The sequence below is a fragment of the Mustela erminea genome, chromosome 10, assembly GCF_009829155.1.
Source record: "Mustela erminea isolate mMusErm1 chromosome 10, mMusErm1.Pri, whole genome shotgun sequence".
NCBI lineage: Eukaryota > Metazoa > Chordata > Mammalia > Carnivora > Mustelidae > Mustela > Mustela erminea.
Genome location: NC_045623.1, coordinates 95,677,927 through 95,961,266, shown reverse-complemented (window position 1 = coordinate 95,961,266; position 283,340 = coordinate 95,677,927). Strand labels below are relative to the sequence as shown.

General features: G+C 49.3%; 7 protein-coding genes and 3 long non-coding RNA genes across 15 annotated transcripts; 8 read left to right on the top strand and 2 right to left on the bottom strand.

Annotated features, from left to right (window-relative positions):
• The first annotated feature begins 19,382 nt into the window (after positions 1 to 19,382).
• Positions 19,383 to 50,045, top strand: MICOS10 (mitochondrial contact site and cristae organizing system subunit 10). Of its 2 annotated transcripts, none has more exons than XM_032301988.1 (4): positions 19,383 to 19,533; positions 46,320 to 46,367; positions 47,446 to 47,555; positions 49,777 to 50,045. In XM_032301988.1, the coding sequence occupies exons 1-4, from the start codon at positions 19,398 to 19,400 to the stop codon at positions 49,789 to 49,791; spliced, it is 309 nt and encodes a 102-aa protein (XP_032157879.1). In that variant the 5' UTR covers positions 19,383 to 19,397; the 3' UTR covers positions 49,792 to 50,045. The 2 variants fall into 2 exon arrangements, with proteins under 2 accessions (XP_032157879.1, XP_032157880.1); XM_032301989.1 differs by lacking the exon at positions 19,383 to 19,533 and adding an exon at positions 19,646 to 19,846 and having other exon boundaries at positions 49,777 to 50,044.
• LOC116567110 lies at positions 47,562 to 48,689 on the top strand. The gene is made up of 2 exons (XR_004276107.1): positions 47,562 to 48,073; positions 48,566 to 48,689. It is a non-coding gene; the product is annotated as an uncharacterized LOC116567110 (long non-coding RNA).
• A 14,936-nt stretch (positions 50,046 to 64,981) lies between the features above and the next one.
• Positions 64,982 to 75,815, top strand: LOC116600800 (neuroblastoma suppressor of tumorigenicity 1). The gene is made up of 4 exons (XM_032361151.1): positions 64,982 to 65,207; positions 73,122 to 73,316; positions 73,421 to 73,532; positions 74,890 to 75,815. The coding sequence occupies exons 2-4, from the start codon at positions 73,150 to 73,152 to the stop codon at positions 75,136 to 75,138; spliced, it is 528 nt and encodes a 175-aa protein (XP_032217042.1). The 5' UTR covers positions 64,982 to 65,207; positions 73,122 to 73,149; the 3' UTR covers positions 75,139 to 75,815.
• A 5,275-nt stretch (positions 75,816 to 81,090) lies between these two features.
• On the top strand, positions 81,091 to 94,457 carry HTR6 (5-hydroxytryptamine receptor 6). Its single transcript, XM_032361150.1, is given in 4 exon segments — positions 81,091 to 82,900; positions 92,085 to 92,243; positions 92,444 to 92,782; positions 92,784 to 94,457. Coding segments are annotated over 4 exon segments (1,323 nt in total). The 5' UTR covers positions 81,091 to 82,186; the 3' UTR covers positions 92,895 to 94,457.
• LOC116600801 (wiskott-Aldrich syndrome protein homolog) lies at positions 81,110 to 82,183 on the top strand. The gene is made up of 2 exons (XM_032361152.1): positions 81,110 to 81,471; positions 82,048 to 82,183. The coding sequence occupies exons 1-2, from the start codon at positions 81,110 to 81,112 to the stop codon at positions 82,157 to 82,159; spliced, it is 474 nt and encodes a 157-aa protein (XP_032217043.1). The 3' UTR covers positions 82,160 to 82,183.
• A 530-nt stretch (positions 94,458 to 94,987) lies between the features above and the next one.
• Positions 94,988 to 180,615, bottom strand: TMCO4 (transmembrane and coiled-coil domains 4). 3 transcript variants are annotated; one of them, XM_032361147.1, is made up of 16 exons: positions 180,518 to 180,614; positions 175,848 to 175,955; positions 171,539 to 171,696; positions 168,497 to 168,674; positions 163,275 to 163,449; positions 162,377 to 162,404; positions 147,896 to 148,028; positions 141,130 to 141,227; positions 140,701 to 140,844; positions 139,928 to 140,047; positions 135,831 to 135,995; positions 134,830 to 134,966; positions 131,983 to 132,067; positions 107,974 to 108,091; positions 101,723 to 101,840; positions 94,988 to 96,083 (listed from the first exon to the last, which is right to left on the bottom strand). In XM_032361147.1, the coding sequence occupies exons 4-16, from the start codon at positions 168,664 to 168,666 to the stop codon at positions 95,706 to 95,708; spliced, it is 1,869 nt and encodes a 622-aa protein (XP_032217038.1). In that variant the 5' UTR covers positions 168,667 to 168,674; positions 171,539 to 171,696; positions 175,848 to 175,955; positions 180,518 to 180,614; the 3' UTR covers positions 94,988 to 95,705. The 3 variants fall into 3 exon arrangements, with proteins under 3 accessions (XP_032217038.1, XP_032217039.1, XP_032217040.1); XM_032361148.1 differs by lacking the exon at positions 171,539 to 171,696; XM_032361149.1 differs by lacking the exons at positions 94,988 to 96,083; positions 101,723 to 101,840; positions 107,974 to 108,091 and adding an exon at positions 108,101 to 110,499 and having other exon boundaries at positions 180,518 to 180,615.
• On the top strand, positions 143,742 to 152,478 carry LOC116600803. The gene is made up of 6 exons (XR_004289817.1): positions 143,742 to 144,099; positions 145,784 to 146,013; positions 146,994 to 147,203; positions 147,925 to 148,282; positions 150,209 to 150,435; positions 152,179 to 152,478. It is a non-coding gene; the product is annotated as an uncharacterized LOC116600803 (long non-coding RNA).
• Positions 180,616 to 194,618: 14,003 nt separating the features above from the next.
• Positions 194,619 to 195,320, bottom strand: RNF186 (ring finger protein 186). The gene has a single exon (XM_032303753.1). It carries the CDS (start codon positions 195,318 to 195,320, stop codon positions 194,619 to 194,621), a length of 702 nt encoding a protein of 233 aa, XP_032159644.1.
• An 18,583-nt stretch (positions 195,321 to 213,903) lies between these two features.
• LOC116567788 lies at positions 213,904 to 233,084 on the top strand. Its single transcript, XR_004276332.1, has 3 exons — positions 213,904 to 214,133; positions 225,353 to 225,364; positions 233,072 to 233,084. It is a non-coding gene; the product is annotated as an uncharacterized LOC116567788 (long non-coding RNA).
• An 18,704-nt stretch (positions 233,085 to 251,788) lies between these two features.
• OTUD3 (OTU deubiquitinase 3) lies at positions 251,789 to 282,963 on the top strand. Of its 3 annotated transcripts, none has more exons than XM_032302104.1 (8): positions 251,789 to 252,150; positions 259,373 to 259,521; positions 264,031 to 264,143; positions 269,268 to 269,390; positions 274,778 to 274,909; positions 275,400 to 275,496; positions 276,708 to 276,886; positions 277,886 to 282,963. In XM_032302104.1, exons 1-8 carry the CDS (start codon positions 251,930 to 251,932, stop codon positions 278,060 to 278,062), a joined length of 1,191 nt encoding a protein of 396 aa, XP_032157995.1. In that variant the 5' UTR covers positions 251,789 to 251,929; the 3' UTR covers positions 278,063 to 282,963. The 3 variants fall into 3 exon arrangements, with proteins under 3 accessions (XP_032157995.1, XP_032157994.1, XP_032157996.1); XM_032302103.1 differs by having other exon boundaries at positions 276,702 to 276,886; XM_032302105.1 differs by lacking the exon at positions 269,268 to 269,390 and having other exon boundaries at positions 276,702 to 276,886.
• The last annotated feature ends 377 nt before the right edge of the window (positions 282,964 to 283,340 follow it).

Here is a 283,340-nt window from a genome sequence, read left to right as displayed (position 1 = left end):
ACCTCAAACTCCCTCCTCTTTTCTACATGGTCTATTTTTTGACCTGTCATCTTTCTTAATGCCTATTTTGTGGGCGAGAAAAATGTGTGATGGAAGAGAGGAAATTCGGGACCAGGGAAGGCCTGGAAAACTGTCAGATTTCATATTTCCTCCTCCTTTGAATCAGCATCTATGTCCCTCAGTGGGGTTTTCCTGCATATGCTTGTATAACTCCCTCTTAAAACAATTTTTGCTGTTTTTTCCTTTCCCTGCCCCTGGGTAAGTTATTCCAACGACTACTTTCCACCTCAAAAGAAAGTAGTGGACAGGAAAAAAGAGGTCGTGTGGTCTGTTGGCTACCACTCCAAGTGGAGCCTGGAGACTTTGGTTCTATTCTGAGACTTTCTGGGAACAGGATGAAGGGGGGGACGCGAGCCTTGCCCTTCTATTGGGACTTCCCGGGACCCGGTGCCAACCGGAGGAAGTTGCTTCCTCTGGATCCAAAGGGGCCCGGAAGCAGCATTTATGAAACCTGTAAAGTGCCAGGCTCACTTAATCCTCACAACTGGGTAAGAGAGGTCTGTTACTTCCATATTGCTGCTAAAGAAACTGAGGCTCAGAGAGATGTAGTGAGTTGCCCCAGGGGAGCACAGCTTGGCAGCAGGGAACACAGCCTGACTCTGATTCTTTGGTGTGAGCCGTTTCATTGAGTGACTCAATTTATTGAGCACTTATTATGTGCCACTCCCTGTACTAATTGGGAGCAAAGATCTATTTTTTTAATGGAGCTTCTATTCTCATTGAGGGTGGGGCAAAAGAAGGAGGTAGACGGGAAATAAACTCAATAAATAAGTAAATGATGTAACACGCGATGTCTTCCAGGCTGAGAACAAAAGAAAAAATAAAGCAAGCTAAGGGTATTGGGAGGGCTGGGGACAAAGTTGTACTTTTGTTTTGTTTTGTTTTGTTTTGTTAGAGATTTTATTTATTTATTAGACAGAGAGAGATCACAAGTAGGCAGAGAGGCAGGCAGAGAGAGAGGGGGAAGCAGGCTCCCTGCTGAGCAGAGAGCCCAATGCAGGACTCGATCCCAGGACCCTGAGATCATGACCTGAGCCCAAGGCAGAGGCTTTAACCCACTGAGCCACCCAGGTGCCCCAGAGTTGTACGTTTACACGGGGTAATCAAGAGAAGCCTCCGGGAGGAGGTGACATTTGTGTGAGGATTTAAAAGAGAAATGAGAGCTGGGGGTGGCGTTTGGGGGAAATTATTACTGTCAGAGGGAACAGTCAAGTCAGGGCCAAGACCCTGAGGTGGAAGTGTGCCTAGCGCATCTGACGGACAGCAAGAAGGCGAGGGTGGGCAGAGGGAGCAAGGAGCCCTTTCACAAGAAAGGGCCACTCTGCTGTGTTGTGAATATACCGGCCAGGGGTGGGGAAGAAGCAGGGAGAGCAGGAAGGGCTGCTGCAGTCCAGGCGAGAGACGGGTCGGGCTCCGCGGAGTGGTGGTTGGATTCCGGGTTTATTCTGAAAGCAGAGTCAGCGGGATTTCCTGACAGATCAGATGTGCCGTGTGAGAGGGAGAGGCGTCCGGGCACTTTCCAAGGTTTCTGCTGGCAGGAGGAAGGTTTTGAGTGGGGCAGATGTAGGCAGGGAAGGAAGATCAGGAGTTTGGTTTTAGACATAATGCGTTCAGGATGTGTAACTTCTCTCCCTACGGGGTCAAATCAACATCATCCAAGAGCAAGACCCAAGAGACCCATTTATAAGGAACCTCCAAACTAAGCATCCAACTTCAGTTTCCCCAACATCATTTTCCTCTCCTCTCCTTCCTTCCTTCTTTCCTTCCTTTCTGTCTTTCTTTCTTTTATTTATTTATTTGACAGAGGGAGACACAGCGAGAGAGGGAACACAAGCAGGAGGGAGTGGAGGAGGGAGAAGCAGACTCCCCACTGAGCAGGGAGGCCGATGTGGGGCTCAATCCCAGGAACCTGGAATGATGGCCTGAGCCGAAGGCAGATGCTTAACGACTGAGCCGCCCAGGGTCCCCCTCTTTTTTCCTTAAAAGATTTTATTTAGGGGCATCTAGGTGGCTCAGTCATTAGGTGTCTGCCTTTGGCTCTGGTCATGACCCTGGGTTCTTAGGATCGAGCCCCACATCCAGCTCTCTGCTCAGCAGGAAGCCTGCTTCTCCTCCCGCTCCTCCTGCTTGTGATCCCTCTCTCGCTGTGTTTCTCTCTGTCAAATAAATAAAATCTTAAAAAAAAAAAAGATTTTACTTATTTATTTGAGATAGACAGGGAGAAAGAATGGGCAGAGGGGGAGAGACAGAGAATCTCAAGCAGACTCTGGGCTAACCCGAACCTGACTCTGGGCTTGATCCCCAGACCCCAATATCCTGACCTAAGCTGAAATCAAGTGTTGGACACTTAACCGATTGAGCTACCTAGGAGCCCCGACTTTACCTTCCTTTTAACTCGGATGTCCATGAACTTGGATGGGAAAAAAATTACATCTTTTTCCCTCCCAGTAACCTCTGTTTTTTTTTCTTTTAAAGATTATATTTATTTATTAGACACACAGAGAGAGATCACAAGTAGGCAGAGGCAGGCAGAGAGAGAGGGGGAAGCAGGCTCCCTGCTGAGCAGAGTCCAATGCGGGGCTCAGTCCCAGGACCCTGAGATCATGACCTGAGCTGAAGGCAGAGGCTTGACCCACTGAGCCACCCAGGTACCCCTCCCCCAGTAACCTCTTACTAAAATTTCACATTTCTTTCAATTATGAATGTAGGCAAAAAAACCCAGTAGATTTAGGAAGGCCAGTGACTGTTACCAATAAGAATCAGATATTTTTGTTTTACATAATTGGTGCCACAGATTATCCTCAAAGGTCTTTTATCTTCACCACTTCTTTGAACTTATGGTAATTATGAGACGCCACTACATTGTATGATTTCTAGCATTAGCAATCACATATATTACTATAGCATAAATTTGAATTTTTCTTTTAAGATTTTATTTGTTCATTTGACAGACAAGATCACAAGTAGTCAGAGAGGCAGGCAGAGAGAGATAGAGGAGGAAGCAGCCCCCTGCAGAGCAGGGAGCCCGATGTGGGGCTCAATCCCAGGACCCTGGGATCATGACCTGAGCCAAAGGCAGAGGCTTTAACCCAATGAGCCACACAGGTGCACTAAATTTGAATATTTTGATAGCAGTATTTCATCATACTTAGTTTCCCTGGTAATCCTATGCATTTTATCATTTGCATCTAAAATCATTATTCTGGGGACACCTGGGTGGCTCAGTCAGTTGAGCGTCAAACTCCTGGTTTTGGCTCAGGTCATGATCTCAGGGTCATGAGTTTGAGCCCCTGAGTGAGATCAAGCCGAGTTCAGAGTTTTCTTGAGATTCTCTCTCTCCCTCTGCTCTCTCTCTCTAAAATAAACAAAATATTTAAAAATAACAATAAAAAAGAAATTAAAGATAAAATAATAATTTTTTAAGATTTTATTTATTTATTTGACAGAGATCACAAGAAGGCAGAGAGGCAGGCAGAGAGAGAGGGGGAAGCAGGCTCCCTGCTGAGCAGAGAGCCCGATGTGGGACTCGATCCCAGGACCCTGAGATCATGACCTGAGCCGAAGGCAGAGGCTTTAACCCCCTGAGCCACCCAGGCGCTCCTAAAATCATTATTCTGAGAGAAGCTTCAGCAGCTTCCACAGACTGCCCAAGGTGTCCACAACCCAAAAAAGTTAAGACCCTGATATAAGTTAAAGACTCCTTGACAAGACAGGAACAAAAATCAATAAATAAGCCACTAATATTTCTTGAGCTGTGGTGGGAACCACGCCAGGAGCTTTACAGACCTTATTTCATGTAACCTTTCCAGGTGGAAGGTGGGTATTTGTATGATTTTCCCTTTTACAAATGAGGAAATTGAGACTCAGAGACATTAAAGTCACCCAGCTGCTCAGTGAAGAATCGGGGGTTCAAACTCAGGGCTCTCTTTTTTTTTTTTTTTAAGATTTTATTTATTTAATTGACAGAGAGACAGACAGCTAGAGAGGGAACACAAGCAGGGGGAGTGGGAGAGAGAGAAGCAGGTTCCCCACTGAGCAGGGAGCCTGATGCGGGGCTCGATCCCAGGACCCCGGGATCATGACCTGAGCTGAAGGCAGGCACTCAACAACAGAACCACCCAGGCGCCCCCTCAGGGCTCTTTCTAAAGCCTGCGTCTATGTTACTAAAACAAACTGGGTCACACGCGGAGCCCCACACGGCCCTCTGAATCAGCACAGTGTCGTAGCCCAACAGCAGGGTGGTATCAGTTAAGAACTGAGAACTGGAGGGGTCCGTGGGGGGTGGGGTGCAGTCGGTTGTGCCTGACTCTTGATTTCAGCTCAGGTCGCAATCTCAGGGTCCTGAGATGGAGCCCTCCATCAGGCTCCACGCTCAATAGGGAGTCTGCTTGAGAGTCTCTCTCCTTTTCTCTCTTCTTTCTCTCTCAAATAAATTTTTAAAAAAGAAGAAGAAAGAATTCAGGTGGCCCTGGATCAAGCCTCACATTGGGCTCTCTGCTCAGCGGGAAGTCTGCTTCTCATTCTCTCTCTCTTTCTCTCAAATAAATAAATAAAATCTAAAAAAAAAAAAAAAATGCATCTGCCAGTTCCGCAACCCTATCCTTTGTCTCTGAGATTGCGTTCATCTGCTCTAGCAAAGTTATCACAGCTGGGGTTGGTGTTGCTGGTTGGTGGGGTTTACAGTAGTCCATTGTCCTCTTCCAGGACCACAATGGCGCGTTCATCCTCCATTGGTCATAAGCACCTTTGGTCTTTTATCATCTTTCTCCAGGGCATGGGTAGCCTCCAGGAATAGCCAACTGATTCCAGTCTTTGAAACTGTCAAACACCTGGTATATTGCAACCATCGGTTCCTCTCCTATCCCATTCCGGTTCACTACCGGTGAAAATTTTAACAGTGGTGCCATCATTGCACACGAGGGACTGCTGGAACTCCACAAACCATCAATGACAGGGTCTCCATTGTCAGGCAACAGGCCGGTGACCCAGCTCTAAAATCCCAGTTTCGTTTTCTTCCTAAAACCACTTTCTGTAGCAACAGATACAGCTTGGGTTCTCGGTGAAACAGATGCAGAGCCTGAAATCTGTACGTTAAGAAGTTTTTTCAAGGGTGGGATGGGGATGCTTTCGGCAAAGATACCAGCAAATGAGTGAGGGGAGCAGAATCGGGCAGAGGGAAAAGTTGAACAGCGAGGAAGTTGCTCCGAGCCCTCAGATGCAACCCAGGGGAGCTCTGGAGTTGAGATGGATTTTCAGAGCTGTCCTGCCTGAAGCAAGGGGGCTAGGCACTGACTCTCCCTCCTGGACCAGTCATTAGATACAGGTGACTTTAAGGAGGGGCTCTGATCTTGGGCAAGGCACCACTCTGTGGCTGAGCTGGGGGAGGGAGTGGCTCGGCTCTGAAATATGGGATGTGAGAGAACACCACGGCAGCCTCTACGGAGACTCTGCCTGTTCTCCTATCCACGTGCAAGGATTTCATGCACACGTTAAATATTAGATAGTCTCAATATCTTTTTTCAATCTGTCATCTGTCTGTTAACTCTTAGTGTCATTTGTTAAGCCGAATTCCTTAATTATGATGTAACCAGATTAATCAATTTCTCTCTTTAAGGATTTGTCCTCCTTCCTGAGGTCCCAAAGAGATCCTCCGACATCATGTTTTTTTCATTAAATATATTTTTACCTCTCCAATTTAGGTCTTCAGTCCTCCTGGAGCCCACTCTGAATGCAGGTATTATGGGGGGGGGCGGCGGTAATGCTTCCTTTTTCCTCTGTGTAATGAACCAACTTTCCCTACGTGTCTTCATCTCTCTGCTTCCTGGTTTCTGCTCTCATCACTGTCTTAAGATGCCACATCTGCAGAGAATCAGGGCTCTCTTTATACTCTTACTTTAGGGCTTTAAAAAAAATATATCCATTCATCTTGCCCTCTATACAACACTGGGCACTTTGGACCATTTCCACTTCTTGCAGCTCTGTGCGGACGACCTTTCCAGACTTATTATTCCTGTTTGCCTTTTATTCCTTCATCCTTTCCTCCTCTTTCATCCCTAGGGCTTTGTGGGTTGACTTTCTCTTGCAGCTCCTAACAATTGGTGTAATTTAAGGCTCAATGCTTGTCTTTATTTTTATCCTGTGTAATTCTATCTTCTATGAGAAATCCCTTCATTTTCAAGGTCTCAATACTTCCAGGTGTGTGACTTCCCAACGGGCAGGTCCAGCCCTGACCTCACTTGTGAACGCCAGTCAAATTTCAAACGGAAAACTGGACATTTTTAGTACGTGTAGATTCAAATCAATCTTCACCATGCAAGTAATGTTATACGATTCACCTATATTTTATACGTTTCCAGACGCGTATTTATTCAAAGGATGAGAGGATCGCTTATGTTTAACCATATTAACAGTCAGAGTCAAATATTTTTATTCATGGTTCAAAAGATCAGAGTCACTTAAATTTCAGAGGGAAGTTCAGCCATGAGTCAGCTTATCTTCTTCCTTTTTTAAGATTTATTTATTTATTTGTCGGAGAGAGAGAGCATGAGCAGGGGGCGCGGCAGGCAGAGGAGGAAGGAGAAGCAGGCTCCCGGCTGAGCAGGAAAAGGGTTGGCCGTGGCCAGAACCATAGTCACGTGCTGTAGTGGAACGATCACAGTTTTGGAGTCGGAGAGACCTACATTCAAATCCCACGCCCTCCACTTACAAGGGCCTGCTTCCCTATCTACCGAAGGCTCAGGCCAGACGGCCATTACAGACTAAAGCAACACATGGGAGTGCTTTGCCCCCGAAGGCTGCTAAAGAGAATTCTGAGTTCCCTTTCCTTCCTTCTCCCTGCATCCCTCTCCTGCATTCAGCTTCCAGATGAAGACAGAAGTGTCTGAGCTCTCAGGATAAGTGGTTGGTATGTGAGCATCCTGCAGAGCCCAAGGGGAAGGTCAGACTGCAAGTCTCAGGGATCTACAGAGCCTTCCCCAGGCATCTCTAAAGCTGGCCGAGGGAACTACAACTGTCCCCTGTTTGCAGATTAAAAATTCGAAGCGACAGGTACCATCATCCCAAGAGCATCCAAGGGACACTTTACTGTTTACGACAGCTCAGATCTCAGACTCTCGGGAAGTAAGCTCACTCTTAACTTGTCAGATGGGCAGCGGAGGAGATCTTGTCAAGCCATCCATGCACCATGATCTTGTCCAGTGACGTGGGCAGCATGTTCAAGCTGGCGCAGGGATGAGACGGAGAGTCCCCACAAGCATCCCCAGTTGGTCTCTGGAATCCCTCCAGACCACCTCCTTGTTTTTCCACCCTGTGATGCCTCATTCATAAGTTTCTTAGTCTTCAACTCTCTTTGTTTTGGCTTCTACCGTGAGGTTTCTACCCTCCACCCTCCTCTGTGCTGGACGGTCCTCTGGGCTTGACTCTTGCTCCTGGCTCTCAATGACCACACCCATCCAAGCCATTGCTTGATCTTCGTGCTTCGATCACCCACACTGCTCCCACGGGTAAGAAGCAGCCCATCGGTCAGATCTGCTGGAGACGCCCCACCCCTCTGCAGGACCACGGGGGTCATTGATGGCCTGCCAGTTTCAAGATGGCAGAATCAGGACCTTTTTGTCCCCCCTCATTAAAAAAACACCCCAAAACAGTGCAGGATATGAAAACTGAAGTATTGTTTTCTAATTAAACCAGGAGAAAACAGCAGCCCCCGTCCAATGCACAGGGATCAGGAATGTGGAAAGACCAAGGGCCAAGCACCGCGTGTAGACATCGGAGCCTCCTCACAGAAACCAGACTAGACTCTGTAGACAGAGGGTGTCTTGTGCATTTCTTTATCCTCAAGGCTTAGCATAGGATTAATCAAGCATTCAACTAATCCTCATTCAACATTTGTTGAATGAATTACATCATTTTATATATATCATATAATAGTCATCCCCAGACGAAGGCATATTTTATTGCAAGGGGAATCATTAGAAATGTTTCCTATGCCACGAACTGAAGCTGCCGTTATTTCTCTTAGAGGGATGGCCCTTCCAAACCCATACGCTGAGGAAGAGACGTCTGAGCGACACCCTTGCCTTGATACTCAGCATTTCATTGCTTCAGATACTTCGAAAAACTCACCAAATCATTGCTCGGTGTTCGTCTTTTATTATTTTAACGTGAACTTGGTCCCTATGGCGGTCAGGACCTGATAATTACACGCAGCCCTTTGCCATTATGAGTAAGGAACCAGGTAACAGCGCTGACATTTAATATTTAATTGTTTTTGATCAGCATTAATTAGTCACAGATGCACACCAGATTCCCATTGAATTAAATTCTCTCGGGAACAGATCGCGGGCTCAGGGATTCTAACCACATCAAAAAGTAAATGTTCGACTTTAAAAGTTGGGCCCTAGAGACCCAGGCATCCGTGGAGAGGAAATGCCAGATGTCTCGCATTCTCCCTCTTTCGTCAGAAGTCAACCTCCTATTCGCAGCCCCGTGGAATCTAAAACCTCAGGGTTCTGCGGGGGACCGTGCCGGCTGCAGTCTCCTCTCCCTTCCTCCAGCAGTTTAAGCCTCTTCCCGGAATCATTCCCATCTGCCTGCACACGCACGTAATTTCTCCAACCCTAGAAACCTCCTGTGGACTCCACTGCTTCTCAAGCGATTGCCTCTTCTCTTTGTTCCTCTTATGAGAAACACTCCTTGAAAAGACCATGTTCACCTGACATCTCCAACCCGGCGCCTCCTGGTCTTTCTCAAACCCACAGTCTTCAATCTACCCTCCGACCCCTTCAAGTAAACGGTCCTTGTCAATTGTAACCAAAAGAACCACCAAGGTGAGAAATCCAATGGTCGGGTCTTCACCTCCCTTCGACCAAGTGGATCATATTCTCTTTCTTGAAACAGTTTTTCATGGTCTGGCTTCCAGGACACTGTTTGGGTTGGGTTTCCTCCCATTGCGCCCCCGACCCCCACTGTTGTTCCTTTTGATTCTGCCGGGCTCATTCACCCTCTGCTCCCCAGCCCGAGAGCATCATAGGCTCAGCGCTTTGCTCTTCCTTTTTGCTCTGTCCACACTCATCCTTTAGGTGGTCTTAGAGAAGCACATCTATGCATTGAACTCCCCATTTTTTAGAAAAGATTTTATTGACTTGACAGGGGGAGCACCAGCCAGAAGAAAAGGGAGAAGGAGGCTCACGGAGCAGGGAGCCCGACCCGGGGCTCAATCCCAGGACCCTGGGATGATGACCTGAGGTGAAAGCAGATGCCCCAAATGTGGCATTTTTATCTCCAGCACTGACCCCTCCCCTGCTTACTCTGTGTGTGGACTTAGCCTGGGTGCCTTAGACATCAGAGCCTGAGGCCCAGCTCGCACTTGGGCATGCTATATTAAAGGACTGCAAGTCCAGGGCAGAGGTGGGGGGAGGAAACGAGGCAGGGAAGGAGGTAAAGCAGACACCAGTGGGTGCGTTATCTAGCTAGCCCTGTGTTCACAAGAAAACCCAGCGAGCAGCTCCCTGCATGGGCACATCTCCAGAGAGAGGCTAGGGATGGAGGAGTGGTGTCCGGAGGGACCACAGCACCTCCGGGCTGCCTCTCTGAAAGGAGGTTTATTTCTGGCCTACAGAAGGAAGTAGAATTCGTCTGTTGGCTCCTTCTTATCTCTTGTCTCTCGATGATCAGTGTTGAGCCCTGAAGTTCAGGGTTGTGGTCCCCAGCTTTTTTGGACTCCTTTGGATGCTCGTGCTCCCAGCTCTGGTTTAGAACTTAATCTGGGCTCAGACGTGTTTGGAGGGGCCAGAGCCTCAGTGTCGGGACATGCGGGTCGTGTGTGTGGAGAGCTGGTGCAGGTCCTGGTGCAGCAGGCAGGAGAGAGCCAGGAGAGACTGAGGCAGGGCTTCGCAGGAGGCCATTTGCTGTGGTGGCCAGGTCCTTCTTTGAGGGCACAGTCAAGAGTGGGTGGGAGGATGGGGTTGGGGAAATATGGGGCAGCACATAAGTGGGTCTCCTAGGGAGCCCCAAGCTTAAGCTAGCCAGAACTGAATTCCTTCCTCTGTTGCCGCACACAAACTCCTTTCTCCTATTTTCTTTTTTTTTTTTTTAAGATTTATTTGTCAGGGAGAGAGAGAGAACACAAAAGCACAAGCAGAGGGGAGAAGTAGAGAGACAGAGGGAGAAGCAAGCTCCCTGCTGAGCAGGGAGGGAGTCAAATGTGGGACTCCATCTCCCAACCCTGGGATCGTGACCCGAGCCGAAGGCAGACGTTTGACAGACTGAGCCACCCAGGCATTCATCTCCTGTTTTCTTCTGTCTGAGCTTCAGCTCCTACCTTTGTTTGCTCATACCCCAAATCTTAACACTTAAAACTCTTTTTTTCCCCTCAAACCTACATCCCATCCATCAACAAATCCTATCAGCTCTACCTTCAAAATATATCTGGCAGCAGACCTCTTCTCACTGCCTCCTTTCCCATCATTCTTAGATGATTGCAAGGGTCTTTCTGTCGGCTCTTGGCTTCCGCCCTTGCCTCCACATTCTGTTCTCAGCATAACCCTCAAAACCATGCTTTCCAAACACAAGTGAGATGGTCATTCCTCCCCTCAGGCCTCTAATGTCTTTCCATCTCACGCAGAGTAAAACCAGGCTTTGTGATAGCCCGCCAAGTTCTGTACCATCTGCTTCTACCACCCCTCCTGTTCGCACACTCTGTTCCAAGCACACAGTGCCTTTGTACGCTCAAGCAGAGTCCTACCCCAGGGCCTTTGTACTTGCCCTTCTCTGTGCCTACAGGACTCTCTCCCCAATATCTGTGTGGCTTGCTTCCTTGTTCCTTCAGAGTCCTTAACCTTGTGTTCCACTGCTTCTCAGCTGGAGACGGCTCCTCGGAGGATAGAGCTGAAGGATGGGAAAACGGGGGAAGAAATGATCCCTTCAGGAAGTTGTTGGAAAGCTCAAAGCAATTGCAAGGGTAGTTTAGCTAACAAGGAGACCTTAGGCGTGGGAGAAAGTCCCATGAAAAGGAAGAGTTGAAGGTGGAGTGGAACATTTTCAAAAGGCTTTGAATGCTAAGTAAGGCAGAGAGATGTTTATTCTATAGACAAAGGCCTCCAGGGGGAATCCAAGTCAGTTCACTTGAGTTTCCATTGAAGACTGTCTTAACACCGGGATCTCTGAGTCAGAGTTTGCCCTGGTGGTCTGAACATATCCACGGAGGAAGCAAGAGAAACCAGCACTGGGAGAGGAGCAACAAAGCTGAGAAAGATACATGTTCCTAGGAGGAATTTTCCAGGCCCTTTCAGGAAGTTGATAGGAGAAAGTAGTCTTCCCAGAGGCAGTGTTGGAGAGCCTATACGTCCCATGAGGTGGCCACTGGGGGATTGGAAATGGGATTTCAAAACCAACCCAACAGGAAGAACAGGGGAATCTTGGTGTTCTCTTCTGGTGCTCTCGGGTCAGGCCTCCCCGACTCCATCACTGGGCTCTCTGGATGCCCATGTTGCGAGGTCGAAGAGGTCAGCGACCGTGGGCGCCACTGCCCTCTGCTGGAGGGACTGAGCTCCTCCCCCAAGCCTGTATCGAGATCAGGGTCAATGGTTAACCTTCTTTGGATCAGGAGTCCCTTTGACCATAGGAAGCAAGCTATGGACTCCAAGATAGGCTCTCATACATAAAGTTGCAAGGATTTGTGGACAGATACTCTGAAACCCATCCACCAACCTTCCACATAAAGGTATGACTTTACTTTTTCTTATTTATGTATTTATTTATTTAGATTTCTATTATTAAATCAAAGTATAGTTGACACACAATGTTACATTAGTTTCGGGTGTACAACATAGTGATTTGACAAGTCTACACCTCATGCTCTATGGTTCCAGTAAGGGTACCTGCCATCTGTCACCACACAAGGCCATTATAATAGCACTGACTGCATTCCCTATGCTGTGTGTTTTTGTTGTTGTTGTTTTGTTTTTATCCCGAGGATTTACTCATTGCATAACGGGAAATCTGCATCTCCTACCCTGCTTTACCCAATTGCCCATCGCCCCTTCTGGCAACCACCCATTTGTTCTCTGTGTTTTTGGGTCTGTTTCTGCTTTTTCGTTCATTTATTCACTTGTTTTGGTTTTTCTTGGTTCCGCACATAAATGAAATCATATGGTGTCTGTCTTTCTCCGACTTATTTCACTTAGTGGAACACCCATTAGTTCCATCTATGTTGTTGCAAATGACAAGATCGCATTCTTTTTTATAGCTGAGTAATATTCCATAGTATATAGACATCGCATCTTCTTTATTCGTTCATCTATGGGTGGGACACTTGTGCTGGTGCCATGTCTTGGCTATTGTAACTGATGCTGCAATAAACATAACAGTGTATGTATGTTTTCCAGTTAGTGTTTTCATGATCTCTGGGTAAAGACCCAGTAGTGAAATTACTGGATCATATGGTAATTCCATCTTTAATTTTTAAAAAATATTTTATTTATTTATTAGAGAGGGGGAGAAGGTCAGATGGAGAAGCAAACTCCCCATGGATCTGGGAGCCCAATGCGGAACACATGCTAGGATCATGACCTGAGCTGAAAGTAGTCGCCCAGCCAATTGAGCTGAAGGCAGTCGCCCAACCAACTGAGCCACCCAGGTGCCCAATTTTTTGAGGAACTTCCATACTGTTTTCCACAGCAGCTACACTAACTTATTCCCATAAAGGTGTAACTTTCAAACCAGAAAGACCTAAGTGCCAGTGGGCTAAGATGCCCACCCCTATTTGGCTGTGAGACAGGAGAGAAATAAAAAAGAGTGTACCCAGCCCATTTTCTGCCAAGAATGCCTTTTCCTGTCTTTGGATCCCATACTCAGAAATATTTTCCCTACCAAACAAGTTGCATTGATAAGAACCCCTCAATTTTTTTTTAAGATTTTTATTTATTTATTTGACACACAGAGAGAGAGATCACAAGTTAGCAGAGAGGCAGGCAGCGGGGGTGGGGAAGCAGGCTCCCTGCTGAGCAGAGAGCCTGATGCGGGGCTCGATCCCAGGATCCTGAGATCATGACTTGAGCTGAAGGCAGAGGCTTTAACCCACCGAGCCACTCAGGCGCCCCAAGAAATCCCCAAATTTTTTGTTAACAAAACCGAACAGGCAAGTGATAGCTGGTAATCTCATTATGGCCGAGTTCATACAATCCAGGCAAAAAATATCAAAGCTGACATGACATTCAGTTGGCCCAGGGAGCTGTCCTATGGACCAAATACATGGCTTTGGTTGGCCTTTGAAATATTAACACTCAATTATAATGATTACAGTGCATTTGTCTCAATGATTACAGTGCATTTGTCTCGAACTCACGCTCACGCTCTCTCACAAATCTGTTTCTGTGCCCCTTCAATGTGGCTTCAAATGCAGGTAAATGCACCTACCAGTGTGTCTTTCCAAACATTCCCATAGACTCAAACTCTCTCTGAGGTCAATTCAAACACATACTGACCACAGAGCTACACTCAAGTCTGCTCTGGTTGTTACTCTTAAACTGTGTCCCTCCCTGGCCTCCTGCCTCCAAAAAAACAAAAACCAACCTCATTCCTGCTTCTCATTCATTCTTCCAAGAAATATTAAATGCCTTCCGTGTTATCAGACACTGTGCAAAGCACTAGGGGTGTAATGACAATGAGACATACGAAGTCCCTGCTTTCATGACACTTGAGCTCTGGCGGGAGAAACAGGACAGGGGAGGGGCTGGGGAGGACAGGAGAGGAGTAAATACACAAGAATGTGATTGCAATTTTTGATATGCACTAGGAAGGAAACAAAGAGGGTGGTGGGCAGATAGAGAACAGGGGCAGAGCGGGGATCTGCCGTGGATTTAGCAGCCAGGGTCCCAGTAGGAAACACAGGGTACACCCAAAGGGGGACGTGGAGAGTTTAATAAGTTACGCATTAGTAACAGTGGGAGGCATTGCCTGCATTATGTCTGCAGTACTGTGCAGCCTGGGTGGCTTAAAGTAACAGCATGTTATTCTTTTTTTTTTTTTTTTTTTTAAAGATTTTATTTATTTATTTGTCATAGAGAAGCGAGAGCAAGCACAGGCAGACAGAGTGGCAGGCAGAGGCAGAGGGAGAAGGAGAAGCAGGCTCCCTGCCAAGCAAGGAGCCCCATGTGGGACTCGATCCCAGGACGCTGGGATCATGACCTGAGCTGAAGGCAGCCGCTTAACCAACTGAGCCACCCAGGCGTCCCACAGCATGTTATTCTTGGTGCTGGAGGCTAGACGGCCAAAATCAAGGTGTCTGCAGGGTCAGTTTCTTCATGGAGGCTCAGAGGGAGAATGTGTTTCACGCCTCTCTCCCAGTTTCTGGTGCTTGCCGGGAGACCTTGGCTTCCCTTGGCTTGTTGCCAGGTATCTCTAGTCTCTGCCATCATCATTCCCCCTGCTAACTCCCCCTGCATCTGCCTGCCTCTGTATTTTTTCTCCTCTTATAAGGACACCAGTCATTTTGGATTTAGGGTTCCCCTTATTCCAGTATGATTTAATCTTAACTAATACCATCTGCCATGACCCTATTTCCAAGTAAGTTCACATTCTGAGGTTCCAGGAAGGATGTGAACTGGGGAGGACTATTCAGCCCAGTGTACCTGCTTTTCTTGGTAAAGCATTAATTTTGCACTGTCTTCATCATCTTCTTTTTCAGGGACACTTTCATTCCACTCAAATCTCCTACTCCTGCCATATTATGGATTCAGAACATACGATCGAGTAGTATCAACACTTGAGAAGTGAGGGTTATCTTAATGAGATGCCATGACACACCGATCACATTGGCAACAATTTTAGAGTGTAATTAAAAATCAACTGTTGGGGGGGGGTGCCTGGGTGGCTCAATGGGTTAAAACCTCTGCCTTCAGTTCAGGTCATGATCCCGGGGTCCTGGGATCAAGCCCCCCAGGGTCCTGGGATCGAGCCCCGTATCAGGCTCTCTGCTCAGCGGGGAACCTGCTTCCCTTCTTCTCTCTCTGCCTGCCACTCTGCCTACTTGTGATCATTGTCTGTCAAATAAATAAAGTATTTTAAAAAATAAAAATAAAAGTCAACTGTTGGGGAGGATGGGGGATAACAGGCATGTTCATACACTGCTGACGAGGATGTAAACTGGTGTAATCACTTTAGGATAAAGTTGTCAGTATCTAGTAAAGCTGAAGATGAGCATTCCTATTGTCCTCCTTAGTTACAGATGCTATAAAAATGTATGCCAGTGTGCATCAGAATACATGTACAAGAATGAGAAGCCTTGTGGGTAATAAGCCCCAAATGGAAACAATTCAAATATCCATGGACAATAGAATAAGTAAACACATTATGGGTAGAATATAATGGAGTACTGTATAGCAATGAAACCAGGACAAATTATACACCCAACACAGGTGAGTCGTAAAGCATAATAATGAACAAAAGAAGTCAAATATCATAAATAGAGACAGTACGATTCCATTTATATAAAGTTTGAAAGCAGCAAAATTAAACCATATTATTTAAGGATATGTGCTCAGGCAACAACGCTTAAAGAAAAGCAAGGAGGGACACCTGGGTGGCTCAGTTGGTTAAGCAGCTGCCTTCGGCTCAGGTCATGATCCCAGGGTCCTGGGATCGAGTCCCACATCGGGCTCCTTGCTCGGCAGGGAGCCTGCTTCTCCCTCTGTCTCTGCCTGCCGTTCTGTCTGCCTGTGCTCGCTCTCGCTCCCTCTCTCTCTCTGACAAATAAATAAAATCTTTAAAAAAAAAAAAAAGCAAGGAAATGAGTCACATGAAAGTCAGATAGTGGTTATACTTGCAGGGAAGGAAAGGATGTGATTGGACAAAGGACTCACCCAAGCTTGGGCTTCCGAGATGCTAGCTATTTTCATTTTACACCAATTTATTTGTTACACTACATTTAGACTTCTAGCACTTTTCTGTACTCTTGATAACACATACATATGTAAAATGTGGGACCAGCACGTGGGCTTTAGAACCAGACAAAGAAGCTACTTAGTAGCTGTTCAACTCTGAATACACAGCTCAAGAGGTGAAACCATCTAAGACCCTCTGGGGGAAAGGAGATAGGAAGCAAAAAAATGTATATCTCCTTTTAAGAAAGGAATTCACTTTTAATTGAAGGGAAATGGAAGAAAAAAAAAAAACCCCAAACCTCCTGGAATCTAAAAGACCTTTATTTGTGCAGGTGCTGTGCTATAAAATATTCTAATCTGCGTTGTTAATGAAGCTGGATTTACAGCCTAGTAAACTAAACAAAGAGCTTATGTTTAAGCTCAACTGAGTAACCAGTTGAGGGTGACATCTTGACTCCTTAAGTGACAGTTTTCACTCTTTGATTTTTCTTCTGTTCAGTGTGAAAAGATGCCAGCTCGCTTGCTGTGAAATTGCTTTATTACAGGACTCTATCTTTACCCACTTGAAGTGCAAACTTCATCTTTGTGAAACTTGTTCCATACAGTTGAGAGAAGTCCCAGCCACAGTAACAGTGACTTACACAAAGAGATCCAATTAGGAACCAAGCGCTACTTCAGGCAGTTTGGAGCTATGCAAACATTTTGACATGACATTGTTAACCTTTGAAGACTTCCTTACTCTGTGTTTGTGACACAAGAAGACATTCATCTTGTATTTTCCCTGCTTCGGCCCTGGAGTCTCTGTCATGTTCCTAAGGAGTCCTTGTATTTAGAAGCCAAGAGCCAGGCTTGCATATTGCTACTGATGGGTCATTGCTTTTTTCTTCTTTTGTTTTCTTTTGTTCTGTTTTCTTTTCTTCTCTTTATCCATTCCTTCCGTCTTCCTTCCTTTCTCTCTCTTTCCTAGCTTCCTTCTTCCTTTCTTTCATTTTTAAGTGGATTCCATGCCCAGTGTGGAGCCCAATATTGGGCTTGAGCTCACAACCCTGAGATCAAGACCTGGGCTGAGATCAAGAGTTGGACTCTTAACCAACTGAGCCCCCAGATGCCTGGTGTCATTGTTTTAGACCTTTTCCTACACAGGATCAGGAAATATGCACGCATATATTTGTATTTACCTCTGTTTTATTAAATATCATGAGTTCATACCAATACATTCAATTCCAATCCAAAAGCAAAGAGGTCTTGCAAGGGTTCCCCCATTCCATGTTTGTAAATCCCTTCTCCAGCACTGGAAAATCTGTTTCTAAACATTTCAAATGTTTACTAAGTTTACAATGAAAGTATTGCTGTTTTTAAATGTCTATGCTCCACACTTGTATTGGTCTTTGTTCTCCAAGAGCCATGAAAACACAGAGTTTTCATTTCTTTTATTCAACCAACACGTATTTATCTAGCAAACATTATGTGTCACATAATGTTGTAGCAGTGGGGATACAGCAGTGAACAAAGGAAAGGGACAAAAAGAGAGAAAAATAGATACAAGTCTAGGAAATGACAAAGCTGGGATCTAAACCCAGACAGCCTGACTCCAGAATTTATTCTATACCATCTGCCTCCGATTGCTTTTGTAAGTTGCTCTCTGGCGTCTACAGAAGTTTACAACTTTCTCGAATCCAATAAAAATGCCTCTGTCAGTTTCTAATTCTACATAATGCAGAGCCTTGTGCATCTTCCATACGACTTCTCTGAGACTCAGTTTCCAAATTTGTGAAAGTGAAGATACTAATTTTAATCTGCTGTGAGGATAAATGGAATTATATGAGATGCCTGGTGCTATTTGTGACACATCATAGGTATTTAGTGAAGTTAGTTTTTTTCCTTTTTCAACACAAATGCTATACTATACACCACCCCTAGAACAGCGTTTTTTGTTTTTTGTTTTTTAAAGTTGGCTCCTTACCCAACATGGGTCTTGAACCCATGACCCTGAGATCAAGAGGCTCAGGCTTTACTGACAGAGCCGGTCAGGTGCTCTGAGAGAATTTTTCTCTCTAATTCATCCAATCAATCATTATTTATTCATTCACCCATTCTTACATCCATTCAAAAAAGCATTTATTGAGAATCTAATATATACCAGGCTCTCTGCTCGTCATTCAGGATACAAAAATGGCACGGACCTCATTCTCACAGAGCTCCCAGTCACATCCAAGAGATACACAAAGAATTAGAATATAATCTGATAATGTAACTCAGACGAGAGCTAGAAGAAGGGTGGTCATGGACGAAAGCCTTCCTGAAGGAAGGGGCTCTGTCATGGCAAGAACTGGTCCGGCAGTTCTACTGTTAAAGTTGCCAAAAATAAATGAATAAATTAATGGGTCAATGAATTCAGTTCAGTTCAACAAGTACTTCATAGAAGATCCATCCTACTGTCCAAGGCATTGCACTCTGAATAGGGAGTGTGCGGACGAAGGGGAATGAGCTTCTAGTTTTACTGGCAGATACAATCATCTGTAAAGAGATGTTCTAATAGAATGTGGAGAATTCTATGGGGTACCCAAGCTACTTGGACAATAAGAAGATAGAGGGATCTCTACGCTCTATTAGTGGATGAAGAGGGGGCTCTAAGATCTATTAGTGTAGGCTTCCAAGAATGAACTCTGAGTCTTGGATATATATGGAATGTCATTGACAACTTTTTTTTATTATTTTTTAAAGATTTTATGTATTTGACAGACAGAGATCACAAGTAGGCAGAGAGGCAGGCAGAGAGAGAGGAGGAAGCAGGCTCCCCACTGAGCAGAGAGCCCGATGTGAGGCTGGATCCCAGAACCCCGAGACCATGACCTGAGCAGAAGGCAGAGGCTTTAACGCACTGAGCCACCCAGGTGCCCCTCACTGACAGCTTCTAATCAGGATTAATAGGGTCAAATTTGTGTTTGTTGGTAGCATGGGGAAGGCAAACGGGGAAGGAGGGCTAAAATCAACGCCACCAGCAAGGAGGTTGGATTATGAACACGAGGCTTGAGCTAGACGTTTGAGCTGGAGATAGGATTTGAAAGCGGTTGCCATCACTCAGGGAGAGTATGCAGAGGGAAAAGGGGATGGGGTGGGGGGACTCCTTGGAACCCACACCCTTTAAGCAGCTGGCGGGGCGGGGGGGGGGGGGGGGGAAGCAACCCGGGAAGGACACCGAAAGATTAGAGTCGGGAGCAGCACTAGGAAAGTCTGTGTCCTGGAGATCGGATGAATAAAGAGAAAGCGGAGGCCAGGGGGACCAGGAAGGAGGGCGCAGTTGTGCCCAGCGCCGTGTAGAGGTTCCAAAGCATCCCTTTCTCTCTGGCCTAGGTGACCTTTGTCAGAGCAGTTTCCCAGGTCGCGGCGCAGGCGGGAGTCCCACTGCAATAAAGGAGCCAATGAGGGAGGAGAAACAGTCCAGTGAGTGCATGAATGAATAAAGCAACGCTGTGCCCTCACTTTCCCTGGGACTTTCCAGGGCCAACGCCGGGAGCTGGTGCGGAGGAAGGGCCTTCCCGGCAGAGCTCTGGATGCCGCCCGGGAAGCCTGTCAGCCTCGCAGCCTTCAGGTAGGCGCGGCTCCAAGGTCAGGGTCACCTCGGGCCTCCGGGCAACCCGTCACCCGGACAACCAACTGAAGAAAAAAAAAAAAAACCCACAAACCGGAAAGGGCGGAAGCATTCAGATCATCTCGCGATATCTGTCAGGCCGGCGCCGGCCTTCCGGGCCTGGGCCCCGCGGCCGGCTCTCGCGAGACTTCCCTGCAGTTGGAGCGCGGGGCCCGACCTTAAGGAAAGCGGGAGCTGCGGGTGGGGAACATGTCGGATTCAGAGCTCGGCAGGAAGTGGGACCGGTGCATGGCGGACGCCGTGGTGAAGATAGGTAAGGGGCCTCACGCCCCTGGCAGGCCCCTCCGGGAGCCGAGCGGCCGGCTTCAGGTCCCGCTGACAAGGCCGGCGGAAGGGAAGCTCTGGGGGAGGTCAGGCCGACCGCTCTGATCCAGCCCCTCGGGCCGGGGCGAGCTGACCGAGCCGGGCGGGAGACCACTCGGGCGGCGGAGCGACGCGGCCGGAGGAGCCTGGGCCCCCGCGGGAGGCGGGAGGGGAGGAGCCGCAGCTCCGGGGGCGAGGGGTTGGGGGGCAGTCGGGCTGGCAGGTGGCCGGAGAGGTGCAGAGCTCCTCGAGTAGAAAGCGGTCTGCCGGGCGCAACCTCGTGCCAGAGGCTGGACATTCTCCTCCCCGGTGCCACCTTCCCAGCACGGGGCGTGGAGCCCGGTCAGGGGTCACAGAGCTCGCCGGCTGAAACAAGTGCCTTCTAAAGAAGGTCATGGGGAGCGTTTTATAGACACTGCCAGGCCCTAACGAGCGTCGCTGTCATTCCGGAGTCGTAACCCGGTTTATTGGCAGCAGAGTCGTCTGCGGCCTGAAATTGGAGACCTAGTGATCTGGAGGGAGAATTGCCCTGGGAAGTAAGGGACTGGACACCTTTTGGTCCCGCGTGTAACTCCGCGGAGCCTTTTCACACGTGCTCAGTGACGACGCGGATTATGAAGTCACTGGATGGAGGGGAGGGGAAAGATGGGAGTTCCCTTCTGGAGCGTGTACTAAGTGCCAGACACTGTGGTAGGTGTGCGAGTCAGTACATTTATCTCATACAGGTCGTGAAATCGCGAGTCAGTGAACGGTTTTGTCCAGGGTCCAAGAAGTGACAAAGTTGCTCAGAAATGGCAAAGTTGGAAGTGTAACTCAGGTTTTCTGTTTTCGAGTCCCATGCTTTTTCTTTGATACTAATTCTTACCAAATTTGATGTTTTTTTTTTTTAATGGAAAACTTGAGTATTTAAGGGGATTTAGGATTGTGTCCATTGAATGACGGTGTTGGTAAGCGCGGTGAGAGCAGAGATTTCTGGTTGTAGTCACTGCTGTTGCCCAGACCCTTTCTGGGTTTGCTTGTGCTTAATAAAGATTGTCGAGAAGGAGTTAGTAAGAGGAGTACGTACTTGATCCCAGCTGTCGCTTCACCCTTGAATTCACTTACCCGCTGTGTGATTGGGGGCAAGTTGTTGAGCCCCTCAGTCCCTCTGTTTCCTCATTTGTAAATTGACAAAAGCAATTATTATCTCACAGAGTTGTTAGGATTACAAGTTTAAGTAAAGGCTTGGGTATGAATCACTTATTAAGAATGGGGACGCCTGGGTGGCTCAGTTGGTTGGCCTACTACCTTCGGCCCAGGTCATGATCCCGGAGTCCTGGGATCGAGTCTCACATCCGGCTCCCGGCTCCATGGGGAGTCTGCTTCTCCCTCTGACCTTCTCCTCGCTCATGCTCTCTCTCAAATAAATAAATACATACATACATACATACATAAAAAAATTAAAAAGAATGGGTTATTCTGTCAGTGAGCCAAGAAATACAGTTTTTGCTGTTGTGAACAGTTCACGTTTAGGAGAGATTTAACATGTGGCTCTTAAATGACCACACTAAGTACTAAGCAATATGATGACAGTAGGTACACGAGTGGGAGGCAGACCGCTCAGTTTGACGTCATCCCTCTGGCTCTTCACCCTGGTCCCCATCCCCACTAGCTTTGTGGCTATGGGTCGGCTGTCTTCTGCCACTATGAAATGGGGATAAAAAGATTAACTAAAAGAATTAGGAAGATTGAAGGATAGTAAAATACCCAGGAAACTGAGCGCAGTGCCTGGCCCTTACAGAGGCAGCAGATATGGTCATAATAATTGTTGATATTAATATTGTGTCACTGAGGATCACCTGAGGGAGTGAGCGGCATGGCTGTCATTTGTGAGTGGGACATTGGTGGGGGAAGGGTGTACACAAGGGAAATAATTCAGTGAGACGCAGTGATACATGATTAACGATAAGACTTGAAATGAGCGCTTCAGGCTCCTTGCGTTGTAGAGCTGTTATGAACCCAGTCAGTTTGGTGATGGGCTGAGGTCATCCAGTGAGAGTTTGCAAGGAAAATGGGCCTTCATCCGACCATTGGAGAATGACTTGGACTTGGATAGTCAGGGAGCGTGGGAAAACTGGAACAGAGGCCCAGCCCTGTTGAACTCGTGTAGTTGGAAGCATGGAGAGGTTAAGAAGCTAGCCATGGAGGAGCGGGGGTGAGAACCCAGGCATTCTAAATCCAGTACCCCTGCTCCTGAAGAAGGCTGGTTTGGGTGGAGTCAGAATTGTGAAATGTCTTAGAGAAATTCCACTTTATCTTAACGGCTCCTGAGTTGCTTTTGGCTTTTTCACATGCGTGGTGCGGATTCAACACAGCTGCCCTAAACACCTCTTACTTTCTGCTTCTTGGGCTCATTAGCTCTAAACTAGTGGAGAATCATGGGATGGTTTTAAGCAACAAATACTTACTGAATTCTGGGCCAGTCTGTGGGCAAATAGAGAAGCAGAAGACATTTCACTTCCCTCAACAGGGAATTGGTGTGATATAAATGGAATTTTGGTATGATTGTTCTGGCAGTGTTTTATACAGAACAGGTCAGGAGTTGAGGAGGCCAGCGGTGCTGTGGATTTGAAGTGGTGAAAGACCAGAGAGGAATGGGTGTATTGAAGAAACGTTCAACTTTGTTCCCCATTTATAAAATGGAGATAGAAATTCTCACCTCCTAGGCTAGAACAGTGCCAAGTTCATAGTAGGAACTGAGTAAATGCTATTTTCTTCATCTTTCTCTCCAACTGGTTAACTTTGCCTCATTCTTTTTCTTACAAAGAAGACTCCAAGGTTAGAATGTGGTTAAGGGGTGATCCGCTGATGGGAACTTGGACATAAAACACCTCGTTGGGGCGCCTGGGTGGCTCAGTGGGTTGAAGCCTCTGCCTCCGGCTCAGGGCTTGATCCCAGGGTCCTGGGATCGAACCCCGCATCGGGCTCTCTGCTCAGCAGGGAGCCTGCTTCCTCCTCTCTCTCTCTGCCTGCCTCTCTGCCTACTTGTGATCTCTCTGTCAAATAAATAAATACATCTTAAAAAAAAACCAACCAACCAGACAAACAAACAAAAAACACCTCGTTTACACAAAGTAAGGAAGGACTAGAAACTGATCATGGGGGATGACAGAAGACCAATGAGAACAGCGATCATGATTTTGGTCACTTTTCTACTTACATGATTGAGTTGTTTGAGAATGATAATGAAGCTGAGTAGGGAGTTTTAATTTTGTGGGAGAAGCTGAGTTCAGATTTGGAGGGTATCGTCCCTTTAGTAGTGGACTTAGAGAAAGGGCATAAGAGTGAGGAAGCACAGAAGGGATACTCAGGGAGCCTTTAGTCTGAGAGTCTTGGAGACGGTGGAGATGAGCACACTCTGTAGTGAGCAAATTGGTTCCTTTTCCCGTTGGCAGTGATGTGAGACCCTTCAAACCTCCTTGGCTGCTTCCGGCCTGGTCCTTCAGGATGGAGGTGGACACTCACAATGGCCTCCCGCCAGAAGTAGATGGGAGGTTTTGTAGAAGATACAGGCTTTCAGCTACATATTGGTAATTTCAGGCCCTGGCTTGACAAGAGACTGAAGGGAATCCAAGGTGAATGGACAGCTAGCTCCCTTTGTGAGGGCTTCTCTGTGTATGGCTGCCTTAAACTTGAAGGGTTTTTGTTCTTTTCCCACTGGTTTGCTGAAAAATGACTTTTCACTGCTCATGTTTAGCCTAGATGTAGTACAGCTGAGTTAAAGAACATACAAGCTTGTACTTAGACGGTAGTTCTTTAGAAAAAATTGCTCTTCGCGGATCTCTTACTCCGAAGCTGGAGCAATGTCTCAACAGAAAATTCTGTGATTTCATCCTGTGGGAAGAGCTACATTGATTCACAAATACCTTTTCCCTGCCCTTCGCCGTCATAAGAAAAGCAGTTTTATTTCCCTCATTAATTTTGGTTTTAAGATACTATTTGTGTATAATAGGAGTGTGATAGGATAGGTTAGGTGGTTTCTAATATGGCTTGACCTAATATATTGAGCCCACGAATCAAGCAAAACAAAACACATGCCTCCCTGTAATAGACACAATAGGCCATTGTTCTTACACATCTGTTCTTTCAGCTCCTGTGCCTTTCTTTTCCTTTCTCCCCTCACATTTTTACCCTTCTCTTTGGCCTGTGTTCTTATTCCTGCCACTCATATGCCTTGCCTAGTTCCTCCATAAAGCTTGAGCTTAATGTATTTTTTTAAGTAAATTTGTTAGCATTGAATAAGTTCCTAGGTGTCCTGTTTATTCTCCATCACATCACTAATTTTTCTTAATAGCGCATGGCACCATCTGAAATTTGTGATTTTTTTCTTTACTTGATTGTCTGTCCTTGCTAGAATATGAACTCATGAGGCCCAGAGACATTTTTGTTCCCTGTTGATCGCCTAACCCCTGACACAGAGAAGGCATACAATAATTACTGTTAGAAAGACGTGAATTGCTGAGAATTTTGCAGACTACATTCTGTGCCTGTATTTGTATTAACTGAATGAATTACCATTTAAGTTAAAAAGTCAAGTCAGGTAGATTTCAGGTGAAGTTTTGCTAGTTCCCATGTTTGACTGTGTGTCCCTGTAATTTAGGGGCTTTTTACCAACTCTTTATTTCATCTGGGGACGTAAATTATTGTCAGTAGATCTTCATAACAAAGTAGTAGTAGAAATGTTTGGGAGTAGTCAGCTAAGAAACATGAACCAGAGAACACTTTTGTATTTAAACAAGTAGAGGGTGATGTTGGTTTCAGTGGTAGTGCCAAAGCCTCATTGCAGGAAATTAAAAAGGAGTGAAGATTACATTTTATGAATGGCATGTTCCGTTAGTTTTTATGTGAATGCGTCATTAATCGTTTTTTGCTAATTTTATGGATTTACTTTTAAGTTTTATCAGATTTATTGAATGCTCTGGTTTTCCTTGTGCCTCAGTTCACAGACTGCGCCGGCTGTTTTCCTCGTACATACCGAGTAATTTGTGTGTACCCACATGAATAAATCACACCTTCTTGTTAATGAGGTTAGAAGGCAAGATATCTTGCCAAAATAGAGGGCTTAAAAGCCCTGGGACAGAGCTGGTACCCTCAGCTTGTGCTTGTTTCTCTGGATTGGCTGGGTGGTTCTATCTGGTTTTTGTTTCCCCGGGAAAACATGATTCCAGGAGATGAGAAAAACCCAGCTATAAGACTTCAGGAGTTGCTTCCCTGTGATCTGAGAATTTCTAAGCCCTGCAAGTGTGGGTCATGGAAGCACTGCCGTTGTCCTCAGAGCCTTGTTATAACTCTCTCTTGAATGCTGGAGGTCCGGCTGGCTGGCTGTGACCTCATGACCAAGTCGATGTCTGCGTGATAGTGGCCGGGCCTCAGAGTTGCAGATTTGCCAAGGAGGCTTGGAGGAAAATCTGATCCCAGTACTTCCTGAATTCATGCGGAGGTCCTGGGTTTCCTAATGTGACTTGCAAAGTTGTACTATGGACTGTGTCCCTTTTTCCTGCATTTCTCTTCCACTGAGAGGCCAGAGTCCAGAATATCTAGTCTTACTAACTTGTGAATTGGCCAGGAGATCAGAAGGGAAGGAGATGTCATGGTTGGGGCAGGGATGTCCGAGGCTGTGGTGCCTTCCTGGAAAAGGCTGTCTCTGCAAGGCAGGTATATTCAGCACAGCAGGGTTTTCATTTTCTTGGTAACGAGGAAAAGTGCAAGCCTGGGACATTGGGAAACAGCCCTGGAGTGTGTTGCGTTCAGTGGACTCTGGGGCAGTCACAGTCCTTTCCTTTTCTTTTCCCTGGCTCCGTTGGTAGTGTGTGTCTTTTGATCCCAGGATCGTGAGTTTAAGCCCCACATTGGGCACAGAGTTTATAAGAAAGAAAGGAAGAGGGGCGCCTGGGTGGCTCTGTGGGTTAAGCCTCTGCCTTGGGCTTGGGTCATGATCTCAGGGTCTTGGGATCGAGCCCTGCATCGGGCACTCTACTCAGTGGGAAACTCTCTCTCTTTGCCTGCTTCTGCCTACTTGTGATCTCTGTCAAATAAATAAAACAAATCTTTAAAAAAAAAAAAAGAAAGAAAGAAAGGAAGAAAGGGAGGGAGGAAGGAAGGAAAGAATAGAAAGAAAGGGAGAGAGAAATAAGTTTCCTTATCTATGGAATAGTAGTATCTTTCTCAGGGGGTTGTTACAAGTAAGGATAAAATGAGATATTTTTTATAGAGCAGTTAGGGCATTACCTGTACTTGATAAATATTAGCTGCAGGCATGTGAATGAAAGCTGGCAGTCATAAGTTAAAATATTTACCACATTTGCTTTCATCTTGTAGGTAGTATGGAAGCCTGATGATCAGTATTCCAGTTTATATATGTAACAGTAATTGTTAATGTATATTCACCACCCCACCACCCCCAGTTTAATGCCAGGGATTCTGGAGAGCCTGGGGGGTGCGGGGCACAGATGGTCAGTAGCAGCCTTACTCTGCACTTGATCTTAGCCAAAAGGGCTTACCTTCTGGAGGAATGTGCAAAGAAGGTGGTGACCTTGGAGAGTGTGTAGGCATTTAGTAGGGGACCAGGTGGAGGACTGCATTCAGGGCCTTGGAAGCTGTGCAGGCGTCGTCCCAGAGGACCGAGAGGCTCTGGCTTCTGCTGGAAATGATGACAGCGGCAGCCATTTGTCCAGCACTTAGCGCGAGCTGGCAGACCCTGGCATTTCCGTTTTACTTACATGACCACACTTAAGCCTGATAGCCCTATGGCGGATTTCCCCTTTTTGTTCCCCGCATTTTTTTTTTATTGTGATAAAATACACATAACAGAATTTACCATCTGACCCACTTAAAAATGTGCAGGTGAATGATAGTCCATTCGTAGTGTTTTACAGTTAACGCCGCCACCCATCTCCGTGACTTCATCTGTGAGCCTGAAGCTCTGTACCCATTTAACACTGACTCCCCATTCCTGCCTACCCCCAGCCCCTGGCCACCTCTGTTCTACTTTCTCTCTCTGTGATTTTGACTTCTCTAAGTACCTCCTGGAAGTACAGTCCCACAGTCCTTGCCTTTTTGAAACTGACTTATTTCAGTTTATGTGATGCCCTCAAGGTTCACCCACATTGTAGCATATATCAGAATTGCCTCCTTTTTAAATCTAAGTAGGATTTTGGGGTGTGTGTGTGTGTGTGTGTGTAACACATTTTGCTTATTCATTCAGCTGTGGACAGATGGACACTATTGTGAGTAATGTTGCTGTGAACACGGTATACACCTGTCTTTTGAAGACCTTGCTTCCAATTCTTTTTGGGTACATACCTAGAAGTGGCATTGTTGGGTCATATTGTAAATCGATTTTTAACAGTTTGAGGATCTGCCACACTGTTTTCCACAGCAACTGGACCATTTTACGTTCCCACCTGTAGTGCACCAGTGTCCCAATTAGTTCACATCCTCACCAACAGTTGTTTCCTTCCTGCCTTTTTTTGGACAGTAGCCATCCCAGTGGGTGTAAGCTAGTATCTCATTGATCTCGTTGTGGTCTTGATTTGCATATCCCTAATGATTAGTGATGTTGAACATCTTCACCTGTGCTCACTGGCCATATGTATATCTTCTTTGGAGAAATGTCTGCTCAAGTTCCTTTTCCATTTTTGAATTGGTTTATTGTTTTGTTTTAGGAGTTCTCTTCTATATTCTGGATATTAACCCCTTGTCAGATAAATGATTTTTTTTTTTAAAAGATCTTATTTATTTATTTGTCAGAGAGAGAGGGAGAGAGAGCGAGCACAGGCAGACAGAATGGCAGGCAGAGGGAGAAGCAGGCTCCCTGCCGAGCAAGGAGCCTGATGTGGGACTCGATCCCAGGACGCTGGGATCATGACCTGAGTCGAAGGGAGCCGCTCAACCAAATGAGCCACCCAGGCGTCCCAGATAAATGATTTACAAATACTTCATTTATTTGAGAGAGAGAATGAGAGAACAAGAGGAGAGGCAGAGGGAGAGGGAGAGAGAGAATTCCAGGCAGACTCCCTGCTGAGCACGGAACCCAATTCGGGACTCGATCCTATGGTGCTGAGATTGTTACCCAAGCCGAAACCCAAGAGTCAGATGCTTAACCAACTGAGCCACCCAGGCGTTCCTATCATGGGATTTTGATAAGGATTGCTTTGACTTTGTAGATTGTTCTGGGTAGTATTGACATGTATTAACAAACAGAATGCTGTTTGTTAGTTTCTAATACTAATATTTATATTAATGATAATTATATTAATACTGTTAGTATTAATACCATTTATTTTGCTACCATAGAATACTACGATATGGATATATACAATATTTTGTTTATCCATTTACCAGCTGATGGACATTTTTGTTTTTCGTACTTTTTTTTCTTTTTTTAAGATTTTATTTGTTTTTGAGAGAGAGCACGAGTGGGTGGGGGGAGGAGGCAGAGTCCAGGACCCTGGGATCATGACCTGAGCCAAAGGCAGACGCTTAACTGACTGAGCCACTCAGGCGTCCAGTTGTTTGTACCTTTGGGTTTAGGAATAATGCTGCTGTGATCAAATTTGTTTTTTTTTTTTTAAAGATTTTACTTATTTATTTGGCAGAGAGAGATCACAAGTAGGCAGAGAGGCAGGCAGAGAGCAGGGAGCAGGGAGCAGGGAGCCCGACGTGGGCCTTGATCCCAGGACCCTGAGATCATGACCCAAGCTGAAGGCAGAGGCTTAACCCACTGAGCCACCCAGGTGCCCAAATATACAAGTGTTTCTGTTGGGGTCTGTCTTTATTTCTCTTGGGTACGTATGCCCCTACGGGTGGGTTTGCTGGCTTGCTGGGTTGTGTGGCAACTCTTTGGGTAGCATTAGGAAAAACCTTGGAATGTGAAGGCGGAGAGTGACATGGTTGGGTTTCTGATTTCAGAAAGATCACTGAAGTAGCACCAGGAGAATGAGTTAGAAAGGACCGAGATGAAGGCAGAGAGATTGGTTAGTATGTTGTTGTGAATTTACGCTGCAGATGAGGTGATCTGATAGAAGAAACCAAAACTAAGATGGGGACAGAGAAGTGGAACGGAGACCGATGTCCCAGTGCTCTGCAGCGGTCCTATTTACAGAACTTGAAATGTGCACCCTCAGGAGTCAGGGTCTATGTAAATGGAGGTGGTCTTGCTCTCGACAAATAGGAGAGGCAGGAGGGCAGCCTAGGCAACACTTTGCAGTTTATTAGTTTCTGGTACCTCTTAGGCTAGGTCGCTGGTTATATGCAGCTCAGTGAACAGAGATGAAATTGCTTTGCCATGCGTTCATTTTCATGAAAAGAAAAGGTTTGGCCTTGTTTTCTTCCTTGTTAAGAAAGTGGGACTTTAAATGACTTAGCAGGTGACCTGCCTTAGAATTAACCAGCAGATTTTGTGTTTTCATCCAGTAATCAGTTAAGTGTAGTGAAATTAATTGTGAAGGCCATTTTCATGTAAAAAAAAAAAAAACCACTGTACTGAAAGAGGCCAATGAATAAGGTCATGGAAAAAGAAAGCAAATTGTTGTTTCTCTGTAAATATCAGTTCATCTGATAAATGTGGGTTGCCACAAAGTATTGGTGGCTCACCAAAAACTGCCTTTTGGTAGCCTGTGTTTGCAAACTGATCTGTCTTAGTTTCATGGAATGATATCACTTAGGCTAAACTAAAATACTTCAAAGGGTTTTGGCTGTTTATAGGTTTTGGGTCTCAAATTTGTACATGTTAATTGTTGAGTTAGTAGCCATATTTTGTTTGTTATATGTATTTCTAAACAGTTTTTGAGAGTAAAAATACTTTTTTCAGTCTGCGGCAGCGGTATGAATAATGGAACATTGTGATCTTGCTAGAGGGGAATTTTGTGTTAGTGTTATAGAATAATGTAATTAGGCACTATATGGGACTTCCAAACATATTTAGATTTTTGTTCTGGCTGTGGTTTCATGCTTTCCTAAAATGTGGCCTGAAACAGTTTATTAGCAAATATGTCGAATTGCTTTCTCTGGCAAGTGCATTTCAGTATTGAATCCAAGTGAAAACACAAATATTTACTTACAAAAGTCTTTTTGGTGTGGTAATATTTTTACTGTGGCCATTGACCCACTAGTAAAATGTGAGGGCATTGCTAGATTGGATCTTGTTTATTTAAAGACCATGAGAGAGAGAGGAGGCTAACTTTGTGTGAATGCCTGGTATCTGCCACTGTACTTGGTACACTAATGTATTATCCCCTTTTTACCCTCCTGGCAACTCAGTGAGGAAATTTGTATTCTCTCTCTAGCAAGAAAAATAATGCTCAGAGATACTTATAAAAATTGAGCTGATTTTTAAATCTGTATTAAAGTGTAAACAATCCAAAGTCGCCAGAGCGGTTTTTACAATGAAAAACAAAGTTGGGGGCGCCTGGGTGGCTCAGTGGGTCAAATGTAGCCTCTGCCTTCAGCTCAGGTCATGATCCCAGGGTCCTGGGATCCAGCCCCTAGTAGGGCTCTCTGCTCAGCAGGGAGCCTGCTTCCCTTCCTCTCTCTCTGCATGCCTCTCTGCCTACTTGTGATCTCTCTCTCTCTCTCAAAATAAGTAAATAAAATCTTTAAAAAAAAAAAAGAAAAACAAAGTTGGAAAAGTACAATCAATACCTGCCATCAAGGCTTATTGTAAAGCTGCAGTAAACGAGACAGTGATATTGGGGAAGAGAGACACACCTAGATCAGTGTCAAGAAGTAGACCCATCAGTAGATGGTCAGTTAAAGATGCCACGGCAGTTTAATGGGGAATGGAACATCTTTCCATCAAACTCTGCTTGAATAGCTGGGCATCCATATAGAGGGAAAAAACTGAACTTCATTATCGTGCATAAAAATTAACTGGAAAGAATCATGAACCTAAATGTGAAAGTTAAAACTGTAAAACTCCAGAAGAAAACATAGGAGAAAAATTTCTGTGACCTTGAGTTCCGAAAAGATTTTTTAGGTCACAACAAAGTCACAAAGAAAAAAATCTGATACATGGGATTTGACCAAAATCTAAAACTTTTGCTCTTTGAAAGACACCATTAAAAGCACAAAAAGGCAAGCCACAGAATGGGAGAAAATATTTGCAGTACATGTATCTGACAAAGGGCTTGTTTCCATAATAAATAAAGAATTCTTGGGTGCCTGGTAGCTCAATCGTTTGGTTTAGCACCTGCCTTGCTCTTGGGCGTAATATCCCAGGAACACTCCCCCCTCCAAGCGGTGAGTCTGCTTCTTCCTCTGCTTCTGCCCCACCCCCACCTTGTGCTCTCCCTTGCTTTCTCTCTCAGATAATACCTTTTTAAAAAATAAAGAACTCTTCAATTTAGTGGTAAGAAGACCGCATTTGAGAAAATGGGTAAGGGTGCTTGGGTGGCTAAGTTGGTTAAGCATCTGCCTTCAGCTCAGGTCATAATCCCAGGGTCCTGGCATCAAACCAGAGTTGGCTCCCTGCTTCTCCCTCTCCTGCTATCCCTTCATCCTGCTCGTGCATGCGCGCATGCTCTCTCTGTCTCAGATAAATAAAATCTTAAAAAAGAAAGAAAGAAAGTGGGCAAAATGTTTGATAAGATTCTTAACAAAAGAAATTATACTAGGGGTGCCTGGGTGCCTCAGTGGGTTAAAGCCTCTGCCTTCGGCTCAGGTCATGATCCCAGGGTCCTGGGATCGAGCCCCGCATTGGGCTCTCTGCTCAGCAGGGACCCTGCTTCCCCCTCTCTATCTGCCTGCCTCTCTGCCTACTTGTGATCTCTCTCTGTCAAATAAATAAATAAAAATTTTTTTAAAAAATTGACACATGAAAGGATGTTTAATATCATTAGTCATTAGGGAAATGCAAATTTCAGTCATAATGAGAATACCCCTCCACACCATTAAAATAGTTAAAAAGACAGACTGCACTAAAGTTTGACTAGGATTTTGGACAGGTAGAATTCTGGTGCACTGTTGATAGGGTTGTAAAATAGTATAACCACTTAGTAGTTTTTTGTATATATACCATCTAGTCATTCTACTCATACGGATTTACCCAAGGGAAATGAAAACATTTGTTCACATGAAGTCTTATGCATGAATATTCATAACAGCTTTACTCATAATGCCCCCAAACTGGAAAGAACCCAGAAGTCCTTTAGCAGGTGAATGGATAAGAACAAAATACAGACTGTCCATAAAGTCGATTGTTCATTAATAAAAGGAACAAATACTAATACATACAATAACATACGTACATTTCAAAATCATCTTGAGTAACAAGCTAGACACAAAAGAGTATATACTGTATTCCATTTAAAAAAAAAAAGTACGATCCATGCCCAATATGGGGCTTGAGCTCACAGCCGAGAAATTAAGTCGCGTGCTCTACCAACTAAGCCAGCCAGGCACCTCCACAATATTCCATTTATATGATGCCATTTGTATATAAAATTCTAGAAAATACAAACCAGTCTGTAATGACAAAGTAGAGAAGCGGTTGTCTGGGGTAAAGAGTGGAGGGAAGGGTAGGCTGCAGAGGGCCACAAGGGAACGTCGAGGGGTGACGGCGGTGTTCCGTTTCACGATTGGAGTGGTGGTTTCACAGGTATATACACTTGTCAAACACCGTAAGTGGCCGCAGTTCATTCTGCAGAAATAATACCTCTGAAAGTTCTTTAAAGCCAGAAAGATGGAGAATACTCCATGTTGGTGAGGATAAAAGCAGCCACAGCCTCAGACTGCCTGTGGGAGTCTTGATCAGTGAACCACTTTGGAAAACTGGCAGTATTTACGAGAGCTAACCAGATGTAAACCCCGTGACACGACGATTTCAGGCCTGGGTATCTACCCAGCAGACGTGCCCCTGTGTCCACCAGATGACTTGCCCTGGAATGTTCATAGAACACTATTCATAATGGCCCTGACTGGAAGCTCCCCAAATGCCCATCAGCGGAGAATGGATAAGTAAATCGGGCTACACTGATGTGATAGTGTGCTCTATGGCAATGACCGTGAACGACCTCCTGCAGCTGCTCATGGTGTTCTGCTAACATTCTCACTGTGTGAGTCCACTGACAGAAGTTTAGAAACGGGCAAAACTACTCACTTGTCAGAATATGATTGCCCTCGGATGGAGAGCTTTGCAAAAGGGAGCCCAGGCAGGCTTCTGACGGTGTTGGTAATCTTCTGTGCCCTGCCCTGGCACACCTTGGGTGTTTTTCGTCTGCAAATACATCCCGTGGTGCACTGAATTGTGCAGCTTTCTATCTGTATGTTGTGATTTAGTAAAAAGTTTTTTTTTTTTTTAGTTAAATTTTTTTGAAGATTTTATTTATTTATTTATTTATTTATTTGACAGGTAGAGCTCACAAGGCAGAGAGGCAGGCAGAGAGAGAGAGAGGGAAGCAGGCTCTCCGCTGAGCAGAGAACCTGATGCAGGACTCGATCCCAGGACCCCGAGATCATGACCTGAGCTGAAGGCAGCGACTTAACCCACTGAGCCAGCCAGGCGCCCCCAATTCAGTAAAAAGTTTTTAAAAGACATGTGCTGTGGAGTACCTGGGTGGTTCAGTCAGTTAAGTGTCCACCTCTTGATTTAGGCGCAGGTCATGGCCTCAGGGTCATGGGATTGAGTCCTTGTGGGGTCTCAGGGTCAGTGGGATTCCTCCTCTCTCTCTCCCTCTGCCCCTCCCCCTGCTCACAGTCTCTCTAAAATAGTAAATAAATAAATCTTAGGAAAAAAGATGTACTATTACAGAGTGGTGACCTTTATAAAATGAGAAAAGCAAATTGTAAAACATGCACGACATGTGGTCCCATGTATATAAATGGAATGATAAACAATAAACCAAATTATCTCTTGGGAATGATGATGATGTTAGGTGGGCAAGATTGTTAACTTTGCTGTTTTTATAATGTAAGCAAGAAAACACATAAGAACAGTTTCTGTTTAAAAAAAAATGTTATTTAGGGGCGCCTGGCTGCTTAGTTGGTGAAGCATGAGACTCTCGATCCTGGGGTTATAAGTTTGAGCCCCATGCTGGGTGTAGAGATTACTTGAAAAGAAAGTCTGTTTTTTTTTTTTTTTTTTTGATCTTCAAATGCGTATGTTACATCTAGTTTGTTATTTAATAGGTTAGTACTTTAAAGTGAAAACCTTTTTAAGCTTTCTGGCCAATTTTGAAATTACATTTGCGTCTGTTAATGGAGTTTCTCATTGGGTGACCTGTTAGTGGGTTTGCTTTTGGCGGGTGTGATGGCCCATTGTTGCCTGAAGACCCCAGTAGGATAACATCCCTGGTTGAGGAAGCTGAGGGCTGTTCGCTGGAGAAGCCGTGTGGGATAGTGAAAAGCCGAATGGGCTTGGGGCAGTTACTGACTCGCTCTGAGACTCAATTTCCTAGTCTGTAGGAAACTGGTTGTCTTTTTTTTTTTTTTTTAAAGTAGGCTTCACGCCCATTGTGGGACTCAAACTCATGACCCTGAGGTCGAGAATCACATGCCCAGCCCACCGATCCAGCCAGATGTCGCTCTTCATCTGTAGGCTTGCAATGCTAGTCCCTACATGATTTTGATGAGCTCAGGATGAGGTACTAATCAAAATGGATATGAAAGCACTTTATAAATTGTAAACCCCTAGACGGGTGGTTCTCCACTGGGAGTGATTTATAGCTACGCTGTGGGAACATTGGGCAATGTCTGGCGACTTGTGTGGTTGCCATATAGGGAGTGGGGGAGTGGGAGTGCTGCTGACACCTAGTGTGTAGGGACAGGGATGCTGCTAGACATCCTGTCATGCGCAGAACGGCGCCCAGGAGTTGTACACCCCGAATGCTGGTAGTAGAGTTTGAGAAACCTTGCCCTAGGCTTGTGTAACTTCTGAACTTCTTACTCTCTGTGGCTCCCCCACCACAGCCTTCCAGACTAATGCTCACACAACATGGGTCACATATTCATGTATCACCAGCACGTACTTTCTCAGCAGCTGAAATCGACGTGAGAAATGGAGAAAAAGTAACAAATAGAATAATTAGAATGATTTGAAAGAAAGCATAGCCCATTATTTTTAGAGCCTTAAAAAAACACCGCATGCATGCATATGGGAAGGATAGGGCATATGAGAATATGAGTCCGTATTGATGACGACAGGAAGCCAAGTAGCAGAATGGTGTGCGGCATGGCTGGGAGAGCGGGCTGGCCGCAGGGCTTTTTCCCAGGGTGCTTCAGTTGGGTTTCTGCAGGTAGAATTTAGAACTATTTGATTGAGAGTTAACAGTGCAAATGGGAGGCATTGAAATCCCATGTGTTTATGTCAAGTTTCTTTATCCAACCTAAAGCTGCATTAGAATGCTTAGAATAGTTTATAATTATTGTAACACTCTGACATAATTGTTGACAGATTTGTAGACTTACTTTGACAAATGTTTACGAGTCAGAACAAATGTTTCTGATTGTCAGAACTTACACATGTAAACCACTCAAAATTTCTGTCTGATTTTCAATGATTAACTGGAGTGAATGGTTTAAGCAGCACATTTCACCTTTTGCTAAAAAGCAGCCCTAAGAAAGCTGCTACTTTCTTGGCATCATCTCAAATGATTAAATTGAAATCATTAGTTGAAAGGCTTTTCTTTTTTTTTTTTTTTTTGACCATTTTCTTATAGGCCTACATGTGACAAATCCTGAACTCACGACCTCATAAATATCCCATTTTGATCAGAAGCAAAAATGAGTATATTAATGCTCTAGTCTCACATTGTCTTGACATTAGAATATGTGCTACCAATCTTAGGAATTCCCAGAAAAGATTGGCTCTCACCATCAAAAACCCACAGCGTATTTTTCTTCTTGTTCCCACTACAACTTGAAATTCATTTTTTTTCAGCTCATAACTTCTGTTTTAGAAGACCTTTTTTTTCTTTACTCAGTTTATGAAAATTAATTTCTTGGCTTCTTTATGTATGCAAGTGCAGTGGTTTGGAGAGGTGTATTATGGGGCTCTGTGGAATAAGGATGCCTTCAAGAAAGACTGCAGCCCACTACTGGAATATAAAGTCAGCTGGGCACTGTTGCTTGTCTTGGGCCCCTTATTAGAGTCAGATTTGAATAGCGAGAGAAAGATGCTTACAGAAGTCCCGAAACTCAGATGAATCCTTGCGACACCTTTGCAAAAGCTCTTTTGGGATATATTCCCCATTTGCACCAGCAGGATCTTAAATGCAAAACTACTGGTGTATTTTCCAAATATTTGAGCCCCTTTTCTATCTCTGCTCACCTTTGTCCGTGACTGTGTCTTAAGGATCCCTTATTTAAGAGTCGTTACTGAGTGTGGTCACTCCTACTGCTTAGAAGTTCCTAACCCCGGACCATAGTCACGCCTCTAATGCCTTCCCTTTCCATCCTGCCTAGCAGGGGGGACAGGGGAGCGAGAGACCACAGTATATAAACTACCATTTTCCAGTCAGATGGGCAGAGGAGAGTGTGGTCTGGACCTGTTTCCCCCTTGGGCTGCTGTGACAGCTTTCTCTTGTCGGCACCCCCCGTTTCTGATGTCTCTGATGGGGGCCTCTTCGCATCTGTCCCCGTTGCCGCCAAAGCAGGCATGTTGTCAAGTGCTCATTGGGTATGTCGTTTCCCTCGCTTGATTCCCGTTAGTTCCCTCCTGCTTACAGTAGAGGCGGGGGGGGGGGGGGTGCTTAGTGCGGCAGGAAACACCCTTGCTCCGTCGACCTCACACTGGATGACTTGGCAGCAAGGAGCTCCTTGGAGCCCGTTTCCCTTGCCCCCTCTCTACCCCCCAAGAATGGTTTGTGTGTCTTCCTCAGTGCTTTTCATGCATTGTGCCTGTTCCCGTCATCGTACCTTGCACCTCAACCTCCTGGTTACAGTCAGTTCCAGCCCCGGACCACGAGCTGACAGATCGCAGGGCCTGGCCTGGCAGCTGGCACACAGTACGGGCTCAGTTTGTATGCTTAAGGAAATGCTCACGCATCGTGTTGGCTGGCACAGCTTGGGAAGGCATTTCATCTACTTTAGGGTGTCAAAAGTATTTAAATAGCTTTGTTTGTCTGTGAGGGGGGCAGTCAAGCACCAGGCCTCTCAAGTCAGGCTGCCTGGGTTCAAATCCCAGATGTGTGACCTGGGGCAAGGAACGTACCCTTTCTGTGTCTCTGTTTCTTGACCTGTAAGATGGGGCTAATGAAGGAAGTTTATCGTGAGGATTAAATGAGATAATGGGCTCCTGAAGCATAAGTGCTTAGTGAATGCTTTTCACTTAATGTTCTGTAGTGTTCTGAAAACATCGTAGATGTCCCCCCCCCTTTTTTTTTTAGGATTTTATTTATTTATTTTAGAGAGCATGGGGGCAGGGATCAGAGGGAGAGGGACAAGCAGACTCCATGCTGAGCTCGGAGCCAGACATGGGGCTTGATCCCACGACCCTGAGATCATGACCTGAGCCAAAATCAGGAGTCTGACACTCAACTGACGGAGCCACCCAGGTGCCCCAACTGTTGCGGTTTTATAAACCCAGTTATGTTGTAGATAAAGGGGATTTGGTATTAAAAGGTTAGTTGATGAATGTTATAAATATATATAACTATTATAAATAGCACCCATGTTTTTCTAGTTATCCAGATAGAGGTTCTCAGCATTTTCTTTGACAGCCTGCCCCAGTGCAGCCCCCAAACCCCAGACTCACATATACATAGTCAGTTGTTAAGCCTGTAAATTCTGCCAGCAAAATGTCTTCTTCCTTTCCAAGTGATCCTACACACCTTAGTTAGACGAGTCTTACTAAAGCACAGGTTCAATCAAGTTACATATTTTTCTTTCGAAGACTTTATTTATTTGACAGAGAGAGAGGGAACACAAGCAGGGGGAGTGGGAGGGGGAGAAGCTTCCTGCTGAGCAGGGAGACCCATGCAGTGCTTGATCCCAGGACCCTTTTTTTAATCCCGAAGCCAGCTGCTTAAGGACTGAGCCACCCAGGCGCCCCTCATATTACATATTAAAAAAAAAACAACTTTAGGGCAGCCTCCTGCCTGCTAGAGTAAGTGCCGTGATATTTTGGGGCTTTCAGAATGGCCCTGTTCCCTTTCTAGCCTTATCTCCTGCTCCAGGACATGCTTCATGCTTCAGGCAGGCTCTCCCCGCAACCCCCGCCCCCGTTCCCCTGTTTCCCTGCATGAGCCTTGGGTGGATGGAGCGCGCACCCCTTTATACAGACTTGGGCTGTTAACCGTCTGCTCTTTAAGACAACTCAAATGACACCTCTTTTGCAGGCATTTAAAAAAGTCTTCCCAGCTAAGTGTGTTCCTCCCACTGTCTTCCTCTGGACCAGCAGAACGTGGTCCCCTGCCAGTTTTCTGGATACCTGACTTACTCTCCTTCCCTGATCAGAAGCTCCCCAGGGAAGAGACTCTGTCTCACTTATTTCTGACCTGAACTCTTGTCCTTCAGCACTCAGTAATTGTTCTTGAACAAGCTTACCACCTTCTCCCTGCTCCCTTCTCTAACCCGCCGAGATGGCTTGGCTGGTTGGGAGAGGAAGGGGGTGACAGTACGGTGTGCCGTATGCTGTTCTTCCAGGCTTTTTACACACTGTGATGTGTCATCCTCGCTGTTCCCCGGTCGGGGACAGGTCCTGTCGGTATTCCTGATTTCCAGATGAAGAAACAGATGCCGCGAAGTTCTGTCATTTGCCCAAGGACTGAGACACGCTGAGACTAATAAGTAACCTAACCGGTATTCTCCTTCATGTCTAGCCTGTCTTACCCCAAGTCCACACAGCCTTATCACTGAAATAGACCGCCCTGTAACGATTCCCACCTTCAAAGAGGAAACACCTGTGCCTTCTGCTTAAGAAATGCTCATAAACATGGTTTAAGTAGATGCACAAGGAAGAGAAATTACCGGTTCTTGTTTCTCCATTGAATTTGTCACTTGAATCAGGAGTAGACGACCACGTAGTCGCTATCATGACGTCCGTGTTGGTAATCCCGAATCCCCGATTCTTACGTTTCCTTTCCCAGAGGTGAGAGTCCAGTTACTGTATTGATGGGGATGGGCTGGAGGGATGGGGGTGTTGGGAGGGAGGACCCTCACTGGAAGTACCCTTTTGAACAGTTTGGATGAATTTGTATTCATTTGATCAGCTCTCAGCTCATTTGGTTTCATCCAGTCTCGGCCAGTGAGCAGAGGGAGTACTTCCCAGTTTGAGTTTTGAGTTGTGGACTCTTTCTCATTGATTCTGCGTAATTTCAGGCTTTCGTTTCCCCTCCTGAAAAGTCAGACATCTGTGGTTTCTGTTGTTTTCTTGAGGGACTGAAGAGTGCCATAGTCATAAACTACGTGTCATAGTGCAGAAGACACGTTATCATGTATAGCATGAGACCAGTTGCCCTGCTGTTTCAACCCTCCGTGAAGTTGATCCCTGTGTATAGGAAAGAGCCGTGACTTTGGAGTCAGACAGCCTGGGTTGGAATTCTACTTTTGTAGTTGTGTGTACTCGGGTAAGTCAGTTCCACTAAACTCTTTCCTCTTCTGGGAGACAGGATTGTAGTACATCTCATAACGCGGTTCTGCGGATTCAATGAAATAATACACAGAAACAGTCTACGGTGCCGACACTGTCAATGTTAGTACCTCCAAAGCCTCCTCTCCCAGATAAGTGTAATGCATTGCGTCTTTTACTGTGTTTATTGAAACTTAGTAATTCTGAATTTTTTCAGTCTCCCTTAAATTAGTCTTCAGAGCGTTTTCTCATTTTCCTGCATGCTATGCCCACATGTGAATTTATTAGCTAATTATATGTTAGTAAAATGTGTACCAAACCTGTTCCTTTCTTTGTGCATTCTTGGAAAGCTGTATGGCTGTCAGAATTCCCAAAGTTGGATCATGTGCCACACGCACTCATTTAATGAGTTTGGCTGTTCTTGAAGCAGAGCACCCCAGTAATGACTTCCACATTTGCCTTCCCTATCTTTACTGTGTTCTGCTGACTGGCTTGCTTGTTCTGATCAGGATCCTGGGAATTGACGTCCACCTGAGAAATTCCCTCAGATGTTCCGGCCTCCGTCTAGTCCGGAGAGACCCAGGAAGGTGGAGGACTTGTACAATATGACGTTCTTGGTCTGGTTCCTGTATACCCTGCAGCACCGCAGACTTTGGAGAGGCTGGTTAACACAGACTGAATTTACCATCGCAGGGTCTTTGGTCCCGCCCACTTTCTTGGTTAATTCACACGACTTGGCATTTACATGTGAACACCTGGGTCCGTCCTTCTTTGCCTCAGAGCATTAAGTAACACAGTTTGGAGCTGACTTAAAACTTTTTTTTTTCCTCATAAATTGGGCCCTGAGCATCTTTCATAAATCAGAAATGTTTCTTGGAAATGTAATTCTCACTAAACTCAGTCCCAAGGGTACTTTTTTTCTCTATAAAAGCACATTCTTGTTTGTTCTGTCATAACAAATGCATTTGATGATTGTAATAGCGTTGATCGAAACATGATTGAGCAGGAAAGCGTGCCCATTATAAATAGATCGGTTTGATATTAATCCGTGTTCAAAGCATAGCTAGAGCTTTATGAAACACCAGGTAGCTCTAGGAAAATTTTTGTCATATTTTAAGCAAAATGTTCTAGTTAGCCGTGAGTCTGAAGGAATCCCCTCTTTTTAAAAGAAAAAAACCCGCCTGTCAAAGCCTGAGATGTTCCTGTAGAAAAATTGCTGACACCCATGCAGATTTGGGGGGGGGCCAGGGATTGTGACTTTCAGCCATGGCTCCCCCATGGTGTGATCTTAGGCAAGCCAGTGGGTTGTATTTTATTTTATTTTATTTTATTTTAAAGATTTTATTTATTTATTTGACAGAGAGAGATCATAAGTAGGCAGAGAGGCAGGCAGGGTGGGGCGGGGGGGGGGTGGGGAAGCAGGCTCCCTGGTGAGCAGAGAGCCTGATGCGGGGCTCGATCCTAGGACCCTGAGATCATGACCGGAGTCGAAGGCAGAGGCTTAACCCAGGTGCCCCAGTGGGTTGTATTTTAATAGAGGATTAACTATTACATGACACTTTTGACCTATTTTGAGTTTTATTAGATGAGTAACAGAACTTACTACCACTTGTTGAGTTCTGTCCCAGATACCTTACATTTTCCTGAAACAGCAACCCTGTGAGATTGTTTTTACTCTGTAGCCTAGCAGGTTGAGGCCAGGTGACGTTAGTAAGGGCTGTGAGGTCAGAGCTAGCTGCTGAACAATAGTTGGAACAATGGTTGACATAGGCTCATCTCGTGATGGCACCAGTCCTCTTGCGATGCCACTCAACCGGAGACCAAAGCCCTCCTTGCTTTGGGAACCTTTATTTTTCACATTTACAAATAAAGTTGGTTGGCACGTGGCTTCTAGGGAATCTGAAAAACTTGCTTGGAATTCCTGAAGCTTCTCATGGTCACAAAACTGCCAGTTGCAATGGTACTTAAGTTTTTACTCCTACATTTCGATATAAGTTAAAGAAATTAAAATGGAGTTGCTTTGCAGTTTCACTTAATTTTTTGATACGGGTCAGATCTTACCATTGATAACTAACTATACAGTAGGCTTGTGAATCTAGGCACTTTAATATGTGAAATCTGAGTCCAGTTCTCATGATGAGCACTGAGTAGTGTAGAGAATTGTTGAAATCACTGTATTATGCACCTGAAACTAATACAACACTGTTAATTATACTGGAATTAAAATTAAAAACTAATAAAAATGAAAAATCAAAATAAAATGCTAAACGTAAGCTGGAAGGAGAGCTAAATTATCGCGTAGTAAGTTACTGCCAAAGTGGGCCCGTGGTCCCCCCCGCCCCCCACCGACATCTTTCCTAGAAATGTTTTCTAAGTGACTTAATGAGAATTTTTTTTCTGTGCCCCTCCAAACAAAGAGTCCCTCGCCCTGGCCTGCAAGTCCGTTGGCAAGTGCAGCTTTTACCAAGTCGGTGCTGCAGGAGAGTGAATTGCTACAACTTGTTCTGTGTAGGGGCTCGCATCCAAAGTACACTTCTACCCCAGGACTGCAATCCGATTGTGTAGTCTGCTTGTTAATTCTTGCTGATTATGCTTCTTAACGATTTGCAGTGAAGTAAAGCTTTATGCTAGGTGGCATGATGCGAGCAAAGACTTCTCTAAATAAAGTGGGAACCAGAAGTTGTCCTCATGTCACCATAATGGCTGTCAGCGTACATTATGTCCTTCCCTTCTTTGCATAGAACGTGGCTTCAGGCATCCACGGATGTACTGCCTTGGGTTGTTATTCTTTTAAACCCGTTACGAAATCTACTTGGGCATAAGATACGGCAGTATTTTATATGTATTTTATGTGTCGTTAGTGGGAGTGAGTTCTTTCTTGTTTTGTTATTAAAATAGTATCTGATGAACTACTAAGGAATTGGTCCTCCCTAAACATTTGTGCTTCTCCGCTAGCCAGCTCTATGATGTCCTTTCGGGCACTGGGCATGCACTGAAGTGCCAGGTTAGATTGATTTGGAGTAATTTCTTTTTGAAAGAGTTGGTGCCAATTCTTTTTCCTCTCCAAAAGAAATGGTTTTGGAGCTTGGGCTCCTTGCCTAATGTCAATTCCATAAGGCTCCTCTGTGTGTGTGTGTGTGTGTGTGTGTGTGTGTGTGTGTGTGTGTTTGCCTTGCCCCCGCTCCTTCCCCTCATAACTGGACTTTGCCACGAGGAAGATGTGTACCTATAATCGGGCATTTCTTTCCTTTAGGGTGATTTATCATTCCAGACAGCAGAGAGCAAAAAACCAGGCTTGAGGTGGGGGGAAGGTGAAGTTATATAAACTTTATTCATAGTTAAATATTTGCTTCCAGGGAAGGTGAAAAATGCTTTGTACTTTTTCCTTTGGCTTTTTTCCTCTAAGAGAGCTTGTCATGCAACAACACAAAAAAGTGGCCAAAGGCGGAGAAAACTCTTCTCTTTTCCATGTTGGTTTGTTTTTATTGTAAGACAAACCTTTCATGTTTTATTGTTATGAAGTTTAAATGTGGCCTAGAGGTGCCAATCTTTAGTGGAAACAGCTGCGGAGTGGGTGTCCCCGGATCAGGTGGGACTTTCTTTGAAGCAGCGTGTTGCCTTTTAAAAGAAATCCAGCATGTGAGAACTTGAGCCCGTAAACTCATCGGCGGCTCCACCATCGCTAATCTCGCAAATAACTCAGATAGCTAAGTTTAAATAAAACATTGGCATTGAAAAGTCAGTTTCTGTATTATATTTTTCTGAAGAGAACAGTCTTGTTATTTGGGGTCTTAAAAATACAGAAACAGAGAGGGAAAGAAGACTTGAAGAGGTAGCAGCCCATTTGGAGAATGCGGAGCTCACTCTGTCTTTCGGTTAGTATGAACCGGGATTTGGATCTCAGACTTGCAGAGAGGTGCCTTCGCTGGGAGCAGAACTGGGTGTTGGGCATGTACCTGAGCTTAAGTGTCCAGTAAAGATTTCCTGGGCTCTGTTGATTGGTGTCGACACATTTCTCATCTCTGTGATGAGCGATTCTCCTAGACCATTCTTGGTCTACTATTTGGAAAAACTGAGCGTCTGAGAGCTTTCTTTCCTTGGGGAAAAGTAGGAGAGACAGGCATGGAGTCAGAGGGACAAGAAAAATGCTGAAATATTTTCCTTTTGGGCTTTTGATTTGTTTGCCAAAACATCGCCTTCCAGATGGAGAAGACCAAAAGCTCTGATTGTAAGCCATTATGTTTTTACTGGCCTACCTCCCCGTCCCATTGCCTGGTTTGAGATCTGTAAGCCGGTCCAAATCCTTTACCTCATTTTCTAGTACCAATTTACTGTCTTACTCATCTTCCAGCTGCAAGGGGGTGAGGCAAGTTGCTTTGAAATTGAACCCAGTGCCATTTTATAAATCTGCAACAGCAGATTCTCGCCAAGGAGTATCAGTCACGACAGCTTGCGTTTCTCCGAAGCTCTTGGATCTCACCTACCAGGTGGACTTGTGTCTGTGACCTGTGCAGTAGGATTAGTCTGGGAAGGAATCTGAACAAGTCCTTTGGGCCTTGTGCAGACTTGTTACTGCCCTGGTCGCCCAGCGTTCTGGGCTGTTGCATGATAAGCACCACTTGGTTTTTATCTCACTTCACTGGCAGTAGAAATCCCGACACCCCAGCTTTCTCTTGGGAGGTAGGGATTGTGTGGGGGTTGAGGTTGTAGGAGACTCCAGTGTCAAGACAGCTGGGAGGGTGGATTTGGAGTCCGGCAGACCTGGTCCCTACTCTGCTCTTCCACTCACCGAACATAGTACCCTCGAGCAAAGTATTTTCTGCACCTGAAAAATGGGGGATATTACTGTATCAGGTTGTTGTTTGGTTTGAAAGAGAATTTGGGGGCAGGGTGGGGAGAGAATGGTGGGTACTCATGGGAAATACCAAAACGTTAATTCCTTTTCCTTCAGATGATGTCCGCTTTGAGCAGGTTTAACTGTTGTGGTCTGTAAACTGATGAGCTTTCCACTGTATTATAAATTATATGAACAGTAGGGTGACATGAGTGATTTTCAGATACTGCGTTTTAAAGTTGAGCACCGGGCCTCATGCAGGGTCTATCGGACAGGGCAAAGTCACGATTTGTAATAAAAACTCCTATTTGTGTAGGATGTAGTCATAGGGAAGAAACCTGTGCTGTGGCCACATCTATGTGGCAGACGAGAATAATCAGAAATCGTTCTCAGTAAGTGGCATAAATACCTTCTTCAGGCCGCCATCAGCTGGGCGGTTGCATGGGTGGATAAAAACTGATGTGAACGAGGTCGCTTGGGCCGACTTTCTGCATTTAGAGCAGAGAGGTCAGGCCAGTGGCCGGAAAGTACGCTGAGTGTTTGCACTGCAGTAGTCCAAGGTCATGATTAGACAGAGAAGATGCTCGTGGAATTCCAACAGCCAAAATCGGAAAACTATTAAGGCAGAGTGAGAATCAGGACTTTCTTGTGGTGCTTAATTGTAAAGAGGTTGGCTGGGGGCTCAGTTGGTCTCTGGAGTAGACTCTTTGTCAAGAGCCTCAGAATACCCTGGAAGGGTATACCAGGGTATACCAGAATACCCAGTTGTCACGTCTGAAAAACAAATAGAAAATCAGGCCTTGGCACTCTTCTTGGTGTATATAACTGTTTCGATAATAGAAAAATTAGTTACTTCAAACTTTAGGCCATGTATCACTATTGTATGGGCAGAGGGGGTGTGATTTTCTTTTTTTTCCCTTAAAATGGTACCACAGACCAAAAAAAAAAAATTATTTTAATGGTTCTACATTGATGTTAACACATTTTGCTAAAGATTTTATTTATTTATTCATGAGAGACAGAGAGAGAGGCAGAGGGAGAAGCTGGCTCCCCACAGAGCAAGGAGCCCAATGTGGGACTCAGTCCCGAGACCCTGAGATCATGACCTGAGCCCTCGACTCAGCCACCTGGGCACCCCTCATTTTAACACATCTTATGAAAAAGATATAACTCGTACTCAAAGCTATGATTACACAAAATTCATTTAATTAAACACATGCATTGATTTTTTTTTTTTTTAAAGTAAACAAGTAATTGTGAAGATAATGTAGATTTAGCGAAAATTGTGATGGCAGTGCTCAAATTACTAGGTTTGAGAAATACTGGTAAAAATGAGGATCTGGTCATTTTCCCCCACAGGCTTAGGTTCCTATGAGTGAGGTTTGATTGAAAATTACATATTTAGTTTTTTTTTCTACCAGACCATTAAAATAGGCTTGCATCTGTTCTTTTATTTTGAAAGATCGTGGTTGAAAATGCCCTGTGAGTGAAAACAAGGGAAGGGGACTAATCTCCACATTCGGGACTTTTGAGGAAACGCTTTCCCTCTGACGGAGGACTCTTGTGTCTTGACATGTGACAGCCTTTGGGAATGTTCTGCATCATTCCTTTCCCTATTCCTCAAGAAGTAGCCATCACTCAAAATGCTGCAATGACAGGGGAACTTCCGGTTGACATTGTTTACAGTCTGATGTTCTAGCTCCGGCACCCCTTTGGAAGAGGGCCTGGCGCGCCCAGAATGCCAGACACTGTTTGCAAGCAGGGCCCAGAGCGTCGGCTCAAGCATTGTCTCTTGGCTCGTTCCCCCTGCCCTGCCAGACTTGTCTAGACAGAATTGGGAGTAAAGTTTCTCTCCCCTGTTATAGGCAGAAGGACCAAAGGCATGTGTAAAGCCTCTGACGATAAGGTTAGAAATGAGAAAATCAACTCCGTACCAAATTATTTAAGAAAAGAATTTGTTTTGTAGATGTTCACATTTATGAAATGCTCGTTTTATTTCTGTTAAGTTACTGTTTTAAGATTTAACGTGTTTCTCCTCCTTTGTAGGTACTGGTTTTGGATTAGGACTTGTTTTCTCACTTACCTTCTTTAAAAGTAAGTGTGACTTTTACTGTCTTTTCAACATAATGTTCTTGGGCATGCGCGCGTGTGCACACACACACACACACCAGGCACACTTCTGGAGGGCACGACCACTTGGTTGCCACCCCATCCGTTTATGGGTGTAGGTAGGCCACTGTCAAAAGGTGCTAGACAGAGAACGTGGACTTGGAAAAGGTCAGAGTGGGTTGGGTACCTCTAGAGCTCCCCGCTGGGCGTTGAGTCAGGGTGCCTGATATCTTCAATATGATATCATCTGAAAAGCCTCTGCTTTATGCCAGTGAGTCACTTGGCCAAATCTACATGCTCAAATATTTCTAATTAATTCTAAGTTTTTCTAAAGGAACTTGAAAATGAGTCTTGCTGGTCATAAAAACAAGTGGACCAGAAACACACATACTTTTTGTCCAGAAATTCTCCTAAGCAAAGTTCAGGCAGTATCCCTTTCATTCTGAAGTTTGATTGTTGAATAGAAGCCAGAGGGTTCCCTTTGACCCCTTTCCACAACGAATGGGCAGGGAACACATGACCAGAGAATCCTAACACGCAGGGCTGACACAAACTAATCACGTGCAGTATTGGCATATATAGGCTTTATGACTTGCTGCAATCAAAATTTACTTGATTCCATTTAAAATTCAAGCACCTTCCCAAAGGGTGGTATTTCTGATAAGGTTGAGAAATGAGTTAAAATGAGCAAATGATGAGAACGGATATATATAAAAATGAAAAGGTTCAACCACGTCTGCTCTCATGTTGTGCCACTTGTTAAGACCTCAAACGCAGCAGCGTAGGCACTTAATAAATATTGGCTGAATTAATAAATTCAGTATTAATTAATAATTAATATTAAATAATTAAATAATTCAAGTATTGATTCAAGTATTAATTAATAAATTCAGTGGCATTTCACTGTTGATTAAACCCGGATAGAAACGTGTGGCGCATTACGGTTATCAGTAGGAGGCATGCTGAATGTTTATTAGCCCTAAGCAAGTGTGTTTAAGCCAGAGAAAAAGCTTTGTCTTCTCTTAATGGCTCCCTGTGCGATTTTCTTTTTTCTGTTCACCAGGGAGAATGTGGCCGTTAGCCTTTGGTTCTGGCATGGGATTGGGAATGGCCTACTCCAACTGTCAGCATGATTTCCAGGCTCCGTATCTTCTCCACGGAAAATACGTCAAAGTACGTACAGAGTTGATCATTCTCTTTCTTTTAAAAGGCAAGGAATTTCCCCAGAGGACCTGAAGAACTCTTCGGAGCATATATAATTCATAAACGGTGCGTGTCATCGTGGCACCACTGAGCTCCTAACTGCTCTTTGGCCTTCAGTGATGGTGACACGGCTTTGGTGCCTGAAGTCCCTCCCTCCCGCTGCGGCCTGAGACGCACCTGTGCATTCACGCGGGTGCCCTCACGCTAGCAGGCGGAGCGGGACGACCTGTCATCGCAGCAGTAGCTTCGTCTTGAGTGTCCATAAGGGGCACCGAGATTCAAGATCTCAGTGCCGTGTCAGCATCTCAACACGGGCTCCCGCCAAACCAAAGGACAGCTGAGACTCGGCATTCTTCCACTGTTTGTTGGAGGAGGGAGGTTCTTGTCTCTAAGTCCCAACTGATCCTGCTGCAGTCCTTGTCTGCAGGTGGACTTTTAGTAATGGCAGCAGCATGAGAACCTGTGGCCCGCACTTCAGGAAGGAGAAGGTAGCCCTGAGGCTCCTCCCGTTGCCTTACTTTTGATGACTGATTGCTGCCAGGTTTGGGGGAAAGGATCATGGGAGGCTGGGTGCCCAAGGACAAGGGTGGTATTTACTTACTTTTGTGTCCCCAGGGCCTGGAACAAAGTAGACACTCAGATAGGAAATGACGGAGTGAAGTAAACCGTGTATCCTAGTAGATGTGGGTGGCCTCGGGCTTCCTAAGGCATAGTCTTCACAGCAACACCAGCTTCGGTGCAGAGCGTCCCGTTCCCTGGACGTATGGAACCCTCTCCTTTCTGGGTCACCCTTGAGCCGTAGTTGCTAGGATCTGGGCACAGCAGGGAGGTGAGGGGAAAGGGCTGAGAAGCCAGGAGACTGGGGTGTGGGTCCTGGGCCGCCCCACCGCTCGCCTCCTGTGTGTTTTCAGTCGTGAGGTTCTGGCTTCTGTCTGTAAAATGAGGGTCATGATTTCCGCCTACGTGGTTGCTGTGAGCAGGGGTGTGAGAATGACCAAGTGACCGGGAGCTGTGAGGTGCCGCATCTGTAGAAATGCCGGCGGCCACAGCCGAGGCCCGCTGAGAAACCGTGATGGACTTCCCCATCGTTCCACCAAAATGACAGGTAGAGCAGAAGATGCCGTTCCGTCAAGTGTCCCGGTTCTGGTTGAAAGCTGGAGCCACAAGGGTCCCGAAAGCTCAAATGACAGTCCCCACCACCGCTCAGTGGCCTCTGTTTTAGAACCTGCTCGGACCGCCCGTTGCCAGCCGGGCCACCAGCCCGCATGCCTGCCAGAGAACTGGCGGTGGCGAGACCAGTCGGCCAGGGGAGCCTGGGCGCCCTCCGTGGGCGGTCCCTGTTCCAGAGCCCAGGTGAGGTTCTCGAAGGGACGAGAAGAGGCACGGCTGTGTGACACCAAAGCCAATGACAGGCATTTTCCACCACCCCCGACCCTTTGCTTTCTTGGTCCCACATCTGGATTTGGGGAGAGCAGAAGGGAACCAGAGAGGAGCTTCAGGTCTTTTAATTGTTTGGAAGGTTTTCGTTGTTGCAGACTTGAGCTGTTGTGGATAGTGTGGCTTGGGATGATCATATGCATATTATACATTTCATGGCTGGGAGCTGCTGTGGAAAATATTGTTCCTTTTTAACAGCCTTGTGTGTACTGCTCCAGAATAACCCTGTAGCCGTACCTGGACTCGAGTCTGTGCCTCTGGTCAGCTCCATTCTCCGCAGAGAGGGGCACGGCGCAGGCGGTCCTCCCAGTCGTTGGCTGCCGAGGGCGCACTGCACCTTTGTGGGCCCTCCTAGGTGCCTCGGCTCTCTGTTCTTTCTCGAGACTTCCCTCCCAGTAGACTCGTGGGAGAGGTTTTCCTTACCCTTCTTCAGCAGATGAGGATACGCAGTCTTCCCGCCGGTAGTCGGCTGATCGGTTCCAGAGCCGCGCGGTGTCTGCTCACTGGTGATGCAGCCCTTGGACAAGTTTTAGGAACAGTTGTCCGGGTCCTGACTCTGGGCCTTCCCCACCCCCCCCGGCCTCCCCCCAGGATTAGGGAGCCACTCTGGAGACCCTGAGATCGGTGTTCACAGTTCTCTCGTGCTCTGTAAAGCAGGTCGGGCGTCAAGGTTTGGGGCCCCTTGGTTCTGTGGGTGGGAGATGGTTGTGCACATGTGGTCCGCACACTTCTAATCAGTGTCCTCACTTTCTAGGAGCAGGAGCAGTGACTTACACCTGAGAACATCCCAGCGGGAGGAAAAGAGAAATCGTGTTCATTCCTCAGGAATACTGAAGTGCCTGGAGTAAGCTGACTTTCTTCTGTAACGATGTTATCAGTAATGCTTCAAACTCCAGCACGCTGTTCTCGTGTTTGAAATGAAGTCTGTTTCTTGTTTTGTATTTTCTCTCTGGAAATTGCAAGGAGGTGGTCTTAAAAAAAATAAATTAAAAATAGGCAGCCCGGTGCATCGCCTGCGTTTCTTTGCCTTTGGTCTTTTGAGCCTCAGGAAGACTTGTGTCAGAACTGCCAGCAGCTGTCACCTCCTGGTCCCCGCGAGCCTTCCTGAAACCACAGCCCTTGTGCATCCCGCCCCCTCGTCCCCTGCCGGTGGTGTCGGGGCCGCCTCTGCCTTGCTGAGCTGGTGCTCGGAAGCGGCGGCTGCGTTGTCTGCCCGCGAGGACAGGCGTCTTGAGGTACCTCGCCTTTCTGTAGCGGCTCTTTAAGATCTGTGTGTTGTCCTCACCGTAGACCCCACGGGGCACGCTCCAGAGGTGCCTGCAGCCCGAGGCCCAAGGCCGGCTGGGGGGAAGGGTGCGCACGGGGCTGCGTTGGTGGCTCACTCCATCCCTGTCACAGTTGCCAGCAGCTTCGTGGGGCTGGGCCTAGTCCAGGCTTCACCTCGCTGGGGGCTTCGTCCTGGGGGGCGGGGAGAGCTCGAGGCATACGCACCCTCCGGGCTGGAAGGCCATGTTCAGGGGTATTTCATCTTCATCCATCAGTTGAAGGTTGAGGACAGAGGGGCCGCTTCTCGTGGCATTTGTGAGTTTATCCCTTTAGTTTCACTTGAACCAGGGAGGCTGGATGCAAAAGTAATATCACAGCAAATTCTTCTGAGAAAGTGTAGAAACCCAGAGAGAGCTCAGTCTTTCCTGTTGTGTCTTCTGTCTACAATAAAGTGAAGATGAGCAGAGCTCGATCCCACGGGTCCCTTCATCCTGTTACGTGTGGGTGGAGCATCTCGTGTGAGCCAGGCCCTGTTCCAAGCTGCAGAGATAGAAGGAAAGGGAAGACACAGCCTCTGCCCTCGAGCCACTTGGAGTGTGCTGGAAGGCCGGGCCTGCAGTCTCTTGGAGGAAGGGTACCGTGGACCTTAAAGTTGACATGGTTCTTAAAGTTGACGTGGACGTTCGAGCCAGGCGAGGAAGAGCGGGAGGGTGGCTTCCGTGAAGGCGCTGGGTCACGCGGTGCATGTGGTCATTGGGGAAGGACTAGGAGGTCCGCAGGGGCCAGAGGTGTGGAGGGTGAGGCCAGGCACCGGGGTGGAACTAGCGTCTGACCCCAGTCCTGGAACATGGATTAGACGGTTCTTGCAGGTGTCGTAATGAGTCGATTCCAGGTAGAAACACCGTCTCTTTTTTCCCTCCGTCATCCTTACCCCGCCCCCCCCTTTCAGAAGCGGATGCTAAACTCTGAACCAGAGCAGGCAGCAGTAGCTCTCTGCCCTGCGAACTGTCCAGACTCCTCTGCTCTCTGGGCCTTATTGTTGAGTTGAATCACTTAAAGCTCAAAGTGGGCCTGAGCCCAGGACTAGAAGTCCTGGCTGTGGCTCCGCCGTAGCCATTCTGCTGGTTTGCATTCCTCCCCTCTCATTCCGTGATCAAGACCACCCATGTCATGAAAAGAAAAAAATGCCTTTGCAGCCTGGCTCATCCCTTACTCTTGTCTTCATATTTGCTTTAAAAGTTACTGTTTCCCTCCAAATTTTGTATCTTCATTCAGGCAGAAAGGAGAATAACCGGTCCCTTTCCCAAAAAAAAGAAAACACAGCATGCCCACTGGTTCTCTGAACGATAGCAGAAGGATATAGAGTGGAAATGGACACTGAAGGAGGCTTCCCTGTCTTGCTTTAGTCATCAGCTTGGGCATGATGTTTGGAGGGTCCCTTTGCCCAGCATCTTTGAAATGCCACTTCTGTGTTTGAGAAACTGGTCAGCCCTGTGAGGGAGTGATTCCCGGCAAAGGCTGGCCGGAGGAAGCGTTGGCTGTTTGCTTTAATTCCAGAGCACTTTGTATTCCGGCCTTGGAGATCTGAGCAGACACTGGCCCAAAGCACGGTTGCCTGATCTTGTCCCCACTCCCTGCCCCCATCTCTGATCAACCTGCCGAAAGTTCCAGCTTGTTGGCAAAGGCACACGTTCTGTTCTACTTTAAGTTTCATTAGAAATTCAAGTCCTCTGGGGCTCTTTTCCCTTGTGGGGCTGTGAGGCGTTGACTTTGCTTCTTGTCTGCCCTTCTGGAAACAAATACAAGGAAATTCATGGGTTCGGGAGAGAGTGATGGGAACCCAACTGGGCACAGGATACTTGGATAAGGCTGTGGCGCCCCGAAAGTGGCCTGCTCTGCCAACATATATAAATTCATACAGTCTGAGCTTGACACTGTATAATTTGGCCCAGAACAATATGTATTTTGAACTCATTTAGGTGAATGACTTTGGCATTCCCAGTACCCACTGGGGGAAACCTTTATCAGGCTGCTTTGGCCTTAGGCAGAAGTGGGCCTTTGTTCTGAGAAATGGCCTCAAACATACTCTTGCTTAGCTGTCTCCTTAAGCGAGTGTCATCCCTTTTCATCCATTTCAAAAGATCCCAGGACTCCATATTGAAATCATGCCTATAGGAAACCCTGAGACTGGGAACGGAAGGAGAGATCTATGTAGATTTGCTTTTAGTTTTCCCAAGCCTCACTGTTTACTTTTTTTTTTTTTTTTTATTGTAACCAAGCCATAATTACATTTTACTTGTCATGGTTCAGTCTGATTGTATTGTTGAGGGACTATTTTTGAACATGTCCAAATAAAGTCTGCAAAGTATTTCCACAAGGACGTCGTCCGTGGGGCTGGGGCGGCCTTCCTCCGGAGCGGGCGGGAGACTCGAACACGCTTCCTGTTGCACGCTTTCTAATTACAGAAATGCGAAGCTGTGGAACGGAGAAAGTGGAAATTCGAAGTACCAAAAGGAATGTTAAATTTAGAATAACAAGCTCATCTGGAAGCTATCACCACTTTTTTTTTTACAGTGTGCTGCAAGCACCACTTCGCCTGGGACAGCAAAGGATGAGGTCGGGGGCGGGGGGTGGACACCGACCTGGGCCGGAGTGGGGTGGAGGCTCCTGTGTTCACGGAGCGGCCTCCGTGTGGAGCCGGTGTGAGCGTCAGCAGATCGCTGTTAGAGCCGGGAAGTGCCTTGAAGGAAGAGGACAGGTGGGGAGGGAGGAAGTGGCGGGAGGACTATACGGGGAAGAGCATAGGATTTGAAACCAAGGAGCTGGGTCCGAGCTCCCATTTCCACCACTCACTCCCCGAGCAACTCCCTTCTCTGTAAAGGGAGCAGAAAAGAATTCCTACGTTCCAGGCTCTGAGAGGTAAACCTATGTGCTAACACAAGAACTAAAAAGAGGTGGTTGGTCTTTGAGTCAGAACGGAGCACATGGTATTAAGGGTGGGAAGGGGACTATTGCAGAACAGGAAGGGCATCATCTTTGGGCTCAAGGAGTCCGGTTCTTAGAGTCTACATGAGCAAGATGTGAGAAAGAAGATGATGTGTCCAATGAGTTTCTCGTAATCAAATAAACTCAAAGTAGTTAGAAAACCCTGCATCTTCATGGGTAAGTTTTAATGTCATCTGTTTTCACTCTGCCCCATGACTGTGGCATCTCCCCTTCCCAACACCGCCCGAGCTAAAAGTCACTCGCTGTGAGCACCCAGTACGCAGCAGGGGCAGGGGGACAGGACACGGGGGAAGGCGAAGGGGAACTTGAGACCTCAAGGAGCTTCGGGGCTGGTAGGAAACAGCATGGGGACTGAGCATTCGTATTCAGGATAATTGGCTTCAATTGTGTGACCCTCACTTGGGAGCCCGGAGCCAGGAGATGTAAGTGGGGAAAGGCGGTGTCAAGAATTCTTGGAGGAATTCGGGAGTGGGCAGAAGAGGAGTCTTTAATCGGGAAGAAACTGGGACTAGAAAAAGGAGCTCATTTATCAACTGTCGGCCAAGTCCTCTTTCCTTCTTCCTGGTCCAGCCAGTCTGAGCCAGACAGAACTTAAGTTGATCACTTCGGTTGAATACATAACGCTATTTATGGGGCACGGGCTTGGTGCCGCTTACTGTTCTCAGGCTTTACATACGTCATGATGCTTCATTTTTATAACTCTGTAAGAGAAGTACTCTTACCCTCATTTTATAGATGAAGAAGCAGATTTGGAAAGGATAAATAAATTAATGCGCAAGGACTAAGAGCTAAGGAGTGATACAGGCAGGGTTTTTATCTGATTCCAGGACCCAGGCTCTGAACTGCTCAGTTGAAGACTTGAAACTGGGAAGGGTCATTCAAAGGGGCTTGATCCAGTTTAAGTCCGATTTGAGACACTTGAACTGGTTGAAACCGGAGCAGTTTCGTTGAGTTTAAACTGTTAAGAACAAGTTGATTCAATTTCAGATCAGCTGTATTTATTTTAAAAAAATAATTCCTATGTTTATTAATCAGAAACATAATTGTCAATCAGGACTTCAGGTGGGTGTTACTGATGAGTTTTGCTAAATCTTTGCAAATGTGGTAAGTAAAGCATCATGACATTTTATTGACCTATGCATACCCTTTCAATTGGGTTTTTTTTTAAGACATAATTTACAAATAGTAAAATGCACCCATCACCTTGTTAAAAAATGATAGAATATATATCGTATACCTTTATTTTATAATGTATACCTTTGTATTTTACTTGTAAGAGGGTAAATATTTTTGTAATTTGATTTAATTTTTACAGAAAAGTTGTGAAAGGGGGCTCCTTCATACCTTTTTACCCATGCTCACCAGTCATTCACCCTTTTCCTCATCTACTGTACCACTCTTCGTGTGTGTATAGTATTTTTTGAGCCATATGAGAGTAAAGTGGAGACATCATGTCCACTGACACACAAATATTTCAGCGTACGGTTTCTAAGAATGAGAACATTCTAGATCACCACAGCATGAATCAGAGATGAATGGGTGCCTGGTTGGCTCCATCAGTAGAGCCCGCGACTCAAATGTCGGAGTTGTGAGTTGAAGCCCCATGTTGGTTGTAGAGATGATTTAAAAAATAAAATCTTGGGCCCCTGGGTGGCTCAGTGGGTTAAGCCTCTGCCCTCGGCTCAGGTCATGATCCCAGGGTCCTGGGTTCGAGCCCCGCATCGAGCTCTCTGCTCAGCAGGGAGCCTGCTTCCTCCCTCTCTCTCTGCCTGACTCTCTGCCTACTTGTGATCTCTGTCAAATAAATAAATAAAATCTTTTAAAAACAAAAAGCCACCTGGGTGGTTCAGTCAGTTCAGCATCCTTGATTTCAGTTCAAGTGGTGAGGTGATCTCAGAGTGTGAGATAGAGCCCTGTGTGGGGCTCCATGCTGAGCACAGAGTCTGCTTAAGATTCTCTCCCTCTCAAAAAAAAAAAAAAAAAATTATCTCCTCTCTCTCCCTTAGGCCCATTGCTTGCCTACCTTCTCTCTCAACGGAATACAATCTTAAATAACAACAATAAATCAGGGAATTAACATTGATACAATAGTATCCTATAATCCACAGTACATGTTCAAACTCTATACATTGTTGCAACAGTACCCTGTCCTACTCTTTGAGCAGGCCAGGATCACCCAGGATCGGTATCTGGTTGTCAGGTTTCTTTCTTTAATCCAGAACCCCACATCGGCCTTACTGCTTACTGTTGACATCTATGAAGAGTACAAGCCAATTATTTTGCAGGGTGTTTCTCAACTTTGGGTTTGTCTGGTGTGTTTACTCACAATAGATTCAGGCTTTGCAGTTTGGGCAGAGTGTGTCTGCCAGTGCACAGGATGTCCATGTGTCCTAACAGTAGTGGTATGAACTTCGGTTACTTGGTGTAAGTGCTGCCTCCCTGGTTTCTCCAATGTACACTGACTATTTTTCTTTCTAATTTAGTAAATAAATTGTGGGGAGATACTTTTGAGACCATAAATATCCTCCATATCAAGTCATGGTGAGTTTTAGCATCCAGTGCGATTTTCAGAATTCATTATTCCTTATGACCTGCTGGTGCTATGAGGAACTTTCCCTTCCTCCCACTTGATTTGTTCGTTTCTTTCTATCATTATGGACTCATGCATTCTCATTTTACGAAATTGATTATAATCTGTGATTGTCAATATTCTAAAGATTTTATTTGACAGAGAAAGAGAGATCACAAGTAGGCAGAGAAGCCGGCAGAGAGAGGGGGGGAAGCAGACTCCCTACCAAGCTGAGAGCCCGATGCGGGGCTCGAGCCCAGGACCCTGGGATCATGACCTCAGCCAAAGGCAGAGATTTTAACCCAGTGAGCCAGCCAGGCGCCCCGATAGTCAATATTTATTACTCAGTTTGTCCAGATGCCTGTTGGTAGCTCTTCCCAGCTGCCACCAGTTTCCTTTAGATGACCCACTCCATTCTCAGGACAAGGTAGTCCAGACCCTTCCAGTATTTTCTTTACCTTAGCCTTGGAATCCCGCCATTTCTCGGGGGGGGGGGGGGGGCTCTGGTTCCTTTTAGAAGAGAGCGGTAGTCGGAAACAATGATCCACAGGTGCACGCTTTGCTGTCCTGTGCCGTTGTTCAGCAGAGCTAGGAAGTAGGTATGTGCGTGCGTGTGCGTGTGTGTGTGTGTGCATGCACACGTGTCTGTAACCTTGAGTTCGTACTGATAAGCGAAGTCCAAAACCAAGGGTTTTGTCTGGCCTTAGCGCATCCCAGTTTGTGACTCCCTCATCAGCAAGAATCCTGGCTTTGAGGGTGCAATTTCTAGAGAGCTGTAGCATCCGCGAGATCCACTTGGCTCCTGTGTGTTGGTGTAGAGATGAGTGGAAATACGCTGGGATTCTCTGGGAGGGAGTCAGGGTGTGAGTGCCCTCCGGGCTCTTGGCGTGTCTTCCAGTTCTCTTTCCTTACCTTCTCCCCCTCCTGCTGTCTACCCTTTGGAGGCCATCAAGGCCCAGGGCACATTTTTCTTGTCGTGCTGTTTATGAAGCCGTTTTACCCTTACAGCTTGCAGTTAGGTAGTAGAGTATAATGTTTCGTATATTTTCAGAACCCCTAAATTAACTTGCTTTTTAAGTGGGTGGCCCTGACTAATCATTTGTATGGGTCAGTGACTTTCAATGCGAAGAAAGGCTTCTCCAAGTTCTTACTATAGGGCATCCTCTGTTCTCTTCTGAGCTGCTTCCCTGGGTCACTGTGTCATCATGAGCAAGTCACTCGATCTCTCTGGGCCTCATTGTAAGACGGTTGTATGCTCCCTTCCTGCCGCACTGTACGAATGTGAGGTCGTGCGCCCTGTTATTTTGGAGAAAAGTGGAACAGCCAGCCGAATATTATTTTATGATGTAATCAACTATGTAACCAACTACGATCAAATGAATCATTTTCCCAGTTAAAACGGGGGTCTAGCAATTGTGACGTCACACGACAGACTCTTAAAGCGCAGAAAGGAAAGGCCCGCCCCTGTTGCAGACTGACTTCCTCTTCTCTCTGTGGGGGACTTCATGCATAAAGCTCAAAGTTCCACTTGGTTTACCAGGAAAAGTCCTCCTGTTGAGGAGTATAAGGTAATTACAGATTTTTCCTCAAGCCCTTTAGATACCAGGGGATAGAGCCATAGAAGGCGAACGTCAGAACGTGGTTGTCCGTAGCCACATCCCTCCAGGTTTGTTTGTTTTTCTTTCTTTCATTCTTTCTTTAAAATTGTATTTATTTATTTATTTATTTGAGAGAGATAATGAGAGAGAGAGAGAGCATGAGCATGAGAGGGGAGAAGTCAGAGAAGCAGACTCCCCGCTGAGCAGGGAGCCCATGTGGGACTTGATCCTGGGACTCCATGATCATGACCTGAGCCGAAGGCAGTTGCCGAACCGCCTGAGCCACCCAGGTTCCCTCCCTCCAGCTTTCTTGACTCCTCTCCTTGGGCCCCAGAAACCAGCCATAAAGCTGCGTGTTTGGCCCAAAGCTGTTATCTGTAAAGCCTTGTTCAATCAGGGCAGGGGAGTCTTGGGGATTTCTTTTACCTCCCCAGAATCTCTGTAAGACTTCCCATGGCCTCTTAGCCTTCAGCCTTCCTCCTACCCACCAGGTCTTTAGTTTTTTGTTTGTTTGTTTGCTTGTTTAATATTTTATTCTTAAGTAATCTCTGCTCCCAACATAGGGTTCAAACTTACAACCCCGAGAAGGTGCCTGGCTGGCTCAGTTGGAAGAGCATTGCCACTCTCGACCTCAGAGCTGTGAGTTCAAGCCCCACGTTGGGTGTAGAGATAACTTGAAAATAGAGTCTTGGGGTGCCTGGGTGGCTCTGTCGGTTGAGCGGCTGCTTCTCCTTCTCCCTCTGTCTGCTTCTCTGCCTACTTGTGATCTCTATCCCTCTGTCAAATAAATAAATAAAATCTTAAAAAAAAAATAAGAGTCTTAGAACAACAAAAACTTAAAACCCCGAGATCAAGAGTCGCGTGCTCTGCTGATGAAGCCAGCCAGGCGCCCCCGGCCTCTCCATCAGTTTTAACACCGTTTTTTATCCATTGTTTCAGTTTATAAATTTACAGTGGTTCCCCACTAACGCACAGAATATCGGTCCAAATCTCTTAGCTTAGCATTCAAGGCCGTCGTCCACCAACCAGCTCCTACCTCGGCCTCCTACTCTGCCCACTGCTCTCTCCATAGAGGAAGTTACAGGCTAAGAGCAGGAGCCCTTAGTGGGGGTTGAGGGGTTGAATCCCAGTTCCAACGCTTACTTGCTGTGGAGTCCGGAAAGTTACTTATTCTGTCCATGCCTCGCTTTCCTTGTCTGTAAATGGAACAAAGATGATTTCTTCAAAAGGTTATGAGAAAAATGCGTCCACATATGTCTTCATTACTGTAAGAGAAGCCTTGATCTATAGGAACATGGGATTATATCATCACCCCCCCCCTTTATTCTCCACACAGCAGCCAGTGTTAAAGCATACATTTGATTATGTCAGTCATCTGCCCCAAACCTTCCAGTGGCCTTTCATCCCATTTGGAGAAAAAGCCAAAGCCAATCCAGCGGCCTCCAAAGACCTTGCAATTTCTGGCCCTCCCGGTGCCTGTCTGCCCTTGACTCCTCCCACCCTCCCCCTGGCTCCTCTGCCCCAGTCCTTCCGTCCTCGCTGTGCCCGAACTCACTGCTGTGCTCCCACCTTGGGGCCCTGAGACTGGCTGTACTCGGGCTGTGGTCTCTGACCTCTCCTCGCCCAGGTGCCCCCAAAGCTCATGCCGTCTTCTCTTTGCCAGTCTCTCCTTGATGTCTCACGCTCAGTGAGATCTCCCCTGACCGCTTCGGTCTTTCTAACCCTACACACACCCTAACCTCCTTGCTCTGCTTGATTTTTCTCTCCGGCCTTTCCCACAGTCTCCCACGGTCTGTGTCTTTATCTACATTTATTGGTTGGCTGTCTGTCTCCTCTTACTAGAATGTAAGCTCCCTGAGGGCAGGGATTGGAACGTGTTTCTCAATAAATATTTGCTGAGTAAGTGAACAGTAGTCTATTAACTCTGTTTCGATCAAACTAGTTATTTGTTCCTGATACACAGTTTCCTGTGGGTGGTACATTCATTCAACCAAGCTTCATCTCACAAACCAAATGCATCCATTTGGCAGTGAATTGTAGAGGAGCTGTGTTCAGGACTCTGGGGCAAGCTTGTTTTGTTACTTTTGTCCACTGGCGCGCTGTGGAGGCCCATGGGCCACGTGTTGGTTAAATACCACTTTCCCTGGCTTTTTCTTTCTTAGTATGGACAGCTTTCCTGGCCTGCTCGAATCTTGCTCCTATCTCAAGCCCCTGTCCAAATCCCACCACCTCCAGTGAGCCTTTCCTGGGCCCATCAGCCCCCTGGGACTTTGCTGCTTTTCGCTGTGTGTCTGCCCTTTTTCCTTACAGGGCAGACTTTCGGCTTTTTGCTGTCCCTGGTACCTGCCACTGTGCCAGACACTTAGGAACTGGTCCCAGAAAGACATTGTTTCAATCTGACTTTTGGGGGAGGTGAACGATAAACTGCAAATTAGCTTAACTCAGAGATTCCAAGGACAGGTGAATGTCAAGGATGTACAAGAACCAAGCCCTCGCCGGCTTCTTCAGGAGCCTAGAGTTCTCTAGAATCCCACTTGGATTGGATTCAGCTGCCCAGCACGGCTCCTGGGCCTTACAGTTCAGAATCTTCGGAGAGAATTTGATCAGTGCAGCCTCACTCGGCTGTCCACTCTGGTCCCACCGCTCTGGCCACGAGGGCAGGTTCTAGGAGAACCACTCACCGCGAGAGAGCCCTGTTTATTTTTTTTCTTTAAAGATTTTATTTATTTATTTGACAAAGAGGGAGCACAAGCAGAATGAGTGGTAGGCAGAGAAGCAGGCTTCCCGCTGAGCAGAGAGCCCAATGTGGGACTTGATCCCAGGACCCTCGGATCATGACCCGAGCCAAAGGCAAACACTTAACTGACTGAGCCACCCAGGCTCCCCAAGAACCCTGGTTATTTGTAGATATAGTCGGAGGCCATCGCCCTAGTGGAAGGGCTGGGCAGACACCCAGATGATACTCTCTTGTGCCTTCTTTTTCTCCCCCAGCCCCGTTCCTAAAAAGGGGATTTTTCAATGAATTTATCCGGAACACAAAAACCTTAAGGAAGAAAAAGCTGTTCTGTAGGATATTAAATGCGCATCAACTGTTGAGGAGGGAGAGAAGCTCTGTTCTCTGTGGGTTTGTGTGGCCGCTGGGAACCGAGCAGTGGAAGAACGCTGTAAGGGAACAATGGACAAATGACACAGTCGAGGAGTGGACGCGCCCTGTGTGGGCCCCGCCATGGCAACCTTGTTTAGTGCTTACCACAAGCAGCAGGGTGAGACGCTCATGCCCGTTTCTGGACAGCCCGGCTCTTTTGCTGCCACATGGAGGTGGCGGTTTGGAGAGAGGGTGAAGGGAGGGAGGAAGCAAACAAATGAGGGGCAAGGGGGGTGGTTGGGGACAGCCCCTGGCGCCCCCTCCCTGGCAACACCAGGGTGTTCACTGTTGCAGCCGAGTGAACAGCCACGACCACCGTGCCAGGCTGCCCGCCCCTCGAGCGGAAAGCGGCAACCACTGGGGTCAGAGGGACTTGGGCTGAAATTTCTACTCAAAAATTCCCAGGCTTCAGTTCTTGTCTCTGACTCTCTTCTCTCCCCTCGTCTCCCCCATTCTTAGCACGTGATCCCTCTTTTTGGTTCTTGACCTCCCACCCCTTTTGAATTTGTCCACGGGGCCGAGGGCTCCTCCCCCGCTCTCCCATCCAGCCAAGGACACACCTCTGCATCAGACTCTGCAGTGCATCACCACCTTCTTGTCCTCCCACATGGGGCCCCCAGAGCCCTCCTGAGCCTCCAGAGACAGGGGAAGGAAGAGGCCAGGGGACACAGCCCAGGGGGCGGGCTCAGAGTCTGAATATCTGATTCTACGCCTGCACCTGATCCTGACTCGCAGGGCAGACGTGGGCAAATCCTTTTCCTCCATGGGAGGGGTGAATACACGAGCCGCTCCCCCTTCCCGAGAAGGGGGAGCCCGTGCCAGGCTCTGGGCTTCGTGTGTGTGGCTCTCCGTAAGCCTGCAGTTGGGCGCTGTTAAAATTCCTATTTCACAGATAAAGAAACTGAGGCTCAGGAAGCACATTAGTTGAGTCAGAGGAGGAGGCTTTGTGCTGTAGCCCAGCTGCGGTCCAGGGGAACGGACCCCCGCCTCCCCTCTGCTGTACACGAGCCTTCCAAAGATAGCTTTCAGTTTCTGGAGCACGCGCTGTTTCCCAGAAACTGTACCAAGCATCCATTCATCTTCTGGAGTCCTGACTCCTTATCACAACCTCACCTTAAACATCACCTCTGAGCCCCTCCTGCGGCATCTCTCAGCCCAGCACCCCCTCCAGCTTCCTTCGTCCCTTCAGAGCCCTCGATGAGAAACCCATTTGTCTGTTCTCTCGGACTCCGCTCCCTGTGCAGAACACGCATCTCCAGGCTGGGACCTTTTTGGTCTTGTGCGTGCTGTCGTGTCCTCCACACTGTGTGGCACATAGTAGGCACACTCCGTATCTGTTACATAATGAATGAGTGCTGACCAACGACCCCTGTGGGGTACCGTGACCAGCTGCACTTTGCAGGGAAGGAAACCAAGGCCCAGGCAGGAAACAGCTTGCACGGAGTCCCAGAGTCAGCGGGTGATGGAGCAAGGATTCTGACCCAAGCAAGAAGATTCCAGAACCTTCTGTGATGAGTCCTGGCGGCCCCTCCCAGCTGCGAACATGGATGTGTAGAAATGCTTGGTCTTTATCTCATAGAAGAGGGTGACCCTGTGCTGTTCTCCGGGCGGAGTGGAGGAACCCATCAGCCACCCCTGACTGAGTGGGCCGCACTGGGAAGGAAGGCCTTCTGCTTGTTTTCACTCTCCAGGAGAGTGCAGAGGTTTGCACCCCTGTCCAGGCCAGGCTGACGGGATTAGAGGAAACAGCTGGCCCGAGCCCGTGCCCTGCGGGAGGGAGCTCACATTCCCCGGACTCAGGGAGGGAGCAGCTCCCCACAGCCCAGCCACATTCCAGGTCGGTCATTTTCTTGAGCCCAGATGTTTGCTAATGAGCTGGGGAGAGAGGCTTTCAGCCCTCTACCCCGGCTCTGGGCCCCACATTACTCGGCCCCCAGAGGCTGGCCGGGGGCCAGCAGGCTCTGGCTTCGGGCCCGTGCCCTGTGCCAGCCAGGCCTGTCGGGGCAACTGGCGGGCTGCTGACGACCAGGTGCAGCTCCGTGAGCTCGGGGACTCTGGCGTGACAGGTTCTGCCTTTCCTGCAGGGGCCCCGTCACCCTGGCTCCCGGGGGTATAGTCTCCTCACCACAGCCTGATGGGGAGAGGCTCTGAGGCAGCCAAGAGGGTGTGGCGGGCAAAGGAGCACAGGCTTTGGACTTGTCGGGTCTGGGTTCAAGGTCGACTCTCACTAGCGGTGTGATCTTGGGCGGGTCACTCCACTTCCTGAGGACTTGACTTTTCTCACCTCTAAACCAGGGATAATGTGGAGACTGTGGTAAGGATTCGATACAATAAAGCGGGCGGAGTGCTTGGCATGATACTGGGCATGTAACGGTGGCTGTTGGTATTATCGACAAGTCACCTTCCAGACCCCCTGAGCACATTGTGGTCCTTCGGTGATGACCGGTCTTCCCCAGGCAGGGGTGACTCAAGACCAAGCCCCGTGTCCTTGATTAGGTGGTTGGGATTGTTCTTGAACATCCCTGGGTTTGGGGGGAGTCGTGTCTAAACTGTCTAAACTGTCAAGGACTATACTCCCTGCTCGCTGTGCCATCCGACAAGCTCATGGGTCTACACAATTAGCTTCCTGAATGTTGGAGTGGCAGAGATCCACAGCCCACCCTACCCAGAGTCTGCACTGAGAACTGAGTAAGCACAACAGTAAAGATTTCCCAGGTGCCTACCGAGCTCCAGGCAGCGAGGCGAGGCTCTGCAGGTCGTGGTCATCCAACAGACAGTAGCTGGCCTCATCTCCTGCTGTGTGACTTTAGGCCAGTTACTTAACCTTTCTCTAGGTTTTTCTCCTTTCCCTGATAAAATGGGGGATAACAATACTGTTTATCTTCTAGAGTTATTGTGTGGGTGGCAAGTGCCTAGAATGCGAGCAGGCACCCAGTCAGGGGCTCAGTATGTGTGAGCTCTTGTGATTATTATTATACATACGAATACCCATCATAAGTAAGATACACATTCTATATCGTAGGATTGTTATTCTTGTATTCTCCTGGGAACACTTCTCAATGGCGGTTAATAATTACTTCCATTCAGCCAAATATATCGGGGAAACGTCCTTAGGCACTGGGGACACCAAAATAAACCAGCCATCACTGCCCTCAAGGTGCCTGTGGTCTAATGGAGGAAAGAGATGTGCCCAGCCAGCTAGAAATTGCCAGTCTGGGAAATTGCCAGACTTCTTTTCCATGCCAAGGATCACACCTGAGGAAGGAGAGGTTTAGGCTCTCCGAGGGTCTTGGGAAGTCTTTCCAATCTGGTGCTCAAGGAATGACTTTGCCAGGAGAGGAAAGGAGAAGGGAACTGCGGGCAGAGGGAACAGCATAAGCGGGAGCTAGGAGGCATGGGGATGCGTCTGGGTTTGGAACCACCGGAGCACACCGTGGAGTTACCAGCAGGCCGCCTGGAGCCACCTGGGATGCTCGGCCACCCGTGACAACCATCGGTCTGGGTAAAATAAACGGACACGCACAACTCTGGTAGAAAGCAAAATGTGCAGGTCCCCCGATTGTGTCCTGGGCTACCACTTTCCAGGAGCAAAGCTGTTTCCTCGTTCCCCTGAGAACACACGGAACAGAGGAGGCACACCCGCCACCCACCCAAGTGCGGGCTGATGAGTTGGACCGCCGAGGCGACGCTGGGCGCCGGGCCTGAGTCCTGCCCTTCCCGGGAGCCGGAGAAGCGAGTCCGTTGGTCGGCGCTCTCGTTTTGTAGAGTCCTTCCGGGGCTCCCACCCCCTTCTCCGGATGCCCACACCAGTGCCTGAGCTGAAAGGAGGCTGGGCGGAGGGCGAGGGGCAGCGGGGTCCCCAGAGCCGGACCTGACCTGCCCGAGAGCCGATAGGTGGGGCGCCCCGCGGGACTGCAGAGCCGGGACGGTCGCCCGGTGCCGGGACTCGGTGGACTGGAGCGCCACAGCCTCGGAGCAAGCCCGCAACGCCCGGGTCCCCGCAAAAAGGAAGACCTCCATCTTTGTCACCCCGAGGCCTGGCCAGTATCGGGAAAAGTTAGGCAGAGGGAAGTTGGGCGCGCAGAGAAAGTCGGCGGAGGGCGCTTGAGAAGGGATCGGGGCGCGGGGCTCTCTGCCGGCTGCTCGGGGGCGCCGGCCCGGGCGGCCCCGCAGCTCCGCCGCGCCGTCGGATCGCCGCGCAGGCCGGCCCGAGGCTCGCAGGCGGGGAGAAGGGCCGGGCCGGGCGGCCGGGGCGCCCCCTCCCGCGAGCCCGGAGGGAGCGGCCGTGCGCGCCCGCCCGCTCTTTCTTTTTCGCGTCCCTCCCTCCGCTGCCCCCGCCCTCGCTCCCTATTTGGAGCGGAGACACCCCTGACGTCGGAGCCGCTCCGCTCGCCGCTCCCCCGCACCGCGCGCCCGCCCGGGGCCGCAGACGGCGCGCAGCGCAGCCCAGCCGAGCCTCGCGGGGCCGCCGCCAGCCCTGCCGGCCGCCTCCCGAGCCTCCCGGGGGCGCCGGGCCTGCCGCCCCCCGCGGCCCGCAGACAGCTCCGCGGGAACCGGCGGGCGCACCGCGCTCCTCGCCGCCGCCGCCGCCGCCGCGCGCGGTAAGTCCCGCCCGGGCCGGCACGCGGGCGCCCGGCTTCCAGAGGCTTCGGCCGCAGGGGCAGCGCCGCGCCCCCGGCCCGCCCGGCGGCCCCGGGACACGGTGCGGAGGCGCCTCCGGACGCCGGGGCTGGGGGACGTGGGCGCGGCTCGGGGTGGCTGGGGGCACCGCTGCGCTCCGAGCCCGTCCCCTGACTCGCCGGGGGTTTCCACCGCTTGGTGAGAGTTTCGGCGGCCGGGAGAGGAAGGGAGGGAGGTGCGTGGCGAGCGCACGCCGGGCGGGTCGAGGGCGGGTCGGGCCGCGCGGGCGCCGGGGCAGCGGCCGGAGCTCGGCCGCGGGGCTCGCGCGTCTCCCCGGCTCTGCCCGGGCCTCGCCGCGCCGCGAGCCGCTCCGCTGCGGTACGTTTCTGCCTCCTTTTTGTCTCGCTCCCTGTCTTTCTGTCTCCCCATCCGACTGCCCGTGTCTCTCGTCTCTCTGTTTCCGTCCCCCTCTCTGTTCGGTCCCTTTCTTTCTGTTTCTTCTCCTCTTCTGCCTTCGTGTTCAGTCTCCCTGGGTTTATGCCTTTATGTTCTCTGTCTCTCCGTTCTGCCCCTCTGGGAGGGGGTACCTTTGTGTCTGTGCATCCCCCTGACCCCCCCACCCTAAAATGCAGACAGTCCCCCAGTGTCAGAGGCACGAGCCCCCGCAGTGGGGTTCATGAATAGTTTCCTAGACCCGGTAAAAGACGCGTAAAACCTCCCCCTACCTTCCGCCTGCCCCCGGGGCCTGGCCTGGGTCATCCCCCTGGAATTGAGTCTGGGGCAGAGGGAGCCAGCCTTTCCGGGGGCTCAGGGGGCTCAGTTTTCTTAAGAATTCCACCCCAGCGAGGCGGCCGGGACAGCGGGGCCCCGCTGCCGGCCACCTGCCCGCCCCGCTCCCTGGGCGGGGCGATTCTGATATTTTACAAGCCGCTGTAAAGGGGGCAGCTGCCCGCCTTGGCAGGGGGTTGGCAGACATCAGGGGAGAAGGGCACATTTTCAGGCTTTCTGAGGCCCTCGCCCAGCTGGAGGACACCAGCCTGTAACTACGGGAACCCCAGGAAAACAGAGGTCAGGGCTGGAGGCCAAAGGCTGGGCGCTGGCTGGGGAGGGGAGTGGGGAAGCAATTTGTCAACAAGGAACCCCTCACCCTTTGTTACTGTGGAAACCCCCAGCCTCCAGAAACTCCCCCCAGATGCTGGAGCTGCTTGGGTGTGGTTTGCCTTTAGTTGGGGCCAAAGGAAAGGCAAGACTGGAGCATTTCCTTGGTGACCCTTGCCCCTCTCCCCCGCACCCCTTGCAAGCTGGACCTCTTTCTCCTGGGCCTGCGCCTGGGAGGGGTGGATGAGGAGAGTAGGTGGTCTGCATTAGCCACGGGTATATCCTCATTCTTTTCAAGTGAGATTTCAGACTGAGTTTGGCTCTTTCTCCCCACCCCCAGCCCCAAGGGTCGGAGGCTGCAGAGTGGGCAGGGATGCTGGTGAGGTCTGCAGTGGGACTTCTGCTGAGCAGATGTGTAGCGGGCCCTGCAGCAGCTCATTAGCATAGATTTGTTTTGAGACAGTTTTGGGTCTGTGGGCAGGAGGGTCTGCAGGTGGGAGAGCCCTGGCCTGGGGCGGGGGGCGGTGGGGGGGTGGTTTGCTGTGGCCCCGAAGCGGGACCTGCCTGGCAGAGGCGGGCAGGCCTTGGGAGCATGGGCCTGGCTCTGGGCGTCCACCTCCTGGGACAGTTAGTTCATGCTCTGCCAGCGCCTAGGGCCGAGGGGAGGAAGGAAGCCACCCTGCGGTGAGACTGGGGTCATGGAATCACAGTGGCCTTAAGCAACATGCCAGAGCCAGACTGCACTTGAGGGAATCTGCTTAAATGGACCTTCCCAGGCCATGCTCGCTCTTCTGGAGGGGACCAGTGTGGGGCTCGGGGAGGCAACGCAAATGTTCAGGGGCTCTGTCTGTAACTCCTAGACTTGACCGTGCCCGGGGACACAGTGAGTCAGTGGATGGGCTTGGGCCTGAACTTGCCCTTGGACCCCAGAGCAGGCCCAGTAGAGCCTACTGAGAGGAGCGGGGCTGGGGTCTGACGCCTCTTGGCCGGAGTCCCAGAGCGACCTTTCCAGCTGCACCATTCAAGGAAGTCCCTGCGCTCATTCCAAGACCTGCAGGGACTGCCCCACCCTGGCTGAGCCCAAGCCTGGGGCTGCGGCCACAGAGGCCACGCCCTCCGCACCCGCCGTGGGGACAGCCTGGCAGCCAGGCCCAGCCTGTTTTCTCCTGGGTGGGTCCGAGGGGGCTGATCTCTCCAAGACCCTGTCCCTTCAGTCAGTGGCCCCAGAGTGAGAGTCTGAGGGTTCTTCCTCTCGGCTCCGACCCTGGCCAGTCCGTGTGGGAGGCAGCACTCAACAGTTTATAAAACCCTTTCTAAGACATCATCTCCTATGGTTGAGTTTCCCCTAAATCCACTCTCATCAGGGCAGCTGCAACCCCGGATTTGGTTAGTTTCAGGACCCGCCCAGGATCTGATGGGAGGAGGGGAGGGGGAGGGGAGGGAGAAGGGCGTCCTGTGGGAGGCGGGGAGAGGGTGGGGGCAAAGTTCGGGGACCCCAGGCTAGCCCTAGGGGTGACATTGCTGAGGCTGTATCCTGTGGCAGCTGCTCTCTGCAGACCTTTCTGCGCTCTCCGTGTGCCCACCTTACAGATGAGGAGATGGAGGCACAGAAAGTTTAAGTTTCTGTGCCTGGGTCTGTGGCCGTCCGTGGCGGGGGACCCAGAGCGTGCTCTGTGCGTATGTGGACAGGGAAAGCAGGAGGGGGTGGGCTGGGGTCATCTGATCACTTTGAGAGCAACACACCACACACACCACGGGCTTGGTGTGTCCATCACTGTGTTGCCCAGATGCTGGGCCCACAGGCAGGAGCCTCTGTCTGACTCAGGTGGGGCTGTAGGCGGGAAGGGTGCCCAGGAGAGGTTAGGAAGCAAGTGGAAGTCGGGGAGATCCTTGCCACCAGGGGTTTGCCAGCCCTGGCCTCACCTGCTTCCACACCAGGCTCATTGCTGCGAACGGTGACTCCAGGGGTCTGTGTGTGTATGTGACTGGTGGGGAGTGGACCTTTCTAGCAAGAAAATCCTGGCACATGTGGCCTGAATATTCAGATTTGCCCTAAAGAGGAAACAGGCAGCGACTGTTCACTTGTTACACAATATAGGCTCTGCGAAGGGGTTCACGGTGGGGGGGGGGGGTGGGCTGGAGGTCTTCCTGGAAATCTGGGTCCCTCCAGTGACTTGAACACTTTGTTCCAGGCCCTGGAATCCAGGCAGCAGCGTGGGTGGCTCCCGTCAGCAGTGCTGTTATGGGGGTCCCTGCCCTGGGGAGTTTGGGGGGCCAATAGCTCCCGACCTGGCTGGGCCTCAGAATCATGTGGGAGTGTCGTTGATGACCCCCGGACCACAGCCTGGACCTGTGGGGTTAGAAAATGCAGCGCCGGGGCCGGGGAATGTGGGCTTTGGCAAGCATCTCTGGGAAGATGCTGGGTTCTGGGCGGTGTGGAAAGAGAGAAGGGGGACCCTGAAGGCCCAACCACGGAACATGTTCTTGCTGCCCCTCTCCCACCCCTCCCTGGGGACCTTTTGAATGAAGGATCCCGAGAAAGCCCCCCACCGGCTCTGCTGTGTTTGTCCACTGCCCTTTTCTCTGGAATGAGAAAGCTGGGTGCTTGCCTCCTTGTTCTGTGCCTCAGTTTCCACGCGCACGGCCCCTCCTCTCCCCCCAGGGAATTTTCTGTGTCATTGGCAGCCTCAGGATGTGTCTGGTGTTTGCATAAGGCCTCTGAGGATCTGGGGGGTTTGGATCTAGGCGCGACAGGGGTCTGGTGAGAAGGCACTCACCCCCCACTGAAATCTTGCCACGACTCGGAGGCAGGCCTGTATCAGACCTTTCCCGAGGCTCCAATGTCCCAGGGGTCGGCCCTGGCTGCACTGTTGTCAGTGGCGGGGGGTGTGTGTGTGTATGTGTGTGTGTGTGTGTGTGTGTGTGTGAGGGTGTGTGTGGGGTGGTCTCATGGGCCATAGAGTCAGGAGTGGAACTTGAACTCTGCTCCCAGGTAGTGCGAATAAGGATAAGAGACGCAGCCTGCCAGGGCAGGGAGCCCCAGGCCTCTTGCCAACTCTGGACCCTTCCCTGGACGCCTCTTCCTGTTTCTGGATTTATCCTCCGGGAGCCTTCCCGTCTGCAAAGGTAGCTGGTGCTTATCTTGCTGCTGTCCATATTCAAGACTTGGTGTTGGTCAGTCCTGATCTTGTAAGCTTGAGCAAATCTCTTAACCTCCCCATGCCTCAGTTTCCTCCTCTGTAGAATGGGGGAGCTAGTAGTCGCTATCTCACGGGTGGTTGTAAGGACCGCATAAATGCATACACGTTAAAAGCACCCAGAACAGTGTCTGGCCCAGTTAGCACCAACTCTTGCTCTGAGACAGGTGGGGCATAGGCCAGGCTCTTAGCAATGAAGCCCCTCTCCTTGCTTTTGCGAGTGCGGTCCCCTCGGCCCGGAGCTCCCTCCTCTCCCGGTCATTGGTAACTCACCGCAAATCCTGAACTAAATCCAGAATTAATGGGGTGCCTGGGTGGCTCAATTGGTTAAGCATCTGCCTTTGGCTCCGGTCATGATCTCAGGGTCCTGGGATTGAGCCCTGCCTTGGGCTCCCTGCTCAGCGGGGAGTCTGCTTCCCCCTCTCCCTCTGCCTCTCCCCACTGCTTATGCTCTCTCTCTCTCTCTCAAATAAATTCTTTAAAATCAATAAATCCAGAATTAAGAATCCCTCCTTCCCTGCACCCCAACCTTCTCTGACTTCCCATCTGAACAACTGCTTCCGTGAAACCCCATTTCCTTCAACCTCCCCCTCTAGGCTCTGAGCGGGCATAGGGTCTGGGCTTCCAGCTACCCTGCGCTCCCTTGGCCTCCGTCTCCCCCACCACCTAGGAAGTGCTTAGTGGACTGAGCGTTAAACTGTGGGGAACTTCATGCTTCATGGGAAGGGCACCGCTTGGCCAGACTTGCTGGGGGACCTTGGGGATGACCCTTTTGCAAAGCAAGGGGGTGGGGGGCTGTGGGCCTGGGGGAATCCCTCTGCCCATCCTGGCATTCTAGGAGTCCCATGACTTGCGGCGTGATCTTTAGGGAGGGAAGAAGAGATGAGAATCTGTGGGTGAGGCTCTTGTCTGAGGAAGGAAGGTCCCACTGCTGTCTAGAAAAATTAGCTAAGCATAAACCAGTGAGCCGTGTGAGGCCTGCCCCGCCTTCCTGTGCTTCTCCCAGGGGATGGGGACCCGACTGAGCTGGGGGCCCGCTGACTGCCTTCTCTGAGTCCCTCTCCCCAGCAGTGCTGTGCTCCCATCTTAGGGTAGGGGCAAGTAGGTGCAGAGAGGTGAGCTTTATTTCTGGAAGTCACACAGCTCCTAGGTGGGAAGGCCAGACTTGAACCAGAGGACTCCGGGGGCCATGCTTGGGGTGGGAGCAGGGCCGCCAGTCTGGGTAAGCAGACAGTGGCTCCAGCTTGCTCTGAGGTCCTGGGTGCTGGCAGGTTGGCTAAAGGGACCCCGCACTTTCCCCCTCTGGGCCCTGCTGGATTAGCTCTGGACTGTGCCCTGGAGAGCAAGATTCCCCCTTCGCTATAACCTGAACCTAATAACCAGTCCCTATGCTCCAGGCCCGTGACTCCCCCTAAAACCTCACCACTGCCCTGTCTCTCAATAAGCCTTGTTATTGGCCTTACCCCAGTCTCAGCTCTGCCCCCCTTTAGCCTGGTCCAGGCCCACGGCTGCCATTCCAAAACCGCCCCCCTCCCTTGCAAATCACCTGCAAAGCAGATCCATGGGACTCAGGGCTACTAACACACCATCCCAGCCTCAACTCCCAGTCACCTCCTGCCTGGCCCAATCTTCCTAAGGAATCGTCACAGGGTCAGGGAGAGGACAAAGTGCCCAGACCTGCCTGAGGTCTTTGAGGGAGCTCTGGCCTCAGGGGGTGGGGGTGGGGGTCCCTGTGGGGCTCCTTGTGGCGTGGCGTGCTGTGGTCAGACCCCGACTCCAAGCCTGATTCCCCAGGCACAGAAGAGGACCCAGTGGGGTCAGGGAGACTTCTGGATGCCCCGCTGGTTGAAAAATTAGTTAGGTTGCCAGTTAGGAACGAGTCCGTCCTATTTTGTTAGGATGTGGTTGTACTGAAAACACGGGTTCGCTGTCGGTCTTGTGAGTGAGACCGGAAATATGTGGGTGAGAGCCAGGGTCATGACACAAACGCAGTTGGGACTGGGCAGGCTGTCCCGACTCACCTCCTACTGCTCTCCCTGCTTCACCCCTCCCCGCTGGCTGGGAGCAGGGGTCCCCCAGGCGTTGGGGTCCAGTGAGATGGGACTCAGCTCTGCTTCTGGAGACCTCCTGCAGGGAGAAGGGGCTGAGCAGGACTTTCTGGGTGGAGGGAACACGGGGCTGTGGAGGTGGTCCCAGCCCTGCAGGGGGCCCCGAGCCCTCTCCTAGAGCCCAGCTGAGCCAGCCCACCTAGGTCTTCCCTGGAGTAACAGGCAAGACCCCCAACACCACCCCCTTTCTGGACACTTCACCAAGGAGGCTGACTGAGGGTAGGGTCGTTCAGAAAGGGTATGTTCCCACTCTAGTGCTGGGTGTCTGTGGGACAGCACCTGGCCCCTGATCCCGACTCGGCCATGCCCAGACCCCGCTTGGGACCATCCCAAGGCATGGAATCCTGGACTGACTGAGCTGGACCAGTTCTCGAGCCTGGCTCCAAGTCGGAGGCACCTTGGAAGCTTGCTAGAAAATTCGCAGCCCCGCTTAGCCCTAGAACTTCACTCCAGAAGTCCCTAGGGAACTCGGGATTCTTATGATCCGCCGACTTTGACAACCAGTGTCCAGGGCACCTCACTCATTTTAGAGGTGGGGACACTGAGGCCTGGGTGTCCAGGGTCGTACAGCAGGTGCGGACTCCCGGATCCCCATTCTACACCCTTTCCCATGTCCTGTCCCCAGAGCACCCCCTTGCAGGCCTGGCCCTCATTTCCAAGTCGCTCTGAAGCCTCCCTCTTCCACACGTTTGGAGGTTGGGGAGACGGGAGAGCCCCCTCTGAGAGCCATCCTTCGGACACACGCTGCCCTGCGGCGCCATCTTCCGGCCAGTTCTGGTATTACCGTCTCCTTCCATCCCGTCAGACGCTGGTCTTGCCTTGGAGTTTGGGATGGTCCTGGGGATACATAAAGATGTATGTATAGACTCAGGGCTTGCGGCTCTGGTGGGGGATCCAAAAAAGAAGTAGCCTGGTCCGGGGTTAGCTTTTTCCCCTGATGCCCAGCCAGCCAAGGTGGCCCAAGAAGTCACAGTGCCGGACAGAGGAGGTTAGCTTCCTGGTAGCTGACATGCAGGCGGTGTGCCCAGGAGATGCGCTGGGTGGCCAGCCCCTCGAGGGCAGGCACTGTGTTTCCTGGGCAAGCCTGTGTGTTTGCCAGAGGCCCTGAAGCTTCACAGTCCTCTGCCATCCCGTCTCGCCATCCCCATTTCTTGGATGAAGAAACCGAGGCACAGACATAGAAAGGAACTTGCTCAAAGCTGCACAGTAGGGTAGCAGAGCAGCACCCGCAGAGCGTGCATTATGGGCTAGTCTCACCGCTGGGGCTCTCATAACCTCCTGGGCGCCCATGGCACGTGCATATGTTAGTGCCTCCACTGTCGAGGTTCAGAAAGGACAAATAACGGGTCCAAGGTTGTGCTTTGCTGGTAAGCAGTAGAGCTAGGGCTCGAACCCAGGCAGTCGGGTGGCAGAGCCCGTGCTTGTCATGCCGCCGTCCCCTCTGTCCACGGGGCCTCTGGGCCCCACCGGCCTCACCTGCATCTGTGCTCAGTCCTAGGGCCCTAGAGGCCACGGGCAGGATGCTCCGGGTCCTGGTGGGGGCCGTCCTCCCCGCAATGCTGCTGGCCGCTCCGCCGCCCATCAACAAGCTGGCACTGTTCCCGGACAAGAGCGCCTGGTGTGAGGCCAAGAACATCACCCAGATCGTGGGCCACAGCGGCTGCGAGGCCAAGTCCATCCAGAACAGGTGCGGGGCAGGGCCAGTGGGGGGAGGGGCAGAAGACGGGGCAGCCCATCCCCGCCGCCGCCGCCGCCACGGTGTCACGGGCACAGTGACCTCTCCTCCTGCAGGGCGTGCCTAGGACAGTGCTTCAGTTACAGCGTTCCCAACACCTTCCCGCAGTCTACGGAGTCCCTGGTTCACTGCGACTCCTGCATGCCGGCCCAGTCCATGTGGGAGATCGTGAGTACTGCTGCCTGCTCCTGTCTGCCTGGGCCTCGGCTGCAGGGCCTACTGGTCAGGCCCTGCCCTGTACAGGGGCCGAGAATTGTGCTGGGGCTCCAGACGTGGCCCTTGCCACAGGATGGCTTATGTGTCTGACACCAATGTGTACTGGACAAGAGCTCTTCCTGCAGCTCCATTCTGATGTCAGTCCTACAATGAAATTCTTTGAGTGGTTTCTTACTCTTTTAAGATGAGACCCAATCCTCACCGTGTCCCACAGTGCCCAGCGTGGCCTGGCTCCCCAGTCTCTTGAGCTTTGTCTCGCCTCCCTTATCTTTTTTACTTGCTTGACACTTGACATCAGTATGCTTTCTTTCAATCTCTCATACCTGCTCTGCATGGTACGACCACAGGGCCTTTGGATGTGCTCTTTCCCCTGTTGGAATACCTCTCTTCTCCTTACTCACTTAACATCTATTCATTCTCCTGCTCTTCGCTCAGCAGCATTTTCAGGGCCCTTTCTTATCCCCCTGAGCACTGTGTGTGTCTGCTTTGACCTCTGTCCCCTCACAGTTTTCCATCTGCATTTGGGTGATTGTGACAAGTCTGCTTCCCTCGTTAGACTCTGAATTCTTTGCAGGACCATGCCTATCCTTATGTCCCCAGCACTGGCAGGGAGTAGGTGCTTTGTGGAAGGAAGGAGGGAGAAAAGGGGAAGAAAGATGGAAAAAGGGAGAGCTGTTGGGAAAACGTGAATTAGGAAAAAAGCAAGACCCGACAGGGTCCAGTAGGGCAGACCTAGGCTGGGCTGTGGCTTTGAGATGGGGCTCTTTGAGGGTGTGATGTTGGAATGGTGCCCCAAAGGTTAAGTGGAAGTCAAGTGGGCGATTTGGGGGCAGGTGGTCTGGGGTGGGTTAGGTGAGGACCTTCCAGGTGGAGGGAACAGCATGTGCAAAGTCTCGGGCCGATCAGGCAGCTTAGACTTGATGGGAGTGACACGAGATCAGGGATGGAGAGGTCAGCCAGAGGCCGCCTGAAGGTCCTGGGGGTGGGGGGCTTGGTGAGGAGTCTGGACTTTTCTTCAAGTCCACTGAGGTGGACTGTGGACAGGGGCAGGCCCTGTTGGATTTCTCCCCTCAGGCTGCCGTGAGGGAATGGGTAGGGAGGGGGCAGGACAGGTTGTGAGGAGACAAGTCGGGTGGCTCTTGCAGCGGCTTGTCCTCCTCCCTGTGGAGGGGCCCGCAAAGCTGACGGGGGTACCCTCCAGGCAGGCTCAGGCATTCTGGGGTCTCTGGGACTGCCGGTCCCCATGAGGAGTGTTGTTGCCCGTGGGGCCTCTGGAAACATGTCTCCCCTTTTCTGCTGTCCTCCGCAGGTGACCTTGGAGTGCCCCGGCCACGAGGAGGTGCCCCGGGTGGACAAGCTGGTGGAGAAGATCGTGCACTGTAGCTGCCAAGCATGTGGCAAGGAGCCCAGCCACGGGCTGAGCGTCTACGTGCAGGGCGAGGACGCGCCGGGCTCCCAGCCGGGCACCCGTCCCCACCCCCACCCGGGCGGGCAGACCCCCGAGCCCGAGGATCCCCCCGGGGCCCCCCACGTGGAGGAAGAGGGGGCTGAGGACTGAGGCCCCAACTCCTCCTCCCCTCTCATCCCCTGTGGAATGTTGGGTCTCAACCTTGGGGGAGCGGTGGGGAGACAGGCCGGAGCCCCCCTTTGGCACTGGATGGACTTGGATTCAGACTTGGACTTGGAACGCTTTCCCGTTGCCGTGGAGATCTGAAGGGAGGGGTTGGGGCCAAGCTGCACAATTTAATATATTCAAGAGTGAGGGGAGGTAGCAGAGGTCTTCAGGGTTCTTTTTCGGAGCGGGTGGGTGGTTCTCTTCCTTTCTGCCTCCTAGAGATATGCCTGTGGGGGCAGGGAGAGGTTGGCTAAGCTGCTGCGGTGGGTGTGAGGTCCTCACCGTCCTGGTGGGGCGGGGCCCCTGACGTTCAGAGGGTGGAGTGGGGCCCCTGGGCTGAGGGTCGGTGCCTTGCCAGCAGCAGCCTTGAGGAAGGGGCTGGGTCCAGGCTAGGAAGACCACTGGCAGAAGCTCGAGCCCCATAGGTTTCCCCAAAGGTCTCTCGTCCCCAGGAGAGCTTCTCCCCATTGGCACCAAAATGGCCCTCCCTCGATCGTGTGCTTGGGAGTCAGGTCTGGGCAGGACCCTGCTGACTCAGGGCCCTGGAGCCGAGGCCTTTCTGGCCTCCTTGGCTTTCCAGGGGGTGGAGGAAGGCAAGGGAGGAGCTTACCTGGGCGGGGGGAGGGGAGGGGGGGGAGGGGAGGACTCCCGGACCATCCCTGGAGTCTTCCTCACCCTCCCACTGCCCCCCCAAGTCTTGGGCGGAAAACGGATGGAGCTAGCCTTCCCCCTCCTGGGGAGCTCTTTCTAAATCTGACGGGGGAGGGGGGGGCTGGGGGGGGTGCTCCAAGGAGGGATCTGGGTGGGGTAGACTCTGGCTGAGCCTCAAGAAACCAGGAAGAGGAGGGGGGAGGGCTCATGGCGGCCAGTCTCCCTACAGCTCTCCAGCACCCAGTTCTACCTATCACACCCCCCCCCACCCCCCCGGCCCAGCTGCACTTTAACCCAGAGGGCAGTGAGATCCCGGGGACAGGGCAAGCGGGCGGGCCGTGAAGAACGCCTCGGTACCCACACCCGCCTGTGTCTGCCCTTCTGTCCCCAGGGTGGCGGTCAGCTCCCCCGGCCCCCCCGGCCCCCCCGGCCCACACTCCCGGCTGTTCCGACAAGGGCTTCTGGAGCTTGTAATCAGCAGATTGTTTCCCTGCGTTTTCTCATGAATAAATTTCCTTCAATGCTTGTGTTCTCTTCCTCACTGGGTGCCTCTGCTGACCCAGAGTCCCCAAAGGGGTCCTCAGCAAGGCCTGGGGGAGGGGGTCAGGCTGCGCAGTGAGAAGCCCCTAGTGGCCCTCCCACTTCGCTGCCTTGTGGTGGGCCTGTGGCTGCTGCCTCCTTGGCTCCCACCTCTCTCCTTGGGCGCCCATGTCTGGCCTCGGATATATCTTGGGTGGGCCTCCAGACTAGGCGCTTTTCATCTTGACCCCTGGGCCCTTTGGGCTTAGCTCATGCCATCTGTTCCTCCTCCCAGGGACCCAGTATCAGCCCTTTCCTGGACCCCCGTCTAGTCTGACCTGGTAGAAGGGGAAAGAGACAAAGCCAGTGGTTATAAAGAAATATACAAGTTTGGGTGCTGTGCTAAGTACTCTACACAAAGTCACTCACTTAATGCTCGGCACCAGCCTGTGATGCAGATATTGGCCCGCACTGTACAGAGGAGGCGGCCGAAGTGGGGAGGGATTGCATCATCTGTCCGGGGCAGCATGGTTGAAAGACGGCGGCCACAGGACTTGAGCCCAGGTCTGATCCTGCTCTCAGCGTAACGTCAGTGGTTGTCATTTGTAGGTTTCCTGCTGTGTGCCAGGTGGGTGCCTGACACCTCACAGGGACCGGGGGATTTGGGATCACTACCCCCAGGCCATTCGGTCCCCCCAGTTCTCCATCATTGAGACACGGCAGGGCTGGCGGGGTGCGCGAGGGCCCAGACCCTTTGTTCCCCACCCTTACCAGACAATTCACGTATATTACTACTAATCCACGGAAAATCCACTTTTTGGAATCGAGTGCTTTTATGCCCTGGGAGTGCTGTGCACAGGCGTGTAAGCAGCGGCGCCCGGAGTCTAATCTTGCGCCCTCTAGCGACAACGGTGCTGTACCACACGCGCGATTTCCTCAGAGGACGCTGCCTTCCCAGAGCATGGCTGCTCTGGGCTGTTGTGCAGGTTGTGTAATTCCCAGCTCCGGAATGGCGTTTCTTGCGGTTGTGCGGGCGTAGCCATCCACCGGGGCCCTACATCCCTGACGTGGAGTTTGATTGGAGAGAAGTAGACCTCCTGCATGCAGACTCAGTGACTCCTAGTCTGGTAGGGACAAGCCCTGGTCATATTAACAGCCATTCCGTACGGCTGGAGGTGAGGCCTGGCCCAAGGATGCAGAGAAGATGCTGCGGGGCTTCCAAGGACTCAGAGAGCACGTCCAAAGGCAGGGATTTCTGGGGCCTTGGACGCGGTGCTGGAGCTCAGAACCAAGCACCGTGCTGGCAGGATGAATCTTGGGTCAGGAGCCGCCTCCATCCTGTGTATGGAACCAGGCAGGGTAGACATATAAAGAAATTAAGAAGCTCATTGGAAAGAAAGCAGGAAGATGGGTTGGCGTGGCTGGTGGCAGGTGTGCAATGCTAGCCAGAGTTCAGACTTCATTCTCCTTGCAGTAAGAGCCCCGGAGGGCTCTGCACAGAGCTGGGTTTCCCAGAGAGTGGAGACAGATGGTGGTGACTGCAGTGGTCCGGGCGGGAGATAGAGACCAGAGACCACAGAGACCAGAATTGAGTGGGGCCCTGGGGAGGCGGGGCCAGGTTGGAGAGGAGTCGCTGATTGGATGCGGGAGCAGCAAATGGGAGGAGCCAGATTTGAATGCTGACATCGCTTGGGCCCGCCTGCCATTGGGCATGGGATGGGAAATAGTGACTTCTCTTTTCCTTGCCAACCTCAAGCTGAACCACCAAGAGAGCCCAGAAAAAAACATTTCAGGTTCTCCTCTGCCCTTCGCTCCCTCCCCTGCTCCCCGCCCCACAGCAATGGTAGAAAGATCTTAAAATCTTTACAAGGGATTAACACCGAAAGCACAGGCTCCTCTCGGTAAGGGCGGGTAAGTAATTAGTAGCAGCTTCCCCTCCTTGTGTGCCTACATGGAGCCTACAGCTCCCAGCTTGTTTTCTTCCCGGGCTCCAAGCCTCTGGAAATATCCAGTCAGCCTGGGTTTAAATTCAGGCTGGGCCACTTCCTAGCTGTGTAATCTTGAGCAGGTCAACTCCCCAGGCTCAGTTTGCCCATCTGCAAAACAGGGACTAATGATCACACCTCCTTTAACTCCCAGGGTCATGGTGAGCTTTACCTAAATGAACGAGCAAGTGGAGTTTGGAACAGTGCCTGGCATGTAGTAAGGACATATGGCTGACTCAGTCCACAGAGCATGTGACTCTTGATCTCAGGGTCCTGAGTTCAAGCCCCATGCTGGGTGCGGAGCTTACATTACAGAATAAAACACACATACACGAGCAAAATGATGGCTGTTCCTCTAGTTATTGAGAACGAAGATTGGGTCCCAACTGCTGGTGGCTGGGCTGATAGTTTTGCTCATTTATTCATCGAACAGATGTTTATTGGGAGCCCATTATGTGCTGAGGATAGAGCAGTGAACAAAACAGACAAATCCCCGGAATCATGGAGTTTAGGCAGTTAATCTGTGAGAGCATCTTTGAGCAGGCTTCACGGCCTCCCTGGCTCTTGGTTTCTCCATCTCCATAATGTGGAGCTCCGGTGAGCATGGAGGTCCAGGCCAAAGGCCTTCTGAAGAGTCACCTGTTCCACTGTGACATCAGCCTTCTCCTCCAGAGAGGGAACTCCCCGTGGCTAGAAGTAATCAAGCAAAGGCTGAGGATCCCTGGAGGCCCCTCTCTACCCTGAAAGGTTAAGGAAGTCTGGGGCTTTATTATTTCACAACATATAACAATAAACTTGTGAGTACACACGTGGAACTTTTGAAAAAAGTTCTTAAATTCATGATAATAGTGTGGCCACAAGGTGGCGCCACCACCCAGGCCCAATCTTGAAAAAGAAAATTAAAAAAAAAAAGAAAATGGTAAGTTAAGGGGCGCCTGTGTAGCCCAGTGGGTTAAGCATCTCATGCGTGGTTTCGGCTCGGGTAGTGATTTCAGGGTCATGAGATTGAGCCCCTGTTGGGCTCCATGCTCAGTGGGGAGTCTGCTTGAGGCTCTCTCCCAAACCCGTGTGCTCGCTCTCTCTCAAATAAATAAATGAATCTTTTTAAAAATTATAGTTAAGCACAGATCACAATATAACAAACGTCTGTGAACCTGTCACCCAGAATGAACAAATATTAACAAATCTGTCCTGTTTTCTTTGGGCCTTTAAAAAAAATAAATGAGGTTCCTGAGTCCGCAGAGCTGGTAAGCAACAGCAGTGGGATTCCAAGTCTGGTCTTTATGATTCTCAGCCTAGTGCCTGGTATCTTGTCCTTCGGGGCATGGCAGAAACTGTCACAGGGGTGTTACATGGGAGGGAGGACAGTTCTCCCTTTCCTGCTGCCTAGACCCATCTGTAGACCCTACGACTGGGACTCTGGGCCCCAAACAGTGGCTTGGGGGCGGGTGGGGCGCTGCAGGGTCATGAGGTTTTTGTCTTGGGTGTTAGGCAATCCTGAGTTTCAGTTCCACTTGGTCTCTTGCTCCTGGTGGACCTTGGGTGAGGCCCCTGGACTCTCCGAGCCCCTGTTTAACACCTACCTATCCGCATTATTGGTAGGAATAAGAGAACAAAACCCTTGGGACATCGCAGGAATCTTTTACATGGGGCTATGAATTTTCTCTTTCTGCGGAGGGAAAAAGGCCCCCTTCCCCTTCAGACTCCCTTTATGTTGCTTTTCATTTTCTTTTTTTTTTCTTTCTTTTAAAAAATATTTTATTTGACAGAAAGAAACACAGCGAGAGAGGGAGCACAGGCAGGGGACAGGGGGAGAGTGAAAAGGAGGCTTCCTGCTGAACAAGGAGCCCCATGTGGGGCTCGATCCCAGGACCCTGGGATCATGACCTCCGCTGAAAGACGCCTAATGACTGAGCCATCCAGACGCCCCCCCCCCCAGCTGGAATCCCTTTAGGATGACTTTACAAGTCTGTTACGCTTATTGTTTATTGTCTGTCTCCTTCCACTAGAACGAAACTCCACGAAGCTGGATCTTAGTTGTGGTTACTGTAGTGCCCTGACTGGCCAGAACACTGCCCAATATCTAGTAGGTGCTCAATAAATGTTTGTTGAATGATGGATGGAATCCACAGTACTGATCTGTGAAGCGTCTGGTAGTGACTCCTTTTTTTTTTTTTTTTAAAGATTTTATTTATTTATGACACAGAGAGAGAGCGAGAGAAGGAACACAAGCTGGGGGAGTGGGAGAGGGAGAAGCAGGCCTCCTGCTGAGCAGGGAGCCCAATATGGAGCTCCATCTCAGGACCCTGGGATCATGACCCCAGAGCAAGGCAGAAGCTTAATGAGTGAGCCACCCAGGTGCCCCCGGTACAAACTCTTCTTCGCTGGTGGGGAGAGAGCACGTTCAGGGGGTGCTCCACCTCTACCTGCAGTGCCTCTACCCCATCTGGCCTAGGGATTCCCAGATCTGTTCCCACTCTGTGTCAGACTAGGAGGACCGACCCATCAGACTTCATCCTTCATGTCCGGTGCTGTCGGGGAACGCTAGGTTTCTGCTCAAAGGACCCCGAGGAGGAGGTAACCTGCTGTTTAAAGGTTCCAAAAAAGCTATATGGGTTGTTATATATTATGTATACTATTAGATACATGTACATATGTGTATGTATGTGTGTGTGTACACATCTGGGTGTCAAGCGAGCTCCCCGGTAGCTCCCGATGGGCTGCGGACCGGCAGCTCCCCCACTGGGGAGCAGTCCTAGATGAAGGCAGCCACGGCCCCTCCTCTGAGTTCCTCCTGCGCCGCTGCCACGTCAGGTGGGAGAGGGGTGTGCGGGGGCGCAGGGGCGGTGGAGGCTGCGACCCGGAGGTGGGAGGACTCCGCGCGCTGGGGGGGGTCGGAGGCTCGGTTATCCCCGCCCACCGCGGGGCGGGGCGGGGCGCAGGCTCCGCGGCTCCGGGACCGCGCGCTCCTGGAAGCACCACCCGCTCCTCCGCGGCGCGGGCCCCTAGCGGAGCCTCCCAGGCTTCCTGGGCGCCTGCCCGGCCCGCGGCCGCCTCCTCCTTCCCCAGCCCTGCGGGGCCTGCCGCAGTCGCAGGCAGCGGAGCAGCGCGGAGCGCCCAGGTACCGAGCGCGGGCGGGAGCGGGGCCGGGGACCCCGCGGCCGCACGGCCGCTGCTGCTGCTCCTGTCCCGGCGGGCCGGCCGGGCATCCTCCCGCACGCCGCAGGGGGCCGTAGTCGCCCAAGCCCGGGCTGCCTCTGCGTCGGCTCGGAGACCTGCTTTCTCCACCGAGGGCTTTGCTCTGGCCCGCCCCCCGCCCTGCCATCCCAAGTGACCGCGGCTCCCCACCTAGCGCCCGGGTACAGCCACCTGCCGCGGAAGGGGCTGCCCCCTGCGGAGCGCGCTCGTTCGTCCCAGCTCCCGGCTCCTCAGGTCCCCGCCCCAGGCACGCGTCCCCGCCTCTCCCTTCCCGCCCTCCCCTCTAGGGTGCTCTGCCCCCTCCCGTTCAACCTCCCAGCCACCTGCAGTCCCTGATTTCCCGCCCGCTCTCTATCGGGGACTCTGCACCTCATCAGGTACCCCCTTCCAAATCCCTACCGTTTGCTCCGTGTCCCCACCTCACACCATATAACCCCTCTCCATCTTCCTTGGCTCGTTGCCCCTTGACCTAGTGCCCCTGTCCCTCTCTTCCCCCCAGACCCCTGGTGGCGGTCCGTTCTCACCGACGACGCCCACCCAGCCTCTGCTCAGGTCCCTCCCTCAGGCCTCCCGCGCATCCCACCTCGTCCTCCGGAGCCCCTCGCGCCTGACGTCCTCGCCCTCCGCCCCCTGCCCCCATGGTCCCTGAGCCCGGCCCCGCCAACCACAGCACCCCGGACTGGGGGTCGGGGCCGCCGTCGCACCCCGCGGGCAGCGGCTGGGTGGCTGCCGCGCTGTGCGTGGTCATCGTGCTGACGGCGGCGGCCAACTCGCTGCTCATCGCGCTCATCTGCACGCAGCCGGCGCTGCGCAACACGTCCAACTTCTTCCTGGTGTCGCTCTTCACGTCGGACCTGATGGTGGGGCTGGTGGTGATGCCGCCCGCCATGCTGAACGCGCTGTACGGGCGCTGGGTGCTGGCGCGCGGCCTCTGCCTGCTCTGGGCCGCCTTCGACGTGATGTGCTGCAGCGCCTCCATCCTCAACCTCTGCCTCATCAGCCTGGACCGCTACCTGCTCATCCTCTCGCCGCTGAGCTACAAGCTGCGCATGACGCCGCCGCGCGCCCTGGGGCTCGTCCTGGGCGCCTGGAGCCTGGCCGCGCTCGCTTCCTTCCTGCCCCTGCTGCTGGGCTGGCACCAGCTGGGCCGCGCGCGGGCCCCTGCCCCGGGCCAATGCCGCCTGCTGGCCAGCCTGCCCTTTGTCCTCGTGGCGTCGGGCCTCACCTTCTTCCTGCCCTCGGGCGCCATCTGCTACACCTACTGCAGGATCCTGCTGGCAGCACGCAAGCAGGCGGTGCAGGTGGCCTCGCTCACGACCGGTGCCGCCGGCCAGGCCTTGGAGACGCTGCAGGTACCTGGGACGCGCAGGGAGGCCCGGGCTTGGGGGATGGAGAGCCATGAGCAGCCTCTGGGTGCCCACAGGGCATCCGTCACTTAATATATACCTTTGCTGGTGACCTCCAAGTGGCCATTTCCAACACACCCGACTCTTCTGCGCTCTAGACTCAGTGCTGACTGTCCCCAGGACAGCTCCGCCAGCATGCGGGGTTGGCTTCCGGAAGGTAACATGGGCCAAGGGAATTCTGGGTGTCCCCGCCCCCACCTGCTTTTCTCCCTGTCTTTCCCATCACGGCAAGTGGGCACATCAGGGCATCACCCCACAGAAACTTAGGAATAATTTCTCTCCCTCATGCTCATGGGGTTCATTATCAAGGCCTGTTGGGGCTGTCCTCCCGAACACGCCCCACCTCTAAGGCCACCCTTCTGGCAGCCCACCATTGCTTCTTTCCCGGAAGCCGTCACTAGTCTCCTGCCGGCTTCCCCTGCTTCCGCTCCACACTCACTCAGGTCGACTCTCTGCCCAGGAGCCAGCGCTTGACAAAACAGAAGTGGTCCTGTCTCTCTTAAGATAAAAGCGGAGACCCCTGTCGGGATCCGGCCTGGGAATGTGCCTCTGCCAAGCTCTCCAGCTTCACCTCCTCCCCTTGCCTTCACCAGCCCTTCTGATGTTTCTGGAAGGCACCAGATTGTGGTCGGTGTCCAGGACTTGGCCTCGCTGTTCCCTCTCTGCCTGGCCGGCTCTTCCCCTGGGGCTGTCCTGCCTGCCTCCTTTTCAGCTCACAGGTCACCTCTCCCCAGCGTCTGTCCCGGACCGCCCTGTCTGCAGACCGTCTAAGCTCCCTCACCCTGTTATTCTCTATCCCAACCGCAGGTTTATGTGTCGACTTGGTCATTGTCTAGCTCCCTCACGAGAGTGTAAGCTGGGCGCATCCGGTGTGGTTTTGATCCTCATGGTACATCCTGGGTGCTCACTAATGACTTGTGAGTGCTAAGGCCCTGCGGTGACTGGAGTGGGGTTGTCTGCTCTTGTCACTCGGACCATATGGCACCCGAGTCTGACTGTCCATAGTTCTAAACCCCCAAAGAATGGGGCTTTAGCTTGACCAGGCCTGAGGCACAGAGAATTAGGGGGCAGGCCCCGAGGAAGGTCCTGAGGGCTTCTCTGGTCTTGATGTAGTCTCAGGGGGAGGAGCCTCCTGCAGGATGGGAGGTACTGGGGGTTTGTGTGGATGGTGGGGGGTGGCTGAAAGGCAGGCCTTGGGAGCAGCTTGCCTGACACCCCCCGACCCCCAGGCCCTGCGTCCTGGAGCTGCAGCTGCCCTATCAACCAGGGGGTCAGGCCTTCAGGGAACCCGAGGTCAAGGCTGCAGTCCTACTCCCTCCCTCTGTCTGTGCGCACTGGAGAACATTCCTGAATCCCAGTAGGTGGCTGTGACTCTCACTTGGTTCTCCAGCAGTAGAAAGGCCTCCCTGAGCCATGCACCCTCTCCCCCTGGGTTCTTGTAAAGGAGCGTTTCCCAAACTGGAGGCATCTGGAACCACGTGGGACTTTCTGCCTTCTCTCCACCCACCCACGCACCTCAGGGGCTCCCTTCTTCTGCATTTTGCATATTTCTCTCTGCTGCCTCACTTATCTTTTTCCTTCCATGCCTTGGTTTAGAAAGGACCCTTCTTATCTCTTCCGGAAATGGAAACTCGGTACCTTGGCCATAAACAGAAGGTGGTCCTAAAGACAGCTGCCGCGCACTCTTCAGGAACCCCAGCTGTGTTGCTGGAGTTCGGAGGGGAGGTCCGAGGGGCCCAGCCCCAGGCCCGCTTTCTCTTTGGTGCTATCGGGTTGTTAAAGACTGAGCGGCATCAACACCCACTTTCTCTTGACACAACCAGAAAAGGAGCTGGGAGAATGCAGGAAAAGTCTCATGTTCTCGCTCCGTCATTGAGTTCTCTTACGGGTCATCTTATGCTCCTGCGCCTCGGGGAGCTCTGCGCGAGTGACCAAGGATGTGAGGAGGTGGCTGTTCTTGGTGAGGTTGGGTTGGGGTGGGACGGGTCTGGATTCTCCGTGCCAGTGGTACCCGTGACACAATTTCTGTCCCTGAGGCTAACTGGCTGGTGCCAGGATTGGACCTGAGACTGTGGCCCGGAGCCCCGGGGTGCCGACCGCCGCAGTCCCACGGTTTCTCTGTGCCTGCCATGTACTGACACTGGGCTAAGCTTGTCCCCCAAACACCCACCATCATCCCCATGGGGCAGATGGGGAGACTGGGGTTCCGAGAGAGGGGAGGGGTCTGACCCCACCACTTCCCAACCACTCAGCTCCTTAGCCAGCCTCCTGTACGCCTGCTTTCTTTATTGTCGGCTCAACTGCCAGCATTTTGGGATTTTGTTCCTGGAACACGGCCTCTCCTCCATTTTCCTGGGTCACAACACCTTTCCTCCCACCCAAGCTGGCCTGTCCCAGAACCTAGGCTTCCAGCCGGGCAGCGGGAGCTCCAGTGCCTGGACTAAAGGAACTGATGAAAATGAACACAACTTGGGGTGCCTTGGACCCCTTTCCTCCAGTCCTCAGCCCTACTTAGCCCTGAGCTCCCTTCCCGAGTCCGGCTGCTAGCTTCTCCACAGGGGACAGGTGGGGGCACATGGGTTTCGGAAGCCCCAGCTCCTCCAGGTTTGAGGACGTGGTAACTGAGCAGGCTCGAGTATTTTAATCGCTCCTCCCACCCACCCCCCCACATCGGCCTCGTTGTGTGAACTGGCTTTTCAGAAGCCACTGGTTAGCTCGGCGGTCTCAGCCGGGGCTTCGTGGCCCTGCGGCTGTGAGGTAGGGGGTCTCCCTGCCAGCTGCAGCAGAGACTGGGCTGGGATGAAGAGCGGGGCACGGGGAGAGTGGCTTCAGAGTGAGTGAGATGCCGCCAGTGTAGGGGAGAGAGAGATGTGCAGAGATCTGTGCCGGGGCGGGACGCCGCTTGTCCTCGGGAGGGACCAGTGTGGGAGGTCAGCGATGGAGAGCGGCAGGGGAGAAGGAGGTCTGCCGGGTGTTTGCCTCCCCAGCCTCTTTGTCTCTGCGTCAGGACCTGAGCCTTTGGTTCGCAGCCCTTTACCCGCCGCCTCCCTCTGCACATCCTCTTCCTCCCCTTTTCCCACCCTTCTCCCCTCCAGGTCCATCTCGCCTGCTTCTCCGCCTTCTACATCTTCCCATCTGCCTCTCCCCCTTCTCTCCATCAGTCCCCCCCACCCGCCTCCTCCGCCAGCCTTTTCCACCCTCTCTCACCCAGCTCCGCATCACTTTGTCTTAGCGATCTGTCTTCCCTTCCATTGCTGTCCTTCCTCCTCAGAGGAGGAGGCTGTGATCACAGAAATATCTCAGAGGGGGAGGAGGGGGCTGAGCTGGGGAGAGGCTGACAGAGCAGCGAGGCTGAGCATGGCAGACTGGGCTGCTGATGGGAACAAGGGGGTCCGGGGCAGCCAGGGCTGGCTGTAGGAGCTTGGGCATCCGGCTGGTCAGGGGTTCAAATCCTGCTTCCAGCACTGCTGATGACTTTGGACAAGCCACTCAGCTCCCACTACCCCAGGAGCAATGCTACTTATGACTTGGGGCTGTTTGAAGGATCGGCGAGACGACGTATGTCAGCCTGGCACACACTAGGTGCTCAGCATGTGTTTGTTCCTCCTCTTTCCTCTCGGTGGTGAGATACGTGGTTTTGGAGAAGTCATCCCTCGGAGTGTCTTTAGGGGGAAAAAAAAAAAAAAACCTTTGTTGCTGCCAATAACAGCATCATCACCAGAATCAAAGAGCTGAGCCGGACTCTAACAACAGAAATGCTGGCTGATGCTTCTGTGGGGCTTACTGAGTGCCAGGCTCTGATCAGCTGACTCTGTGCGTGCTACCTTTGCTAGTCCTTACTACAACCCTGTGGGGCGGATGCCCCTGTGATGGCCATTTTACAGATGAGAAAGCTGAGGCACAGAGAGGTGAAACTCCTTGCCTGGGGTCACACTGCCAGTTAGTAACAGAGCCAGGATTTGAAACCAGACCATCTGGCTCCAGAGTCTGTCTTAGAACCCTCACACTACAAGTAGGTGATTATAAAAATTTTGAATTATACAGGGGAATACATAAATACACTTTAAAATAAAAATCCAGAGGGTGCCTGTCTGGCTCAGTTGATAGACCATGTGGCTCTTGATCTTGGGGTCCTGAGTTCAAGCCCCACGTTGGGTGTAGAACCTACTTAAAAAAATAGATAAAAAATTTTAAAACTATCCAACCATAGAGATAAGGTGAAAGAACCTCCCAAGTCCCACCCAGCCACCTTCGATTCCTAGGGATATTCTTACTGATTTAGGATGTGTCTTTCCACTCCTGTGTGTGTGTGTGTTTCCATGTTTGTTTATGTATCCAAAGAGACTTAGTGCTTTGTTTTGTGTATTTTTTTTTGTTTTGTGTATTTTTTTATTTTTATTTTTTTACTTAAAAATATTTTTTGAAGATTTTATTTATTTATTTATTTGAGAGAGAGCGAGTGAGAGCGTGAATGCACACAAGCCCGGGAGAGGGAGAAGCAGGCTCCCCGCTGAGCACGGAGCCCTAGGCGGGACTCGATCCCATGATTCTGGGATCATGACCCGAGCTGAAGGCAGATGCTTAACCAACTGAGCCACCCAGGCGCCCCTGTTTTGTGTAATTTTAAAGCAAATGGAGTCCTGTTGTACCTACCATTTTGAAACTTGCCATTACCACTTAATATTGGTATTATGTCTTGGAGATCTTGTCATTTGACCAATTATATTCTTGGAAACATCTGTGTGTCATCTATAATGGGAAGGTACGATTGTTTATTTAACTGCCATCTTTCTGTGCACATTTTGGCTGTTTCCAGTTTTTTCCAGGAATAGTGTTGCCATACACATGTCTGTGTATGCCGAGTGTACAGGTGTGCTTGGATATTTATCGCACGGGAAACCTCTCTGTGCGACTGCCTCCCGGAGAGGCACTGTCAGCCTGTCACCCAGGCGGCTGCCCTCGGCAGTGGTAGGGGCGTGCAAACAACAGCACATGGCCGCGAGGGCAGAGAGAAGTGGGCAGTTGCAGCTGGCATGAGCTAGACCTCAGGGTGAGGCTGGCGGCTGCCACTGGCTTCTGCCCCATGAGGGCCTCTGTGACAGTGCTGGGGTTTCTGTAACCCCCCGCATGCAAGCAATTTCTGGAGCTAGGAATGCAGTTTCTGGAGCTAGGAATGCAATTTCTGGAGCTAGGAATGACTTTGAATCCCAACTCAGCCCTTATCTGCTGTGTGGCTACGGGCAAGTTCTTTTGCCTCTCTGAACCTTATCGGCAAAATGGGGATACTAATACCTACCTCACGTCAAGGCTGAATGGCACGAGGAAGATCAGATGCTAACACACAGTAGTGCTCCTTAAATGCGGACAAAGTGCTGAATGGGGTCACTTGGAGTGCTTTGCTTTGAGGCCTTGTGCTGGGACAGTAGGACCTGGGGAAGGTCCCCTATCTTCTCTGGGCCTTCTCTCTTCCCTTCTGCTTGTGTTCTTGGGTTAAATCTTTGGGGGAGAAGAAGAGAAAGAAAAACCCAGGTTTCTCCCAGGAAGATTCCTAGAGAGGGAACCTGAGGCCATCTTTAATTCCTTCTCTGGAGCTCCTTTCCCAGTGATTGCCTCCCACCCAGATATCTCTCCAGGGTCTCAGTTCCCCAGTGCCCTAGAGCTCTGACAAGATCAGGGCTGTCTCTTGCCCCACCCAGGCTGCCAGAGGTCGGGGGGTACTGGTGTGAGTGGCTTCTCTGGAGATGGTGGCTCCCTCCTTCCCTATCATCTGTCCCCATCGATGGCAGCAATGTGAAAGCATGGCAGATCTTTGAGGGAAGCAGGAGGCTCTCCAGGCTGACCATGGTGGGGCCACAGGAGCCACACAGAGTCTACCCTGGGAGGGAGAAAAGGAGACAATGAAAGAGAAGAGCAGAGCCTTTCTCCCTCCCTAGCTACAGCATGGTGAGTCAGAGCATTTGTCCTGACATCTGTGCTGCTTTGGAGAGGCTGAGCTGCTAGCAGAAGGACGGGGCTCCTGAGGGTGCTCAAAATTCCCCCAGCCTCCAACACACAGCACTGAACCGACCTCAGGGCTACTGTGTATGTAGCACTTAACTCCGCGTCAGGCACTGTGCATGCATTTATTATCCAAAGCCTCGCAACGACTCCACAAGCTGAGTATTGTTTTTCCCATTTTACAGATGTGGAAACAGAGACTGTCTCAAGATCACAGAGCGAGTAAGTGGTAGAGGCATGACTTGAAGCCAGATCACTTGTCTTACAAGTCCAGCTCTTGCCTCCACACAAGGCGGCCCCACCAAGACGGAGGGGAGAAATCAAAGGCTTCTCTTAGGCTGTGCTTTGTGAATTTGTCCTTGGTATTCATATAACCAGATTTCACCTGGATAAACATACTGAGAGGTGGGAGTTACAGTGTGCTTCATCTCCCCACTTCTGCCTACCGCCATTCTAGCCTCCTTAATCTTAAAGATAGATAGCATCTACCTGGGCTTTCAGCACCATGGACAGGACCCTAAAGGGGAGGCAGGGAGAGATGGGCAGGGCTGAAAGGGGGCCTCTCTGCGCCAGAGCCGGGTGGGGGTTTGGCTTTGGTGCTCCCGGGACTAACACATCTTCTTGGCTTTGCCTCCTCCACCCCCTTTCCATCTGCGAAGGTTGCCTGGAAATCTGGTTCCCTTCCTGCCTCCTTCTGACTTTTTCAATTACTCTGTACTCAGCCCACCTCTGGCTCCCTCAAGAGCTAAGCTGGGCTCTCCTGCAGTATAGGAAATTTTGGAGGAGGGACACCTGGCTGGCTCAGTTGGAGGAACTTGCAACTGTGAGTTTGGGGCTGTGAGTTTGAGCCCCACGTTGGGTGTAGAGATTACTTAAAAATCTTTTTTGTTTAAGATTTTACTTATTTGGGGCACCTGGGTGGCTCAGTGGTTTAAGCCTCTACCTACTGCTCAGGTCATGATCTCAGGGTCCTGGGATGGAGCCCCACATCGGGCTCTCTGCTCAGCAGGGAGCTTTCTTCCCCCACCTCCTCTGTCTGCCTCTCTGCCTGCTTGTGATCTCTGTCAAATAAATAAATAAATAAATAAATAAATAAATAAAATCTTAAAAAAAAAGATTTTACTTATTTATTTGACAGAGACACACACACACACACAGAGAGAGAGAGAGAGAGATAAGTAGGCAGAGAGGCAGGCAGAGAGAGAGAGGGGTAAAGCAGGCTCCCTGCTGAGCAGAGAACTTGACGTGAGGCTTGATCCCAGGACCATGAGATCATGACCTGAGCCAAAGGCAGAGGCTTTAACCCACTGAGCCACCCAGGTGCCTCAAGTTTACTTAAAAATTTTAGAAAGAAAGAAAGAAAGAGAAAAGAAAAGAAAGAAGGAAGGGTAAGAAAGAAAGGAAAAGAAAAGAAAGGAAGGAGAAAGAAAGAAAAGGAGTAGAGGAATCCCTCGCTTCTAAAGGCCAGGCATGGCTCCAGGCTACACACATGACCTTTACATAGTTCAATGAACTGTGCATACCTTGGCATACTGGTATTTACTTAAATTATAAATGTAAGTTGGTCTCACTTTGTGTAAAACTAATGTATGAAAATCCAAATTGATTAAAACATGCGCTTTAGAGGGGGGTTTCTATGTCCCAGCTTTTGTGGGCATTGGGGGTTTCGTGGCTGGGCCTCAAGGTGGTCTCTGAATCCATTGGAATTATGGGATGTTTCTTCCTTCTCTGTGTGTGCATGTGTAACAGTTTATATGCTTTTTGTTTTCTGGGGAAATGTTTTGTAGATTGCACTGGATTCTCAGTGAGCTCAGGAGGTCGAAAAATTTGAGGTAAGAGCTGGAGAGAAGGATCGTCTAGTTCAGAGCTTTTTAGTGTTTTGGGACTGCTGGTCACCAGTCTGCAAACTCAAATTCTTTTTTTCTAAGTGTCTTTTTTTTAAAAAAAAGATTTTATTTATTTATTTGACAAACAGAGATCACAAGTAGGCAGAGAGGCAGGCAGAGAGATTGAGAGAGTGAGAGAGAGAGAGAGAGAGAGAGGAGAAAGCAGGCTCCCTGCCGAGCAGAGAGCCCAGTGTGGGGCTCCATCCCAGGACCACGGGATCATGACCTGAGCTGAAGGCAGAGGCTTTAACCCACTGAGCCTTCCAGGCGCCCCAGCAAACTCAAATTCTAACCTCCTCATGCCTGCATCCCCTTCAACAGCAGTTGGGGGAAGCTCCTTTCTCCTTTTCTTCCCCGTGCTCTAGCTCTTGAGGTCAATGTTTGGGAATGAAGATGTCTGTCAGTTCACAGTGTAATTTGAGTTGTTCAATGCCGAGGTCACTAGCACCCCTAGGAGTCTAAAATGGATTTATTGAAAACATATACTCCGTGCATGTGTTTTCAGAAAAGCACTGTATTCTGTGCAATGTAAGGGTAAGTGTGCAGGCAAAATCATTACTATCTTTACTCCCAAATATGAGAGAAATCTCTCTATGAAGAGATTGCCAGGTCCTGGGCAGTGGCACGGCCTCTTTGGTCAAGTATGGTTTAATTGCAACTAGTTGTTGAAGGGTCAAAGGCTTTGTGTGGTGCTGGGGCTTGTGGCCACATGTGTTGACTTGTACTGAGTGTTGTCCTTGGCGAGGTGGGCAGGGGCTCCCCTGAACTGATAGTGTTGGCTTTGTCTTACTATCCTTCCTAAAGCGCCTCGTGTCAGGGTCAGGGCTCAGTGCCCAGCCAGGGTCAGGGCTCAGTCTATTACTGAACTCAAGCCACAGTCTGGGCTAAGGTTGGGATCAGTGCTCTCCAGGGTCGTGGCTCCGTTTGAGACCTTGGTTATATAGGTCTCAATCTATGGCAACTATCCGGGCTTAGTCTGGGACCCTGAGCAGGGCTTGGTTTCTTGTTGATGTCGGTGCGTGGTCTAGAGCCAAGATCAAGGTTCGCTCTGGAGTCAAGGTCAGTTCTGCTGTTGGGGAACCTAGGGCTATATAGCTGGGCCTCAGTCAAGGATCAGAATGGCTCAGTTTATTGCTGGCACTAAGGCTCAGTCTAGAATTAGGATTGAGGCTTAGTCTGTGGCTGGGATCAGGGTCAGACTGGGGCTCTTCCTTAGGTAACTTATGGATGTGGCTTTCCTTCCACAGGTACCCAGGACCCCACGCCCGGCGATGGAGTCAGCTGATAGCCGACGTCTGGCCACCAAGCACAGCAGGAAGGCCTTGAAGGCCAGTCTGACACTGGGCATCCTGTTGGGCATGTTCTTTGTGACCTGGCTGCCCTTCTTTGTGGCCAACATAGCGCAGGTAATGCCACCCCAGGGGGCAGGTGGGTCCAGGCCTCGCTGGGGAGGCCCCGACCTGCACCCCAGCCCAGACATGGGGATAAGAGGAGGGTGGGCTGCCTCTTGGGGCATAGGTGTTTGTGGAGCCTCTCCCATCCATGCTGGCTGGGGTGGTCTGTGACCCTGCTCCGGGACCAAGCATGACGTACGCCATCTCTCCAGGCTGTGTGCGACTGCATCTCCCCAGAACTCTTCGACGTTCTCACGTGGCTGGGTTACTGTAACAGCACCATGAACCCCATCATCTACCCACTCTTCATGCGGGACTTCAAGCGGGCCCTGGGCAGGTTCCTGCCATGTTCCCGCTGCCTTGGGGAGCGCCGTGCCAGCCTCGCCTCGCCCTCTATGCGCACCTCTCACAGCGGCCCCCGGCCGGGCCTGAGCCTGCAGCACGTGCTGCCTCTGCCCCGGCCACCTGACTCCAATTCTGACTCGGGCTCAGCTTCCGGTGGCTCCTCCGGCCTGCAGCGCACGGCCCAGCCCCTGCTGCCTAGAGAGGCCCCCACGGGAGCCCCCAGCCTTGGTCAGGGCTGCCGCGGTGGTCAGTTTCTTCAACATCGATCCCGTGGAGTCCCAGCTGCAGCTCCGTCCACTTGGGGCTCCCACGAACTGACCCGGGCTTGGAGCTGGTCGGTGGGGAGCTGTACTGGATAGAACCAAGTCCCCAAGGCCTTGGACCAGCTCTTGGCTAAGGCTGGGAGGCTGCGGGTATCTTGGGAGCCCTCGGAGGGTCAGCGGGGGCACTAAGCCAGCCCCCACTGCCCCCCCACCTCGGGGGGAAAATAGCTGGTTCAGACGGTTTTTCTCCAGGATGCCTCACTGCCGAGTAAAACCTGTGCGTGTGTGTGGAGGTGGCTGGGGGACTCTGGCAGAGGGGAAAAGGACTTCTCGGTTCAACTTAGGGTGAAGACAATCATCTTTGACATTTCATGAGAGTGCAGGGGAGGGTTGCCTCTGCTTGCAGAGGTGGATGAGGGCTGGGCTGGCTCCCTCATTCCTCAAAGTGTAGTCCTCAGGCCACCAGCATTTGTGTCACCTCCTTGGAGTTTGTTATAAATGCATACCCTGACACCCCCCCCCCCCAAGACCTGCTGCGTCAGAACCTGCATGTTAGCAAGAGCCCCCGGTGAACTGTGCCCAGTGTAGTTTGAGACGTGCAGGTTTGGATGATCTTTAACTGTGAGGATGAGGATGTTCAGTCGGGACAGCATCTTGGGGCGGGGTGGGTGGGTTGTGTGTGGAGCCGCACAGAACCTGACCCAGGAGTCAGGAAGACAGAAATCTGAATCTCCGCTCCAGTACTCGCCAGCTCTTGCACAGGTCCCTTAACCTATCTGAGTCTGGTGTTCCATGTACAAGTGGGGGCAACAATGCCTGATCATAGGGTGTCACGAGAATTAGGAGAGCACGTACAGACTACCCAGCACCCACAAGGATTGCTGTAGGTGATACCTGCGGTTGTCAAACTCCCGGGCATCCAGCCCCGGTGGCCTCTCACTGTGGGCCAGAAAGGGCTGTTTGTTCCCCATTTTTCCCGTTTCCCTCCTCCTCTTCAGGCCTGGCCCAGATCCCACCACCTGACTGCCCGTGGCTCCCCAGCTTCTTGCTCTGGATGCTGGGTGGGGCTCCCGTCCCTGCTCCCAGGCTGCTGCACTGTCTCTCCTGGAGAGCAAAGCAGGAGCTGGTAGTTTCTTGCTCAACACCAGGAATAGGTCTCCCTCCATCCTGGACTTCCTCGGGCCTGGAAGGGAACCAGCTGATGGGGATACATCAGCCCAGGGCCCCACCTCCCCCTGGCATTGCCTGGGTCAGCCAGGGAAACAGGACTGGAGCCTGCTTAGGAACGCAGAGTGGAGCACAAGAAGTTGGTGTGGGTTGCTGCCCTCAGGCAGGTTGGTGAACCCTGGCATAGGGTCCTGGGTCCTTTTTGAGGGGGACTCTTGGTTCCCACAGTTTACCTGCCATAAGGTCCTTTTAGGTCCGAGTCCCCCCGGATCCATCACCCCACACTCCCAGGGAGCTGTCCATGCGTGGCCTGACGCTCTCCTTGGTGCTGATTAGATTCAACTCTGGCCCCAGTCACTGGCCACAGAGGGGCCGTGGTGCTCGTTGGGGCTTCCCCTCTGCCCCAGGCCTGCCTGTGTGGACTCTTAATAAACACTAGCTGAGGCAGTGACTGTGGTGTGGACTGGATTTGCCTGAGGGGCCCTGGGGTTGGAGAAGCAGCTGGTGAAGTGGGACGAGACCCTGGGCAACATGAGCTGTCTGGACTGGCAGAAGCGGTTCTATAAATATTTGTTGAATGAACAAGCAAACACACACACACACACACACACACACACACACACAAAATTCAGCTCTAATATTCTAGTTCCTTCTGCAGTCCTCCACTGGACTGCCTCCCCTGCCCCGCTCAGAGCTTGTCAATACTTCCTCTGCCTGGGTCCTGGCTTCCTCATCTGCACAATGGAAGACCACCATCTCTGGCTTCTCATTCAAGGACAGTGGAAGGAACCCAGGAAGAGGCTCCCCGGGATACAGATACAGTGGCCGAAAGCCGGGCTCTGGAGTCTGAGACTGGGCTGTGTGATCTTGAGGTTAACTAACCTCTCTGGGTCTTAAGAACTTTCAGTTACATGAAGATAATAGCAGCGCCTCATTAGGTTATTGGTAGGGTCAGCTGAGACAGTCCATGTAAGCACTCTGTTCCAAATTCTCAATTATTATTTATTATAAGCATTATCTCCCCTTCCTGCTTTAGGAAATTCTTCCCCTGTGTAATTCATCCTTGTCACCGGGCCCACTTCTCACCCATAGTGCATGCTGACTCAGCATATATTCAACATGCTGTGACACTTACATCCAGGGCGCCACATAGCACAACTGGGAGTACCCTTCACATACATCCATGTGGTTCATGCTCTTGGGGTTCTGCAGTGCACAGCCTGCACGACTGTACAGGAACATCTGATTGCACATCCTCAGAGCAGTCAGCTGCTGGCTCCCCACCTGCACCCGCTCTGTATCAGTGGTGCCTGTGGGCTGGCGGGCAGCCCTGGCGTGTGGATGGAGGAGCAGGTATCTACCTGGATTTACTGGGGCTGGGGGAGCCCCCTGGGCCCCCAGATGGCTAGCCAACCCCCACATCTGTGGCCTGAAATACAGGAAGCTCAAGGCTGATAGGGTCCTTAGGGCTCTAAACTGTGCTGGTTGTCTCTGCAGGGCTCTGGCCTTGCTTCCTTGGGGAGGGGACGCTGTCTATTTTTGACTCCCCTCCTTCCAGTTCCTTTCTTTTCGGTCCCAAAGCTTTCAGCTTGGGAAAGGCACTGATGGAAATTCCGAGCTCACGTGGGGCAGCTGGTGGAGGGCTAAGGGAGTGCTACATGGAGGAACCTGGGAAGGCAGCTCAAGTCCCCTTCCATGGTCAGTCCAGCCCTGGGCAAGGCCCCTGGGTCTCGCTGGCACAATCGGGGCAACCCAGTGGGTTGGGGCCCATGCCGTGGCTGCAGATCTTGGCGCTCTCAGCCGGGCTGGCAGCGGCAGGAAGGGAGGGATCTTCACACTGGTCCAGCCCTGTTGGCGCCTGGGCTTGGCTAGAGTCGGTAGATATGGCCAGTTTGGGGTTGTCTCCGGGTGTGGCCTTGTCCGATGAGGAGGCGGCTGCTGCCTGGTGATGCTGCCCTTGGGGCAGATTGCCTGGAGCCAGCAGGAGCCCTGTTTCATCCCAGCCTGGCTTGGTGGGGATGCCCACAGTCTTCAGGATGACTTCCATCTGCTTGGCATAGTCCAAGTGGCCGCTGACCTGCAGGAGGACAGTGAGTGAGGGTCCCGGGGGGCGGTGGTCAGAGCCCTGCCTGCCCCAAAGCCCCCAGCTGAGCTCTCAGGCCTCACGCTCTCCCTCAGCAGCCTCAGCCACCCGGTCACCAATGCCAGGACTCCAGCTCTCAGCAACTCTCAGTCGAGTGGGGTGGGAAGCCTCTGGGTTCAGGATCACTCCAGAGTTCATTAAATAAAGGTGAAGGATGTTTCTCTATAAAATCTGGGTCCTTTGGCGCAGGAATCATCACTAAGACAAGGTTGAGAACTCAGAAAGGCCAACCTTCTTCCTCAAAGAGTAGAGATACCCCATTTAGTGCTGGGATGTGTCAATGCGTAAAAAGTAGGGGAGACTGAGAACATCCGATGCCTCCCGGTGATCATGGACAATGCCCCACACGTAGTATGTCCTTCACACACTGTAGATGAATTTATTGGATACAGTCCGTTGACAGGTATTGGCTGCTGACTGGAGCTGAAGGAATTGAGCCTTGGAGAGGCAAGGTCATATAGCTAGGTTGCCCGAGGTCATATAGCTAGGACGCGTCAGAGTTGGGTTTTAAATCTGGGCCTGTTCTCTTCACAGAAATGAGCTGGGGAGGGGAGCTTTGAAAACCACTGCCACTTTACCAAAGAGGAAAGCAGTGTCCAGAGAGGGACAGTGGTTTGCTTAATGACACGACCTGTGAAGAGCAAAGCCCCATGGGGCTCGGGCGTGAGATGATGCCTGGACAGTCTGCTCAGCTCAGATCTGCTCCTTAAATGCAGCCAAGAGCTCCCGCCACCAACGCGCCACCATTCCCCCCCAACCCCAACGCTCAGTCCACAGGGTCTGCTTCAGTGCCAGAGGCAAGCGCAAGACAGAACATTCCTTTTTGTTTAGAAAGAAGGGTGAGGGGAAACGCTGGGGACACTTCGGGAACCACACAAAGGCTCCGTTGATAACATCTGCATTTCCATTTGAATCACAAATCACTCTGAGCTATTCAAATGAGTTTTCAAGAACGCAAGAAGACAATTCCCTGTACGGTTTTGTTACTTTCTCATAACCAGAGCCTGCTGACTTCTCCTTCCCTTTTTTTTTTTTTTTAAGATTTTATTTATTTGAGAGAGAGACAGAGAGAGAACGAGACAACACAAGCAGGAGGGGCAGAGGAGGAAGAGGGAGAGAGAGAGACTCCCAAGCAGACTCCACGCCGCGTGCTAAGCTTGACACGGGGCTCAATCTCACGACCCTGAGACCTTGACCTGAGCTGAAACCAAGAGTCAGACACCCGACCAACAGTGCCACCCAGGCGCCCCTCGTTCTGTTCTTCACAAATGCTTTTAAACAGTGTTCAGTGAACACAGACCCGTACACACCCATACGAGGGACTTTTTAGATCCCTGGGTTCAGGGTGGAGGTCAAGGGGGCAGTGTCTTCCCGCAGAGGGTGGACATTACTGACTGTGAGGCACTAGAAAGAACTTAAGCTTGGCATCAGAGAAACAGGGGCTCCAGCCTCAGCTTTCTCTTACTAGTAACTGGATGAGTCCTTACCATGTCCTGAATTCCAGCTTCTCCATCTGTAAAATGAGAATCAGGAATGTCTGCTACAAGAGTTCAAGGGCCCAGCACTTTGTAGGAATCAGCATATGCGACTTCTAACAATTAAGCTCCATATATGGCCCAAAACACTTTCACGGGGAAGTTACCCAATTAGAATTAGTCATACCTACCTCATGGGGTGGGTGAGAAGAAATAATACACACAAACCATGAAGTATAGCACCTGGCGCATTGCCAGTGCTGCACAAACCTGAGCTCCCTTGCCTCAGTGTTCTTGGAAGGGGCGATGGGGGACAAAGGGCAGGGCCTCAGCAGGGCTGATCCATTTGGGAACCCAAAATGGCTGCTGAAGCTCTAGCCATCACATCTCAATTCCTGCCAGCAGAAACCTAGACCCACAGGGACAGACAAGAACTGCTGAAGGGCTGGTGCTGGGCTGGGTGGAGGCAGACAGGACGGAAGGGAGATATTCGTGGGCACTGGCTATGAACCTGATTCCAGGTGGAAATCCCACCAGGCAGCTCTTCTAGAATGCACGGCTCTGGCCTTCCTTGGCTTCACGTTGGCCCACGTCTCGGCCAACCCTTCTCTGACCTGCCACTCTGAGAAGACGCAGGGGAACCACTCGTTGGCAGAGTTCCAGTTTTCCAGTTAGTCAAAGGGATGGGAGAGCCCAGGTGAGGCCAACTCACGAGTGGGAGCAGAATCTCTTCTCGGTGGCGGCAAGGTCCGCTGTGGCTGGTGTAGGACCATCTCCCCGGCTGTCTGGATGGAAATGGGCCACTCATCTGGATTCACACTGGGTGCCACTGGTCCTGAGAAGCCCTCCTCGACCTTCCCATGCTGGCTAGGGACCGTCCCTGGGGCTCCCCGGTGACAGTGCTTGCCATACCCCGTCGTCTACATCTGTTCATGCAAACGAGGGAGCGCAGGGGCCGCTTCCGACTCCCTTGGTGCCCACGACTGGCCCCGAGCAGCGCCACCTGTTGGCTGCCTTGCAAGGCACCGTAGGACTTGCCCAAACTGGGGCTGCTGTCCCCGCCTCCGCCTGCCACCAAATGCCTTCCAGGCCTATCAGGTCCCTTCAGGGCCCTTTCCCACTCCTGGGCCTCTGTGTCCCCATCCGTAAAACGGGGCCAGTGAAGGCACCTGCACTGTGTGTGTGGGGGTGAGGAGTCAGGGAGCTGACACACGGGGCAGACTCTGTGACCCGGAGCTGGAGGTCATTGACGGCACACAGGAGCACTGTAGCAACGAGCCTGGGCTCTGGTAGGCTCCCTGGGCTCCAGGCCTCACAGGCCGCCTCGGCTTGCACACCTGTACCGCAGTGCCACTGTCCCTCCCTCACCGGATGCCATGCGGGCTGACGACACGAGATCTCTAGTGCAGGGGGGCATCGCCTGGCACGTGCTGGCTTTGTTATCATGAGTCCCTGCCTGGCCTTGGGCTAAGTTCTAGAAGTCAGATGGCATTTCCTTTGGGATATGAGGAGTCTGGAGACCCCCATGCTGGCTCTCCAGCCCTCCAGAAACCTCATGAGTCGGCCCCGAGGGTGGCGGCATCCCTCACCCGCTGCACCCCTGTCCCCGCCCGGGGGGAGGCCAAAAGGCATGTGGGTGGCCCAGCCTTCATCTGCTCCATTCACCCCCTCAGGAGATGGCCCCCCGCCTGGCCACAACAGGGCCAGCCCCTCATTCTCTGCCGGCTCAGGCTTGTCCGAGGCCAGGAGCCACTGCAGATCACGCCTGTGACCACGTCCGAGCACGTCTGGGTCGGTGGCTGACGCGGGGCTGGTTCACGAAGGCTCGGCCTGTGTCGGTCCAGCAGGGAGAAGGCGACTGTGCAGGCCTTGGCTCTGAGCTCCGGGCAGCTGGCGCGCATCCCACAGCAGTAACTTAGGGCAACTCTCTTGCCAGGGGCCCCTCCTCCAGCAAGAATTCTCAAGAAAAACAGGAGGGCAGCACAAAGGCAATGCTAATTACCTCCAATTACCCAGAAGAGAAAGGCACTGCTTTTCGTGCTGTGCGCTCCTGATGTGTGATAAAGGGCTATGATCAGGTAAGAGCCGGGAAGCTGCCTCAACACAGCCTGACAGGTCTCAGGGGCAAAAGGGGGTGGCAGGGGCAGGAGAGGAGGGAACTAGTGTTGAAATGAAGGCCTCTTAGGGGCCATGCGTCTTACATGTGCTGCTCTGGAAGGTGATTCCCTCCATTTCATAGATGAGAGAACTGAGGCACAGAGAGGTTAGTCGCGGCCTGAAGTCACACAGCCAACACGCCAGCAGCAGAGCCTGGCCTCTCTGGGGCCAAAGCCTGTGCTCTTGCCACTGCCTCCTACTCAGGCGCTTCCCAGGGCAGAATGTGGGTCTTGTCCAGGGCTCTGTGGTGTTTAAAGGGAATTTCATTTATGAGCGTTTCTTCTAATCCTTTTTACTTTTGATTCAATAGGACAACGACCCCGGGACACAGGTCGTGAGGTCTTGCTCTCATCCTGTGGTGTCGCGGTCTGGTCACTCATCTTACCTCACCCCGCAGGGAGGCGGACAGCACAGCCCTGGGCCTGGTGGCCGGCTGTGCCGGGGGCGGGGTCCAGGTGCCTAGCTCTACCCACCGTCAAGGTGTGGGGCTTGGGCCAGGGGTGGGGGTCACTGGCGCAGGCTGCTTAGGAGCCTGGAGGGTGGTGGTGGGGGTGAAGCCTGAATCCTCCAGAATGCCCCTCCCTCGGGGGGTTTTAGATGCCCATGGAGGGGTCTGGTCTGTCTGCTCTCACGCAAGGGTGTGCCTTGTGTGGAACCTGGGGGAACGGGGATGTGCTGGGAAGGGCTTGGCACTTGAGCGCTGGCTGGCAGCCAACAATGTAGTAACTAGAAGCCCTCGGTTCTTGCTCTCATGGGCCGCTCGCATTGCAAGCATTTGCACTGGCCCAAGTCTGTCTGGGGACGCGACTACGGCTGAGTGCCCTCACCCTCCGGGTGGCTCACCGCTCTCCCACTGCCGGCCGTATCTCCCCGAGCAGGAGCGATGCCCACTGGCCTCAGGCCTGGGTTTGAGTCCTGCTTGGCCGTGTGCCCGCTGTGTGACCCTGGGCAAGTCCCTTCGCGTCTCTGAGCCTCAGTGTCCTCATCTGTACAATGGGGATGCTGGTGCGTGCAAAGGCTCAGGGCAGAGCTGGACAAGGAGACTGTCCACATGAAGCTCTCAGCTCCCTGGGACAGGCGAGTGCAGGAGGACGAGGGTCCGCTGAGCCCGAGAGATGGCTCTAGAACCTCAAGTTCAGTGCGTCCCACTCCATCCCCAGCAAGAATTCTTTTGAACCCTCTGTACACCCCCGACCTAAGCCTAGTCTTCAACGTCTAGGACTGTTGGGGGATAGCAGGGGGCCAGTTCGATAGCAGGTGGCAGGCGCTGCTCCCAGAGACCAATCTAAAGGTCTGTGCATGGGGGCCTGGGGTCTGCATTTTATTCATTTATTTATTTACATTATTATTTTTTCTCCGTGTCCCTGGGAAGAGGGGGCATCCTGCATTTCAGTTAAACCCCCAGATCACTCCAAGGTGGGGGTTCCTGGAACACCTTCCCTGCTCTGCATTCCACAGTGTCACAGCCCAGCCGTCAGGGGCTTCTGTAGTCTGGCTCCTGCCCTCCACCTGTGTCCTCTGGGGGCTCTTGGGACTTCTGGGGGAACTGGACCGTCCTGACAAGTAACGGGGTGGGGAGGGCACTAATGTAGGTCCCAGAGCAGGGGCTCTGGAGGTGCACATTCGGGGGGCTGATGGCCACGTGTGTGACAGGAACTTTCCTAAACCTCAGTTTCCTAGTCTGTGAAATGGGCACAATCACGGCCGCCCCAGGGGCTGGGTGAGGATTGGAGACAATGTGTGTGAACGATGCGGTGACAAAGCCCGGCAAAGAGACACAGACAGGAGTTACTCCTCCCCACCGCCCTCACCCCCCAGCCCCAGCAAATTCTTAAGAACTCCCTTCTCCAGGGTGAAACGGGCCAGTGTCCCTGGGGCCAGGGGTCACAAAGCAGCCCTAGCTGGCAGACGCAGAGCCCGAGGGGGACAGGCGGTACTCACGACAGACGACAGGTCCACGTTCTCCACCCTTCTGTCCCGCAGCTGCACGGGCTGCAGGCCGGCCACGCGGAGCTTCACAGACGACGTGCGGTACACGAAGCTCAGCAGCCAGTCCCCCCTGCGGGCGGACAAGGGAGCAGTGTCACCGGGAGCCCTACCTGGCCCTGGGAAGCCCGGTTGGCCCCGTGTGCGGGCAGCCAGGGCCCCGGCGGCCCCATGGAGCAGGACTGTGGAAAGCAGCTGCCTCTTTGGGGGGGCTGGGCCACGGCAGCCCCAGAAGGCTGTCCGTTTGTCCCTGTTGGGCCCCCAGAGCTGAGAACAGTGCCTGGTGCGCAACGGAGAGCGCCTGGTGGATGCAGGCGTGGGGACCCCGGACCACGTCCTCACAAGTCAGCACGTGGCTTTGGAGGGGTTTCCAGTTCCCGGGGTGGTGGGTGACTGCTCTAGGGCTCCGCGGGAAGAGCAAGGCAGCAGAGGTCCTCCAGGGGTGAGCGGACCGTGGGGGCTGGGAGCTACTGTGCTCTGGGGGACAGAACCCGGGGCTCTGGGTTCCTGTGAGCTGGGGGGCTCGGCTTGCCCTCGGAGTCAGGTCCGGCCCAGACAACTTGGAGGTGGAGAGGCTGGCCGCCCAGGGCAGGTCCCGGACTAGGAACACCCTTCCAAGTACCCAGGTGTGGTGAAGCCCGTTCCCGGCACCCTCCTCCCCAGCCAGCCACACCCCTACAGCACTGAGAGAAAATAACCCTGGATCCTATGCTCCCTGTTTCTTCTGGTACCGTGAGCGCTATCCACAGAGGACATGGTAGGAGGGGCCCACGGGACAGCCTTCCCCCTCAGACCCTTGACATTGTCTGGCTGAAGCCAACCCAGCCAAGAGCCGTGCACTTGGCCTCACTGCCCAGCAGGTCTGTGCAAGGGGACACACCTCGTGTCCCCTCTGCAGCTTGGACTATCCCACTTAGCACATCTGGTTGTCTTTTATTGAGACCGATTCCAACCCTGGTTTGCATGGCCACGAGAGACCATGACTTCAGCGCACGCGTGTGGAAGAACGTGAGCCTAGAAGGGGCTCAGAGTTGGGGCCCCCGGCCTGTCTCTGTGACTGCTCTCTGGGGCCCGGGGTGTGGGGTCGCTCTCCAGGCCCCCCCGCAGGTGGTCTCTGACCACGACAGTGCTCCTGTGCTTACACCCCAGAAGCCCCCAGAAAGACTGGGGCGCAGAGTTGAGGGGCCTCTGTAGACCCTCCTGTGTGTCCCACACGGAGCTGGCCAGCCCTTACTCCCCCTCCACTGCAGGGGGAGTGCCCAGTCCCCCGGGCAGACACCGGTGAGGTGATGGCAGGCCCCCCTTTTTCCCCAACGGCCAGCCCAACACAGTGGTGATTATTACTGGCACACGTACCGGTCCCTTTGGCTCCAGCCCTGAGATCAGACCATCCAGCCTCCACAGACCAGTGCCACGGCCTCCTGCCTGCTCTCCCTGCTCCTGGCCTCACCTCCCCCTTCCCGAAACACCCATCATATCACAGCCCTTCTCTCTTAGAAGCTGACCGTGCCTCCCCATTGCCTGTAGGCATTCTCTTCTAGAAAATTCCTTTACTCTCTCCAGAGAGCAACGCTTACAAGTCCCAGGGATTATCTTAACACTGAGGGCCCAAGAAGCACCGTCTCTAAACACGGATGGCTGAAGGGAGAGGAAAGATTCACTCGTGTTGTTTTACTGCGCTGACCGTGACCTCTGTGCGTCACACGCTGGGTATGAGGGTGGTCCGTACACATTTCTGATACAGACAGTTAGAAACGAGCCAAGTCAGCCTCATCCCTTCCACACTGTTTCTGTCTTCATCATGACAACACTCTACTTAAAATGTTAATTGCTTCTGGCCTGCAATGTTCCTGCTAAAAAAAAAAAAAGTTAATTGCACTTCCTTGTGTACATTTAGGGACAGAACAGGGACATATGTTAGAAGGTTCCATATCCTCTAAACTGTGCTGAGTAAACCACAGGGTCTTCCCTGGCACTCGAGACCCCTCTCCATCTGGCATCTGTCTGCCTCGCCCGAGGTGGGCCACGATCCCACGCACGCGACCACACAGAGCCAGGCTCAAGTCCTGCCTTGTCAGTTACTAGCTGTGTGAGCTTGGGCGAGTTGCTTGGCCCCTCTGGGCCTCAGTCTCCTCACTGCATCTTGCCGGCCGGGGTAGGCAGGTAGCACACCATGGACACAGTGCTCACGCACATGAATACTCAAGAAGCATCTGGTCCGATTATGCCTCCCGCTCTTGGAACCCCTTGCTTGGCCTGGTCTTCCCGTGTCTGATGGGCTTTTATCCAACCTTTCAAAATTCAGCTTGGACACCACCTCCCCCAGGGAGTGTCCCTGAGCCCCTCAACCTGATACAATTAATTCTTTGTCCCTCATGTGCCTGGAGTATATGCTCCTTTGGGGACATGAGTCCAATGTCCTTTGTGTGTCCATTCCTTTTTTTTTTTTTAAGATTTTATTTATTTGCGAGAGAGAGTGAGAGAGCATGAGAGGGGAGAGGTCAGAGGGAGAAGCAGACTCCCTGCAGAGCCCGGAGCCCGATGCGGGACTCAGTTCCAGGACTCTGGGATCATGACCTGAGCAGAAGGCAGTTGCTTAACCCACTGAGCCACCCAGGCGCCCTGTTGTCCATTCTTGAGTTTTTCCTTCTCTAGGCAGAGAACTTCCTGAAGGCAGGCCTGTGCCTTAGTCCCGTGTCCCGTATCCTGAGCTGAAACAGCGCTCCCTGGTGGGGACCCAGCAAGCCAGGCTCCCACAGCCCTCAGGCTTTACGGATGCACCAGCTACAAGGGAGCTCTTGATTTGCCACCATGTGGCCTGTGGAAGGGCTGCCTTGGTTACTCACAGGCCTGGAGGGCACGGGCAAGCAGGAGTCATCCCCTCCTCACAGGGCACTTGGAGCAGTGATCGCAGGAGTGCCCCAGGAGGCTCCCGATGACAAGCTCTCTCCACGGAGGGAGATGGGCCTGCCTCCGTTCCCATCCTGGCTGTGCTGTGTGACCCTGGCAAAGCCCCTGACCCTCTCTGAGGATGACAGAGAGCAGTACCACTCGCCCCGGCTAGCTTCCAGGGGCTTCATGGAAACCCAAGTAAGGAGATGGATTTGCAAGGAGCTTTATTAATGTATATGATACATTTATAAATGTGTAATTTGGGGGAGTTTTGGCCTGAAGCTCCCCCATCCCCCACCCTCCGTGTTTAAGGAGTTTGGAGGCAAGTAAAACACCTTTGGGGGCCCAGACGATGAAATCCTGCTTGGTGCTTAGTTTGACCAAGAAACGAGAGTTCTAGCTGGTCTGTGTTCCGTCCCCGGCTCGCCCTGCTTCCTCCTCCTCTCGCTCTCTCTCCGTGGCTCAGGATCTCACAGAATCATTGAAAACCAAGCTTATTAGCCTCAGGTTTGCAGCAGCACAGATGGGTTTAATAAATTTTTGCTGCTTTCATATGCACCCATGCAATTTTAATTCTTTCCCTTTGCTGTTTATGAAAAGCACCAGAAAATCATGCACTATGCGAACGGGCCCAGTTATTAAAACTGCTGGAGTTTAATGGGCATCTACTAAGTGTCTGCCCTTTTCCTAAATAAGATCATTTAATCTCCCCAGAAGCCCTGTGCAAGAGGAACTATTATTCAGTAAGTGATAGGCAGAGCCAAGATTTTAACTGAGGACTTTTTTTTTGGAGAGAGAGTAAGAGCATTGGGGGGGGTGGTGGTTTGGGGGTATGGGGAGGGGCAGAGGGAGAAGGAGAAGGAGAAAGAGAATCTCAAGCAGATCCCCTACTGAGTGTGGAGCCTGACCCGGGGCTCGACCTCACGACCCTGAGATCAAGACCTGAGCTGAAACCAAAGGTCGGAGGCTTCGCCGACTGAGCCCCCCAGGCACCCCAACTGAGGACTGTTTCACATCAAAGCTGCGGTGATTCCCTTTGAGCACGTGTGTATCTAGTCCAGCAGGGTCGCAGAAATCAGAACGTGTGGCATCAGAAAACTGGCACACTAACAATTTTGGTGGATATGGCCACTTGTTCTCCAGAAAGTAGTTACTAAATTCAGCTGTCACCAACAGTGTATGGCCGTGCCCAATTCTCCACATCTTCATCAACACTGAGCGTTATTCCCATTTCAGATATTTGATAATCTGATGGGCGATAAATATTATCTGATTTTAATCTGCATTTATTTCACTCATGATGAGATTGGGCATCTTTTAAAAAACTTATTGACTGTGGGGCACCTGGATGGCTCAGTTGGTTAAGCGTCTGACTTGATTTTGGCTCAGGTCATGATCTCGGGGCCATGAGATTGAGCCTGCACTGGCCTTCAAGCTCAGTGGGGAGTCTCCCTCTCCCTGTCTTCCCCCATCCTCTAAAAAAACCAAGCAAATCTTTAAAAAAGCTGATTGACTGTATTTATTCTGTGAATTTATGTGTAGGTATCCTTTGAACATTTTCTTACTAGATTTTTTGAATTGATTTTCATGGGCTCTTTATATATTATGGCTCTGTCTTTGTTTCTTTGCCCTTCCTACCATATCCTAATTAAGAACTCAGCTTAGAGCCTAAGTGAGAGAGCCAAACTGATGGTCAGAACTCCTGTGTCCTGGCTAATGTCCTCTGTTTGTGGCTAAAAATCATCTTTTTCTTTAGCTCTGAACTGTACAGCTATTGCTGTGGGCTAAATCATCAAATGATAAAGACTTTCCAAAACTGTTCCATTTAATTTGGTTCCTACTTAGGGTGGTTTGGCTTAGGTAAAAATTAAATTTAACTGGCCTCAGTTTTCTCAATTGTATATGGGGATTAAAGTACTAAGACCACAAAGTTTAGGGGAGGTTAAGGGAGATCATAGTCACGAAGACAGGGGCAGGCCAGAGAGCCTAATACTCCTCCTGTCCCTTCCCTCACATTGGGGCCTAGTTGTGTTTTTAGTTTTGACTTTTTAGTAATTGTCTATTTCCATATGTGCCCTTTCCACTAGCCTTGAGCCTCTCTTATTCTGCCCATCTTCACATTTGCGTGCCCAGCTATGGTGTTGGGCACAGAATGCTGGATGAACCCATGTCACACCCAACCTCGGCTTGGAGCCTTTTCCTCTTTGCAAACCCCAAACATATTCTCTAGACTTGGGAGGCCAGCACTTTGCTTGTTCTCTCTGCTTTGCCTTTCCAGGGCTCTCCCCTGCTCCTTGGTTTCAGTGGAAGCTGGGGACCCCACTGGCCCTCACTCCAGCTTTGGCTTCTCGGAGCTCTAGTGCCCTGTGTCCAGTCAGTTGGGGGAAGCATCATGTTGGTGACCCAGGGGATCTGCTGCTTCCCCGAGTCCTACCTCCTTGTTTTCTAAATTGTCACATTTTAAGTTGTGTTCTTGGCGCCCACAGCCAGTCAGCCAACCCTCCTGTTTTCTAAACTCCAAACCTGTTCCTTGGATCTGAGCTTAGAATGTCACCTTCTCATCCATACCCAGTGCTTTGTGTGGCAACCATAAAACATGGGTCCCTTATCTAAAATCCAGAAGGCTGAATGTGTTCCAGAATTCAGACCCAGGGCTGTGCAATTCTTAATCACTGCTCTCAACACGGTCACCCCACTGTGGCCTCCTGTGCAAGCTGAGGGGCCGAGCCCCTTCCCAGGCTGCCTTCTTGTGGTCTCAGTGGCGGGCTTCCTCTTTCCTTCCCCAAAGTCTGGGGCATGGCCTTGGCCAAAGCTCCCGAATCCCCCTTCTCCGAGTCCAAACAAAGGGTGCCTCCCTTCTAGCCTCACAGGCCCCCCACATCTGGCCGAGGGGCATTACTCGGGGTCCTGACTCCTCCATCGTTGGCTGACTATTCTGTCGCCCCGCCTGGAAGGGTGCTTTGAGAGCTCGGCTACACACCCACCCACCCCTCCCTGCACTGCCAGGTAGCACCCCCAGGAGCTCCGCAGCCGGCGTTCACAGAACTCCCCCTGGGACCCACATCCCCTTCCCCAGCCATGGTGACCAGCCCGGCCTCTCCTGTCACCTGGTAAGCTGGCCTCCGACTGACCAGGGAACCCCTTTTCCTTCATCCTATGGGGACAGAGGCCTCCCCAGTCAGAACACGTTGCCCGTAATAGGCCAGAGCCCCACTGGTCCCTGGGGTCCTCCAAGACTGGGGCCAGGCCTCGGACATCTGCCTGCTACGTGCTCAGTGAGCACCGTCACCCCCCGGGGCAAGGCTCGGACTGACCTGCTGTAGCCGTTAACGATCCTTCCACACACCACCTTCCGGAAAGGCTCCCAGTGCTTGGCCTCTCCTTCCACGGGCGCGCCCAGCAGGACGACATCCTCAATGATCCCCTGGCAATCTGGGAAAAGAACGCAGAAAAGGCAGTCAGTGTCATGGCCACAGCAGGTCCTGGAAGGGACGCTCCAACAGTGGGGGAGGAGATGGCTGTCACACGCCCATGTGCTCACACACACACACGTGCTCACACACACACATGCTCACGCAGTAGTGGGGGCTTCCACACACTGAGTCACAGGCCAGGGGACTGATCTCGTCCTGCAAAGCGCTATCATCTCTAACTCAGAGTTAAGGAAAACCACAGACATGGTCAAGGTCACATGGCTCGGAAGTGACACAGCCTGAGATGGGACCCGGATCAATGCTCAGCATCCGTGAAGCTCACGACCAGCCATGGACTCGGAGGGGACATCTTTAGAAGGGACCAGTGCACACCGGAGGGAGACGCCCAGGCCAGTAGCTCCCTGGGGCCCGGGCAGTGTGGTGGGAAGGTGGGAGGGCAGGGAAGGTGGGGGCGCCCAGGTTCCAGGGCAGGGGATACACTCATCAGCTGCACAGACCAAATGGTTCAGATATGTTTTAGGCGGGGTTGCTCAAAGTGCGATTTGACGGACCAGGGCTGGCCCAGGGATGGTCCGTCCTGTAAAGACAGACAGAGGGAAGCCACATTTCTTCTCCCCCGTGGCAGACTAGAAGGCAGGAATTGTTGGACGGGGGTGAGCACACCTTGAGAAGCCCTGCTCCTGACGGAGGAGGGGGGCACACACGTCCCTCCTCCCTCCCCATCACTCTCTGTCCCCTGCTCGGCTGTGTTTTCTTCTTGTCCTGACCGCTTGTTTCTGTCTGTCCAGGTGCCGGGAGGGCGGTGCTCTGGCCGTCTCCATCCCAGCTCTACGGCCGGGTCTAGAACAGTGCCTGGCCTGTGCTGGGAGCTCAGGAAAGATCTGAATCAATGAACAAAGAGGAAGTCAAGTGCTGTCCCTCAGGGAAGCTAGTATATGGTCTTCGCAAAGCCTTTGTAAAGCCGTGACTTCAAATAACTTGAGTTGGGGGCTGAACTTCTCTGAGTCCACAAGGGGGTGATGCCACTGGCCTCGAGGGTCTTTATGAGAATCAAGTCACAGCGTGGGAACCACCCAGCACAGGGGAAGCACAGCGGAAGTGAGTGTGGCCGCCCTCTGCCCTGCACCCCCGCCTCCCCAAAGGTGGCTCTTTCTTATGCTTCTGAGTGTCTGCATGTCCCGGGAAGCAGCATGCTCAGTGTCACTCCTGGGGGATATGCCCAAGAGGGACCACTCTGCCCTGTCTGCCACTCTTATCTTGTTCACGGACGCAGGCCTGGTGGCTTCCTCTCTCTGGGCTCCCATTTCCAACCAGAGTGATTCTAACTATTCTCCGTCTGGGATTCCAGCTCAGCGCTGGTCTGAGTAAAGGGTTCTAGGCTAACAGGTGTCCAGGAACCCCTACCGTATCACATGTTCTGAATGCTCCCTTGTCTCTGATCTCGAGAGATGCCCTGGCACAGAATTCTGATTTCACTCCTTTTGCTTCCAGGGAGACGATAACCTGGCAGAAGGACTTGAAACTTCAGGAAGTCGGCAGTGTGTGCTGAACAGCAAGGAAGACTCAGGGGACCCTTGAGAGAAGGGCTGTGGAGAATGGGGTTTTATCCTAACCCTGTCTCTTGGCAGGTAGGGAAACTGGTTCTCAGAGGGGGATGGGAGAAGTCCAAGGTCACCCAGGTAGTGGGAATGAAGCTGAGCCCAGAGCCCAGACTGCTTGGACAGAAGTGGCTGGGTCCTTGGGGCCATGCTCTCTGTTGTTTGCACTAACAACACACAGCACCGGGGTCACGTGTGGGTCATCACTGTTCCCAGAGTGCCAAACGGTTGTTGACCCTGTGAGTCAGCTGAGATGATCAGCTTTCTCTGGGGGCCAGCGGCTCAAAGCTCCTGCTCAAGGCCTCCCCAGAGTCTGGCCTTCTCTGGGGGGCGAGGGCCCCTTGTGGCCAGCGGTGGTAACGCAGCATTCTGGATGGGTTGGATCCTGGCTGTTAGGAAAAGCCAAAAAAGGTAGTTGCCGGTGACCTTGAACTGACACCAGCAGTTGAACCTCACAAAACAGTCCAGAACCCAACCAAATCAAGTCAGGGTGGGCAGTGAGCTGGAAACACATGTACCCATCAATGTCGCCTGGCTGGCCCTGGGTCATCAGGCCAAGGTTGGCCACGCTCAGACACGTGCCTTAAAGGTTTGCTGTCTGCGAGGCTGCAAACCCGGACACAAGCCACGTTCGAGGCTCTCAGGAACGCACAGGTGTTAGCTGAGGGAAGTCGGCGAGAATTACTTTAGACCCACCCAAGGTAGACCCCTCTACCACAGGTCATGGCCACCTGCCCAGTCCTGGGAATAGGATGGTCCAGGAAGGAAATCTGGGGTCAGAAGAGGACGCTGGCTGCTGTAGTAGATGCTGGAAAGGAAAAAATGTCGAATTTAACGGTTTGTTTCCAAACCTCATAATACCTGAAGATTTCATTCTTCTGGGTAAAAGAGAGAAAACTCTCACTCAGGCCCTGCTTTAGTGTCAAATAGTGCCCTCGCTGCCTTTCTGCTTCAGGGACAATGAATGCTTGCTGAAACACACTTGCATTTGGATTTACTCCTGTTGCTACCATTGACTTTTCTTCTTGTGAATTCTTTTTTTTTTTTTTTTTAAGAGAGAGAATGTGTGCATCTGTGGGGCAGGGGAGGAGCAAAGGGAGAGGGAGAGAATCTTAAGCAGAGTCCAACATGGGGCTTGATTTCACGACCCTGAGATCGTGATCTGAGCTAAAATTAAGAGTCAGATGCTTAAAAGACTGAGCCACTCAGGTACCCCTCTTTTTATGAATTTTTAAGGTATGAAGAGAGTTCTGTAGCTTCATAAATAGACTTCTGATGTAAAGGGAGGCCGGGATCCAACATGGGTTCGGTCGCCTTCAAGTCAGGAGACATGGCCTTTGAGGCTTGGATGTCTTATTAAAAAAAAAAAAAGTAGAGTTTATTTACTTTAGAGAGAGCGAGTGAGCGAGGGGAGAGGCAGAGGGAGAGGGGGAGAGAGAGTCCTAAGCAGACTCTGTGCAAAGCATGGAGCCTGACACACGGGGCTCGATCTCACCACCTCGAGATGAGGACCTGAGCTGTCAAGTGCTGGAATCTGGCACCCCAGATTCCTCACTTTTTGAAACAATTCTCTGTATGTTATTAATATCCTACTTTGTGGGGCGCCTGGGTGGCTCAGTCAGTTAAGCGACTGACTCCTGGTTTCAGCTCAGGTCATGATCTCAGGGCTGTGAGATCGAGCCCCACACTGGGCTCTGTGCTGAGTGCAGAGTCTGCTTGGGACTCTCTCTCTTTCTCTCCTTCTGCCCTCCTCCCGCCCTGCTCTCTAATAAAAATAAATCTTTATTTTTCTTTAATTAAAGGTTTTAATTTATTTGTCAGACAGAAACAGCACAAGTGGCAGGGGGGCAGGAAACAGGTGGTGGAGGGAGAAGCATAATCCCCACTGAGCAGGGAGCCCCATTAGGGACTTGATCCCAGGATCCCAGGATCCCAGGATCCCAGGGTGGATGGATGCACCTGACCACGTGCCTCACCTCCCTTCCTTGATTCTTCTCCATTGCCCTTAAGACTGCCTGACTTCCTACCTGTCTTGCTTTTAAAAGCCTCATTTATGGGGCGCCTGGGTGGCTCAGTAGGTTAAAGCCTCTGCTTCCGGCTCGGGTCATGATCCTAGGGTCCTGGGATCGAGCCCAGCATCAGGCTCTCCACTCAGCGGGGAGCCTGTTTCCTCCTCTCTCTCTCTCTCTCTACCTGCATCTCTACCTACTTGTGATCTCTGTCCGTCAAATAAATAAATAAAATCTTTTAAAAAAAGAAAAGCCTCATTTATAGTCTGTCTCCTCCTAGCATGCAGGTTCCCCAGGGGCTGCTTTCCAGTGATTCCCCAGTGCCTGGAACAGCACCTGGCACAGACGCTGAGCTCCCCAGCCATGTGGAATGAACGAATGAATGAAATGGTTGTGGCATGAATGAAAGCGAGCAACGTGACTGAGCGGTTAGGAACCCTTCATGGTGAGGACACATGGAAAGAGGTTCTTTCTTCTTTTTCTTGTCTTTTTTTCCTTCCTGGCCCAACTTCTTCCCAGCGGCTACAGCTGGGGATCTCCGAAGACTGGCTAAAAGCAGAAGAAAAGCGCTACCCCAGCTGAGAGTAAACAGAAGCGTCTTTAACCACGGTTCTCAGCTCTCCACTTGCTCATCTCCAGTGCTCTGTTCCGGGGGGACGGACGCTACTGCACATGACGGCGGTCTGCAGTGGGCGGAAGAGTGAGTGGTCCTTCTGAGGCTACCACTGGCCTCGTCTCCTCCCCCGGCCTCAGAGAACGTGATCCAAAGGCTCAGGCTAACTCCCGAGAAGCATCTGACGTCGGCTGTATTTTTAGACTCCCTTGCGTCCAGCCTACCTAAGGAGACTCAGGGTCGCCAGCTCCTTCCGGAGATCCACAGTGCCGCTCCGGGGTGCCCCGTCTCTGGAGGGCAAAGATCCAGAGCGACTCTGGGGGCCTAAGAAACTGCATAAGCACCAGTTGCTGTTGGTCCACCCAATGCCTCCAAGGACTCACACGTCAGGTGTCAGGATTTCAAGACCATGAGGGTGCCGTGGGGACTCACACGATTCCGGGTCAAGGTCGCTTGGGATCATTACCTATCTTCTCAACCAGGAGACTCTGCAAAGGGGACACCTGCCCTGGGCAGGTTTGCGAAGACATCTGCCATTAGCAAGGGCCCACGTGCTCGAGAAGGCTGGGTATCACGGGTCCAGGGAAAGCGGTCTGGCCAGCAGCATAAGAGACACCCGGGATCGAATCCCGACGTTGCTGTGTTCTGAACAGAGGTCAGTTATTCAATAATGTGGATTCTCAGCCCTAAACTGGGGTTCAACACTTTCCCACTTACTTTTCTTTAAACAGAATTTTAAATTGTGGTAAAAGGCACATAAAGTAAAATTTACCATCGGACCACCTTTAAGCGTTCAGTCACTTTTCAGTCGCAGTTCAGTCGAATTAAGAATGCTCCCATGGTCGAGTCACGGACCCTCACTTCTATCAAGCGGAATCTAGATAAACTGGGGAATGTCTTGTCTTGCATATTCTTACACTTCCTGGAGTTCCCACTGTATGCCCGACAGGACCCTTTTACCACTGGACCCTCTGAAGATGGTCTTAGCTTTTCAAGAAAAAAAATCAAGAGCTGGGGACACCTGGGTGGCTCAGTTGGTGAAGTGTTTGACTCTTTTTTTATTTTTTAAAGATTTAAGTTATTTATTTGACAGAGAGACACAGCGGAAGAGGGAACACAAGCAGGGGGAGTAAGAGAGGGAGAAGCAGGCTTCCCGCTGAGCAGGGAGCCCGCTGCTGGACTTGATCCCAGCACCCTGGGATCATGACTTGAACTGAAGGCAGATGCTAAATGACTGAGCCACCCCCAGGTGCCCCCGAAGTGTTTGACTCTTGATTGTGGCTCAGGTCATGGTCTCGGGGTCATGAGATCAAGCCCCACGTTGGGCTCCATGCTGGGTGAGGAGTCTGCTTGAGATGGTCTCTCTCCACTCCCCCTCCCCCTCCCTCTCCCTGTTGTAATGAAAATTAAGAGCTGAGAACAGACAGCTTCAGTATGACAGCAAATTTCTGTTTACACTGTAACACAGGTCTTGAAAATTGTATACAAGTTAAGTTTTTTGTGAAACTAACCATTCTTACAACATACTGAGTAGGGTCTGTTCTTCCAAAGAGCCCTGTGGAGAATCTTTATGTATAGTGGGGGGTCCCTGTGTCCCTGGGAAGGACCCTCCTAGCTTCCCCTTTGTCATTTTGTCTTAACCATACAGTGGGCTTCCTTCCAGTGAGGCAGGCCTGGGCAGCACTTTCCAGGTATTTCCAAACAAACCCCTCTAGGAGTTCACAGAAATCTCATCAAACGGCTGGCGTGGTGACAGGACAGCCTCCCACACGCCTGTCACGTTGTCCGTAACGCGATTCCCCTGGCTTGCAAAGACCAAAGGACCTCAAACTTGAGAAGCAAAAAAGAAAAGGCAGCATTTTTCCCCCTCCTGGCAGGGGGTCCTGTGTGCACGGACTGATAAGGCGGGAAACGACCGAGGAAGTTACTGCCTGACGGCGGATCCAGAAAACAAACCTTGAAGGAAATGATACGAACCGCATCTAAAACAAACAAAATCCATGCCAAAGGTACATGCGTGCGCGCGTGCACACACACACACACATACAGGCACACGCACATGCTAAACACACGGACAGAAGTGGCGGGAGAAGGAAGGAGGCCGGTGGCCGGGCAGGAGAAACGGAGGCTCTGACAGTCTGCCTGTCCCCCACCCTCCGGGAATGACTTTCACATTGGGAAGAATCCCCTTGGGGAGCCTGTCTGGACAGACTCTAAGAATCTGGGATGAATTCTTTAGGGAATGAGGAAGCCTTTATCCTCTCCCTACCCCCATCCCCGGCTCGATTCCGGTCTCTTTGATTTGGTCGTGCACAGTGGTTTAAGGCTGTCGCCAGCATCCTGGGACCCTGGAAATTCATCTGCAAGCCTGACCTCTCCTCGCTTTTATGGGGCGGGGTGGGGGGGAAGCCTGGTCTGTCTGAGGACAAGGGAACGGGTGAGTGCGGTTCCACGTGAGGGAAAAAAATCACATCAAACGTGAGGTCTGCTATCGCGGACATGAAAGGGCCAGATGACCACCCGGCCGTCTGTTCTGCGAGTCAGCTGGCTTCTAGCGACAGCTCAGAAATAGTTTTCAGCCAAGCGGGAGATTAGCCATTCAAGGGCCAGGAGGCTGAAATGATTCTGTGTGAACTTATTCACGAGCTCTTTTGCCTTGGGTTTATCTTGCAGACATCAGGGGCGGTGATGTGGGTCCAACATCTTAGGGGCTGGGAATGAAACTGGAGAGAGAGATCTCGTGGCAAAGGTTTTTTCTTCTTTTTTTCTCATAAACAAAACTCTAGAATTTGATTTCATAATCCCTCTTCTTCATTTCTTTATCATCATTACTGTCATCACAGCTTTCTTTGGGAGAAATAACATTCATGCATGTTATTTCGTTACCCCGCATAAGGATCTCAGGAGGTTAGCCAGACTACTCCCATTCCAGGATGGGAAAATCTTGCCTCAGAGACACTAAGCAGTCTGTCCCAGGTCACACAGTACGTGGCATCATGGCATCTTTCATACACGTTCTCTCCTATTCTCCGTCCCTTTTCCCTTGGCTATCAAATATAGCCTTGAACCAAAAGCCATGTTTATGGATAACCGTGACATCTTCCAAAATTGTGTATTAAATATAGAACATGCACAACCTACTAAGACGAACATTTCCAATGTGGCTGATTCAGGAGACACATTAGCGGGTTAAAATTTGTTAAAAGGTTAATTTCCTGATGCATGCACCAGGCCAAGGGTATGTGGCCTTTTGTTTCGGTAATCTCGGGTACATCTACCAAACCAAGTGGGTGAACAGATACTGCTGACAGAGAGAAAGCACGGTCCTGGGTTCTGGCCATGTGCTAGATGTCCTCTTTGTACTGAGGACCTATTTCCTCCAGATCAGTCTGGTATCGATTATTTGATTTGGGGATTCCTGGATCCTGCAGGTGGTATATGGTTGAACCCTACATCCAAGTGAAGCATGGTCCTGTGTCTCTGAATTCCCTCAATTCCCCCCTCCCCCCAGCCAAGGAACATGCTCACGGCTCTCATTTTCTGCTTCCTCCTTGTTTCTCATCTTGGAATGATTTCCTTTAATTTGGGGAGTGCTGCCTTACAACACTTTATTCCACCAATGGCGCAGTGATCCCTGGTGACGGACGGCCAGGGCAGAGAGCATGGACCAACCCGCTGCTGGTAATAAGTCTGTAGGACAAACTCTGTCGTCTCTTTGCATGAGCTGCCCCGCCAAATGGTAGACCCTGAGACTGTGGGACGGCCGAGATCCAGCAGCAGCCAGCATCTTTGAGTGTCCCTGTGATCATGAGTGTGCCTCTGTGGACCTCTGAGCCTACGCTCAGGTCACTGGTGACACATCATGAACTTGGCCATTGCACTTCCATCTCTCTGCCAATGACTTTCTCCACTGGGGCCCCTCACCACGGCAGGGGCCTCCCGGTGTCCTCTGGGATGCTGTGGAATTCTCAAAGACAGCCCCACCCGAGAGCCCCTTCATTTTTAAAGCATGCTACACCATCCTGCTTTCGTCGAGTTTTGGTCATTTTCAAAAAAAGGTGGCTTGTCACTGATGGGATCAAATTTTTCTTTGTATTTTCTTATAAGAAATTCTTTATCAGACTATTTCCTCTTGATTTTCATTTGCAAAAATGTGAGGTCCCTGAAATGGCAGCGCACTTCGGGCAGTCGTGCTTGGACGGGCAGTACTTTGGCTCAGAGAACGTGTAAGCAGGGGTCTGAGAACGGCCCTGTGCCGCCTCGCTGGGGGAGTGGGACAAGAGGGAACCTCTCTGTGTCCTCGTCTGGAAAGTGGTCCAAGAATCTCTAACTTGAGGGGCTGCTGGGAAGGTTCCAGGGATGAGGTCTGGAAACCCCTGTTACAGCAGTGGGGAGGGGGCAGTATCAGTTCCTTCCCCTCTCTGTATCTTTGGTGCCTAATAAATTCAAACACAGAGGGCACAGGTGGGTGCCTGGGAACTTCTCAGGAAGCAGGAGCAGTTGCTGGGCTCCTCGATGAGGGCAGTCTGTAGACCCTCCCCAGTCAGCCCTTGCTGGAAACCAGCCCACGCTGGGCTTGGAGGAACCCTTTCCCACCACAAGGTGGTGCTATGGCGACCACAAACACTCCATCTGTCTCCAGCACAGGGTGTGTGGGGAGGGGTCCTACCAGAGGGGCTTCCTGGAATGCCATTCAGGTTAGACAGGGTGGGGGCGCCCCTCCAGGGGGTGGGCTGACCACATTGCTGAACGCCTGTTTCCCCGGGGATCCCTGAGAGGAGACACCATAAGAAGAGGGATCTGGCCCTGGGCCCTCGGGGTGCGTTGGGTAAACGCTCAGCTAAAAAATCAAAGGCGGGGGTGCTTGGGTGGCTCCATCAGTTAGGCCTCCGGCTCCTGGTTTGGGGTTGGATCAAGATCTCATGGAGCCCCGACTGGGGTTCCGCGCTCAGTGGGCAGTCCGCTTGAAGACTCTCTCCCTCTGCCCCTGCCCCCATTCATGCTCCATCTCTCTCAAAAAATATCTTTAACAATGAGAGGGACAAGTCGAGGGACCCTGTGGGTGGCACAGAGGCCGGCTGTGGGAGTCTTCGCTTGCATCTGTGTCACTGTGGACAAGCTCCCCGGGCTCTCTGAGCCTGTTCTCTTGAGCAGCAGGGATGGCCTGGCACTCCCTCCCCCGCTGCTGTGACGGCTGATGATAGCTGTCCTCCTGCTCCAGCTCCAGCCCCGGGAACCGGAGTGAGAAAAGAGGCCGGGACACCCTGATGGGCGGGTGGGCGCAGCTGCAGGGGGAGTTGCCGAGGGACGCGGAGGGAGTGTGGCTGGCAGGGAGGTCCTGTCCCCTCGGAGATGCCCGCAGGTGGTGCTGGCGACCTCTGTGCCCTGAGCCCTGAGCAGTTACTGCTACAGGGGGCGGTCTTCTCAGCAGGACTCTGCTGACCAATGGATAAATAAACACAGCAGGGAAAGAGCCGCTAAGATCAAAGACTCGAGGCGGTGCCTGCATCCGGGTCTCTGCATTCCATTTGGCAGGTCAGGCTCCTGAGTTGTGGGCACTGCTCACCTCTCCAGCCTGACTTCTCCCAGCTTCCCGGAGAAACCTGGGCTCCGGCTGCCTGCCCTCCCTACACCGTCCACCTTTCTCCCTCTGGATCTTCGCTCTCGCCAGTCCTGGGCTCGGAGGCATCCGGTCTCCCTCCCAGCTTGTCAAGGCTCATCTTTTTTTCCAGGCCTGCCTCTGCCCTGAAGCCATCCCTGCCTTCTGGAAGGAAATCCTCTCTCCTTTGAACTGCTTAACATTTGGTCCATGCGATGTAGCATTTGGTACTTTTTTTTTTTTTTCTATTCTCCTCCCTAGATTATAGGCAACTTGAGGGCAGCAAACTTGTCATGAGACGCAGCGTAAGAAGGGCTCACAGGAAATGGTTTGGAGTCAGATGCACCCGCGTTAGTATCCCAGGTGGGGCTGTGTGTCATGCCAGATTACTAGCTGTGTGTCCTTGGACAAGTCGCTTAACCTCTCTGGGCTTCAGGCCCATCCGTAAACATGGGAAATTCAACACCTGCTTCCAGGTGTAATAATGCCCACACCTTCCAAGATCGAGAGGGGTCCTGTTCTGGCCAGCACACGGCTGGTGCTCCACGAAGATCAGCTCCCTTCCCCAAACTCCACCTTGGAAAGATGGTTTCTTGTTTTGGAGGTGAGCAGTTGTTCTCTGTCGAACTTCAGGAGAGCAAGGCAGGGTGAACTAAAAACTGTGCTTTCCACAGCTGTCTGAGCCTGTGATCCAGGCTCAACCACTGTCCCCGAAGCCTCAATCTCTAGCAACTGCTAAATGACAAAACATAAAATCACCCACATGGAAATGCACCTGGAGACTTGTCCCCTAATTAGCAGAGTCTCCCAAACACCTGGCTGCTTGTGAGAGCTCGAGGGATCATCATCTCCCTCTGAGTTTCCAAAGAAGCCCCCGCGCAGACCTTCCTGATAACAGTGAAGCACCCTGGGAAGCTCATTCCCAACCACAACAACGTCCTCATAGCCATTCGAGACCTTTCCAGGGCGCTCAGCTCCTAAAAGTCGAGGGCGCGCCTGGACAGAGTACGTCAGGGGGAAACGGAGCTTCTGGCTCCGCGTGGAGGTGGCATCTCCACACCCCCTCCCGGAAGTGAGAAATCCGCACTCGTGGCTTTCCACGACTTTGTTGGGAAGCTAATAGCGAAATTCCCAGCTCAGTTATAGCAACTGGGTAATAACAGGAGGATGTATAAGAGGGACAGCCTCGAGGTTGCCGAATGCCGATTACGTGCCAGCCATTCTGCTGAGTGCTTACGTATGTTATCCCCTTTGCTTAGCTTCTGAAGAAAGTACTAGGAGACCCATTTCACAGGCGAGGAGACTGAGGCATAGGGACTAAGGGCCTGTTTGTGGAGCAAGTGAGCGGCAGAACTGGAATTCGGATCCAGGCCAGGCTGTGGGGTCTGAGCTCCTTCTGCCCCAGGCCCTGCTCCCCTGTGTCTGAGTTTCCCGGCCAGCTCAGGCCTCTACTCACACGAACGTCCTTTCCACCCCGGATGTTTACACTTATCCGAAAGTTGTTGGATAAATGCTGCACACGGCCCTGGAGGCTATCTGCCCTGAGAAGTCCTACAAGTCCTTTGAGGAAGGAGATGGAGCTTTGCAAAGTTTAATAAACGGGCATTCGAGAAAATGAGTGACCAAAAGATGGAAGAAATAAACAATAATGAAGACTATTCTAGAGACTGGAAAGGTCAGAGTTCATGAGGGGACATCCCGCACTGGGGCGGCAGGGACAGGGACCCCAAATCTCAGACCCTTCATTAAAATGTCAAGGACGGGACACACTGACTCACAGGGGAGAACATTTTTATCTTCTGCTGCAAAACAGTCCAGGCCAGGTTCTACAAGACGGTGCCAGTGCTGGCTAAGCAGGCCTGATGATCACGCGCGTCTTAGCTACAAGGAAAAACCCCAACAGTTTCCATTTCAGAATGCTGTGAACTGAGATGGTTAATTAATATGTAAATCAGTGGGACTTGGGGTTTTTTCTTCCCTGGTTGGAATCCACCTAACCCCCATGGGAGCATGTGCGCTTTCACTGCAGAACGTCTGGGTTCTTCCACGCCTATCAACCGGGGCTCACGCAGAGCATCTACTTACACAAAATTCTGAGTGAGGGGTGGCCGAGGAGGGAAGGAAACCGACAATGGCCATGAGAGGTGGGACCTGTCCATGAGGCTGGGGGGTGGGGGCATTTACCAGGGCTGACCATGGCCAGGAAAAGGAACACTCCTCGAGACCATCCCCTCCCTGGCTCTGTGCTCACCACAGAAATTCTGGCAGATCATCTGTTTCCCCAGGAGCCTGGGCAGTAAGCACGGACATCTGCTCCATCTGCTGTCATCAGAGGGTGACGATTATTGGTGACCTAATGAATCAGCATTCAGTTCCCAGTACTGCGTCTTGTGAGTTTGTTTGATGGGACTCTGATCAGCTCTGGGTGCAAAGGAGACAGAATCAGGTTTCTGAAAATCCCAGAAGCAGACCTGGGGATGTGCAGGCTGCTCAGGTGCTGTAGGGCTTGGGGCGCTCTGTCGCCATGCCAGCGGGCCCCCTGGACAGCATTTGAATGTGAGCAGCCTCAGCAGATATCCTGGACAGAGCCTGCCGTTCCCCAGGCCACAAGCCATTGATGCTCAGATGAAACAGACCCGTTCCTGAATTCCTAACCACGCTGGGGCTGAGTAGTAAGCCTCCTATCACTGGAAGCAATTAAGCAGAGGCTGGTAGACACCATTGACGGATGAGGTCAATGTATGCATGGGGGTCCTGTATGCGTGGAGTTCTGAACCAGAGGATTCTGGGTAATCCCTTGGAACCCAGATAGAAGAGTCTGTACTTCCCGGGGTTCACGGGATGGGAGCATGCACTGAGGCCCTTGCTGACCGACCCCAGGGATATTGTGAAATTCTCCTGGATCAGCAAACTGATTAGACTGAATGGTGAGTGGCCCTTCCAATGTTCTAATACTTTCAACACGCAAACCACCTCCTGTATCATAGCCAGTGATCAAGCATTTCCTACGTGTCAGGCTGGTGCAAGGCGCCTACTATGTGCTGGTTTCTTTATCCTCATGGTATCTCCATGAGGTGGGTATCATTAGGTCTATTTTACTCGAGAGGAAGGCTTGAAGAAATTCTGTAGCCTGCACAGGGTCGCAAGGTTGGTAGTGGAACCAGGATCTGAGCCCAGGGCTCTCTGACCCTGAGCCCATGATTTTAACCCTGGGGCATTAAGAACTGTGGCCTTCTACAACTTCTCATAGAGTTAACCCTCTAACATCATGGTTAGGAGGAAGAAGCATGTCTACAAATGGTTAGGGTAGTAGGAAAGACACTCCAGGGGGAGAGGCTGATTTCTAGAGGTAAGTGGGCTCATCTAGTAGGCGCTGGGGGCCGGGGGTGTGGGCTGACGGTGGAGCAGAGAGGCCAGCCCCAGAGGCCAGGCGAGACAAGCCCACCAATCCTTGCCTTCTTCCTACAACCGGGACAACCCAGGTTCTCCATGTGAGTAAATGTGTTTCAGCAGGTGGCAACGGCCAAAGTCAAGGGTGTCTGCATCCCCAAGAGAACGCAAGCACCTTTCCAAGGGAGTCAGCGGCCTAATCTGCAGCCAAGCCTGGCAGAAAGACCCTGTTAGTTTAGACAACAGCGAATGGATCCCATGTTCTGATCAATCATTCCTGCCCTGGGAGCCGCCGTTGGAAGATGATCCTGTCTTACGGCAAGCTCAGACCAGTGTGTGTTACAGCCTCGGAGAGAGCCACCTGGATGAGCGAATGGAGAAGGGACAAAGGCATTCTTGTGTACTGAGGTCCTCTGCGTGGCAAGCACTGTGTTGTCACATCTGCTACACGGAAAGGCCAACAGAGCGCTAGAGTTGAAGCCCGGGCCCGCCATCCGTACGTGATCGCACCTCTGCCCTGTCCCAGGTCCTGTCCCAGGGGCTGGTGACACAAGGGAGAAGGGAATGCTGGAGTCCCTGCCTTCAACCTCTTCACAGACAGAACAGGAATGTCAATACCTAGACCTTAGCACTGTCTGTACGTTAAGCAAAGTGCTTAGCGCTGCACCTGGCCCGTGGTAAGTGTTCGATAAACAGAAGTTACCGAAGCCCAGAACCAGCCCGAGAGGCGTCAGTATCCCTATTTACCAACTAGGCCAAAGCTCAGAGGGGGAGTGACTTGCTTTCGGGGACCCCAGAGAGTTAACAGAGTAGCGGAGCCTGGATTTGAACTCGGGTTTCTGCACTCCAGATCCAGTGCTCCTTGATGTCATCTGGCTTGGCGGCCACAGTCCCTTGCATCTTGAAGATCCAGGAAAAGCAATCCAGGGGCACCAGCTTACAGATGGAGCAGGGACTGGGGGGCGGCCAGGACCCACTTAACGCACGCACCCCGGGGCCCGGAGTGCAGCACGCCTGGCCGCCTTTTATCTGCGGAATGAACACGCCGACAGGAGGGCTGGCGCATCTCAGACGTCTCGCTGACTATGCGGACAGGGCCACGGGGCAGGGACAATATGTAATGCCTCTAATTAATTCCCCTCAAATCCTTTTGGAACGAAGAGGAGGATAAATGCGTCAATGAACTGAAACGGAACCGATTTTTTGGTTCACGCGGCCATTTCCTGGCTCAGCCTGCTACCATGAGTCAGCCTGAGCTGGGCTCGCTTTCCAGCTACTTAATTCTTGAAAGCTTTTAGAGCAAACACATGGAGAAATGAGCAATCCGTTACGATCAGGGGCCCAGAGCCTCTCAGCAAGTGCCTGGATGGTGGCTCTTCCTGGCACCAGGCTCTGCTCCCCCACTCCTGCCACCTGCCGGAGCCAGAAATACCCTTGGTTGGCGGGTCCGTCAGTCCCCGAGCCCATTCATCCTGTCGGCTGGCAGACGGGCCGTCAGAAGGTGCCCGTTTGTCTCTGGGAATTCTGGCTCCATGCATTTCCTGCCCAAGGGCACAAACGTTTGTTGGCAGGTGCACATTCTATCTCAGTTGGGAATGGGTAGGATCATAGCGTGGGGAGTACGCGTGCTGGGTGGTCTGGAAGTAGAGGGACCCGGGTGCCCTGGGTCACTGGGTGGCGGGGCCAGGCTGCGGGGGGCTGTGTGCTGTCCTCTGCAGGCAGCGCCATGGTGAATGTCATGGCTGCATTCCTGGGCCTCCATGAATTAACTACTAACCTGTATTGGGCACCTCCTATAGGCCAAGACCTGGGAAGGAGATGAATCCAACAGGCAGGTCTTCCATGAGGCTGACCACCCTCTGGTTGGGGAGGGAGACCCGCAGGCCGTCCAAGCAGAATGGCCCCCACTGAGGGCCTGGGTACTGGGCAGGTACCCCAGCTCAGCCACCTCCCTGGCTCTGCCTTTGGGCAAATCCCTTCAGCTCTCTGAGTCTCTGCCTCCTTCTCCGCCTTTCTGGACAACGGGACGAGGACTGCCTGCCTCGTGTGATGCTGTCGTGAGGCTCGGGGATGAACACTGCTCCACGAGGTCCTAAGCACCAAGTCCCACCCTGTCGCGGCCAACACCCCACACAGAAGAAAGCCCACGCTACGCCTGTGTCCTCTGAGAGAAAGCAACAAGAGGGTGACCTCCTCAATGCTTGTTCCTAAAGTGTGTGTGTGTGTGTGTGTGCGGGCACGTGTGTGTGTGTTAAGCATAGCCTTTTCAAGTTTGACTACTTACACCTTTCTGCAAGAAACACCCATTTTCTATTTTTTCTTTTTCTTTTTTTAAAAAGATTTGTTTTGCATGGGTGGGGAGGGGCAGAGGGAGAATCCCGAGGAGACTCCCACTGAGTGTGGAACCCAACGCGGGGCTCAATCCCACAACCCTGCGATCACAGACTGAGCCGAAATCAAGAGTCGGATGCTTACCCGACTGAGCCACCCAGGCGCCCCCCAAAACATGTTTTCCTTTCTAATTGCTCCAGAGACTTCCTTCCACGAGGCTATTGTGCGCACAATCTTGAAACGATGCTGTTTTTCACCCATGCTCCAAGCAACATCTTTGCCTTAGAATATAAGTGTTTTATCTTATGTGGGTAAGACTACTAAAAGCCATTTGTTGAACTCCTCAGAACAATATGGTGTTTAAGCCACTTGTCAAGAGGGGTTTGAGAGCCACATCCTGAAAAGGTTGTGTCTGAGCTTGCCCTGGGGTTGGGAGAAGGCCGAGAACCTTCTGGGCAGCAAGACAGGGACCCAGCCCGGGAGGCTCTGCCCAAGCAGAGAGGAGTTACCCTGAACCTGCAGTTTTCTTTCTCGGGCATGGGCAGCTCTGCGGGAAGGACAGCTGATGGGGATCTAAAGCCAAAACATCCTAATGGACACAGCTGGAAATATCACTTGGCCTCACACGGAGCCTTCAATGCAAAAGGGAGATAATTATCCTGACCTTAGGTTGCCATAAGGATCAGCTGCCAAAGTTGTGAATCAGAGCAGGGCCCAGCCGCAGTGGACGTGAGTTCCTGCTGCATCATTACCAGCTCTGTAGCCTAGGCTAGGTGCTTTATCTCTGTAAGCCTCCATTCCTTCATCTGTAAAATGGGGATAGGTAGACTCCCACAGGGTTATCGTGTGGATCGAATAAAATGCGGTGTGCATTGTATTTAGCTGTGCCTGGCGCATCGCAGTGCCCACTGTCAGCTGGGGAGAGGACCAGGAGGAGGAGGACAGGTCGGGGGGTGGGAGAGGGGGCTGGATTCTTGTGTTTCCTTCTGTTTCCTGAGGCCAGTGCTTACGGGAGCCCGTGGTCTCCCCCAAGGGCAGGACACTCAGGTTAAGGATGTCAGCCCCCACCAGGTGGCTGCCCTAGAAGTTGGTAGCACAGGACAGTAAGAACACCCCATACTGAGCACCTACTGTGTGCCAGGTGCTTTCCAGATGACTGACGCACGTCACTGCCGACCCTGCGATCTCAGACGGCGGGTTACTTGTGAAGATCGGACTCTAAGCTCCATGGGGAGAGGGGCTGTCCTGACTTCCTCACTGCGGCCTCCCCAGGGCCCTGCATGGCGCCCAGCGCACAGCAGGTGCTGAATGCGCAGGAGCTGATGGAGTGAATTTCATTTAGAGAACTGCCATATGGCAGGTGTGAGCTGAGCTGTGGAAGGGGCAGAGAGAGTCTGAGGCAGACTCCGTGCTGAGTGTGGAGCCTGATGTGGGGCTCCATCTCACGACCCCGAGATCACGGCCTGCACCAAAACCACAAGTCAGAGGCTTCACTGACTGCGTGCCCAGAGACTCTCCCATGTCCCCCCGTGTTTCATATACATCAGGGCAGTGGAGATGCCTCAGTGATGGGCAGGGTGCTGGGTCTGGGACTCCGAGGGGACACTCTCACTCCAGAGCCCACTGCTCACAGCTCCTACTTCCCGGTGGGGGAAGGGCTGAGCCGCCCGTCACCGTCACCGTGTGGCTTTGCAGCCCTGTGTCTTGTCCCCTCCTTCCTGCTGTGCCCTGTCTGCTGGGTGGGGACGCTGGATGGCCGGCTGTGGAGCTCCGGGGGCCAGTGGCTTGCCGTATTGCTGGTAAGTGGGTGCGTGCAGCGGGGCTCTGCGGGCTTCCCTGGAGGGCATCTGTGTAAACACACACGGCTATAAGCAGGTGTGCATTTTTGTGAGCACGTGTGTGTCCGTGTTTCTATTTGTTTTACTATCTGGTGTGGGTTAAACAAGGGTGGCCACAAGGTGCTGCTGGAGTCCTGCCTGCGCCCTCGGCCTGCCCCGCCCCCAACCCCAAATGCCGGGGAGTCCCAGTCTTGGGATTCAGGCCCTTTCAGCTCCCCTTCGCAGGTGGGTGTTTCGTTTTCTGCTTCCCATTTCTGGGCGCCGTCAGGAGTTCCCTTACTTTCCGAAAGAGAAAGGGAAATGGGGGAGGGGGGATGCTTAGAAACGGCTCTGAGGCCCAGCTTTGGAGAGGTCGCCCCTCCATGTGGAGCCACTGAGAAGGCCAAGGGTGTGAAGCGGCTACACACCCTGGGCCAGGGAGGGGCCATCTGGCCGGGCCTGCCAGGCCACTGAGGTGTGCACAGCTGCAGAGGGTTACCAGAGCGCTCTTGCCTCCTGTCCAGATACGGGGTGGGATGGAACATTACTAACAGGGGGACAAGATCAGAACAATCAAGAATAAAGACATTCTCAGGGGCGCCTGGGTGGCTCAGTCAGTTAAGCGTCTGCCTTTGATTCAGGCCATGATGCCGGGGTGCTGGGATGGAGCCCCGTGTCTCGGGCTCCCTGCTCAGCAGCGGGTCTGCTCTCCTCCCTCGGTCTCTATTCTCCCCTCCCCAACTCATGTTCTCTTTTTTCACGCTCTGTCTCAAATAAAGAAAATCTTTAAAATAAGTAAAACACAAATAAAATGCAGAGGTTTTCTCAATAAATGTAAATGAGCTATGCTACCAACATAAAAAGGCCTCCCTTTATCCTGCAAAAACTTACAAGCATCTGTGCTCGGCATGAAGCTGAGCAGGACGTGGTTCCCCCCTGCAAGGAGCTTCGAGAGTGGGGGAGGCTGACATGCGGATCCCGCCCCAATGCGTGGTGAGGCTCATTCCTCTACTTGGTTCACTCTCACGGGTCCATCGAGTACCTAGTACATTCGGGCAGGTGACAGGCTCAGGGAGCAGGGATGAGAAAGAGCAGCAGCACCCTGGAGCCCGTCTGTGTTGCGGTTCCTGGCCGGGGCTGCACGGCGGGGAGCCCCGGCATATTGGTTTTGGGAAAGAATTGCCCAGGTAGTTCTGCTGTGCGCTCCGAGGTTACAGTTAGTGGGCCCGTGGGACTGACGAGTAAACAGACAGTTCTTAACAGTGACGCCAGAGCTGGAAAAGATGCTCAGGCAAGAGCAGAACAGTGGCTTAGAGAGACGGTCTGGCACTGGGGTAGAGATCACACAACTCTTAGCTGGACTGCCTGCTCTGCTACCCGCCAGCCGTGTGATTTGGGCAAGTTACCTACAGTCCATCCTTCAGTTTGCTCATCTGTACAATGGGCACGACACCAGCATCAACCCGACAGGGCTGCTGGGGAGGGTTATGTGAGATGACAGGGTGAAGACGGTCAGATGTACGCGCGACACACAGGCTCCTCGGCACAGACCCTTTCACAGGACCTGCTCAGCTGCTCATTTCTTCCATGATTCAGAGGCTGAGCATCTAACCAATCAGTTCCAGCTGCTTAGCCCGGCGTTCGAGACCTTATACCAGGCTCCTCTCCTAACCATCTCCCACTGTCCCACCGCAGTCTCCTTTCCGGGCTACAAAAATGCTGGGCACCCCGAGAATCCCTCCTTTGCTACGCCAGCCTGACTCTCTGCAATGCCCTTCCCTCTTGCCTCACTGGATGACCCCTGCCCACCGTTCAAGGTCAAGGTCCTCTGCAAAGTATAGCACAGGGGTTGAGAGTGAGGTTTCTGGAGCCGGGTGCCCTGGGGTGGAAGCTTGTCTCCAGCACTTGGGATTTGCGTGGCTTACCCCGGAGGTCTGTGTTTTCTTGTTCGCGAAGCATGGAGTATGGCTACCTCCCAGGGTCGCTATCAGACTGAAAGAGATCCTGCACGTAAGTGCTTTCTGTGTGGCAGGGTGCACAGTGGGTCCGCACATGGTGCATGAGCCCATCAGCCTGTGCTTGAGTCCCTTGCCCCAAATCAAGTTCCTCCATCTTCCTGAGCACTCAGTGCGAGCCAGGCACAGAAGGGGCTGGGGGGCTGGGAGGGTGGGGGGTTGGAGGGAGGCTCAGACAGACCCTGCCCACCTGGAGTTCCTGGTCTCATGTGGGGGTGGGGAAATGGACACAGAATGACAAGCTCCTTTATCTACACCGCATTCACTAACGTTCCCTAACTCTAAACTCAGAGTTTAGAAGCAGAAATACTCTGAGTGTCCCCAGATCACAGCATCTCCTCCACATACATCATCTCATTGTCTCTTGAGTAGCCTTCGAGGTAACGGGTATCAAGCCTGTATTCACATGAGCACTCTGGGGTTCAAAGACGTTAAGTGATTTGTCCAAGGTCCCATAGCTGGTCAGCAAAGAAGCTGGGACCCAAATCCAGGTCTACCTAATACAGAAGCCCCAATTCTTATGGGCAGGCCATGAAGATGCAGGGAAAGGAGCAGTGAGCAGGAAGGAAGTCGCCTTGGAAACCAGCCCCCAAAAGGCTGAGGTGCAGGGACGTCTCAGTGTCTCAGCACCCCCTTGTCACCGAGGGGCCACTTGTCTCCCTCCTGGCAGTTCCCTGCCTCACATGCACATACACCAGGGTGACCTCACTTCTGAATATCACAGCCAAATGGACGATGGTAATTAATTCAATCTGTTCAGCAAGGAAATTGAAGACTTGGCTTATATTACTGATCTGACATTAACAAGTAACTTATGCTAGTTGGGGCCACAGACATGCCTTTCTCCTCTGAACTGAGAATGTGTCCTATAGAAGACCATGTCCCTCCAGCTAATGAGGAGCCTGGCAGGTGGTCAGCTGCTTGGGTTGAGGGAGAGATGGCCAGGGACGAGCAAGATGATGTCAGCACAGAGGATGACAATTCTTCCAGAACTCCCAGGGAGAAGCAGATTCAGAGAAGGCGGGGGGGGGGGGTAGTCTGCAGCCAGCCCTAGACCGGTAGGGGGCCCCGCAGTCTGAGTGAGATGCTAGAGGACGTGTTCACCAGGACCCAGCGTGGGGCTGGGTGCCTGACCTCCATGTTCTCCAGCCTTTGCCACTGCCCGCAGGTGACATTAGCCTCTTGCTGCAAACAGACATATGGAGGTCCAGGGAGGCTGTGTCCTTCCCCAGCCCCAGCGACCCAGCCGAGCAGAGTCAGAACTCAGATCCACGTCTCCGTGGGCTGCAAAGCCAAGCCTTCCTCACCCTGGCACAGAGTCTGGATTGCTCTTTGGCAATTTGCTCCTCTCCCCCTCATGGTGGGTAGAACACACTGTCCCACACTGACCATCCAGGGCTTGGCCGTCGCTTTCTTTGGCCAACAGAATGTGCGGAAGATTAAAAATTGCCGAAAACGCTTTGCCACGCCTTGCATTCGGGGTAAGCATTTCCCCTCTGATCCCTTGAATCTGGTCTGGCCTGTGACTTGTTCTGACCCACAGCATGTGGCAGAAGTGATATGTTCTGGGACCTGGCCTTCCGAGGTTTTGCCCCGTTCACTCCTGCCTTCTTGAAATGCTGCCCAGAGAGAACCCATGAGGACATCAGGTGAGCCTGCTGGAGGATTCACGGTCCGCTGGGAAGGACTGAGGCATGCCGGGGACCCCCAGCCAGCGGCCAGGCAGTGAAGGAGGTCGGCTCCCATGTTGCAAGCATTCCAGCTCTGGCTGCAACCACACCAGTGAGCCCAGGCGCGAGGAGGAGAGGAACTTCCTAGTCAACCCACAGGACTATAAGAAATACCCAGTTATTTGCGTTTTAAGCCACTAAGTTTGGAGAGGTTGTCTGCAGCAATGAACAGCTGCTACGGAATGGTGGTAAAGACGGCAAGGCCAGAGGTCTAGAATGTGCATGTGTGGTTTGCCTTGGCCCTGGCCCTCTAGTGCTCTGCCCTGAGAGGAACATGCCCTGGGGGGCCGCTGCCCCATTCGGCTCCACCGTGACACACGCACATGGGGCAGATGTGAGCGCAGCCTGCAGCCTGGGGCCAAGCCTGTCCAACCCATGGCCAGAAACAGAGCCTGTTCTAGAACAAGCGAACCACCGTAGATCCTGGAACATGGCAAGGGTGTGGTGTAACCCTGTGAGTTTGGGGGTTAGCTTGTTACCCAGCATTACCCCGGCAGAAGCTGACCGGTACACCCGTCCTGCCTCTCTCTAACCCACACATTTTAAGCAAGAGTCCTGTGTCCTGCATGAGAAATGCCAGCACCTAGTTTTCCTGAGAGATTCTGACAGCCCTGTTATCATTTGCATAAAGTCATAGGAGCAGAACATGACATGATGTTGGGGACGTCAGCGGTGCGGCTGTGGTTCCAACAAAGCCCTTTCCCACAGAGGATCAAAGAGCTGAAGGCGGGGAGACACGTGGGCCTCCAGGGGGTTCCTCCCAGCTGGCCAGAAGGTCCCAGGCAGATTATCTGTACTAGGAAGAGCTGCAAAGGCAGGGAATTGATGACTTTCTGACTTGCTCTGCTCTGGTGATGTCTAGTTAGGGGAAGAACTTACAGAGAATGTATGACTTTCTCTATGCTGCAAGTGGAAAACCACTGGTACCAGAGCCCCAGATTCAGCCCTGCTTCCTGGATGGTTTCTGCCTGACCTCTGACCCCAGCCTGAATTTTCCTGGTGCAGACAGCTCCAAGGTGACTCCCCAGGCCCTTCTGGATGGTGGCCCCAGGTTACCCAAAGCTACTGGAAATAGGACAGAGGCGTCTCCCCATTGCTTAGCGATGCAGACAAAACCAAGTGACAAGGGGGCTGTTGAAAGCTACGAGGGAGCAGGGTACGGTGTGGGGGGGTCCTCCAAAATGACAGAAGATGAAGCCTCTTCTGCAGGGCTCACCCACAGGGGCTTGGGCCATGGTCAATGGACCATTCCATGGTCAATGCCAAGGACAGCACACCCGCCTTACTTGCGTGACCAGGAAAATAGCTCTGGTCCCCAGTCCAAGGTGGGGAGACATTTTAGCAAAACAGAAAGAACAGGAATGAAGCAGGCCCCTTAGCCCCAGGGTCTGTCCCACGCCCTCTGGGGATGCCAAGGATGAAGATAACACCAGTCAGGCCGGTCTGGCTCCCTCAGATCCAGCCAACTGTGAACATTCCCCCACTCCTTGCTTTCCGGCAATGGGTCGGCAGTTGGGTCACATGCTCAGGGGGAGTGGCCGGGGGCCATCTTCAGGGCTGGCCTCAGGCTGGCAGCGGCTCTGAGAGCAAAAGCTGCAAACAGACATCCCGGAGCGCAGTTTGGTCAACAAAGGAGGGCTCTACAAGGTGCGGAAATGCTCTGTGTGGAGTCCCTGGAAGCAAGCACGCAGGCCGGGTATTATAACTCCATTTTATGGGTGGGGAAGCCAAGGCCCAGAGAGGCGTTCCTAGAAAATCCCCAGGGAGACGGCTGGGTGAACCCCTCTCTGCCGCCCACCCTCTGCTCCCAGGCCGGGGTCATTATCAGCTCCCTCTCTTGCCTCAGGGGCCTGCTGCTGCTGTGCTCCACCAGGAGAGGGGGGAGTCTGGGTCCCGCAGACTGTGGGCCATTCCAAGAGCCCCAAGCTCTACCCCTCCCTCCCTGAGCTGTCCCCCGCTGAAAGACCTGCCCGAAACTGGCCCTTCATCCTGGGACCCCTCCCACCCAAGGTCCAGAGCAATGGCACTCAAGTTTCCCACTGTCCCAACACTCAAAGTGTGTCATTGGACAGCATGAACACACACCAGAGGTGGTCTAGTGGCTGGAATGATGGCTTCCCCAGAAGGGACATCCACCCGGAACCTGTGGATGAGAACTTCTTAGGAAAATGCATCTTCAGATGTAACTGAATTATGCAAATGTTATAAAGTTAAGGATCCCGAGATGAGATCACGCTGGCTTTGGAGGGGAGGAGTGGGGGTGGCTAAACCCAACGACACTGTCTTTACAAGAGAAGAGAAAGCAGGAAGGAGAAGAAGACAGGTCAGGACAGAAGCAGAGAACGGAGTGAGGCTTCTACAAACCAAGGAGGGCCAGGGACTGCCAGGAGCTGGAAGAGATAAGGAAGGATCGTCCCCTAGAACCATCAGAAGGAACGTGGCCTTGCCGATACCTCTCAGTTTCAGACTTCTCATCTCTCTTCCCTCCCACTCAAGCACGCACGTGACAACACCAAGGCCAACGTCATTATTATAGAACCATATAATCATTACTATAGGACCATTATTACAGGACCAGCCCCTCAAATTTACAGTACAAAAAAAAAAATAAAACCAATTTCCAAATGACTTAATGGTTTTGTCTATTTTCAAACCACTTTTAACTTCTTACTAGTATCACCAAGAACTGGGAAGACATTCCCAAGGCTCGTGATCCCTGGCCCGGAACCTTCTGCCTGAGGATGAACTTGGGAAGCATTTTCATCTGTGACAGTAAGCCAGACTTACCTTTCTCCTGAGCCATCTCTTGCAGACAGAAGTAGATGACCCTGGCTCCCAGGCTAAAGCCAATCAAGGTGACGGGTCTCTGGCCCTGTGGGAGACAGGACACAGGTGTCTGGGTGGGGGGGCACTTGCCAGTTCAGCATCGGCCCTGATGAGGATGGCCCTTGTACACTCCTTAGTGCCTGCCTCACTTTTAATGAATCATGCATCTGCTACCCCCACCTCCGATGGTCCCGGAGCTCTGATGTCTTACTCGGGACAGACAGGGCCCTCATTCCTGCAAGAATCCACCTGCTGCTGGAACTGCTTCCTCCCAGGCTAACAGGCAGCCTCTGGCTGGGTTAATTCCTTTTCATCTCGAACCATTACCCAGCCACTGTCTGTCTCTTCTTCCCCAGGGGACAGGACACATCTATTGGGTGGCAGACGACGACACTGAAGTGGGATATGCCAGGGAGAGGAGGCGGCGGTACCCCAGGCTGTGACGATGGGGACCCGGGCAGGGACATGTGGGGGAGAACTGGTCTGTTTCCAGAGGGGAACATGGGACTGAAATATTGGCTTTACATAAGAGAAGGTAGTAAGTAGTCAGAGAGAGGGATTTTCTAACTAAAGAACTCGTAGGAAAGGCAACGGCTAAGAGGAAGAAAGTTATGGGGGATAGCGGTGCCAGTTCTACATGGAAGGAGGGACAGGAGCAGGGGAGCTCCCAAGGTCTGGGCTGGTCCCACAGTCTCTTCCTTTTCCTTGGTTTTGTGCCAGTACATGAAGATTAACCTTCCCCCCGTCCTGCCCCCACCCCCCGCCCTCTATGAGGACAGGAAACCCTTGATCAAATAGTAGCCAATTCTGCTGGAACCATGGCAATGGCTGCTCATCCCCACCCCAACACCTGCTCACCCTGCAAAGTCCCTGCTAACAGAACTCCTGAGTTTTGCTGGTGCACAGCCCTCCGGCTGGGGACAAAGTCCCTCCGACTCCCTTACAGCTAGGGAGGCCCAAGGACGAGAAGGGACGCAACAGTGTGACTTCCATGCCCCTCACTCTGCTTTCCTGCCTCTGACTCTCTGGGATGGGGGGGTCGTGCCAGCAGATCTGTCTCGGACCAAAAGAGAGACTGAATGCAGAGGACACGTGGCCATGACACTGAAGGAGTTGAGGCTCCTGTACTGCAAGGCCGTCCATGTGGGAGGCAGAGTAAAAGCCCGCTGAGAATGGCCCCATCCAAACCCTGGGGCCCTGTGAATGCTGTCTTAGAGGACAGAGAGGGAGGCAGGAGGGTCAGAGTGAGACAGGTGACGTGCTGGCAGAAGCAAGGGACAGAGAAGCAGATTTGCAGATGCTGCACTGCGGGCTTGGAAGCTGGAGGCAGGGTGCTACCAGCCAAAGAAGGTAGGTGGCCTTTCGGAGTTGGAAAAGGCCGGGCTGTGGGTGCTCCCTGGAGCCGCTGTCAGCGACCCGACGCTGCAGACCCACGGGAGACTCCTGACCTCGGAGCTGTAAGATAATACATGTGGGTTGTTCTAAGCCCATGGTCATGCATTACGGCAGCGAGAAGAAGCGAAGACACGTCGTCCTGGAGGCTGAGAGCCGGCTGTTCCATGGGAGAGGACGAACGCCCGCCTTGTTGAAGCCAATACCACTCTGGTCTTTGCCTTACAGCCAAACCTGGCGCAGGACTGCTCCATTGCTTCTGGCAAAGACACAGCGATCGGAGGGAGGGTCTATTCCTCAGTTTACCCACTGTGGCGGAAACTGCTCATTGTCCCTCAGTATCTGTCCTCCCCTTTTCCTGTAGCTGAACGTCAGCTAGGTTCACGGACACACAGAAGACAGACGGCCTTCCCCTGCTTGTGCACCCGTAGGAGAGGTCCTAGAACCAGGGTCTGGCTGATGAGACGTCAGTGGAAATGCTACCAACCAGGCCTTTGCTCTTTCTTCTTCGACCCTTCCTTTCCTCTGCTGGCTGGGGCTGAGGCTGACATCTGGGACCACGAGGTCCAGACTACAGAGAGCAGAGCAACACACCACAAGGCAAGTAGGTCTCTTCACCATGGCAAGCGCTCCGGTGTAAGACGGCCCCCCTCAGCTTTTTCCTTGAGAAACAGACTTCCGCCTGCTGGAAACCACCGTTGTGGTTCCAATAATCCTAACCTCACAGTCATCTCTGAAATGCTTCTCCAAACTTTGGTCTCCATTTACTCAAGTTCATCTTGAAGGGGGCAGTTTCATTTCCCTGGTAGGTACTGGATTCAGATTTGGGAGTTTTCCAATTTCAGATTTATTTATTTATTTGAGAGAGAGAGAGAACACGCGTGCACATTAGAGCATTAGCAGGTGTGGAGCCGAGGAAGAGGGAGAGAGAGTCCTCAAGCAAACGCCCAGCTGAGCGCAGAGCCTGACGTGGGGCTGACCCTGGGACCATGGGATCATGACCTGAGCTGAGACGAAGAGCTGGATGCTTAAGTTACTGAGCCACCCGGGTGTCCCTAAATTTGAAAAGTCTGATAGTTATTTATCTTCCTGATCATCGTACACGGTATTTGACTAAAGATCTGCTCAGATGCTTGCAGGAAGAAGCACCTGGCCTTGTCCATACCCGCAGATGTCCGCTTTTCAGTGCTTACTTAAGCACCGGCTACAAATGCACAATCTCAGATTCTCCTCTCACTGGTTCATCCTGGGATACTTCTGGGACTTGAACTAAGGGGCAGTGAAGACCGTCCACCCCCACAAAGCCACTAGACTATCTCCAAGTGGCTTGTCTCTAGGGCTGACGTCTGTGCACAGGTCCGTTCGCTCACCTCCCCTCTTGCCCCTGCCCCACGTCCCATGGCCAATCCCAGGTACCTGCTGCCGGGAGAGTAGGATGTGGGCCAGGTGCTTGCCAACCTCTGCTGACCGGTGGAGACACACACCCCAGGGGTTGTCGATGACGTTGGCCACAGCGAGGAGTGAGGCTGGCCAGGTCAGGGCAGCCACGATGCCTGGGGAGGCGGGACATCAGTGAAGAAAGCAGTGTGGGGAGGCCCTTCCAGGGAAGTGAGGAGCTGGTTAATGGAGGCTCAAGGGAACGCATGCAGAACCTTGAACTTGGAACCTGTGAGTTTTCTAAGGGCTGCCAAACTGCTAAGCAGCAACAAAGCAAACTGCAGCTCGTGCGGGATTCCTGGACTAGATTCCTTCTGTTCCAGCCTCTGTCATGACTGGGATTCCGAGGATGGCCTGGATTTGTCCCTCCACCCTGTGGCCTCCTCCCACTTTGTGCTACGCTCTGCAGTGCCAGCCCCTGCCGTGCCAGCCACACAAGGCTCCGCCGTGGGACTGGCTTTGGCCAGCGAGACCTCAGTCAATGTGAGGCTGGTGATGGTTTTGGGCAGCCTCTTGTGCACTCCTGCAGCTGGTGTGGGCTAGCTGGCTGACCCCAGGGGAGGGTGACAGACGCATGGCGCAGAGCCGAGTTGCCCTTGCTGCCCCCGACAAGGCCAGCCCAGATCACTGGTTGGTCGGCTGATCCACAGCCGTGTGAGCAGGGCCTGGTATCAGTCAAATGAAGCCTCACGACTTCTCTGCTACTGTGAGAAATGAGTGCTGTCGTAAGCTACCGGGTTTTGGGGTTGCTTGTTATGCGGCAATAGCTACCTGATACGCTGTGTGATGATGCGGTTGGCTGTTGGCCTGTCCCCTCCCCACAGAGACCACAAACTTCACAGACAGAGGAGTGCAGCCTCGACTTCTATGTATTCCTAAAGCCTGGCACAGTGCCCGGCTCACTGGGAGCCTCAGGCGTGCACAGATATGGCAGTAGTGGGCATGCAGTTGGCAGTGGGGTGGGGTGGGGGGGTGCTTACCAGACAACACCGTGTACTTCAGGGCCTCCTGGGCCACCATGTTGGCAAGACCGCTGAGGATGGTCTCCAGGGCATTGCCGAGCTCCATCAGGTACTTGGCTTCCCAGGCCAGGCAGTACTGCTCGCGGCTGTGGGCCAGGGCCGCCCACGGGGCGCTGAAGGTGCCTAGGGGAGAACACAGGTAGGTGGGGTCTCTCTTGTCTGCGGCAGAGGGTGCCCAGCCCAGCTTCCCAGACAAGCAGTGACGGGGGACCACGTGCCCTGGTGGATTGGGAGCGGCAGCTGTTCGCGGAGCAGACGGAGCACTAGGCGGAGCAGAGTGCCATGCCGGCAGTCAGCAGGCTGGGTTCGGGTCCCAATTCTGCGTTCATTAGTAGCGGGGTGACCCTGCACACGACTGTCCCACCCTGAGCCTTGCTGTGCTTATCTGCGCAGGGGGGAGATGAACATGGAGCTCCCTTTACAGCAGTTGTAGGAATGAAGTATTGGAAGTTGTGTGTGTGTGAAGTGCTACTCTTTCTCACCCTGCAGTCCTTCTGGCATCAGGTGCTGAGGATGGATGATAGGAATGTGCACTGCACCAAGCAGCTGGCTCTGGGAATCAGTGGGAAGTCATTCTACAAACTCAGGCTGGGAGACGGTCTAGAAGTTTGGGGCAGAGGCACCTGAGCCCAGCTCTGCCATGACCTCACTGGGTCACCCAAGGCCCTTGAGCTTCAGCATTCTCACTTAGGGACTAGAAATGGGGGATGAAGACATCATCACGACAGTGACCAATGTCAGACAGAAGTCCAACCCCGACTGTGTCATGTCCCTAGCATGACACCGAGGCCCTCAGTGAGCTGCCCCCCCTTCCCAGTCCCATCGCTCCCCAATTTCTCACTTATACTCTGCCCCCCCCAGAAACACACTGCATCTTCTCATAGCCTCTGAAACAGGCTTTGCTTCATAGCTGAGGAAACTGAGGCATCTAGGCCTCTGTCGGCAGGGGCAGGGACGTACACATATCACAGTCACTATTCTGTGAGCACAACAAGGGGGCACAGCAGGATGCCGAGTCTGGACACCCCTCCCCACCCCCCCAAGTGTCTTCCTGCCTGCTGGCGTCACAGCGTGCAATCACATGGTCTGTTTGCCACGGACTAGACTCCCAAAGCCTGGGGATGGAACATGTAATAAACACTCACGAAAATACGATCATGAGAGAATACGTGGCACCCCCTTCCTGAGGCTTCGGGTTCTGGACATCAGCTCCCTGCCTGACTCCAAGGCCCCATCCGTACTGGAGGGTGTCAGGCTGACACAAGCACCACCCTGGGGCCACCCTCCACCCCCTGCAGGGACCCGGCCGTGGTTCCACAACAACTCAGGGTGGAGAGCAGGGGCTGGGGTGTGGGCGGAGAGTAAGGGTGAGGGTGTGTCCCAGCCCGGCAGCTCCCCGGTTACTTGGCTCACGGCCAGGCATGCCCCCTCGGGTCCTACATCTGTAAGAGTGGAACGGTAACATCTGACTTCGGAGTGTCGTGGGGATCACGTGAGCGGTCACACGCACCACACTGTATAAACGGTAGAGCAGTGTATCACCCGAGGCCCTGAACAGGGGCCATCAAACCAGACAGAGTGATGGTGAGTCCTGCCCCAGTCCCTGGCTAGCCAGGGAACCCTGAGCAGCCCTTATGAACCTCAGTTTCCTTATCTGTAAAATGGGGGCAACCAGGATGCCCACCTCCCCGGCCTGGAGTGAGGGACTCAGTGAGCAAGGCTCCTGAAATGCTTGGATTAGTGCCTGATTAACGCAAAGCTGTTGTCATTATTGTGCACAATCCTGTTTAACTGGGGGATGGGCTGCCGAGAATCCAACTGTTCCTATAGTGCAGAGCAAGCGTGTGATGTCACAGCGGCTTCTCTCCCAGCAGAGACAGGAAGAGGTGCCGTATCTCCCTCCTGAACTTAATCTAGTTTGCTCCGTTTTTTACCTCTCCTGCCCCTGCTTGCCTGGACGGCAGGCTGCAACAGCCTGCGGGAGGAGAACACTGAAGAGGAGAACACTGGGGCCGAGAGAGCAAATGGGGGTAAAACAAGGAGAAGGAATTTGCTTTCCCGAGTGGTCAGAATCGCAAATTCCTCAACTTAATGCTTGCTCTTGCTCCTTCCCTCCTGTGTGGGTCCTGCCTGCAGCGTGGTGGCGCGGAAAGGAGTGAAGAGCCACCCACGAACTTTGGGTCAGGAGACACGGGTTCGAATCCTCCATCTCCCTGACCTCCCGCGACCCCTCTGGGCTTCCTCTTTTGCTAGATCAGGACAGAAACAGCCCCCACCTGGGGGGTGGAGGCAGATGCGAGGATTGGGTGATACAACACATATTGAGTCTCCATTGTGTGGGTAAGATGCCTGACTCCGGGTAGCTATGCACTAAGTGCTCAGTCCACATTAGAGGCCTACTGTGTGAGGACGGGGACTGGTGATCCCACACCAATGAGGCTTGGGCACCTGGTCATGCCTCTGTACAAAGCCTGGACATTTTCTCATTTGCTTTCTTCTGTGTTGTTTAGAAGAGCTGTGCCTTCTACGCTCAGATCCCAGAGATCTGGAAATTCAGGAGGCTGTCAGCATGTGTCTGGCTGGGGTGTTCTGGATTCCCTGGCCCACCCTGCTTGCTCTCTCTCTCTCTCTCAGTGATGAACTGTCTGCTGAGCCTCACACCGGGCACTTGCAACAGGGAGCCAGGCAGTGGGTGGACCATGGTGTTAGTCCTTGATGCACCCCGGTTAGAACCCCCTCGAAACGCATGTTCAAATGAGAGCCACAAAGGGGACGTGTGTTTGTGGAATGTCCATGAGAAACCGGGTGCCTTCCATGTGTTAGCTTGTTTAATTTTAACTTTGCAAGCATCTCGAAAGGCAGCGATCATTTGTTCTATTTTACAAATGAAGCACCTGAGGCACAGAGAGGTTAAGTAATTTGCTTGAGGTCACATGGTCAAGATGTACTGATCTCTCACCTACTTCAAGTCCTTTCAACTTGAAGCCACATGCTGAAAGTCCTCTGGTCTCTCCCACTTTCTCTGAGGATAAATTCAAGCTCCCTATCACACCTTACATGCTCCAGCATGATCTGACCCTGTCAACACCCCTGCCTTCTACCCCCCCTCCCCCCATTCCAGCCATCCTGTGCTTCTTTTGCACCTCTGGACCTTGGTACATCCTACTTCTTTGCTTGGTTTATACTTCTTGCTCCTTCTTCACCCAGTTAACTCCCGGTCTTTAGCCTAAATGTTACTTTCTCCAGTAGAACCTCATTCCCTCATTCCCCAGAAACACTCTGTTGGTTCCTATACTGTGCCATCCATAAACCTTCCATGAAATTTTTGCTCAATCGTCTGTCTTCTGTCTTGGACCACATGTCCCAGGGGCACTGAGGCCATGATGGTGCTCTCACCACTGAATTCCTAGGCTCAATGTCTGGCATGTGCTGTGTATGATACTCTAGAAACACTGCTCAGTGGCTAAATTAAGAGGTAAATGAGTGGGTGAATGAATGGTGAATGGAGGGATGGGTAGATGGATGGTTGGGTGGAGACAGAGATGGAAGCATGCATCAGTGAGTGAATGGGTGGGTGGTTGAATGGACAGGTAGTTGGATGACAGGTAATGGATGAGTGGGTGCACAGATGAGTGAGTGGATAGATCAATGAATGGATAGGCGAGTGGGTGGATGGTGATGGATGGGTAGATGGAAGGGTGGTTGGATGGGTGGGTGGGTGGGTAGATGGATAGTTGGATGGATGACAGGTGTGGGAATGGACTGGTGGACAGGTGGAGGGCAGGTGGATGGATGGATGATGGATGGATGGATGGATGGATGAGTGAATGCATGGACAGACTGATGGAGAGATGAAGGGTGGATGGGTATGGGATGAAGTCATCTCACCTTCTTGAGGCTCAGTTTCCTCCTCTGCAAAACTGGGCCCCTCCCCCACCCCTCCAGAGGTACACATAGGCAAGAGCCTAGGCCATGGTTTGGCCCACAACAGCAGTCCCAGCTCGGTCAATACTTCCCCCACCATCCCCCCATCTCTGCTCTGCCCCGGTCCTCACGGTATTTGCCGGATGCCAGCCATCCTGTGATGGCAATGGTGATGTGCAGCTGCCGGCCTTCCGTGAGAGGCAGAAACGTGAACTCTTCGATGGCCCCGACACGCTTCTTCATCTTATATCCTAAAGACCCAGACACAAAAATGAGGGGTGGAGATGACCAGGGACAATAGGAGTGTTAGTCAGAGTGACTCTCCGCACTCACACACTCGCAGTGAGTGCCAACTGTGTGCCTTCTCCCTCAACAAAATGTCTCGTTTTTAAAGTCATTTAAGTTAGGTGCCATTATTGTCCCCAGTTACAGCCAAGGCTAAGAGGCTTCTGAAGGCCGGCCAGCTCCCGGAGCAGAGCTCGGGTTGTAACTCACTGCTTCATCCCGACTCCATTGGTTCTAGATCTTTTCTTCCCACGAACATCACGGGAGTAACACATTCCTCTCAAAAAAGTGGGTCAAAGTGACCACAATTCTCCATGTGGGGAGGGATGGATCCCATTTGGGGAGTGGAACAGGGATCTGTGTGTGGGACTGGGGTGCTGTTGGTCTATGATATAACCCCCCCCCCATTTACCAGTATCACCCCCCTCCCCAATAATACTAGTAAATGCAGGAAGCCTGCAGCCAGTTCCTGAAGGGCTGGGACCCAGCATGAAATAGAGCTGTGTTCTCCTCTGTCCCCTGGGGAGCCATGATGGGTGAGAATCTGGGCCTGTCTGTGAGAGCCGGGCCCCCCTAGCCGAACATCCCCTGCTGGCCCCACATTCCTCTGTCACCTCACCTGTCAGGCCAGCTCCAGCCGCCCCGAACAGCGAGGTCATGACGGCGATGCCCGCCACCGAGCCCAGAGCCGCTGCCCCAGCACTGCCAATGATGGTGGCAGCGCCAGCGGCCACGAGGGGGGCAGCCAGACCCCCGGTCACGCCTGCGAGGAGAGCAGCCCATGGTAGGTAAAGGGGAGGAAATGCGGCCTACCCGGTTCTTCCCCCATTGGCCGCCCACCGCCTTCCATGGATGCTTCTAAGAACGTGCATGAACGTACTTCTGCACCTGGTGTGCGCCGCGGCCACCTCCCAGCTGACCCCCCTAGCCTCTCCTCTCTAGCTTTGAGCCTGCTAGGATTCTATTCTGCTGTGATTCTATACTGCTATTCTGCGCTGCCTCAGCGCATGCGCGCCCCCCTACCCTGGCCAACCTGGGCGGGCCTTACCGATCACAGTCCCGCCCCCGACAGTTGCCAGGCCAATCAGGAGATAGCGTTTCCATTTCCTCCGGTTTTCTTTCTTCTTCCGGGATGCCTCAGCAGTTCTGTGGGGGAAACAGTTCGGTCTTTAGGGCTGGCGGTGCCTGGCACCCCCTGAGACCACCCCGCCTCATCGAGGCCCCAAACTAGGATCAAGGCCGGGGACGCTGCCATGCAGAGCGGGGTACCAAAGTCACCCTGGGCCCATCGATGGTTTAAAAGGCTGGAAAGTTTCTAAAACCCAGCTGGGAAAATCCAGTGTGTGGGATGTGCTACTTACCTAATGGGTCCATCCTAACAGGGTTGCAATTTGAATAATAAAAAGACAAAAATAACAGTAATAATAGCAAAAGCAGCACAAAAAATATCTTGGAACAGATGGACCCAGACCAAGTACAAATACGATCACAGACTCCATCGCCCCTGTCCACCCTTCCTTCCCCTGCTCCCTACCCTCTGAGCCCGTCTCCCGCTGGAAATGTCCGCCTTTGGAGACCTTGGCCTCGGGGCACTAGCTGGAATCGGCCAGACCTGACCTTTAAAAGCTATAACATCGAGCAGAAGGGAAGCATTTGGGGTGAACGGGGTCAGGTGAAGCGGGGATGGCCGTGTGAGCACGTAGAGAGTCACCAAGCCCAGCTCCCGTGTCAGGTGGGCAGCCCCCGTGCTCTGGGGCAATCAGGAGCAGGACGGGGGAGCCAGGGCAGGTCCGTCGGTGCAGTCCTCATGAGGGCGAACTCTGAGCTGAAGTTGGAGTTTGGACAACAACTCAGTGTGTAGCATGACAGCGAGACGATCAAGAGGGAAAATGGTTAATATTTACTGAGGAATTCCTTCTCGCCAGCCACGGTGCTTTGCACTTCACGTGGCTTCTCTTACCCAGGAAGCAGTTTTATTATTGTGCTCAAATGACACAATGTCCAGTTGAGGGACAGCAGCAGCCCCCTCCTGAGGGCTGCAGGCGTGGAGGAAGAGAATGTCCGTCAAGCGTTTAGCACCACAGCACCCTGCAAGGGGTGACCAAAATGGTGGCTGTTATATCACGCGACTAGGCGGATTTCCCTGAGCCTCTACTTCTTCTTCTGTAAAATGGGACTAACAACAGGCAGCAAGTCAGGTGGCAGGTTGTGAAGATGAAACGCGTTCTTTCTTCATCCATCCAGCCCACAGCCTGTCACGGAAGGTAGGCTTCGTGCTGGTCATTCTGTATGTCGCGTATCTGGGAGCAGAACCACGTGGCCCTCGACCAAGACTTGTTTCTTGCCCATCTCGTTCCTCCTGAACCGCACGTTGTATCGAGAAGTAGCTCATCCATCGAAGAGGAGTGGGATTTGAGCGGAGCATTCAGGAGCTGCGATGCCGTTTGGTTCTCTGCCGGCTTACTTCTATGAATTCTTTTTCTACACACCCCCCTCCCGGGTGTGGAGTATGGCCCTTCGCAGCTCCTTCACTGAAGGGAAGGGGAAACCCAACATCAACATCCCCACGCACGCCACAATTCATGCTAACGGACATGGGATGAGGCTGAACTGTGTGCATTGAGCCTAGAAGGCAGGATGGTGACAGGGCATGGGTTCTGACATCAGGACTGTGAACTTGACCTTGACCGCTGCTGTGTGGTACTGGAACACCATCCACCCGGTTTGGCTACCCCTCCCTGTACTAGTCCTCCCTGCACAAGCCTTACACACCCCTGCCCTTGGAAATGAGGGGACCTATGACCCACTGTCACCAAAGAAAGGTCAGTGGAAGGGGTGTGTGTCATTTCTGGAACAATCTTTAAGCGTCACTGCAGGGGTCTGATGAGTCTCCTGCTCTGCCACGAACCAGCAACATTCCAGATAGGGGTCACTCTGTCCCCCTGGGAACCGGGACCAAGACAGTGCAGTGAGGACTAAGGCCACCGCCAGTCTGCAACGGACACATCCTGTGAACAAGAAATGCACCTTCGTCGAGTAAACCACTGAGACTTGGAAGTCACCTGTCACTGCTGCAAAAGCCAGTCTATCCCGTTGCTTGAGCTCCTTGCTGTGACCAAGCAGTGAGGATCTGACCCATCTGACCTGCCTCACCCTCCAAGTTGGGATAATAATAGCATTTCCTCCCCGGGGGCGCCGTGAGGGCACATGAGATAATCCACACACCGCGAGCGGCATACTGTGATCAGTCAGTATGTTTGCGGCTGTACGGGTCCTGTTGTTACTACGGTAACCCCCCTCCACTAGGGCTGCAGATAAGCTTTGGCCCTTGATCTCTAGCACCATTCTGGGTAAACAGGGAGGTTGGAAATGAGTTTCTCTGGGCAGAGTTCAAGGTCTGAGGAAAAGACTCGCGCCGCTGAGGACGTGTAATAGGAATGTGCACTGCACCAAGCAGCAGACTCTGAGTCAGCGGCGTCCCATTTCACAGACTCAGGCTGGGAGACAGTGTGGGAATTGGGGGCAGAGGCATCCGAGCCCGGCTCCGCGGTGATCTCCTGCGTCACCCCGTGCTCCTGAAGTATCATTTTCTCACGTAGGGACTGGAAATGGGGGGATGAGGTCAGCTCCCACCACAGGGATAGATAGGATAACCCTGATCGTTGGCTTTCCTCCCTCCCAGCCTCCGTGTCTCCTCCCTCGGCCCTCAGTGACGATAGTGCCCCCTCTTCAGCATGACACTGAGGCCCCCCAGTGGCCTGGCCCCTGCCTCCTTTCCAGCCATTATTTCCTCCCTCAGTCTGCCCTTCAGAAACACTGCACTGCCCCCAGGCACGCTGCCTGGGCCTTGGTCTCTGTGCTCCCACTGGACCTCAGCTGTCAAGGACCTTCTCACCTTCCTCTGGGCTGGCTACACATTCGTCATCATTTAAGAGTCACCTCCTCCAGGAAGCCTGTGTGAGCCCCAGGGATGCCTAAATGCGGGACTCTGGGGCCCTTCACCTTCTGTCCTCAGCATGTAATTCTGGACCACTGGTTTTCAAAGGGGGGGACTTTGTATTAACTGCATCACAAGCTCCCAGGGTAGCTGTTAAAATCACAGCTTCCTGGGCCAGAAGCTCTGGGCAAGGAATTGTGCTCATGGCAAGCCCTCCAGGGCCCCGCTGTTTCTTAAGCTGAACAACTGCCCAGACAAGACCTTTCCTGCTTTCTACCCTCAGCAGCTTGTCCTGGGCTTGGGACCTGGACGGTGCTCAGAAAACATTCTTTGAGCAGAACCTAATCATTCCAACAAGGACTGGCCGTGGACATGTTTCTACAGTATCTACTTCCCCTCGCACTGCCCAGATCTGTAAAGCCAGTGGGGCATTTTGGCTAAATAAAATATTTAGCCACAGAATGGGCCAATCACCACCAAGAGTAAAACTTCTGAGATACTAGGATCTGTCTGGGATGTTGTAAAATTTTATAAATTTCTGCTTCTAGATTCTTCCTGCAGCGACATCTGTGCAACCATGATAGGAGATAATCTTCCCTTTTAGCGGAGTTTATGCAGAGTAGGGGGGAGCTCATACCCTTAAGGGAATAAAATACGTAACCAGTAAATATGGTTCTTGAAGCTGTTTTACTTCAATGTATGAATCCTAGTGTATCGAATCCATGTAACAAAGATTAGATGGGTGATATACTCTAATTGCTAGTGTTATTATTTAAATGTTTATAAAAATTTGCTGAACCACAGAGAATACAATATTCCCCTCCCTGCCAAGTTATTTAGCTAAGGACCTCTCTCTCAGTGTTAACCCAAACTGACTGCCTTACTTTTATTTAAGTACTCGAACGTTCTTAATAACTGTTTTGTACATGAAACGAAGGGCTTTGCCAATCATCATTAACTAACACAGCATTTTACTCCTGCGATTAATTCCATTGTCTGGCTGAATTTCAACATCTGAAGCACCGCAGGAGAGGCTGGCTGGGAGACAGGGCTATAATGCTTCCCATACTTGGAAGTGGGAATTCAGAGCACGATGCTAAAACCAAATGGAGCCCTGTTCCCATCACTGACCGCGCACCAGTCAGATACCACAGCAATCTCTGCCATCATCCAGTCCTGGCCACACTCATGCTCTGGGATGCCAGAAATGACCTTGAGTTGGCGTTCCCTGTCAGCCTTCCAAGAACAGAGGCCGAAGCCACGGATACATAGTGAAGAGAAAGACACCTACATTGCCCGTGTCACGGATCCACAAATAAACGTCACCCCTGCCACCACATCTCCCATGAGAGGGTGTTTCTTATCCTCATCATCAAGGGAGAGCATATTTCTGGGAGTTCACACTTCTTAAATAAAAGTGCAGAGAGCCCCATTAAGAATGATCTTTACTGGGGCACCAGGATGGCTCAGTCAGTGAAACTTCTGACTCTTGATTTCGGCTCAGGTCTTGATCTCAGGGTCGTGAGTTCAAGCCCCGTGCTGGGCTCAACACTGGGCGTGGCAGTTGCTTAAAAAAAAAGAAGTATCTTTACTGCTTTCTTCAGAATTAAGGAAGGAACCAGGGCGTGTCCACTGTGCCCTGAGGGAGGCACTGAGTGCCATGTTCAGATGGGTGCGTTGGTTGAAACTGGTGGTGCCACTGGCCAGCGGTGTGACCTTGGCCGAGGCACGTCACCCCTCTGACCTTCTGTTTCTTCCTCTGCAGAACCGTGAAGGGACTGTCTGAGAAGGCATCTTCCGAGCGCTCAGGGACAGCTATGGGTTGACCGTGTCATTCTGATATCATCAGTGTCAAGTGCCAGTAGGACATTCACTAACATTTATAGGCACCTACTAGGTGCTAGGTGCTGGGCCAAGCTTCTGACCAGCATCCATTCATTTAATCCTCCCAATAGCCCTGGTTTGGAGATAACTATCATCATCCCGCTGTTGGAGGTAAAGGAGCGAAGGCACAGGGAAGTGAAGTCACTGAACACACGGGAGAAGCTTGCACGTCCTCCAGGCTCGGGGGTGGGAGTCGGGGGGGCAGATCCAAGAACAGATATATCCTACGTGTCATCCTCTGAACCCCAGCTGCAAAGGATCACCTCAGGGTGTTGAGTGATCAGCTCACCTTGCAGAAACACAAACCGTGGAACTAAAAGAAATTCAATCCTCTACCTGTGTAGGTGAAAAAAACTGCTGTGGTTGCCCAGGAGGGAAAGTAACGTGTCCAGGGCCACACAGACATTCAGTAGCAGAATTACACTGAGAACTAGGTCTCCTGGCCCAATGGTCTCTAGGCCTCCCCTGGGTCTCAGATCCTTCCAGAGGCCACAGGAAGAACCCGAGAGGTCTCCAGAGTCCCTAAAGCGGAATCTAAAAATTACACACGTGGATTATTTTTCTGCGGAAAGGGCCCGTATGTAGGAAGGTCAACAATGATGATTGTACTACAGCAAATAATGTTTTATTCAGCTAGAGACTCTGCAAGGTTTGCTCAAAGCACTTCGCATGTACGAACTCATCTGAGCCCTCCCAGGGACCCTAGGAGGAGGGTGCTGTTTTTGTCCCATTTTGCAGATGAGGAAAATGGAAGCTTGGGGGGGGTTAAATAACTTCTCCAAGGTCACACGCTGAGCTGGGCTGTCCTAGAACTTTTTTTTGCATCCTCCCTGACCTGGCATTATAAGTATCAGCAGAACATGTTTTTTTCTTCTGATACTAAGATTTCCAAACAAACAGCTAGGATTGTCCTTCATTTCCAAGCATACACATATGCGTGTGTGTGTCTGTGTGCGACAAGGCTCAGGGCCGAGCTCCTGATTATGGTCATGGGCCTGGATCCAGGGGTGTCTTCACTGACACAGCTCTGGGAATCAACACAAGCCTGTTTTCGTGCTATTTCAACTGATCAAGGTGCTTCTTTTCTCCAGGAAACAGCCCCTTCCTTTGCCATGCTAACAGGGACAGGAGGGCAGCTCCCGTTTGAAGCCGGCTTCAAAGCTACATTCCCAGCTGGGTGGAACTGGCACAAACTGGCTACTCCGAGAGAGCCATTGGGCAGGACAAAGAGGACGCCGGGAGACGTGCCTGGTGCGGAGAGCCTGCGATTAGGCTGTGAGTGGGACTGACTGATTGCTCTGGTATCAGAACCCGTGTAAGGTGTTCTGGGGCTCTAGCCACGTGACCAGGATAATTTCCCTCTGTACACAGTTGACCCTGCAGAGAGAGCAAAGCCGCTCTGCAGCTGGGAGGGACGGGGGCCTGCGGGAGAAAGGGGGGACTCCTGTCTTCTGCGTACCTGCTGCGGCCCAGCCTCGGGCCCGGCCTCGGGCCCAGCCCTCTACCCCACTGCATTCGTTTTTCACAGTGCCCCCGGGAAGACCATCCTTATTCCCATGTAACAGATAAGAATATTGTGGTTTAGGGAAGGGGGGGCCCTGTCCAAGGTCAACAAGTAGATGGTTGTCACAGATAGGATTTTGATCCAAGCCACTCTGGCCCACAGACAAAGGGTCACAAGAACAGAGCTGGGTGTCAGGGTCATGGACTGCTCAAGTCACAGACTCATGGACCCCCCCGGCCATAATCCATTCCATCCCCACTTTGTACAACCGAGGATTGGCACCTAGAGAGGGGAAGTGACTTGCTAGGACCAGGCCACCCAGAGAGGCAGGGCTGCACTGGGACTCTCGGGCCGGTGCTCCTTCCGTCTCCCTGCATCAGCTGTTACCGGCGGGGAGGGAAGAGGGGAGCACGTGTTAGCGGGACAGGGCACTCAAGTGGAAATCCTCCATTCCTGGCAGGCAGGGCTGGGGTCACAGGGCTCCCTTACTCAGACTCCTCCTCTTTGGTTTCCTTCAGGCTCTCAAGGAATGTCTCTTCAAGGAGATCCAGCTCCCCCAAGGGCACTCGGAAGACGGAGGTCATGTGGCAAATGAGGACTCGGGCCCGCGCATCATAGCGCCCTGGGAAGAGAGAAACAAGGGCAGAGAATCAGTTTAGCTTTTAAAGAGCCGTGCAAGCCATACAGCCCCAGGCCTGGAAACGGCCTCCATGCACCACCCCATGGAGGTGGTCAGCCAACCCGTGGGCCAGCCTCCTGGATGGGATACCGTGTAGCACTGAAAACCGCTGATCAGAGACAAGGTGGTATTTTCATGAGAATAGCAAAGATCAATTTTTTTTAACCCCAACGGTTTTAAGGAGGTGTTGAAAACAGGTGTGCGCTTGAGGACCTCACTGGTGGGAAGTGCATATTGATTTAATCACCCGGAGGGCCATTTGATAGTATGGACCAAAACCTGAGAACACCGTGTATCCCCCAAATCATAGAGTCACAAAGCAGAACAGTGACTGAGGGCTGGGGAAGGGGTAAGGAGGGAGTCAGTGTTTAGGGGGACAGAGTTTCAGTTTTGCAGGATGAAAAGAGCTCTGTAGGGGTGCCTGGGCGGGGGCTCAGTCGGTGGAGCGGCTGACTCTGGGTTTCCGCTCAGGTCACCGTCTTGGGGTTGTGGGGCCGAGCCCTGTGTGTGTGTGGGGGTCCGAACTCAGCAGGAAGTCAGCTTGAGATCCTCTTTCTCCCCTCCGCCCCTCCCCCTGCTCATGCTCGCTCTTTCTCTAAAATACATAAATAAATCTTAGAAAAAAAAAAAGAAAACAAAAGAACTCTGGAGATGGACAGTGGTGGTGGCAGACACAGTGAATGTGCTTAATGCTGCTGAACAGTCCACATAAAAATGTGTATTTTACCCCAATGAAAAAAGGAGGGGAGAAAGATGTGCATCCCCGCTGGCCCCGGAATTCCATTTCTGAAATGCTAATCTTGAGAAAACAATCCTGGATGTGGGAACTAGGAAGTAAAGGCCTTGTGGAAATGAGAGCATTCTGGAGATTTCTAACACCAGGGTTCCGTTACATAAACGACAGCACATCCGCCCCACAGAGAAGAAGCCATTAAAAAAAAAAAAGAGAGAGATTCTTAAGTAGTTTGTAAATCTGAAAAAGATGCTTAGGTAATGGAACAAAATTTTTAAAATGGATGGATTTACTTGGGAATAGGGTCCTGACTAAGGGGAAAAAAGCCCACTGCTGAGGAAAAAGGGAGAGGAAGACGTCAAATTGGATTTTCTCTTCTTCGCCCACCCTCCTCCTTTACCCCGCACACCCGAAGTCCCCGAGACCATAGTTCATCTAAAAACACCTCTACTGGGGGAGGGCAGGAATCTCCCTTGCATCCCTGTCCCTGCTCCCCAACCCTCTGCTGGGAGGGCAGCCTCTCTGACTGGGACCGGTCCCGGGGGGGGGGGGGGGGGTGCGGGGGGGAGGTCCCGGTTCTCTGTCGAGAAGCCATGCGCCCCGCCATCTGGTGGGCATGGCTGGGTGGCGAGGCCCCTCGGGGTGTAGCATGTCAGCACCTCAAGCCCCAAAACCTCCACCAGTCTCCAGTCACTCGCTGACACTGGGCCTCCCCTCTGCCTCACTCATGTGGCTCCAAACTCTGGTGGGACAGGACGGGTGTTATTTGGACCCTGTTATCTGGACGCCCCCAAACAGTCTGATCCCATAGTGTGGAAAGGGCCCTGGAAGTCTGTCTCTGCAGGTGACAGCCAGGTTTGAAGACCACTGGTCTGGGGGCTGAGTGTAGGAGGAACAGGGCTGCTGTCACTCCTGACCGGGCTCTCGGTTTCCCTCCTTGGTTTCCGCGCAGCCCAGAAACATCTCCAGGCCTGGGCTCCTGGCACTCTGCTTTCTTCTTTCTTTGGCAATAATGTAGAAACATCACTATTAGAACCACATCCAACCCCTACCATGACCTACGAGGCCCCTCGTCAAAGTCCCTGACCTCGACTTCTAGAACATTCCTGCTTCAAGGGCCTTTGCACTTGTCGGTCCACCACCTAAAAGGCTCATTCCTGAGATCTTCATGTGGGCCTTCTCCTCCTCATTCAGGTCTCTGTTCAAAGCCTCCTGTCCAGAGAGGCCTTCCTGACTGGCCGCCCATCGCTCTTTACCCTTTTCCCTGGCTTTTTCCTCCTCACAGAGCTCACTATCTCTGATATATTAATTTACTTTTGTTTGTCTCTCCTCCTGAAATATAAACTTCGTAAAACCAACCTTATAAGAGTAATCTTTGCTCTATCTTTAGTTCTCCGAACAGCGCTTGCCACAAAGAACAAATGTTCAATGAATAATTTGACGGACCTGGGAGGGATTTGTGTGTCTAACCCTCAGCAAACAGCTCATCCTTGCTTGGGTGGAAAATGGAAATGGTGAGTCACCTCACAAAGGTTTGAGGAGAGGACTCCCAGTCCACGAGAGGCCCCTAATGAACATTACGGAATTAGACTCCTCCGCTGGGTGCCCGCGATGTGGGTAAGTATATCATACTAAAGTATTACTAAATTATACTACAGTAGTAGTGGCTAGCTTCACCACGCGTGGGCCTCCGAAGTCCTGGAGTCTGAGGTTTCAGCTTCTGCAGTATAAACCAGTCCCTTCCTAGCACTAGGGCACTCCGCGAGCCACGAACTGGCAGCGTTTGCCTCACTGTCCTTGACCACAACTGCCTACGTGCTGCGGAATAGGCATGTGTCCTGGGGTTCCTGGGTCACTTACAGCTTCACAAAGGAGCTCCCCACTATCACAGACTCTTGCATCCAGGTGATAGTTAAGCTCTGGAAAGTAAGCCAGCCTCCGCCATGGTGATTCATTGGTGGCAATGATAATTAGCTGTGAATTCATACTACACTGTGTAAGGCTGCAGTGATTGAGTTAGCTTCTGGAATATGGGTTGCCAGCAGGACACATGATTAGCTCCCTGAGTATACTGGGGCATGGGGCTCGGGAATGTCAGCCCTGTGTAAAGGTCACTGGCAGCCAGGCTGGTGGACGTGGAGCTGAGGTCCCACATAAGGCAAACGGTAGCTGGTGGGGGAGGGGCATGAGTCCGAGGTGACCCCGACACTGGAGTTTTCTGATTCCGGCTCTACTGCCAACTTGCCAGTTGGCCGACTCGCTCCTCAAACACCCGACTCTCCTGTTGTGGAGCTCAGGTCAAAAGCATGGGCATTGCCCTGGTTTTTCTGGTCGCCCTACCCTGACATCCCATCCACCAGCTGATCTGTCAGCTCCACCTTCAAAATATATCCTGAGTCGGACCCTGGCACTCCGCTACCACTGTCCACCGTGGCCACTGGGACCACCTTTCCTCTTCAGCCACTGGCCATTACTCTGGTTCTCATCTTTCATGCTTGCCAGCGCTCTATCTGCCGCAGAGCAGCCAGAGGGGCAAAGTCATACAGCTGATTGTGCTCTTTCCCCAACTAAAAACTCTCCCAAGGCACTCTGAATAAAATCCACATTTCTTCCCAGGGTCCATAAGGCTGGACATTACCTGGCCTCTTCCCACCACCCTCTCCCACATCATTTTCCACTGATCCCTGTTTCATGCACCAGTATCTGGCCCACCAAGAAGCCAAGCTCTTTTTTCCTACCCCAGGGCCTTTGCACTTGCTATTTTAATGGGAAGGCTCCTCTCCCAGAGCTCTGCCTGGCTGGTCCCTTCTCATCAGTCAGGTCAAAAATATTCTCTCCTGGGGCACCCAGGTGGCTCAGTGGGTTAAAGCCTCTGCCTTCGGCTCAGGTCATGATCCCAGGGTCCTGGGATCAAGCCCCACATCAGGCTCACTGCTTGGCATGGAGCCTGCTTCCTCCTCTCTGCCTATTTGTGATCTCTGTAAAATAAATAAATGAAATATTAAAAAAAAAACCATACAAATTAAATAAAAAAAAAAATTCTCTCCTTACAGAAGCCAGCAGCCTCTAAAGTCAAGCAGCCCACCGCTGGCCAGACCTTCCCTGTCCCTCGTTCCTACCACTGTTGCATCTGTGGATAACTTGACTATCTGGTTCTTCCCACCAGACTGTCAGTCCCACAGGGGCAGAAACTTTTGCTTTGTTCCTTGTTGTCCCCCAGTGCCCAGAGCGATGCCCAGCAATTTGTAAGATGTGTTGGCTCTTTAACTAACTGAAGCTTTCCCTTGTCTGCAGGGTTCTCTGATGTGCCCACCTGTTTCTGCATCCCGCCTCCAGCTGAGACTTTTTCTCTCTTTCCAGTGCCCTCCGAGCCCTGCATCCCCAGGGGACAACAGAGACAGTGGGTTTGCTGGGTAAGGCCTCTCTCCTCCTCTGGGTAGGATCATCTCTTACAGTGACGAGTTACTCTTAATTGTCAAAGTCTTGACAATGCCTCAAATACTCTCTCGGAGTTGCTCATCACTCAGATCCTTTCTCAAATGTCACCTCCTCTGAGAAGTCCTCCCTGACTCCACTCCATTGCTTTCTATTCCTTTATCAAAAGGTATTTTCTTATCACCTTTTAAAACTTGATTTTTAGGGCACCTGGGTGGCTCAGTGGGTTAAAGCCTCTGCCTTCGGCTCAGCTCATGATCCCAGGGTCCTGGGATCGAGCCCCACATCGGGCTCTCTGCTCAGTGGGGAGTCTGCTTCCTCCTCTCTCTCTGCCTGCCTCTCTGCCTACTTGTGTTCTCTGTTTGTTAAATAAATAAAAAAAATCTTAAAAAAAAAAAACAAAACTTGATTTTTACATTGGCCGACTTGTTTATGATGTTTCCCTCTCCAGAACAGAAGCTCCAAAATCACCATACATTCCTAGCATCCAGGCCTGTGCCCTGGATGTTACGTACATGTTACGTACATGATGTTTCCCCCTCTGGAATAGAAGCTCCAAATTCACCATACATTCCTAGCATCCAGGCCTGTGCCCAAAGCAAAGCAGATGTGTAATTATCATTGTAAGAGCAAAGAATAGGCAATTTGTAGGAATGAATGAATGAACATATCTCTGTTGGGAGAGGTCCAAAATAGGGGAGAATAATTATGCTGGATAAGATTTGTATCTCCTTCCAGCAGAAACACCCTATGATTAATACTCATGAATACTGGAAGCTTCCTTTATGCACTGCTTCCTCGAAACCAGACTTGGGAGTACCCTCTGTGCGTACTGATTCCCTGAATTCTCACAGCCACCCAAGCAGGCGGCTGCGGTAGTATCTCCATCTAATCCAAAGAGGCACGGAGACTGAGACAACTGGGTCACTTGTCCTGGGTCACCCAGCTGGTGGGTGGGAAAGCGGAGGGTCTGACCGCAGACGCTGTGCCCTTGGCCCCACCCAGGACAGCAAATCACTGTCTTTACACCTTTCTCAGGCCCATATATTGCTTTTGGCTTCTGCTCCTCCCTCCTGGCCTCCCCTTGAGTCTGGATCAGGCCTTGATCTTGCCTGAAGTGGGCAGTGGGCAGGTAAGATAGCCCCCACTGCTCCTGAGGGCTGCTCAGGTCCCAGTCCAGCTGGAAACCCACCCAAAGGACCAAGGCCAGGGAAACTGGTCTCCCGAGGTCCCTTCCAACTCAGAGATCTAAGGGTCAGTCTCAGGGTGCCTGTTCCCCATCCCACCTCCCAGGAGGCAACTTCAAAAGTCCAAGGTTAGCTGGACTTGAAACAGCTCCACAGCAGCCTCTGCCCTATCTTTCATCAACCTCAGGAGACCAGAGTCTGCAAGTCACTGAGGACGTGAATCCAGATAATGCCATGTGGGGTTGAGACCCACGATGGAGGTCATAGGGCGGCTCGTGAAAATTCAGATTCCCCGGTCCTATACTCAGGTCTGGCACGGGGCTCGGGAATGTGTACTTTTCTCAAGCTCCCCACGTGATTCTGAAGCAGGGGGTCCCTACTCTGAGCAACACAGTGGTGGGTGAGCAGGTTAGCACTTCCTGGTCTGAGAGGGTCTGGGCACCCTCATGCCTGGAGGCAGGGGCGTGATCGAGATCCCCTGTGCTACCTGGTCCATGGTGTGGTCCAAGGCGCTCCTACTAAGTGCCGAGCACCCCCTGAGGAGCTGGCCTGTGTGATCGAATGCCCATCCTCCCCACGGTCTTGGGAGTTTAGTATGACAATGCTCAGCTTTGTGCAAGAGGAAAAACAGGTGCAGAGAGACCTTCTAAGTCACTGAGCTGAGAGAGAGGCAGAGCTCAGATAACAAGCAGGATTACTGGGTGCCAATGCCTCTGTCCAGTCCAGTGCGGCTGTCTCTCAAAGGCAAATAGTATCCTCTCAAGTGAGTTTGGGGGCTCCAGGATGATCCCATGTGGTCAGCGGTGCATCTTTTCTGTGTTCAGGGATATGTGGTGTGCACACACAATCCCAGGCCCAGCCCCAGCCCAAATAACAGGTCACCCTGTTCTTAGGAAACTCTTTGTGGTTGTTGGTGGTGGCGGTGATGGGGGAACCGAGGGAGCTCCTCTGCTCAGCCACCAGGGGGCAGGAGTGCACCAGCCCTGCACAACTAGTGAGTGGCCCTGGTGCCCACTCCAGACCTACAACCACACGCTGCAGAAGCCCTTGGTGTCCAACCCGTTCCTCTGACTTAGGAAGAACAAGAGCGTGTCCGAAATCACCCAGTATGTTCACGACAAAGCGGGGGCCAGAACCCACACTTCTGGGCCCTCCTCCCCACCAGTATCTCCCAACAGAGAAGCTATGGCTCCCAGTACTTCACTGTCCAGGGCTGTCCTATGCATCAGAGGACATGTGCCCTCCCCCCCCAGGTGTTGTGATAACAACTCCACTCTCCCCACATTTTCAAACACACCCCCATCCCCGGAAGGGAGTGGTATGACCTTCACTGCAAGGCGCTGAACAAGCCTCTGGGCTCAGTATGGCTCCATCTCTAAGTACGGCACCGGCAAGGCAGGCCCAGGGCTGACCTTGTACTTTCTGCAGAGCAGCAGGATCCCAGACCTTTGGGAAGAGCTCATGGTCACTGCCTTCCCTTTGGGGACTGCCCTCCAGGCCAAAGAAAGGGAGCCCAGAGGCAGAAGCCTCACCTTTGTTGTCACACAGATTGGGTCTGAATTCTCGGCTGCCTAGCTGAAAACTTCAGGCAAGTTTCTTGACCTCTCTGAGCCTCAGTTTCTTTGTCTGTACGACGGAGACAAGAATACCCTTTTAATCTGGCTTTTGTTGAGATGAAACAGGAGGATGCCCACGAAGAGCCTGGCCAACCCGCAGGATGCACTCCCCATTCAGTAAAGGGTGGCTCGTCCTGCTCCTTTCCTGGATTCTGACACCTCCTCCTCGATCCTTATGCTAAGACCCTGGCTAAGAAGCCGGCTGCTGGTACCGCCCTGCTGGTATCCCGCAGGCCAGGGATTTTACTTCTCCCCCTAGGGTGTGAGAACACCCTTCTCAGGTTGTAGTCATGCAACTGTCACCCAGCCTGCTCTACCAGCACCCCTCAGTTGACCCACTTCAAGAAAATTTTAAAAACCTCTCCCTGTTTTCACTCTCAGTGAACCTTTTTGCATACAAGGAATCTATGCCTTACTCTGATCCTATGCTGCTCTGCCCAGCACTTGGCACTGGCTTTAAGCTTTTACTTCTGCCTAGCGTCCTCACTTTGCGTGGCGGAACATAACTCGGGGAACAGGGCTCTGAGGATGGACCCCCTCATGGGAGGATCTGAACTCAGATTGTTTTTTCCCATGGCTTATTAGAGGGGGACGGTTAAGGGCAGGAGGCTGGTGACAAGGCTCCTTGAGGACTAGTGGTCACAGGTGTAGAGGGTCACTGCCGAGACCCTCCTTCAGCTCCGCCTTTTCGCTCCTCCGCTCCTGCCACCTGGGACCCCCCACTCTTTGTTCTGACCTTGTCAAATCTCCTTGAAAAGTCAGCTGTAAGGTGGAGGTCTTTTATTACTTTCTATCCGCTTGAGAAGCATAGGGGTAGTTAAGAGAAGATTCTGGAACCACGCCTGTGTTTGCATCCTGGGCCCATCACTTTGTAGCTGTGTGACCTTGGGCACGTCATTTCCCTCTCTGTGCTACAGTTTCTTCTTTTGTAAAATGGAAACAGTAATGGCATCTGCATACTAGGGTCACAGCGGGGGTTAAATGAATGAGCATAAAGCGCTTGGCTTGGGGCCTGCCCATAGTGGGCCTTCCATAGTATCAGCTGTGATGAGAATTACTCCCGGGGCCAGACAAGATCTGGTGCCCAGAGTGGGTGCTTGGTTCTTGCTGATGGATGAACCAGTCAGTTCTGATACTGGTAACAGACTGTATGAGTTTCAGCGATGCTGACAGAAAACCCAGTGCACACAATTTCACCATATCGAAACACCAATATCTAAAACTTTTCTGATTCACCAGGGAGGTAGGGTTTGCAATTCAGTAATAAAGACCAGGTCACAAAGCAGAGTCAAGTTTGCGGTAAGACAGTTGTCCCAGGTGGCAGGTACTTCCTTCGGGTCCATGGCCTGGAGTCAACGTTATCTTTGGATTCAGAGTCCAGAGGGCGAACCCCGTGATTCGGGGCACCTGGGCACCTGGGCAGAGCTCACAGTGACATTCACTTTGCCTTAAATGGAATTTTGAAACTTACTTTGAAAGGAAATCCTGGGCTACTTATTTAACCTCCTGAGCCTGACTTCCTCCCCCGTCCATGGGGGTAAAACTACCTCCGTTGGCAGTTGGTCTGAGGATTATACACCAAACAGCAATTCACAATCTACATGTAAGACATAGGAAGGCAAGTAGAATACCTTACAAAATTTACCAACTACAAATAAACTGGCCCCACATGACATGGACAGATGTTGGGTCCTAGAGCAGTGGTTCTTGGCCAGGGACATTTTTGCTCCCCAGATGACATTTATGGAGACATTGTTGGCTGTCACAGCTCAGGAAGTGGTACTGATGAGTACCAGGTCAGGATACCACTAGACATCTTACAACACACAGATGTCCCCACCACACCGAAAGATCCAAGCCCAAATGCCAAGAGTGATGAGCTCGAGGAACCTGGTTTAGAATTACTGGCTTAGATTCTGTTTAACCTTCAGCGAGTAAGAGAATTACTTTCTCGGTTGTGTGGGAAAAGAGTTTGGTGGTTGTTACTGGATGAGACCATGGTTATCACCCACAAAAGTCCACCCAGCTGCCGAGATGGCACCGTCTGGTGACTGAGATCCCAACAGTGTTGGTTAAGTTCAACCTTCCAGGAAGTTCTGAGAAATCCAGCCTTTCGTATTGATTTCCTGGGCTGATTCCGTGACTAATCACCCTATCTCACACTCACAGAGAAACCTAGCTGCCTGGAAGGCCTCCTCCTACCCTATCAGTCTCTGTAGAAGATGGTTTAACCCTCAAGTACCTAACCCTTCTAGTACCTAAATGCATTCTCTAAAAAACAGCCATCCATCTATCTTTCCATTCATTGATCCATCCATCCATCCATCCATCCATCCATCCATCCATCCATTCTACCTGTCTATTCTTCTATTTATCCATCCATCCAACTATCCATCCATTCATGCATCCATCTTTCCATCCATCCATCCAACTATCCATCCATTCATGCATCCATCTTTCCATCCATCCATCCATCCATCCATCCATCCATCCATCCATGTATCCGTCCATCCAGCCATCCATCCATCCGTCCATCCATCCATCCATCCATCCATCCATCCAAGTATCCATCCATCCATCCATCCATCTATCCATCCATCCATCCATCCATCCATCCATCCGTCCATCCAAGTATCCGTCCATCCATCCATCCATCCATCCATCCAAGTATCCATCCATCCATCCATCCATCTATCCATCCATCCATCCATCCATCCATTCTACCTGTCTATTCTTCTATTTATCCATCCATCCAACTATCCATCCATTCATGCATCCATCTTTCCATCCATCCATCGAACTATCCATCCATTCATGCATCCATCTTTCCATCCATCCATCTATCCATCCATCCTTCCATCCATCCATCCTTCCATCCATCCATCCATCCATCCATCCATCCATCCAAGTATCTGTCCATCCACCCATCCATCCATCCATCCTTCCACCCATCCTTCCTTCCTTCAACCCATCTATTCACCCACCTGTCCATCCATCCATCCCTCTATCTCTCTATCCATCCATTCTCCCATCTAGCCATCCAATAATTACTAAATGCCCACCATGTGCCTATCGTGTGGTAGATGTTGGGGTGCAATGGTGAACAGGCCAGACCAGGGCCCTGCACTCATGGAGTTTATGGGGGAAGCACCTGAACAAATGGGCCAACTATGACACTGACCTTCTCCTTATAAGATTCTTAACCATGCTCTTAGAACCAAAGTCAGGGGGGCACCTGGGTGGCTCAGTGGGTTAAAGCCTCTGCCTTCGGCTCAAATCATGGGATGGAGCCCTGCATCGGGCTCTCTGCTCAGCAGGGAGCCTGGTTCCCCCTCTCTCTCTGCCTGACTCTCTGTCTACTTGTGATCTCTCTGTCAAATAAATAAAGTCTTTAAAAAAAAAAAAGAACCAAAGCCAGTTTCTTTTTTGTTTTTTTAAGGAGTATCTGTCTGTGCCTTTATTTGCATATGATGCTGCAGTTCAGAGAGGTTAAGTGACTTGATCAAGGCCACACAACGAGAGAGTCTCAGAGATAGGACGAGTATCCAGGTTACCTGATTCCCAGGGCTTTGTCACTTTACCTCTAACCATCAACCCCTGTGAGCAGCACTCACGGCCGGCTCTGCCTGGGTCACTCTGCATGGTACACCTCATTTAATCCCCACCACTGCCCTCTAAGGTAAAGATTACTGTTATTACCTTTTGACATGTGAGGAACTGAGGCACAGAACCATTCATAACTTGCCAAAGTGGAGCTTGAATTTTAACACTCAAACAGGCTAACTCCCCAAATGCCGCCACTTGTTTATGCATGAATATGGATAAAGAGTTTCGGATAAAACAAGGACTGGCCAGCCAGGCCCACCTCTGGGCCTCATTTTCCCATCTACGCACTGAGAGGATGGGCCAGATGGTTTGCGGATCCGTCCACCCCTGACCTCTGTAGACCTTTGGAGCCCTAGTCCCTGCCCCTTTGGGGTCCCCATGTGCTGTGCACTGTCAGAGCTGCAGAGACCTGGGGAGGCTATCAGATAATAATGGTTTCAATGCTGCTCAGAGAATGCCCCTGGGAGGGCATGAAGTACCAGGTGGTGACATGAGACACACCATTTTAAACCCACTCCAGTTGTTCTGTGAGACCCAGGCCAAGGTCACCCACAGCAGAATGGGCTAGGTTGTGTCCTAGTTCCTCAAAGGGGGCTCAGGAGGATTTGTGGTTTGCGGGTTGGGGGCAGGAAGAAAGGTAAGATGAATATGAGTCTCTAGGTAAGGAAAGGGAGAAACTGAGGCAGAGGCAGGAGCACTGGGACACCTGCTCCTCCTACCCGGTGATAAGGCAATGGGGCAAAGTACTGGCCCCAGAGGCCAGAGACCCACTTCTAACTCCCAGTCTGCTTCTAGCACTGTGTGTCTCGGGGAAAGCCCCTTCCCCTCTCTGGGCCTTCATCTCTCCACCTGGAAAACTGACAGGCTCATCCAGGATGCCCTTGAGACCACGCGCTCAGGCCTATACCCTCAACTGCCCCTTGGGGGGCTCAGTGGGCTCCATGCCTACGCCACGAGCCAGGCCCACAGCGAGCGCTCAGCAGCGGATGGCATCGTTGTTACAGGCATTATAACAAGAGCGTGTCTGTGCTCTCTCCTGGCGTCTCCCTCTGTACGGACTCAACTCCTGACTCTATGAGGGTCCAGGAGCATCAGACATGATGATTCCTTCCTTAATTCTGGTTAAAAACAGAAAAAAGTAATATAATTGGGCCACGTTCTCAGACCGTCTCTGCCACGTCCTGGGGCAAGCCTCATCAGCCAACGGGAGTATTACTAAATGCCGTGCCCGCCTGAGCGCGGGGGCTCAGCGAATCATCCTTGTGGTCCCATGCAGCTGTGAGACGGGCAGTGAAGATTGTTTGTTTGGCTAGAGCACGGCCAGAAATACACAGAGGGCTTGGAGCCCGAAGCCGCACTTCTCCGACTAGCAAGGGGCCACCTGGGATCTGGTCAGGAAGCAGAGTCCGAGTTAGAGGTGTGGGTGAGGCCCGGGAGCCCGGATTTCTAACAAACTCCCGGACGCCGGTGCTGCCCGTCCACAGACTGTACTGTGAAGAGCAAGGACTTAAGGTTCTTTCTTTTTAAAAAATAAAAAAGAAAATGCATTAGCCTCCTAAGAAGGAGCCCCAAGGTTCAGTGTCTTCTGCGCCCTCCCGCCCTCGTGGACACTGACCGCGCTGAGCACAGCTGTACGAAGCAGGCATGCGTGAGGGGACAGGTCCCATGACCTCTTGTGTGGGGCTGGAGGAGGTCCCAGCACCCTTTTCTCAGGGTCCCTGAACCACCACTTTGCATGGGGCACTCAAGACCAACCAGGGTTCCCCAGCTGGGTCCCAACACCCTGGCACCCTGGAAGTCACTAGACTTCCAGAACTGAGACATCACTCCCGCTTCCTCTCCCGCGTTCCCTCCATCTGGTCTGTCAGGGATCCTGCCGTCTCTTCTGACAGAACGACTCCTAGGTCAGCCTTTCACCCCCAGGATCTCTGCTGCCCTCGTGGAGGCCATGTTTCCTCACACAGGACAGATGGGGACGCCTCCTAGAGTCTGCCCAGGTCAAGTACATCCTGCTCCCTCCCCAGGCTCAGCTGCCCAAGGCCACCCCGATGGCCCGAAGCCCTGCCCGCTTTCCTGCCCGTGTTTCTGCACCTGCTTTTCCTGTTCTCATAATCCCGTTCCTCCTCCCCCTCCCAGCCCTCCACTCCCCCACGAGCTGGGGTTCCAGCGGGGCGGGGGGGTGGGGTGGCTGGTGTGACTTTCCCTACGTAATCTTTCATAAAGGTGTAACGTACTTCCCACGCGATGGTTTGCAGGCTGCTGGGAGTTCACTTGCAGTTCGGTGCTTCTCCTCCCTGCTCGCCGTCAGAATAAACATCGGGGGGTCTTTGCTCCCAAATCTCTCATTAGCGCAGGGAACAGAAGAAGCCACACACACAGTGATGGGGCGCCCGGGCAGAGAGGAGGTGGGAGCAATGGACGCGGAGCGACGGGTCCGGGGAGCCTATAGCAGTCTGGTACGGGACACCCTGGGCGCTGCAGTGGGTTGCATGTTGACCCCCGAAACGATATAGCCAGGTCCTAGAACCTGGGAAGGTGATCTTATTTGGAAAAAGGGTCATTGCCGGTATAATTAAAGAGCTCTGGTTGAGGCCGCCCTGTCCAAGGTCCTTGCAGGAGGCACAGAGAGGGGAGGAGAGGGAGGAGCAGGCCCCGGGCTGATGAAGGCAGAGAAGGGACAGACACGACTGTAGGCTGGGGTAATGCCTGGAGGTGGCAGAAGCTACAAGAGGCAAAACACGTTCTCCCCTACAGTCTTCAGAGGGAGCGAGACCCTGTTGACACCTTGCTTTCTGGATCTGGGCCTCCTGAGCTGTGACGGAATACATTTCTGCAGCTTCAAGCTTCCCCAAGTTTGGTAATTCGTCCTGACAGCCCTAGGAGAGAATGTGGGTCGAATCCCACACTGCCACTTACTGCGCAGCCTCGGGCAAATCGCTTAACCTCTCTGAGCCAACTTTTTCATCCATAAAACAGGGCAGTAAGATCTGTCTCTTTAGTTCATTCACCAGGTATCCACTGAGTATGTGCTAGGTTCCAGGTGCTGGGTTAGGGACTAGAAACACGTGGTGAAGGAAGCCAGATGTGGCCCTGCCCTCCTGGAGCTCCGGTCTAGAGGAGAAGCCTTGGCCACATGGTGTTGGGAGGAACACTGCAGATGGGAGCCCAGGGGCCTCCCCAGGGAAGTGCTCCCTGAGCACAGGGAGGAGGGCAAGAGGAGCAGGACACTCTCTGGGCAGGGGAAGGGCACCCGCAAAGTCCATGGTGCCGGAAGCACAGGCCCTTGGGGAGGGAGGCTGGCGAGGAGAGCAGGAAGGGGTGTGCTGAGAGATGAGGCAGGGCTGCCCCCCCCAGGAAGACCAGTGAGGACACCCCTGCTGTCTGTCGTCCAGGAGGGGGTCATGATGGCTCAGACTGGAGTGCTGGGCGACTTAGCAGGTAAAACCGTGGGGCCTTGTGAGGAGAGATGTAGTAATGGCCCCCCGTTACTCCCCCTCATTGGTGCCAAGCCCCCACGGTGTGTGGCACCAATGAGGGGCTCACTGGCTCCCCAGCTACACGACGTTTCCTTTCCTCCCCTGCACCAAAAAGGCCACGGGGGACGGACCCACAGACGGCGACACCACCTGTGGCTTTGCTGGCCAAGCATGAAGAGGGTCACCCCAAACTTACTGAACTTTACGAAAACATATAGAACTGAGAAAATCAACTCACCATCCTTGAGTGAGAAGCTCAGAAGGTCCTGGGGAAAAAAAAAATAACAGGAATTAGCAATATGTTGGTGGGTCATTATCTCCTAGCTGAGCCATTTGTTGGTCACACGACCCCGAACATGTCACTTCACCTCTCTGTGGCTCCGTTTCCTTACTTATAACGAGGGGAGGACCGTACTACCTACTTTATAAAGTTGCTTGGAGAATTAAATGAGTTAGTATTTGTCAGGTACATAATAAACACGATGTAAGTATGAAATTAAATCACTGGCAAATATTTAATAATAATTTACTGTTAGCTGTGATCATCATTCTGTGATATTATGATGAAATATTTTATCTTTCTTATTTATTTATTTATTTATTTATTTATTTCAAAAGATTTTTTTAATTTATTTTGACAGACAGAGATCACAAGTAGGCAGAGAGGCAGGCAGAGAGAGAAGGAGAGGAAGCAGGCTCCCCGCGGAGCAGAGAGCCCGATGTGGGGCTGGATCCCAAGACCCTGGGATCATGACCTGAGCTGAAGGCAGAGGCTTTAACCCATTGCGCCACCCAGGCGCCCCCATCTTTCTTATTTAAAAAGTTTATCTATTTGAGAGAGAGAGAAAGACGGAGAGCATGAGTGGGAGAGGGGTTGGAGGAGCTAAGGGGGAGGGACAGGGACAAGCAGACATCGCACCGAGCGCAGAGCATGACGCGGGGCCCGAACTCAGGACCCTGAGATCATGACTAGAGCCAAAACCAAGAGTTGGATGCTCAACCGACTGAGCCACCCAGGTCCCCAAAATATTTTCTTTCAACTACATCACCCCAACAGAAGCGATTTTCAGACTGACTTTGGAAAGAAATACTTAGTTCTCCTTTCCCCAGCAGCTGCCCCCTGGCGGTGGGCATACCTGAACGATCACCAGTGGGTCATCCTTCAAGATGGGGTCCTTCAATAAAATCGGAGCAAACATGTCTGCGCCTTCGCCTCCCAGGCCTTTGGCGAAAGCAGTCATGGTTGGCAAGACGGCTTCGGGCAACTCCAGCCACTTCACGAGGCCCGCCACGAACTCTGCGCAGAAGGAGCTGAAAGGCAGACGTGGCTTGGATCCCCCAAGGCTTCCAGAACAGGCCTCACGAGCCCACTGGGAAGTTTAGGTCACACATGGTCACACAGGTGCAAATCCGCATACGAAATCCACAGTGACTGCGGTCCATGGAAGAAGACGGGGTCCCCAACACCTGAGAGACAGGGAGCTAGTGGTGCAAGACGCCACGTCTGGAAAGAGGCTCCCGGCAGGGTGGGGACAGGCACGGGACTCACACACCCTCGTGCCATGCGACACACCAGGATGGAGGCAGGGATGGAGGCCCAGGGAGTCCAGAGAGGCAGCGCCCTGACCCACCCAGGGAGGGGAGGGGCGGCTGCTGGAAAAGGCATCCTATGGAAGGTGATTTGCCCTGTCGGAAATCAGAGAGGACACTCTCTTTTCCAGGGAAACAAGTGGGCCGCTACTGAAGCAGCTTAGTGCACAGGAAGGGACTGTCCCCACCACAGTGTCCAAGGATGCTGTTTACTTCAGTGAACACAGGAGTCCCTGGACAGGGGATGGTCCGGTGCTGATGGGGAGACGGAACCCAGGAACCGAATCCGGGAACTGTGGGAAGCACGCAGGATTTGGGCAACGGGGGTGGAGACCACATCAGGCTGTGCTTCAAAGTCGCCATTCTTGGCAGTGACCGTGGTAAACCCACGAGGTGGGGTTGGGGGGTGGGGATGTAGAGCATGGAGGTCAGTTTGGAGGTGATGACACCCGTCCAGAAAAAAGGCTGAGGCCTAGAGGCCAAGTCTATATGCAAACCATCATCCCAGCCTGCCTTGACCGGGCTGTCCTGGCACTCCCTGCACTGGCTTCTGTACCCGGGTGGAATCAGGGCCTCCCAGAAACAATCAGAGCTCCCTGGCAGTGCGGGCAACCTCGGGAGGCCCCCGTGGACACCAGGCAGCCTGCCCACCTCCTCCCTAGAGCCTCCAGTGCCGAGGCCCAGTGAAGAGGTCACTGCGGGCCACCTACAATCCTGTCCCATCAGTGTCATGGGTTCGGGTTCCCAGGAAGCAGCTCTGAAATGGAGATTATTAGGGGTCCCTGTGAGGGGGAGTAAGGAGGAAGCGGGACTGGGCAGGGGGTACAGTCGAGTTGCAATGTAGCCTCAAGAGGAGGCTCAGCCAGCCCTGCAGGGAGTTCTGTAGATGGGTGAGCCCAGTGGGCCCTTTATACCCCTCCTTGCTCAGGCAATCATCCAGCAAAGGCTGCCGGGGGAAGAGGGTGGAGGCGTGGGCAACATGGCTCTCTTCAGCCAAGGCAGCCCTCTCCGCAGCAGCGGGAGGAGGCCATTGCCAAGGGGACATCTGAGCAATGCAGCACGGTGCCAAGTAAACTGGCCTTCCCATGCCTCAGTTTCCCTATCTGCAAATGGGTTTAAGAGACCAACCTCATTTGGTTGTTTGAGGATTCAATGAGCTGGCAGAGCCTGGCGCATAAGAGATACCCAAGGAATGTCAGCTGGCCTCACGACTTTTACATCTTTTTTTTTTTTTTTAAATTAACATATAATGTATTATTTGCCCCAGGGGACGACTTTTATTTCTATATAGATATAAAAGGTGACCAAGGAAGGCAGTGGAGAAGGGGTTTCAGAGTTGGACTCTGACGTCCAGGGCACGAGGGGAGTCCTGGCTCCCTCGGTGACTGGCTTCATGCCCGTACTTCTCTGAGCCTGGTTTTCCTGTGCTATAAAATGCAGAAGATAACAGGATATGCCTCGGAGATTGGACAGAAAGATTAAGTGACATCTTAATACGGCCCGGCACCTGATAACCCTCAATAAATGTTGGCTACTGCTCTTACAATTATTGTCATTTGCACCATTGCAATCTACTGGGATAATCCCGGGGCGGTTGCGTGGGTGTGCATGGAGGCACAGAATGACCGAGTGAGCTGAACATTACTTACAGGTCAACGAAGCGTGGCCTGGCCCTGTGTCCAAGAAGGAGGTCTTGGATGTTAAGAAGCATCTCATCATAAGAGAGGACGGGTCAAGAGCACAGACTCCGCTTCCAATCTTAGCACTGTCACTAGCTGTGTGATCTTGGACAAGTTACTCAACCTCTCTGTGCCTCAGTTTCTTATCTATAAAATGATGGCGATAATGAAGAAACCCATTTCATCGGGTCACTGGAAGTTAACATTTCTCCTTGGGCTTAGAACAAAATCTGGCCCATATAAAGCACTATATATGTGTCTTACAATAAAGAAATGAGGGGCGCCTGGGTGGCTCAGTTGGTTAAGCATCTGCCTTCGGCTCAGGTCAAGATCTCAGGGTCCTGGGATTGGGCTCTGCATTGGGCTCCCTGCTCAGTGGGGAGTCTGCATCTCCTTCTCCCTCTGCAGCTCCCCCTACTTGTGTGCGCTCGCTCCCACTCTCTCACTGTCAAATGAATAAATAAAATCTTAAAAAATATGAATTAATGAGTACGCACATAAAGTAGCAATACAGCAGTGGATTACAAAACAAACAGCGTTGCAGATTGGCAGGACTTTGAGAATGGCTTCTGAAAGTGCTTGTCGGCTTGGCCAGAATGGGTCAGAATCAGCCGCAACAATGATACCAAATCATAACCACAGAGCAACCGTCTGTCAGCCCCTGGGCCACAGAAGTGCTTTATTCACACTGAGTCTCTTACTTCTCACCACACCCCACCAGGGAGGGAGGTGTTCTTCTTACCCCCAGCCTAGAGATAAGGAAATGCAGCCCCAGAGAGGTGAAGGGATAACTCTAGGGTTCAAACCCCTGTCTATCTTCACGACACCAGAGGCCTTGCTTACCCACCGGGACACTGCCCCTCCCCAGCAATTAGGTGACTGGGTGCTCACCCAGAAGCACCAAATATTCCCTTAGTCCTGGCCCCCCCCCTTGCTGATGGAGCCCCTCGCTGCAGAGGTTAAATCAAGGTTCTCACCCCTGGGAAGGGGCAAAACCTCACCCCAAATCCAGGGTTTCTCATCCCGAGTCCAAAGCTGCTCCTACTCGCCAGGAGCTGGCAAACTACCCAAGTGGGCCGGAGCGGGCCTGCACCTGCTTTTATAAATAAAGTTTTATTGGAACACAGCCACGTGCATCCTCTGTGTACTGCCTCCTGCTGCTTTAAGGCTAGGACGGCAACATCGAGTGAGGACCACAGAAGCTGCACGGCCTGCGAGCCGGAGATCCCGGGCCCTTCACAGAACACGTGTGCCGTCCCCTGCTCCACCCCATAATTTCTCCATGGTGAATAAACAGAGTTAATTCTAGGGAGTGGCATCTGTGATGTTTCTGGCTCAGATACAAAATACATAAAAAAGACTTACTTTTATGTCCCCTGTGGACAGCACACATCCCCAGAGTGCCCTGTAAAGATTACTGAAACCGATGGTGTTTCTGGGTTGTAACATGATCGAAATTACTTTCAAAATGTGTTTCAGGCCTAAAGAACATGGAGCTTGTGGACGGAACTGACCTTCTGAAAGGGAAGCTTTGAGGAAGGACACCCAGGGCACATGCCTCTGGCTGGGCAGAAGCAGCCACGTTTACAGGGGTACCCGGATGTGTGTGTGTTTGTAGGGCGGGAGGCTCACAGGACAATAACTTGCTCCTCCATGTGCCCTCCCAGGATGTGCCCAGCACAGGCCTGGCACACAAAGCAGGCTCATGAACATCTGTTTATGGGAACAAAGTACACAGAGATCATCCCCCTCCTGCTCCCCATGTACTGGCTTCTCGGGTACACCCAGCTGTAGGGGAGGCTCTGGGACTCACAGGTGGACAAGGCAGCTCCTGCCCTCTGGGAACCCCAACTGGAGGGGGGGCCGGTGTGGGAAGAGCTGCAGGGCAGCACGGTGGCTGCAGGGCTGGGCTGCTGAACATATGGCTGGAGAAACACCCTGGTCTGGGGTTTGGGGAGGTCTGGGAAGGCTTCCTGGAGGTGACGCCCAAGGAGATGAATATGCCTGAGTATTCAGTCTGGCAGGGGAGATGAAGATAAAAGACCAAAAAAAAACCCAAAAAACAAAAAAAACCTCAAACCCAAAAAACACCAAATACCCAGCTAAGACCTAAGGCATGGGGAAGTTTACTCACGGGGGACGTTTTGGGGGTAAGTCTTGAAAATGCCGCCAACCCCCAAACTTCCTGTCATTTCCTGCCCCCATCTGTTGTTTCCTGTCTCAGTAATGGTATTTCTGTCCTTCTAGCCCCACCCACCACCTGGAGGTTTGGGGCCACAGCAAGCTCCTCCCTCTGCTCCATCCACAGCAACCGACCTGTCTCCCCGAGGAAAGTCTGTCTCACCTGTGCACCCCTCCATCTCCTGGTGTCGTTCAATGTCCACCTTTTGTTCTATGACACCTGGATGAAACCCATCCAGACACTTAACCTCGTCCGTCTAGTATAATGGCAGTCAGTTATCCGGGTGCCCTACCCAGACGGTGAGCCCCGAGAGGGCAGGAGCCAGGCCCCATTTTTCTCCTAGCACTACACCTAGCATAGAGTAGGTGCTCAATAAATGCATGCTGTATGCGTGAATAAATATCTTTCCTCCCATCAGACTGTGTCCTGTTTGAGGGCAGTGATTCATCTCTTTCACGGGTACCTTCCATGTCCTCTAGATCACACCTGGCACACAGGAGGTGCTTAGAAAATGCTTGGTGTGGGTAAATGAGCGAGTACTGAATGAGGTATGTCTTATGCCCCAGATCGCGAACTCCTTAAAGGTAAGGACAATGACTTTCTCCTCTTTGCCAGTACTATCCGGTAGGGAGCCTGGCTGTCAATAATTGGTTCCCTGAGGTGCCTGGGTGACTCAGTGGGTTGGGTCTCTGCCTTCAGCTCAGGTCATGATCTCAGGGTCCTAGGATCGAGGCCCACATTGGGTTCTCTGCTCAGTAGGGAGCCTGTTCCCCACCCCCCGCCTCTCTGTCTGCCTCTCTGCTGCTTGTGATCTCTCTCTCTGTCAAATAAATAAATAAAATCTTAAAAAAAAAAACTGGTTCCCTGAGAAAGCTTGACACTCCCTCTGTGAGACAACAGCACTCACCTATGCTCAGGTTCTGGAAAGAGCTGGGACAGGGAGACGCCACAGAGGGCGGCATAGGCAAAGCGGTTGGCCTCGGCCAGCTCGCGGCCCGTGGGCAGAGGCGACTCCCCCTCCACAGCTGGCTCGGGTACTAGAGGCAGCCTCTGGCTCAATCTTTCCGGTGTGGCCATTTCCAAACCTGCAGGAAAAAAAAAATCTCAGTGAAAAATGCAATCAGGGGTAGGTAAAATTTTTGTAAATGGCACACAATGACTACCAATCATGAAAGAAAAGGCTGATAATTTGAACCTTCATTCAAGATAAGAACTGCTATTCATCATCACCCAGAGACTGAAAATACACACCAGGGACTGGGGACAGATATTTTCAATGGGTATCAACAAAGAATTTGTACCCATAGTATATAAACAACCCCTATAAAGTCATGAAGAAAAAGAAATAAGGCAAAATTTAAAATAGGCAAAACACCTGAACAGGCACCTCATAAAAGATACCCAATGACCAACGAACACATAAAGTTCAATGTTGTTAGTCACCAGAGAAATAAAGCAAAGCTCCAATGAGACAGTGCTATCTATTCATCAGAATGGCTAAAATTGAAAGTCTGACAATACTAAGTGTTGGTGAGGAAAGGGATATATAAGACTTCCACACACTGCTGGGGGGAGTATTTGTGGTACAATCTTTTGGAAAATGGTTGGACATTTTTCACTAAAGTTAAATGTATGTCTTTTCTATGCCCCAGAAATTCTACTCCTGAGAAACGAGGACTAATGTCCACCAGAGGGCACGTACATGAACGCTCATAGAAGCTCCATTCACAATAGTCCCAAACCAGAAGCAAGCTCCATGTTTGTCTGCAGTGGAATGGAAAAACTGCACCATATTCAGACCACAGAATATCACAAAGCAATGAAAAAGGGTAAGTCTGGCTAACCGCAACAACATGAGTGAACCTACAGGCACAATGATAAGCAGACAAACTTATCTGCGGAATCGTGTTCGTATGAATGTGAAAAACAGGTCGAACCAATCTAGGGTGAAAGAAGATAGAAGAGAGGTTGCCCATGGCAGGCAGTGAGTACTGGCTCGGATGGGGCACAGTGAGCCTTCTGGATGATGGAAATGTTCTGTATCTATATCACCCACTGTGATTACATGAATGTAAATATACATAAAAATTCACCAAGCTGTAGGCTTACAATTTGTTTTCTCCATGTAGGTCACACGACCCTGAGATCTTGACCTGAGCCCAAATCAAGAGTTGGACACCTTCACTGACCAAGCCCCCCCCGCCAGTGCCCCCTGTCTCCCTGCAGAAGGTAAGCAGAGTATTTGCCATTTTGTCACCTGCTCTGCCCTAAGACCCAGATCAGGGCGTCACATATCATTTTCCCTTCGTCATGCATCCAGCACACACTTACTGAATGTCTGCAGTATTCCAAGGCCTGTTCAGAGCTAGGGGCGTAGCAGGAAACAAAACTATATATATATATATATATATATATATATATATATATATATATATATCCCTTATATAGAAGGTATAGAATATATACCTTATATTCTATTGGTATATACAGGTAAACAAATACTTTAAATACATATTATTTAAGGGGTGCCTGGGTGGCACAGTCGGTTAAGCGTCTGCCTTTGGCTCAGGCCATGATCCCAGGGTTCTGGGATCAAGTCCCACGTCAGGCTCCCTGCTCTGTGGGGAGCCTGCTTCCCCCTCTCTCTCTGCCACTCCCCCTACTTATGCTCATGTGTACTCTTTCTCTCTCTGACAAAATAAATAAATAAATAAATAAAGTCTTTAAAATATATCTGGATCTATCTATCTATCTATAATTTAAGATAAAAATAAGTATTATGAAAATAGAGCAGAGTGTTGGGATAGAGCCTGGGAGGTCAGGGAGGGCTTCTCAGAGGAGGTGGCATTTAGGCTGAGGCAGAATGATGTGAAGGTCAGAGGAGGAGTGTCTCAGGCAGAGGAAATAGCAGGGATGAAGGCCTAGAAGACGGACCAGCTTGTATACTCGAAAGTGCGGTGACAGCCAGTGTGGCTATAGCATAGTGAGCAAGCCTGGTTTGGGGGCATGAGACGGAGTTTGGGGCAGAAGAAACGAGTGGGCGGGGGAGCTGCTGGGGGCCATACCATGTGGGACCACATCCTCCCAGCTCACGAGTCAGACTACATCATGAAGGCAGCAACCAGGGGGATGCTGAGTAAGGGTTTGTGGGACCTCTTGGGACTAATTTTGCAAGTGCCTGCGAGACTATAATTATTTTCCAACAGAAAGCTTTTTATTTTATTTATTTTTTAAGATTTTATTTATTTATTTGACAGACAGAGGTCACAAGTAGGCAGAGAGGCAGGCGGGGTGGGGGGTGCAGGCTCCCAGCTGAGCAGAGCCCCTGATGCGGGGCTCGATCCCAGGATCCTGGGATCATGACCTGAGCCGAAGGCAGAGGCTTTAACCCACTGAGCTACCCAGGCGCCCCCAACAGAAAGCTTTTTAAAAAGCAGCAGGATGCCTCTACAGATTTTTAAAGACCTTTTCTTAAGTTCTAAGCAAATGAAAAATAAAAGTCCACTTCACTCCAAATGAACTAGTTCATTTAATAAATATATACATGCACCCATAGGCACCAGGTGTCACCCCATGTGCTGTGGCACAGCGGAAACGAAGACAGACAGCAGCGCTTCAACCTGGAGGGATGTTCCAGCAAAGGAGACAGACGATACGCAAACTCATAATGTTTAAGATGAGACAGCCTTAAATAATGGTGAGGATGTGAAGAACAAGAAACCTTAAAGAACACTCACCCAGAGGGGCGCGTGGGTGGCTCAGTGGTTAAAGCCTCTGCCTTCGGCTCAGGTCATGATCCCAGGGTCCTGAGATCGAGCCCCGCACTGGGCTCTCTGCTCGGCAGGGAGCCTGCTTCCTCCTCTCTCTCTGCCTGCCTCTCTGCCTACTTGTGATTTCTGTCAAATAAATAATAAAATCTTTAAAAAAAAAAAAAAAAAAGAATACTCACCCAGATTTCAGGAAACAGTTGCGGGCCTCCCTTCTCTAAGTCTGAAAACAGGCTGTTCAGCTGCTTGAAGGTTCTTGGAGAAATATGCAAATTGCCCCGGGGTGGGGGGGGTTTAGCAAACCGGAAAAACCAGCCTGTGGGTCCATAGGGTGTGGGATCTGGAGAAGGAGAGACTGGTTAGCCCTGGGGTTCAGGGCAGCCTCGATGCTACTTATATTCTCCTCTGGGCCTTGGCCCCAGCACGTTCCTCTCCCTGGGATGCTTTTCTCAGGAGGCTGGCAGTCACGGCCACTCACTGAGCACAGCCTGGGCCCCTGGCATGGGTCTTCTCGTTTAATATCCCCTTTCTAGCTCCTCATAACCTGAGATGTGGTTATAGCGCCCAGCAGCCACAGGAAGACTGGCACAGGGTCTCCTTCCTATCTGTCACTGGTGCCCTAATTAGTCCCCTTGCCAGAGCGGATGCTCAGAAGACGTCTGTTAGAGGGGCACCTGGGTGGCTCAGTTAAGCATTTGCCTTCAGCTCAGGTCATGATCCCAGGGTCCTGGGATCGAGCCCTGCATGGGGCTTCCTACTCAGTGGGGAGCCGGCTTCTCCCTCCAAAGATGTCTGTTACAGAAACAAATGAAGGAACTAGCTTTTAGGCTTAAGCAAGACCTAGATTTTCTTGCTAATTCTCTTCCCAAAGACACTCCTGTTCTTAAATTGAACATCAGATGAGGAAGGGAGATGGGGCAGGGACCAAGCACCTGGAAGGACCCAGGGTTCCCCAAAACTTCAAATAATCGGAGTTTCCTCCTAATGGACATTTTCCATGCCAAAGAGCCAGAATATTATTTTCCGCCTCTTTAATCCTTTTGAAAGGAATTATCAGGGATAAGGCCCTGTTCCTGAATAGCCCCTTCCCATGGGGCATGAGAATGTGCCCACACCATGCCTACAAACGACGAGATTCAAGCTATGAGCCCAACCATGTTAAAAAGACACAGAAAAGGGGTGCCTGGGTGACTCAGTGGGTTAAGCCTCTGCCTTCGGCTCAGGTCATGATCTCAGGGTCCTGGGATTGAACCCCACATCGGGCTCTTTGCTTAGCAAGGAGCCTGCTTCCCTTTCTCTTTTTGACTGCCTCTCTGCCTACTTCTGATCTCTCTCTCTCTCTGTCAAATAAGTAAATAAAATCTTAAAAAAAAAAAAAAAAAAAAGACACAGAGAAGACAAAACGGCTGGAAGGATATTCTCCCGAATTCTCTATGAAAAGCGAGATACCAGAGACTTTTCAGGATTTTCTCTGTTTCCTGCCATCAATATGTGTTGCTTCCGAACTCTAAAGAAAGTTAGTATATGTGGAGACTGGCAGAGACTCTCTATATCTTACAGCAGGAGGGTCTTGGTTTCTGGATTGTGATTGTTTTCTTTATTATGTTTTATGAATTTTTGGTAATGAGTATATATTGATTTTAAGTTCAGAAAAAAAAAGTCATGATTTTAAATGATAACGTGGTATGCGGAGGCCGGCTCATTCTGGCTGGGAAGAACTGATTCTGCCTGACTCCGGCAGCCTGAGATGGACCACAGCCGAAGGAATGACATCACAGAAAGTGGGAGATGCTACACAGGACGGGTTTTATTTTCTAGAGAGTTGGTTAACAGCACATCACTGGATATACAATATGATTCCAGGTAGGTTTTTATAAAATGTTTCACAGACCAAAAAGAGCACAAGCAAATCTATCCAAATGCTAATGACCACTGTCTCTTGGTGGTGGGGCTGTGGGACTAGATGTAATTGGGTTTTGTTCTTCCTATTTTTGTGTACTTTTTTTTTTTTTTACAAGATTTTATTTATTTGAGAGAGAGAGAACATGAGAGAGAGAGAGAGAGAGCAAGTAGAGTGGGGGTTGAGGGTGGGGAGGAAGGGGCAGGTAGGGAGAGGGAGAAGCAGACTCCCTGCTGAGCAGGGAGCCCCACACGGGGCTCCATCCCAGGACCCCAGGATCTTGACCTGAGCTGAAGGCAGATGCTTAACCAACCGAGTCACCCAGGAGCCCCAATTTTCTGTATTTTTCATGTTTTCCATCCTGAGTGCATTGGTATTTTTATAATGAAAAAAAAATTTTTTTAATTAAAAACAATTTTGCTCTTGATCCTCAGAAGAGGATTGCTTTATCCCAGACAGCCTTGGCCCTGGGTGGCCCATCGACCTGAGGTCACAGTTAAGTCCCAATCCACTGACCAACAACCAGGTCTTGTAACCCACAGAATGGATGAGGGGCAGCGTGGCAGGCTGAGGCAAGCCCCATGCTGGTGTGAAGGAGGAGCCCCTGTTTCCGACCCTGCGGATTATTCGCCTGGATGGGCTGGGCCCCCAAACTCTCCCAGCTGACAGAGTGTGCTGGCAGCTGTGGGGCACAGAGATCTGTCACCTGAACGGTCTACACTGGTCCTCAGGAGTCTCTACCCCTTGCTCGGTCTGATTTGGGAACAGGGTCTGGTCCAAGGGAAACTGAGATTTTCAAGTATGTCTGAGAAGCTAAAGCAGTTTTCAGAAGGAGTGCTGGCTTCTCGCGGTGAGAAGACGACCAGTGGTCAGGGCTCATCGTGACTTCTGGGGCCACCTAGAGTGCAGGGAGCTGGTCCAGCAGCACCCAGGGCCTAGGAGGTCAATGACAGATGGAGCAACTTCTGGACATCAAGGGTCTCCTGGGGATCTGCCCCGGTCCAGGTGCTGTGAAGACAACAAGGGACTCGGAGAAAGGTGTTGCACTTGACTCAGAAGAAAGAGCACCTGCTGGCAGGGAGAGGACATACACACACTGAGAACCAGCAGGGCGAACGGTCACCCATGGCTGGACTGCAAAGGCCAGGCCCAGGATGGACAGGCGTTACGCCAGTGTGGGCGGTGGCCTGATGGTCTATGATTATGAGCTTTATCTAGCCTGTGATATTACCTATGCCAGAAAATGCTGGCTGAAGTCTTATGGTCAGTAGGGAGGGTAGTGAGCCATTCCACACAGCTGTCCTCAGCTCCGCAAGCACCCACAGTAGGTGCCCCACTCATATTTGCTGAGGAACGCCACATAAACCCAGCGGGATTTCTTCCTGGGGGGCGGGGAATGAAAAACCCCCGAGTCAGCACCACAGAGAAAACAAGTATGATCAATATCCGTTCTGAAACATCCTTTAAATCATCCTTAAAACTCTATGACCTGAGCCTTTAGGAGATCACATGCAAGAATTAATTTCTTCTGTGTTTCTTATTTTTTTTAAATGCAGATTTTCTTTATTTATTTGAGAGAAAGAGAGAGTGCACATGAGCCGTGGGGAGGGGCAGACAGAGAGGGAGCAGCAGAGCCCCCACGGAGCAGGGAGCCCAATGACCTGAGCCAAAGGCAGAGGCTGAACTGACTGAGCCACCCAGGTGCCCCTGAACTTCTTTTGTGTTCCTTACATGGCAGCCCATTATGGCCTTTTTAACCCCTTAGAGCAGTTAGTGGAGGCCAAGGTCAAATTTGACGTGAATGCGTGTGTATGGAGTGGGTGTTCTTTTTCTCTTTCCTTCTTTTTCTGGTGAACTGGTTATAACCGAGGTCTGTCTTTCTTTCTTCTTCTCAGAGAGGGGGACGGAGGGAGAGGAAGAGGGGGAGGGAGAATCAAGCGGACTCCACGCCCCATGCAGAGCCTGATGGCGGGGCTCGATCTCACAACCCTGAGATCATGACCTGAGCTGAAATCAAGTCAGACACTGAGCTGACGGGGCCACCCAGGCACACCCACGGTTGAGTGTTTTTTTTTTTTTTTAAAGATTTTATTTATTTATCTGACAGACAGAGATCACAAGCAGGCAGAGAGGCAGGCAGAGAGAGGAGGAAGCAGGCTCCCCGCCGAGCAGAGGGCCTGATGTGAGGCTTGATCCCAGGACCCTGGGATCATGACCTGAGCCGAAGGCAGAGGCTTGACCCACTGAGCCACCCAGGCGCCCCTACAGTTGAGCTTGTGGTACAGTAACAGAAGCATCACTAGTGGGATAACAACAGTATTACGAGAGGGCCAGGGACTAACTGTTCTGGAGCCAGAGAAAGAAAAGGACTCGGTTGAAGAAACCCTTCACAACAAATAGAGCTACAGCATTGTTCTTAGGCCAGAAACTCTGAAGACAGTAGTTCAAAGTTCATACAAACACATACCCATACCCACACACACACAACCTTGAGATGGTTCTAGAAGGGAGGATTCGAGGCAGTCCCCATTCACTCCCCCCATCTCACCCCCCTTCCAGCATTTTAGAAGAGAAACCCATTCATTCTATACCTCTCTCTGGAAGTTAAATTGGAAGCCACTGGTCCAGGTAGCATTTCAGGAGGTCTCCATGGCAACAGTTCCGACACAGAAGAATCCAGAGGGTTTCAGAGAATCCCGCTACAGACCAGAAGAAGGGAAGGATGTTGGCACGGAGGGAGAGTTCCTATCCCATCTCACTTCAGCAGCCGGGAGGATGGGCAGGTGGTGGAGTTGGGGGGACAGCGTGCCGTTGGGATGGACACTCAGGTTGTATGATGTTCTGTCCACATCACGGTTGCTCCATTCCTGCCCCACTAGCGCCCTGGTACAAGCCAACATCATCTCAGGTGGATCCCGGCAGAAGCCGCCCCACCAGTCTCCCGCTCCGTCTGTTCTCCCTGCTAGCCGTCCACCATGCTGCAGCCAGAAGCTCCATCTCCACCTGAAGTCAGATCATGACCTTCTCTGCTCCAAACCTCTGCTAATCGCTTTCCAGAGTCACAGCTCTTCCAGCGGCGCCTGCGCCATATGCAACCTGGCCCCTGGTCTCTCCACCTTCCTCCCCTTCTCCCCTTCACCCGCTCCGCTCCACTGTACATCCTCCTTGCTGCTTCTGGGGCCCATCAGCTATGCTCTCACCTCAAGGCCTTTGCATGGTCTATTCCATCTGCCCGGAATGCTCTTCCCGCCGACAACCACATGGCCGACTCCCTTCACCTCCTCCCTGTCTCTGTTCAAATCTCGCAGCTCAGTGAGACCACTCTGCCCCTGCTTTCCATCCCAATCCCTTTTCCCTGGCTCCCCTGCTTGGTCCCCAGCACGAATCTCTGTCTGCCATACTGGATCATTCACTTGTTTACACCCGTTGCTTATTGTCCGTCCCTTTCCGCCCTTATGCAAGCACAGCAGGCACTTACAGACATCTGCTGAATGAACGGTGGTTTCTACTTGGGAATAACTATAACATAATGGGAGGCACATCTGCTGAGGAAGGAGGTGGGGCGGGGAATGGCAAAATGTGTGATGTTCACTTGATCTGCTGGTTTTCAAATTGCCCCACAGGGCCCCAGGGCCTTACTCTGGTGGGCAAGAGGAGATACAGTGGGGACCCTTCAAATTATAGCAGTAAATAATCCAGGGTATTATCCCTCCAAAAGAAATGAATATATATATTTATATATATAATATGAATATATATTATATACATATAAATATATGTATATATACACACATACATATGTGTGTGTGTATGTGTGTATATAACTTATGAATTTATTTATTTATTTGAGAGAGAGCACATGCACACACATGCGTCAGTGGTGGGGTGCAGGGGGAGAGGGAGAAGCACATTCCCTGCTGAGCTCGGAGCCCCAGAGCTCAATCCCAGGACCCCGAGATCATGACCTGAGCCAAAGGCAGATGCTTAACCGACTGAGCCACCCAGGTGCCTCTCAGCCTTACATTTAAAAAAATTTATATTATTTTATTTTATTTATTTATTTGACAAACAGAGATCTCAAGTAGGCAGAGAGGCAAGCAGAGAGAGAGGGGGAAGCAGGCTCCCCGCCAAGCAGAGAGTCTGATGCGGGGCTCGATCCTAGGACCCTGGGATCATGGCCTGAGCTAAAGGCAGAGGCTTTAACCCACTAAACCACCTAGGCGCACCCCTCAGCCTTTCATTTTTAAAGGAGGACGATACAGTTTTATATAAAGTGAGGTTCCCATATTTGCTCAAATGGTACTCCCAAATGTAGATTTCATTCCTGAGCACCTCTCAACAAACCCAGTCCAGTCCTGGAAGTCAGGAGGGGACAGCTGGGGTGGTAACAGGGGATAGGAGGAGGAAATTACCCCCCGAGATGAGTATGCAACTCCCTCCCACAATCCTAGGGATGTCTCGTGGCCTGGGGTTGGGCTCAGGTCAGAAGGATAAGGTGATGTTAACCTGGGGAAAGGGAGATACAGGAGGAACGGTGGTCTAGTGGAGCATGTGCAAAGGCCCTGAGGAGGGAGGAGACAGCATGCCGCAAGCACAGAGGGCTACTGATGAAGTGGCCTGAGATGGGGCTGGAGGTGTAGGCTAAACGGTACAGGGCCTTATGGTCCATGTTAATGGTCTTGTTGTTTGCCCTAAAATGAACAGGAAACCACAGCAGAATTTTAAGCCGAGGGTGGTGCAACTGAATGGGCCCGAATGCCCAAGTGGAGGGCAGCTAAGCAGAAAGTGGACTGGGGTCCCCCCTTCGATTCCCTTCTGACCACTACTGCACACTCAAGGCAGCAAGCCCCTCCCCCCCAATCTTATCTGCAGCCCCAGTTTAACATGTACAGCAGTGTTTACAACACACACAGGCCATAAAGGACCGGATGACATTTCTCAGGTCTCCCCTGTGCGGGCCCAGGTAGCTGGTCCTGCCTTTGCGGCCTAGAGCACCAGCCTGGAGCACCTGTGCAGGCTCAGGAGAAATTCTGTAGGCTTCAACCTTCATGAACTCTCCACGCTAAGCTATGGCAACCTACTTGGCCAACCTACTCGGCGCCCATCCAATTGCTCCTGGGCCTTTGGCGGAAAAAGCAAAAAGGCTCCCAGAGCACCAGCCCCAGGCCCTTTGTGGTTTCAGCTACTTTCCTCTTTATGACAACCTTAGAGGCAGCATTTTACAAATGAGGAAACTGAGGCACAGGGTGGTCATGTGGCTCGATCAAGATGACTCAGGAGGCCATAAGCCCCTAGGGACCTGAGCCCACATCTGTCTGCTACCACGCCGGCGACAGCAAGCGCTGTTAGAAGCTGAAATGCTGTGGGGCCAACAGTCTGTTTCTGACCTTGAGAAGGAGTCTCAGCCTCCTTGCCTGGAACTCAGCCAACCACTCCCACCTCTGCCTCTTATATCTCTCTGCCGAGAGCGGTAACAGAGTACCTACAGGGTCACTGGAGCCTCTAAATAAATATGCTCTAAGTAAATACACCCTCGCTCACTCCTGATGCGGCAGGGCCTTGGCCAGAGGCCACATTTTAGACCATCCTTTACCATTCAAGAAGCATTCTGGGGGCGTCTGGGTGGCTCAGTGGGTTAAGCCGCTGCCTTCGGCTCAGGTCATGATCTCAGGGTCCTGGAATTGAGTCCCGCATCGGGCTCCCTGCTCAGCAGGGAGCCTGCTTCCCTCTATCTCTCTCTCTCTGCCTGCCTCTCCGTCTACTTGTGATCTCTCTCTGTCAAATAAATAAATAAAATCTTAAAAAAAAAAAAAAAAGCAGCATTCTGACATGATACTATCCACGCCAGGCACTTTTACCACCCCTGTTGGATGATAATGAAACAGAGGCCCACAGAGTTCCTTTGGACCACACTCTACCCACCTAGCTCCTCCCCACCAAATCCCTGGGGAGTCCGGAGAAAGCTCAGGCTGTCTGGGCATCTCGAACCAGGCCCACGAGATAGGAGGTTCAATTGACGAGAGGAGGTTCACTCTTTCTCGGCCCTCGTCACATACTTCACAGCTGGTAACATTCCAGGTGTCTGTCCTCTCTGCCCAGCCCTTCCCACCCCTCCACCCCCCAAATGGACAACAGTGTTTTATTCCACTCTTCCTAGGGTAGTCCCCAAGGGCAACACTTCTCTTGTTCACGGCTGTATTTTCAGTGCCTAAACAGTGCACACACTGGGGCACACAGTAGGTGCTCAATATGTGTCTAATAAATGAATGGATGCCCCTACAATGTAAAGGGGTTTCACATTTTCTGCAGTGAAATGAACACTGAGTCAGGGAAAAGAGAACTAACAAGTTAACTCCTACTTTGTGTCAGGCAGCGGTCTCTAGGCCAAGACCTAGAGTCTAGGCCCGCTGTGCTCTTAACTCTGACTCTGGAGCAGGGCAGAGAAAGGACACAGTGAAAGCCTACTTTGTCTCTGTGCCAGGCACTGACTGGGTCAGGCTCTGGAGTCAGGTAACGCAGGTTCTTAAAATGTTCGCCTTCCTAGTGGTGCTGTCTTGGGGGAATTCATCTCTCTGAGCCTGTTTATCTCTCTATATGGTCCCCCCAGAAGTTGGTAGCAGTTCCTCTTTCCTGCTACACCAACAGGTGGCAGGGTGAGAAGTATAGCCCATCTGTAATTGGGGGCCTGGGCTTTTTTTCCAGCCCCCGCCTGGAAATCTCAGTCTGAATGTGTGCTATGAAATCATAGGGCTGTAAGGGCAAGGAGAGAGGGGGTGAGGGGATGCCGGAGGCCTTCCCACTTGTCCGTGGAGGGGACTCTGGGACAAGGGAAAGCCCAGTGACCCTGTGTAACCTTGGGCAAGTTCCTTCCTCTCCCCGGACCTCACTTATCAAGGGAGGTACTGAGCAACCTTTACTGGCTCAGAGCCCTGAGCTGGGAGGCAGAAGGTGCCTGGGTGCACCGCCCGGCCTCAGTTTCCCCATCCGCCGCTCTGTGTAATTCCTAAAGGCGCTTTCCGGCTCTAAAAGCAACCAAGCAACAACCACGCAGCCTGGACCCCAAGCAGGCAGCGCCTGGAGCAGCTCGTGGCCACTCCTCGGGAGGCCTGGCGCCCACGAGGGGCAGAGGGCAGGGTGGGGGGCAAAGGCCCGCAGGGCCTGGTCGGGCCTTGAGGGAGTAACCCTGGTGAGGCCAGAGGTGGGGAGTGGCCCTGGCGTGGGCGAACTCCGCCCGCGGCCCGACTCAACCCGTATTTCTTACCTGGCGGCGGCGGCAGCGGCGGCGGCAAAGGCAAGGACTCCTCCCGCCCGGCTCGCCTCCTCGGCCTCGGCCCCGCCCCGCCCCGCCCCGCCCCGCCCCGCCCCGCCCCGCCCCCTCGGTCTCTCCCGGCCGATTCCGCAGCCTGTATCGCCGGGAGCTCCCGGCCACCCCCCACCTACTGCCCGGCAGGCTCCGCCCCTCCTGCCCGGCTGGTCCCGCCTCTTGCGCATACTGTCCCGGGCGCGTGGGCCGGCCTTCCGGCCCGTGTGTCACGCACTGCGTGTCCCAACACGGCTCTGCTCGTTGCCACCCCGCGACAGGCGAGCCGGCATCAGGAAGTGACGGGCCAGCTGGGGCGCGAGACGCGGTGTGTGGATCTGGTTGCCTTCCAGGAAGCAGCAGGACCTCAGAGCCAGAGAGGACCCTGCAAGGCTCACTGGGGGACACTGCTAGCCTGGGGGTTGGTCCCAGAGTGGAGGGCCAGCAAGCGACTTAGATGGAAACTTCCAAAAGTAAAGGGTGTAAAATCAAGGAGCCAGCCACAGAAGCAACCATCCTGCCTGTATATACAGGACAGAGGGAGACACAGCGAGATAAGGAACACAGGCAGGGGGAGTGGGAGAGGGACCGCTGAGCAGGGAGCCCGATGCGGGGCTCCATCTCAGGACCCTGGGATCATGATCTGAGCCGAAGGCAGACGCTCAACAACTGAGCCACCCAAGCGCCCCCCTTGCTCTGATTCTTGTTTAGTTTGTCTAGCGCTAGTTTGGACCAATCGGGGGCCTTCGTGTTTGAGGGTCCCTTGCCTGGCACTCTGCCCAGAGACCTTCCTTTTTCTGCATCTGTTTCCAGCTTTCCGTTACCGTCTCCACTCAGGGTGTCATCTGTATCTTCAAGGCTTAAATGTTTCCTGTTTACAGTTTATTGTCTGCCATCCCCACTAGAATTTTAAAACTCTGAGTGTAGGGATCTCGGCTGTCTTGTCCTCTGCTGTGTGCCCAGCCCCAGCGACTGTGCTGCGCACTTGGTGTTTAGAATTTTATGAATGAAAAATTATTCATTGTGTATCTGAAATTCAAACGTTACTCGGTGTCCCATATATTTACCTGGCAATCCTACTGGAGCCCCAACCCCAGAGCTTCTGATTCTGTTGATCTGGGGTCTGGCCAGGCATAGCATTGTCCACAACCTCACCAGGTATTTCTAATGGATGCATAGCTTCAGGAACCACTGTTGTCGGGCCTTGTCTATGGATTTTAGTCTGCACGCGTTTGAAAGTTGTAGAAGGTCCTGGGCAGTGGTGTGACGTGATCTGACCTTTTAAAAGGATCCCACTGGCTCCTTGCAAGGACAGAGGGGTAAAAACAGGCACAGACAACCCGTTAGGAAGCTGTTGCAATGTTCAACTCAGGGAAGGGACTTGTATTTGTTGTGTGGCTGCTACGGGTTAGGTATGAGGAAAGTATATAATGGAGGGCATAGAATCTGGATCCCAGCCCCAGACCTACCCAAAGGTTGAATTTTTCAGGGATTTGGAAGCCCAAAACTTTCTATTTTTAACAAGTTGCCCTGGTGATCTGATTTGGAACAACTAAATGGTTGGATTGGATTCTCCCAGAAACTATAGAAGTAACCATGAATACTGTTTCGGGGATATTACCCGAAATAGCAGGTGGCTGGCTCTACATACTTTCTGTATTTACTTTATGTTATTCGATCCTATGCAGTGGATACTATGATTAGCCCCATTTCGAAAAAGAAGGAACTGAGACTCAGAGTGGTTAAATACCTTGGCCAGTGACACTGAGAGACTAGACGGCAGAGCCAGGATTTGATCAAAGACCAAATTCGATTTGGACGATTCTGCCGTCCTGCCCTTCCACAGGCTTCAGTATCAACACAGGTTCAGAGATGTTTAGATAAGTTTCAGATAAAGAATCCCCAGTGGGAAAGGCTTCTTCATTATGTCCCGTACATGTCTGTCCTTCCAGGATGTACGTGGGGCTGGCCTGGCCTTGGTGTTCGTTGAATGGAACTGAATTATGGGGGTGATGTCACTGGAGGCAGCCCCCCATTCCTTCCTGTAGAGTATCCTTATGATGCCCTCATGGTGACTTTGAGACTGAAGGACCCAGGAGATTGTTTATGGTCCCTACTCTCCTAGCTGCCATGGGGAAGGACAGGAGACACCTTCAGAGGAGGCCCAGGGTGGAGGGCACTGCAGACGGATTGTGGCTACCATGGATATTGTTATATTGCTGTGAAATCTCCTGTTTGTGTTTCCAAGGCATCATTGACCCGGGGAACTGAACATCTTTCTGTCAACTGGACCATCAACTGGCCCCATTAATTGGAATTGGAGAAGCTAAGCAGCTGGGGTTTGGGGTCAAAGCCACGTGGGTTAATATTTTCCCCTGACTCTACTTCTGCATTAGGTGATAATTTCGTAGTTCTCTGCCTTATCTCTTACACAGAGGCTTGGGTGGCGATGACCTCTGGCTGCTTCTCATCTAAGAATGCTTTGCGCTTTCCCCTGCCCTCATATTTTCTAGTGGATGAGACCCACAGCATTAGTGATATGTGAGATCATTTAGCTGGCATGTGACCCTGCATTAACTCTCCCCGGATCATACACGAGAAAGTTATTACCTTCGAGTCTTATCCATTGAAAACACAGTTTAATGCCATTGAATCCTTTTTTTTTTTTTTTTGAGGTACAATTTTTGTTTCCTGTAAACTACTAATCAAGGCCATTAATTAAACTCCTATTTAAACCATTTTTCTTTGTGACTTACAGGTTCACTAACAGAAAAGATATCTATACATATATATGTATACTTTTCTTTCTTTTTAGAAATGTATTGATATATCTTTAGTGTGTAAAATTATATACATTTTTAAAAAAATATTTTATTTATTTGACAGAGAGCACAAGCAGGCAGAGAGGCAGGCGGAGAGAGAGAGGAGGAAGCAGGCTCCCTGCTGAGCAGAGAGCCCGATGCGGGGCTCGATCCCAGGACCTGAGATCATGACCTGAGCCGAAGGCAGAGGCTTTAACCCACTGAGCCACCCAGGCGCCCCTAAAATTATATACATTTAAGGAGTACAATTTGATATTTTGATGTATATATACCTTGTGAAAAGTTCACCTCGATCAAGTTAAATAACTTAACCTTTAAATAGGTACCATTGATGGTGTGTGTTTGTGTGTGTGTGTGTGTTGAGAAAATTTACTTTAAGGTCTGTCCTCTAAATCAGTATGGAGGTTCCTCAAAAAGCTGAGGAAGAGTAGGGTAGAGCTACCTTATGACCTAGCAATCACGCTACTGGGTATTTACCCTAAAGATACAAATGTAGTGATCTGAAGGGGCACCTGTACGCCAATGTTGGTAGCAGCGATGTCCACAATAGCCAAACTGTGGAAAGGGCCCAGATGTCCATCAACAGATGAATGGATAAAGAAGATGTGGTATGTATATACAATGGAATACTATGCAGCCATCAAAAGAAATGAAATCTTTCCATTTGCAATGACCTGGATGGAACAAGAGGGTATTATGCTAAGCAAAATAAGTCAATCGGAGAAAGACAATTCTCAAATGATCTCACTCATATGTGGAATTTAAGAACAAAACAGGATCATGGGGGAAAGGAGGGAAGAATAAAACATGACAAAATAAGAGAGGGAGATAAATCATAAGAGACTCTCAACCATAGGAAACAAACTGAGGGTTGCTGGAGGGGAAAGGGGTCGGGGGAGGGGGTAATTGGGGGATGGACATTAGAGAAGGCGCATAATGTGATGAGTACTGCGTATTATATAAGACTGATGAATCACTGAACGCTATCCTCTGAAATGAATTTAAGTTCAATTAATTAGCATATATTGAACACAATAATTTGAATAATTGAAACGAATTTAAGTTCAATTAATTAGCATATATTGAATGCAATATATGCTAATTAATTGAACTTAATACATATATTGTATTCAATATATGTATTAGTATTCAATATATGCTAATTAATTGAACTTAAATTAAAAAACAAGATCTATCCTCTTAGGAAATTTCAAGTCTGCAATACAGTATTGTTACCTGTGGTTGCCATGCTGTACATTGGATCTCCAGAGCTCATTCAGGCTTAACTAAAACTTTAACCTTTGATCAACATCTCATTTCTCCCTTCCCCCTGCCCCCAGGCCCTGACAACCACCAGTCTGTTCTCTGCTTCCACCCGTTTGACTCTTTAAGATTCCACACATGAGTGAGATCAGGCACTGTTTGTTTTTCTGCGTCCGGCTGGTTTCGCTTATGACAACGTCCTTCAGGTGCATCCACGTGGTCGTAAATTGGAGGATTTCTTTCTTGTCTACTTCCGAGCAATATTCGCTGTCCCTCTAACATTTGCTCATCTTCCTTTTTAACAAAGGGGGAATAAGCCTCCACTCAGAACCTTTGGCTCTCCAAAATACCGAGTTAGGATTGGATTCTTCTGTTATTTATTTATTTAATAAACTTAGTATTTGGAATGAGCTCAGATCGATAGAAAGCTTACCCAAGTAGTACAGAATTCTTACCTAAGAACCGTGGATCTTTCGCCCTGTTTCCCCAAGGTTCGTGTGTTACATAATCATGTTACGTTTGTCACAACTAAGACACCAATATTGGTAAATTACTATTAACAAAAGTATGGACTTGACTTGCTGGTTTTTCTCCTTATGTCCCCTCACCATTCTAGAATCTGGTCCAGGATACCACAGGTGTTCAGTGTTATTTATTTTTTATTTTCGGTCTTTTTTGTTTACTGAAGTGTAATTGACATACATATTAATTTAGTACCATATTAGTTTCAAGTGTACAGGGTGGGAATTCAGCCATTCGATACGCCACTCAGCGCCCCCTACAGTAAGTGTACTCTTTCCCCTTCATCGATGCCCGTCCGTCCCCCCACTTACCTCCCCTCTGGCAACCACCTGTTTGTTCTCTGTATTCAACAGTCTGTTTTTTGGTTTGTCTCTTTTTCAGTCTTGATTTCATTTTTAAGTCTTTTTTTATTGCTTTTTATAATACAAATAGTTTTTTTTAATGGATGACTGTGATCTATTTCCTTTTAGAACATTCAGCAAAGAAAAATGGCATTATTAAAAAAACTATAATGGTAAAAGTGATATGCGGACATGGAGAAAAATATCTCCATTTCCTCTGGATCGACTGCGCTGTGGGCTGGGATGATGGTCACCAGCCCGATGGGGGGTCATCCAGCCAGACTGGTTTCTCTCAGTCGTCTTGAGAACATACGTTTCCTGTAGGAATGGTCGGCCCCTGATGTGACTATCAGACCCTGACCAGCTTGGTGGCCTGAATCACGACAGTGATTCATGGAACATAAAATCCAGAGGGAGGTGGTTCTAGGGTTGGCCCAGAAGCTCAGTGATGTCAGCAAGGACTTACACTCTTTCCACCATACGTCATCCTCAGCATGTTGGACCTCTCTGCCCTGAGGTCCAAACACAGCTCTCTCCCTGGCACTTATCCTTCAGCAGTTATGTCCAGAAGCAGAAAAGAGGAAAAAGGGAACTCTCCCCATGAACCTTTGCTCATGTGGGCTTCCCCCCATGGTCAGGGTGGAAATGATTTCCTGGAAGCCCCCTTGCTGGGATCACATGTCTGAATTGCATGACAATCTCTGACTGCAAGGGAGTCTGGGGAAGCAAGGCTCTGGCAAGGAGACTGGCTCAGATCCCCGGAGGTGAAAACAAGCCAGTCCTAACATTTGTGGCGCTCAGGGCAAGAACATGAAATGAGAACGAAAACATGTCCTGACCTTCCAGCCCTGCAGATACACCATGAGAACCACATGGAAGACCAGGCGTAAAGTTAGAATCTGTCAGCTTATCAGAGTTCCGTGCCAGCATGTAGCTCCTGGTATGCTGGCTGGCCTTTTTTCTCTCCCATCCCCGTCCCATCCCGTATTACGTGAGGTCTCGCACATAGGTGTGTGGACACTCCAGCCCGCACATCCGAGCTGTCAGCCCCTCCCACAGACAACCACGGGTTGGCCACTCCTCAAACCTAGGAATGTGGGCACGTGGCCGCACCCTTGGGAGAATGGGTCAGGGAAAAGGCTCACTTCTGCAGGTTGGAAGTGGGCTTGGCCCTGCTCGGACAGGGAGTATTGGGGAACTGGGTGTCCAGAGGGTGTGAACTTAGGTGGGCTTATCCTCTTGGTTTTGTAGACTCCTCTGTCCATGGGGATGGGCATGGCTGGAGGAGGGTCAGAGTGTGGCTCTCTACTAGATGGGGCCCACAGCAGAGATTACTCGTGCCGTTGTGGATTGGTGTCCAGAAAAATAATCAGGTTCCTCTTAAGGCAGGAGGTGGATGGGCTGTTGAGCGGGCAGCCCTCTTCATGTCTGCCCCAGTGCAAGCTCGGTGATCGTAAGTCTTACTAACCCCTGCCTCTCTAGGTCCGAACTCTATGCATGGTATGTGGTAGGTGCTCGGTGATGGACTGCGTGAATGAGTGGGTGGGTATCCCTAGGATGGAAGCAGTTGGAGGCCAGCCTTTAGAAGGGAAACCCCGAAGGGTGCTGAACCCCTGTTCCTCACCACGCTCTCACCTCCAGTGCACACACTTTGTTCATGCTCACGGCCATTGCCTTCCACCCAGGGTCTGCCAGCAAGGGTCCGCCGGTGCCATTTCAGAGTCTCAGGGCTGCTAGGAGCTCTGAGCATTCCCACCCCAAGCCCCCACCCCAAGCCTGCCCCGCCGTCCAGGTGTGGAGCTTCACCCTTGGCACACAGGACCGCTTGCTGTCAGGTCCGCCTTCCTTCCCCGACACATCCCCGGCTCAGATAGGTCTGCTCTGTGCCCTTGGCTATATTGTGTATTGACCAGCTTCCTGCGGCCCGCAGTGCTCTCCTTCAGCCCGTTTTTTGTGGCAGTTCAAATTCTTCCTTCAAGGCCCAGCCACTTCCCATAGGCTTCCTGAGGCTTGCCTTGGCTGCCCCAACCCCCCTCCTCAGGTCTACCCTGGGAATTCACATATACCATGTCCTGCTCCAGACACTCCTCCATTTAACAGACATCACAGGCCTCACCAGGCACCAGATCTTTTGTTGGGGGAGGGAGGAGGTTATCAGAATTCTCTGGGTAGCAATCTTATTCAAAGAGAGATACGAATGCGTAGAACAGGGCCTCGTGGACAGGCAGGAGAGAAATGGCAAACAGCGACAACCCGCCAAGGCTAGTGATCGTGGAAGCCAGGACAGGAGGCTTTTCTCTCTGCCTCTCAGAGGCCATAAGGCCTCGCTCTTGTCTTCCTCTCTGTGTGTTTCAGCTCCATTAGTCATTTGCATTCAGCTTTCTAGCTTCCACATGCACCTGGCTCCGTATCAGCTCCTGAACTTTCACTGCACGTGACCTTGTAACTCAAGCATGTGCGAATGAGTCAGGGCTCCTTTAGATTATAAGAGAAACAGCCCAGTCAAAATGGTGTAAGCAAAGAAAGGGCATTTATTGACTTATGTGACTATTGAAAACTCCAGAGGAACATCAGGTTTCAGGCAAGCCTGGTCCGGGTACTCAAATAATATGCAAATAATATGATTAGGAACTTCTATTAGAGAGAAAGCTGGGCTCAGCTTCCCTCTGGGTTGGCTTTACCAGTAGAAGAATCTCTCCCCTGCGGGTGCCAAGACTGCCACCAGAAAGTGCCCCCAAACATTCTACCAGCTTAGCAGCTCTGGTGGAGAAAACTCTCCCTCCGGAGTGTTACCCAGATTCCTGGGTAAAGCCGTCCCTGGCTTAGCCTGGAACCAGACCCTGTGGTCAGGGCACACGGTGCTTTGATTGGCAGATTTGGGATACAAACTGTCCCCTCAAAAGACATACATGGTATTATTACCATGAGAACCCACCTGGACAGAGTTCGGGTGGGGAGGAGACCAGCCCCTCAAAGAGAATCCCCATCAGGGTGCAAGGTCTCCTCTCATTAGCTGGGGTCAGGGTGGGGGAATGGCGCAAACACCTAGGTTCTCTACAGGGCCTTCCACTACCATCCATCTGCTCAGTGCCCCTCATTCTTCGGCAAACAGCAGAATGTTCCAAGTCCTCCTCCTCTCCATCACAAGACTCTATTGGGGTTGCCGATCACAGACCAGCTGGTCACGGAGGAGGACATGTGACCCAAGAGGACCAATCAGAGTCCTTCCTTGGGATTTGTTACCATTTACCAATGAAGAAACGTGGTCTCTTTCTTTCTGGAGGTGAAGCGAGGAAGATGTCAGCAGGAGACGGTCAATTTTCCACGCTATCGGAAAAAGCTAGTCGGAGAGAACAAAACCCAGATGCAGAGGGAAAAAGGAAGCAGAAATGGGGAGAAACAGTCTGAATAGAGAAGGCCTGGCCCCAGCGTCATCCTTACCAAAGCTTGCCAGGAAACTGCCTTTGCCACCACTTGGTTAAACCAGCCAGTACATCCAACTCTTTGCCTAACTAGCGTAGTTAATGTTTGGGTAATTGGCATAGCGTCTGTGCCAATATACAGCACTAAGTTGTCTCTACTAGTTCCCACAATCGGTGATTGTGATGATTTTTCCTTCCTACAGATGTGAGAACGGAGGTTCAGAGAGTTTGAGATTAGGAGCCAGGCATACAGCCAGCAAGTAGCAGAGTGGGGACTCAAACCAGACTGTCTCCAGAGCCACCCCAAAGCTCTGAGACCCTGGGGCACACAGCTCAGGAGGAGATTAGCCCTGGGCACCCGTTTCCCCCGAGTCTTTGTCCGTCATCTGCTTAGCATTGTTATGTGGGGCTTAAATTATTTTTAAACTATGAAATATGTACAGAAATGCACATGCAGGACATAGGCACCAACACTCTGGGTTGTAAGTCTTTAATCTGCGGAACGAGGATAATAACTCAGTAATTGTTATACGGTTGTCACAAAGACTAAGGATATTTAGGAAATGTGGGTGATGAATCTAACTCCATCTCTAACATGTTGGGCACATTTTTGGGGGGGAGGAGGAATCAGGGGGCTTCTCGGAGCCTCATTTTCCCATCCATAAATGGGAGAGGTAGGACGTAGTCTTAGGAGCCCAACAGACGGGACTTGAGCTGACGTTGCCACTTACGTGCGACAAGACCCCAGGGGAGTTAGAGGATGAACTTGAAGAAGTCCAGCTGACTTCATGAAGAAGTCCACGCAAGCCCAGGCCCAGGAGAGGGGTGGTAGGGTTTCCCAGGGCTATGTGAACAAAGTGTCCCCAACTGAGCTACTTAAACAACAGAAATTGTCCCTCACGTTCTGGAGCCTAGGTGTCCAAGAACCTGGTGTTGGTGGGGTTGGTTCCTGCTGAGAGATCTGGGGGAGGAGAATTCCTTCCAAGCCTTCTTCCCAGCGTTGGGTAGTGTGATGGCCATCGTTGGTGTCCCTTGGCTTGTAGAAACATCACCTCAGCCCGCCTTCATCCCCACATGGCATTCTCCCTGTGAATCTTCACCTTGTCTTCCCTCATGGGCGTCTGTCTCCACATCCACACTTCCCCTTTCTAGAAGGACATCACACGTATTGGATTGGGGCCCACCCCAATGACCTCATTTTTAATTGATTATCTCTATAAAAACCCTATCTCCAAAGAAGGTCACATTCTGAGGTAGCGAGGGTTAGGACTCCAACGTATTTTCTTTCTGAGAGGGAGACACAGTTCAACCCCTACCGGGTGCTCAGTGCATAGTAGTTCTCTTTCCTCAGCAAACTTCCTTATGGAATAAGGTTAGATACCTGGCATACAGCAGGTGTCCAATAAATGTTTGTTGAATAAATGCATGGATGGATCCTAAGTTCCAGAGTGTTCTGAATTCTTCAGAGAGTTCTCTACTGACCCAGGAAATAGCTCCCTCCTCCTTTTAAAAAGGTGATTTCAGTATATTCAGATCAAAGTATAAAGTTCCTATGAACAGCTCCAGGCGGATTAAAAAACTTTTTAAAATTTCTCCTTGAATGTGTTCTATGCTGTTCCTACAGCCCGAGAAATGGCAGGCAGGTCCTTCATTCCTGGAAATACTTTCCTCTGCCACTAAGAAGTCATTGCTTTAGCAAGGGCTGAAAAACTTCCTCCAGGCATTTGAAAAGAGGTTCCAGCAGTGAACAGGGTCTTATCAGATGAGATGAGAAAGTGCCTGCGGGTAATGGGTCAGGTGGGTTCCCACAACCCTGTGTCCCAAACACCCCCTAAGCCAGAAAGCTATAACCAAGTAGAGGAAACCCAGCTCTTCTTCTTTGCCCTTCAGGCCGGGGCACCCCCGTGCCGGGAACACTCATGATATGCCGGGAATGTTCCATCAGGGACAGCTAAGTGACTCAAAGTCCAGACTCCGGAGCTGGACTTCGGTGGTGCACTCCCGGCTCCAGCATGGCCTCAGTGTGTGACCTTGAGCCAGTTACTTCTCCTCTCCATGCCTGAGCAGCCCTGTTGATCATCTGGGGGCTAAGAATAGTATCTATCTTATGGCCTACGTGATAACATATGTAATACGCTTTGCACGGTGCATTCAGGTCCGTTACCGATTAGTTTATTAACTGTTGTTGAGACGCTGCTGATGCTGAGGGTGAAAACAGAAGAGATGAGTTCTAGTGCCCAGGCTTTAGGAGACTTCCTTATCCATATGACTGAATAGAATAAGACGAGCCTGTCCCCATCATTCCTGTTAGTGCTTTCTAGAACTCAACCCATCTCTTTCTCTCTGTCTTCTCCCTCCCTTCTTTAACTCCTTGTGATCCCAAGGGCTCAGCCATGGGCTATTTCACTATTCCCCACAACCCGATGAGACAGGTGATGAGGCTCAGACAGGTGATGAGGCTTGTGGATGGTGACGCTGGGATCAAGTCAGCCACATCTGACTCCAAGGCCCCAGAATGGGGAGATGGTCTGATAGGGATAAAATTTGGCTTCTGCCTGAAATTTCTCTTCATCCTTAGGACCTCAACACCAAGCTGTCTACCAGATTGGCTTGGATAATGCTCCCATTCTGGGCTGGCTTCGCCCCACTATCAAGGCCTGCCCCCTGCCCTTTGTCACGCTGAACAGGCCCCAAGAGACTCAATCACCCACAAAGGTCACTGATTGACGATAAAGGCAGACTATTAGGACCTGGGATTCTCATCCAGTAGCACTGAATCCTCCTGGGGGCCCTGGGAGGAGTGTGGCATCGTCTTCCACTTTATAGGTGAGCGAAGTGAGGCTCAGAGAAGTTCTGTAATGTCTACTGGTCACACTTTGGGTCAGAGCTTAGCTCTGGGCTTAGGCCTGCCTCTCTTTCACAGGCATCCTTTCACAGCGCTGCCTGTGTCCTCTGTTCTCCCCCAACCCTTCAGGACAGCCAGCACCAATACCGGCCTCTAGTGCCCTCCATGCGCAGACAGCCAGGGGCCAGAAAGTGCTTGGGACCAGCTGGGGCCAGAAAGTGCTTGGGACCAGCTGGCTTCCAAGGGGGGTGAAGACGGCAGCATGAAGACATCTTCTGCCAGGGGGATGGAGGGCCCCCTGTTTAGGGACCATGTGCCAACACAGCTTCCTGCAGGGGAGGTTGGGACTGGGTAGTCAAAGTCTATAGGAAACCCATTCTATTTTCATCATTCTCTTTTCCTTTTATTTCTTCTGCTTTTTTTAAAAAAAAGATTTTATTTATTTATTTTGAAAGATTGAGAGTGTGTGTATATACATGGAAGGAGGGACCAAGGGAGAGGGAAAGAGAGAATCTCAAGCAGACTCCATGCTTAGTATGAAGTCTGGCACAGGGCTCGATCTCATGACCCTGAGATCACGACTTGTGCTGAAGTCAAGAGTTGGACGCTTCATTGACTGAGCCACCCAGGAGCCCCTTTTCTTTCTCTTTAGTGTAGACCATAGATTCCAGAATTCTGTGGCCTCTCTGGGCACCTGACTACTGGAATTCAGAGCCTCCTGAGGTTTCTCCTGTTATCCTTTGCAAGCCCACAGGCAGAAACCAGCTTCCTGGTCATTCTGGACCAGCACGTAAGGGAGACAGCTTGATGGAACAGAAAGAGCTCTGGATTAATTCCTTGGGGGAGTTCTGGAAGTGATTGGCTGGGTGACCTTAGGCAGAGGAATTTACCTCTCTGACCATTAGTCCCTTCATTGGCAAGATGATTTCAACTTCATCAGGTTGTTATGAAGACTCAGCTAGAAAATTCGTGTTAGTGTGGTGCTTGTCACATTGTAAGACTCAGTAAATATGTGCCCATCATTATGATGGTAGAAATGGGGTTGTCATTGGCAACTTGAAACCTTGGTGGAGGTTTCTTCTTGGTGGAGAGCCCGAGCACCAGATAGAACATGAGTGGAGGTGCGTGGGGGAAATGTTCTTTCTCTATCCTACCATCCCAAATGGCACATGCCCGAGGCCGGCTCAGGAAATGCAGAACAAGTTCCATCATTTGCTCATCGTGGGAAGACAGGGTGTTCTTCAAGCTCACCCGAAGAACTCACACTCACACACACTGCCAGCACGAGGAGTAACAAGAGCACGGGTATCCCGGAGTTGCCCTGGAAATACCTTTACAAGAAACAAAGGAAGGCACCCAGATTGCAAGAACAGCTATTTGCATGCATCCTTATGTTTTGAGTTTTCTCTGTGTGAGTTCAGAGGGGATGTGACTCCTGTCCACTGCTCAGGGGCCCAGCTGTGCTGCCGTTCCTGGGCTTCGGGGGACTTAGGAATAATCCAGTCCAATGAGCTCATTCCAGGGAAAAATGAAACGCAGAGAGGCAAATGATCTTGCTGGACAACATATACCCACGAGGCCAGAGTCCTTCCTTTGGGCTCCAGTGGCCGACTTCTGTCATCCCCCTCCTCCAGAGGCACAATAACCATGAACAACGCCCACCGTGCACCTGTCATCCTTCCAAGAGGCAAAGTGGGGAAGGACAATGGATCGTGCCCAGTGAGCCTCCTGAGGTTTCAAGTCTGCTTCCCAATTAAGAGGCCTTTGGAGGGAAACAAGGCGTCATCTCCCACCCTCCATTCCCCTGGATCCCTAAGCCCCTCCTCTAGCTGAGACCCGATCCTGGCAACCCGGGAAAGTCATTCCCTCCGGCAGAAGCCTCCTCTACGTTCCAGAGCAGCCTTTCAGAAGGCAGTGACTGTCAGGGTGAGGCGGGAGAGGTGGGGTTATTGTCAAGAACCATTGCATTTATGGGGCCTTTTATCTTTATGACAAGAGCTCAGATGGGAGTTGAAATGCAATCACACAGGAAAAGCAACACCCTTACGGAGCGTGAGGCCGCGCATCTGATGAGCGGTGGGACCTGCTGTTGGGTGGGGGCGGGGGGAGTCCTTGTAACCTTGAGATTCTCTGAGAAGCCAGAGCCCAATGACACGGGCCTGGGCAATCTGGTGGGTGTACTGGAGAAATTCCCAGACTCCCCTACATGCTCTCCACCCCTCCCCAACTCTGCTGAATGAACGTGGGACCCCCAGCAGCCCCAGAGCCACTCCTTCACACAAATTCCGCCCCCTCCATCCCGGAAGGCGACTCACGAGAACACCCAAACCACCAGGACCTTCGTGGAGCTGGGCAGCATAGGAGGGCTTCCCCGGGGTGGGGGGATTACAACTTCCCAGGAGGAAAAATGTGTCAGAGTCACAGATCTAAACAAACTGCCTCAAAACACAAAAGACCGAACCAAAACAAAGCGAGAAAATAAAACCACCTCCATAAGTTGCAAAAAAAGGAGTCTTGGTTCTATTTGTTCTGCAGTAAGTTCATCAACGTATACAAAGAAAAACCAGGAGCATTAGAGTAAGGAGGAAACAGAAGGCTCCTTGCGGTGGTCAAGGAATCTGCGCCCCCTCCAAGACCCTGCGCGGTTTAGATGCGCTGTGTCTCGGGCAGACGTTACGACTATCACCCAGGCACTAGTTCTTGACCCAACACAACCCGGCTTTGGCTCGCAAGTCCAGCAGGTATGTAATCCTCCAAGGGAAGCAGCCTTCGTTCAGAGTCCCTTCACTGGTCGCTGTGAGCCTAATGGGGCCCAAGAGGCAGCAGGTGCCGTCTCTTGGGGTGCGCTCAGGCGATGGAAGAGATCTCGCTGTGTTTCCGTTCTCGGCAGAATACAGTCCCGGGGGAGGGACAGCAGCTGCCCTGGCTGCTGGCGTGACAGCAGAAGACGGAGGACATTAGCAGGGCCAAGGCGATCACTGAGGCGAGCACCCACCGGATGACGCCGGGGTAGACAAAGGGCAGAATGAGGACAATGAGCAAAACCAGCAGGAGCAAGTGCACGGCCAGGCGCCGGGCAGCCACGCGGTTGGCGGTCGCCTCTTCCTGCGCATCCTCTCCCGCAACGCCGGGGTGCCCTGCCGCCGAGGGGGCGGAATCTGCCAGTCTCTGCGGACAGAGCCGCACCTCTGGCCACGGCCGGCTTAGTCGCCCCACCACGGCCTCCTGGTCGCGCAGGCTGCAGATGAGGCCCCCGGGGACAGAGGTGGCCTGGCGGCACAAGGGGCAGGTGACGGACCAGGTGTTGTCCTGGACACACAGCAGGAGCTTGAGGCAGACGGCACAGAAGGAGTGCTGGCAGCCCAGCAGCTTGGCCGGCCGGGTACAGCTGTAGGCCTCCCGGCACACCAAGCACTCTAAGTCGCCATCCGAGGAGCTCCAGTGGCCCCCTGTCGGGCCTGTGGCCTTGGCGGAGAGGGGTGTGGCTCTTGCCGAGATGGGCTGGGGCTGCTCTGGGACCCGCAGCTGCGGGATGTCTGCGCAAGCCATTCGGAGTCAGCGGGACCAGGCAACTCGGGGCCTGGGCGTGGAGGAAGGGTAACTGCCGGCGCCGTTGGGACCTGGATGCTGTCTGGCCTCCGGCCGGGCGTATCTGTCTCGCTGGCCTCCTCGTCAGGCGCCTGGTGACAGCAGCCGTCTATGGCCCCTTCTCCTGGGGCTGCTCAGCTTGGCTCTTGGCTTTTGTCTTCTCCCGAGATATTATTATTTCTTTTCTGGAAACCTAGGGTTAATCAGTAACTTGTGAGCCTGGGGACCTTGAGTTGCCTGATAGGAAGGCCGGAGGGGGCAGGGCCCGAACTGTGAGTCAGGACTTTCCTGTTGGGACCAGGTGTCTCAGGAGTAAGATGGTAGCTGATGAGCTCCCAGATGCGTTAGGATCCTCACTCTCCCCTGCCCCCTGGAGCCTTTAAAAAAAATGCAGATCTCTAGGCTGCAAACCCAAAGACTGCAATCCTCTGGCAGGTCTAGATGGGATTTAAGAACATTTGGTCACAGTTAACAGACATCTCTGACCATGATGCTGATGAGGGTGGCCGGGAGAACCCACTTTGAGAAATCTCACCCCTAGCCAGATTTCAGACAAAACCTTCCAGAGGTCAAGATGGGTGGCCAACAGTTTTGTGCTTCGAGCACATTTGCTGACAGGTGACCTCGTGTAAAAGGGACATGGAGGGGAAAAAAACAAAAACAAAAACACACAACTGAGTGGGTGGCAAGGGGTGGTGGGGCGTGGGAAGAAAGCCCGGGCCCCCACAGAAAAACCCAAACCCAACTGCTCACGGGTCTCTCTCATACCTGCTACTGTAGCCAGGTGCTTCCTTGTCCCAGCAGCTGTACGGACAGCTACGGAGTCCCGAGCATCACGCTTGGGGCCTGCTTTGCCTGCATCTATCCAATGACAGGTCCAATGACAGGTGTTATTTTTGGGCATGGGGAACATATGTCCTTGGGGGTCGTAAGAGCTGCTGCCCTTTATTTGGGGTTACTGGGAGCCAAGCCCTGTGCCAGGCGGTCTCCTGGGGTCCCTGCACAGCCTGTAAGTGAGGCGCTGTGAGGCCCGGGAGCAAAGACGGGGTGTGGTCAGGGCAGGCTGGCTGGCAGCCTCCCAGGTGGACTCCCATGGGGTCAGGGCCCTGTGGAATCTGCCAGGACCCAAGGTCAGGTTCCCAGGAACTCAGTCTCACCAGCTCACATGGACTCCAGGCGGCCGACTCCACCAGGAAGGACTCCCGCGGAACTGACGGACGTGCACAGCGTGCAAGTTAGGAGAACGGGATGCCCCTACGTTGCCTTGAACTTCGGAGGGTGGGGTGGCACAGTCCATTCCTTCAAAACGTGCCTCACATCGGCTGCATCGACTCCAGGAGGACGTGCCGAATGGTCCTTTCCTGCTCATGTCACCTGTTGAGGTCCACAAAGGGTCCAGCTCTTTCCATCCAGCTCTTTCCTCCACCCCAAGGGGCAGGCCCTGCCCCCTGCTCCACCCTGCCCCGCCCCCGACTGGGCTTCTGTCTTGGCAATCCAGTTCCCCAAATTCCGCCTCTGCCAAGGTGTTTCTTCTTGGCCCTCAGCTTGACCGGTTGTTTCTTCCCACTAATGCTTTCCCCAAGTCAAGCTGAAGGGGGCCTTGGATCTGGCTCTGGGCTTCCGTTTTTACCCCATGCCCAGCATCCATCTTGCCTTCTCCAGGAGCCGGTCCTGTTTTTCTTTGAGGCAACCATTGCTGACCACTGTGGTTCCCGTTCTGAGGAAGGGGGAAGGGGACGAGATTCAGCAAAACCCATCAGCGTATTCTGTCCTATTGGCTGCAGCCGTTGATTTCCACCCAGGCAAGTGATCTAAACCAAGCCAAAGAGATTCAACTCTGGAACTTCCAAGGAGAAGCTTCCCTTACTGCTAGGTTTCCAAACTGGAGGATGGGCCCCTGGGCCTGCTAGGACCTCCAGGTCAGAGAACTTGCCTGAGAGTAAGGCGAGCGCAAAAGAAAGATGAGAAGAGAGTCAGAAACAGCCCTCATGACATTGTTTGAACGCCTGGATCCAGCCATACCTGCAGCGAGAGCTCTATCTTCAGATTTTTTAGTTATATTAATCTATGAAACCCACCCGTTTTCATTCTTCAGCCAGCTCAAGCTGGATTTCTGTCCCTTGCATGAGAAAGTCTTCTGAGTAACATAGCAAGAGATGAAGACAAGAAGCCTTTACTTGCTGTTGGACGCAGGGTCAAGCATCACAAGACAATCAACCCGTACATGGCCAAGAGTGAACGAAAGCCTGTGTGTTCCTATGCTCAAAGGGAATCTGTCTTTCTGCTGCTTTGACTCATATCAAATACTACTCTGTGTTTTCTAAACCCTGGGAAGGGTTGGGGATGGAGGAGGAAAAATTTGTTGAGCTGTATTCATTTATAATGAGAAATAGAAAATCAGGTGGACAACACAGTGATGTCAGCATGGCTAGTGCTCCCCACTGCCGCCGCACCTCTGCTAGCCAGCTCTAGGGAAAGCGAAATTATCAAGAAGGTTGCTCGCTGGGTGAGCTTGTTATCAGACCAAGGGAAACTTTATGGGTCGTGTCTAAAGAGGAAACTTTTGATATCACTGGGCAATCATCATTAAGAAAATTTATTACGGGGCGTCTGGGTGGCTCAGTCAGTTAAGAGTCTGACTTCAGCTTGGGTTGTGATCCCAGAGTCCCTGGATTGAGCCCCACATGTGGCTCCGTGCTCAGCGGACAGCCTGCTTCTCCCTCTGCCCCTCACCCTGCTCATGCTCTCTCTTGCTTATTATCTCTCTCTCTCTTTCCTAAATAAACAAATAAATAAATAATGTTTTTTAAAAAAAGGAAAATATATTGGTTGTAACAGCCCAAATATTACAGGAAAATAGAAAGTAGAACATGGAAGTTCCTTTGACTACTGCTCCTGAGAATGATGGCTTTTCACAGCACATTCCGTCGTGTTTCTTGCATCCTGCCATGGTAGTTTGGGAATTTATTTATTTATTTATTTATTTATTTATTTAATTATAGTAGGGCAACACAGGGCTTGAACTCATATCCCTGAGATCAAGACCTGAGTGAGATCAATGGTCGGACGCTTAACCCACTGAACCTCACAGGTGCCCCAATACTTTGTTTCTTAAAGGTGCTTTGGCTTAACTATCTAGAATCAGCACTGGCTTTAAACTGGACATCCGGCGCTTGTCACTTGACTAGCCGTGTGACCTTAGGCGAATCACTTCAGCTTCATTGAGGCTCTGATTTTAATTTGGTCAAATGAAGACATTAACATTGTAGGAAATTGTGGGAGAGAGTGCTTTAAGCCCCTCACCTCCATCCGACTGCTCAGGGAAGACTCAGTAAGGTAGGCACCTTGCTTTGTAACCCACCTCGATGTCATTGATGTCTCCCAGGGACGTGGAGATCAGACGGTTTGGTGATCTGGTTAGCTGGTGCCTCTCAAGGAGGAGTGAATATGTGCAGGGATCTGGAGCGTAGCCTGAATCAGCGCTGTCTCAAGGGAAGTGCAAAATGTCTCCAGAGACGTAACATGCAAATTCATCTAGGATTCTCAATTCTGCTCTGTTATGTTTGTGTTTGCTGTAATATGAAAATTTGAAACCTTCGAGTCCTTCCACATCTTCAAACAAAATACATTTGTTTTTAATTGCTATACAAATATGAACTCATTTGTTCTTTGTAAAGTCTTCCCCCCCCCCTTTAAGTGCATTTTCTGGGGCGCCTGGGTGGCGCATCGGGTTAAGCCTCTGCCTTCGGCTCAGGTCATGATCCCAGGGTCCTGCATCGGGCTCTCTGCTCAGCAGGGAGCCTGCTTCCTCCTCTCTCTCTGCCTGCCTCTCTGCTTACTTGTGATCTCCCTCTGTCAAATAAATACATTAAAAAAAATAATAATAAAGTGCATTTTCTTCTGTCCAGTGGCTTCCTCCAACCCTGTCGCTCTATGGAGCTTGAGAAGTACAGCCTCAAGGGAGATAGACTTCCACAGTCCACTGCCAGTGGGGAAGCCAGAGCCAGTTCTCCCAATGGACCCTCTGGGCACGTCGTGCTGGTAACCATGGACTGACACCCTGCAAAGACATTGCTGATCTGAGCTTAAGGTCTGTCTCTCTCAAGTTCACCAGGGGAGGAGTGAGAAAACAGCAACGTCATGAGGTTAAAGTGTTTGATCCATGCCTGGCCTCTGATTTTGGCCAACGCACGCTCATTCCACATTCCAGCATCCACCAAGGACTGTGCCCCAGTCAGATGCCCCATCGTCTTTGGTTCTCTCTGCCTTGAGCTGGCTGGTGTCTCAGCTTACAGCCTTATTCTAGAATTCCTGCCTCTGTGCACATCAGGACCCCGCCCCCTACACCTCCCCCGCACCCCCTACCCCCACACCCCAGCCCCGAGCATCTGTGGTCTGAGGACAGTCTGCTGGAGGAGACAGAGGAATAGCATTTGGAACAAAGTCACAGTATCAAGATGACAAAGATCAAGTACGAGGAGAGGGAGAGACGAAGCACCCACTGCGGGACGTTTGAGCTGTGCTTTGCTTTCTTTTACTGTTTTTAAAAAATAATTACGTAAAGAAAATCCATGTTTATTTATAGAAAAGGAAATTGCTGATGAACAAAAAGAAAAAGAATATCAGTAATCAGCAGCCTCACAAGCCACAGAAAACCAGTTTCGAGATCTCCTTTCAGACTTCTGTCTGTGCATACTTACACAGAGAAAGGGTTTGCCCATTACAAGGGGACGCTGCTATTTATATTTTGATAATCTGTATTTTTACCTATGAGTTTATCATGCATTTCTTTCCATATTAATACACGTACTTCAAACATTCCTGAAGGGGGTGGGATATTCTGTCTCATGAATGTAGCGTATTTTCGTGAATCAGTTCCCATGAGGACCATATCTAGGCTTTCCCATTTTCCAGCATTATCAGCAATCCTGGGATGTACATCCCCAGACATGTGTTTTTGTGTCTGGCCCTTTCAAAGTTTCCATGTGTACATGATCTCTCTAGCAGCCGTTTCGGCTGGGGAGCATCTGGTGGGTCAGGTCCCAAATCCAGATCTATGCTGAGTTGTCGATGGCCCTGCTTTAAGCCCCAAAGGCTGGAACCGTCAGCTGATGGGCTGTAGATGAAGCCACTTTTGACCAATTCAGAATCATCACTGTGCCTCTTTCCCTGAGGTTTCAGAAATCAGGTAATGAACCCTAAGGCCACATTTTCTTTGAATTCACAGTGATTCTAGGGTCTAGACCCATTTCCCAACGCCACCTCTGAAATTTCTTTCCGGTCCCTCCCACTTCTTATCTTTTTGCCTGGCTCTAGTTCAGATTTCAACTTGGGATTCTTCCTTGATCCCCTCTGTCTACCTCCTGGGGTCTAGTCCTGAGACCCCAGCCCCTTAACTGCTCCCTCAGCTCCATGGAGCTAAGCCATGGGCAAAGGAAACCCCACCCTTTGCATATGGCCCGGGCCCTGAGGGGAGCACGTCTGTCCTCACGTGGTGAAGGTGGAGCGTCTCCTGGGTTCCGAAAGGTCCTTGTCTTTGTCTTCTGCAATCTCTTTCCTGTGACCTCCAGTTGTGTGAATTGAGAAGATGAGTCCAGGAAAAGAGGGGCTGTAGGAAGAGGTGTTCTTATTACATCACCAGAATAACAGAGCACCGGAAGTTTGGTCCCAGTTGCATGCCATGGCCTTAGTCTACCAATGGGCCAACTCTACGAAACGCCTGGCTGAGAGATATTTTACTTGGAGTTTAGTTTACCCATTCTTCCAGATCTTAATTTCTCATACCATGTCCATGCAACTCTAGCTTTCTGTGAGCTTCTTCAAAGGTACTCCGGGAAAAATGGGGGTGGGTGGAGAATAAGGTTCCAGAGACAAACATGGGAGAGAATGCATCCTTTACCTGAACTTGGAGATTCACATGGATGCTGGAGTGTTAAAAGCTCTTTGAAATCCCATTGTTAGAAAACCTGCTTGATTTTGTTTAATCCCGATTTTATCTTGAACTTCTCTGACTATGGAACCAGTTTCCTATAGAGTACTTTTCATTGCCATGTAAAACTTTGGGGGTACTGAGAAACAGTTTGGGAAGTGCTGTTGGATCCAACTAAGTCATCAGAAAATTGCATTTGCCTCCATGTTTTCTAAAGACTCTCACTGAGTTGTACTTGGGACTATTTTGTTGGCTTTTTCTTTCCCCAAAGGGCACTCTAACAAATAGGCTTATAAGACCACTACTGCATGGACATTCAGGGATGTGGCCAGGGACACCTGTGTCTGACACTACTCAGTGTCACTCAGTGATACCTATATACACACACACATGTGAAAAATGTCCTTTTGGGCTAAGTGCTGTAAAAACCTTTGTTTCACCTGAGGGCAGATTGTCTGTCCACACTACTTAAATATTGCAAATTATATATTGTAGCTTCCCATTTTTGCTTTGGCCGCCAGGAAGCTCAACCTTAGCCATGGTGAAATATCCTACTTAGCATGTGGTGCTGCTGCAGCCCATCCCCATCCCCTTAGGGTACATTTCCTATTCTAGTTTATGGTTTATTTAGTCCTGAGGTCTGATGTTTCATCTTTGGATTTATATTTCACTTATATACATATACATATATATATATTATACAAAAATAATTTTTTAATTTGTACAAAGAGGAGATGTAGACAAAAAGAAGAAGAGACATGGAGATAGAATAATAGAAGAAAACTTGGTAAATACAGAGGTGGGGGAGGGTGGGTGTGTAACGTGGAATTCCTTGCTTGAAAAGAAGCCCATGGGCTCTTGCCTCCTTCAGCTCACACTGTCCTGGATCCAGGAGCCTGGAGACGATGTGTGCCCGTCTGGGAACACCTCTCTACTTGTCCTCGGCTCACCCCATTCCAGGGAGCACAGACCTGGGATCTGGACCACTGGGCCATGTGAAAATTAGTCCTCCCAGGCATGGTCTGTGACCGTACACTCTGTTCTGCAGAGTGATCAGCCCAAGGTCAAGAGGCAGCCAAATCAGCCTCTCTTTTCTCCACAATGTCCAGTCCTGGCCTTTGCAGAGTCTTCCTGGGAGGAAGACACTTGACTACACATTAGAGTCTTCTGGGCACCTGGGCTTTGAGTCATGGTGGGCTGGCAGATTGCCAAGACAGACAGAACTGCGTTTATTATTATTTTTTAAATTTTTAACTTATTTCTTATTTAGAGTCAATAAACCAAGATACAGCACATCATTAGTTTTTGATGTAATGTTCAATGATTCATTAGTTGTGTGTAAGTTGGAGATGTGGAACTTTGAGGAGCCAGGTTAACCTGATTCTTAGCTTCCTCATCTACTTAATGGAGATGAAAATTGTGTCTGTGCCAGGAACCTTTTAGTCATAGGAGTCAGAAAACTCAACTCAAGCTTGCACAGCCCATGAGGAAAGGGAGTTTGTTGGTTCATGTGACTGGGAAGTCCAGTGGCATCTGGCTCCAAGTGAACCTTAGCCTGGGGCTCTCACAGGAACTACTGTTTGTTGAATGTTGTCATGGCTTAGTCACTTACTCCCCACCACACACACCTAGGAAATAGAGTTTATTTCTACTCTGTGGATGAGGAAACTAGGTCACAGAGAGGGTAGATGGCACTACATGGCTAGCAGGTGACAGCCAGGGAGAGAGGGGGCCAGGTCTTGCTCCAATGCTCCAGCCGCTCAGTTAGATTCCTCCTTTGCCAGCAATGCGTGTGTGGGTAACATGTACCTTTAAGGGTAAAGAAGGAGCCCCTAACACCCGGCCTGCCTACTCCAGCACTCCTACCTCACCACCATGATCTGCTTTGAACTCCATGACTGATCTATGAGCCCCTTCGTCATTGCGTTCTCAGTCGCCACTTGGACTCCAGACTCCCAGGTTATGCCTCATCTTGGGTCACTGATCTCCAAAAGGCTCTATCATGCCCTATTCAGTCGCTTTCTCCCACTCATCTCTGACTCCTAAAAACCTTCCACTGTGCCCTCTGGGATTGGGTTATCAAGAAAAATATCTCCATATCTTGCATATCTTGACTTTTCCCTGAACATTCCCTTTGCCCACACATACGACCAGGACCCAGCTCCCCCTTGGGATTCTACTGCTCCTGCTGCCCTCTCAGGTGGAAGCTGTTGGTCCTCTTACCACCCTTGTACTGAGGGGTTTGGAGGTGGCCAAGTGTCCTCTTACATCCTTACTGTCACAAGTAGACCCTTCTCCCCACCACCTCCCCCGGCCTTCCAGAAAGGAAGGTTTGGACTTAACTGTCATCATATACCAATTTCTACTGTATTCATTGATTTCTGGCTCATTCTCCTCATTTCCCAGTGATCTGGGCTCCTGGATCACTGTTGCTTTCCCCCCTACATCCAGTCTGAATTTGTGATGCTTGTAACACATTTGTGTCTGAACCTTCCAAGCACTGAGACTCTCAGTTCCTTGACCAGCCCTCTTCCTATGATCTTGACTCCCACCCAACACAGTATCTTAGTCCTCCAACCATGTTTTGCTTTTACTAATAAGGCACAATGTGAATTTTGTGCATCCAACTCTCTACCTACCACTTCCCATCTTTCTAGTTTATTTTCTTTAATACCCAAACTCTGACAATCCCTGGACATTGGAACCTCCAGTGCTCCTATCAGTGTTTTGTGGCCCCTTGTCTTTTAATGTCCTCACTCCCTTTCTTCCCCAGCTACAATTCCATGGGCACTTATAACAATCACTTGATTTCTTGATGAAATCCAGCTCTCCACATGTTCTGTGCCCGTCCCAGTGAAGCTAAACAAAGTTGGAGAAAAACACACAACCAAGATGACCAGGATCTTCCAATGGAGCTTTAATACTTCCAGGCAAGGACCCACCATGTCTTTAGTCCATTGATTTTTCCCCTCTCCGGAATGGCTAGTTTGCATCTTCTGCTCTCTCCTAAAACCTCCACTTCTTCCCATCCTTACTTTTACCTGTTGACCTTGCTGCCCATTTATTGAGATAATGAAAAGAACTTCCTTAGTCTGCCCCAACCCATCTGCCCATCCACCAGGATCTGCCCCCACATTCTCTGCCTCTGTTCCCATGGGTAAACTTCTGTGCTTCTGCTAAAATCAGTACTTCCATTTGTGAACTCCACCCCCTCTCCTTGGGTCTGGCCAAGGCCATTGCACAGACAATGCTCTCCTCTCTTTTGTACAACATCACTTCTCTTGCCTCCTTCAGGATCATTCCCGAAAGCATAAAAACATCTACTATTTTTCTTATAAATTCTTCTCAGGTGGACATGCAACATTTTTCAAAAATAGATCACATATTAGGCCATCAAACAAGTTTCAATAAATTTAAAGGAATTGAAGGCATATAAGGTATGTTCTCTGACTACCATGGAATGAAATTAGAAATCAGTAATTGAAGGAAATTTGGGAAGTTCATAGATATGAGCTAATTAAATAGCATACTCCTAAATAATTAATTGGTCAAAAAAATTACAGGAGAAATTAGAAAACACCTTGGTATGAATGAAAACAAAACCACAATGTAGCAAAAGTTATGGTATGTAGCTAAAACAATGCTGAGAAGGAAATTTATGACTATAAATATCCATATTAAAAAAGAAAAAAGATTCCAAATGAATTACCTGAACTTCTACTTCAAAAGTCGACAGAAGAAGAAAGAGAAGGAGGAGGAGGAGAAAGGGAAACTAAACCTGAATGAAACCCCCCAAAAACAGAAGGGAGAAAATAACGATTAAATGAAACAGGAGATAGAGATATAATAGAAAAAAAATCAATAAAACAGAAAGGTATTTCTTTGGAAAGATCAATGAAATTGACAAACCTTTAGTTAGACTAACCAAGAAAAAGAGAGAAGACTTAAATCACAAAAGTAATGAATAAAAAGGGAACATTGCTACTGACAGTACAGAAATAAAAAGGACTATAAGGGAATACTATGAACAATTATATGTCAACAAATCAGATAACCTAGATGAAATGGACAAATTCCTAGAAAGATACACATTATTAAAACTGATTCAAGAAGAAATAGAAAACCTGAATAGATTTATAACCAGAATGGAGATGGAATTAATAATCAAAAAATTCTCACAAAGAAAAATACAGGACTAGATGGCTTCACTGAAGAGTTCTAGCAAATGTTTAAAGAAGAATTAGAACCAACTCTTCCAAAAGAAAATAGAAGGGGAGGGAACACCTCTGAACTCATATATTCCCATAATACCAAAACTAGACAAAGACATCACAAAGAAAAAAAAAATAGAGACCAACATTCCTTATGAATGTAGATGAAAAAACCCTTGACAAAATTTAGCAAACCAAATCCAGCAGAATATAAAAAGAATTATATACCATAACTAGCTGGGATTCATCCCAGAAATGCAAAGATTGGTTCAATATAAATGATCAATTAAGGTATTACACAATTTTAATAAAATAAATGAGAAAAGCCATATGATCATCCCAATAGTTGCAGAAAAAGCATTTGGCAAAATTCAACACACTTTCATTATGAAAATACTCAGGAAGTTAGGAATGGAGAGGAACTTCCTCAATTTGATAAAGGGCAACCACAAAAAAACCCTATTGAAAACCTAGCTGTTGCTTTGTTTTGTTTTTCACAGAAATTGACAAGCTGATTTTAAAATTCATATGGAAATGCAGTGGACCCAGAATAATCAAAACAGCTTTTAAAAAGAAGAATGAGGGCGCCTGGGTGGCTCAGTGGGTTAAGCCGCTGCCTTCGGCTCAGGTCATGATCTCAGGGTCCTGGGATCGAGTCCCGCATCGGGCTCTCTGCTCAGCAGGGAGCCTGCTTCCTCCTCTCTCTCTCTGCCTGCCTCTCTGCCTACTTGTAATCTCTCTCTGTCAAATAAATAAATAAAATCTTTAAAAAAAAAAAAAAAAAGAAGCATGAAGTTATAAGACTCAGTTCCTGATTTCAAAAATTACCACAAAGCTACAGTTATCAGTACCATGTGGTGTTAGCAGAAAGGTAAATGTAGAGTTCAGGGGAGTTGAGAGTCTGGAAGTAAAATCATACATTAATGGCCAATTGATTTATTTCCTTTTTAAAAAGATTATATTTATTTATACGAGAGAGAGAAAGAGAAGGAAAGAGAGAGGGCATGAGTAGGGGAGGGGACAGAGGGAGATGGAAGGGGAGAAACAGCTCCCGAATGAGCAGGGAATCCAACACAGGCTTGATCCCAGTCAGACCTGAGCCACCGAGACACCCCTATGGCCAATTGATTTTCAATGAGGATGCTAAAACAACTCAACAGGGAGAAATTGTCTTTTCTTTTTTTAAAAAAGATTTTGTTTATTTATTTGTTTGTCAGAGAAAGAGAGAGACAGAGACAGAGAGCACAAGCAGGCAGAGTGACAGGCAGAGGCAGAGAGAGAAGCAGGCTCTCCACTGAGCAAGGAGCCCAATGTGGGACTTGATCCCAGGACCCTGGGATCATGACCTGAGCTGAAGGCAGCAGCCTAACCAACTGAGCCACCCAGGTGTCCCAGAAATTTTCATTTCAACAAACGATGCTGGTTTAACTGGATATCCATGTACCAAAGAGTGAGGTTGGACATTCTATATGAAAATTAACTCAAAATTCAACAAACCTATATTTAAGAGCTAAAACTATTAACATGCAAAACACAGAGATGGGAATCCTCATGACCTTGGATTAAGCAACAGTCCCTAGGTCTGACACGTAGAACACAAGCAAACAAAGGGAAAATATAGATAACCTGACCAAAACTAGCAAAGACACTCTCACAAATGTGAAAAAAAAAAATCCATAGAACAAAATACTTAAAAATTCTATGTCTGGTAAGGTTTTGGCATCCAGAGCACATAACAAACTCTTATGACTCAACAGTAAAAGACAACCCAATTAAAACATGGGCAAAGGGGGCGCCCGGGTGGCTCAGTGGGTTAAAGCCTCTGCCTTCGGCTCAGGTCATGATCCCAGGGACCTGGGATCGAGCTCCACATCGGGCTCTCTGCTCAGTGGGGAGCCTACTTCCTCCTCTCTCTCTGCCTGCCTCTCTGCCTACTTGTGGTCTTTGTCTGTCAAATAAATAAATCAAATCTTTAAAAAAAATGGGCAAAGGAGTAGACATCATTTCTCCAAAGAAGATACATAAACAGTAATTGATAAGCATACAAAAAGATGCTCAGTATCATTACTTATTAGCAAAATGCAAAGCAAAACCACAATGAGATATAACTTTCACCCACTAGAATGACTGTAATAAAACAAGCAAACAGTAACTAGTGTTGGGGAAATTGAAACCCTCATGATTGCTAGTTGGAAAGTAAATCATGCAGATACTTTGAAAAACATTTTGGCAGTTTCTCAAAAAGTAAAACATGATTACCCCAGTACTTGGCAATTATACTCCTGGGTATATACACAAGAGAATAAAAAAACATATTCACATAAAAACTTGTGCAATGTCCACAATAGCCAAACTATGGAAAGAACCTAGATGTCCATCCACAGATGAATGGATAAAGAAGATGTGGTATATATACACAATGGAATACTATGCAGTCATCAAAAGCCATGAAATCTTGCCACTTACAACGATGTGGATAGAAGTGGAGGGTATTATGCTGAGCGAAATAAGTCAATCAGAGAAAGACAATTATCATATGATCTCCCTGATATGGGGAATTTGAGAGGCAGAGTGGGGGGCTTCAGGGATAGGAAAGGAAAAAATAAAACAAGATGGGATGGGGAGGGAGACAAACCATAAGAGACTCTTAATCTCACAAAACAAACTGAGGGTTGCAGGGGGTAGGGGGAGAGGGTGGTTGAGTTATGGAATTGCGGAGGGTATGGGCTAATGTGAGTGCTGTGAAGTGTGTAAACCTGGCGATTCACAGACCTGTACCCCTGGGGCTAATAATACATTATATGTTAATAAAAATAATTAATAAAAAACAAACTTGTGAATGAATGTTCATGGCAGTATTATGCACAATAGCCAAAAAAAAAAAGTGAAAATAACCCAAGTGCATTAACCAATAGAGAGACAAAATGTACTTTATCCATACAATGGCATTTGGCTGTAAAAATGAATAAAGTTATGACACACGCAGCAACATGGGTGAACCTTGAAAACTCTGTGCTAAATTAAAGAAATCAGATAGAAAAAGTCACATATTGTTTGATCCCATTTATAATGTCCCCAGCAGGCAAATATGCAGAGTCCGAAACCACACTATTGATGATAGGGGATAGAAGGAGATTTGGAGAGGGACTTCTAATGGGTTTGGAGTTTCTTTCTGGGGTGACGAAGATATTCTGGAATTAGATAATGATGATGTTGGCACAACCAGGTGAATATCCTAAAAGACAATAAATTATGCACCTTAAAAAATTATTTATTCATTTTTAAGAGAGAGAGAGAACACAAGCAGGAGAAGTGGCAGGAAGAGGGAGAAGTAGGCTCCCCACTGGGCAGGGAGCCCGATGCGGGGCTGGATCCCAGGACCCTGGATTCGTGACACGAGCTGAAGGCAGACATTTAACTGACTGAGCCATCCAGGTGTCCCTAAATTGTGCACTTTAAACCAGTGATGTGAGTTATAGCTCAATAACTCGCAGGTCCTAAGTTTTCACTGCTGGGGAAGAAAGATACAAATATTGAAAAGGAGAAAACTAGAATAAACTCAGGTTTTGAATTAGAATTAGGGATCAGTGTGAACTCTTGGCTTTCAGTGAAAAAAAAAAAGGTTCAGAAATAAATATAGATGTGTGTGTGTGTGTGTGTGTGTACATGTGTATCCTTATCTCTTTGCTGAAGGGGCCTGGGAGCAGTGACACCCCCATAGTGATCCTCAGAGACAGCTAGCCTACTCAGATTTTGTTTCTAAATAACATTCTCCAGGAAGGGTTCTGCTAAGGAGTCCAGGAAAGCAGAGCACCTTGGATAATGGTTGATTCCAAGGCTGGGGGAGGAGCGCGGAACATCATGTGGTTGCCAGGAAAAAAACAAAAAAGAGGAAATGGTCAAAGGGCAATGTTCCACTGTCCAAATCAAGGACAATTTGGCAATAAAATAATTAATGATGATAATGGATTAAAACTCATGAAATGAAACAAGAAGAGTCCATATAGATACATATCCATAAAGGAATGAATTGAAAATGTCATGAAGAAAAGGATAGTTACAGAATTTCAAAGTATTAACCCACACAAAGGGAAAGAGAATAACGTATGGTGCTGGCAGGCACCACCTTAATCAAGAGATAAAAATGAACATCAATAATGGGATAGATCTAAAGAATGTTCCCCCTAATAGGACAAAGTGAGAACTCAGCAGTGTTCTTCTAGTGTTCCTGCCGATGATGCGAAACTTCAATAGAATCATGAGGAAGTATCAGTCAAACCCACACCCAGGGACGATCTATGAAATCTTAAAAAATGTTAAGATCATTCAAGTCAAGGAAAAGCCAAGAAACTGTTCCATATTAAATGAGTCGCAGCATGTGATTTTGAACTCAATCTTTTTGCTATAAAGGACCGTGTTGGGACAATCAGTGAAGCTTGCATGAGGTCTCTGCATCAGATGGTGTTTATTTCCTGATTTTTATAGTTTTAGTGTATGATGGAATGTCTGTTTTTGGGGGAGACATACACTGTTGTATTTGGGGGTGATATGTCAGGCTGGCAATTTTTTTCTCAAATGGTCCAGGAAAAAAAAAGCTCTTTTTGTCCATGGTATGCTGGAGTCCACTATGGTTGTATTTTCCCACCCATGCATTCAGTAACATCATGTTGGTAGCTTGAAATTGTGGTGGGAGTATTTACACCACGGCAATTAGCAAATGTTACAACTCAGGGCTTGTCTGCACTGGTGAGCCAACAGTTGAACATTAATCAGAATTCTTTGTAGCATCTTTCCAACATTTTGGTACATTTTTTTGTTATTTCAAAAACCTATTAAGTTATAAAAAGGAGAAGATTTATTTTTTTATTTTTATTTTTTTAAAGATTTTGTTTATTTATTTGACAGGCAGAGATCACAAGTAGGCAGAGAGGCAGGCAGAGAGAGAGGAGGAAGCAGGCTCCCTGCTGAGCAGAGAGCCCCATGTGGGGCTCAATCCCAGAACCCTGGGATCATGACCTGAGCCGAAGACAGAGGCTTTAACCCACTGAGCCACCCAGGTGCCCCAAGGAGATTTATTGACAAGTTACTGTTTCAAACCCTCCTTTGAACAAAGCTTGCAATAAATATATAAACATTTGTATTTTTTTACTCAAATAAAATTAAATACAGTATTATACTTTTTCAGCACAGTACAAAATTCAGCAGTTCTGTACATTTCTCAGAGCTCATGATGATAAGTGTAGTCTTAATCTCCATTAACTGATTCCCCTGTCCCCTCACTCACCTCCCCTTTGGAAACTGCCAGTTTGTTCTCTATAGTTACGAGTTTCTTTTTGGTTTCTTTCTTTCTTTATTTTTTCTTTTTCTTTGTTCATTTGTTTTGTTTCTTAAATTCCACATGTGAGTGAAATCACATGGTATTTGCCTTTCTCTGACTGACTTAATTCACCTGGCGTTCATTTCACTCTAGGTCTATTCATGTCTTGCAAATGGCAAAATGTCATGCCTTTTTATGGTTGAGTAATATTCCATCATGCATATGCCCTCTCTCCCTATACATTATACACATCTTCTTTACCCATTCATTTATTGATGGACAATACAAACTGCTTCCATGTCTTGGTTATTGTAAACAATGTTGTAATAAACACAGGGATGCATGTATCTTTCAGATTGGTGTTTTTGTTTTCTTTGGTAAGTACTCAGTAGTGGAATTACTGGGTCATATGGTAATTCTAGTTTTAATTTTTTGAGGAACCTCCATACTGTTTGCATAGTGGCTGCAATAAAGAGAGTGTTTGTACAGTGTTTTATAGTTAACAGAAGTATAACTCCTGTACTTTCACTTAAGATTCTTGACAACCCTGGGAAGTAGAAATTATCATGCCCATTATAGAGACAAGTAAATTGAGACTGAGATAAGTTGGGATCTCAAATTTTAGAATAATGGCTCTTTTTATGTATCTTTGTGCCCTCAGTGCCCGGCATATTCCTTGACATATACTAGTTGCTCAATAATGGTAATCAAATCTCCAAGCAGAAAAGACAAGTCTCCAATCTAGAACTTACAGCTATATAAATTCATCCTAAAATAGAATGGACCCCAGGTTGAGTCGAACTTCTCCCTGACCACCTATACCAGCACCCCAGGACCCCAACCATAGTCCTCTCTGTCAGTTTGGTCTTCTTCTCCAACACCTGTTCTATGCATCTGAGTTTTCCTCTGGGCCACACTGGGTGGCAAGTTCATGGCCAGCTCTGACAATCCTGGAGCATTAGTGTTTTTCCTGTGAATGAACTCCACCCACCTTCTTTCTCCCTTCTCTCTGTTGACCTTAATTTTCCTTCTCTCTTTCATAAACAAAGCATGAAGTCATCTCGCTAACAACTGAGCCATCCTCCTCTGCACAGAGACTTCCAGAAGAGTAATTTCACATCAGAGTGAAGTCCTGGTTTTATAGCTTTGGCCCCACATCACAGGAAAAATCACCAGGGTTGTCTGGCTGTTTCTTGACAGTGAACTTGTGCTCTAAAATAAACAGCGGTGACTCAAAAAGAGGAGGAAGGAGAGACAGAATATTTTCCTCATGTAAGGAAGGGTGTGAGGGTGAGGGCATGGGGGTGGGTGGAAGGTAGTGCTTGGAATTTCTTTTCTTCCCTTTGGTCACCTTCTGGGGAACTGTCTTCACCCTACAGAGTTAGTATTACCTATTCATCCTCAAGAGATTTGTCTGCCTCCTCTTACAACTGAGTCAGGATCTAGGGGGATCTTCATCCAGTTGGTGTCAGGACCATGGTCCGAGCAGGTGGTTGACATTCTAAGTTTTCTGCCGGCAACACAGTTTGCTCACAAACAAGTGGATCTTTCATCAGAAATAAAAGGGAACTCATTCCAAACATTTCACTTTATTTTTTTTTTTTAAAGATTGTATTTATTTACTTGAGAGGAGAGACAAAAAAGAGCATGAGTGGGGAGGGACAGAAGCAGAGAGAGAAGCAGACTCCCCGCTGGGCAGGGAGCCGGATGTGGGGCTTGATCCCAGGACCCAGAGACCATGACCAGAGCCAAAGGCAGATGCTTAACCGACTGAGCCACCCAGGTGCCCCGAAACAGCTCACTTTATTTATTTTTTTTAATTTAAATTCAAATAGCCAACATATAGCACATCATTAGTTTTTTGTTTGTTTAGTTTTTACTTTCTTTTTTATTTAGGGAGAGTGAAGAACATACTGTAAGGACCTATTTAGAAACAGTCCCTGCTCCCCTTCCCCCAGGGGATTTACTTGGAGACAAGTCCCGGAAACCAGTTTCAGGTAACAAAGCCCAGACACAAAGGTGGGTCAGGCCAGGTGAAGACTTCGATGTGGTGGTGGGGGGGGGATGCATACTGTCTCCCTGGTTACCAAGGAGTGTGGGCCCCGCCCTTTGGGAGCCTTTTTGGCGCTAATCCCAATCAAGGTGTAATAGGCTGGTTCAAATGTCTACTAGGGTAAATTGTAACTCAATTGGTCACCTAGCATCACTGTGGAGTTTCCTGTGTGTGTTACAATCTCATTGGCCGCCTGTGCATGGCCAGGCCTGACCGCATGGCCCTTGCCCTTAAAAGCTAAGCTGTGAAACAGAGAAGGGTCGCCCTCTCTTGTAAGAGGCGCAGCTCCGACCCTTCGGTTAGATTCTTGATGCTTGGCACGAAATAAAGCTTTGCTTGACCTTCGCTTTGTATCAGTCTCACTCCTTTAATCACAGACCCATTATTGGAGCATAACATATGGGAGCTCGTCCGGGATTAAACGACGAGAACTGAGACAGCATCAGAATTTCTGGGAAAAACCTCGAGGTAAGATCTCACAGATTTTACTCTGTGGGATCCACCGATCTCCAGGTGCTCTGTGAGATCGGTTGGTCTGTCTGGGTGGAGCTCCAGGTATAGCTCACTGGGATGAAGCCGGACGCGGCCATGATCCCCAGGGCTGGAGAGGATGCGAGGACGCCCCTTCCCTCCGCTGGTAGATCGCCAGGGGGTTCGAGTACCCCTAGGCAGTCAAGGGGGTTCGAGTCCCCCTAGGCGGTCACCTGGGCAGTTGGGGGTTTGAGTTCCCCTGGTGGTCACCAGGGGTTCGAGTCCCCCTAGGTGGCCAGGGGGTTCGAGTCCCCCTGGATGGCCAGAAGATCAAAAAGTCCCCACTGGTGGCAGGTTCTGGGTAAGATCTGCTGGGCCTGCGGTTGTCTTTGTCTTGTCTTTTTGTTGTCTGCTGTGCTGTTTGTTGTGTTTGAAGGAATGGGGCAAACAGAATAAGGGAACTCTGACTTTCAAATGGCTATAACTGGAGCCAACTGGAGTTAGTCTAACTTAAGACAGAGACTTTAAGGAATATTCCCAAGCAGCTGCCGAAACAACTTTGTTTCGGGGACATTCCTTGCCCTCTCTGGCCCGACAGAGACTGACTAGCCCCTCCCCCTTGCTGGCGGGAAAGCATGGTGTGTGCTCCTCTTTTGGAGCTGATGAGCCCTAGAACTGGGAACCCTTTCTCTGCCTTCTGGTGGCACTTTGGTCTGTTCTTCACTGTCGGGAAACAAGAAGAGCGCCCCTGGACCTAACACCCCCACTCCGGATCTTCCCACCCGGGTCTCAGGTAAACCTTCGAAGTGGAGTGGGCCCAGGTGGAGCGTAAATCTGTATTGGAACTAAGTTCAGCTTGTTGGGTTAATTAGGATAAACATGTCTTTTGAGTTAACAGTAGTAAATGTGAAACTTCAGAGTTTTTACTTAAGGTAAAAAAAAATCTGTGTTAAAATCTGTGTTGAAATCTGTTAGCAAAGAGATGACTAAACTGATGGTTGTCTGTCTCAGTTTCAATGGGTAATTGTTAAAGTAGCTTTCAAAGTCTTTGCTAACCTGAAACTTCAACCAAATGGGATAAAATGCTAGAGCGCTGGTTGCTGGAACTAGGTTTGTGCTTTTGAAATCTGTTGGTGAAAGACCCTTCCCCCAAAGTGTCAATGAATTAACTGCTCTTTTGCTTTTCTGTAACTACTTGGCTTTTAGGATATAATGAATTAACTGCTCTTTTGCTTTTCTGTAACAGGTTGGCTCCCTCAATACAATGATAGCTGGTAGTTTCATAATAGCTGTTTCTTAGCAAGATAAGACACTCCCTGCAAATAGCTTTCTCTTAAGATATGGCCTAATACCTGACCACATAGGCAGGGGGCTGCATAGTCACGTAGACAGGATGCCTTTCTGCTGAGTAATAAGGTCAAACTTCCCCTCTTTGTTGCCCCTTCCCGCCTTTCTCTTCGCGCGCGGGGGTCTTCCAAAGCCAATCCGCTAACACCAAGTATGCCTTTTTTCAAATGTTCAAATTGTCAGCCAATCGGCCCCGTCCCATCCAGGACTTGTATGTACCTGTCTATAAAAACCCTGCACCACCCCAGCCTGGTGTGCTCAGCTAGCAGGAGCTGCTGGCCATCCGCAGGCGCAATAAAGAACCTCTTGCTGTTTGCATCCTGTGGCAGTGTTGAATTCTTGGGTAAGGGGATCCGCGGGTCTTTCATTTGGAGGTCCCACCGAGATCATCGGACTCCTGCCCAAGGATCCAACCGACTCCCACCGGGAGGTAAGCTGGCCAGCATTTAAGCTTTAATAACTGTGTTTTTGTCTCCTGTCTTGTGTTTTCGTCTGTCCTGCCTATACGCCTGTATAGGATTGTACAACAGCGTGCATTGTTGCTTCGTATTTTGGACAGCTTGAGAAGGAGTTGACGAACTCGGACTTCGCCCCTGCCACCCTGGGGGACGCCCCAGGGATTAGAGGGGCCCGCTTTTTCGGGGCTCCACAAGTATCCGAGGGATACATTTGTTTGTCCGCCACAGGGGAGCCTCTTGGTTCCCCTGGGCGGGTTTTGTCCACCACAGGGAGACCTCGAGGCTCCCCTGGGCCGGGTGAATTTGTACTTTCGGTTTTGTACCGAAATCGCGCAGCGTCCTTCTTGTTAATTGTTTTGTGTGTCTTGCTTATTGTCCTTGGTGTTTTCTTTGACTCTAAAATAGGGCAAACAATTACTACCCCCTTAAGTCTCACTGTAGGTCACTGGAGAGATGTCCAAATTCGAGCCAACAACCTGTCGGTGGAAATTAAAAGAAGAAAATGGCAGACTCTTTGTACTTCAGAATGGCCCACCCTCAATGTTGGGTGGCCCAAAGATGGAACCTTTAACATTAATGTTATTTTGCAGGTCAAAGAGCGAGTCTTCGATCAGGGACCCCAAGGCCATCCGGACCAAGTACCTTACATCGTAGTCTGGGAAAGCCTGGTTGGTAATCCTCCTCCTTGGGTCTCTCCCTTCGCTCACCCTAAATCCCTTCCAAACACTACTCCTCCCCTAGCACCCTCCGCTCCCCCTGTCCCACACCCTATCCCAAATTCTACCGACCCTCCCAAACCTCCTTCTTCCTCTAACCTATATCCTATAGTTCCTACCGACCCTCCCAAATCTTCTCCCTTCTCTAACAGCGATTCCTCTTCTCTGTGGCGTCCTAAACCACAAAAGATCCTTCCTTCTGAGGACGCCCCCTTAATAGACCTCCTAACCGAAGAACCTCCTCCTTATCATCCTCCCCCTCCTGCGCAAGCACAGAATTCCACAGGGGAGCCCGAGCACCCACCTGAAGAACCCGCTCCTCGCCATCCCCAATGGTGGGAAGACTTACGGGTCGCAGGGAACCGACACAAGAGGGAACTTCCAAGCTCTTTCCCCTGCGCCAAGGAGGAGGGCCAGGGAACCTCCAATATTGGCCCTTCTCAGCCTCCGACTTATATAACTGGAAGTCCCATAACCCTTCCTTTTCACAGGACCCCGTAGCCCTAACTGCCTTAATTGAATCCATTCTAATCACACATCAGCCCACCTGGGATGATTGTCAACAACTCTTGCAGGCTCTCCTCACCACCGAGGAGAGACAAAAGGTTTTTCTGGAAGCCAGAAAGAACGTCTTAGGAGACGACGGAAGGCCCACACAACTCCCTAATGTGATAGATGCTGCTTTCCCTTTGACCCGCCCCCGCTGGGATTTCCACACGGCTGAAGGTAGGAACCACCTAAACCTTTACCGCTAGTTACTCATAGCAGGTCTCCGTAATGCGGGGCGTCGCCCCACCAATTTGGCTCAGGTAAGACAGGTGACTCAGGGGTCAGAGGAATCCCCAACCGCTTTCCTAGAAAGGCTTAAGGAAGCTTACCGCAGGTATACGCCTTTCGACCCAGATAGCAATGAACAGAGAGGAAATGTTTCAATGGCGTTCATTTGGCAGTCAGCACCAGATATCAGAAATAAACTACAGCGTTTGGAGAACCTACAAGATTTCTCTTTACAAGATTTATTAAAGGAGGCAGAAAAGATTTTTAATAAAAGAGAAACTCGGGAAGAAAAGGAGGAACGACTTAGGAAGATGAAGGAGGAAAGGGAGGAAAAACCAAAGAAGGAAGCCGAAGAAAGGGAAGAGAAACGAGAACGTAAACGAAACAAGGAACTTAGTAAGATCTTGGCCGCCGTAGTGCAAGACAGCCAGGGCTTAGAGGTAAGGAAGCCAGACAGGGAGGGAGACCTAAGGAGGCCTCGGATAGACCGGGACCAATGTGCCTACTGCAAAGAGAGGGGACATTGGGCCAAGAAATGCCCAAAGAATCCTCAACGCCTTAGGGGAAATGCTAAGCAAGTCACAAGACTTACGGCTTTAGACGAAGACTAGGGGCGTCAGGGTCAGGACCCCCCCCCCCCGAACCCCGGGTAACCCTAACCATAGGGGGGCAACCAGTCACCTTTCTAGTAGATACAGGGGCTCAACACTCTGTTCTAACCAAGAGCCCTGGACCATTAAGTAACCGAACGGCATGGGTTCAAGGAGCAACAGGAGGAAAACAATATAGATGGACTACGGAAAGAAAAGTACATCTGGCTTCAGGTAAAGTTTCTCACTCGTTTCTTCATGTGCCTGACTGCCCCTACCCACTCCTGGGGAGAGATTTATTAACTAAGCTCAAGGCTCAAATCCATTTTGAGCCACAGAGGGCCACCGTATCCGGCCCCAACGGGACCCCTCTACACATCCTTACCCTTCAGTTAGAAGAAGAATATAGACTACATGAGAAGCCCCCCCCCCACCACAGAGAGATATAGAATCCTGGCTCACGTCTTACCCGAGTGCTTGGGCGGAAACAGGAGGAATGGGACTAGCCATTCAGCAGCCCCCCCATTCACATACAATTAAAAGCAACCGCTGTCCCTGTCAATGTTAAGCAGTATCCCATGTCAAATGAAGCTTACCAGGGTATCAAACCGCACATACGGCGGCTACTGGACCAGGGCACTTTAGCCCCTTGCCGGTCTTCCTGGAACACTCCTCTGTTACCTGTTAAGAAGCCTGGCACCAATGATTACCGGCCAGTCCAGGACCTAAGAGAGGTCAATAAGAGGGTAGAGGACATCCACCCTACGGTGCCCAACCCTTACAACTTACTTAGTACCCTGCCTCCAACCCACTCTTGGTATACGGTCCTAGATCTCAAAGATGCTTTTTTCTGTTTGAGACCGAGTCCTCAGAGTCAGCCCCTCTTCGCCTTTGAATGGAGGGATCCAGATTTGGGAATATCAGGTCAGTTAACCTGGACACGGCTACCACAAGGGTTTAAGAATAGCCCAACGCTGTTCGACGAAGCTCTTCACCAGGACCTAGCCGATTTCCGGGTGAGACATCCCTCTCTGATCCTGCTCCAATATGTCGATGACATCCTATTAGCAGCTACCAGCGAAGAGGACTGCCAAACAGGTACTGGGGATCTCCAATTGACCCTAGGCCAATTGGGATACAGGGCATCCGCAAAGAAAGCCCAAATTTGCCAGACTAAAGTCACCTATTTGGGCTATGAGTTATATAATGGCCAACGATGGCTGACGGCTGCAAGGAAAGAGACTATATCTAGCATCCCTGCACCTCAAAACCACAGACAACTGCGGGAATTCCTAGGAACGGCGGGCTTTTGTAGATTATGGATCCCAGGGTTCGCAGAAATCGCGGCTCCTCTGTACCCCTTGACTAAACAAGACACTCCTTTTGCTTGGACTGAGCAACAACAGCAGGCGTTTGATCATATCAAACGAGCACTCCTTAAATCTCCGGCATTGGGCCTGCCAGACATAACAAAGCCCTTCGACCTCTTTGTTGATGAAAAACAAGGATTTGCTAAGGGGGTTCTAACTCAAAGACTTGGGCCTTGGAGACGCCCTATTGCCTACCTCTCCAAGAAGTTAGACCCCGTAGCGGCAGGCTGGCCACCAGGTCTACAAATGATAGCAGCAATCGCGGTCCTCGTCAAGGACGCAACCAAACTAACTTTAGGACAGCCCCTAACCGTCCTGGCTCCACATACAGTGGAATCTTGAATCCGCCAACCACCGGACCGCTGTCTGTCTAATACCCGCTTGACACATTACCAGTCCCTCCTCCTGGACACAGAGTTCAATTCGGACCTGTAGTGACTCTTAACCCTGCAACCTTATTGCCCACTCCGGGAGAGGCACCATTGCATGACTGTCACCAGATCCTTGCTGAAACGCATGGGACACGGTCCGACCTAACTGACCAGCCCATGAAAGATGCAGACCTGACCTGGTATACCGATGGCAGTAGCTACCTGCAAGATGGAAAACCACGAGCTGGAGCGGCCATCATGACCGACTCTCAAATTGTATGGGCAAGCGCGCTGCCAGAAGGCACCTCGGCGCAGCGAGCAGAATTAATCGCCCTAACCCAGGCCCTCACCTGGCAGAAGGTAAGAATCTTAATGTCTATACAGACAGTAGATATGCTTTTGCCACTGCCCATGTTCACGGAGAAATCTATCGACGAAGGGGAGTGCTAACCTCTGACGGTAAAGAGATTAAAAATAAGACTGAGATACTGGCCCTGTTAAAGGCCTTATTTCTCCCCAGGAAGCTGAGTATAATACACTGCCCTGGCCACCAAAAAGGGGATACCCCCGAGGCAAGAGGAAACCCCCTGGCTGATGCAACGGCCAAACAGGCAGCTTTGGGGCCCCAGCTATTAACTGTCACTATACTCACTGGGACAGGAGAGACAGATGGGATACCCATTTGGAATTATGAGGAGGCCGACTTGGATTTCATTCAGAAGTTAGGGGCCGATTACAACTCAGCCCTGAACCGATGGGAATACCAAGGAAAAGCCATAATGCCCATAAAAATGGCAAAAGAATTCATTAATCACCTTCACCAGCTGACCCATTTGAGTGCAAGTAAAATGAAGGCCCTAATAAATAGGGCAGATCTAGAAGACTTCATCCCTAGGAGAAACTTTCTCCTTCATCAAGCGGCCGCTAACTGTAAAGCCTGCGCTCGAGTCAATCCTGGGAAAACCGTTGTTGGACCAGGTGTCCGAGTACGTGGTCATCGACCTGGCACACACTGGGAAGTTGACTTTACCGAGATTAAACCTGGCATGTATGGATATAAATATCTTAGTTTTTTTAGATACCTTTTCAGGATGGGCAGAAGCCTTTCCTACCAAAAAGGAAACTGCTAACATAGTTGCCAAGAAACTGCTGGAAGAGATTTTTCCAAGGTATGGAATGCCCGAGGTACTGGGGTCTGACAATGGGCCTGCCTTTGTCTCCCAGGTAAGTCAGTCGGTGGCCAAGCTTCTGGGGATTGATTGGAGACTACATTGTGCTTATAGACCCCAGAGTTCAGGCTAGGTAGAAAGAATGAATAGAACCATTAAGGAGACTTTAACTAAATTACTGCTTGAAACTGGCTCTAAAGATTGGGTATTGCTCCTACCTTTGGCACTCTATCGAGCCAGAAACACCCCAGGCCCGCATGGCCTAACTCCCTTTGAGATTCTCTATGGCGCTCCGCCCCCTGCTGTCACATTCTTTGCTGCGCCAGATTATCTCTGCTCATTCCCCTTCCCCTTCTCTACAGGCCCATCTGCAAGCCTTGCAGCTGGTGCAACAAGAAGTCTGGAAACCCCTGGCAGCCGCCTACAAGGAGAGACTTGACTCCTCACTGCGACCCCATCCCTATAAAATCGGGGATACCGTCTGGGTCCGCAGGCATCAAGCCACAAACCTTGAACCCCGTTGGAAAGGACCCCACACGGTACTCCTAACAGCGCCCACAGGTACTCCTAACAACGCCCACGGCATTGAAGGTTGACGGAATCGCAGCCTGGATCCACGCCTCTCACGTGAAAGCAGCGCACCTAGAAGAGCAGACCGGACACCGGGACTCAGAATGGACCGTCCAACGTTCCTCAAATCCACTAAAGATAAGACTTATTCGCCATTAGTTTTGCTCTTTTCCTGTTCCCTCTTTTCTTCCTTCTCTCTTGTAGAAGGGACTAGCCCACATCTGCCTAAGCAGTTAACCTGGCAAGTTCTCTCTCAAATGGGGGAGGTTGTCTGGTCCATCACGGGCTTACATACCCCTGGTACTTGGTGGCCTACTCTCACCCCTGATTTTTGTCAGCTAGCGGCAGGATTAGATACTTGGGATATCCCAACCCACGACCCTTGGAATTTACACACCTATATGGGGCCCAGATCCCAACAAATGACTGCCCCTGGATGTAGCAGCCCCACTGCTAGGTGCAGGCTTGCCCAGTCAGATTTCTATGTATGCCCCAAAGATGGTAGAAGCCGTGCCACAGCCTATAAATGCGGAGGCTACCAGGAATATTTTTGTGCCGAATGGGGTTGCGAGACCACTGGAGATGCCTATTGGGGCCCAACCTCTTCCTGGGACTTGATAACCGTTAAAAGAAATTATTCCCAGCCCGATACCGATGGACACACCTGTTATTACTCGAAAGGCAGCAATGAGGGAAACACCAACTGGAAAAAGCCCTTGTCGTTGCCACTAAGGATTGTTTTTACTGATGCAGGACGGCGGGCAACAGAATGGCTACTAGGACATACATGGGGCCTTAGATGGTACCTCGCGGGAAAAGACAGAGGCGTCATCTTCAGGATCAAGCTTAAGGTTGAAAGTCCCCTGACCCGTCCAGTAGGACCAAACTTGGTCCTACCAGACCAAAAAGGCCCCCGCCTAACACCCGCCATCGCTAATGTTCCAGCTAGAAATAATGGCCCCTCTAATTCCTCCTCCCCTGTATCCCCTCAATACAATGATAGCTGGTAGTTTCATAATAGCTGTTTCTTAGCAAGATACTACACTCCCTGCAAATAGCTTTCTCGTAAGATATGGCCTAATACCTGACCACATAGGCAGGGGGCCGCATAGTCACGTTAGTCACGTAGGCAGGGGGCTGCATAGTCACGTAGACAGGATGCCTTTCTGCTGAGTAATAAGGTCAAACTTCCCCTCTTTGTTTCCCCTTCCCGCCTTTCTCTTCGCGCGCGGGGGGTCTTCCAAAGGCAATCCGGGGGTCTTCCAAAGCCAATCCGCTAACACCAAGTATGCCTTTTTTCAAATGTTCAAATTGTCAGCCAATCGGCCCCATCCCATCTGGGACTTGTATGTACCTGTCTATAAAAACCCTGCACCACCCCAGCCTGGTGTGCTCGGCTAGCAGGAGCTGCTGACCACCCGCAGGTGCCCGGGTACAATAAAGAACCTCTTGCTGTTTGCATCCTGTGGCAGAGTTGAATTCTTGGGTAAGGGGATCCGCGGGTCTTTTCATTGGTACATATGTTTTGTTCTTAACTAATTGATAAATTGCCATCTGAAGAATTCTCTTGTAACAGTTCACAGTTGGTTTATATTTAATCTTCAGTAGAGGTTAAGGTATTTCTAAGAGTACAAAATTCTGCTAAGTGGGGCGCCTGGGTGGCTCAGTGGGTTAAGCCGCTGCCTTCGGCTCAGGTCATGATCTCAGGGTCCTGGGATCAAGGCCCACATCGGGCTTTCTGCTCAGCGGGGAGCCTGCTTCCCTCTCTCTCGCTCTGCCTGCCTCTCTGTCTACTTGTGATCTCTCTCTGTCAAATAAATAAATAAAATCTTTAAAAAAAAATTCTGCTAAGTGTAATTAAGACTGATGGAAATAAGGGAGACAACTCTGTAGAAAAGTAGGAAACAGGTAAAAAGGAGAGAAAAAATATCAGATGCCTGATCCTGTTTGAATAAGAAAGAAAAACAGGCCTGGGGCCACTGTTTGAACTAGATCCATTCCTACACAATGGAAGGGGAGACCTGCTGGGGGGAGGTGTCCAACCTGTTTGAATCTGAAGAGGGCCTGACTGTGTGGATGTGTCTGTGTGGCTCCACTGCTTCGGCTACGGAGTCTGAGTGGGCTGCACCCTGAGTCTCACGGGGCATCATATGGCATAACGGTCATCTACTCCACGGAGTAGCCTGGTCTGGGGTTTATATGGACAGACCTTAGCTAAGACGCTCCAAATTCCCGTGAGGGACGCGAGCAGGACAGCATCTGAAAGATCCCCCTCCCTTTGTTTGCAACATCATTTATGAGGGGAGGGAAACCCAGAAAACTCATATCTTAAGGATGCACACTTAAAAATAAAAAAAGGAAAGACACTGGTAGAGAAAAGCTGGTTTTATCGGGCTCTTTGTTCAGCGGGGAGCCTGCTTCTCTCTCTCTCTCTCTCTCTCTGTCTGACTCTGCCTACTTGTGATCTCTCTCTCTCTGTCAAATAAATAAATAAAATCTTTAAAAAAAAATAAAAGGGCAAAGTTTTCTTCGGTTAATTGAAATGTAAATGGTTTTCTTTGCCTGCCCAGAGTTGTAAATGAGATCTCTTTGGCTCATAAGGCTTCCTTGATATGCTAAGTTACTGATAAACCTTGGGTTGCATTTGGGTAAATGTTGTAATTATTCTAGAGGTTCTATACATTTCCTAAAATTTTAATGTTTTGATAAGGGTCTTCACTTGATATTTAACTATATCTGTTCTGTGTTTTTTCATTTGTAATTGTTTTAGTTCTCTTGTAAGATAAGTTTCACCTTAAAGGAAATTCAAACGGGAAGATTTTCAGGACAAATACAGGTCTTTGATATGTTAAAATCCTGGGAACGGAAATGGGTAAAGATTTACAGAAGTAAGGGCTACATTCAGACTAAACCAGAATTAGTAACACGGAACTAGATAAACTGAAAGGTTGTAATGTTGTGTCTCTTCATGTTTTAGAAACATTACTAGTTCTGTAATGTTTGCTCCTCTAAACTAGGGAAACTTTTTTTTTTTTTAATTTATTTATTTGGCAGACAGAGATCACAAGTAGGCAGAGAGGCAGGCAGAGAGAGAGGAGGAAGCAGGCTCCCCACCCAGCAGAGAGCCCGATGTGGGACTCGATCCCAGGACCCTGGGATCATGACATGAGCGGAAGGCAGAGGATTTAACCCACTGAGCCACCCAGATGCCCCGGGAAACTTTTTTTTAAGTTACCTGTAATTTATAGAGATGTAAAGGTGTTCGTTTGTAAATGAATCAAGGCGTTCAACTTTTCTATCTGAAACCAAAAGAGCTCAATAAGTTCTTCCTTGGCAATTAATCATTTGCATAAGTTCAATAAGAATCTGTTCTTGTAACAGGACAGCATTGGACACTGGTTATTTTACCAGCTTTGACTGGAACGTCATATTTGAAAAGACTCAGATATGGCCAGCTTAAAGGAACTAAGGTTGACTTTGTAAAACCTGGAGCCATAAAGGCCTTTGGAACTGTTGGCCTCATACCTTGCTTACAGAGTTCCCAGCAGCCTCACCAGGTGAGAAAGAATGTCACTCCCTGGTAGGAGGAGGAGCCTCAGATTACTTTGGGCACCTCAGGAGTTCGCCCAAATCTGACAGGTATTGCAGGCATGTCTGATGGCGAGTACGTGGCTTGGCTTCTGGCCCAGAGAGGCTAGTAAAAGTTCAACCTAGAGATTCCTTATAAAAAGTTCCAGCAAAGCAGATTCTAAAAGATCTATATGATTACTGACTGTTCTTGCTGAGCTTATGTAAACAATTAGGCCAAGTTTGTTAAAACTGAACTTGTTTTTCAAACGAGTTAGTCCTGATATGGCTATCTCTGGAAGTGGTTATTTTAGAGAGAAAAATTATGTTTTAATAACATGGCTTTATGGGTGTTAAATTCTAGATTAGATTGTTATTAAATGTTTGTTTACCTAAGCTAGACAACTTAAGGTAAACTTCAGAGAAGTTGCACGATAACTCGTGTAAACGATCTTGCCTTTGCCAGTCAGTCAGCCCCAGATATAAGGAAGAAACTTCAGAAAATTGAGGAATTTGAAAGGAAGAATCTGACTGAGTTAGTGGGAATAGTAGAAATAGCCGCTGAGGACTATGGGTCTTGCTTGCAGGGGATGAGAGCTCTCTTACAGACTCTGCAGGAAAAGGTATTGGATGTCAGCAATGAAAACACAGCTTTGTAAGAGCCACACCACTCACTTAGGCTTTGGTCTCCATGAGGGAGTTTCTTGGGACGTTGGGCTACTGCAGGCTGTGCATACCGCAGTTGGTGGAGATGGCGTGACCTCTCTGAACTGACTAGGGGAGGACTCACTATGGTAGAGTGGACTAAATTAGACTGTAAAGGAGATTGGACTAAGACTAGAAGAAAATTAGTAAGCCAAATACATCAGGGCACTCATTTGGGGACATGCAAGTTTAAAGAGCTTATGGGCAAGCAGTTCTAGGTTTCTAAATTAGGGCGTATGGCTCAAGATACGGTTGATAGATGTGTTCAGTGTCAGGTGGTAAATGCAGAAAGAACTAGAATGGGAAGAGGGAAAAGAGAAAGAGGTGGCTCTAGCAGAAATGACTGCTCAGTCTGTGCTCCAGTCACTGCAGGCATCACAGTCTGTCTTAAAAGAGCCCATACAGGGATCCGGACTGCCCACACTGGGACAGAATTGGAGGTGGAGCAACATCCTCACCAACCCAGGGACTTAGTTCGGAAGCGCTGCTGCCAAGTGGGAGGCTTGGAGCCTCGCTGGAAGGGACCGTTTACTGTCATCCTGACCACACCCATGGCAATAAAAGTAGACCTGGATTCATGTGGGTCACGTCAAACGAGCCGAGGACGAGAACGCCCCCCAGAGGTGGATGCCACTGCCAACGGTCCCTGCCAATCATGGACTAAAACTAAGACTCAAAAAAAAAAAAAACCAATGAGTTCATTAAATTCATTGTTGGCCCTGTTGTTAAGATATTGGCGGGAGGTATAAGCAATTATGATAAAAAAGGGGGGGCTTAACCTACTGTTTGATAAAAGGAGGAGGGGGGCTCTGCATAACCTTAGTAGAGAAATACTGTTTTTGGGTAAATCACACGGGAGTCATTAAAACAGTCTAGCAGCCATTAAAAGGAGGGTATAGAACTAGCTAAAAAGTCCAAGGTTTGACTAGTCTCCAAAGAAAAGGGGGGAATGTAAGGACCTATTTAGAAACTGTTTCTGCTCCTCTTTCCCCCAGGGGATTTACTTGGAGACAAGTCCCAGAAACCAGCTTCAGGTAACAAAGCCCAGATGCAAAGGTGGGTCAGGCCAGGTGGAGACATCGATCAGTGGGGGATGCGTACTGTCTCTCTGGTTACCAAGGAGTATGGGCCCCACCTTTTGGAAGCCTTTCGGGCGCCAATCCCAATCAAGGTATAATAGGCTGGTTCAAATGTCTACTAGGGTAAATTGTAACTCAATTGGTCACCTAGCATTACTGTGGAGTTTCCTGTGTGGGTTACAATCTCATTGGCCACCTGTGCGTGACCAGGCCTGACCGCCTGGCCCTTGCCCTTAAAAGCTAGTCTGTGAAACAGAGAAGGGTCGCCCTCTCTTGTAAGAGGTGTGGCCCCGAACGTTCGGTTAGCTTCTTTTGTTTTTCTTTTTTTAAAGATTTTATTTATTTATTTGACAGACAGATCACAAGTTGGCAGAGAGGCAGGCAGAGAGAGAGGAGGAAGCAGGCTCCCGGCCAAGCAGAGAGCCCGATGCGGGGCTCAATCCCAGGACCCTGGGATCATGAACCTGAGCCGAAGGCAGAGGCTTTAACTCACTGAGCCACCCAGGCGCCCCTCGGTTAGCTTCTTGATGCTTGGCTCGAAATAAACCTTTGCTTGACCTTCGCTTTGTATCAGTCTCGCTCCTTTAATCACAGACCCATTATTGAGGCATAACACATACTACTTGTGTCCTTGTGATCATTTGCTGAGCCCATATTAATTTGTATTTTTGTTCTCATAATGATGGATAGCTTCCTGTTTTTCATCCCAAGAAAGTAGCTAGAAGCAGAAATTTCCAGGCCTCCTTAAATCACAGGCCCAGGACTTGAGCTCCTCTGGGTGACCAGAGTGGATTGTCTGCGAGAGGATGGGGCCCCAAGGGTTGGCAGAAATAGCTCCTAGTAGGGAGGAGACAGAGGAGGAATTGGGAGAGCGCTCCCAGAGAATAGGAAGGGTAGGATAGAAAAATGTAACTGGTTCCAGAAAAGAGGAACTGGCAGGACCTCTGATGGGCATGGCTGTGGGCTGAGCAGAGGGAGTTCCGACCCCAGACACAGAGCCCGCCTCTGTACCTCCCTGCCCCCCAGCTCCCATCCTGGCCAGGGCCCAAGATGTCCTGTACACAAGCTTAGCTTTAAGACAAGGAAATGCCACCTTCAAGGTAAGCTGGGAAGGTGGGCTGATGGTCAGACGGTCTCTCCTGGAATGGTCCAGATTGTACAAGCTCCCAAGGACTTTTGCACAATTCTTGGCGGAGGAGGATTTTGCAAAATATGACTGAGATGGAATTTTCTGGCAGCTAGTCAGGTGGGGGCTCATTAGCTGATTTAGAAAATGAGCATTTCTTAGGCCAGATCGTTTGGGAGTTTAATGTACACTCATTACACCCATTATATAAACACTGACTGATCCATGTAATGACTTTGTACTACTTTTACTTTCAGATTGAATCTGTATGGGTGTATTTCACTGAATAGTCTATGAGATTCAAGAAAGCCTTGTCACAAACAAAGTCCCATGTTATCCTCACATTACAATTTGAATAAGGGAGGTATTGCCTGCTTTGTTGAACAGAGACAAACCTGATCTATAAATGGGTCCCAAAGTGTGTCCCACGGGACACCTATTGCATGGTACGTTTTGCAAACAAATTTGGGAAATGGGGTGTTAAGTAGAGTTAAACAAGATTCGCTTTTGCATTCCTGCTTATACAAATATGTGCATTTGAATCACATTTGGAGTGTTTCCCAAACTTCTTTAATCATAAAACTTCCTCTCCCCTTTTCACGTAGAACATTTCCTGGGATGGGGATTCAGCAGGACAATTTCAGAAACTTGGCTGAGGTTCTAGTCAGCTGAAGACATTTTAGCATTTCACCATGTGGCCCATCACAACCACCAAAGTGGTTTTGGTCTCTGAAAACAGCCAAAGGGGAAAAAGAGATGATGTGCCTTCCCTAGCAAGAAAAGTCCCTTGGACTTTGAGTTGGTAGGCCACCACTGGACATACTGCCCCTTCAGGGTCCTAAGCAATGATTAGAGCAGCCCCTCATCTTACAGAAGGGGAAACTGAGCCCAAAGAGAGAAATCAACTTGTCCTAGATCACCCAGCCAAGAGCACAGTTCCTGCAATCCCAATGTCCAGCACCAAGAGGTTCAATCTCACTGAGTGGGGGCACTTTTCATACTTTATCTTGTTTAATGTTTAAGAATAATACTGTTATGCCCCAATAATGGGTCCGTGATTAAAGGAGCGAGACTGATACAAAGCGAAGGTCAAGCAAAGCTTTATTTCGCGCCAAGCATCAAGAATCTAACCAAACATTCAGGGACGCCCCTCTTACAAGAGAGGGCGACCCTTCTCTGTTTCACAGATTAGCTTTTAAGGGCAAAGGCCATGCGGTCGGGCCTGGTCACGCACAGGTGGCCAATGAGATTGTAACACACACAGGAAACTCCACAGTGATGCTAGGTGACCAATTGAGTTACAATTTACCCTAGTAGACATTTGAACCAGCCTATTATACCTTGATTGGGATTGGTGCCCAAAGGGCGGGGCCCATACTCCTTGGTAACCAGGGAGACAGTATGCATCCCCCCAATGATGGGATGCCTCCACCTGGCCTGACCCACCTTGGTATCTGGGCTTCGTTACCTGAAGCTGGTTTCTGGGACTTGTCTCCAAGTAAATCCCCTGGGGGAAGGGGAGCAGGGACAGTTTCTAAATAGGTCCTTACAAATACATGCACAGAATTGTGCTCACTTCGGCAGCACATATACAAATACATGCACAGAATTTATAACTCTTCATTTCAGGGCACCTGGGTGGCTCTGTGTTAAGTCTCTGCTTTTGGCTTAGGTCATGATCTCAGGGTCCCAGGATTGAGCCCCACATCAGGCTCCCTGCTCAGCAGGGAGCCTGGTTTCCCCTCTCTCTCTGCCTGCCTCTCTGCCTACTTGTGATCCCTCTGTCTCTCTCTCTGTCAAATAAAGCAAAATCTTAAAAAAAAAAAAAAAAAACCTTCATTTCATGGCACCAGTAACTATAAAGGTAGGACTGGCAGTAAAATTCAGGACAGTCAGTTGAGTGTGAACTTCAGACAAACAACAAATAATACTTACGCCAAAGAACTGTTCATCACTTACTTGTATTTTGACTTGCTAAACCTTACAATCTTGCATGAGCCCAAAGCCCTCCGGGTGCTTTTAGCCAAAATGCAGGAGAAAGCATGGAAAGGTTTGCCATTAGGTTCACATTCTAATTTGGCCACTTACAGACTTTTTGACCTTGGACAAGTGACTTAACCCCTCCGAGCTGCAAACAGTTGGAGTAAGAATTAACCAAAGAAAACATATGGGCAAACTCCCAGCACAGTGCCTAGCATGTAGTTGGCACTCAAATATGGCAGTTATTATTCTATTTTACTTAGAATAACATTTTTTTCTTGGGCCCTTGTTCTGGTAAAAAAAAAAAAAAAAAAAAAAGTGTGATTGTAGATCCTGGGGGCATTAGTTGGAAATGTGTACCTGACTTGGGCAACCTTAAGAACACCCTTCACCCCATCACCTACTACAACCAGAAAATCGCAAAGCAATCAGGAGAGTGTGGGCTTTGGCCCATGTGGCAGGCATAGCTAGAGGACCTCCAAGTGTGGATCCAGGTTATGTGGAACCTGAAGTTTATGCAATTGTTGGGGGGGGGTGGTGTTAAGAAAAAGAATACGAAACTAAGTATATAAAATTAAATATGGGGCAGGGGTGCCTGGGTGGCTCAGTTTGTTGGGTGTCTGACTCTTGATTTCAGCTCAGGTCATGATCTTGGCTCAAGTTAGGATCTCGGGGTTGTGGGATTGAGCCCTGTGTTGGGCTCTGTGCTCAACGTGGAGTCTGCTTTTCCCTCTCCCTCTGCTAATCCCTCCGTCCCTGTTCCCCCAACCCCAAAATAAATAAGTAAAAAAGAAATATAGGGCATTGGAGGAAGATGGACAAATGAGTTTCCCTGAAGCTTAAGCTTTATTAGCTTTTCAGTAAACATATTCTGACGCCAGTCCAGTATCTACTTTCTACTTCCTAATTTTATTAAGTTATTTATTAAAGATTTTATTTATTTATTTGACAGAGAGAGACACGGTGTGAGAGAGAATACAAGCCGGGGGAGTGGGAAAGAGAAGCAGGCTCTCTGCCAAGCAGGGAGCCCGATGCGGGGCTTGATCCCAGGACCCTAGGATCATGACCTGAGCTGAAGACAGATGCTTAATGACTGAGCCACCCAGATGCCCCTTCTTAACTTTTTAAAAAAGATTTTATTTATTTATTTGAGAGAGAGAGAGAGTGATGGGGAGGGGTGGAGGGAGAGAGAGAAAAGAGGCTCCATTTAACTGAGCCCCCCAGGTGTCTCTCCACTTCTTATTTTTTAACAGAAACTGGATTTTATTTGGGTAGTGCTGTGGACTGAATGTTTGTGTCCCTCCAAAATTCATATGTTTCAAGGTCATCCCCAAGGTGATGATATTTGGGGGGCGGGGGCTTTGGGAGGTGATTAGGTCATGAGGTGTGGCATCTTTGTGAATGAGGTTGGTGCCCTTATGAAATAGACCTCAGTCCTTCTGCCGTGTGAGGCTGCTCATGAACTGGGAAATGGGGTCTTACCAGACACGGAATCTGCCATGGCCTTGATCTTGGGCTCTCCAGCTTCCAGAACTGTGAGAAATAAATTTCTGGTGTTTTAAAGTCACCCGTCTATGGTATTTTGTTATAACAGTCCAAACAGACTAAAATAAGGGCAATTGTCCCAGCTAAAAAAGTTAACACCCCCCCCCCCCCCATTTTCTAGATTCCCTTGCAGCTAGGCATGTACTTGTGGCCTATCTTCCCAAAGAGATGGTGGCAAAGATCTATTGGTCATACTTGCAGAAAAACAATTATTTCCTTGATTATAAGGCATAGATTCAGAGGGTGCACTTTTGTCTTTGTTGTCTCCTTTCCTGCTTCTTCCTTCTTGAAATGAGGACATATTCTAGGAGGTGCAGCAGCTGTCTTTTAACCATGAGGACGAAAACCACACACTAATATGGCTGGTTGGAAAGATAAAGGGCTCCTGGATCCTGGGTGGTATCTTGGAACCACTGTCCCTGTACTGGATGGTCTACCTCCAGATTCTCAGTATGTAAGAAAAAGAAATCCTTTTGTTCCAGCCACTGTAGTCTGGTTTCTGTTACATGGAGCCACATACAGTGTTAATGGAACAGTATCAGAAATACCCAGGTTCAAACCATAAGTCTAACAATTACTGTTTGGATGACTTTGGGCCATTTAACCCAATTCTCTGCAATTAAAAAAAAAAAGATTTTATTTATTTGAGAGAGAGAGAGGGAGAATGTGCATGAATAGGGGAGGGGCAGAGAGAGGGAGAAGCAGACTCCCCACTGAGCACAGAGCATGACACAGGGCTCAATCCCAGGACTCAGATCGTGATCTGAGCCGAAGTCAGATGCTTTAACTAACTGAGCCACCCAGGTGCCCCCCAATTTTCTGCAATTTAATCACCATATTTAAAACACAAGGGTTATGGTGATGATTAAATATCAGAACAGAGAACTCAGAAACAGACTACATATATGGCAGCTGATGTATGACAGACATGGCTTCACAAATGAGTTGAGAGAGGACAGATTATTTAGCAGATGGTTTTGGGAAAACCACTCGTTCTATAAAAAGAAGTTGAATCTCTTCCCAACAATATGAAAAAAAATCCCCATGGACTTAAGACCTATTTACAAAAGATAAAAACCATAAAGCTAATAGAAGAAAAGTGTAAGATTATATCTTGGACATATCAGCATGGGTATGGATTTCAAAAACAAGAGGGTGAAACACAGTTTTTTGGAAAAAAATGGACTTAGATACATATATACTTACATTTTTTAAAAACAGAAGACACCATAAACAAAGTGAACAGATGGGCAGACTAGAAGGAGAAATTTTCAGCTTAAACCAAGAGAGAATTATTGCCTCAAGTCTAGGTTCTAGGCCTGCACTGTTGAATATGCCACTGACCACATTTGCCTGATGAATACTTCATATGTGACTAGTACAAATCGAACTGTATTGTAAGTGTAAAAGAGATAACAGATTTCAAAGACTTAGCATGCATAAAGCAATATAATGTGTCTGAATAATTTAAAATTGTTTACACTTTGAAATATTTTAGACATATTGAATTAAATACATATATTGTTAAAATTAACTTCACTTTTTACTTTTTAAATGTGGCTATTAGAAAAATTTTAATTACGTATGTGGCTCACAGTATATTTCTATTGGACAATGTTGTTCCTTGGCAATACAAGAAAGTCCTATACATCTGCAGGGAAAAAAGTGTGGAGACTTAGTAGAATAATGGGCAAAAAGCATGAATAGGCAATTGATAGATATAAAGGGGAAACCCAAATAAAGGGGGAAAGTAGATGAAGAAAAAGAACGAGTAACCAGAGAAAACAAATAAATATAACAATGAGAGTAACTTGACCCATCAATTTAGCAAAAATGAAAAACTAGTAGTTGCAAATGGTGACAGCATTTGGAAAAAAGGGGATCTTCATGCACTGCTGGTGGAGAGCATACTGGCAGAGCCATTCCTGAGTAACTCTAGTTGCACTAATGAAACTGTGTTTGTGCAATTGCAAAGCAGATGTCCAGCTTGTGGGTACCAATCTGGTTCATGGGTAGTGCCGATTCTGAGTGGGCAGTGCTTACATCTCGATGGCTGTTAAATAGTTTGAATATCACGTATGTGTGTATCCTACTGAACAAGCTATCCCACTCTTAAGAATGCTCCTCTGAAAAACACTCTGATACACATCTGTAAGATAGAGAAATACAAATAAATACAAGATCGATTTGATACACACCATATGTGCACACAATCTGGCCTAGATTGAAGCCAGGAGGTAGACATTTCCTTGGTGTCTACCACTGGGGAACTGTTAGGTAAAATCTGGTCTATACACTGAATGAAATGTTATATAGAATCCAGAACTAATGGTCCAGATATACATGTAGTAACATGTGTAGATCTCAAGAAGAAAGTGTTAAGGAAAAAAGAAGGAACAGAATGAGATTTATAGTGCAATTCCATTATGTGGATTAGAAAAAAATCCATACAATACAGTTTTGCGTATATGTAGACATCAAAATAAACAAACGAAAGGTTAATTAGATGGACTTATATTAATTAAAATCAATTTGGGTTGTTATGGTGGGAGAGAAGAACAGAAGTGGAAATTGAAGTTGAATGGGGAGGGGAAAAATAAAACAGAATAAAACCAAAGGGGGCCTCTTTCTAGGGCTGCCATCTTTAACAAATAAAAACATAGGATACCCAGTTAAATTTGAATTTCAGGTAAAAAGCAGATAATACACTTTTTAAAAAAAATTTTTTAAAGATTTATTTATTTGAGAGAGAGGAAGTAAGAGAAAACACGAGTGGGGGGAGAAGCAGAAGGAGGGAATCTTAAAGCAGACTCTCCTCTGAGTGTGGAGCCTGATACAAGCTCAATCCCACCATCCATGAGATCATGACCAGAGCCGAAACCAAGAGTCAGATACCCAACCGACTAAGTCACCCAGGCTCCCAGAACAGATATTTTAGTGTAAGCATGTTTCTATACTCACACATGTAAGTACATCTAGAATGTTGACTGTGGCTGAACAAATGGCAAAATTCAAATTTAACTGGATATTCTGGATTTTGTCTGGTAACCCTAGACTCAGGATATAGGTAAGTTCACTCCTTTATCTGGCTGAACTGACTAAACAAGTGATAAAAGTGATATTTATCAGTTCTTGGGAACTCAGTCCTTGCTTACTACCCTGATTGGTCCTTGGCACAGCCCATATCTTTCTGGGTGGGTCATTGGGTATCAGACAGCTATCCCATTGGATGTATGAGTGGTATGAATTAAGGGTCTTTTTGGCCATTTACAGTAACATCCAAACCTTACATGTATTTAACCTTTGTGCTATGTCAGAGGCCTGTCATTAGGACCCCCTGGGAACATTCAGCCCATCCCTCCTCACATCCTACAAGGGAGAACACCTAGGAAGCTGAGCAAGAGAGCAGGTGTTGGACAAAACCATGGGCGTTACTGCCAGTTGAATCCTGGTTCAAATCCCAGCCCCATCATTTATTAGTTCTGTGACCTTAGGTCACTGACCTCCAGAGCATGGGTGATTTCATCTATAAAATAGGAGAAGAAACAGATACCTCCCAAGTCTGTTGTGAGGATTATAAGAAATAATAGTGAGAAGTGTGATAACAAAACATATATAAAGGGTTTAGTACAACTATCAAAAATATTTATCTTGTATTTAAAAAAAAAAAAAAAACCTGGGAGGAAATCTGAAATGTCAGCAGTGGCTAAGTACATGACTAAAGGAGACAGAGCATATAAAGTGCTCAGCACATGATCATCACCCAATAAATATTACTTATCTTTTTCTATTAGTATTTCTTGGCAATGGGCTCATGGATAATGGATATTCTTCTCTTTATACTTTGTGGTTATCCCCCCCATTTTCTAAAATGAAAGCATAATTATGTTTGAGCCAAAAAAACTTTTGTGGGGTACCCCTACCATGTCCAGGGCACCATGTTAGTTCCTTGGCATAGATTTGGAAGACAAGAGGTCGTAGTGGGAAATCTAGAATGAGATGACCAAACGGTCTCTCTGCAGTCGCTGTTCTCCCTCTTGCTCTTTGTGTGGCAGGATCTGTAGACTAGTTACAATAAATGAGATAAGCAACATAGCCCTCAGGGGCTCACTCCTTTTCAACAGGTACCCTCTTTTTTCTCTACTATTTTCCCATCACAGAGTACAAGAAAAGGGTGCTAAAAATCACCTAGCAGTGCCCACCAATTTTACAGATGGAGCTCCAGCCTGTGGCTTCTCTCCTCTCCCACTTTCTGCTCCATCAGGGTTCTTGCTTCTTAAGAGACAGAATTAGATGGGATTAAGATAATCTAGACCAAATGTTAAAAAGTCTCCAAGTTCAAGGCCCCAAATACTAAGATTATCAGTTGAAATATATTCTGAGCTTACATTCTGGTGCCAGGGTGTGTACTGAGCCCTTTTCATAGACTTTCTTGCTGATGCGGAGATACCCAGAAAGGTGTTTGGAGAAAGACAGCTTCATGAAATAGTTTATTCTCAAGTATTAATGAATGCCAGCAGGCCCCATCCTCCAAACCCAGTGATTTTAAAAAGTTGCTCTGGTGCAGAAGTACCTTTAGTCATAGTACTTTTGGTGGAACATTGTAAAACTCATGTGTGTATGCCCCCCCAAAGAACAAGTTAATGCAACTCTGCTGTATGTTTAACTCTATTTAAAAAAAGAGAGAAAGAGAAAGACTGGATGAAGCAGGGATATCTTTGAGCTTCCTTTCTAATTTTAGGCTGCTTCTTGTTTATGCGTTTAGTCATTTTTGAGCATTCATTGGATAACAAACAGATACTATATTTATTAGGGACCTTTTATGGGTCAGACTCTCAGCAGACAGATGGTAGCAGGTTCCAAAAATCTGGGAATAGAAGTATTTATGGGGTAAAAAATTAAGATTGACAGAAATTCAGGACCCTTTCTGGGAATGTTTACATTTTGAAAGAGATTTTACTATTTTTTCAGCAAAGGAGGACAACTCTGATGGTGGAATTCCAGCCAGTGTGGTATGTCAAGGTAAGAGGAATATTTGGGGGCAGGGATTCCCTTCCAAAGCCACTCAGCTCATGAACCTGGGACAGCACTTTCTTTGGGGGTGACAAAGGTCTTCCCAGTGGGGGGGCCTCAGTGCCAAAATATATTCGAAGCTTTATTCTCAGATAAGATGGGGATAGGGATCCTTGGGAGCTCCTTTGATGGGGCTTGACCTTCATACAGCTCTGAAGAATGAGAAGAGAGTAACTGGAAGAACGTGACCTGGTGGCACTTGCCCCATTAGCGGCCAACTGGGGTGTGGAGCAGCTGTTTCCAGGTGTGTCCAGATTGTCATGTTGACAAACACGTCAGCCTGCACCCACCCTGCTGTTTTCAGGGAAACCCTCTTCTCTTCCTGGTGTCCTTTGCTCTGGCGTTCAGCTCCCTCAGCTGTGACTCTGGGTGAACCCAGACCCCAAGGAAGCCCCGTGTCCCTACTCTGTCTCTCAGTATCTAGAAACATGTCTGGAGGTGGGGAAAGAAAGGCAATGGAAGATCACTGATTTCAGAGGGTCAAACCAAAGGGCTGCTTCTTCCTAACTAGGTGGTCATAGCAAGTTGTCGTAAGGCCCTTCCCAGGTCTCCATTTCCTAATCTGAAAGTGAGAATAAGAACAGAATCTTCATTAGAGGGTTGTCCAAGGATTTAAAAAATGCATACAGGTGCCTTAGCACAATGGTGAATGTTTCCATTAATAGTAATTTGGATGATTATTAATTCAAGATCCTAGGGATCTTACGGATCTTGCATGCATCTGTCTCCCACTGCCCTGTCCCACAGTCTACTTTGCATATTTCTTGGTAGAGAAGTAGCTTTCTTTATGGGGTAAAGTCCCCCATGGTAGGAGGGAATTCAGAGGGGTGGAACAGACCAGGTGTTGGATTCTCATCTCTGTGGATGACTCATCCACTTTGGCTTGGAATTTGCCTTTGCAAAATGGAGACAATAAAACATTTTCCCCATTACTGCCTCACCCTTTTTTCAACTTATGAGGTTGGCGGGAGCACTGATTAGCCTGTGGACTCTTTTGGTCTCCCTTGGAGTATAGTATCTGATGGAGGTGATGAGGAATGGTTGTCGTTTATAGAACTGAAGATGTGTTTTCAAAAAAACCATTCCTGATACCTGGAACTGAAGACTTTGTTAGGCAGGTATAGGTGGAAATAGAATGAAACTCATTCTGGAGAAATCAATAGTCCTAGAATTGATATTTGTGCCTGAATCTATACAGTAGGATCTGTGATTCTCAGGTTCTTGAAAATAGGATAGTTTTGTTTAAAACTTTGTAGTTAGGAACACAGGCTCTAGACTTGGAGTCACGTTTGAATTCCAGCTCAATTCTTGTTAGCTGTGTGACTTTGGATGAATTTATTAATCTTTTTGGGCCTCAATTTCCTCATCTGTAAAATGGGAATAATGGTCATACCTAAGATTGTTTTGAAGATTAAATGAGTTTAAAAATCTAAAGCTCTTTGAACAGAGTGTCTTACAGACTGGGGGTTTAGTAAGTGTTAGTTTTATCTATCTATCATCTGTCTAACCTAACTATTATCTATCTATCTATCATCTGTCTATCAATAACATTATCTTCTGGATTGAGCAGTGCAGTGTAGAAGAAAGAATCTAGGATTTGAAACAAATCTTTTTCCAAGCCTGCCTATACTATTCAGAAAATTTGAGATCTCTGGGCACATTACTATTCTTAAGATTTTGTATTCAGTAATGGCTGAAAGCTGAAGATACTTAGATGAGCTGTATAAAATACAAAAACATCTTAATAGTATCAAAGACCTAGAAAGAGAGTGAAGGGTACTGGCTGAGATCTGAGAACAGATAGCATCCCGGAGAGGTGAGCCACACTTTCAGGGCCACTTTCACTCAAGAAGAATTGATGGTATCAGATAAACAGCTAAAATATTAAGCTGTCTTTTGGCAGCCTTCCAGAGCTAGGAGGACTAAAATGGGATTTTTTATCCCATCAAGAGTAGTGATCCTGGTAAACTATTTCCATTTTTAGCTGAGACTCAAAAGTGCTGTGTGGTAGGAGAAAATGTGAAGTGGAACTAAACCAGCTCTAGCTCAGACTATAGCTAGCTAGTCTTTGAGTCATTAGAATGGCCCAGAAAACCGCAATCTTTTGATTTTGTTTAAATTGTCCTGGATAGTTAGTACCCTCAGGTATATGATAGAAGCTAATGAGCTAATGGAAATCTTTTTTTTTTTTAAGAAATTAACATCATTCTAGGCCTCAAATTATTTTAACAAATATGTTTAAGAATACAATACGTAGCAAGTAATTAAAGATAACTAGGTACACTAAAAGACAAGACACCATGAGTGAGTGTCTACAGAAAAAAACAGACAACAGAGACAGACCCATACAGACTGCTATTGTAAGAATGATCTGAAACCAACAATCAAACAACAGCACTTACTGTGTTCAGGGAGATAGAACCTCAGCTGGAAAATTTGATTAGGAAACAGGAAGTGATAAAAAAGTGATGTAGCAGATTTTAGAAAGAACCAAGTAGAAATTCTAAAACTAAACAACATAAGAACCCAAACTAGGAATACAATGGATAGGTTTAACGTCAGATTAGACACAGCTAAAGATAGGAATAACAGCATATACTGTAAGACAGGTAAAGAAAATCTCCAAAAAAAAAAAAAAAAAAAAAAAAAAAGGATAGGTAATCAAAAGGGTATGAACTACACAAGAGGTAAGTGACATAGAATGTCCAATTTGGAATTAATAAGAGTCTCAGAGGGAAAACAGAATGGAATGGAGGTTGTATTAGAAGAAAATGATTGAAAAGTTTCCAGAGATGAGGGCATATCTCTCCACAGACACATGAAGCCCAGAAATTCCCAGACAGAATGAATAGAAAGAAATCAAACTCAAGCACATAATGGTGAAACTGCCCCAGTGGTTCCCTATTTCTGCAACATTCTTCCACAGTGCCCATTCTGGCTAAAATATCCACGAGTCACATCTAAGCTTACATATAGCCTAAATTAAAATGTTTCATGTCTCACCTCCTCTCCTCAATTCTGACTTAGGTGACCCTTCCTCTGTGCTCTGATAGCATCCCACACTATCAGATTTTTAAGCTTACCATACTAGAAGTTGCCTCTTTATCTGCTGTATCTCACACCAGACTGTGAACTCTATGAGAGCAAGGAATGTGTCTCAATTGCTTATTGTTGATTTCCAGCACCCCAACACGAGCCTGGCACACACAAAAGTACAAAAAATGTCAGAGAATGAAAGTTGCCTGTACTCTTTGAGCCTCAGTCTTCTCAGCTAGAAAATGGGTACAGTAATACCAATCTCATGCATTCTTATATGGTTGTTAGAATTAAATGAGATAAAACATGTACCAGACATCTATTGGCATAATAAGGCTATATATTTGGGATGCCTGGGTGGCACAGTCGTTTGGGTGCCTGACTCTTGGTTTCGACTCAGGTTACGATCTTAGAGTTGTGAGATTCAGCCCTGATTTGGGCTTCTTTGCTCAGCATGAAGTCTGCTTAATTTCTTTCTCCCTTTCCTCTGCCCCTCCTGCTTGTTCTCTTTCTCTTAAATAAATAAATAAATAAGTCATTTAAAAAATAACGCAATGTATTTGACCTTCCTGAGCCTCCGTTTTCTTATTTACTCAGTGGGAACAATAATATCGGTTAAGTCACTTGTATTATGTCTGAGATAAGCTTTCAATCTGTCAGAGCTGACAGTGAGCCAGCAGGAGTTCAATGAGCTAAAGGGAGACCAGGCTGATGTGTCACATTTCTATTGTGTGTCATTTCCTGTGCTGGGAGCTCTATATTCACCACTTCATTTTAAAGTGGATGAAAACACGAGGTATATAGTTTTTTCTGCCCGGTTAGTTGCCCGAGAGCTAAAAGCCTTGAAGGAACCCTATCACAGAACAATTGTCCTGGGAGAAGAGGAAGTAGAAAGGGAAAAGATGTTTTATATTCTGGGTGAAGCTCTTGATTTTCAAGTTTCACAACAAACTGAGCCCAAGGAGGAGAGAGATTACACTGCTGAGCAAGACTCTTTTCTTCTGTAACCCCAGCAATTAAAAAAGTATGTATTTTTTGACAATACAAATGTGTTATATCCTAGGAGCCTAATATCCCTCTTCTTATAGTTACTGATCGTCCCAGAAATAAACATCCAGTACAGTAAAAAAGAAAGAAAGGAAGAAAGAAAGAAAGAAAGAAAAGAAACACAAAAAAACCCTCCCAACATTTCTGGAAGGGGGAGAAGGAGCAGGGGGTCAAAATCTCATTAGGCTCATTCCGTATGATTGAAAGCCGTTATGTTCGGCCAGCGATCACTTTGAGTCGGCTGTGTGGGACACACTCATGCACTTCTCCCAACAGGGCACGGCTGCGTTAGCAAGCGCAGTGGTGTTGGATGGCATCACGAATAAACCATCCAGCTCCAGACTTTGCACACAATCAAAGCTTTTTTTCCCCTGACTTAGTCCCTTGCTCCTGGGTGATGCCTGCTTATCCTTCTTGAGGCCTGGAAGAGACATGCATCACTTTTGTTCATATCTCAGTGGCAAAAATTTGGTTTTGGTGGCATCTGGGTGCAGGAGGGGCTGAGAAATGCATCCCATGGTAGGGCAGCTGCCTGTTAGCAACAGCTTCTGCTCTTGGAGAAGACGCATGGATTTTCGGTGTCTCATCCCTTTTGTAAAAAGTCTTATTATTAATCATCATAATCCTCATCATCCTTATTTCTGGATGGGGACACAGATGCTCCCATGCTTAGGTAACCTCTCCCAGGTCTATAGCTTGGAAATGGTGGAGGCAGGATTTGAACCGAGGCAGTGTGCTTGGAAAATCCCACGTGTTTGCCACAACATTCTGCCAGCTCCCTGTGATGAAGGAGACCTAGAGCCCACTGACATCAGGGGCGCCTGGGTGGCTCAGTCAGTTAGGCATCTGCCTTCAGCTCAGGTTGTGATCTCAGGGTTCTGGGATCGAGCACCTTGTCCTCCGTCTCCTGCTGCCCCTCCCCACATTTGTGCATGTGCGTTCTCTCTCTCTTTCTCTCAGAGAAAGAAATAAAATCTTCGAAAAAAAGAAAAGGGTGATGTCAGACACGTCCCTGAAATTTTATTTTCAGGAACAGAGCTTTTGAAAAAAGCTAAGTAAGTACTTGAAAATGAATTCTTTCACAGTGATCCAAGGTCTGAGCTCAAATGCCACCTTCTCAGAGGGGACTTCCTTGCTCGCCTTGCCTTCCAGCCACCCTGATCCCCAAGGCTCTCTGTTTTGTATGACTTTACAGCCTCTGCCATTTCACCGTGCTGCTCTCACTGTTTGAGATCAGACATATGTTTGTTTCCTGTTGGACTGACAATCTCCCCAGCTAGCATATCAGCTCCTGGAAAGCAGTTTACTACTTTTCCCACAATAAATGCGATAATTGCTTTTTTTGTTTTTTAATTTTAGGTTAGGTATCAAATCAAATGGTGTGTGCATTTTTAAAGCGTAACTTAAAATGGCAGCCAGATAGGGGCTTGATTAACTAAACACAAAATTCAGAAATTAGATACTCATTTCTTTGAATAGATCTACTCCAAGGGGGTCAATTTGACCTCAATTTCCTTTCCTCTAACTATCCTTTCAGGATACTTCTGGGTCATGCTTCTGCAGCTGGAGATATTAGACGGAACACGTACAGGCTTGGGAACAGTCCATTTTATCCCAGAGATCTTTTCACGAGGTCTGGGTCTCTCCTGAACTTTGCAGATACATACACTTTTATTCCTTCCATCATCCTGAAGAAGGGAAATGGGCCCAGAATCCCAGACAGCTTCCTGGGATGTCAGAGCAGGACCTTTTCAAACGACAGACATGCTTCTTGAGGAGGTCTGAGAACCATGCCTCCCAGCTGCTAGGCAGGAGCGCCAGCTTTTGCAACAGCAGTCATGGTGAGATTCTGGGTTTTTATAACCGTGAGGAGTTTCATTCTTTCTCAACGACCATGGCCGGCTTCAATAGTCAGTGGTAGCTCCCTCTGACCCAGCTTGCTAATAAAAGTTTCTCCCGTTTATAGGATGTGCACCAAGCAGTAAACCAGGTAGTTCATACCCATCTCTTGCCAGGTGGTGTGTCTGTTTTGCAGATAAAGGGACAGAAATTAGACGAGGTTAGCTCTCTCGCACAGGGTCACACATTCATTCGGGAAGCAGAAGAGTCAGGATTCTAATTCAGCTCTGTCTGATGCCAGAGCCCCTCAGCTCTGGCCACTATGTCTAATTGTCCCTTTGGTTTATGGTTCTCTTTCTGTTTTATAGTTCAGTTTACAGCCAAACTTTAAATGCATCAGAGTCAGGAAGATTTTAACAATCAAAGGAATTGCGTGTGTGTGTGTGTGTGTGTGTGTGTGTGCGTTTGGTTGCCTGCATTCTAAGGCCCCGGCAGTGCCATTTTCTACCACCCATAGATTAGAACTGTCTGAAAAACTTGGAGATGAAGAGAACCAGAGAGTCCAGAGACCACGCCATCGTCTTTATCTGAAAATGTGGGCTTTTGGTTGTGATGGCAAAAGGAACCTAGTCCTCTTTCAGGAGTGTGCTCAGGACCTTCTAGAAGCTTTTCCTGATGCCACTGCTCCTCCCCTGAAGTTCTGGACAAAACTAGCTAGCACCCCGTGTCTGGCACCAGGGAGATGACCTCTGAATGAAGTGTTCCATTCAGCCTTGACGTCTGCCTGTCCAGATGCGAGAGCTGTCTTGTCATCACGATGCTGTGTCTTGGGTCCCCAACAAAGGAGTCTGAGTCTTCTAGCACAGGGATTCTTACTCTTTTACTTCCTGCATTTATCCATTTATTCAAAGCCCATTTGTGGGGCCTCTCCAGCCACATATAATAGAGAGAGTCTCAGCCTAGAGAGGCCCCCAGCCTAGTGGAGAGAGGCAGATAGTGAATCTGTATATTTAATAGCGAAAAATTGAAAATGTATGAGCAAAACTGTATGTATCAATAGGGATACATTTCCAAAAATATTATGTTTAATCAGGTATACAAGTCACGGGATGATATATCCACGTTGGTATCATTTACATAAAGTTAAAAATGCTAAGCAATCCTGCGTACTGTGTGATGTAAACCTAGGTCTCATGAACCCCAGGTTTATGAGAATGGCTACCTCAAGGAGATAGGGAGGGGCGACTGCTGGGGAGGGACATCTATGGGTCTTTAGTTGTATGTGTGACATTTCATTTCTCATGGAAGCAGTATTAGGCATGCTAACATACACATACATGTTTGTTATCATTAATATTTCTTATTTTTAAGATTTTATTTATTTGAGGGGGAGAGAGACAGAGAGAAAGAGAGGGCGTGAATACATGAGCAGGGGGAGGGAGAAGCAGGCTCTGCTGAGCAGGGAGCTCAATGTGGGACTCGATCCCAGGACCCTGGGATCATGAGCTGAGCCAAAGGCAGATGCTTAAGTGACTGAGCCACCCAGGCACCCCTATCATTAATAACTCATTTTAAAAGGCAAGTTTTATTTATTATTTATTTTTTATTAACATATAATGTATTATTTGCTTCAGGGGTACAGGTCTGTGAGTCATCAGTCTTACACAATTCACAGCACTCACCATAGCACATACCCTCCCCAATGTCCATCACCCAGCCACCCTATTTCTCCCAACCCCCCCTGCACTCCGGCAACCCTCAGTTTGTTTCCCAAGATTAAGAGTCTCTTATGGTTTGTCTCCCTCCTGATCCCATCTTGTTTCATTTTTTCCCTCCCCATCCTCCACGAACCCCCGCCTGGCCTCTAAGATTCCTCATACCAGAGAGATTATATGATAATTGTCTTTCCCTCATTGACTCATTTTGCTTAGCATAATACTCTCTAGCTCCATCCATGTCATTGCAAATGGCAAGATTTCGTGTTTTTTGATGGCTGCATAGTATTCCATCGTGTGTGTGTGTGTGTGTGTGTGTGTATACACACCATCGTGTATATATATACATCGTGTGTATATATATATGTATATATATATACACCATATATATATACATATTCATTCCATCGTATATATATATAAAGAAGATACACATCTTCTTTATCTATTCATCTGTTGATGGACATGTAGGTTCTTTCCATAGTTTGGCTATTGCTGCTATAAACATTTGGGTGCACATGCCCCTTGTATCTTTTTTTTTTTTTTTTTTTTGCAAAGATTTTATTTATTTATTTGACAGACAGAGATCACAAGTAGGCAGAGAGGCAGGCAGAGAGAGAGAGAGGAGGAAGCAGGCTCCCTGCTGAGCAGAGAGCCCAATGCGGGACTCGATCCCAGGACCCTGAGATCATGACCTGAACCGAAAGCAGAGGCTTAACCCTCTGAGCCATCCAGGCGCCCTGCCCCTTGTATCTTTAGGGTAAATACTCAGTAGTGCGATTGCTGGGTCATAGGGTAGCTCTCTTTTCAACTTTTTAAGGAACCTCCATACTGTTTTCCAGAGTGGTTGCACCAGCTTGCATCCCCACCAACAATGTAGGAGGGTTTCCCTTTCTCCGCATCCTCGCCAGCATCTGTTGTTTCCTAACTTGTTAATTTTAGACATTCTGACTGGTGTGAGGTGGTATCTCATTGTGATTTTGACTTATATTTTCCTGATGCCGAGTGATGGGGAGTACTTTTTCATGTGTCTGTTGGCCATCTGGATGTCTTCTTTGCAGAAATGTCTGTTCATGTCCTCTGCACATTTCTTGATTGGATTATTTGTTCTTTGTTCTTTGGGTGTTGAGTTTGATAAGTTTTTTTTATAGATTTTGGATACTAGCCCTTTATCTGATATGTCATTTGCAAATATCTTCTCTCATTCTGCCAGTTGTCTTTGGTTTTGTTGACTGTTTCAAAAGGCAGGCTTTAAAGATACATTCACATATGTGTATATAATCTCATCTTGAATTTTTATTTAAAAGTGCCTTATGTTTGTCAGACAGAAAGGGTGGGAGGAAATATTAGGTTAAACCACATGAAAATTGTCACTTCTGTAGGTTAGAAATGCCCAGCTATCAGCAATCTCATACGTTCAAGCTGTTAAGCACATACATAACTACAATCACTACCTCTGATAGTGGGATTATGGATGATTTTTTTCCCTCTGCTATTCTTTAATGTCAACATATTCTCCCACGAACATGCTGTATTTTTCATATCTGAAACATTGCCACGCGTACTGTTTGAGAGACGGGAGAGAAAGCTTTCTGCTGCCCCCTTGTGTGCCCTCTGGCACAGGGCTCCTTGTCCCTTCACCGGCCCGGCTGCTGTGGCCACAGGAGACAGTCCTTATGCAGATGCTGATGGCGTAGGTAAGTTACGCAGGGTAACTTTAACAACAGACTCCGTGGGCAGTTAGGATCTCTAGCACAGAGACACTAGACAAAGAAATTGTCATAGAGCTGTAAAGAAATCTGCCTGTCAAGGACCAGCGAAGTCATCGAATGAGTATGAGCATCTAAAATCTAGCCCAGGGGGGCGCCTGGGTGGCTCAGTGGGTTGGGTCGCTGCCTTCGGCTCGGGTCATGATCTCAGGGTCCTGGGATCGAGTCCCATGTCGGGCTCTCTGCTCAGCGGGGAGCCTGCTTCCCTCTCTCTCTCTCTGGCTGCCTCTCCATCTACTTGTGATTTCTCTCTGTCAAATTAATAAATAAAATCTTAAAAAAAAAATAAAATAAAATCTAGCCCAGGGACAGAGATCCCCCTCATTCCCATACCCCATGACCTTCTCCCCCCATCAAGGGCCATGGATAAAATGGAGAGTCAAGCAAGGGCCACACAAAACCGAAAACTGATGTTTTTCATTCCCCATGAGAGCCGTGAATGTTTTATTTAGTTGCCAGAAAAAAGAATGCTGGATAATATTAACTACCTCTTTTACATAGATAAATAATTTAGTATATATATTTCAGTATATTGTAGTATATAGCATAGGGTCATTTAAGGGAAAGCGCAGAGATTGGGCAGTGAGGAGGTAGGACAAAAGAGAGGTAAGGGAGACAGAGAGAAGGAAACCAGTATTTACGGACTTAGGTCACTACCCTGTCAGGGTCGTGATCTTTTTTTTTTTTTTTTTTTTTTTATTTTTATTTTTAATTTTTATTTTTTTAAAGATTTTATTTATTTATTTGACAGAGAGATCACAAGTCGGCGGAGAGTCAGGCAGAGAGAGAGAGAGAAGCAGGCTCCCGCTGAGCAAAGAGCCCGATGCGGGGCTCGATCCCAGAACACTGAGATCATGACCTGAGCCGAAGGCAGCGGCTTAATCCACTGAGCCACCCAGGCGCCCCAGGGTCGTGATCTTGATGTCTCAGAACAACTCCGAGAGGAAGCCGTGGCTGCCCACTTTTTCCAGGTGAGAAAACTGGAGCTTGGAAAGATAACACGGCTGTTCGCATGGGTTTCAGCAGCAGAAATGGAATTTGGGTTTATTTCAATCCGACCACTCCCAAACTCTTTCCCTTTTGGTCTACCATATGCTAAGTGGGTGAGGCAAAGGGGTGCTGGAAGTCCTGAGAAAGAGGATAAGGTCCGGGAGGGGGAGCAGGACGGACAGAAGGAGGCACCGGAACGACCAACACTGAAAGCAGGAGCCACAAATGGAAAAACAGACAAAGGAGTGACAAATCTCTCCCCCCAGACCCCCCCCCCCACGCCCTGTTTGTGTGCGCGCACACACACACACACACACACACACACACACAACAACAACAACATAAAATAAAAGATGCAGAAACGAAGAATGGCGGAGAGAAAAGAAATTTGAAGAATAGATTTTGTTAGTCCAGTAAAAATAATGTAATGTAATTATATGCATCATACACAATTACACTGCCTTTATTTAAAAAAGAAAACTTATAAAGATAAGGTCTCTTTCACTCTTCCCTCCGCCCTTACTCTTATCAGGTTGGCATTTATCTTTCCAGACCATTTTTTTCCATATGTTTCTGTCCGTATATAGACCTGCAGAAAACATAACTCTTCTGTTTTGTTTTATGTTATTTTCGTATTGTAGGTAAAGTCTACTTGGAATGCGTTGTTCTGCCTTGTGGTTTTTCATTCAACCACAGGTCCAGGAGAGCTGTGTATGTGAATTCTAGACCACCCTCATTTCCCTCCCCCTCATCCTTTTGAACTGTTGCAAAGCATTTAATAAATGGCTGCTTTGTAATTTAAGAAGCCATTTTCCTATGGATGGATATTTACATTGTTTCTAATTATAGGCTTTTACATACCATTGGCCTTAAAGCCATGTGGGTATAACTCCTGGTCCACGGCCCAAGACTTGTTTTAGAATGGGTAATGAGATGTGGCCTCTCTGGGTCATCAGACATTTAAAATGCTACCAGGGACTGCCCCATTGTCCTTCAAAGGGTCCAGACTATTTTACCTCCAAAATGCAGTACATGAGAGTTCACATACCCTCTATGGTGGGTTCTGACAAGTCCTAGAGTTGCATTTCTTCACTAAAATTCTGCCAATCACACTTAAAAAAAAACTAATTTGCAAGTAGTTCCCGCCCCCCATCCATGGTTTGCTTTCCACAATTTCAGTTACCTGTGATCAACCCCAGTCCAGAAGCAGATGATCTCCCTGGTGATGTTAATGGATTGTCAGAAGTTCAATAGTAGCCTTAGGCTACATCATATGTCTGGTCATTCACCTTCACCTCACCATGTCTCATCACACAGGCATCTTATCATCACATCATCACAAGAAAGGTGAATACAAGATATTTTGATAAAGAGAGAGAAGCCACATTCACATAAATTTAAAAAAAAGATTTTATTTATTTGTGAGAGAGAGAGAGCACAAGAGCAGCAGAGGGAGAAGGAGAAGCAGACTCCCAGCTGAGTAGGGGGCCCGATGAGGGGCTCGATCCCAGGACCCTGAGATCATGACCTGAGCCGAAGGTAGGCGCTTAACTGACTGAGCCACCCAGGTGCCCCTCTAGAACTTTTATTACAGTATTTTGTTGTGCATTGTTCTATGGCATTAAACATTATTATTGCTAATCTCCTTCTGTGCCTAATTAATAAATTAAACTTTACCATACGTTTGTGTGTATAGGGACAAACACAGTATATACACAGCGCTCGGTACTTTCTGCGGTTTTAGGCACTTGCTGGGGGGTGGGTGTCTTAGAATGTGTCCCCTGCACATAAGGGGCGACTCCTGTACTACATGCCACCAAGTGAGGTTTCATGAGTCTTTGAATGAACTCTGATGAAGCTTGTAGAGCATTCATTCAGCACACAAGTACTCCTTCCTTTTGGCCTTTCGATAGAACGTATAAGCATTATTCCTTCCCACTCAAAGGGAGATGTCATCTAACACAGCTCTTTGCTGAGGGACAAGCAACTAGCTCCTTCAACAGCCTAGGCATTGGGCACCTGGGTGGCTTAGTGGGTTAAGCCTCTGCCTTCTGCTAAGGCCATGATCCCAGGGTCCTGGGGTTGAACCCCAGGTTGGGCTCTCTGCTCAACAGGGAGCCTGCTTCCTCCTCTCTCTTTCTGCCTACTTGTGATCTCTCTCTGTCAAGTAAGTAAATAAAATCTTTAAAAGAGATAAAAAGATATTCTAGGCATGGGCCAAAAGGCCGTGGGCCTCTGGAAGAAAAGAATTTTATGAGAAGGACAAGTGTTTGCATTTCTGTCACTATTTGCTCATGTTCTGGCTTTCCATATGCTTTGTGAAGACAGGCCTTCCTCTTCTGGTTTCTGAAGTTTGCAATGCCAGACTTTGCCTTACCCCCATGAGCTTTCCACCACAGAGAAACGTTTCAAGCAACTCTGTTAAGCTAGCGAGCCTGGGGCTTTATGTTTCTATTAATGTCTACAACTCCCCCTCCCGTTTCTACAACAGCATGGCTATTTGACAGAATAGTAAACTGAGGTTCAGAAGCTAAATCCCTCACCTAAGGTGAACCCAGGATGGAGATCTACGTCTATCAGGCTCTAAACCGTTATGATCTGCTTTAACACAGAAAAACTTTAAGATTATTTATTTATTTATTTGACAGACAGAGATCACAAGCAAACAAAGAGGCAGGCTGGGTTGGGGAGGGGGAGCGGGCTCCCTGCTGAGCAGAGAGCCTGATGCGGGGCTCCATCCCAGGACCCTGGGATCATGACCTGAGCCGAAGGCAGAGCTTTTAACCCACTGAGCCACCCAGGCACCCCAACAGAAAAACTTAAATAGAAAATCAGACAACAGTGATATGTGATAACAGAGGTGGTAGAAAGACCGTATTAACAATGAATGTGGGGCAAAGAGAGCTAATAATGAAATAATTTATGTGTTATATAGAGTTTTGTGCAGTCTGTGAAAAGTTATGTGTGTAGTATAATACAGTGGTTAAGAGTATAATATAGTCCTGGGACACCCAGCTGGCCAAGTCAGTAGAGTGTGGGACTCTTGATGTCGGGGTTGTGAGTTCAAGCCCCATGGTAGGTGTGAGGCTTACTTAAAAAAAAAAAAAAAAAAAAAAAGAAAGGCATATCGTCTGGAGTGAAATGGTCTGGCTTTGTGACTTTGGGCAAGTTACTTAACCTCTCTGTGCCTCAGACAGTACCTATTTCATTGAGTTGTTGAAATGACTAAATAAGACAGTATTTGTAAAGCAATGAGAGCAGTGCCAGGCACACGGTAACCCCACAGAAGTCTGTCATTACTGTCCTTACTGTTGTATTTGGTCTTTGTTGTTATTACTGCTATTTTACAGATGAGCAAACGGAACTTGGGAGGTGGAGTAACCAACCCAAGCTTGTGGCATCTGCTGGTGATAGACCCAGCCCTGAACCTGGGTCTCTGCCTTCCTGTCCAGGGGTTTGCACTCCCAGCACTTCCTGTCCCCTCCCCCCACCTTACTAAACACAGCAGAGGGGGTCATCTAAGACCTTGGAATGTCTGTGCAAGAAAAGATGGGTCCAGGCACAATTCACACTCTTTCTTCCTGAGAACAAAAGAAGGATCTGTAGTGGAAGAATTTCAGGAACTTCAGTGAAGCCGGTGAAACATTCCAAGACAAGTCAGTCCAGTTCCCTTCTAGGTGCTTTTACTAGCATGTGAATCTATCTTTCCAATCGCCCTCACTTCGCCTCCATCCTAGACCCAGCATCATGTCCTTGACCCAGAATCACATCACTGTCATCCGTCTTTGGAGCCTCCCATGTGACATCCCCCCCTACTCATTCGCCTCATCAAAGCCGAAGACTTATTTCTAGATATACACCTGATTGTGTCTGTCCCCAAGATGGCCCCGCCAGGGCTCTAAGGACTTGAGCTGAGTCCCTTTGTATCCTCTATGGAGATTGCGCTGGAGTTGGGCTTTCCTTCCTCTTCCTGCTCAAGCAGGAAGCACAATTCTGTCAGATGGTACTTCCTTCAGTTCTCAAAACTGAGCACACTGTCCCCTCCCTCTGAGCTCTTTCAGTCTGCCCACGTCCCTCTCACCCTTTCAGCTTCAGCCTGGCACTCAGTTCTTCCCGGAACCCTTTCTGCATCTTTCACTCCACTTTTTTCCCCCCAAGGCATCTATACGTCTGCCTTGATAGCATTTCTTATGCAGTATTATAATTTGCTGTCTTCTTGTCTATATGTCCCACTGGAACCTGGGCTTCCTGAGGACAATCCCCCTATCTCTTTGGTTCGGAGTTACGCTGGGCATCCAGCACAGGGCCTGAGATGAGAGTTACTGGTGGGAGATAAATATGGATGCTGGTTGAAACCGAGTGCGCAGATGCTGCTTTTGGCCATGACCCAAGAGGACCTTGTAAGTAGAGTGAGCAGATAATTATTATGGGCGGAAACATTAGGAACATTCCCAGGGATGGTGAGATTGGTTTAGAGGGCCATGAAGAGAAGGCAGTAGCATGACTATGGGAAGGGCAGGAATTCAGAAAAGGGGCTGAGACGAGGGAGGAGAGGGTGTTACGGTAACCAAACGGGGAGGCTATTAGACCAAGGTGGCTGTAATGCCTTGTAACTACAGAAGCGAACCAAAACCTAAGTCAGACTCAATGCACTCAAATCCCAGAAACTGAAACTTAAGAACCAAGCACAGTCAAGTAGGTTTTCCCAAATAAGTCAACGGCTCATGCTACAACCATCAGATAATTTCCTGGCTTAGCTTCCTGTCTTCTCTATAAAATCCTCTCCCCTAGCTACTGTTGGAGGACCGTCCCCAGCCACCTTTGGTTTGGCACTGCTCCGTTCCTATGATGTATGCCCAAGATAAACCCTCGAAAATGTTGATGTGCCTCAGTCTGCCTTTTAACAACGGGATTATTGCAGGAGACAGGGGGTTACCTGTCAGTGGGGTTAGGTTCCAGAGTAGGTGGGTGTGAGTTAGAGTAATCAACGATCCTGGTTTACCCAGGACTGTCTCGGTTTTAAAACCACAAGCCCTGCGTCCCAGGAAACCCTGAATTCGAGGCAAACCTAGGTGTGTCACCCTAGACTGGAATCCAGATTCCCGGAGTTGTCAGAAGTTCTGGACAAGGGCAACCTCTCCCTTTATGAGGATGGTGGAGAGGGAAGGATTAAAGAAACAAAGCGTATGGGCTTTGGAACCAGCGCAAAGCTCTGCTTCTTTGCTGTGGGATCTTCCGTAAATTCCTTAACCTGTCAGATCCCATTTCCCGTAATATGGGGATAATTAAACACGACTGAGCCATGTGAACGGGCCTATCCCAAATGTAGGCTCAGAAGTAGAGTTAAAAGTTTTTAGTTTCCTTTCTTTCCTTACTTTGGTCGCCGCTCTGGCCTCCGACTTTTCAATCCTTCTCTTTCTCCCCTTGACCTTTCCCTGCCTCCTTCTCAGCAGCCACCTGCTCCTCACTCGGAGCACCACCCACCGCCGGGGGGAAGAGCCGAGCCAACAAAGCTCGCGGCCCCTCTGGCTCTCATAGGCGAGCTCTCTATGGTGCCTGCCCACAGAGCCACGCGGAGGAGGCGGGGCACATCACGTGACCCGGGAGCCCGGCTCCCGCGCAGGCGCGGTGGCCGCGTTGCCGTCGCCGGGCTCCGTCGCCCGCGCCGCTTCGCCTTTTTGGCACCTGAGGCGGCCGCCGGGCGGTCTTGCGGCTTTTCGTCTTGCAGCTGCGGGCCGCGCGTCGCGGCCATGTCCCGAAAGCAAGCGGCCAAGGGCCGGCCGGGAAGCGGCAGCCGGAAAGCCGAGGCCGAGCGCAAGCGCGACGAGCGGGCGGCGCGCCGGGCCCTGGCCAAAGAGCGGCGGAACCGGCCGGAGTCCGGCGGCGGCGGCGGCTGCGAGGAGGAGTTCGTCAGCTTCGCCAACCAGCTGCAGGCCCTGGGGCTGAAGCTGCGGGAGGTGCCGGGGGACGGGTGAGGCGGGCCCGGGAGCGCGGGAGGCGGCGCCGGGGGACGCGCGGGGCTTGGCGACCGTCGCCCGCTCGCGTCCGCTCATTCATTCCAGAGGCGCCGAGCGCCACCGCTTCCCAGTGCGGGAGCGGGGTGGGGGTGGATCCCTCCCCTCGGGACGCTCGAGTAATCTCAAATTGACCTCGTGGTGGCAGAGGCCGCGAGGAAACTGTGAAGTGGTCCCAAGAGACAGCAGTGGAGCCGGTCTCCTTTAGATAGGTGCCCAGGAAGGCCTCTCTGAAAGGTGACATTTAAGCCGAGACCTGGAGGAATGAGTTGGAGCTGGTCCCTCGAAGAGCAGGACCGCACGTAGGGCAGTCAGAGCGACGCTGAGATCGGGAGAAAGAGGCGAAGCTCCGCTTGGTATTACCAACACGCCGCCCTTCTCGAGTTCTTACTGTTGGGTGCTACGCTCCTTTTACGCTTAGCACGTTAGGTCTTTGAGGGCCTGCTGTTTACTGAACTGAGGGTAACTTCTCCAGTTCTGACTTCTGCGCGCCCGAGTTTCTCCTCTGATGCTTAACTCCAGCTTGCTTGGGGTTCAGACTGGAATCTAGGGCGAGCTCTTTTTAGGGAACACGAGCTAAATAAGTGGGATGGGAGGGAGAAAATGGGGAAAGGGAAGGGGATATGGATCCAGAAGCATGGATGACAGCGGGAAAAAGAAGAGGGCAGGGGGAGAACAGTTAGCATCCTCATTTGCAGGGGTAGGTCAGAGGGAGTCTGGTTGCCAGGGTGGGTCACTCTGGAAGAGACAATATTAATAATAGCCTGGCTGCTGCTGTTCTTCCCTGCATTTAAGGGCTCAGAAAGGGCAGAGGGGAGAATAAGATGAAGTTCAAGACCATATAGAATTGCCTTACTTACTAAGCATGGAAAAGAGGGAAGAAAGTGTTCTTTTTTTAATTTCACATCACATTGTACCTTATTGATCAAGACAGTGTATGAACGGGCACTAATTGATATTTCCCATCTTTTCCTGCATGTTCAGTGCTTAGACACTTGGCTTTAGAGCTTGGTTGCGTTTTACTCACCATCATCTAGCGTAGTGCCTAGTACATAGAGGGCATGCAGTGCATTTTTGTTGTACGAATGAATGATAAAAATGTCACAGAGGCCAACTGCACCCTCAGGAGGGGCTCGCAAAGGGACGTTTTCTTAGTGGAGTCACTGCCATTAAAGACTTGCTTTGCTGTGTCTTGCTTTTAGCCTAGTACTTTGATTTCGTCAAATATAGTTTATTAACTATTCTGGGCCTTACTTATCCTAATCAGACTTCCAAGCACAGGACACTGCTGTATAAACTAAAATACTTTACAGTTGAGTATTTTACACTGGGATTGAGGTGAGGCTCTTCCTTGCAAATGATTGGATTGGTTGTGTCTGTTATACTGGACATGGTATTCTCAATGTCAGGGTGCCGGGGAAACTGAAGTACTCAACAGAAGGTTGCTTCTGAGCAGGAATTGCAGCACAGGGAACTGTAAAATCCTGAGGGAGCTCTCACAATGCGATGGAAAACTTTGGGGGTACTACCTCTCCTCTGCTCTGCCCCAAGAGAACATAATTTAGTTAATTCAGCAAAGGTTGGTTGAGCAAGAGCTGGGAATCCATTGATGACTAAGATACTTAAGGAGTTCACATCTGGTAAGAGATAAATGAAAAAGAGAGCTTTTGACCTAGGGACTTCTTTACACTCCTGAAAATTACTGAGAACTCCAAAGAGCTTTTGTTTATGTGGATTATAGCTATCAATATTTACTGTATTTGAAAGGAAAGCAAAAATTAGAAACACAAGACTACACAAACACACATTCCATTAACTGTCAGAATGATAACCTATGTATCATGTAAGCTCTGGAAATCTCCACTCTATACTTGAGAGAGTGTAAGAGTGCAAAAGATAAGTGACATCTTAGTTTTGAACTCAGGAATAGCCCGAAAGGGTCTCAGAGCTACCTTCCTCTCTCCCAAACTGGGCCCCACTTTGAGGATGGATGATATAAATAATTACAGTTTGGTATGTTTTTAACAGTGACCGATTATAGTACTATTGAGAAGAGGTGGCCAGCACTCCCTGAAGCGATCAGGGAGGCCTTCTCATTCATTTATCCAATGTTCAGTGAGCTTAGCCCATACCAGCTGCCTCTCAGAGGAGGTCATACTCTGACTGGGTCATTCCCATACCAATGGGAATATGCCAAGAGAACATTCCAGGCTGAGGAGTAATATAATACATGTAAAGGCACAGGAGCGCTTTATTTTTTAGAGATAGGAGTTGCTTCGGATGCAGGAGTATCAGGGTAGAAGGGTAGAACACTGGCAGGGAGGTTGCGGAGGCCAGAGGAATGTTCATGTCTCTCCCTTCCGGGGTCACTGTTCTTGAGACAATGTTAGCTAAAATGATAATGATAATTCCTTCTGTGTGTTCCATGAGGCTCACCACTTTTGGTTCACACATTCTTCCCACGGGGACCATGAGATGGGCTGTGGTTCAGCCTTCTAGTGTTGTGGTGCTTTTGAATATAACGACAACAGGCTTTATCACTGTGCAGTGAATGGGGTTCCCTGTGTATGTGATGGCTTAGTAGGTATCATCAGATTCTTTATTAATATTTATTGAGTACTCTTGGTGAAATATAATGAAGTTATGATAACAGAAGTTGACAGCCTCCACTCTTCGGTCTTTCCATTCTGGTCTGATGTCCATATTGAGTAGCCTGACCTAGCATCTCACTGTGGAGGCATATTCACTGTAGGCGGTATGGTACTTAGAGCATCCTGGCACCTCTGGGCACCTGCTGTCGTCTAATGTAGCCTTTACGTGAGATGAGTCAATTTAGCCTAGATTAATCTCGGAGCTACTTACGGGGTTTGTCATGCATCATGGGCCGCCTTTGTATTTGTCATGTCTGGAGGGAGGGCCAACATAAATTAGATTCCATTTCAAAACAAAGAAATATTTTAACCTTGGTGTTGTCCTTAAAAACATGATTGGCATAGTGTGAAAAGAATGTCTGATTGGATTAGGCAGTACAATATTAGCATCTCTGAACCGTATCTAGTTGCATCTTACTAAATCTTGGCCTCAACTTCCTAACTAATTAGTAGTGTTCTACAATGAAAACATTAAAGAATCACTAATTTTAACCATTTATCCTCCTAAGCAAGTTATTTTTTTAATTTTTGTTTTGCTTTTGGAATCTTAGGATTCCAGTGATGGAAGGGTATTGCCACATCACCTTGTAACCTGCATCCCGTCGACAGCTGCTCTGCATCTCGCTCACTGGTTTTCAACCTTGCTGGCACACTTAAGGAGCTTTGGCAAAAATACAGTGTCTGGGCCTCTTGTAGATCAACTATACCAGAATCTCAGGCAGTGGGACCTGGTTATTGAGAACCTTTAAAATATCCACAGGTGATTCTAATATGCAGCTGTAATTGCAAACCAGGGAGCTAGAGTCTAGAGTTTAGGCTAGTGTTTCTCAAACTTTAGAATTTGAAAGAACCATTTCGAGGAGCTAGGTTCTTGGGTTTAACCCCAGAAGGTTTGAGTCAGTAGGCCTGGGGTGAAGCCTGAGAGTTTTCATTGCAAATAAGTTTTCAAGTAGTTAGGGATCACACTTTGAGAATCAGTGATCCAGACCAGTGCTGGTCCGATAGAAATAAAACAGGAGCCAATATGTAATCTAAAATTTTTCCGTTAGCTACATTAAAAAAATAAAAAGAAACAGGTGAAACTAATTTTAATATATGTCACAATATTGATATGTTAAAATATTGTTTTGACAGAGACAATATAAACATTTTTAATGAGATATTTTATGTCTTAAAATACTATTCAAAATCCAGTATCTTATCCTTAAAACACGCTGCAGTTTCAGTTAACTACATTTCACGTGCTCAGTAGTCCCATGTAGCTGTTGGCTACCGTTGTGTAGAGCACATACGTAGACAGAAATTTACAAGATCCTTAGTTTGTGACTTGTTTCCATAGAGCTAAAATTTCCTTTCATTTGCCTGAATCTGTGTCTCTAGAGGTCCCGTGTTTTAGTTTTATTGTATAGATAACAGCGTGGCTTTCCCCATGACACACAGTTCGAGGTAGATCTTGTGTCCTGCCGAGCCCGCTGTAGGCGAAGCTGTAGTTCGTGTTCTTCTCTTCTGTGGTTTAAAGCCACTTCCCATTGGAGCATGTCTCTCTGAAAATGTGGCAACTTAGAATCGCATCTAGTACTCGAGCTGTGGTCTGAGCTCCCAGAGGACAAGCCCTGTCCCTCCCCTGCCCCCACCCTGCCCTTTCTGCACATTTACTACTAGGATTGCAGCCTCAGAGGCCATTAGTTAGTTCTTTTGGCGGCTGTTACAGTATTGTCTCCTCCTGAACTATCACTGGGCACCCAGAACTCTTACATATCACTTATGTAATTGCTTTTTTTTGTGAACTCAAATGCAAGACCTTACATAGAACCTGGTAGTGCAGTGGTTCTCACCGGGAGATGATTCTGATGCTCCCCCAGGGAACGTTTGGTGATGTCTGGAGACAGTTTTGGTTGTTTCAGCTGACAGGGAGGCAGTGGAGGTGCCGCTGGCATCCAGTGGGTAGAGGCCCAGGATGCTTGTCAACATCCTGAGGTGCAGTGCACAGCCCCCACAACAAAGAGTCATCCCCAGAGGGCAGTAGTGTGGAGAAGCCCTGCCCTAGTGTATGGGGCTCAGGTGTGGGCTCAGGAAACAGGATCTCCTAGAGGGCCTTGGGGCACTGGTCACCTTGTGCTCTTGCTGGACTCCCCGAGGCCGCCCACTATGCTAAGCGTGTGGTATTTGTTCAGTTTTCCTGTATCACTCTCTTGTAACTCTGTCAGAAAAGAAAGTGATTTGTCTATCCTGATTTTTCATTTTCATTACTTATTTTTAGTAAGCTCAAGGAGAGTTTGGTAAATAGAGACACATATCTTAAAATACTTTCAGCAGTTACTTCTAATTCCACTGTGTAGGGATAACTACAGGTAACCTTTTGGTGCCTGGGTTTGAATCCTGGGGCCACCATCTACTGGTTTTGTGACCGTGGGTAAGTTACCCGAGGGTGGTAGTAATAGAACCTGTCCCATAGAGTCGTGAGGACTAAACACATCTAGTACACATAAAGTGTTCAGAACAGTCTGTGGCAAATCGTAAGAGCTATGGAAGCGATGGTTTCAGTGTTTGCATACACTTGTGTGTGTTTTATGTGTGTATATATAGTGTGCAGATGGACATGGTCAAGCTCACACAGTGTACATAGTTTTATCCCTGTTTTTTGGCTTGTATAGAGAACATTTGCCCATGTTACTGAAAGTTCTTAGAAAGCATGTTACTTTCTGCTGAATACCATGAATTTAATGTAAAATAACTAAATACATAATTTTATGCTAAATCACACCTCTTTTTTTTGTTTTTGTTTTTTAAAGATTTTATTTATTTATTAGGGTGCCTGGGTGGCTCAGTGGGTTAAGCCTCTGCCTTTGGCTTGGGTCATCATCTCAGGGTCCTGGGATCAAACCCCGCATCGGGCTCTGCTCAGCAGGGAGCCTGCTTCAGCGCCCCCCAACACCCCCAACCTCTCTGCCTGCCTCTCTGCCTATTTATGATCTCTGTCTGTCAAATAAATAAAATCTTTAAAAAAATTCATTCATTCATTCATTTATTTATTTAATTTAGAGGGAGAGTGAGAGGGCACATGTGCCGACAAGCAGACTCTGTGCTGAGCACAGACCCAACTCGGGGCTTGATCCCATGACCCGGAGATCATCACCTCAGCCAACATCAAGAGTGTGAGCCATCCAGGCACCCTCAAAAGTAGACTGACTAGTGGTGGCAGCTACTAAGGGTTTAAAGAAGTTTGAGAGAAAAGCTTAAAGTTGAGAACATCTTATCTATTAGGTTACTTTTTTTTCTCGTGGGTGAAAAAAGATGGCTGTTTTATTTTAGTAAAAGACGCCTCAGTGCAGTATGCACAAATGCTATATTCCAGTTGAATCTTACCCCAAATTGATGCATAATTTTTTGGTTTCTAGTTTATAGTTTATAGAACGTGCATTCTTTAAATTTTCTCCTCCGCCTTCACAAATAAATAAAGTATATGTCTTTATATGCTTGAAGAGATTCCTGCCTTCTCCATAACTTTCCGTTGAAAACTCATTTTTCTGAGTTGGAAACAAAAACCTCTTTCTGCTGCACATTTAGGTCTGAAATTATGGAAGTAATGATTTATTTTTTGTGATGAGTTTACTCTTCATTTGAAAGAGCGGACAGTTTGGTGTGAAACTGGGCAACTATTGGGCTTCCCAATGGCTTATTGCCTTAGTTTTAAGGATACTAGTTGGTGTTTGTCTTGTTTTGGTTTCCGTGTGTCTGGGCTCTGTATTCGTGATACAATTTGAAATTTTAGAAGCCTTTGAGGAGTTTCCAAGTAAAGATAGCTCTTAAAGTTTATTATCAGCATTTTAATTTTTGAGAAACAAAAAATGGCGTTTAAAGTTTCCATCTGGCAGGAGTAACAGTGGCTTTGTGGCTCCCCGGGCGGGAGGAGAGGATCCAGGAGGGAGAGTGTCATTGCACAGTACAGCTCTGTGTCGTCCGCGGGCTTTCCTTCTCCTGGTCTTCTCCACTATGTTTATAGGACCCAAACAGGATGTAGAGTTCAATTGCTTGTATCAGGAGCTTGACAAATTGCTGTCTTTTGGGTACTCTTTGTTAGATGAATGATGGTAGGTGGGCAGCCGTAGCGGAGCTCGTTTCAGAAAAGAGGTGGTAGATAGGATTTATTACGTGGAAAGGGCCTCTGGGAATCACAGTCCTTAGGTGTGGAATGGCCTGTAATGTCTGGACCCTGTCTTCAGGCGGTTACTGTATCACCACCTGCATGAATCGAAGCAGTTGAGACTGGGGAAGTTCATTGACTTTCCTGAGTCAGCTAGCTGCTAAGTGGGGAATGAGGTCCAGTTTGTAGCCTCTCAAGAAGATGTGGTTGAATGCCTGCCCTAGTGCTCTCCCCACAGTATTTGGAAAGAATCCTGGACTGTCAGCATTGAAGCTTTATCTCCAGGGGAATGATTCCCATCAGTGGCCTAGTACAAAGCGTCGTCATTTCAAATGAACTAAGTTCATTTTTAAGAGGTCTTGACCAACATTTTTGTTTTGATAGCAATTGCCTGTTCAGAGCACTTGGTGATCAGTTGGAGGGACACTCACGAAATCATCTCAAGCACCGACAAGAGACAGTGGATTACATGATAAAGCAGCGGGAAGATTTTGAACCCTTTGTAGAAGATGACATTCCTTTTGAGAAACATGGTAGGTTCACTGTGGGACACTGGATCCTCTAGGAGTAATGCATTGGGTAATTAAATCCATCAGCATTCAGGGGTTTCATTTCATAAATGATGGCATTCATTTATTCAAAAAATATTGGTCTGCCTTCTAATAGGCAGCATGCTAGGCAGTTGGGAATCAATAGGTTAAGGTATCTGTACCCTTAATAAAAGTGATGCTGTTAATTAACCTGAAAGCTATTTAGAACTTCTTATTCAGTGGGGGGGGGGATCAAAGAAGCCTATAAAATGTATACAGACTGATCTTCATTTTGAAAGGTACAGAAACACACACATACACACTAGGAAAAGTGGCTAAGTCCTAACATATTATGGTTGGTAATTCTTGGTTCTGCTTATTTTTCAGAAACCATTTCCTTTCAACAACTTGGAGGTATAATAACACCAATTTATAGGGGTTTTGATAAGGATTAAATTAGATAATATAATTAAAATAAGTTCTTAATAAATGCCAGCCGTCTAGATGTGGTGGGACTATGACAACTTTAAATGTTCTTCTGCATATTTTTCTGATTTTCAAAATGACCACATACTGCTTTTTTTAAAAGATTTTATTTATTAGACAGAGAGAGATCACAGGTAGGCAGAGAGGCAGGCACAGAGAGAGAAAGAGGGAAGCAGGCTCTCTGCTGAGCAGAGAGCCGGATGCGGGGCTTGATCATGACCCGAGCTAAAGGCAGTGGCTCAACCCACTGAGCCATCCAGGCACCCACGTATTGCTTTTATAATCAGAAAAAGCAGTAGTCATTTCAATTTCTCACCAGAAACCCAAACACAACCACTTTTCTTTGAGGCAAGTCAGTGATTTAAATTAGCTCAGATCTAGTAAGAAAGTACATATGAACTTCCCCCTGCCTTTTATTTAAAAGATTTTTACTTATTTATTTTAGGGAGAGAGAGAGAAAAAAAAAAAAGAGTGTGCACAGGGGAGGCGCAGAGGGAGAAGGAGAAGCAGAGTCCCTGGGGAGCGCAGAACCTGACACGGGGCTTGATCCCAGGACCCCGAAATCATGACCTGAGCTGAAATCAGGAGTCTGATGCTTAATTGACTAAGCCACCCAGGAGCCCTACTACATTTGAGCTTTTAAACTTTAAGGTTCGGGGTACCTGGCTGGCTTTGTCGGTTAAGCATCTTCCTTTCACTCAGGTTATGATTTCAGGGTCATGAGATAGTGCTCTGTCCTGCATTAGGCACCCTGCTCAGGGGGGTGTCTCCTTCTCCCTCTGTCTCTCCCCCATTTGTGCTCGCTCTCTCCCTCTCAAATAAATAAATAAAATCTTAAAAAAAACTTTAAGGATCTACTAAACAAGGTGTTGATATATTTGTATTTTACAACTAACATTATCATCACAGGGCTCACATAATACCCTTACTAGGAAAGAGACAGGATTGTTCTGTGTTTTAGAGAACTAATTGTGGATGCCATGTCAGGAATGGATGGAGAAAGACTGAGCAGGAGGATGAGTTAGAAGCCTGTCCACACTGGCCAGATGAAACAATAAGACAGGCTCCACCAGCTACTTGGGGGTAATCAGTAGAATTCAAGCTAGGACACAGTTTGATATCGTAATTGACAGGCCTCATTGGAGGTGGGGAGGAGGGGAGGAGGAGGAGACAAAAGTGGTTTGGAACGTTCTGGAGAATGGCTGGGTAGTTGTATCCTTATATCCTTCATCGAGAGAAAGGGCAGCAGGAGGAAGACCTTTGGCAGGGAAACTATCCATGACCGCAAAGCCTTTTTCATTGCTACCTAGGAAAGGACTCATTCATTAGGCACCAGCAGCAAAGGGGCCCAGCAGCAAACCACCCCCTCCATGAGTAGTTTTTGTCAGTCACTGAGTTCTGATGGTTCCTTTCTCTGGCTCAATTTCTGTCTGGCAGATAACAGGTTACCAGATGGTCAGCTGTTGACAAGTGTGGGTCTACAGGGCAAGTTTTGCAGTTTAGTGCTATATAAAATGAATGGGGCCATTCGTCCAAGTAAAATATCATTTTGGATGGAGAGAGTTTTCACTTTGACTGGAAACACTGTAATATCCCCTGTGGATATCTGCAGTGGAGTCACGTGGTAGATTTGGGGTGCGGCAGGACAGGGGACTCCAGCCTGCAGCCAGCAGCATGATGTGATGGTCCCTGTCGATGCACAATGGGAGTCTGTGTTGTTGAAATGCCACTGGGTTTGCCTGATGGCTGGTTGGTGCTCTGTGAGAATTTGAGCATCAGAGGTGTGAGAGGCGGCTCTGGCTGCCATAGCGGAAAGAAAGGACCCTGAGAAGTCTGCATATTCCATTCGAGGGTCACCGGAAGGCTGGACTTGCTTCACATATCACTCTTCTGGTTAATGTGGTTTTAACGCCTGCCTGCCTTTTTACACCGTGAGATTCCTGGGGACAAGGACCGTGGTTGTTCTGCAAAGTGGCCCTGCCTGGCGCGTGGTAGGCACTCGGAAGACGTTTGTTAAGTGAATAAATAAATGGATGGCTGTGTTGTTTACAATCATTCTTTCCTTTAGACTCTGGCTCTCCAGCTGCACAGAGACCTGAATCTGCTCAGTGCCTTCTCCCCCTCTTATGCCCAGTCATTTATTAAGGCTTGTCACTTCTACCTCCGTGTCTTTTTCTTTCACCTCTTCTCCCTCATAAAATCAAGCCTCGGGGCCATTTACTTAGACTTCTTCAATACTTTCTGGACCGATTCCATTGCCTCTTGACCCCTTGAGTTTGTCTTCCACATTGCCACCAGAGTAGTGAGCTAAATGCACATACATCTAAGACTGCTTTTCCCCATCAGAAACCTGTTGGCTGCTCCCCACGGACCTGAGGATAAAGTCTAAACTCTTCAGCTCTTGTTACTTCTCTACCCTCGTCTCTTGCTGTTTCCCGCTCTGTCTTCTGTTCCCCGCCCCACCGGCTCTCAGCAGTCCCAAGTTCGCGCCATACTGTACAGCGCACAGGCTCATCCTCTCTCTCTCTCGCCTCTGCTTGGAACGTCATCCGTTCCTCTTCTGTCTGTCTCCTGCTCGCCCTTTAGGAGTCAGTGCAGTTGTCTGCTGAGAAGCTTGTCTGATACACCTTACCTCCCCTCCCACTACCAGACTGCGTTGTGGTCCTGACCTGGAGTCAGCCAGACGGCAGGATTTGGGGGCACAGTCTCTCGTAAGACTTCCCTCTCTTCTTTCTTTCTTTCTTTTTTTTTTTTTAGATTTTTAAAAATGTATTTGACAGAGAGAGGGATAGAGCAGGAACACAAGCAGAGGGAGTGGGAGGAGCAGGAAGCCCAAAGCGGGGCTCAGTCCCAGGACCCTGGGATCATGACCTGAGACGAAGGCAGACGCTTAACGACTGAGCCACCCACATGCCCGACTTCCCTATTCTGATACCAGCTGCAAATTGGGGGTTTCCCAGAACCAGGTTCAGGTTCAATAATTGGTTAGAAGGACTCAGAACTCACTGACGGTGGTTATACTCACAGTTACAATTTTTTACAAGGAAAGGATATGGATCAAAATTAGCCAAGGCCTAGAGTCAGGGAGGGTTACACAATCACAGAATACTGTCAGCCAGGGAGCCCCCCCGACTTCCACATTTACTGGGGCCTCATTACGTAGCTATTATTGATTGACTGCCTAGGTGGTTGCTCTCAGTATCCAGCTCCCAGTCCCCCAGGTCTTCCTACTGTCATGTGGCCAGAGAGGCCCACCACGAGTCACCTCATTAGTATAAACTCAAGTGGGGCCAAGGGGCCCATCATCCTTTCACGTGGGAAATTTTAAGGGTTTAGAGGTTATTACCTAGGAGTCAGGGACAAAGGCCAGACCTCTCTGGGTGAGGCCAAGTTCCTTACTGTACATCCCTTCCCTGCGACACTTACGCATCAGCGATGCCTGTTTTCTTGTTGTTTGTCCCCCACTGGTTGTAGACTCCTTGAGCTCAGACTGACCAGCTGTGTAATGGCGTGGCCAAGAGCCAGGGCTTGGAGTCAGGCTGCCTGGGATGCGGTCTCTGCTCTGCCATGTACTGGCTCTGTGACCTCGGGCTCAGTTACAAACTGCTCTACCTGGAGGATGGTATGCACGATGCTGTCTCTTTCAGAGAGTTTTGAGGATTAAAAGTAATAATCCGGAAGTGAGTAGAGCCGTGCTTAACACCTAATCACACTCATTAATGCAAACTGAAGGTTACTCTGGTTGTTGTTCGTTTCCAGTCCTACAGAGTTAAGCATATAGGAAACAGTAAGTAATTAATGAGGGAAGAAATGACTCCTTTCTTTATGAATGATTGGTACTCTTCCAAGTAGCAGACGACATACTGTGCAACCAACTGAATTCCTGGTTCTGACAGAGCTTATGGATTTCTCAGATGGATCCCTCTGTTTCATACTATTTGGAACTAAGCAAATACCAAAGCATGTTTGCACTTGGATTTTTCCATTCCAAAGAGTTCATTTTCCTCTCTCTCCTGTTTTGTGCAGTGGCCAGTTTGGCAAAGCCTGGAACCTTTGCTGGCAATGATGCAATCGTAGCCTTTGCAAGAAATCATCAGTTGAATGTGGTGATTCATCAACTTAATGCCCCTTTGTGGCAGGTAGGTCACCTACTGGGGGACTTGTGTTAAGCTCTTACTTATAAATTAGCATTGGGGGTGTCTAGAGATGGTGATACTGAACTGTACGGGTCACTTGGACTGCTGGCCTAACCACAGACAGGAAGCTGCCAGTGGCTTTGAATTAAACCCCGTGTTATGTACATAGGGAGTCTGAAGTATAAGGCACAGACCTTTAGAAGGTTAACAGTATTACTCAGCAAGGTGCTGGGGTTGCAGGAGGGCACTTGTGTGAGTACTGGGTGTCCTATGCCAGTGTTGAGTCACTGAATTGTACATCTGAATCTGATACACTGTTTACTAACTTGACTTTAAATTTACAACTTAAAAAATATATATTATTTAGCAGTCAGTTAACTGGGTAATTTGAGGGCCGACAGCCTAATATGGAAATACTTTAGATCACGTTGTAGAAAATAGTAAAGTGGGAATCCAGAGGATTTGGGCCTACAAATTCCGGTTGGAGGTATGCCTAACCCACGTTATGTTTTGTTTTTTTATGTGGAGGGAGACAAAAACAAAATGCACGCAGTAAGTGTTGCTAAAAAGTGTGTTCCGAACAGCAAGATATATTTCATGGCCTAGGATGTCAAGCTCTATTCTGTGCTCTGCCCAGCCACACAGAATGGTTTTAGTGGTTTTTCTACGGCAAATAAGATTTTAACAACACGTACTCGGTGCGTTCCCCCGGCCCCTTTCATGAAGTACTTGTCCATTCATCTGTTTTCGCCTTTCATTACCTTTGGTATCCTAAATTAACCTCATCTCCTCTAAACAGTCCATCAAACTAAATGTTCTGGAGTATGGAAAGCCACAGGTCAGGGGGAAAGTGTCTATAGGCTACGATCCCCTTACTCTTCGTACTTGCATGCTTGCTTTCCCATTGTGGCTCTGCTCCTAAAAACTGTGCATAGGATTTCTATTAGTTCTCTCTTCTTCCCTTCACTTCCCCATTTCTTTCTTTCTTTTTTTTTTAAAAGATTTTATTTATTTATTTGACAGAGATCACAAGTAGGCAGAGAGGCAGGCAGAGAGAGAGAGAGAAGGAAGCAGGCTTCCTGCTGAGCAGAGAGCCTGATGCGGGGCTCGATCCCAGGACCCTGAGATCATGACCCGAGCCGAAGGCAGAGGCTTAACCCACTGAGCCACCCAGGTGTCTCTCACTTCCCCATTTCTAAGCTGTTTTTTTTTAATTAGCTAAAACATGTTAATCATAGAAAATTTTGAAAATTCAGAAAAGCCCATAAAAGGAAGTAAAAATCACCCAGAGTGTCATATTACGCAGAGATTATTACTGTTAGTGTGTATCCGTGGCATTCATGTGCACTGTTTGCTGAACCTGGAAAAGAGACACATCGCAGTGGTCTCATACCTGTTTGAAGCCCATCTGCGCACCCGGAGATGCGTCTGTGTGCACATGTACACACTTCTTACCCATTTCTCTGATTATTTTCATAAAGGCAATGATGACCTTTTTTCCCCTCGTTTTTTTTTTTTTTTAAGATTTTATTTGTTTATTTGACAGACAGAGATCACAAGTAGGCAGAGAGGCAGGCAGAGAGAGAGAGAGAGGGAAGCAGGCTCCCTGCTGAGCAGAGAGCCCGATGCGGGCCTCGATCCCAGGACCCTGAGACCATGACCTGAGCCGAAGGCAGCGGCTTAACCCATTGAGCCACCCAGGCGCCCTCCCCTCGTTTTTTAAATATACCACCTGCACGTATGTATTTCTTTGTAAATTGCTTGTGTCTAGCCTTTCCTCATTAAAAATAAAGTTTATAGAGACACAATTTACATATAGCAAAATTCATCCTTCTCTGACATATACTTCTGTGTGTTTTGACAAACACAGTCATGTCACTACCATCACTGTCAACGTACAGGTTATTTCTGTGACTCCGAAAAGTCACCTCATGGCCATTTGCCGTCACAGTTCCCTCTCTCTCCATCCCTTGCTTCTTGTAACACTAATGTCATTTATCTCTTACAATTTTCCCTTTTCAGAATGTCTTATTAATGGAAGTCTGTAGTCTTCTGCATCTGTCATAATATGCTTTAACGAAATTCTCTTATAGCGGAATAAACAGGATACTCATGGGTTGGTGCAAGATGTAGGGACGGGGGAGGTACAGTGACTGTACATATTTTGTTTTGGGGCAGTTTTGTCAGGTGGACCGACACCAGGGAACACGATCATATTTTCTGAGATTCTCTCTTTCTAAGGTTGGTCTTACAACCAAGAATACTGGTTACTAGTTCCATGGTCTCAGTTTTTTTTTTTTTTTTTTTTTAAAGATTTTATTTATTTATTTGACAGAGAGAGATCACAAGTAGACAGAGAGGCAGGCAGAGAGAGAGAGAGGGAAGCAGGCTCCCTGCTGAGCAGAGAGCCCGATGCGGGCCTCGATCCCAGGACCCTGAGATCATGACCTGAGCCGAAGGCAGCGGCTTAACCCACTGAGCCACCCAGGCGCCCCATGGTCTCAGTTTTTGGTCATTAAAGTTTTACTGGTTAGCAGAAGTCATCAAGATCATTTGAATTTATAGCATAATGACCCTATTCTTGATGAAAAATAATCTGGGCCAGCTTAGTAGCCACAGCCTGCCTTTCCCTCCATTGAGAACTGTTTTTACAGATTTTATTTATCTATTTGAGAGGGGGAGAGTGTGAGTGTGTGTGCGTGGGGAGGGAAGGAGCAGAGGGAGAGGGACAAGCAGACTCTGCACTAAGTGCAGAGGTTTGATTCCATGACCCCGAGATTATGCCCTGAGCCGAAGTTAAGATCGGATGCTTAACCGACTGTGCCACCCAGGAACTCCAATAACTTTTTTTGTTTGTCTTATTATTTTTTAAAAAGATTTTATTTATTTATTTGACAGAGAGAGAGAGAGCACAAGTAGGCAGAGCGAGAGGGAGAAGTGGACTCCCCACCAAGCAGGGAGACTGATGCGGGATCATGACCTGAGCCAAAGGCAGCTGCTTAACCGACCTGAGCCACCCAGGCTCCCCTAACTATTTATTTTAAGTTTTATTTTTATTATCTAGGTAGTTGTGGAAGGTGATTCTGCATAGTTAGAATTTTTTTCCAAATATATTTCTGTAGTGTTCTTTTTCATGGATTGCTAAACACTGAAAGTGTTTGTTTTGGTTTTTTGTTTTGTTTTGTTTTGTTTTTTTTGAAAGTATATGTTTTCAAAATAAGTATAATTGCTGTATAATGGAACTGTGCACTGGATCTCCTCCATCTTCCCACTCCCCTTTGAAGCACCTTATAAAACTTTTTAAAAATTTATTTATTTGACAGAGAGAGAGATCACAAGTAGGCAGAGAGGCAGGTGGGGGTGGGGGTGAGGAAGCAGGCTCCCTGCTAAGCAGAGAGCCCAATGCGGGGCTCGATCCCAGGACCCTGAGATCACGACCTATGCCAAAGGCAGAGGCTTAACGTACTGAGCCACTCAGGTGCCCCGGATCTTATAAAATTTAAGAAGCAAGTTATAAAATTTAAGTAGCAACTGCATTGGTTGCTACTGTCTGAGGTAAGAGCTCTTGCATGAATAATGAGTAGACTTTACTCACAACATGGAGACCCTGAAACCTGCATTTTTTTCCCTTGTTACAAGTGGAGTATGTGCTTCTGTGAACAGTGTAGACATGTGTAGCATAGAAAGTGGAAGTCCTCTGTAATCTCTTTCCCCCTGAAGATCACAGTTAACGATTTGGTGACTGTTCCAGTTATTTTCTCCTATTCATACTGTGTGTATATTACTGTTACTTAAATGTGTATGTGTTGTAGGAACAATGTCATTCAAAGGTTCTAATCAACTAGTTTCCTTTTCCATTACTCTTCCTGGAGATTTAATTTATAATTGCTATAACCCCTCCCAAGAGAGATAAATGGTACTCGCTCTGTTATATGTCAAAATCAGACTGTATTTTGAGACCTAAGTCTTCCACCTGGAGGAAATTTCCATGGTTCTGATCTCTAGACTTGTGTGGTTCCGGCTTTTGTTGTGTTTTAGACCATGGATACTGTTTGAATTAATGGCAGAATCTTACTACCTATGACTTTCAGTAAAAACAAGAAGAGGTGCTGATGTTTTGGTGTTTAACAAAGAAACAGGTACGGGTCTTTTTAAGGGACAGATTCAGAATTACTTCAGAGTTTCTGTGGAGGTGGTGGTTTCTTGGGGACGTACCCAGCCTGACCCTTAGGGCTTCTGTACAGCACAACTTCAGGGAACACCATTCTTTTCGGGCTGCGCTCCATGGGTACCATTCACATGGAGTGCCTTGGAACAGTGCCTTCATCATTGGGCCAAGTAGTACTGCTTGACTGTATCATGTTTTGTTGTGAATTTGGCATAAGTGGGAGATTTTTGAATTTGTTCTTGTTAATTTCTTAGTATGCAGTTGATGGAAAATGCTATTTTTGTTTTAACAGTGGGTGGATTTACTGTGAGTGTCAGGTCCCTCATTTTTGTAGTCCCCTTTCAAGGTCTTGGGAGGGGTTATAGCAATTTAATATTTGTAATTTTGTATTCTTTTTCTCAAAGAGGGCCCCAGGTTGTTTGAGCTTCAAGCTGAACAGATCTGCCTCAGCCCCTGGGCCTTCCACCCTGGAAAGGGCCTGTGCATGGAGAGGCTGAGGGGTGCGGAAGCCTCTGAAACATAAGCTGCTGTAACTTCCTGGTAAATCTGCTCTGGCTTTTGACTATGTTTTTTCATGTGGATGGATTTCCATATAGTTACACATTAAGCAGTTTGAAGCCTATGTAACATGGGTAGGAGAAAGAGAATTCAGAAGTTACTTAAGCTTTTTTTTTTTAAGAGAAAGTCTTTCCTTTATTTTTTTCCCCACAAATTAAATCAGAGGCTGAAAACACAGGGCCCAGAGTCCAGGTGCACAGCACCAAATCTCTCGTCGCAGCAGATACTTGTCCTGTATCTGTTCTTCCGGCCCCGCCCCCTGGCATATCCCAGCCTATCTGGAATTCGTGTGTGCATAGAGCCTGCTCACTGGGCTTCCTGGACAACTCAGGGGGCCTTTCCCTCCCAGACTTGACACCATCCAGATCCTCGCTGGCATCTGTCTTCCCTTCTGCCTGCAGATTCGTGGCACAGAGAAGAGCAGCGTGAGGGAGTTACACATCGCATATCGGTGCGGAGAGCACTATGACAGTGTTCGGAGGCTGAATGACAACTCGGAAGCCCCCGCACACCTCCAGACAGATGTGAGTGAGGCCCCTGTTTTCTTCTGTGTTCTCAGCCCTGGTGGAACCGGGTCAAGAGCTATGTGCCCTGGGAGCTAAAAACCAGTGATTTTTTTTTTTTTTTTAAAGATTTTATTTATTTATTTGAGAGAGAGAGCTAGAGCGAGAGCATGAGTGGTGGGGAGGGGCCGGGGAGAGGGAGAGAGAGAATCTAAAGCAGATTCCGCGGTGAGTGTGGAGCCCAACCTGGAGCTCAGTCCTGGGACCTGGAGATCCTAACCTGAGCTGAAACCAAGAGTCTAACATTTCAACCGACTGAACCATCCAGGTGCCCCCAAAACCAGTGATATTTTTATGGAAAGCTGTCTTTAAGAATTTATGGGCTTGATTTTATATTTTTTATTTTTTTTAGTCTTAGAGCAATAGATAAGATTGCTTAGCATTCTTTTGCTCTTCCTAATAGCTGATGACTGTGATTACATGAATAGGCTTTGTATAACATTCTGAACTTATTTCTGTGTTCTAAAATTAATCTGTGCTGGGGCGCCTGGGTGGCTCAGTGGGTTGATCCTCTGCCTTCGGCTCGGGTCATGATCTCAGGGTCCTGGGATGGAGCCCCACATCGGGCTCTCTGCTCGGCAGGGGGCCTGCTTCCTCCTCTCTGCCTCCTCTCTGCCTCCTCTCTGCCTGTGTCTCTGCCTACTTCTGATCTCTGTCTGTCAAATAAATAAATAAAATCTTTAAAAAAAAAGTATATAAAGTCAGGCACTTTTTTTTAAAAAGATTTTATTTATTTATTTGACACAGAGAGAAAGAGATCACAAGTGGGCATAGAGGCAGGCAGAGGCGGGGGGCGGGGAATGCAGGCTCCCCGCTGAGCAGAGAGCCTGATGCAGGGCTCCATCCCAGGACCCTGAGACCATGACCTGAGCTGAAGGCAGCCGCTTAACCCATTGAGCCACCCAGGCGCTCCACACGGACACAATTTTTGTTACTGTTTTGGTGCTTACCCAGCAGTATTTCTCGCTTTGTTCAGTTAACATTATTCCATGAGCCTGTTCTCACTTTATTAAAAGCCTTCTTTGTCATTTAAAAAAAAAAAGTGAAATCGCTCTTCCAACTTTTTGTTGGAATGCACCCAGTATTATCGGCGTGTCATTAAACCTCCCGGAGGTCCATGTCGAGCAAGTGTGTGTTTCTGTGTGTGTATTCTGCTTTTGTGGTCTTTGCTCGCTTTCTGCCCCCCGGTTGGAGCATCCTGCACGCTGTGTTGTGGACTGTACTTTTCACGTTGCTCTTCGCTTGGAGGCTCGCTGCTCGCTGCGGTCCGTAAGGCCACGTAGTCTTCTGTCTGGTGGACGCGCTGCGGTGTGTTTGACCGGTCCCTCTGCTGACTTCGGAGGCCGTGTTCATGCTTTCGCTTTTAGAAACAACATGTGGTGTCTTATGTACATCTTCTCACACTTGTGTAAGTGTGTCTGTGGGAGAGATTCCTACAGAGTCCTTCCTGCATTTATAATAGTGACAGGTATTGCCACGCTGCTGTCTGTGAGGTCGCACCCCCACTTTCCGCCCACATCGCTTTCTGCCTCCATGTCGGCGTGGTGCCGCATTCTCCAACCTCTGTCCTTGCCCTGGGAGACATTGTTTTCCTCACAGTTTTAATTTGTGCTTCTCGTATTAGTGAGTTATGCTTCTTTTCCTGGGTTTATGACCTATTTGTATTTCTTTCTTTTCTTTCTTTTTGTGAGCTGTATTCATATTCTTTGTCCATTTCCCCCCTATTTGGTTTGTTTTTTTTTTTAGCGATCTTTCAGGAACCTTTACATATTAGGGAAATTAGCCCCTGTCTGTGGTGGGGTCTGCCAGTATTTTTTCCAGTCGTCCATTTGTCTTTAATTTCCCCAACAGTCTGTGGTGGAGTTTTAGATTTTTATGAGGTTAAGTTTATCAAGGTTTTTTTTTTTTTTTACGTGCCTTCTAGGTTTTGAGTCAAAGTTAGGAAGGTTTTTCATTCTCTGAGTTTAAAAAGAATTCTCCCATAGTTTATTTTAGCATTTTTGTGGTTTCATTTTTTCAAAGAGAATTAAGTCTTGTCTCTCTTTGGCATTTATATTCCTATAATTATGTGAAGGTATGGATCCAACTTTATATTTTTTTCTTGTGGTTACCAAAACCATGTATTTATTTTGTATCTCTTCTCCATTGGTGTAAAATGCCACTTTTTTCCCCTATAAAATTCCCATATGTAGTTGGATCTGTTTCTAGATGTTGGTTCTGTTTCACTGGTTTCTCTGTTCATGTGTTGATGTATTTATTGTTTTGATTAAGAGTATATTTTGAAAACTGGTAGAATTTTTTACTTATTTTCTATATAATTTTCTGCGTATTCTTGCTTTTTATTGTTTTGTGTATGAATATTAGAATAAGGTTGTCAAGTTAAAAAGAGGTCCTCTTGATTTTGTTTTTATTGGGATCTCATTAAATTAATAGATAAACTTCAGGAAGAAGTGACATCTTTATGGCATTTGAGTCTTCCTAGCCAAGAACCTGATAAAGCTTTTTTTTTTTCCTGTTTAATTGACTTTTTGGGTGATCCTCAGGAGCATTTCCTATATATGGATCTTGCTAATATTTTGCGGAGTTTGTTCTTAGGTATTTTGCGTTTTTGTTTCTATTATAAGGAAAGGATCTTCTTTTTCTGTTTCCTAGCTGGTTATCATTTGTATATATGAGAGTAGTTAACAAAATGTTAATTATGCGTGCACCCAGCTATCATGCAGAATTCTGTCTTTTTTAAAAATTTGGGTAAAATTCATGTAACGTAAAATTAACCATTTAACTTTTTAATTTTTTTTAAGACTTTATTTATTTATTTGACACAGAGAGATCGCAAGTAGGTGGAGAGGCAGGCAGAGAGAGAGGGGTAAGCAGGCTCCCTGTTGAGCAGAGAGTTTATGCAGGACTCGATTCCAGGACCCTGAGACCATGACCTGAAGGCAGAGATTTAACCCACTGAGCCACCCAGGTGCCCCCAAAATTAACCATTTGAGAGATTTTTTTTTAAAGTATGCTCCATGCCCAGCATGCAGCCCAATGCAGGGCTCAAACTCAGGATCCTGAGATCAAGACCTGAGCTGAGATCAAGAGTTGGACACTTAACCGACTAGGCCACCCACTCGCCCCCAAATTAACCATTTTGAAGTGTACAATTTAGTGCCAATGATACACCCACAAAGCTGTGCAACTCCTTCCTCCATCCAGCTCCAAAACATTTTCCTCACCCCAGAAGGAGACCGCGTGCCCATGAAGCAGGTCACTCCCCATTCCTTTCCTTCCTCAGCCACCACCAATCTGCTTTTTGTCTCTATGGATTTACCAGTTCTGGACATTTTATATAAATGGGATCATACAATATGTGGGCTTTTTGACTGGCGTATGTTACTTAGCATCACGTTTTCAAGGTTCGTTCATTTTTTGGCAGGTGTCCGTATTTCCTTCCTAAGCCTGAGTAATACCCCATCGCGTGGATAGAGCCGGTTCATTTAGCCCTTCATCTGTCGACAGGCATCTGTGTTATTTCCACGTTAGGCTCTTGTGAATGGTGCTGCTATGAATATTTGCGTGTAGCATTTGAGTCCCAGTCTTCAGTCTCTTAGATACATATCCAGGAGTAGAATTGCTAGGTCATATGTTTAATTTCTTGAGGAACTGCCGCACTGTTTCCACAGAAGCTGCGTGTCTGACGTGCTATCAGCAGCGTATTCCGGGTTCCACTTTCTCCACACTCTTAACCAATACCCGCTATTTTTCCTTCTTTCTCTTTAAAATTATGGCCATCCTACCAGGTATGAAATGCTATCTCATGGTTTTGATTTGCATTTCTGTAATGATTAATGATGTTGAGCATCTTTTCATGTGTTCGTTGGCCATTGTGTGTCTTTGGAGAAATGTCTGCTCACGTCCTTTGCCCATGTTTTAACTGTGGTATTTGTGCTTTTGTTGTTGAATTATAAGAGTTCTTTATATATTTTGGATACGAGATTCTTGTAAGTATATGATTTGCCAGAATTCTTTTTGTTTGTGGTAGTTTTTTGATTGATTCTCTTGGGTTTTTTTTTTTTTTTTTTTTTTTTTTTGGTATAGAATTATATCATCTGCAAATAGTGGTAATCTTTCTTCTTTTCAATTTCATACTTCTGGGGTTTTTATTTTGTTTTTTTTTTTTGGTTTGGTGTTTTTTTTTTGTTTTTTTTTTTTTTTGCGGGGAGAGGGCTAATTGCTTTTTGCTATTGCCAAAACTTTGTTAAATAATAATGAGAGTGAAAATGTTTATTGAGCTCCTTACTTTAACAGAAATGAAGCATCATTGTATGGATTTACCATAGTTATTTAACTATCCATACACTGAAACCCTCAGGTTTCCAGTTACTCACCACCATTAGTAGTGCTATCGTGAGCACTTTCACATAAACCCTTTCTAAAGTTGACATTATTTGACATTATTTCCTTTGGATACATTTTAAAGACTGGCCAAGTTGTTTGGGTGTAATTTTACAATAGATCGCTTCGTGCTGGAAGGAATGGACTGCACACGGCTAGATTCCACTTACGCTTTTACAGGCAAAAAAGTAGGAATTTGTCCTTGTCTATTTCCCATCTCCCTGGGGGTGTTAGCAGAAGTGAAGAGAGAAGGTGATTGAGCACCACAGAGGGACAATTTTTAGCTACTGTGCAATAACCTTAGGTTGGAAAGGCCTCGTGGATACCAATCGAACTGCTCTTTCTGTTTTTAGGATTTGGATTGCCAGGTTCCCTTGCACGTGGTGGTAAGCCTGTGGTTAGGTGAGGTCAGATGAGGTTAGAGCAGTCACGCTCACCTGTGACTGTCCAGCTGGGACAGGAACTTCAGCACACCAGAGCTTGCTGATGATCAGATAGGGCCTTGGGACCCAGGTGAGGGATGTATGAATGTTTCTTCAGGACAACTTGTCCTGCTGCAGAAGCTTATCAGTTGAGCTTCTGTGACTAAGCTCCTAGCTCTGGAGATCAGCTGAGGCAATGTGTGCTGTTCAAGTCAGCGGTCATTGTCAGAATGTTGGTGTCTAGAAATGATGTAGGAGCTCTAATGCCATTCTCCCTGAGCAACTTATCCTGTATCTTGGGCCTTTCTTTTTAACACTTCTTTTATGGTCTGGAGTATCCTTGTCGGGATGAAATTTAGCCTAGCATTGCTATTCCCTGAAGATTGCTCCTGGAATCTTCTCCTCCTCAATAAATACTAGAATGATTTTGAGATTAAAGTGTCTTCCTAAAAAAAAAAAAAAAAAAAAAAGTGTCTTCCTATGTGGAAGATTCTGAGCCTTATTTGCATGTTCCGTGATTATTACTCTTTATATTTCCTTTAGTTTCAGATGCTTCATCAAGATGAGTCAAATAAAAGGGAAAAGGCCAAGACGAAGGGTGTTGATTTTGAGGATGAGCTGAGAGATGAAGTAGAAGATGCTGTCCAGAAGGTCTGCAATGCGACTGGATGTTCAGTGAGTACTTCTGTCCTGTAGTAATAATGGTGCATGGACAAGCATTGCTGGGCCGAGTTGTCCTGCCAGTTTTGTAGCCCCAGTGTAGGACGCCCACACCTGGTGGGCCGAGCAAGGTTCATGATGTTTGTGGCTCATCAGATCGAGTGAGATGACCTAAGGAGAACTGCTTATTCACTTGTCTCTTGTTTGCTAGATTTTACCCCGTATTGCTCAGAACCCTAAGGAGGTGTGTGGGTTTTTTGTTTTTCTTTTTCTGACTGGCGTTTACACTAGTAAAAGTGCAGTTTTATATAAAGGAACTCATTTATATTAAATAGTTATTTCAAGTTACCAGCCTTATTGAAAATTAAGGCGTTTCCTAAATGGAAGGGTCTTGAAGGCATGCCCTGATTCTCACTGTTAGCTCTTCTCATGTATCAGGTTGTTGACGTGGAGGTAGGTAGAAGAGTCTACCCAGCCTTGACGTGTTCCTTTGTTTCTTGGATAGGATTTTAATTTGATAGTCCAGAACCTGGAAGCCGAAAATTATAACATTGAATCTGCAATAATTGCCATGCTTCAGATGAACCAGGGGAAAAGAAATAGTGAGTCCATGATTGATATTTATATGCTTTCAAAGTGGTTGTGTTGGTGACTTTTCAAATGTTTAATTTTTATCAAGGCACAGGTAGTGGTTATACTGCCATTTATCACTTTCTGCATGTGGGTGTGTTTTACAAGGCCCTGGCCCTGCCTCAGGGAGAAGATAATCTGGAGTTGAGGGGAGGGGGCAGAGGGGAGACAGGGAAACCAGCATAATAATACGTACCAGTGGAGGTATAGAGAACCAGGGGGCGCATGGAAAGGCCACTTAAGCTGGTCTTGGAGGGATGGAGAGTTCAGGGAGGACTTTTTCTTTTTGAAAGAGGAATCCATTATAATAACAAAATGATAACTGAAATAGACTAGAGAGAACTGAAATAGACTAGAGAGAGAAATAACTGAGTTTTCTAATGGAAATATATAGATAACTAGTATCCATCAGCTGGTGATAAATTAGAATTTTGTTTTACTTGAACTGGGTTTAATTCTGTGACTTCGTAGATGGAAAAAAAAAAAAAAGACATAGTCTTAGTGTCCTCACAAGTTATTCAGAATGATTTTGGTACATATTGCTGGATATGTGCCAGGTTCTACTCCCAGCATGACCATTTTCTATGTGTTTGGGTATTTTCTTCTTTATATATTTGCTGTGCTTTCTCAGAAAGCTGCGAGTAACTTGGTCTTTGTGACGTTAAAACAGCACCATCCGGTATAGTGTGTAGTTGACATGTATGGCTGAGTGAGAGTAAGGAACTGAAGTTTCAATTTCATTGAACTTTAATCATTTTTTTAATTAATTTTTTATTTTTTATAAACATATATTTTTATCCCCAGGGGAAACTTTAATCATTTTTAATTTAAATGGCTACCTATGGCTGGTGGCTGCTGTATTAGGCAGTACGGATTTGGAGTCCGTTTCCTTTCTGGGTTTTGGGTGCAAATGAAAGATTTCCTCCTAAAAATACGTGTTAAAAAGTGGTTTAATAAGACACTCTGCAGGTGGGAAGCTGATGATTAGGCTGGTCAGCAGGTTCTTTTTAAATTTATCTTCCAAATAGTACCAGTCATTCCCCACTGTGATCCCCACTGTATTGACTTGATGTTAGAATTTTGCTTCAAGGAAACATGCTCTCTTTGGAGTTATGCATTGTTAGGTTGTATAACTGTCTTAGGTTCTCAATTTTAATAAAATACCTTTCTTTGGAAGATGCAGAGGAGAACCTTGAGTCCAGCGGCCAAAGTCTGAAGCCGTGTGGCCCTTTATGGGAGGAGGGCGGCAGTGGCACCAGGCTCTTTGGAAATCAGGGCTTAAATGAAGGCAGAACTGACAACAACAAAGAGCGAGCCAGCCCCAGTGAAGAAAACAAAGCAAATAAAAACCAGCTCCCAAAGGTATGAAAAATGGGCTTGCAAGGGCCAGTGGTGGGCGGCGGTGACTCAGTGACAGTGGTGGGAACTGGGAGCTCATCTTAGTGCGTCATTGTTTTCTGGTGCTTTGAAAGTAGTTATTGCAGAAAAAATGGGAATGCATAAGGGAGCATCGAGAAGTAGAATGAGAACCTTGCTTGTCCAGTTTGCTGCATGCAGTGACGTATAGAGGTGGGCCCGGCCGTGCTGCTCTGTGTACACACATACAGCCTCTCTCCCCGCCCAGTGTTACTGTGCGTCCAGGTGCTGCCAGGTTAACCTGTGTTATACAATAAATGCCGTCATCTGCACTGAAAAACTTTGTGTGTAAATCTTTGTATGTTGCTTTTTTTTTTTTTTTTTTTTGGCTAGAGTCCCAGAAGAGGAATGGATAGGTTAAAGGGTATGGACATTTGAATCTTTTTAAGGCCTTTTGATAAATTGTCAGATGTTTCCCGGAAGGGTTGTCTGTCTCTCTCCCCGCCCCTGACTCCTGCAAATAGTATATGGTACCGTTCCTTTTATGGAATTGGGAATTCATTTTAAAGATTTTTCACCAAGCAGTTCTGAGCCCCAAATGCAGCATAATGTCAAAAGCCACAGGCAGTGGTAAAAATGCAGTAAGCTTCTGAGGGTTTTATTAGGGCTACCTGGGGCATTAAATTATGTAGAGAAAGGGGTCCTCTGGCATGTTTGAGCATTATCTCGTGCAGAACTGGGGTTAATGTTTCTTAGGTCATCGTGTATTGGCTTTTGAGAAGAATGGAATTTATTTCTTTTGCTAGCTCAGCAAAGAGATAGAAATTTAAGTGTAAATTAGAGCTGTGATGGGAAAGGCATCACTTCTGGTCTATTAGGTGGGTTTTCTCTGTTCTTGCTGAGAAGCAGCCCATGACCTCTTGGATCTGTCCGCCCCATGTGTCCCCTTGGCCTGGTGGCACCTGAGTCCGCCGCACGGGCAGCTCACACGGCCTTCTCTTTCAGGTCACCAACAGACAGAGGCGGGAGCAGCAGCGACTGGAGAAGAAGAAGCGACAGGAGGAGAGGCACCGTCACAAGGCCCTGGAGAGCAGGAGCGGCCACAGGGACAGCAGCCGAAGTGAAGCGGATGCGAACACACAGGTCACCTTGGTGAAGACCTTTGCCGCTCTCAACATCTGACTCTGGCCCTCTGGGAGCCGCGAGGAGCGGAAGGGAAAGGAGCGCGGCGTAGCAGGTTCTCCAGGGAGGCCGACCTCTCACAAAGTGACGTGCACGCGCCCAGACTCACACGAGCTCGGACACTGAGTCAGTCTGCTTTCAGGCTGCCTCTGTTTGGCTCAGACTTTCGTTAGTGGTGTGTTCTGTCTGATGAACGTTCAGTGAAGCCATTCCTGTTCTGCAATTAAAACATCGAGTCCTAGGGTTGGATAGTTAGTTCAGGCAAAAACCTTTTAGGTGTGGTTTTATTTGCCTTGAAAATCAGAGTTCAGTGACCCTGGGATTTTTCCTGAGCACTTAGGGTGAGTTTTGCCGTAATTGTTCACGAAGTAGTTTAGATTAATTGTTAGAAATTCAGAATGACAAGTTTCCTTTGGTTTCCTTTCATTTTCAAGCAGATATTCACATACAGGATAGTTTGTAAACGGTCTTCAACTCAGGAACATGTTTAGATTTAATTTTCTACTAGTCCAAGTTAATCAGAATTAATTCAGGAAGGATTTTTCCCAAAGTTATAGGATACGAGGGTTGCGGCTGTAGTCAGGGTGGAAATTCAACAGCTCCGTTTCTCTCCTTCCTCACTCTGAGGCTGTTTCAGGTGGGATGCAGGTGCTGAGTTTGCTTGTGCACGCGCCTTCTCAGAAACGTGCCCGTTGTTGATTAGGCCCGGACTTGGCTGGAAAAGTGGTAGTGGTGTTGAGGTTTTGGTACTTGTTTCTTGACACAGAGAAGGTGGCATGTTACTGCTTATGAGGTAATCCTGAGCTTCTGACCGTATGGAGAGCAGAACCCAGGGCTATAAAGGGAGAAATGGAGAGAGTCCAGTCTTGGTCTGCAGAGACTCTAAGGAGTTACTTGATTTTGTGCGGGCAGAGGTCTGGAAGAATAACTAAAGCCTTTCAGGTTCACCTTTTAAATAATTAACTGTTTTCTTCCTCGCTGTTCTAGACTTAGATACCTTCAGAGAAGTAGTTTGACCTAATGCTCAGTTTTCTTAATGTTGTGAAAACGGAATCCCATCAAATGCTGCATTTCTTTCTTTCTGTTCCAGCCCTATCTGGGATTTTGATGTTGGAAAAATTCTTCCGCACTCTAGCACTTGTCAGGGACTCAGGTTAGCCCAACAGGGCAGAGGCCATGGAATGACTCCACAGTTCTGACATGAATTTGGGAGGTGGAGAGGGGTCAGTCCTAAGACTGACAGGTGACTGTGAGCTTTTAACCCAGAACGTATGAACTGGACAGTCACGGACAGTCTTGGCCTTTTGGGGACCCCGTATTTGGACAGATAAGTTCTGCTGAATCAGAAGGTAAATTAGTTACTTCACCTCAGGTTTCAAAATTATAACCGTTCTAAGGACAAGGGAAAACAATAAAAACCTTTTGACTGAATGGATGTACCATTATCTGGGCTGGGCCTGGATTCACTGAATTGCTTTTTTCAGCAGATGATTTGCTTTCTTCAGTTTTAATGATGTGTTTTAATTTTTTGTTTATTGACTTTGGTGACTTTTTGTGGTTGGAGCACCTGTAGTTTCTTGGAACTGCTCTTAGGCCATTGCAATTTGGGTTTCTTCCTGGTACAGAGCTTTGTAATAGTCAGCAGAATTGAAAGTGCCGAGCATGTTTTCTTTGCACATTGTGGAGTCCTGACTCGGAGGCTCTTGTGTTCAGTCCCTGCTCATGGGCTCTGATGCCTTACTGTTTCCAAAGGAGTGAGATCCAGTGCTTACGGATCGATCATTCTCTTGGCTTTTGACTCTGGACACTTTCCTGACTGTGGTTGATCTTTCCTGAACGAACACTCTTTCTTGTCCATCCGGTAGGCCTAGAGGGCAAGAGACCAGATCCTCTCAGGAAGGTCAAGATCGTGGTTTTGGAAACTCAGCAGGATTAGGAATCTGAAATAACCATAAGGGATACCCCTTGTTGGGAGCAATAGAATTGCTTTATTTACCTGGTTAGTGAAGGTGGCCTTGGGCCCTGTTGGGTTTTAGAAGTTTAACTAGAAGCTGCTAAAAAGTTATTAAATAATATTGGGCACACTTGTTAACAAATTACCAAATTCTGATAATAGACTTCAGCATTTCTGGGGTAAAATAACAGTGGTTTTAAAAACTAATCTGGCTTCGGGAATTTTCTCTTACTACCATTTCTTAGTTTCCCAGTTAAAATTGGTCTGCGTTTAAAACGTCAGTTATTAGGAATGGGGTACATGTATTCGACTTTAGTGATCTCTCTCGCTAAGCGTGTGAGTTTAGACTTTACTGCCCCAGTCTCACTGAAGGTTGAAGTAGATGGGATCCGTATACTTAGTTGCCTTGTAGGCATTTGAAAATTACTTTATTGGCGGCCAGCGTGGAGGCCCAGTGTGTGTGGCTCTGGGCTGACTGTTGTTGGAACTCTCATCCCCAGCCCAGTGACTCGTGTGCACCCCACGTTAGGAGGCGCGTGTTGCTTAGCCTCTGGGCTGCATTTTGGCTATTAGAAGTTAATGTTACCTGGGGTTGTCTCAGTAGTCTTCAGTGAGGTCAGGAGAAGGGGATGGGGCAGTGGTCTGTAGCTGCTTATTCGTCTTAGAAACTGTATATAAAGGTTTTATGGATTTTAAAATAAGATTTTTTAAAGGTCAAAGTAAATAAAATTTTAGTGGCAACAGCTTTGTACTAGAGAGGTGGATGTATTAAAGCAACCTAGAACCACACCTTCTAAATAACACAGTTGCCATCAGGAGGTATTAGAGAGAACGCATGTGTACATGTAATTTTCAGTAGTGTGCACATATGCTTTCTGGAGCAGAGTCTGGTTGAGGGATGGTGGCAGAAAGCAAGATCTTCGATATCAGCGGAGGTGGTTGTCTGTATTTTCTTTTATAAGCTCTGAAAACACTTCCAAACCTGTTTTGATCCTGAGGGCTTGTGAAGTGGGGTCTCCCTTGCAGGGCAGCTCTAGCAGGCGTCACGGGAGCCTTTGAGTTGGTCATCAGTGGCGCCCTGCCTCCTCCCCCTGGGGTTTACGATGTGAAATGACACGGTCCTGGGCGAGGGGGGCCGTGCGACGTCGGGGAGAGCCGCTCACTCGTGAAGTCGGTCGGCATCGAGGGGCTTCAGCGCTGAACTGTCCTCATGGTGCGTCCCTGTCGTCAATGTGCAGTTTCTCTCGTTCTGAGAAACTTCAGTCTCTGCCCGGGTTTTACTGGGTCTATATAGAATGCTGTCACTTGACCTCTGAGAAATGGTCAGCTCGAATGTGCAGTCGGTTACCGGAAACTGGGATTTCTAATCCACACTGACTAACGGTCTCCCTGAGTCAATGGAAGAAAGTGGAGCGCTTGGTCTCCGTGGGTCACACCTGGGGCCCTCGCAGACTCCCATTTTGGGCAGACACGTGGCTCTTCACCTTTTTACCTTTTTACCTCAAGGCTCTGTCTGTCTGTAGCAAACGTCTAGATTCAGAGTCTGCTGCTGTTCTCCCGTTTGGTCATTTTCAGTCGTCACTGCCCACCTCCGCGTTCAGAACAGGCATGGCTGAAACTCTGGGGCCTTCTGACAGTTGTTCGGAGGTGATTGAATAATAGCACTTTTTTACGACCTGTGTTTTCCTGATTCTAAAGCAGATTGTGTTTTTCTGCTGACACTGAAGCGAAGGTCTTCTAGATGACGTGTTTAGGGAAATCTGCTGCCACATACTAGAGGGCAAATGAGTTACTGGAATGAGGCGGAGGTGGTGACCCCCCCCCCCCCCCGCCCGTCACAGAGTCTGGCCCCCGGGGAATTGGTGGGCCTACAGGTTGCCTCGCTCTGCTCAGGCCCCAGGTGATGCTTCTGGTGACCTCAGGCTCTTAGCCATGTCTTCTAAGCATACTAGTCTCTCTCTGCTAGTTAGGGGTGCTTTGTAGCTTGGTTAAAATGGTGAGCGTCCTTGCAGAGTTACCAGAGAAGGGGCTGCGGTCATGAAGGATGTTTCTGTAAAGCATGAACTTCTGCGCGGTGGTGGCTCGGTTTCCAGCAGGGCAGCCCCGCGCTCCAGAACGGCTGCTACTTCCTATGCCTGTCGTCAGGTGGGCGGCCATCCCCGGACGAAGCACGTGAGGGCTGCCCCTGCCCCTGCGCACATCAGCAGCCAGCAGGCCCCCGTGGCCAGCCGTCCGGGACAGTCACTGGAGCTCAGTCAGAAACCTCAGCCTGTGGTTTGAGCCTCTGGCAGTCCCTTGACCAAAACTTGAAGAACACTGTTGTGGGGCTGTCCGCCATGTTCCACTCATTGTTCATTTTCCACGGCAGGAGGGCCCTCGGCCTCCCCGGCCACCCTTCCAGCAAGCTCCAGGACCACCGAGCTCAGTGAGAAGACGGAAGGAGCCGGGAGTTAGACTCGAGCCCTGTGTGTTCCTCTTGCTGGCGCAGAGGTGCCGGAGGGCGTGAACCCCTCGGGAAGGAGCGCAATGTGTCTGTGGGGAACACGGGCCTTCGCAGGCTCAGGAACCATCTCTTTTTTCTAATTGCACTATACTTGTCCTAGCTTCAGTCTGGAGATACTTAAGACCTCCATGGGGTCACAATCCTTAGACTTAGCAAGTCTTGCCTTATCTCTGGAGCTCGACGGGGAGAAATGTGACCATTGTCTGATGTCCATAGTTCATTTACTCTCAGTGGTTTCTTTTCACAGATTGTGTTCATCTGAACCATTTTATTTTTATTTACCAAAGTACTGTACTTGGCTATTTGCAGTGTTTTCAAAACCAAATGTGTCTTTTTTTTGTGTTTTTAATCTTCCATACTTGGTGCAATAGAAGCTGCAAAGATGTGCCACTTTATCTATGAAATGGAGTTTTGTATACCAATAAATTCTAGTTTAAAGACAAAGCTTCGCGTTGTTTTCGCCAGCGGGACCGCCGTTTGAGTGCACGAGACTGGGAGAGCGTGGCAGCTAGTGGCCTTTTTAGAGGCCTTGGCATGGAAGAGGGAGGGCACGGTCATTTGGGTTCTCACCAGGCTTGGAGCAGCTGACGAGCTTCGGTACAGGTGGGTGCCACCACCACGCTCGATGGCAGAGCCGCCCTGAAGGAGGGGATGCTGAAGGTGGGTGGATACCTACGGATATGTCTGAGAATTCGGAGTTGTCTAAATACGGAGCAGCTTCTGTTGGCTGCCACTCCAGAGCTCTAAGGGTCGCTTTGACCCGTGCTGGGAGGAGGCCAAGCCCACCAGACGCGTGGGCAGCTGGGACTGGAGCACAGACG

Bases quoted from the DNA above. Each gene is read 5' to 3' on its own strand.
- MICOS10 (XM_032301988.1), top strand. From the start codon at position 19,398: ATGAATAAAGCAACGCTGTGCCCTCACTTTCCCTGGGACTTTCCAGGG. The intron at 19,534-46,319 runs GTAGGCGCGGCT...CCTCCTTTGTAG, and splicing joins GTCAGCCTCGCAGCCTTCAG to GTACTGGTTTTGGATTAGGA. The intron at 46,368-47,445 runs GTAAGTGTGACT...TCTGTTCACCAG, and splicing joins CTCACTTACCTTCTTTAAAA to GGAGAATGTGGCCGTTAGCC.
- LOC116600800 (XM_032361151.1), top strand. From the start codon at position 73,150: ATGCTCCGGGTCCTGGTGGGGGCCGTCCTCCCCGCAATGCTGCTGGCC. The intron at 73,317-73,420 runs GTGCGGGGCAGG...CTCCTCCTGCAG, and splicing joins GCCAAGTCCATCCAGAACAG to GGCGTGCCTAGGACAGTGCT. The intron at 73,533-74,889 runs GTGAGTACTGCT...TGTCCTCCGCAG, and splicing joins CCCAGTCCATGTGGGAGATC to GTGACCTTGGAGTGCCCCGG.
- LOC116600801 (XM_032361152.1), top strand. From the start codon at position 81,110: ATGAAGGCAGCCACGGCCCCTCCTCTGAGTTCCTCCTGCGCCGCTGCC. The intron at 81,472-82,047 runs GTACCGAGCGCG...TCTTCCCCCCAG, and splicing joins GAGCAGCGCGGAGCGCCCAG to ACCCCTGGTGGCGGTCCGTT.
- TMCO4 (XM_032361147.1), bottom strand. From the start codon at position 168,666: ATGGCCACACCGGAAAGATTGAGCCAGAGGCTGCCTCTAGTACCCGAG. The intron at 135,996-139,927 runs GTGAGGACCGGG...GTTCTCCCCTAG, and splicing joins GCTGGCATCCGGCAAATACC to GCACCTTCAGCGCCCCGTGG. The intron at 134,967-135,830 runs GTAAGCACCCCC...CCGCCTCCCCAG, and splicing joins GAAGTACACGGTGTTGTCTG to GCATCGTGGCTGCCCTGACC.
- RNF186 (XM_032303753.1), bottom strand. From the start codon at position 195,320: ATGGCTTGCGCAGACATCCCGCAGCTGCGGGTCCCAGAGCAGCCCCAG.
- OTUD3 (XM_032302103.1), top strand. From the start codon at position 251,930: ATGTCCCGAAAGCAAGCGGCCAAGGGCCGGCCGGGAAGCGGCAGCCGG. The intron at 252,151-259,372 runs GTGAGGCGGGCC...TTGTTTTGATAG, and splicing joins CGGGAGGTGCCGGGGGACGG to CAATTGCCTGTTCAGAGCAC. The intron at 259,522-264,030 runs GTAGGTTCACTG...TGTTTTGTGCAG, and splicing joins CATTCCTTTTGAGAAACATG to TGGCCAGTTTGGCAAAGCCT.